The following is a 288,358-nucleotide window of genomic DNA, read 5'->3' as shown; positions in this document are numbered from 1 at the left end:
AATTATTCCTACTTCTAGAAACAGTTTTGGACACAAATAGAAACTCTGGATCCTAACTCTGAAATCTGAGACTATCTGGCAGCAGCTCAAAATTTAATGACTTGACATCTCTTTGTTCACACCAATATCCCAGGGCAAAACAGCCCCATATGAGGCACTTTTTACTCCAAATTCATATCTTAGTTTCATGGCTATGGTAATGACTGAAGTAGCTGATTAGTAATGGCCATCCCCTTTCTGTTTCCCCTGACCTTGCTTCTCTCTTCTATGCAGTTTATACCTTTTTTTTTTTTTTCTTTCTCTTTGGCCTTAGAGTAGTACCGCATCAAATGTTACCCATAGCCGTTCTGTCCTAAGCATTTCAGATGCCTTTCATGAAGCCAGAACCTCCATGCTGTGAAACTCTGACCCCGCTGTGGTCCCGTTTGCAATGTGGTTTGATCTCTCGCAGTTTCTTGCTCTGTGTTTCCCCACTGCACAGGGGTGGGTGTGTGCGTGTCGGGGGGTGAGAGGGGGGATAGGGACCATTGCTTGAAATCTGGCCTTTTCTCAGTCTCTCTTTTCTCCCCATCACCCCAAACCCTGTTCACTCTGACTCTGTAACTGCAAAATTACCCAAAGAAATCCAGCACAGGGTAACGTTGCTTGTGAATTAAACCCCACCTTTTATTAATGTTAAGTCTTTCTCTTACTATGCTAATGTCTGGAAAGTATTCTGTAGATAGGCCACAAATTGCTTTAGAATATTTTCTTTGTGTTATTTTGCTCTCTTCCCCTGGATCAGCAAGAATATGTTTCAAATATTAATTTTATGGTGTGTCTCTCAAGAGTGGAATATAATGTTCAATTATGCATTCCATCTGCAAGGCTCTGGATGCACAATCCTGCATTAAATAAAAAAAACAATGTGTTTTAAAGAAGAAACAGAAAGAAAGGATATGGCACATAAAAGCAATGGAAGAAGAGCCTTCCATTATGCTTGACTTTGTGTAAAATCAGAGGGAGTTGTGTAAACCAGACAGAAGTCAACTGTCTTAAAAATGGAGTCAGTACATGTCTTAGATTATGTCATGCTATTAAAACCTTCCTGCAAGATACAAGTTCAGAAGTAGAGCGATGCCTCAGATACATATACTGGAGACCTCGTGATTCACACATTTCATACACTCATTCCACACACCCATATGCATGCGTAGGGGCGTTTGCTCCGCTTTGCTTCATAAGTCCCTTAAAACTTTGCCTCTGGAAAGCATCCTTTCGCTGTGGGGCGTGGGAAGTGCTGTAGTGGCTGTAATTCCGCTTCTCCTCGGGATTTTCCCTACTGCAAGAAAACCTGAACAGGGCTGTGGCCTCTCTCTCTGCCTAGACACATAAAAGTATAATTAATTCTGAAGCCTTTTCCCTTTTTCAGGGTGACACCTGCTTTGGAGCCAAACAGCTATCTTTGTGTCATTCAGCATAGTGGAAGTCCCCCTGATGACACTGCCCAAAATACTGTGTGTCCTTTCTCTCCGGTTTTCTCACGGTGCTTTTCCATGTGGGCTGTGGGATCTTGGTGGCTGTGGCACTCCACTGTGGGAGCAGCTGGAGCCGGGCTTTGGGCTTTCGCTTGGGTAACGAGGAGATGTGGTGAAGGCCCTGTGTTGAGCACTGGGGCTCTGAAGCGTGGCTAATTGAGGCAAGGAAAACACAGGGCATTGCTTAGCTTGGAATTCAGAGGGCAAGAATGCCTTCAAAGTGGGCCTGAGCACAGAAAGAGAAGGTCACTCTTCAGTGCAGATGCCTTGAACGGCGTTGAGAATGGGCAAGCAAGCTCTGGAGAGGAAGAAGCCTGGTGGAGTCTGTTCTCTGCCCTCCCTTGAGATGACAACCCAAGCGCTTCCCTGCGTGGGCGCTCGGCCATTCAGGTTTACTAGAAGGAGCGTTTCAAGTATTCCTCCTCAGCGTGTCTGCTTTTTTCAGGAAAGCGCACTGCTTCTTTCTTTGGCACCTCACCAAGCGCTCTTGGCAGAGCTGTCAAATGTGTCATTGTAATGGGAGGCCTCTTTGCCGCGGTTTGAGCAGCGAGAGCTGGCTGGGAAGCGCGGGGCTGGGCCGAGGAGGACTGGTTGCAGAGAGCTCTCAGCGGAAATCCTTTGACTCTGGAACTTGTTTGCTCTGGCAAACTCCCTGTGCCTGTCTGGACACAATGAGGGTTCAAGACACATGGCTTTTGTTTGGTTTTCCTGGAGGGAAGGCTTTGCTTTTCATTTGGATGAATTTCTGGGTGGTAGAGAAAGAGGGAGAGCGCGAGCGTGCTTCAGGCTGTATCGATCTTTGCCTTGCGTGGGAGTGATACTGGTGCTTTTTGGTGACCTTTTGCTTTCTGCTTCAGATGTCAGTGCCACAGAAGTAGGCTCTTCATATGCTTTTGTAAGAGACAATGAAAGAGAGGTTTTGGGCCTTGGGGAAAGTGCAGGTTTTCTCTGTGCCTTGGCTGCAGGTGGAGATCAGATGGATGCTCTCACTCTGTAGCTCCCAGCAGCCTCTAGCTCTTTTTCTACCATCTCTGGATCTTCTGCCACAACCTCAAGTAGCCCTGACCCACCTGAAGAGCTCTCAAGCTGTTAGGAGAGGGAAGGAATTGGAAGTTGTGGTGTGCAGAAAACCTCAAGAGCTCCTGGAGGAAGAGTTACCTGAGTGCAGGGAAAATGACTTTAAGGAGACAACACATCCAGTCTTTAACATAATGTTAAAAAAGTGGTGGAGGGGGGGAGGGTGGCTTTGACTTTGCCCTGTAGAAAACTTGTTTATTTGTGAAATATTCCCATGTGAAGCCATGCTTCTACTTGTAGAGTAGTCCTGAGAAGGTGAGGTGTAACATTTTTTTGAAAATCCATGGACCTAGGAGAGATCCTGGCTTTTAAAAATGCTTTGAAGCAATGCCATGCAAAGAACGAGAAGACACACAAACTGGCATGCACTTTAGCATCAAGTCTGATCATTTTGTCTTCCCAAATCAGATCTGCCAGATCCTAGATCGTTTCAGTATGCCTTAGAGCACACGATGCAAGGAAAACAATCAACTTAAGGAGCACAATGAAGTGCTCTAGCAAGCTATCACAACCCCTACCAGACAGGGATGTTGCAGAAGAGAAATCAGTAAGAAGTGTGATTTCAGGAGCATCACATGAAAACTGGCTGAAGGCTTGCTGTTCTGTGAAGGCTGCAAATGTATAGCTGTTAAACACTGAGGAAAAACAAGAGCCTTAAAATTTGAGATTTATTTTCCCCCAAACCACCGTAAACCTCTGGAAAAAAACTTCAAGGAAGCATCAGTCTTGAGCACTGAACACCTAGGGCTGGATTGCTGACCCTCTGAAATCGGCGGGGGATCTTTCACTGATTTTTTTTCACTTTGAGCAATGCACCTCCAAATCCTCGGAAGTCAGATAACAACGTGCAATAATTGCACCTTCCTCCATGTAATAGCTGGTGTGATTTCTAGCAAGTTGCACAAGTTGCTTTAAGCACACTTCTGTTTCCCTGAGCTACGCTGTGGTTTTACTGGAAATTTGTACGTGAGATCACAGCCTCTTCCGAACGAAGTGGGTGCTCCCTGTGTGCTAGCACTTCATCAGAAAATACAGAAATGGTAGAAAAGTAGGAAGAGATTAAGTGACACCAGGGAAAAGTATGAAGGTGCACCACGCACCCAGTAAAGCCTACCCAGGGAAAAGACAACAGCCTTGGTAGTGTAAAGGGAAGTCAAGTCATTAAAAGGGATTGCAAGTTGGGTGGTATAATGCCTATAATAAGTCTTTGAAAGTGTGTTTAGCACAATCCTCCTGACAGAAATTAAACTATGGGAACTACAGGCACATTTTCAAATAGGCTGTGGTTTGCTTAACTGTCTCCCCACAAATACATGCCTGGGAAGTGTATTAGGTGTCTCCCTGCTTCTGTTATTAACTTGCCTCTCCTCTTACCACGCTACTTTGTCTTTAAGGGGAGACGTCTCTTGAAAAGGCTGACATTCCTGGTTTGGGTGTGTGCAAGCATGGCGTGAGCTGCAGGTGCTGCAGAGCAGCATCCCCCTGCCAAGCAGCAGGAGGTGGTCTTGTCTGGTCAAGGCTTATCTCCCAAAGGCATTTCTAATTGTTCTCATTAATTGTGATCTCCTGCAGGTGCGGGTGGTTACCTGTGTCACGCTCCAGTGCTCTGGCTCAATTCAAACTCAGGCAATTGCACTCTGCCTTTCTTGCAAGCTCATCCTGCAGAAGTGTATTCCTCTTCAGGAGAATATTATTTACTTCAAATGTTAAATAGATGCCTCGTATATTAGAGCAGTGGCAGTATTTCACCACATTGGAAGGTGAATGATTTCTGTTCATGAAGCCTGCCACAGTGATTCTAATTTGCAAAGCAAATGAGTGTTACTCATTCCAACAGCAGCATCTTTGCGCAGCATCCTTTATCCAGGAACTTCGTGGAGTTCAGCCAGGGTAATTGCAAATTCCTGCATCCGGGGAGGAATAACCCCAGGCACCCGTACGTGCAGGGGGCCACCCAGATGGAAAGCAGCTTGGCAGAGAGGGTCCTGGGGAGCCAACAAGATGTGCTTGGGGCAAAGAAGGTGAGTGATACCCTGGGCTGCATCAGGAGAGGTATTGCCCACAGGTGGAGGGAGGTGATCCTTCCCCCCTACTAGCCCTGCTGAGGCCGCAGCTGGAGTGCTGTGTCCAGTTCTTGGCTCCCTCTCTTTCCCAAGAGAGAGATGAACACACTGAAGTGAGTCTAGCAAAGGGCCATGAAAACGATGAAGGGACTGGAGCATCTCTCTTTTGAGGAAGGGCTGAGAGACCTGACGCTATTCAACCTGGAGAAGAGAAAGCTTGGTGGGAGCTCATCAGTGTGTACAAATACCTGAAGAGAGGGTGCATAGAGGACGGAGCCAGGCTCTTTCCAGTGGTGCTCAGTGACAGGACCAGAGGCAGCGGGCACAAACCAAAACACAGAAGGTGCTGTCTTAACATAAACTTTTTCTACTGTGAGGGGCAGAGGTTGCCCAGAGAGGTTGTGGAGTCTCCATCTTTGGGGGTATTCAAAACTTGACTGGACACGGCCCTGGGCAGCTCGCTCTAGGTGGTCCTGTTTGAGCAAGGGGGTTGGATCAGATGACCTACAGAGGTGTCTCCCAACCTCAACCATTCTGTGATCTAGGATAAATCCTCTTTTTTAATATTTTCCTGAAATGCTTTGAAACAAAGCCATGTGAATAATTGGGACCCAGCTAGGAGTGCAATCACTATTTGGCGTCAAATCTTTTTTGACCCCCCTGTTTTGTCTCCCCAACTGAGATCTGCCAGATACACTGTTCAGTCTTGACTTTAAGATTTTCAATAGCACCAGAGCAACAAGAAAGCAGGTGCCAAATAAGTAAGTGTGGGAGTTTGGCTGGCCTCCCCCTGGTACTCAGCGTAAGGGAGGTTGCAATGCTCTATTCAGCCTTTGATAGAAAACTGCGAGTGCTGCAGTCTGCCTGCTCTCTTTGCATTCATCTCATCTGCCTGAGCCTGTCTGAGTGTGTCTCACGGCTTATTCAGTCACCAAAGTGTTTATTCAGCCTGTACAAATCTGCCAGGTGTGTTTGATGTGAGGTGGCCCTTGCACTATTGAGAGTCCACCTGGACTGTGGGTAGGTCCTGATTGTTGTCAGTATGGACAGCAAGGCTGATCTCGAGAGCCATCTCGCAGGATTTGTGAGGGTGTTCTAGGTAAAGCTAATGCATCGTGCAGTCTGCAGGGCACAAATAAGGAGGCAGTCAAACCCCAGACCCTGCTTCGGGAACCAGCAGGGCTGTTCCAGCCTCCTTAGGTAGGGGTGAGGGGAGTTTTAGACTCCACGACCTGCATACCAGCTAAGCAAGGAAAATAGCTTCCTTCCTTCCTAACTTGGACACAGTGAAGGCAAATGCATTCTGGTGACATGATTCTTCCCTGAAGCGAAATGCTTTCAGAGCTCCACTGGCCATATGGAGCTCTGCGCACGCAGTTTTCCATGAATATTGCATTAATCCATATTCCAAGTTATGAATTGCAATCAATTGCATTCTTGCGCTAACCAAGCTGCAGCTGCTCCCAGCTGAAAAGTCTTTTGAACCCTGCCAGACGAAATATTCCAAGTCTCGTTCCAAGGTGCAGTAATTGTCATTGTGGTTCTCAGGCTCTCATACATATTTAATTTAGAGTACATATCGAAATGCGCATTCTGCTGACGCTGAAGCTGGTGCCAATGCTTACAGTGATGTTGTCTGAAGACTAACGAAAGACCAAAATTGCTTCAATACATGTTAACACGCTGATTTCAACTGTAGTACAGTTAAGCTGTATTGGTAGTAAATCATTCAAAGCCCTAAGTGAATGCACTGCATGATAAATGAAAGGAAAGCATCAGCTGCAAGGTTTCAGAGTGTATGTGGGCTTCCCCCGGGTTTGTGGTGTTTGGAGCTAGGAGACTGCTTTCCTCCGTTGTGAAGACAGGAACCATTTGTGAGTGGGCACGAGAAATGGGATCCAAGTTTTCTTCTAGGTCCCATGTAGTCTAGTTTTACCTTGGCTTGTTGTAGGGAGAGAACACCCTTGCGCTTCGGATGTAGACTCCAGTGATTTCGCAGATGGGAGGGAGTTCAAAACAGCTACTTTATTTAGAGGTGTGGGGTTTTTTAATGTATTTTTTATCTGTCTTAATATTTGTGAATTATACTTAAGCTCTCTAAATTAATAAAAAGTAAACATTTTAATGACATAATGTGGGAATTCTCTTCTGTTTCATTGGATGCCCACAATGTTCTATTATTCATATTGAGTCCTCTTTCATGTAGATGAGACAGAAGGACATGATTTGTTCACTTTATGAGCTCAGGACTCTCGTGGTTAGTGCTAAAGGCTGAGTATCCGACCTTTCCATTTTTAGGCCACTTCCTGGATTGTTTGAGTGCTAGTTGTTTAATGTTATTTTGAAAAGAAATTATTAATACCTTATGGTTGGTTTCTAGTGAAGTTGTGCAGATTGTAGCAGGTTTGAAAACTATTGAGCTGCAGTCATGTTTTGCCAGTAGCTCTTACTTCTTACAGCTTGGGTCTGTAAAACTGTTTTCTTCTTTTTAGTATCACACAAGTATTAAAAAGGAGCAATTGGGTGATTTTGTAGGGATTCAAACCCCAATATTCACTCTCCTCTTCCTCCTCGTCTTTGTCTCTGTGTATGTATAACTTTTTGTATGTATGCGTAGAGATATATAGAATCAAATTGATTTCATCCAAAAAATTTGCGAAACAAAAATTGCCCTGACCAAACCCTTACAGGGTAGTTTTTCTGTGAACTGCCATTCCCTGCTGGAAACCGGGGGACAAATGCTGAGCAGCTCCTGTGGTCATGCTGCAGCCCTGCTCCTGCTCCGGCGGAGTGGGGACTAGGGACGGGGATGGTGGCGGGGCAGAGGTGCCATAGGAGCCGTATCTGGCGGAGGCTCACCGCTTGCGTTGCTGGTGGGCTTAAAGGTGCTTCGGGGTTCCGATGAATACGAGACTCTCTTAGGAGCATCTCAGAACAGTAATGGTAGGTCAGGTCTGGAATGCTTACTCAGCAAAGTTCCTGAAGAAAGGATTGTTATCTCCTGTCATTGCTACCCTGTTTCTGTTCCTCGAATTCCCTTGGCTGCTCCCAGGAAGGACAGTCCATTTGATCTGAAACGCCGAGACAACAGGCATTTTATGTTTAAACATAAAATGACTTTTCTAACCATATACTTGCAATTAAGCTGTTGTTTTTATTAGTCACAAGGGATAATTGCATCCAGAAATTCCCGAAGAAAAAGTTATACTGGGCAAACAGTATTACACTGATGTTTCAATTATATGAGTAATTTTCTAGCATAGATCAGCAATAAAATTCCCTAAAGGGCCTATTAAACAGGAAGCAAGAAAATAGAGATGGGGCAATCGCCAGATGTTAGTGTGTCTCGCGCTCGTGTGTCAGTTCATCCCCTCGCTCTTTTTGCCTTTAGGCAAGTCGAGCAGGCAGCAAAATACTGCGTCACCTGTAGACAGCAGGCATGCACGGGAAAGCTTTCTTCTGGAGAAAGGAGATTCCTGGGGCTTGGCACTGGAAGGAAAGAGTCCCTGGTTCCCACCTTGTTGAAGTCTAACTGCTGAAATTCCTCACAATGGAAACAAGGACATCCCGCATTTCAATGGCTTTGGTCAGTAATTGGGAGAATACCCAAAATGACCGTGTTGGGAGTGCCGCTCCTGCGGCAGAGTCTGGGATGATGGACAGCAGGGCGCGGATCGCCCTCCTTTAACTGGGGCACCAATGCTCCAGACCCAAACCCTTTGAAATACTGTCAGGGGAAGTGGACAGAAGCCAAGAGCTGCCTTATTCACTTGTCAGGTGTAGCAAACGCTGTTTTTTCCATTGTAATTCTTCTCTTAGCCACACTGACATACAAGCCAAAGCCCTACCATAAATTTCCCTTATCCTATCATAAGAGTGCTTTTATTGGTAATAGCTTATTTCACGCGCTGACCCATTATATGGTATTCTGGGAAAGCAAACAACCCATTAGGAGGATTTTCTGTAGAGGGCTGTGTTGGGAAAAAATATACTACCAAACATTTCCTGATGCACAGGCAGACAGAAAAAATGGTCTGGCATCCCCCGTTCCCCGTGAAGCCCAACTTGGCTTGTGCTGCTTTCTACTGTGCCACCTGTGGCTGCAGAGCCCTCATCTCCTCCGAAAGTCCTCACAGAGGCAGAGGGACTCCTCTGCAAAGATCACCAACAAGCTTTTCTGAGGGGAAAAGCTTGTTCTGTTGAACAGGCTTGTTCAACAGCAAGCAAGAAAGCCGGGGGTTAGTCCCTGCTGTGTCTCTCAGCGGGGCAGACAAGCTTCAGGAGCTGCCATGGTGGGATGTGATGGGTTATGCTGGGCTCAGCAAAGGGGTACATGTGTGTGCCGTACCACCGAGCTGTGAGGAGATGTCTGAGCTGCCAAGGGTGCTGGAAGCAGCCAGCTGGCTAGTATGGTGTGGGCTAATGTCTCCCCATTTCTCCCTAGAGTGGTGGTGGTGGTGAGAGTTTGCTTCAGGATCTCGGTAAGGCAGCCTGATCTCTGGACGTACTCGGTGAGGGAGCTTGGAAAAGGTTGCCCCTGCTCTCTCCCCTGCTGCCAACTCTGGAAAGAGCTTGCAGGATGTAATTTGCCCTCCAGCAGCTGTTGCTCTGATGCACATGTCCCCTTCCATGCCCCAGAGTTATCAGCTTCCCATAGTATCAGAGCTAGAGCTCTATTTTCTTTTTTGTTCTTGTTTTTTAAACTTTCCCACTGGCAGGATTATCGTCTGCCTGTCCTGCCACTTCGGCTCCAACTCATCCTCACAGCCAAGGGCAGGGTCTCTCCTTCTGCTCCTCCACAGAGAGCTCTGCCACCGGCTCCCACCTGGAAGTGCTCTCGACATGCTTTGTGTGGAGCTGCTCAGGGGGCTGCTTCTGGAGCTGGGCTTGTGCTTGGCTATTGGGGGGGGGCCAGCAGCTCATGGTCCAAGCTGGGAGCCTCACACATGTGGAAGGCGACTCCGGCCCTAGAGATCAATTGTGCCCTTCCCTGTGCTCAATGGTCCCCTCTCCTCCATCTCTTTCCATACTTTTTTCCTTCTAATGCCCTTCATGGAGAGCTGTTTGAGTCACAAAAATTGTCTAGGAAACAATCTCTGTGCGCTCCTGATTTAAATACGGGTGCACTCTGATTAACTTCTAGTTCCACTTCCCCTTCAGTTTCTCTCAAATTAGCTTCTAATTATCTCAGTTGTAATCACCCGGTGTGATAAAGTTAAAGTAATAATGATTCTTTTTGATAGTACAATGTTTTCTCTATGAATATTGTAGCTAATAAAGACAGAATGCCAAGCTGCTTATGGGAAACAGATTTTTACAGATCCTAAACAAATGCCCTGCATAGTTCATGTACAGATAATAAAAGAACAAAGTAACCCTTCTAAGGAAAATTTATATCTTGATAAAAAAATCTATCTGTATATTTATGTTCCAAAAGACTGGTTTTAGAGGCCCAGAACCTAATGTCAGTGCTTGAGGCCAAAGTGGGGGACTCGAGGTGCCTGCTCAGGTTTCTGCACCTCCATGGCACCAGGAGCTGGCTGCAGCTCAGACCATAAAGCTCCTCTGCCATGCACCGCTGAGTGAGGAGTTTAGCACCTCTCGTGCCTTGTCCTGTGCAATATCCAGGCAAGGCGTTTGTCCCTGGGGCACTCGGTCTAGGAGGTGTTTTTAAGCATGCCGATCATGTTGCGTATTCACAGCAGCATTTTTCTTTCAAGAACGAAAGCAACGTGCCTCGAAGCTGAGCAAAGCTGCGGCCACGGGGGAAAGGGGGTGCCGGGGCGCAGCGTGGGGAGGGTGACGTGCAGCCCCCTTCTCCTGAAGCTGCGCCCACGTAGTCAAGTAAAATAAATCACATTGCATTGAAGGGTGCGTGTGTCTGTGTCACAAGTGTGTGTGACTCAAGGCCGAGTGTGGAGGGCATTCAGCTGGGAAAACATGGGTGCATGTGGGGAGACACTTCTGGGTTGCAGTGCATGCATGAAGGAGGGCTTATGCGCTTTACATTAAGGCAGCCATTTATTAGGACGCCTAAGAAGAGCACACAGACTCAGCTGCAGGCTGCTTCTTTTTCTTTGGCCTCAATCATTATGGTGGGTGTTTGTGCCTCCTTTCTCTTTCTCAAAGAGCCTTTCACTCACTTTTTGAAAGTTGCCAACCATTAATTTTCATTTTGTTGGTTTTTGACCTATTCAGCTGCAAATGTGTGTCAGACACAGGAGCCGTGCCTGCTCCTTGCACCCCAGCTATGCTCAGATGACATCAGCAGTGGGATTTTAGAAAAGGGCTTGGGATGTTGAGCAATCAAATGGCAGCTAATGTGTAGACTCTCTTCTTGGCTCAGCCAGGCTCTTTCTGTGCCTGAAGTACTTCCATATTCAAAGAGGGGCTTATGGGGGGTTTGTGTGAAGTTTACGGTAATATTTGTCAAGCATTGCATGATCTACAGCGGTGCGTCCTCCTGCTGTAATAACACCAGCACGTTACTGGAAGTCTTGGGACAAATCTCTTCTTAGAGGTGACTGCTGTGATGGTTAGTAAATGTGGCTGCCCAGAAGCTTTGGGATAGGCACATGCTATGTATTCGTTGTCGTATCTTTGCCCTCCCTGACTGCGGCGAGCTGTGAAGGCTGGGGCCAAAGGGCTGCCACAGGCTGGCATTTTCTTACAAGCAGAAAATATTTGTATAAATCTTTGAAAGAGCAAGCAGGAATGGAAGCTGGTTTTGTTAGTTATCACGTTGGTGGCATAAATACTGTACAAAGCAAAATAAGGGAAAGAGGACTTGAACATTAGGGTCTATACCGTGTAATTACTGATGTAATTAATAGACATTGCACTTTTGGTAGAGTTTCCCCCTCGCCAGCCCCATGATTATTTAAATCAATGAGCACATTTGTATCTTCTTTAGTATCCTCAGCTTTACAAATAACTATGGGACATCTAACTGAAGTACAGTCCCTGCTACTTTAATGTTACAAATCAGTGGTTAGAAGAGATTTGTCCCTGAGCACTTTCAAAAACAGAAGAATGGATACTTCTGGGATCTTTTATTCTAACCAAGAGAAAGTCTTTCCAGTTCAGCATCTAGGCAGAAAAATGAACAACCTCATTAGACCGAGATTTCTCAAGAGCAAGGAAAGTGTTTCTCACTTTTTTGGCATACTGTGATATCAAACTTGTGAGCTTTATGTAAAATGTTTAGGAAAGAAACAGCCATTATAACAAATGTGCTATTAGTCCTGCACTAACATAACTAATTAGGTCCTTGCTTCGATGTGAAAAAACGAATAAAGCGCTGCAGTGTGCAGCTTTGTATTACTCAGTCTTTTTCTGCTCTTGAGCAAACTTGTTCTGCATGCCAAAGGTGAGAGCATTAATTGAGTACAGAACCTGTTTATAAATCCAGCGCAGCTCACGGTTTGACGGGTGCCACCGCTGTTCATTCTCACCTTGCCGCTGTCCGTAATTAACCTTCTGCAGCTTGAAATTCTCCATGAAATGAAGGATGGGCTCTGGTTTCGGTGGGGCTGCTCTGGCCTAAGTTAAAGAGGCCAAACTCCTACTGCATCTTAAAGTCCTTACCCGGCTGTGTGGGCAACCAGGGAATGAGCCAAAAGACTCATAGGATCGGTCTTCTAGGTGAATAACATTGTGGGCAAGAGGAGGATACGAGGCCTGTTGTGACGTTCCATAGACTGTTCCTTACCACAAATATGGTACGAGTTCCATTGCTCCCCAAGGGAGGAGTACAGCGTACCACCAAAGAGGAGACTCGCTGCCAGGTACAGTTACCTGTATAGAATCATGGAATCATATGTAGGCGTGGACTAGTACATGTAGAATGAAGATGGGCTTCACATACAAATCTGTCCTCCTCCCCCCAAATGTGGGAGCAACAAGCGCCTGTTGGAGTCAGTGGGACTCTCCCTGTTGACCTCAGTGGACAGAGCTCAGTGTTGACCTAGGGAGCAGAAGCACCTTCCTCAGCACCTCCTCCATGACATGTCCTCCCAGTCCTCCCCTTGTGCTGACCCTGGTAGCTGCTGGGCGTCAATCTTAGCTGATTTAACTCACTAAGAAAAACCCACCCCAAAGTAGAAATCTTCCCCTGCTTTCTGCCTTCTGGTGAGTCACGGCAGTGGAGGGAAGGAGCAGAAGGGCAGCCTGGGATGGGGGCAAGGCTGGGGCTGGGGCTGGGGCAGCAGCAGGGAAATCTGGGGGGAGTAAGGCAGCAGCCCTGCCTTGGTCAGTGAGCTGCCAGACTGCCTGGGCTGCATGTGAAACCACAGACGAATTCCTCATGTCAATGTCTTTATTTTGGTTATTGTTTGAAGGAGTCTCCTTATATCCAGTTTCCAATCAAAACATCATGTACTCCCTAAAATCTGAGCTCGAATATGAACATGTTGCACTACAGGGACTGAAGTCTACCAGTCGTATAATGTAGATGAATGCTTTTGAAAAACAAATCCTTAATCAAAGTTACACTCCATTTGTTTTTTAAATTTTCATTTTCCATTTAAGTGGCTGTTTCATTGCTATGAGAAGCATTAAGAGCTATTCATGTTTTTCTTCTTGTGGCTCTTTTAAAACTGAACTTCCTTTGTTATTAATGTCCTGGCGGTGGATATTCTCACTTATCTGCCCTGTACTCATAGCTTGGGTCCAAGATTACCTGTGAAGGGTTTCAGTTTCTTCATGCAGAAATTTATGCATTGTTATTTTAACTATTTGAATGTTTTCATTGTAAAGCACCGTTTCTTTCTCAGTGTATTGTTGTAATTGTATATTAACTTAAGGCAGAGAAATTATTTTTCTCCTGTTATGTCTTTTTGACAGGCTGCAGTTAATTCAATACTGACTTGTAAAAATAACATCAGTGAAATTATAGATGCAGCTAGGTTGTAACTCTTTTTTCCCCAGCCACTGAAGGAAAGTAAAACAAAGGTGCAAAATGTAGGCAGGTCAAAAAGGCCAATTTCAACATGAGGAGAAATGGGGAAAAGCTACCTATTCTAAGAAGAAGATACGCTAGGTATGCTGGCAAGTCTTGTATTTCTAAACAGGTGCTGTCTTTGGTCAAAAAGACTGAAGAGGTCACTTCTCTGCTCTGATTTCCTCCTGTGAACATTTAACCAAGGTAAGAAAGTCACTGCTGCAAATTACCTCTGACGCTCATGAACTTTTTTTTTTTTCTGTGGGATGCCCTTTCTTCTACTAATGAATCACCATCTCAAATAATAGTGAACCCCCAGAGTTATCAGATGAGTGTTCTGAAACTTAATAAGAAGTATGTTTTCATTCCAGCATGGGCTTCTTTCAGAGCAAAACAATACTTGTGGGAAAAGCTGGGCTTTTCCAACACTTCACCTCCTGAAAATGTCAGTGATAGTTTGTTCTGAAATGGTTATTGAAACATATTCAAAGCATGTTATCAAAATGTTTTGTCTAAAAAAACCCAAGCATAACCACTTTTGATAAAAGAGCATTTCAAAGCATGACTTGACAAACACACAAACCTCAAACTTCAGAAAACAGGAAAGAAATTAACATTCCATATTTTCCCCAATAAAGCCTTTTATAAAAAAAAAAATAACCATCGCCACCTATCAGCTCATTAATCTACTCAACGAGACAGGCAAAGGGTTATCTCTGGACAGAGGTTCACCTCAGCTATTTCTCTGGATTCGCTCATTGCCTCTTGATACCATCTGGTTTTGAGGGCCGCTCTGCCCACGGCTGCTCTCCTTGGGCGTTGGGGTCTCCCAGCGAGCTCTCCCGTGCTGCTTGGTCTCCGTGTCTCCACCTCCCGGGTACGGACGTGTTAAGTTCCTTGTCATCTTCAGGCTTCTTTCGGCAAGCCAAATATAAATCACGCAGAGTAATTTTATACGCTGATAGGCGTGTTTCTCACAAAAGATTTTACTCGGTGCACATGACAAATCACTCTAGACATACATTTTTTTGGTCTTTTTCCTTTTTTTACATTTATCTTCTACCTCCATTCTACATTTCCTTCTACACCTCCAAGAATTCGCTAGAAGCTGGGTGCTTCTTACAAGTTGTTTGAAAAAATAGAACTTAAAGAAATCTCATATTTCTTAGTATTCAGTCCCATCCTCCGCGAATCAAAACCTGCTGGCTGCATAGCCACGTCCAGGAAAATCTCGGTGCATCCTTTCAGACAGAGACATGGAGGGCTATGTAGTGTTAAGCGACTCAGAGGGTTAATGCATTCTGGAAAACCATGAAGAAGGTAAGCAGGCGTTCGTATGTCAGGATAGGACAATGGGGTTTTTTGTAAAGAAAATGTTAATGTATGCTTAAGCCCTTCCAAAGAATTGCACAGGTCACTATTACATCAGTGATGATTTACATTTTCTGCCCTGTATCGTTTTATATTCCTGGCTTAGGAAAGCAAGCTAAAGCTAGATAAATGCTGGGTGTGCTCAAACGGTGTGCGTTCAGCTTCTAATAGCTTAATGACCCCTTTCTTCTCTCTCGTTTGTCATCGGTATTATGTGTCTGTTAACAAGAAACTCTTTAGCAGAATCGCAGAAGAGGCTGCCTAATGTTTTACTACCAGATTTGTGAGAAAGAAAAGGATGGGACAGAGAGGAATAATTTTAAGTAATGGGGAATAAACAGAGGCTTTTAAATTTAATTCCTGGCTGTCATCATCCTCATTAGCAGTGGGTCTATTTGATGTCTCAGTTCAGAGAGTGTGAATAGTGCTGCTCTGTGTCTGTCACAGTGATTAATGTATTTTTTGGTAATAACCCAGTAACATGTACAGAGTCGTATACTAAATCTATAGAGTATGCTGTCCCAGAACAATTATGTGACATGTACCCAGTTACACCGGGGGTGATGGATTCTGTTTGGATGGCTGAAAAAGCAGACTGATGACATGTTAGGGGTGTCTACTGAACCAGAATATTCAAGGGACTGGATAAAAACAATGGTCCTGTGAATATACATTGAATTTAATAATAGTTGTTCAACTTATATTCCCTGCTAATTTTGGATTGTTCTCCTCAGCACGGAAACCAGCTTCTCTGCACATTCCACAAGGCAGTAGAAACGGGGGGACAATAAAATCACAGCTAAGTGCAACATATTCATCGTGTAATATCTCTGATCCTTTCCTGGAACTGGTAAGAGAAATGAGGTATATCCCACTGAATCAAAAATGTGGTTGTGCTCATATTACATGCACAATGGTTATGAAAGGCAGATCTTAAAGCAAATCAGTAAATTCATATTAATTTTAGTGGGCTTTTGACCAGCCCTAAGCTGAAGCCTGTGGCTTTGAGGAATTTGATATCTACGTTTTTATTTCGCTTTTAAACAATTCCAAGACTCCCAGTGTTCATTTCTTATATTACAGCAGCCTTTCTCAGAAATATTTTCTTGTGCCGTGCAAGCTAGAAGGTGACTCGAGTTTCAGAAGCAGATGAAAGACAACATTATCGTAAATTATGTGACTGCTGATGCTAACATACTATGCAATATGTTAATTTTTTGCTTATTTATTAAACAGATTAGTATGGAGTTAGATACATAACCAAAGCATATTGCAAGATCTATTAGGCAATTCTCGGATAAACAATACAGAATATTTTACACAACAACTGCACCTGACCTGACTTTTATAGCATAGCTTTCATTTTGAGACACGTTGTGCTGTGAAACAACTGGCAAGCAACATTGGGTGTTCGTTGCAGTAAGAAGAATTGAAGAATTATCGTTTAGTAGGCATCGCCAACAAATTCTTCTCTTTTGGCATGACCTATAGGGTACAGTAATTTAGGGTTCTTCCGAGACTTTCACACCCTGACACGGAATATAATTCCACGCCATGTTAATGAAAAAGTCAGTGTTCATGCAGATATGTGGTTACAGTCATGGAATTAATAGCATTTGAGATTTGCGTTCAGCACACAAATAGCGGTAGCACCCAGCTCCTGTATGTTTCAATGTAACACTCAGTTCCTATACATTTCAATATGTAGTTGGTGTTCGCATCCTCTGTTTTCAGAAATGAGGGAGAAATTGGGTAGTCGAGATGCCACGATCTGTCCGTAGGAAAGTTAAACACAGATTTTGATTCAGCTGAGTCCTAGCGCAGTACCCTCTGCAGAGCACTGTTTCTCATTGGGTTTAAGGAATGCGTGTGAACCGTATGTTTTTCCTCACTCAAGGATAATTGCTGAGCTTTCTCTGCATGGCTGAAGATGATGTACATAAAAGGGTGCAGGTTGAACTGGTAACAAAGATCTGTACTGTTTTTGTTTGCCTATAAAGGAGGCATGCATAGATTTTTCTGTTACTGCTATGTATTCCTACGTAGTGTGCCAGTAACTCTTCTCAGAAAAGATGCAGTTTGGCTTTCTGCACAATCTTTCTTGGGCTTTGGCACGCGTGGCTTCACACAACTGTGCCTGGGTGACAGACTGGGGGACAAGATTTTGGTCTGCTTTTGTCGATGGACCTGCTGGAGCCTGGAGATGATGGTGCTGCTGGGGCAACACTTTCTTGGGAGCAGAACTATGTTTGTTGTGTATTGCTTGGGTTTTTATCCCCTGTGAACCATGAGGCATGCATCTCTGGTGGAAGGAGAGGGTGTCCTTTTTGTTTCCCTGTTTGGAAGTAGGGGTGCTGGGTACAGCTGTGGATGGTTTTGCTGGTACATACTCCAGTGCATATAGTATGTACTCGGAAAGGTGCATTAGAGCTGAAATAAGCTCCTGAAGTTAGCTGCCATGAGCTAGGAGATCCCATCCTAGCTCTTACTGTTCAGCAGAGCTGAGTTGGCAGAGTGGACTCACATTTTTTTAAGACCAGTAACATTTGGCTTATTTTTGCAAATTATTTTGAAAAAAACCTCCACACTTTAAACTCTATCACTGCAAGATGCTGGCTTCTTATTTTTACTTTGATCTCTGGTGAATTCAGTTGCTGTGGCTTAGTCTCGCTGTCACTTTTCATAGGGCTGGAGCAAAGTGTGATTTTTTCCACGGAGCCTATAATGAATGAAAGGGGCTGATGTGGTTTACTTTTGCCTATTATTTCGCCAGTTCTGTTTAATACGTTAATTGTGATTGAAAATTCAGCAATGAGACATATAGAAAATCTTGTTCTTTGTGAAATAATTTAGCAAATTTGTTACTTGCCATCTCACCCAATGTTATGTGGTCCTCTTTTATCAACTGGTCTTTTTTGAATATTACACGAATGCTGTAGATCAGGAAACCTATTTCACATGTGCTTGTTCAGAAAGCCTTTCACGTTCAGTGTCTAAAAAAGGAAGTAGCCACCATGAATCATGGGCTGTGCTAGGTCCAAAATATCAAATTTTCATTCGTAAAAGTTTCTGTCAATTCAGTAAATGACTATATAGCTTCCAGACAGCTGTCTCAACTTTCATCATGCATGTTTTTAACTTCTTTTTTTTTTGTTGTTGTTGTATGCTGAATTCTTGTGGTAAACTCACCTGAAAAGTCTTGGGCTCAGCGCAATAAGGCCAGGTAGAAAGCAGGAAAGTCTCAAGAACTTTACCGGGACTCAGATTTCACACACGGTGTTTTCCCTGTGAGCCAGAGGACGATCTCTCAGCGTAAGGATAAAACAGGGTATAGCCTTCATTTCTGTTGCTGCTCTTTCATTGCAACACAAACTCATTCCTGGATATTAACATTCTTTCCTCACTCTGCTCGGTGCTGTGGCTAATAACTATTTGTGGAACAAACCCAACAGGCTGAATCTTCTGCTTGGCCGCTGGTGGCCTTAGGATGGAAGATATATTAGCAAGCTGATGATATCATTGCCTTTGTGCTGGTGAGTATAGCTAGCCACGTATTTTTATAGCTTGGTCAGGAACAGCTTAAAAACTATTTTGGCAGATCTCTGGGTGCCATTATGAACTTACTTAACTCCTTTTCTCATTTCCAGACCGTTTAGTTTAAAGTCTCTCATGTGACATTTGTTAATCAGGATATATATAGAATCAGAAGCAAATGAAAATTAGAATAATTTGCAAAAATGAGAATAGGATAAAAAAACCCTGTGATTTTCTGTTCATACATTTTCATTTTTATTACGGTAATGAAATGCTTAATAATGTACTCTTCAGCTGGTGAAATATATCTTGCAATTGTAGAATTAGCGCGTATTTTGGAAAACTCCTATGACAATAAAAGGATACATAGTTTTATGACTAGGTAGCGAATTGGCAGTATCACCTGCATGCTAAGTGCAGCTAAAATAACATAACTAATGAGATAATATGGGATAACATATGGGAGTAAATAAAAATGTGTTGGATGGGTGAAGAAATGCTTTAAGTTAAGTCCAGAATATAGGTATAGTTCAAGTAACATTATGGTTCTGACTCAGGCTCGTGAAAGTGTGGAAAGTGAGAGTTAAGGCTGCCTCTCCATACTTAATATGCCCTGGTGCCTTTCCAACAAATATTTTATTATGTGAGCTCTCACAGCGATTTTGGAACGTAAGCAGCATTTTGGACCTCTGTAGGGGTTTGACAGTGAATTTTTTCCCGTAGACCGTCGAGCAAAGATGAAAGCCCAGCGAATTGGGAGAGAGAAAAATCTTCAGTTCCATTTTTGGGCTGTTGTAGGCAAATAACCTTTCTGTGCAGCCTGCCTCCTCCCCCCCTTCATGGCTAAAATATTTTGTTTAAAAATTTGTCCTGTGGTTAGAGTTTGGGCAGAAGATCTTCATTTTATGTCCCCAGAAAATGTTTTAGTTTCAGAGAAAGTTGTTACCACCCCTTCTGCATAGGCGGTTAGGCAAACCTGCGGTCAATCCTCTGTTCTTCCTGACTCACATCAAATGTTTTTCCCTAAAGATGGATGGGAAGATGAACTCAAGCCTTCTCCACTGTAGGCTGGTACCTCGATGCTGAGCAATTCTGACATGATGCCATGGAAAACTTGGGTTCCTTTTCCTCTGGGACAAAAGCAACATTCAAAGCCTTAAGAGCGGGCATAAAATAAAATGGCTGGTTGGTGCTTTGGATGGTGATGGGATCAGAAGATGAGGATTTCAGTCTCCTCCCTACACACACCTCCTTAATGCCATGTCTGAGCCTCTTGCACATCCCAGTGCACTGGTTTTATAGCTGCCTGTTTTACAAACAGGAACGTGAAAGCAAGAAAATGTGTTGCAGAGCTGGGAGTTGATTCTTCTTCACACAGGTAAGTCATCCAGTGCAATGCTCCCAGGATCGCTCTTTTTATGGCTACGGATTTTCTGCATGTAGCCAAAAGGGTTGCTGATTCATCCAGCATTTCCTTTAGGTTGGCATTTTGTCCCTGCACGCTTTATGTGTCCAGTTTTCCCATTGATATGAATAGGAATATAAATAAAACCGCAGTGCCTTTAGTTGAATCAAGAGTAAGTGGTATAAACCAATCTCCCTGGCATCGCTGGCTGTTCGGTGGAGATCAGAGTCGGTGTGTCTTTAGTTTAGCTGTTAGCAGTACTCCGAAAACAAATTCTTTTGTTTTCAGTTTTCTTTTTCTTCTCAGGTTGAAACAAAATACCTTTATGCTTACCACCAATAGCTCCCAAGACTTAGGGAAAATTAGCAAGGTTATAAAACCTACAGAGTGTGTGTGGTTTGCTGTTGCAGCTGCACTTTAAAGGAAAAGTAATATACTCACTTGTCCTCCTTAGAAAAGCGTCTATAAATTAGCACTCTTTGAAAAGTTCCTGATGCCTAGCACAATTTTTACATGTTACAGCCAAAATGCGGGTCCTCCATTTTTAACACTTCAATCAATTTAAACTGTCTTGCCAAGATCTGAGGGGTGTCTGCTCCAGTCCTTTTCTTTATAAGATTTTCTGACCACATCTCTTTCATCTAAGGGGCCGAGAAACTGGGCGCCTCAGAGGTGCAGAGTCCCCACAGTGACTCAGAGCCTCTGCAAAGGTTGTGCTCTCCACACAGCAAGAGTGAGCATGGCCGTGGCTGGAGGGACTGTGTCTTGCACGGCTCCCCCATGGGCTGTGGGGCCGAAGACCATCATGCCTTTGGCAGCGATGGGGTCCTCTCCTTCACAGCACGGTGGGAGGGTTCACGCCTTCACCATGAGAGCCTGCTAACATCTCTGTTTCCAGCCACTCAGAGTGCTGGAATAGTTGTTTTTCCACCACCCTTCAGCTCAGTGGGGTTAAGGGCATACTTCAGAAACGCAGCACATTGTGCCTTCTTGCAGCCCAAAGGAAGGAGCAGAGAAACTTAAAACAAATGAGAATCATTTTTGTTAATGCTGCTGCCAAGGAGTCTTTTTAAACTCTCTCCTTCTATATTATCTGAGTCAAAATAATATTGACTCTATTATATCTTCAGGTTTCTTGCTTTTTGTGCATCGACACTAGGACGAAGCAATTGCAGTCCTTAGAGTTGCACATGAGTGAGCCGAGTGAAGCAGAGATATTAGAGTTGCTGTTGTCCTTCCATGCCCTGTCCTCTGCCTTTGTTAATCTGCATGTGCAAATTAAACTGAAGTTAAACTCTTAATTTATCACACTGTTGTGGTGACAGCAGGCAGGATCAGAACGCTTTACAAACACGTAGCACCACATTAACATCAGAAACAGATTCTTCCCCAGAGAGGAGAGAAGATTTTAAAGAATGCGGAAAGATACCACAGGGCTGCAATCCCTCTCACTGCACAGAAAACAACTGATTGTTGTTGAAACACTCGGAGGGGGAGATGGGTCCAATAATCTGCAGAACATATGTAGGATACGGGGCTTTTCCACTGTCAAGAGTGAAGATGAGAAACTTGAAATAAACAACATTAAGGAGGGGAAAAAAAACCCAAAACCAAAAAAAAAAAAAAAAAGGAAAAACCTCATGACAAAAGAGAAAAGAGAGAAAAGATACTGTATGGTAATAACTCAATGTGACTGTCTGGAGAAGTGAACTGCTCTGAGGAGCATCCCTCTGGATGCAGGTTGTCTCTGCTACAGAGGACTGCAGGCTCTGCCTGTGTCCCCGCGCTGTCTTTGCCTGCCATCGCCTCTTTTTGCAGGGGACGGAGCCACCACCTCATCTCTTCATGGGGACGGAGCCAGCACCTCATCTCTTCGTGGAATACTAGCAGGTATCCCAGGATCTGTGCAGACGCCCTGTGCTCCTAATTTAGTAAAGCACTTAAGCACACGCTTAAGGGATTTGCTGAATTGGGATTTGCTGAATTTGGGTGCTATGCTCTCCGCTGGCTCCCTCCCCATGCCTCCTGGCTCCCTGACTGTTGTTTGGCTCTGCGAGTGCTTTAGGATTCTCCTGCTGTCAAAAGCTGGGCCCCTCTCCTCCATGATGCCCAGAGGTGAGGCGGGCACGCTAGCGTTGCCTCAGCAGGTAGGTCTTTCCTCTGTTACTTTGTGGTGGGAGATGAACTTGCTGTCCCTACACTCATCCCAGCAGGTAGGAGCATGCTGTAGTGTGTGGGTCCACACTCCCCATCCTGTCCTGCTGACAGCCCTGTAAAGCGTCGTCCCCGGCAGCCCTCTGCCTGCCATGTACCTGCTGGTGTCACTGGTCTCCAGGCGGAGACCACCCATCCCATCAGCTCCACACCAGTGCTGTTACCCCCTGCCCAAGCAACCTTACGCTGCAGAGTGTCCTCCATGGGGCTGTGCCTTCTACTGGTAGCAGTGACAAAGGGGATGGAAAAAGGCTTCACCTGAGTGGTTGTGTTTTAGAGACTTTTTTGCCTTAACATTGTTGCGTTTGAGTGGGTTCTCTTTCCCATGACAGGGGCAGGAACAAAGTTTCAAAGCCTTTGCAAATATGACAAGTTTAAAGGTTACTGGCTGGATGGAGACCTTAGACACCCCTTTTAAACTCATAAATTCCCAATCTTGGAGAGCACATGAGGGATTTAAGACTCTACGTCTGAGGGGTTTGGCAGGAATAAGTTCCAGAGCCCCTAAGTCACTTCTCTCTTAAATAAAGCTTGCTCCCTCAGGATCTTTTCAAAATGTTACCCTCACTTCTGTATTCAACTCCAGATGACAAAATCTTCAGAAATGTTTGGATTCCCACAGAGGCTGGGTAAGACGAGTTTATTTGTTCAGTCCTGCTTTGCTTCATCAAAGAGACCCCAACCGGGAGAAGTCGGAGGGCCCCATTCGTTGTGTTTCGCCCAGCCCGAGAGGTGCTCCCGCCTGCAGTAGCGATGCTCTGCGGGGAAACGCAAACTTGCCAAGGTTTACTTACCTCAGCCCGGCATGTGGTGCAGCACACTGATAGATGCACGGGTCTGACACGCTTTGGAGACCAGCCAGGGGATACGTGTTGCCTGACAGAAGCAGGATGCGCTTCTGCCCCCGGCATTGCGTATGATCTGTGTGCGTGGTCAGTGCCCTGATGGGCTCCTTTGCCGAGGCGGGTGCTGGGATGCCAGTCCCTGGGAGCCCCGTCCTTCACACAGCCACAGCTCCTTCCTGCATGGGAGCAGGGCAGGAGCAGAGCCTGTGGCCATGCCGTAGCCTTTTTGGAGCCACCCATGCCAACATGCCAAGGTGGCGTTACATTTTCTCCTCAGGAATCCACAAAAGCTCATAAGTCAATGGTGGGACTGTTTGTTCGCTGTGCCACTGCATGTCCGAGTGTGACCCCCGGGCTTCCCCTGGGAGAGTCTGAATTCAGGTGGTTGGAGAAACTGAGCTCACAGGCTGACACTGTGTCCCCCACCAACCCAAAAAAAACCAATATCCCTTTAAAACTGGCATTTCAGACCCCCGTAAAGGAGCTGATAGGGAAGTCCAAATTAGCAGGATTGTTCTGTTTGGAGGTTTTCCACTAGAGTTGAGGAACTTTGTATGGGGCAGAGTCAGGACTTTGGCATGTCTGTGAAGGTCAAATCTCAGTTTTGATTTTTTTGATGAAGTAGTGCTGGAGGGGGCAGGCATACGGGGTTAGGTGCTGCAGCCGGGCGCCCGCTTCCCTGCACAGTGCTGCCATTTGAAAAGCGGGGAGCGGAGAGAAAACTATGCCTGAAACCGCTCTGGAAATGAACGTTTCTGCAAATTCACCTGCGAGAAGCAAACCCTTTCAAGGGCTTCATTTGAGAAATAAATATTTTTCCCTTAAGAGGCTTTAAAAGAAACAACCCTCTTGAAAGACAAGAAAAGAAATCCTGGTGATTCAGCTGAGCAGAGTGCAATGTACTCAGCAAAAATAAGAAAGAAAGGAATGAAAGTGTTAGCAGAGCCTTGATTATTGGTGACGGAGGGGCATTAGCCACGTTATAATGGATTGTCAAAGTAGGTTCGTGTTTGTATAACCTCACAAGTTTCTTGCACTGAGTCAACATCTAGCCATCTGGGATGGGAGGGGGGGGAATAACTTTAAAAAAAATGTAGAAATCAGTTAAATTTATGTTTCTATTCTAACGGAAGGAGTGTTTAAAAGGAAAACATACCTTTCAGAGTGAAGCATTTGTTTTTGTTCTTTACAAGTGCTTGTTTGAGTTCATGTTTGTTAAATGGCTTGTAGTTATTAAATCATGGAGGTTTCCCCTGCTAACATAAAAATAGGTGTGATTGGAAAATTTGTAGCGGGAAAATAAAACTGCCTTTCACCCACTTGGACTTCACTTGACTTGGTGAGATATTTGTAAACCCTGATTGACTTATAAGCACATTTCTTTAGGAAAGGAATACAATGAAGACAGAAATTTGTCAAGAAGACATGTAGAGGCTGCAGAAATAACACGATGAATCGCATGTGCACCCAAGGACACAGCCATTCCCAAGCAGTCGTGCTTCCTGAGTATGAAAGCAAGAACAACTTGGAAAACAACGATGGATTTTTCTGTAGCAACTGTAATTTCATTTTCCAGTCTCCGCTTTGTGTATACAAATTCAGTCGTTTCTTATGGTTAAGACCCCCTGGCTTTGATAGGCGCAACGTGCCTGTCTTTAAAATGATGGTGAACTCTTGTCAGTGTACTTGTGTGTGAAAATACTAGTGCTGTGTTTTATCCTACAGTGGGACCTGTGCTGGTTAAAAGCCCAGTGAGTGAATGGATAGACATCAGCCAGCTTGAGATGACGTTGGGTCAGGTCCTAATTATACCTTGCGCTAATGAAAAAAGGGATGATATATCTGAGGGCAACTTCTGTGGCTTTGTCCTCCGCTGCTCCGTAAGGAAGTATAAGCACAATTATTTTCAAGTGCAAGGACATTGATGAGAGTACACAGGCAAGAGGAGGAGGCAGGTACAAACACCAGGATGGAGACATGGCTTCAGCCCTGCAGTCTCACCAAGGCTTTTCAAGGGCCAGGGGTGACCGTGGACTCCTCTGTGGCACAGCTGGCAGAAAAGTTCCACTGAAGAAGCATCTCCTAGTGTCTGTGAGTAGTATCTTCACATTCCTGTTGGTTTAATCCTGTTAACCACCAAGGCATTTCCCTGGGAGTCACTATGCTACTGGATACATGTAATTCTGAACTAAAAACCCTGTTGGTGACAGAGTCCTAATGTTTTGTTTTGCTATCGTGTATGTGGGCAGATTTACTAACTTGCAGAATTCAGTACATCATAATCAGTTTCTGGGTCATTAAAGAGACTTGGCAAACTCTTGCTGTACTTTGTAATGTGTTTTCTCTGTTTCAAGTCAAACCAGAGTGAGAGCCTTGACTTCGAGTGTTTTGAAAGATGATTTATTTCTTCTGTTTTTAGAAGTTATCTTTGTTTTTGTTACACGGAGGAAAAAGAAGGTCCTGGTGGAACACTGCCCTCATAAAACACGCAAAAAAAGAAAGAAATATGAAGAAGAAACATTTGAAGGCACGGTATGTCAGTCATTTATTTCTCATTCAAATCAAACTGCTTCATAAGAAATACCTCCTATCTGATTCCAATCCACTAATGAAAAATGTTTATTCAGCAAGGGTTAACTTTCTCTTGTGCACAAGGATCTAATTCATTTAAATCCCTATTGAGATTTTAGCACACAAACGAAGTGTTATACGGTCTTGCTGGAGCTCTTGGCATTGGGCGGATTTTCCCCATCATAATGTTGACTCACTAGAGACATGCACAGCCTGTCCACCTCGCTGGGGCAGAAGGCAGCACCGTAAGGAGCCTGCTGTGGATGGGGCAGCTCAAGTCTCCCTGCAGAGGGCCTCCTGCAAGAGGTCGTCTCTGCAGGGGCTAATCCCACCCGTTGGGGAGGATGGTGCGTTTTGCTGGGTAGGTGTCCTGACGCAAGGCACTCTGTACTTTCTGAACTCCGTGAGGAGTTTCCAGATCTTGCAGACCTGGAGACACTAAGAAAATGCTTGTGAAGTTTAAACAAAAGGGAGCGTCTTCACACGCTTTAGGTGGGGTCTTTAGTGCGTGCATATTGCTTTTGGTGGCTGCTGGGATGTTATGCTGTGAAGTATTTTAGAGTGACCAGGCCTGCAGTTCTCATGTATTGATCATAGAGATCCAGGGGTGATACTGAGCCCAAGCCTGGTTTTTAACATGCAGTTGCTGTAACTGAAGATGTAAAGTTGGTGTTTGCACATGGGATGTTGAGTCCTACTGCTATATATGACATAATAATAGAAATGCAAGCAATTAGGTGAAGACGAGTGTGCATGGGGGCTTCCTGCTATGAAAGTAAAGTATTATTTGTAAGCTTCATCACATTGACTGAGAAGAGAGGCAACATTTATACTTCATATAGAAATTCTGGGCTGGTTTTCATTTATCAGGGCTTCTTTGTGTTCTTCTGGAAAGGTAACGTGGTCTATGTATGGGTGGAAATGTAATTTGCACATCAGAAACGCTTTTTTTTGCAATGTCAAATTAGCGTAAAAGAGATTTGGTGGAGATGAGGGTCAGACTGTTTGACTTTCCTAAGCCTTCTCCCATTGTGCTAAATCACCTTGTTCTGAAACTTTATCAGCATATGGACTGGAAATATAATTTGTTTTGGACTGTTCTTTTTTTGGAAGGAAGTGTTAATGTTTCCAAAACAGTGAGATTTACAGAGCGTGGTGGAGAAACACAGTGCTTGTCTTGTCTGATGTCCTTTATAAATGTACAACCAGATATTTACAGTGGTTGTGCTTTGGGAATTCTTTGCCTACGTGATTGCCATGCAGGCATAGCAAGTCTTTAAAGACGATGTCAAAAAAAAGTTAACATCTCCTGTTTTGTGAAATCAATAGAAATATTTCTGTTGGTCAAGTTTTCAGTTCCTAAAAGCACACTTAAGAAAATGATTGCTATTAAGTTAAATAATTAGGATTAAAGGATAATTTTTTGTGGGAGTTTTAGGATGGGCCCCATGTTTATTATATATCCATTTGAATACTCAATAAACAGAATTTAGCATGAAAACCTATCTAGCAGTTACACTACATTCAGGAAGACAAAGGTAGATGAAAGGGAGTAAAAATTACGTGTGGTTTTTTTTTTTTTTACTAGACAGGCCTGTGTTTACAGCTAAACACACATCATAACTTTATTTTCGTGTGTTTTGTCTTCAGTATTAACTTGAAAGAATATGAATCATACAGAGGTCAAAGATCGAGGTCCTTTTCCTGACATGGAATATTTTACTGTAGGATTCGCGGACCGCTTACTCTCAGCAGTATGAAAATCTTCTCATTGCCCTTAGGTTGTTGTGTTGTGAAAGGTTGCAGTGTAATGCATGCCTCCTGCTTCCTGATTTCTCCTTGCATGGGGCCACCTAAAATAGCTTTTCCAAAAAGTCCTTGAAAATTCAGAATCCTCCCTTTTCATTGCCACAGTTCTCTGGAGTCACTAGTCACCTGTGTCCTTGATAAATCTCTGTCCCTCACCCTTTATTGGTAAGTTATCAGTGTTTGGCATAAAAGTACAGCTTAACTGTTACCTAGACTTTAGTATTAGGGTATGGGAAAGAAAAGAAGTGATACTCTGGAGATGGAGCAAAAAATAAGGAATAGAAAATTATTTCACTTTTGACATCATCTATATTACATGGCAGTATTCACGTATTTCAGCTGTTTGCTGTACAGAGAAAACAAACTCTCTATTTACTTACATGGGCAAATGTTCTTGAGTTATGCAAGGTCAAAACCTGGTAGAAACAAACCTGTCAGCAAGCAGCCTACAAGTAAATTATGCTGTTGATGATGAGGAGGATGCATCTAGTTTTCCTTCTTGAAAACATAACCAATGCAAAGTGATATGCTATTTCAGCTGCTAAAGGCTTGTGTGACCCTAGGGTTATTGTGGAATTATTCCTATTTTCATTTCAAGCTGTACCTTCTTCTGAAACAGCTTTTATATGTAGATGAGTCTCATTGACTAGAGGTACTTACATCCAGATCTATCAGTCCTTCAGTGCTCAGCGTCTCAAGATCCGAGTTTTAACCTCCTAGCACTGGGAACAGAAAAAAGAAATCTGTCTTAGAGACCAAAGCTCCTTGTCCAGTGAATAGGCAGAAATCAGTGTATAAGAACGGGATAAATTATTGCAAAATCTTGTCCGTAAATGCCAGCAATGAAAATTGCGAAGAACTACAAAGAACTATAAATACAAAATACGTAGTAGATGGAAAACAGAGATACTCTGTAGAAGTATCCAGAAGGCTTAGATTTTGGAACAGACTTTGTTGGGAAGTAGCCGAATTGCTGTCACTGAGGTCTTTCAAGAAGAGATTAGACAGAATCTAGGAAGGACAGTCTGGGCACGTTGGAGCTTGATGCAGAACAAGGCAGCACATACTTGGTGGGAAGAAACCATAGAAATGTCATGCTGGAAAAGGTTTTGCAAGATTAACTACTTTGGTCCTGCTCTGGACATACTAACAACAGGGTTGCAGTGAGGATTAGATATAGCCGTTTTCTGAACATGCTGATGTTAGAAATGCACGATTGATTCAAAATAATTGTAATGTGTATGAAACCAGACTTTGGTCTTTGTTTTCTTGTGAGCTAAAAGACTAATACACCGTGTGTATGTACCTTCTAGGGCTGGTAGACCCTATGCTGTAGCAGGCAGTGTGACTTTTGGTGTCTCTAAATTGAGGAGAACACTGTCTTGCTGAACTATTATGTAAACAAGAAATATTAATATGCATTTATAAATTTACCAAACTTATGTCTACAAAAATATAATTGCAGGCTAGTCGGTCCTCAGCTAGTTGCTTATGGACAAAATGTCACGTTGCATCACTTTTGAAATTGGTGTATTTATTTTTCGGCTGTACGCTTCAGATGAGTTCCACATGTACTCCAGATTTAACAAATTCATCATTGGTATCTTATTATCACTCGAAATTACTTCACAGTTAGGTCAGATCCAGGGTTCTCATTTGTTTTTCATAGCATGGATCACATTTTAATTCAGAGTGTCTTGTGTATATCTCCTCTTCCCATTTTCTAGTTGTGAAACACCCTTGTGGTGTGGATAGCTATTATATACATGGAAAAGTGAAGTTAGGAAACTATTTCATGCAATTTTAGCTTCATAACAGTTTAATAGCTGGGACTAGGGAGAGCCAGCTCCGTGTGACTAGGCAGTTCTCCACTGTGGGCCATTTTTGAGAATATCTGACAATATTGTTTTATAATATTTCACTTCTAAGTTGCCTGTCCGTATTCATTATTTGTTGCTTCTAAGGATCCTGGCTTCCTTGGGTACTCTCTCTCTTTCTATCTTTCTTTTCCTCTCTGCTGACAAGAACAAAGCTAGAAAGCTGTGGGAGAGTCACAAGTTACTGGTGGCACGTGTGAGTCCAGAGCAAGAAGAGAGGGACCGCAGGCCAGTACAGGGAAATTGGAAGAAAGTCTGGCCAAGTATTTTTCACTAAACCTGCTTTTTGAAAAAGTACTGTTTTCGGCCAAACACCTACCTCCAAGAAAACTGGCTGCTTTCTCTGAAAATTACCAGTATTTCACAAAAAAAAATAATAATGGACTGACAGGAAAAAAAAAAAAAGAAAAAAAGTTTTGATTTGGATATACTCCTGTCTTGCCTGGTGGCTGCTGTCCTTGGGTTGCCTCACAACCCCGTTGATGTCTCTGACTGACAGCTGGGGCTGTACCTCTGCCTGTGTTGCAGCCCTGTCTGCGCCCCTGAGAGAGGTGTTGGTGAGGGTAGATGATGGCGTGCATCATGAGAGGAGAAGACCTCGGGGAGGTCTCAGGCTGGCCAGAGCTGAGCCGTGCAGCCCCAGGGCATTTTCAGAGGTGCGTGGGGAACTATCTCTTCTTTCCATACAGTTTACTCCAGTGGGTTTCTCTCTCTTTCAAAGATGACTAGCAAAATAGGAGAGAGACTCCCTCCCTGCCCACTTAAAGCCATTTTCTTGTCTCTGCTTGATAACGTATGCTAATGAGGCTTAATATATTTCAATAAGCCAGTGTAGCCATGGGTTCGTATGCTCATTTATTACTTATCTCTCTTTTTCTAATGAGGAAGTGCTGCCTGCTTGTTGTTTGTAATGAGAAAATCTCTTGGAGGACAGCTTAAGGAATTAAATTGACCAAGTTAATTTGGTCGTTAGGATTGTACAGATCATGATGTAAAGGTGTACATTGCCAATCCAAAAAGAGTGCTCTGTTGCAATGCTTGCAACAGCAGGAATTGAGTGAGCTCTGCCAGATGTATTAGTGCATTTGTATTGCACATACTTATTTACAACAAGCCACTGTCTGAGATGGATTATAGGACTAGGTGGATGGCTGGCCTGGCACCAGAGGGCATTTTTCATGTACGTATGTTGTTAAAGCCCCCAGAAGCCCAGGAGGACTCCTGAATGCCTTGTGCCGAGGACATCCCCATGCAAAGGTCTGCTGCCAGCTCTGCTTCAGTGTGCAGCACCTGGGAACACCATCATGCCACTGCCGGGTTAAGCAGCTCTCATGGCAATATAGTTCACAGACATACCATTTAGTTTAAACATAAAACATTACAGACACTGGCTAAAAATATACCATTTTGACCATTGTGTTACAGCGGTTGTCATGGGGACGTATTGCTCTCTCAGACTTTCATAAAATCCTTATGGAAGCTAAAAAGAATGGTTTCCTCAGAGGAGTGATGTGAGGGAAAAAGCATCCTGCATTTCAGCTGTTCTTTAATGAAATTTAATATGTGGAAATTAGAAGAGATGGTATCATGGGGCAGATGGTTCTTAGAAGGCCAAACCCACTGTGAAAATTTCTTTCAGTACTAACATGGAGACATGAATCTGGTCGCTCAATGGTTACTCACCAGTTCTGAAAAAAGGCATAGAAATTGTTTCCAGGTTCAAATTAGACAAAACAATGTGCACTCTGTGACACACTGGACCTCAATTTTATGGCAGGAACCTCCAGTTTCTTTGGCAGTTCAAAGCAGAGCTCTGCAATGCACTGAAAGCTTTGTGGCAGCTTCATAAGCATTCCCAAACTCTGGAATATACTGAGCAGTGAGCTATTTGATTACACATATTAAGTGGATTGAAATTACTCCTTGTATATTGCTTAAATGAGGCTTGATCTGGGGTTTTGGCACGGTGAAGATGGAAGGAGCTTGAGACAGAGAAGGAAGGATCTTCCTTAGGCATTCAAGCCAGAAGGACTTGGAAGAGCGTTTTGGGGATTTAATGAATAGCCGCTTATGGCTCTCCCTGTAAGAAACATAAAATAATGATTAAACTCTCCCTACTTGTTTTGTCTGCTGGGTGATGGGTGGGCTTGGGCTATAGTGGTTGCAGGAAGTGTAGGGTGTGCTCCAGGTGAGCTGGAGGGCGAGGGAGTGTGCTGCAGAAGCACCAGGGTTAGCCCACTCACATCAGCCCCAGACGGGGCTGTTCTACTCGGATGGAGCTCTTCTGGGGACACTGCGGTGCATAAGGTAAGATAGTCATTGAAATGGTTTCTGGTCAGTCTTTGCTGACATAGCTACTCAAAATGACAAATATATTGGAAGCTGAAATTGATATCGAAATGGTTTTCCTTTCTCTTTTGTGTCAAATGTTATTTTTAGATGATTACTGCTATATCAGCCAGTGCAATTCCAGGGAAAGAAGCTTCAAATTTGAGTATATGTAAGTACTAGGACCTTTCTGTGACATAACACAATGGCTTATCTGAGCACTTTAAAGATCTCACGGTGTTGAGATCTGCCACTGGAGACAAGACTGTTTCCAAAATTAATATACTTCTTCACCCTAGTTAGAAGTCAGGGTCAAAAAAATACCCTCTTCCTCACAATCAAATAAGGAGGGAATGAAGATAAAGGTAGTCCAAGTATGACCACAAACTAAAGAACACTTTGCTTTTGTTTTATAATGAGACTATATTTTGTAAGATAGACTATGGGGACAAAGGTAGTCAGGAGTAACTGTAGAAGTGCAAATGAATGTGTTTGCAATGGAAGAGTGGCTGGATAATGTCCATCTCATAATAGTCCAAGATCTGGCAGAGGAAATTGCAAGTCTGGTAGGGAGGATTTTTAATAATCCATGAACTCAAAGGTAGCACTTTATGATTGGGAGATAATGCCTGTAACACCCTCTGTTGAAGGAAGGGAAAAATAATCCGGGCAGCTCATTAGTGTCACGTCAGTAGTATGCAAGGTTTTGAAACGATAGAGAACAGAGATAGAAAGGCAAGTAGAAAATGGAAAAAATAAAAGCAACAGGGGTTTTTCAAAGGTGAATTGTACCAAGTTAACTGATATTTCTCTTTGACAAGATAATTCCTCTTCAAAGGAAGTGAAACGTAGAGATTTAATCTAGCGGGGCTTCAGTGCCACTGAGTTTTGTGGGAGACTGAAATAACCTGAGGGAGATGGGGATTTGTAGTCAGACTGTCAAGTGGTAAGGAACAGGTTAAAGGAGAGGCCACAGAGCTGCCCGCCTGAAAGGCCAAGGGTTGAGCTGGAGGAAGAGAGCCGTGGCATTCCTCCTGCGCCATCTGGAAAGCGTTCCCGTCTAATCGTGCCATTGATAACTTTGTCACCAGAAGTCACAGCATGCTAAAAGCACAGGCTGAGGAGACCAGTTGGGATTCATTATCTGCCAAGGGAAGGATTGAAATATCATCCTGGGGAAAATGAATGGACCTTCCAGATGGCGTGGCAGAGATGGGACAAAATATAGCAACGCAAAGGGCAAGGTGGAGGAAATGAAGACTTCAGTACAAATTTTTTTGATCAGCCACCCTATTGTAACCTCCTATGCTGGGTAAAGGTTGCTTGCATTATTATATGGTCTTTAGTTAGGTGCTCCAAGCTACTTTTTCCATAGCATGTCAACCAAGTTCTATCTATCGACGATACGTTGGCCAGAGCTACTGCAGAGGTGCATCAGGCAATTTGCTCTGGGGGACACCTGCTTCTTCTACTGGAGAAGTCAAAAGTATGGACTGGATGAAGGGCAATGCAGAAAGAGAAGGGTTAATGCATATGAAGACTATTGAATATCTCTGTCAGGAACAGGACTTTCTTTCTCTGTAATGGCAGTGCTGCTTGAACCAAACTTTTCCATTTAGAAAAAAAAGAAGTAAGAACATCGTGACGATTTTTCAAAAATATTTATGAAATTTTGGAAAAAATGAAATCAGTATTTGGGAATGTTTTGATTGGCAAGAAAGCTTTGGCTGTCCTACCACTTGCTAAAAAGTCCGATTTTTTTTTTTTTTTTTTTTTAAATTAAAATTTCCAGATGTTTGGAGGGGAGCTTAATAAAAAATGGTAAAAAAGTTTAAATAGAAAAAAAACAATTATATGCATACATGCTGGATCCATATTGTACACCTAATACTTTTTACAGCTAAAGAAAATGATGATAACGTATTGTATGTTTTCACCTCCGTATTCGCAGCTCTAGCACAGGAAGTTTTTAGGAGGTGCCCGTTGCTATAAACGGTTGCTCAAGGAGTATTTCCAAATCAGTTTCTTTCTCCATTATTCCGCTCTAGATTGTTGTTTTAGGAGTATCACGCATGTCGAGACCTACTTTGCAGTGACTGCCACAAGTTAGTGTCAGGCTGGGGAATGTATTTTCAGAAGTGGTGCAGTTTGCTGTGACTTGGGGAGTTGGAGGGGCTATAGGTTTGCGTGCTCTTGTGTTTAGAACATAGCAACAGGGAGAGAGGAGACGTAGGACTTGTTTTTTCTGTAATCACTGGTGAGTCACTTAGAGAAAGTTTTTCAACTTGGGTCACTCTAATTAAACTCACGATTCCAAATTAATGTGTCAGCCTATGCAGCATACATTTCAGAGGCCCCAGTCAGCCAGTTTATGCTGGCTTTGGGAGTAAATGATACACAAGTTTCATAAAATAGATTTAGGTGCTGAACATCAGGCATCTGACTTTGAAAAAAAAACAATATTACTTTTAACCTGTCTTGCTTTAGTTTCTTGTTAATGTGAGATCCCAATTGCAAAGCAAGATTATCTTGACGTTTTCCTTTGACTTTTTCAAGGAAAAATTCTTTCTGGCTTCTAATCAGCAGAGCTTTGGACAGAGCAAGGGCTGAGAATAGAATGATTAAGCCCCGGTCGAAACCTCTCTTGCTTCTTCATGACTTCCAGAACTCCCTTCTAAGTTGCTCAGATGCACCTCCAGCACCAGGAATTAATCATCTGCTGACAGAAAGAGAGTAAAAAGCCATTAGTTTTATAGGAGATTTTCCCCCTCGAAATTCCATTGCCGGTTGACTCTTTCTGAGAGATATGTTGAAACTGAGAATAAATTCTGTTTCAACATTTTCATATTCTTTGCCGTGGCTGCCAGGAAAGCGCTCGAGTCTTATGCAATAACGGCCTGGACGCCGTTCAGCGTTTGCTGTGGTCGTCACGGCACAGTAATGATCTCAGCTCCATACATCCCGGGTGCTGGATGCAATCTGCTCGGATAGTCTTCTTCCCATAGGGCTGAAACTTCAGAAGTGGTCTCTGAGGTGGATTCTCAGAAAAACCCCACGTGGCACTTGCCCAGATGGACGGGGTGGCTCTACGTGTCCTGCAGCAGGGCTACCCCGACCTGCCAGCCCGGGTACCCAACCAGCAAGCAGGCAAAGGAGACAGTGACGCAGGTGGCTTCGCTGCAGCCCTGTGATGGAGTGGCTGGTGAAAGCTTGCTCAGGTGCCTACAGCGGTGCAACTTTCCCACCACCTCCTTGGTGCTCCCGTTGATCCTGCTGCAAGCGCAGGCTCTTTGTGCCCACCCAGCTGCTGGGGGGATGCAGAGCCCGTAGTACAGGCACTTCTTTCATGTGTCTCTGTTTTTTAGAAGAGCATCTAAACACCTGACTGTTTTTATTTTAATGTAGAAATATACACTATTCTTGTATATTCATAAGGTGAATTTCATAATTCATCTCTCGCTCTCCTTTTTTTTTTTTTTTTTTACGGGAAGGCTGCTTTGTAATTGTTTTCAAGAAGCTGCAGTGATTTATTTTTTTTTTCCCCTGCATCAGACAGCCGTGTTGCTGACTTTTCATTCCAGAAGGAGGTGGTGTTGTCTAATGGCTGGAACGTTATAGCCTTGTCAGCTTGTTTATGGCCCTTCTCTGCTACTGCCCGTATGACCCATAGCACAGGGGCTAAGCTATTTCTGTATCGTTTTTACTGTCTGTGAAAGAAGGTTAAATATACCAACCTTGTGGAATGTTGTAAAGCTTTAATGGCTCAAAAGTACTTTGAAATGATCAGGTAAATGATAGCAAATAAATGCCCAGACAGTTATTAAAGTTTGCTAATTCTGTTCTGACGCAAGTTGTCTGGTCACTTTGAATTGTCCCTTCTACGTTTATTTTTTTTGGTGGGTAAAGTGTGTTCGTGTGGAGAAATCGTGTGTTCGTGCAAACACAAAAATCCCTGAAGATGGAAAGAAACCGTACTTACATGACACAGGAAGAGAATGACTCAGTAATTAGTTCTTGGAAGGGAGCATTTGATAGGGAAAGTGGATAAATTTAAAGGGCAGTCTCAGTTACACAATAATCCCCAAATTACTTAATGTATCACCAATTTTTCTGTTATTTCAGCCTTAGGAGGCAAAGCGCTCCCAGTTACTCAGCCAGCAGATTCTTCTTTTAAGAAATCTGAGCAATCCAAAGCAAAATCATTTCTCCCTCATTGAAGGCATACCTCCACAGGCTCTCACCTCTCTCTCTGACCTCAAGGTTACTTTGTGGAGATTATAATGAGAATGAAACTTGATATATTCTTTGTCTTCAAACTTGCAGAGTTGTGGTACCCAAAGGAATCAGTACTTTGTGATTTATGACTCCTCTGCTTTGTTATGAAGAAACGTTAAACATCTTTATTTAATATGTTAGATATAATGTTATCCAAGTTTGGCTGCTGATTGTAACATGGTCACCCTTTATTCCCTAGAAAAGCACCTTTCTGTAACTTCCTACATTGCTATCAGCTTCGCAGTGCTATACCTTATTTGTATAATTGCAAGTTTTTCCAGTTGTCTGGGTAATTGTACCATCTGAGGGATATTGCCCAGCGTTGTAGCCTGCAGATTCTTCTGAATCATTTCCTATGTTAATAAAATCTTTTATTTTTGTTTTTTAAAAAAGGCCCCAAACCTGATTTAGACTAACCTCAGCGCATGGTATGTGCTTCTCTTCTCAGAGGGGTCCTGCACAGCCCTTGACTGCACTTCCATTAACACCAAGAAAAATTCCTCTTCTGGTTGAAAGGGAGTAAGTGATAAAGTGCTAAAGTGCTGTTTGGGTGTGGGTGATAGCATCAAGCTGCACAGTATTTTTAACAGATAATACTGAAACATGAAGCAAACCTACCAAAAAAAAAAAAGGACCAAAAAAAAAAGACAAAAAAAAAAAGACAATCCAAAATAATTTAAAAGGAAGCTTTGTTTAAGCCAAAGACAGGACACCAAGCCAGGAATCAAACAGGTCTGTGCTCTGTTTTGCCTTTTGCCTGGAAATCATGTTCCACCCTGAGTCCACACTCCAGCCAAGAAACAAAACAGCATATTTCTTAGGAGACGGTGAGTGAAGCTGTAAGTACTGCATCTGATTGACTGTGGGGACTCCGAGTTACTTGATTGCCTCAGGGTGCAAATTTTTTAAGCATTATCTTTACTTTATCAGCCTTAATTTATACTGCAACGCTGACTGGTAAAAGAAGATTTGCTGTTCGGTCATGTCACTTGCTTTCCATTTCTTTTCAATTTGCATTTGGCTACTAAAGCAAAAATGACTATTTTTAGAAGCTTGGGGTGAAGAACAAAAATTCACCAGGACAGTACTACACTACTGAATTACAACTTTGCTCTTCCAGGACAGTTGATTTGAGTCTCACAACCAGAAAGGGACAGATTACCCCAGGGGGGATAGAAGTGTGAGACCCTCGGATCTGTGGCATCTGTGGCCTCTCCCTGCTCCTTCATCTCATGGGAACATGCTTCTGCGTGCGTGGTAGGTGTCACTTTCTGCAAGAAGGTAAAAAGTCCCTTAACATGAGAGACGAGCTAAAGCCTGGCTTGAGAGCATATGGGCTCCGTGCAGCCTCTCAGCCTGAGCTCTGGAGAGAGAGAGATGTAAGTTTTGAGTCTTATCTGATTTCTGAGGTTTCCTCCACAAATGCATATCCTACCGGTCAGAAATTGGAGGTCTAAAAAGTCTGCTTTGTTTTGCTTGCTCTGAATAGGGGGTCACTTGCTTTTCAAGAGCGTGATGGCTTGTCATCCCAATATGGTAAAACATGCGGTTACTCCTCTCTAGAGGATGTAAAAAACTGCAGTGACCTAAAAACCCAGAAGGTAACAAGTCCTATGAAAATGGAAGGATGAAAACAACACAGTATTGCAAATCTCCTTTTGTTTAATTGAGAAAAACTGTTTAGGAGCCAGAAGGTGCTGCAGTAGTACTGGAGGATTAGATTTCAAGAATAGAAGTTTTTACAAATTTGCTGTAACTTTCAGCATGTGCTTTTGTCCCATTGGAACAGCCGTTGATATATGTGTTCTGTTGAACAGGGATAGGATTATACACATTCTTTAAATTAAGCACATCCTTAACTGCTTAGTTAAATCAGAGTCTTAGTGGGCTGGATACAATGAGAAAAAGTACCTCACATCCAAGAGTGTGAAAACAAGCTGGAGAATTCTAATAAGAAATCTGAATTTAGGGTGCAACAGATTAAAATTCCTCTGAAAAAAAGATATGCAAAGAACAAGTAAAAAAGCCAATGTGGCTTCACAAGGGACCGCTCAAAAAATCTGAGGTTAACAAATGAACTGTTCTGGAAATGGAAAACAGAGGTGGCAGCTACACAAGAACATTCTCTAAGTTACTGCTAGCAGGAAAAAATGAGAGCTAAAAGCCATGATGAGTTAAAGCTAGGCAAGGCAACGCAATTCAGGGATGAGGAGGGGCATTTACAAGTATTTTAGCGGAACCGTGGGCAAATATGAAATAGCCTGATCATCACTGAGAGGAGAGTAAGCTCCTCAGATACGCAAGTTCCTTTTCAAAAGATGTTAGCAGGCACATAGCAGTTTTGAGTCATAATTATATTCAGTAAAATATCTACTGATTAAAACAGAAGATATCTCAAAGCCAAGACCACTTAAAAATTAGCAGGTGGAAGTGTGTGCATCTGACAGTGTCTAGTGTCCAAAGAAACAGGTAATCGGGAAAATCATAGGTAAAACAAGGCAAGGGATGGTGGTACACTTTCTAAGCTAGGGAATTCTGACAATTTCATCCAAAAAATGTCACTACTACTAAGGCTTCTAGAGCCTTGCAAGAGAACTCTTCTGCCTAGTATGGCTGTGGCTAGGGTATGAGTCACAAGTCAGCATGGGGAAATAGGTTTTGTGACTACTTCAAATATGTGTTGGTGGACCACTTGTGTTGGCATTTATGGCATTCATGACTGAACTCACAAAGCCTCCTGGGACCTCACACTGAATTCCCACCCAGTTGTCTAGTTGTTTGTCATCTTTCATGTGGCCACCACTGAGAGAGCATGTCCCAGGTGAAAAAAAAGATGTACACGGCGACCATCTGAAAGAGCAAAACTTGGCGTGTGTATCCTACAGCCACCAAAGCAACAGTGAAATATAGTCTCTGTATCTCTCATATACTCATTGCTTTGATAGAAATACATGTCCTGACATTTCTTTTCCTTTCTGCATTCTGCAAGAAGTATTTAGCCATGGCAGCGTGCCGGCAGCCATGTAACATTGGCGTACGCAGGAGCTACAACCTCTTGTGTGAGGAGGCGACTCAGACGAACAAGGGCTAAATGGGAGGTGGGTGAGACCAGGAGTGCCTTGGCAGGGAGAGTGAGAGTAATAGTAGGCTGGACAGGGAGGAGACGCTGTTGGGTGTCCAGTGCAGGCTGGGTTGGGTTGTGGCCCATGCCCCCCAGGACCCTTAGGTCTGTACCCAGCAGTTGGGCACTGCTGGCTTGGGGTGGCCTGAGGGGTCTGGCCAAGGAGGTAGAAGACATAGACCTGGATGAAAACAAGCTGAAGAACAGTAGGTTGAGTCAGGGCTGGGAGAAAGGCCCAGAACTGCCCTGAGGATGTGCAAAACAGTGACATTTCTGAGTTCACTGTTTCTCCGCTGCCAGCAGATGCCTGGGGAGATCACTGGAAGTCAGCCTGCCTCCCTCCCCAAAGAGCTGTGTCATCCTTCTCAGACCTCTGCTAGCTTCTCCTTACTCAGGTGCAGAAGCCCAGTGATGCTGCAGACAGTGAAGATCAAGACATGTTGCTGTCGCTGCTCTTTAGGTAGTGCCAGGCAGGCTGTGTGTTGAGAAAGAAAAACATACTGTGTGGTAACGGCATTCAGGGCCCATCCTTCCTGGAAGATGTACTTCCAGGGGCTAAATTTAAATAGCATGGATGATTTTAATTCTGGATTTCCTCAGCAGTATTTCTGGGGAAACCTTAGTAGCATGTTTTGAACAGAGACTTCTGTGCATAATTTCCTGGCTTTACTTACCCTGCCATCCTCTTCCTGCAGGCTACTTGTCCGGAAATATTTTCTCCTGGACTTCTCCCTTCCAGCTGTGCCCCTCTGCTCTCAAGCCAGGTGGATCCCTCCTTCTCAGCGCCCGCGTCCAGCAAGAAGCTCCAGAAGTGCAGAGGAGACCAGGCTCCTGGAGACCAGCCCAGCGCAGGCAGCATCGCTGGGCAAGCGCAAGGTGAGCCTGGGGCAGGGCATCCCTCCGCATCCGCACGCTGTACTTTTTCAGAGGTTTTCTAGGTGTTTTTTGAGTAATTGAACCTCAGATGGATTTGTAACATGGGAGATTTCGGGCTGAGCAGTTGTGTCTAAAGCCAGGGAATACAATCAGCCTCCAGTCCCACCTATAACTTAATATTGATGAGGCTGTAACTGCATGCTGACAAACATTTTCAGCAAAAGAAGTTACTTTACAGAATTATTCTGTTGCAAAACGGAGAGATCATTATAGAGATTGCTGGATTCTACTAGTACATATCAAAAAAAAAAAGGAAAAAAGAGAGGTTGAGAGGTACCAGTTGGACAGGTGTACATACTGGTTTTATGTTTTCTTAAAGAAGGAAACAGTAGCATCCGTAATGCTTTCCAGTGGCAGCTGATCCACTGGAACATAGCAACACCAGGAAATTTCTAAACCAAGAAGTAAACAAGTTGTGAGCTGCAGCTACGTACTTTTCTCTCCATTAAAACAGTGGAATCTCTTATGTGATTAAAATATTAGCAAAACCCTCACACACTTCCCAGTCCCAAACTACAGCATACCCCTGGTGGCACCGTTTGTGGTAATTTGTTCACATGTGGAAAGATCCCTCTTCCTCCCTCTCACATATACGTGTGCTTTCTTTTTTAAAATTTACAGTGATGTCTCACGGTGTGAAATTAATTTTTATGCGCAAAGCCAGTGCACACCAGCTATGGTTAAATAATCGAGAGGTTTCCAAACCGGACAGGCGACAGAATGCTGCTTGTGCCTTCTTTGCAATGGCAAATGTGACATACCATATGGTAGCTGTAGTTGTTTATACCATGCCTTCTGCTACACTTTTATGAGCGGAGGCAATGGGGCGGATAGCTTGTTTACTGACATGTCTGAAGTAGTATGAAGCTAGGGAAAGACTGATAAACTTTTAACATCGCGTAGCTCATCTATCTCTTAGATATGAGTAAATATTTTAGCTGTAGATACGTCGACTTAAGTAAACGAGGTTCCCTTGTAAAATGCCTGTAAATGAATATATGCCATGTGAAGTCTGATGTTCTTACGTGTGTGTTAATAAGGGAGAAGAGATACTTACAAATGGTCAAACAGCCAGACAGGGCCAGGTATATAAATTCAGACTCCGGTGCGCGGGGTGCCACGAAGTGTGTTGCTTCCCAGGGCTTTTGTTTCAGCATCACCACTCAGACCTTATAGGTGAGCAAATGGCAGAAAAATGATTTAAGAAGTCCAGGATTTCGCAGATCTGCAGCTCACCGTCAGCGGCGTGCCCCGGTGTGGCACACCGGTGGGGACAGCAGCTCTCGGTCACTCTCCATTTCGGTCTCAGCCTGCGTCGTGTGGAGGTGACGGGTGTATTCAGCTCACATCCCACTACCAGGCAGCAAATGGCCTCTGCTTCTCTGCTGCAGCACTCAGTCATCTGTGTGAAATGCGGTTCCTGGAACCCGTCAAATATAACCTTAGGTTTTATACATTGCTGAGAGGTTTATGAGGCCATCTGTCTTGAACTGATGACCTGGTACAAAGTGTTTTCTCCAAAATTTAGACAGTATTTCCAGAAATGTAACTTCTGGTATGAATTTCTGAGTTTTGCTATTTGTCTGTTCCAGCATATGATGGAAATAATTTGATATCTCATAAATGGCACTAAGGAAAATTTTAGTGTTATGAATTAGGAATAATTTCGAGTCTGTTTCAGTATGCACACTGAAAACACTGTTAGCCGGGTTTTACAAATTATGGATCGTAATTTGAGCCTTTTAGTAGTGTGTTTACATGCTGTCTGTCTGTCTAGCTGTCTGTCCGTCTATCTCCAGGAGCCAAAGCAAAGCTCATCTTGTCACTGCCGATCTCCCTCACTTAATTCCTCATTTCACTTTAATCTGTCGAGGATATCTCTGGGCTCAACCCTTGCCATCATATCTAAAGGACTTCAGAAGTCTCATGTAGAGTTTATTAAATAATTCCTGAGAGGCAGAGAAGCACAGTTTTCTGAATTATGATTAAGGAACTGAGACATTTATGAGGAAATAAATGGGATTCAGGTGCTAAATAGTTTCCAGAGTTGGTCTGAGAGGTTTTAAACTATTGGGACCGGCTGCTATGCATGTTGAAAAGCATTGCAAGAAACCTGCATGAGTCGGTAGGCGCCGATGCATTTTGAAAGCTGATACTAAGAAACTCATCCGAGAGCCAAGGTTCAACACTGCAAATATTATCCCATTCTTATTTTAACATTTCAACAGACATTGTGATCGTATTTGGATTTTTATGTTTGGCTTTTTTGTCAGTTTTCTCTTGCTCTATCTTAAAAGCTGCCAGCTTAATAAGTAATTAATTCACTCAGCATGGGTGGATTTTACAGTGATACGAGCATCAATGAGGATTTTTCTGCCAAGACTGTGGTGGTGGTAGGTGCTGTGTAACTCTCAGGGTGAACGTAAGCGTGGCGCCAAACTTAAAAACTGGAGCTAAGCTTTTCGATTCATATGGAAACATCTAGAAAGTCATTTTTTCAGACATGCTCAGCATTCATCGAGTATATGTCACACAGAAAGACATATTTATATTTTGTGGGCCATGCACATGTTTCTAAATTTACCACCTTGCTTGGTCATGCTCTTGCAAGAAGAACTTGATCTACGGGTTAATTATTTCATAGTTACTATATGTTCATTGTTAGTCCCTAAAAGACCGCGTGACTGGTCCCTCGGAAAGGCTGGCTCTTTCCAGGCAGTATCCGTGCAGCTCATAGGGATGTAAATGTGCAGCGTAGAGATGTCAGAAGCAGCCCAGCTTTCAGCAATCTGGATATTTATATAAGTAATCCAAAACTCTTGGGCTTGCAAAAGCTACTTTTTAAAACGGTCTCATTAACTCTTTTTATTTGCATGCCTCAACAAATAGTTGTTTTACGTGAAGAAGATGTTAACAGAGGTTCTCTGCTTTGCTGATTACAGATTTATGATTTTGAATATCTGTTACAATATTTTGTGGTTTTCTATTTCTATTTTTGGCTTTTTGGCTTAACCCAGGCCAGTCAACTCAGCCTCTGGAGGTAACAGGGGAACTACAGAATATCACTTAACAGCGAGCAAAAGCAGTGCTATACAATACCATTGCGGATGATTTTAGCAAGTTCCCATCTCTGAATTCGTCAGACTTTTTGGAAGAAAAGCAACTTTGTCCTGAAAAAACAAAAAGATATGTGTCCACAAAGGGCATAAAATCTTCCTAATATGGCCATTTTAATTTCATTTTTATATTTTTAATAAGTGTTCACATAGTAATAGCGAGAGAATTCCTGGATTCTTTGGACTATAAATTTCCCGGTCAGCCATTCTCTGGCGGTGTTACAGAACGGGTTTATTTTAATTTAAAGCCATGCTGAGAAGCGTGGGATATTTATATGCTCAATTCAGATGTTCTGCCCGCAAGGAGACGCCGTATCCTTGGGATAACCTTTTGCTTTCCCGCAATCCCCGTCCCCACGCTGGGCTGCCCTCCCGCAGGTTCTTCTCCAGGCCTGGAGAGGGAAGGACGGCCGTCCCCAAGGCCATCTCCTTGTCCCTGCCTACGGCTGCTCCTGCCCCCCACGCATGGCTCCTCCATGCCTGCCCTCGGGGCCGATGCTGCTCTGCCAGGTGGTGGCAGAGGGTCTGACGGCTGAGTGTTTTGGGGTGGTTTTTTTGGTGAAGAACGTGCAGAATACACGTTGCCAATTGGTTTGTGCTGCTGTTTCATTGTGCAGAGGTGAGGCTGTGTGTAGCAGGAATAGTTATTTTGATATTTCATTGCCAAAAACTGTGAGGAGTGTGGAAGAAAAGGCAGAGCACAGTAACATACAGCCTGAAAAGGCGCAGAGAAATATCAGAAAATGCTAATTCCTGGGCTACGAACGATTGGGTGGCATTTACAGAGGAAAGAAAAATTTCAGTCTTAAAAAAAACAATGCTCAGAGTAGGAATATTTTAGTCCGCGCATTGATCATTTATTACAAGCTGAAATTTGTAAACAGTATTTCTGATGCAGATTTCTTAAATGTCATCTCCCATTGCATTGACACATCCTAGCTCTGCTCCCCGTCTGCTTTTCAGCCTGCGGTGCTCATGGGTCTGTGACAATCCAGCGCCGAGGGGCTGGGGATGCTCCTGCTGCACCCAGTTTGGGCTCGGTCTCCATGTCCTCCAGTGCCACGTGGCTGGGAGAAGCCCACCCGCCCCCCGTCCTCCAGGACAGTGTCCCTTGGAGTGCAGACAGACCTCGGTGGCATCGTGGATGAAGGATGCCCTGCTCTGGTGCAGTGGGATGCAGCCTGTCATAGGTGATTACCACAGCCAGGTACCAGGAGTGGTGAGGAGAGAGCTCGTTACACCGCTGGGAGGATTTTCAGGCTCAGTTTTGCTGTGATTAATTACGAAAATAAAATAAAATGTAACAGGTTATTTGCAGGAAGGAAAGTGAGTCCAAGCTGAGGGCTGCTGGGCCTGGAGTCCCAGCGGCTGAAATCCCAAATGCTCCCCACTCCGTGGGGATGCCACTGGCCCCTGGTGCCCGCATGGCTCAGCAGCTCAGCGCGCTGCAATCGTCTGGACACTACAACCCCGCTGGCTTGCGGAGTTGGGCCATGGTGTGCCCCATGGGGCATGGATGCTGGCCCAGAAGGCCCCCCTCCCCAGCCAAGGTGGCAAGTGGCTAGTCAAAATGAGACCATTTCTTCGACTGACCAGCACTCAGTGTGTCCCCTGCTGCATTCCCCTTGCCTAGAAAGCTCCTGGGTTGGAAAAAAAAAAATCAGTGTACAGGGAGGCAAACCATTGGTGAGCCATCTGGGGGCTTTGGGGATGAGCAGGATGCTGCTGAGCACTGCTGATGCTTCTGGGAGCCAGGAGCAGCCAGGAAAGCAGGACCCAGCCTGCACCGACCCACCACGGGGCCAGCACCCACACTTAGCAGCCCGTGGCCAGGAGGAGGCAAGCACAGTGCAAACTTGCCTCCAGTCTCTCCTTGCTGGTCCCGAGGTGCCACCAGCCACCTAAAGCAGTCAGTGCTTTCTGTAAGAGCCTACGGAAAGTTGAAAGTTAGTGTGTGTAATCAGGAAACCCAACGCACCAGGTGGAAACAACCAGCCTCAATTGTAATTCAAGCTGAATTTCTGTTACACAAAGAATTTTTAAATTACGGAGCAATTTCCAAAGTCAGCAATAAAAAGCAGTGCATATCAGCTTAAGGGAAGATAGACAAATTTATGGAAAATGAGGAAACCTGAGAGTTAGCCACTGGCTGCATTTATGTGGTTGGGAATAGATGCTGAGATATCAATTTGTCTGTACTACTTACTGTCACAAACGTAGATTTAGGTGGACCATTGCTTCTGGCTCTGACATACCTATGCTTTAGTAAAAAAAAATTGCTTTCATAATACAGGAAGAAACAATGGAATGATAAAATCTAACTGTATTGGAAACAAGCTTTCTGTATGAAATTTGTGGTTTGCTGTCCATTTTGTTAGACTTAATCTTCCCTCTACAGCGGGGATTTTTTGGCAGCTCTGGTGATTCTGCATTATGTTTGTGTATGTTTTGCCGTAGGTTATAACCTCATTTTGTTCCTAGTTTCCACACAAGAGATGGAATAAGTAAATATAAGTGTATGTAAAGTATACACACACAGATACGTACACACACACAAATATATGTTTAGCTGTAAGTATTTGTGAAACCAGATGATAACAGATGGTTCTGTGACACTGTGAGCATCCTACAGGCTACCAGCAGCAATTTTCTAGTGTGCATAAGCTTAAAGATTTTTAAAGAGAATCTTCGGAGACTGTAGTGTGCCATTTTCTAGTATACGGAGTTTCTGATTAGATTTCCTTGTCTTTTTTTTTTAGGCTGCCTGCCTTATTCTTTTCCTTTCAAGCCTTACTCTTGGGTGACTATTAATGAAACAGGAGCTCACTTGTTCTGGTCCATCTTTCTTAGGTGAGTTCAAAGCACTGAGGTTTTGGGTGCTCTGGTCCACTTCAAGCCGGTCCTGCTGCTGCCAGGAGGGAGGACATGGGTGACGTGACCCTGGCCAGGTCACTGGCCATCAGCGAGCACCCAAGTGGTGTATCTGGATGTTACGCTCTAACCCAGACCTCAGGCTCTGCATGGGATGTTGGTGTCATGGCTTGAGAACAGAAGGGTTTGTGTTAATAGGTCTAACTTCAGATAAAGCCATGTGCACACAGGATAGCCTGGAGCTCCGTGGGGCGAACCAAAGGCACTGATGTGTACTATGAATTTTCACGTGAAATATTATGATGATAACAAGAAGTGTTTCTTGGGATGACTGGGCATTAGAGTTGGAGAATTCTCCCTGAGATATCAAACCTTTCCTCCCACCGCACCCTTTGGAAGGATGCTTACAAATACTCTTCAGGGATATATATTCAACATGGACCTTGGTTTTTATTCTTTTCTGTTAACCAATTATTATTTCTTTAAGGTAGAGATTATGAAATCACATTGACTGATTTCTGAACATTGCAATACATGCCTTTTTCCATCCAACACAATAAAACGTATTACAAGTGCCTTTTTAATGAAAGAGAAAGCAAGGCCTTCACGTCCTGAAACATCTGCTGGGAACATAGTCTAAATTGAAAACATATGCCGTTCTTGTGGGGAGGGAGAGGGAGAGGTCTTCCAGTGACAGGAAGTATCCAAAAAAGTTAATGCTGAAATCAGTAAAAAAATCATGCGTGACAGGAGGAGAATGAACGCACAACCTTTCTTTCTTTTGGTTTTTTTTGGGGGTGGGGTGGAGATGGCCAAAGATGGGAGAGGGATGGGGGAAGCGGGATTATCTGTGTATTGACAGAACTGTTTATTTGCTCCTGGCAAAAATAAATCCCAGCATATATTCTCTCTAGCTTTTTCTTATTTATAAAGATGGAAAGCCTAATCTGTCGCCAAGACCCATTATCCCTCGGCTTGAGTCAGGCAGTATATCTTGTTTATTGAATCAGGGAATACTGTGTGGTTTATGAGGACAGAAGGGAAGAGAGATGTTTACTCTTGTAACCTTGCCCTGTTTATTAGTGTGTGTAGTTACCACCACTGCCAAAATGAGAGAGCTCGTATTTTAGCCGTGGCAGAACTAGGCAAATAAATAAATAAATAAATACCATATATTGAAAAATAATGAAATTGCCCTGTACTCTGCCACCTGTGAGGAGGTGGGATGGTTTTGTGATGAGGTGCACAACATTTCCGTAAACGATTCTGGTTTTGATGTGTCATGCGGTTTATCTTCACCTTCCCAGGTGGGAAGAGTACTGGTTAACTTGGTTGTACCTGTGCTAAGTTTGAAAACATTTCTTACGTGTGCTTTATGCCTTGCTTGAGCTCAAGCATCTCTAAGTACTTCCAGTCTCCTCATAAATACACCTTTGTATTCTGCCTAATACATAAACATCACGACCCATGTCTGAGAATGTTGGGAATTTTATTAGGTTCATAAAGTTTTAGTTGCGGTCTAGCCCAATGGGTCCAAAATAAATAAACACAGAGAGCAAAAAGAGTAACAATTTCGTACCTATTTCTTCTCCTCTCCCTTGAGAGTTTCCCCAGTACTGGTAAAGTACTTGCCGCCGTGGTTTCTGTGGCTTACTATCAAAGTATCCGCAAGCCAGTAAGACAGAGGCAGAGGCAGAGAGGAAGGCTGGGAAAAGTAACTGAAATGGGCCTATTTGTACCTTTCACCGATTGCCCAGGTCTCTTTCCATCGGAAGAACTGAGAAAAAATGATGAATAAATCTGAATTATATGTGACAGCCACGTTCCCTCCATTGCTGCTCTGAGTGACGCTGCTTGGTTGGGACAGCTTCCTAAGCCCTATGGATGGAGCACATAGGCAACCAGCATGGCAGGATGGAAACCTCTCTCTCAGAGTACGGTGAGACCTAACTCTTGGACTGAGGTCTGGGGTGGCCTTTTCTCTGGCTTTGGACAGAGAGCTGTGGTTGCTCCTCCCTTAGCACAGAGCTCGCTTTGCCTACAGCATCCACCATTGGCAGGTAAGGTGGACGCAATGGTACAGAAAAGAAGCTATCAACAATGCCAACATTTTCACCTGAGCTATGGGTGAATGCAGTCTTTGCTTCAGGATATTATACTCCATAGAGATATTATTTCAGGTGTCTCTCGCTCAGCAGACCCCCCATGCTCAGGGCATACGTGTACATAGGAGAGATTCTGTTGTTCCTGCTGTCTTTGTGGAAAGGTGTTGCCTTATCGTGTGACAAGTCTAAATGCCATGAAGCCATCATGCCCTTTAAAACGATTCTGTTGTGAGCCTTCAACCTATCAGAAAAATATAGCCCAGTAGACTTTTAAAAAGTGAGGGAACAGCAAGCCAAGGCTCACACGGAAATCAAAGCCATGGGCAGTTACAAAGCTAAATACATGAGTTTTTGCACATCCGTTGCAGGAAAACCATAGCCGGAGATACCACTTTTTCAGGAAGAATTGGGAGGTAAAACTTTAAAGACCAAACCCCAAAGAGCTTTCTGTTTGTTTATATGCACTGCACTGATTCTGTTTCAAGGCTATCGGAAAATTGTTTCTGGAATATAGCAAATGGCATAATACATGTTACAGATCCCATTCCTTGTTAGCTGCAAAGCTTACACTGCATTTTGGGGAGGGATAGAATCAGCTTTTTATTGTTAAAGAATTTTTACAAAGGAAAAGATTTTTTTAGAGCAGGTAACTGTAACTGAGCTACATTTACAAACCAAATAAGACCATGCTAATTTTTTTTTCTTTTTCTCAACTGACAGCTACACAGCTGACGCTTAGGTTTGGTTGGAAATTTTTCAGCAAATCAAAATGTTGTTGGAAGCCTCCCCACAGCTTTCAAGGCCCAAGGTGCCCGGGCTCTTGAAATGCTTTGGATTTGACAAACTTCTGCAAGCTCAAAGGTGAGTTCCTGCCAGGTATGGCCAGAGGTGGGAGCTACCAGCCCTTAACCCTGGGGCAGATGCTGCTAGAGGCAGGCAGGGGGATGTTTTCATTTGGGCTGAGGAATGATGAACCTCCCCATCCTGCTCGGTGGTCAAGTCTTCTGGAAAATGGGGGTTGTACAGGACCAGTCTATGCACCAGCTCTAAGAGGGGCATGGACGGATATGGAACCCAGATGGGGGTAGGTGCCTTCCTTCAACAGGGTGTAGATATTGGTTAGGCCTTAGTCGCTCGTCTCACTGCTGTGCACTGGCTGATTTCCACTGTCTCCTGCTCACCCTGCTGGTTCCTGGCCCCCAGGTTTACAAGGGAGGGAGACTGTCTGCCCTGAATGCGGGGCGGCGGTGGTGAGCGGATGCCCTCCCAGGCTCCTTCAGGCATAGGAGGTGACCAAAGGCATTCTCACTTCACCCTCATCTCAGCTCCTGGTTGGGAGGAGGTGGAAGGGGAGGGCAGCCAGCGCTGAGCCTGGGGGCAGGCACTCCCCTTGCCCCCATGTAGCTGGCTGATGGCCGACCAGGTGTCCCTGTGGGTCGGCAAGGCTCTGGCTGTGAGCCCCCAGTGAGCTTGTAACCATCGCTAAAACCTTCTGTATCTCCTACCCTTTTTTTCCTCCTTTTTTTTTTCTTTTTTAATGCAAGTGCAAAAGCCCAAAATGACTAACGTTCCTTCCAAAGCAATGACCACAAAACAGAGAATCAAACCCACAGAAATGCTTTCTTTTAAAAATTACTCACATTTCATCAAGCTTTGCTTATACCAAGGTGACACAGCCAAACCCACTGATGGTTCAGCTATGTGGCCTGAGAAACGCAACAGCGTTAACAAAGCTGCTCTCAGATGTAGACCAACACTTTTCATCTTCGTTAAAATACCACGTTGCTACTCCATTCCTAGCCTGTCAGCATCCCTTCTCACCAGCCCTTCTGCCTGTCCCACTAAAAATTAGGCATATGTTGCCAAGCTCCTTACAGCTATGAGAGCTAAATATGCCCAGAATGCCTTAAAGATGTGGGGAGAACTGCTTCTTTGCTCTTCCTTTTTCAGAAACCTAACTAAATCTCGCTATTGTGTGAGTTACTTTTTTCTTTTATTAATAACACTATATTTCATTTCATCTTACGCAGCGACAGTTGCAGGCGGCTGCCCAACACTTGTACTCTTAAAAAAGGGAAAACAATACAAAGAGAGGATGTCCCTGGAGGGAGATCTTGCCCTGCCCCAGCTGCTCACACATGCAAGACAGATTTTTTTCAAGCACATGAGCCAGTCGGGAACAAGACTGCTGTTCGTGCCCTTGGAGACACCCCTCTTTGCCTTGTAAGTATTTGGAAACTTGGCTTCCACTACTGCAAGGGTAGTTAGGGACTTTGCTGGTTTTGAGCACTGGCATTTCACCTGAATCAATGGCCAGTGGTGTGGCACAGGGTGGGACACACTGAGGGGTGGGACACAGCTATGTACCCCCACGGGGCAATGAAGTTTGAAGAGAAGGGCCAGTTCCTTCCGCCCTGTCCTGACCGGAGCTGAAGAGGCTCTGATGGATGAATGGGGACTTGCACAGAAATTGAGAAGGATCTGGCAAGCAGTTTTGTTGTTCTGCTTTTGGCAGTTTGGCAAGAAACAACCTCAGTAGTCCAGTAGAAAGCTAAGCAGTTAGATATTTGTCTAACATCTGCATCCTTGGGGTATCCTTCTTACTGAAATGGATAACATTTTAGAGCATATAGCTTGTGTGACAGCTGAGAAAGGTAATGCTGAGGTTATTAGCAACCGCTGTAAGGCTTGAATAATGATGTCTGGCCACAAAACCCAGAAAGTTCTACAAATTCTGCAGACAAGTGGAGGTCACCGGGGTCTACGGGATGCAGGATGTGTGCCATGGGGACCAGAGATCATATGGGTAGAGACAGGAAAAACATAAGATGCTTGTCACAGCAGCTCAGCTCTTCCCTGCGAATGTGCTGGCGCTGACTGTCTGGAAGCAGAGTGGGTGCACGGTTTGGCACAGTCCCCAGGGTCAGCATATGCTTGATGCTGTCTGTGTTTTCAGTCTCATCCTTGCCTCCAATGGATAAGAAATCTTGGAGATAATTGGCTCTTCCAATGGCCTGTAATGAAAGCGACATTATGCCTTCACAGAGGTGTCTTTATAAAGCAGCAACCAAAGTAAATGCGTACAGTTGTGTCCTATTTCAAAATGTGCCATAAAAAACATGAACTAAGCTCTGCATAAAAAGCAGTTTAGATGACAGTGTATTTTTGCCATTGAATACTTTAGCTCAGCTGTTACAGCTATGAGAAGAAGCTCTTAAGTACTGAAAGAAGTTGCCCATGGAGTATCTAACAAGGACCAAAGGGTGGATTTGTGTTGAAAGCAATGGACTGAGATTCAGGAGGAAATGTTCAGCTGCCGACCTTCCCACAGGCTTCTTTTGTGCCTTGGTTCTCCACCTGTGAAACAAGGAAACAGTACCCAGGGGAATGTAGGGATAAGCATATCCAAGAATGGGCATGCTGCAGCCTCTCTGGACAACCTGTTCCTGTGCTCAACTGCCCCCACGAGAAGAATCCTCTTCCTTCCTTGAGACAGGTAAGAAAAGACCTATTTCCTGTTTGCCAGCAAAGCCCAAAAAGAGTAGGTTGGACACTTCACTCTTTAGGCGTGTTAAAATGCTGGTAGCTGTGCATACGCCTGGAGACAGACTTGCTTTCCAGAGCTTGGCCTTCCCTAGTGTTGAGCAATTCCTGATGAAGGCTGGGAGCAGACTCTCTACTCATTTTTTCAAACATTTGGTGAAGTTTTTCTTTCTGTTTAGGTTTTTTAATGGTAATTCAATAGCAAGACTCATCAGCTGCTTGCTTTGAGAGCTGAGGTTCTGGGGTGGTTTTTCCTTTTGTTTGGTGTGGTGTTTTTTTTCTGATTGTGACATTTAGTCATAAAACTTACCTTATTTTGCTTTTAACACTAACAATGGGGAAAAAAAATCACTGTAAGGTCTCACAATCGTGGACCTATCACTCTGACAGTTGTAGACCTGTGAATAAATTCTTCTGGTAGAAAAACATGCAACGTGAGATACTATGGGAGACAGTATATAATAACCATTACAGAGAGGGTAGTATGAGAGTAAAAGTAGTAGGAATTTACTAGTTTTGAGCAGCTGCTACTGGCACCTTGCTTCAACCAGCTCTAGCAGGCTGAACAAGAATTACAGGGTCAGAAAATACCAGTGTGAAAGACATGGATGAAATGAGACTATGAGCTAAATTTTAGGAGAACGAATATGAATGTTAAGTAGCCAATAAATGTTCGTTTTTACCTTATTTTGAATGAGAGCAGATGGGTATGATCATATCCAATTGCCTTCTATAGATTAAGATATTTTGTATTATTGCCAAATATGGTAAAAGATGGGCATGGCCCCTTGATGGTATTCCTGTGTTTTCCGATCCCTCTTCTTTTATTCCTATCTTGTAGTTTTCACCAGCCCTTCAAGATGGATATTTATGATGTGGACAAAGGATAATATATAACCCGAGACACAGAGATAGTTGGGTTTTCCTCCTGATTTGTAAAGGAATGATGTGCAGCATCACTTTAAGGTCTACTTAAAGATCGCTTTAACATAAATACAAAGTAATCCTGATAATTCATTGACAAACAGCATCAATTCCTGTTTCTGCAGGCATCAGTCATTAGCAAGTTTTTGGATGCTACTTAAGCTGCAACAGCATGGAGAAAAGGAAAGTTTCTTCTGTCATTTTCATTGTCCTTCAATCACAAGTTATGAGTTCGATGCTTTCTGGTCATGAATTTTGTTATGTATAAGGTTGTCAGATATTTTGGGACTTGTGATTGATGTTTTCTGAAAAATGTAGAGCTTTCAGACAGCTGGGTTGTTTGGGGCTGGAGGAGCTAATATAGCAGAGAAGGCACCAATTCAGGGAGAGATCTGTGAGAGATATGGTCTGCATATGAAGAGGACAAGCTACTGGCACAAGAATTATAATATTACGGATAGCTATATAAAATACCAGATGTGGAGAAGTGGGATGCCAAAAAAGCCAACAAGATCTCGGTGGGAAGCTTTTGGCATGTCAACATTAATGATCAAGCAAGACACCATGAGAAAGGAGAATTTTTTCCAGGAATCAAAAACCAGGGATGTGGTTGCTGAAAGCAAGAATTCCAGAGAAAATGTCAGATAGAGATGTACAATGCATTGCTGGAAAGTTTAAGCCTTAAAACATTCGAGTAAGGGCATTCCAGTTTAGAAGTCATTGTATTAAGGATAATAACCTAACCAAGAGAATCCCAAGTAAATGGGAAGTAATTGTCTTGCTCCACTGCATGCTCCAATACTACTGCCATAACGCGGCAGAGTCCCTGTGGACAAGGATGGGGTTGGGAGGTCGCTTGTGAGGACCTGGTGTGCCTCACATACAGGATCGAGGCAGGTATCTCAGGAGGCTGCGGTAGCCCTTGTGTTTTACAGGCAACTACATATAGGCATAGCTAGAATAAGCAGGATGTCTTCTACCAGAGGCAGACCACAATGGACATCTTGGCTTATTCGTAATTCTCACTAATGAAGTACCATAGGGATATTTTTGCTGGGATAACCATGTTGGCTCAGAAATGATGCTGCTTTCTGGAATGAGAGTCCAGTTGTTATTGCGTATGTTTCTAATGTATTTAAGGCAGTCACTTTTCCCACACTCTAGTATTGCAGCTCCACATTTTTGGTAGTAGCCAGTCAGATGTGTTATAATTATGAATCAGACGTTGGTTTTAAAACTTGCAGACCTCTCTCATAAAGCTTTAATTTCCTCAGCCATTTGCAATATTCATACATCTGTCACATTCGCAAGGTATCTAGACAGGGTACCACCAACTACCAAGGCCGTGCCAGGCACAATACTGTATTATGTCTGCGGATTGTACCTAATTAAGCCCTAAGTAGTGCTTGACAAGTCACTGGCACATGATCCAAGTCTTTCCTATTTATCAGGGGTACAAGTGGTTTGTGGTCAGTCAAAAGTTTAAATGACTCTCTGGAAGAGCTTTTTTATACATTTTTCACATGCTTCTTTTACAATGAGACACTCCTCAGTCTGCAGAGAGTGATTTATGTCATCCGCGAATGTCCAGGAGCAGTATGTAGCAGCCCCGCCGGTCTGACCAGGTTGCAATAATTCAGTAATCTGCAACACAGCTACAGCAGGCGGCTGCGAGTGGTTACGGGAAGGGAGCACTGGTGTGCTTCAGGTAGGGCTTCTGCTCAGTTGAAAACAGATTCTCGTATTATGTTCAAATATCAGGTGCTTTCATTTTCCAGGAGTTCATTCCAAGGATATATTATTGCCATTCATAACCCAGCATTCATTTCACTTTGACATAGATTCAGGAGTTTGCATTAATTTATTACTTTCTTAGGCCAATTTATCTTTTCTCAGTCTGTCCTTATACCTAGTTTTCATGCATGTTGTCTCAACAGTTCAGCTAGTTTTGATGTAGCCCAATGTTTATTGTGTTTCAGACCTGAATACCAAGTGTCTCTGGAAATCTAGACCGGCTTTTGTCATGTTTCTCTTCTTAATGGCAATATCCCAGGACTTTGTCTGTACAAGCAACTATCCCTTTCCAGGTGCTGCAGTAGCCTTGTCATTTCCTTTGGAATATATTGGGTGCGGTAGCGATGCCAAAAGGAAGTCTGCGGAAAGATTACCATCCAAAAGGCATAATAAAAGTAGTTAACTTGGCGCCATCTGGGTGTAGAAGAATCTGCCAAAAACCATTTGCGGCATCTAAAAGGGGAAAAAACTTGGGCATTCATCTTGGAAAGATGTCTTCCACTGCGGATAGGACAGTGCTTCTCTCAAGCACTTTGTTTCGTTGATTTAGGTCAAAGGATATGCTGACTTGTCCGTTTTTCTTAAGGCCTTATAACCACTGGTAAACACCGTTCAGCGGGTTTGGCTATTTCTTCCGTAACGCTGACGGAGCTTGGACTGTCTGCTCCTGCTCTTTGCTTGTGAAGCAGTGAGCTGAATGTGTTGTGACTCTCCAGACACCATAAGGAGCTGTATTGCATTGTCTTATGCGGAGAAGAGCTTAGAAGTCCTCTCTCCTCCGGTGTTTTTGTGTTGTTTTCTTTTGGCCAATATAGCAATGCCATTGGCTTATCTTACTGGACAGTTGATTTTTCAACCCCTGGGAACAAACACAGTGCCTGAGTGTCCTGTAGCATTTCAAATGACTACAGGTCTTACTGCCATGTATGTTCACCCATGAGTGCAAGTGGCCCAGCCACTCATTATTTGGTTTTAACTGGTTCTTTCCCACTTCTCATTTCTGAATGCTGTCCCGTGCCTCCCCTCAGGGACTTTCCTCTTGTTTCTCCTCTGCCTTCAGACCCAGAAGACTGCTTTCTACCTATTTATTGTCCTGCCACAATCTCTAAAAGTCTGAGAGCACCTTACTCGGCTTTTATTGCCCAACTAACTTTCTTACATTCCTACTGGAGTGGACACCACCAGTGTGGTCTCAAGGTCTCTGTTGACTGAAACTCTCCTGTATCCCCCTGGAAATGTCCTTCTTCCACTAGAAATCTGTCCCACTGTAGCAGAAAATGGAGGCATGAGGGCTCACAAGGAGCTTTCAGCGCTGTCAGCTAATTGCTAGCCAGGGCACAAGGCCCTCAAATGCATGTGCATTTTTCCATTGTTTTCCCTGGCAAAGAATTAATTCATGTCGCAAAAAATTACTGTACAGTTTCTTCCATTTCCTCCTGTCGATTTACCCTGTGCAGGAAGGTGGGTAAGTTGTGAGTGTGCACAATTTCGGGTGAGACTTCGCAGCCAATAGCTTTGCCAAAAGCCAAGAGCTGTCACAGCCAAAATGTGGAGTTTTCAAATGTGAGAGTTGATACTGATTGCTCTGCATTTTACTTGACCGGAGCAAGGGGTCTGGTTTTGAGAAATCATCACGCCCCTTTAAAAATACCAGGCCTCAGTCTCATTTTAAAGCACTTAGAATTAAAAATCGTTCCTGAAAACATTGACTTAAGCTGCTGCTATTATACAAAAGGCATCACAAACTCGTTTGACTGTCAGAACTGAAATTTTCTTCTCCCTCCAAGTTCCAGACCCACATCCTGTACACTTTCTTCGTATCCCCCTGTTAAGTACTTCCAGTTGGACTTCTCAATGAATAAGGGAACTAGGAGCTGACCATATCTATGCACGTGTTTGTTCTTATCTGTATCCATAATCAAGATTTACATGGCCTGGTGCATATTTGTATATTATTTTTAAGTCTGCCTGTGTGAGCCTACAAACTGAGATGCTTTTTTTTGCTGGAACCAAGAGGGAGAAAGATGAAATTTCTATAGCCAAATAGAAAATTTAAGATATGGGAATTTCCCTCGTAGAGTAATACACATAGGAATATGATACTAGAAAACACAGAGAAAACTGGGAAATCTTAGCTAAGAGACACTGAGATAATTTCCTCTTCTTTTTTTTTTTTTTTTTTTTTTCCATTTAAGTGTGAGAAAAATAAGAAAGGGAAGGGTTGTAGTGGCCCCTTTCCACTCCTGAAATTCATGCCCCTCATAGATCACAAGCCTTTGTACACCACAATAAGCAACTCTGAGTGCAGCGTGCTGTAACTAATTTAAAAGCTACTTTAAGAGACGTGCATACTTTTCATGTTTTATACATTTCCAAAAACATCAATCATTCATTTCTATTTGCCTGTTCTGCACAATTAAAATTGAAAATTAAATGCACAGAAAGGAATGAATAGAATAATCCTTCCTTCTCTCCTTCCGTCCTTCCATCCTTCCTTCCTTCCTATGTGTCTCTCTCGCTTTCTCTCTCTCTTTCTCTCTGTCTTTCTCCCTTTCTTTGTCTTTCCTTCCATTCTTCTGTCTCTTCTCCTCTCTTTGGTCTTTCCTCCATAAATAAGACTGAAGATGTCATATCACTCTTCTTATGTTGTGGACTGAATCCATACATGTGGACAGACAGCTCAACATTTGGCCAACATGTTCACTTGATAAACAATGAAATTTAACTATCTGCCTGAGTCCTGTAAAACACGTGGATGTTAGACACACAGCCATAGGATGACTAGAGTTGTCATTTCAGATTGTTGCCCAGATGCCCGGCCTGCCCTGAGGTTTGTCGTGGAAAGACCTAAGGGCAATGACTTCCCTTCACTGGACATTTTGGTGCTGTCCTACAGGATGGGGGCTCTGGGTACTTCTGAGCCCCTCTGCCCCTGTGCCTGCAGGTTCTGTCCCCTCCACTCTCACCAGCTCATCCTCTGTGACCCCAGCACAGTCCTGCAGGCCACCACGGCATTCCCAGCCAGTGCTGCTGGTGGCCCCACAACAGCAAGGACACTGTTGGACAGGCATGGTGGGATGTACATCGTTTTCTTGGCAAGGCAGTTTGAGGGAAGAAGTTTTGTGTGGTCATGAAACCTCAGATGTGAATGGTCCCAGCTGGATGCTGTTAGAAAGGGAGTGGCTAAGAAAGATCATTACACACCATTCAATGTGCTTTTATTTTAACTGAACTACTGAGTGTTAAAAATCTTTGAAGATGTGAGAGATCCTCTTGGTTGAGTTCAGTTGCATTGTGAGTTTTCACATCAACAACACGCAGCGTGTTGCTCTCAGAAACCCCCTGGGGATCAGAGGTGAGATTAGTTTGCTCTCTGATCCCCTTTGATTGGTATTTTTTGAAAGAAAGCGGTTAGGTCTCATTTTGTCACAGTGATGTCTTAGTATCGATAGTTGTCTAGGCGCTTGTATTTGCCATATGTTTTTCTGTTTGGCTCTAATGCCTAAGTTTTGAGGGGTCACTGAATTTGGCACACGTGCTTTTTCACTTGACTGTCTTTGACTATTAGGAGTCAGTAAGTGTTTCTAAATCCTAAAATAATTTAAAGAGGTACGCATAGGTTCAAATATTTATCTTGAAATATTTGGAACAACAACAATAATAATAACAACCAGCAAATACTTTTTTCATGAGTTTTCCTAGTTAATGACTGGCTTTGCGGAAGCCATAGTTCTCACCCCTGTGAAGAGAGGCATCGCAGGGAAAAATCCCGTGCAGTTGGAGGTTTTCACCAAGAGGTGGTGCTAACAATTACCACAGTCAAAATAACATCCTTGTAAAATCGCTATAATCTATTTGCAACCTAAATTAAAGGTTTTATGTGGGCATGTGCGCTTATGCAGTAGTACGGTGTCCTTCTATTTATGAGCTGTGTAATTGTATGTTTAGTCCTTTTTTGGCGTAGGAAAGCCGCACTATAATGTGTAATTATAACCTTGGTAAGTGTAACACCGTTAAAGTTAGAATAAGTGGCGTGCGCAGCAGAGCAATGATAGGGTGATGACAGAGTGACATGCTATAACCAGCACGGTATAATCAGAAGAGTCTTGTTGTTCCTGCTATTAAAAAGGCTGTTCTCTGGACCAGCTAACTTTTTGTTCCCTGGGAGAAGGGAAATGATGCTAAGCCTCACGGAGGCATTGGCTATGTCTGTAGTGGTGACGTTTGCTAGACACTTACCCAGAGGCTGTAAAGGACCTACAGGCATCAGGGCCCTGGGGTGGCAGCGCCTCGGGAGGTCCTGGCAGCCCTTCAGGGCAGCAGCGCTGCCCATGCCACAGGTGGACCTTGCTGGGGTGCCCCATCCCTCCCGAGCACTGAGCACCCACTTGAGCCCCGTCGGACGGGAGGATGCGCCAGCCAGAAGCTGTACCAGCAGGTCCCTCCAGTGCAGAAAAAAGCCTTTTTCACAAGCCGGTCTGGGACTTGTTGACTGCTGAAGGTGCAGGTAACTGACGTGTTCTTCGCACTCTCTGTGTTCCCAAAGGTGGGGGAAGTGAAGCAGTAGGTGCTCACCAGTGCAGGAGGCGAGGGTGGGTGGCGTGGCAAGGGCAGTGGAGGACCCACCAGAGCCCCACGTTGTGGGGCTGGTGGCTGCAGTGGGGAAGCGGCGTCAGCCTCACCACAGGGGTGTCTAGGTGAAATACCGGAGGCTTCCCTCCAAAGTTTCCTGAAGGTGGAAACAACCAGCAATCTTGTTGTGAAAAGTAGCCTGGGGGAACGCAAAACTTGGCCAAGGGAGCACAAACTTTGCTTGACTTCTTTAATATCGCTGCCAGCCGTGAATCCCAGGCTCATGTCTCTGCCTCTGTGCTGGGGAGTTTCCACTCCTCTGGTACCTGTGGATTGCTGTTGGCCACATTGGAAGTGCGTACTGATTAGCATGACTGAGGAAATTCAAAATCGCAGTGTGGGTATGTGGCATAAACTACGCTGCAAATTGAATTAAACTCCCCGAAAATCCTGCCAGAGAGAACAGCCTTTTACCGATTAAATCCCAGCCTTGCAAGCAGTTTTATATAGGATTGCAGAAGAGAGTTTATGGCATTTTTGATGGAGGCAAGTCCCAGGGCTGGTTCGGGGCAGCTGGTCCAGTGGTTCTGTTTTCGCTTTGGCAGGAGTACATCACTAATCTGAAAGCTGTTGACAGTCTTCTCAGTGATGCTTTTTTTCCATGTTTGTGTTTTGTATTTTCTGGCTGAGTTAGTCCATATCCTGTAAACTTTCTTATTGTGCTTCGTACTCATTGCAATGACATCTACTGTGGAAGGGAGAGAGAAAGCTTATTAACCACAGGCTCGCCTCCTGCTGACTGCAGTCGGAGACGGCCTGGGACAACACTTTCAGCAGATGTTTCTGCTTTATAGATCAATGGAAACTTTACAGAGATATTTCCTTCTTCAGTCCAAAAGCGAATGCCAGCAAGTCTGAGATCCAGTAACTTTGTGCTGGACACCAAGAATTTTATTTGGTTTGTTATATTTTTTATACACACACAAACTAGCTACCAGAAAGTTGTCTTTAACATTGCTTTAAATGGCATCTCCTAGAAGAACAAAGCCGCTATCCGCTTGCGGAGAGACATCTTGCTGCCTTCGCCTGCACATGGAGCATCAGTGAAGACTAGAGCCTGGCAGAGATGGGCACGCACAAGATGCAAACCATCAGCCCTCATCATGGGGTGGTATTTTCTGGTTCTGAGTCTCCATGGACTCTGTGGAACATATCCTTATTTCAAAGGATAAAAGAGAAAGCTATTATAGCTATTATATCCAAACAAAGCGGGGGGAATGCATCTTTCTTTCTGCAAATTATCTTCTTGCTTTCTCAAGGAGGGTCTGAGTGGGAAAGAAGGGATATGGAGAGGAAGGGAAAGGGATGGCTTAACATCTGTGCCCACTCATGACTCCACAGGGATGGGAACACACAACCCGTTTCTCAGCACAGCACTCCTGTCTGCTACGGCTTCGGGTGCGGTTGCTCGCATGTTACAAATCTCCCTCAAAGTAGCTGCAAACAGGAAATAAACATTTTTACTATTTTGACCAAGAAGGCTCATCTGTGGTTTCAGATCACCCATGTGAAACCACCATAACCCTTCACGACTCCTTTTTCCCCTCATACTTTGCTGTTTGTGTAAAGAAAAACAGGCAGTTGTGACTGAAGGAGATGCTTCGTTTCCGTGTGTGTGTGCTGCAAGAGTGGTGGCATCTGTGGGAAACAGACTTTCGTACATCCCGCTCTTGTGTGATAGAGACAGGGAGCCTTTTGGCTCTACAAATGTCTGTAGGAAACTGCAAATTCAGGGGCACACCTTTCAGTGATAGAAACCTCAACTATGTTGAAACATCAGCTGATGTTTCAGTGATGGAAACATCAGCTGTCCTGTCAAAGAAGACTTAAGTTAGCGGAATTAATTTTTGTCGCAGCAAGTAACAAAATAGATTTCCAGTGATTGCCTCCCATAAATGAGCTGGAGTCTTCCTCTGACCGGATCAGGCCACAGCTGGAGATATGGTCCTTTAATGTTTAGGAATCTGCATATTTGGTGGGACATCTGCATGACAAAATAGCTGTGCTGTCTCTGGGCATCATCTTTTCTCAAAGGGCATCTCTCCTTTAAATGTATTGCAGCCTTTCCCTTAGGGAGAACAGAAAGAAGCAAGTAGACCCCAGAAGTATGTGCACTGACTGCATAATAACAAAGGTCTCCTATAATTCAGTTGGCATTTCTGTTTTGGTCAAAAAGCCCTTGAGACCCTGACGTTTGAGAGAGACGATTTCTTTTACTGTCTGGCTTTTAAATGCCCGCTATTTTGTAACACTGTGGTCAGTCCAACCACGTCATGCCAGAGACTTGTAAATGCACAGTTCCCTACCTTGTTCTTTCCCAGCTAAGCTTCATATAGCTAACAGCACTGAGATTATAAAGGATATGAAAAGCTTATAATTTGCTTGGTAATCAAAGTAACCATGATCATCCAATTTACTGCTGAGATTCTGGCTACTCCTGTCTTCAGCGAGCGGCCCCATGGGCACCGGGCAGGAGCAAAACCCTTTAGTTCTGGCTGGTCTGTGTTGTGGGGAGCTCAGGCTGCTGCAGGTATCCCTTCCAGTCAAAAATGCCATAGACATACTCGTCATCTTCCTCCTGCCTAAGGTCTGGATAAGGTGCTTGCATTGTGTCTGGCTGTGATGGTTATTTCACACACCGGCAGAACCACCTCTGGTTTCCTGTACAGATGGGTACCTACAGCATCACTTCCAGTGCACAGCAGCAGCCCTCAGGTGTCCCATGATGTTTTATATTTGGCTTCTTAAATATTTCTTCATGCACCAGCAAGACCCTGATGCCCCTGTGCTTACATTCTAATAGCATAGGCATTCTAGATTTCTCATTTCTTTTCAAAAAAATGTCTGCTGCTGACAGCCCTTATGTCCCTCATGTTATGCTGTAATTTAAAAGTACTAAATATAGATGTGATTACCTCTCTCCGTCCTTTGCCAATAGGTGCTTTATTACATCAATAGGATCACTCACTGACCCATTACGTTGGTACGAAGGGGACCTGCAGCTGCCTGCCTGGGACTCCACCGCAATCTGTTTAAAACTCCAGATCACCGGTGTGGCCCGTGGTCATGTACTCTTATATGACGTACGCCATGTTTAGTACAGATACAGCACAAAGCAGCACCTTGTTTAGTGGTGCTGCCTCCTGCCAAGCCTCTCTGCCGGAGTAAGGGCTGTTGAGCTGTGTGAGGAGGTACTTATCCCCCACATACTCTGTAGCAGGAGGTGGGCTTGGGCTCTTCTTCTGCAGGTGCAGAGCTGCGAGTAAGTCAGTTCCCAGGGCTGGGGCTTGAGGGGGACAAGCAGGGCAAGTCCTGTGTCCCCATGAAAATCTGTAACAAAAGAGCATCCCAAAGATGCCTGGCTGATCCTCCCTGCCTTATCGGGGAGGAGAGGGCAAGTTTCTTTGTAACATGAAGATCATCTCTCCTTGCCTTGGCCCGTACTGTAACCGGTGCAGGAGGAGGTACCTGTTCCCTTCACTGGAGGCCACTGCAGCATCTGCAGACCTCTCGGCTTTGCACTGTTGTATTTCAGACTATTGATCTAGAGGCTGTGTTTCTGACTATGATCTCTCTTCTAGGTTTTTATTTAATATGCAAATCCTCTTTCTCAATAACAAAAAATCTTAGCTGTTCCCAGGGCAAATTTGCCATGCCCCTTTTATCAGTGGCAGTAGGTGGCGTAATGTCCTTTCCAGCTACTATGAGCCTCCAGTAGATGAAGATGCAAAACCGTTGACACCCAAATACCATAGTCAAACCCTTGTTCTCTGTGGGAATATGCTGACATTTTTGTTAGCATCCATGAGACATAAACTTGTGCTCTTAGGAGGACCTCACCAACACCCCTCATGGAAGAGTCCGAGGGCTTGTCAGTTTTTTACTCGCTGTCTGAGCAACTCAGGGGTGAACTTCTTCAATACAGTCCTCTGTATTAACTGATTGACTACCTCAGTTAACTGATTAACTACCCCTGATTAACTACCTCAGACCTTTCAATGAGATCAGCATCTTATGGTCCTATATGCACGGACAGGCTTTCAGGCTCCCAGGTCGAGTATCTAGGTTAAAAATAAATTTCTCTTTCTCATTCAGTATTTTAAGGGATGCCTGTCATTTTTGTACCCGTCTCTGCTGGTGTACCTAGAGTGGTGATGGTCTCAGTGCCAGTACCTTTCTGCCCATTTTGCTGCTTTCATTTTTCTCCTAGGCATGTTTCTATCACACATAAAGTGTATTTTTATTTTTTCAGCTTTAGGCCAATGCTCTGGGTTTTTTCAGTCTTGTGCAGAGCTTCTACCCCTGCTATTTTCCTTCTGATCAAAACTTTGTTTATGTAAACCTTTGCACACTTTACACCATCGAAAATGTAATGCATTCATTCACAGCCATTGGATTTCTGATCCCCATGGAGGTGTCTTCTCCTTTGTTAAATGAGCACAAATGTGCGCTCCATTTGTGTTGTGATACCTGCCAAAACCCTGTATCAAGCACAGTGAAAACATTTGGCATCAACCACCTCCCCAAAGACTTCTCCCCTCAGAGGGGAAAATTCTATTTTTCCGTGTTACATTCTTTCAATAATGTACATAAATGAAGCTTTTTAAGGTTTGGCTGGGTTTTTCCCCCTCTGCAAAGACCATGCACTCACAGCTTCGTCTACTCTTTCTTGGCTTCCCTGCTTCTCCTTCATCGCTTTGGTAAGGCCTGCATTTTAGCCATTAACACCCTGTTTCCTGTGGTTTTCCTTGCAAAGTTAGCGTTACTCTTTCTGGCAGTAGTCTTGTCTAGTGCTTGAACACTCCAAGGGAAGTGGATCATAGATCTGGCCTCTTTTTCCAGATGCCAGCTCTCTGCTTGGTTTCTATTATATGCCACAGCAAGGGTATCTCCATGTACGGCTCCTCCTGGATTCTGACTCTGTGCGCCTCTCTGACCTGAATGTCTTCAAACAGGGTCTGGGACTCTCTGGAGTGACCAGAACATCATAAACTTCAGTCCCGGTGGATGCTGGGATCCATAACCATCCTCCTGTGGGACTCCAGTCCCAACCCTATGGCTTGGCAGCAGCCTAGTCACCTGAAAATGGGAACAACGGGCATTTGGCAAAGGGGCAAAGCTGCCAGCCACATCTTAAAAAGTATCGATTTCAGCACAGGACTGAGCATCTAGGATTGTGCTTCTGACTCTGTCACTGGCCACTGTTCGTCTTTGGACAGGACACCACCTTTACCATGCCTCTGCTGCCTCACCTGTAAAATGAAGGTAACAATCCTGATCCTCTTTGTAAAGAGCTTGGAGACTCACTGCAGAGGAGTTGTGGCACTGCAGAGCTAAGTCAACTGAAATGCCTGCGTTATTTTTGCTGAAGCCTAGAGCTTCTCAAAAGCCTGAGCTAACTGAAGCAGTAGTTAGACAACGGGAGAAATAACTGGGTCGGGAGCTATATTTATGAATGACGGCAGGGTCATATTACTCACTGTGAATAATTTATCTGACAAAGACATATAGTTTGCATAATTTTTGTAAAACAATGCACTGTAAATATTGCAGTCTGCTGAATAATTTGAGAGATGAGTCAACGGGATTTGGTTAAGATCCAACAACTTTTTCAATTCTTGAATTCCTTACTCCCAGACACTTACTTGAACAGCGCCAGCTGCCAAGCGAGTAGGTTCCCACTCACTCCAACTGGAAGTTCCCTTTGCAAGTGGGTTTGAGACCTGGCTCGACATGGTCAGCAGAAATCTGGCCCTTCAAGGATCATGGGCTACTTGACTGCTGTTGCAGACAATACCCCACCAAGTCTTGTCTGTCACAGTAAAACTTGTTTTGAAGAATGGGATCTTGTGGTAAAACCTTGCCTTTTGCTCTAGGTAGCTGAGTGACTCTTGAACTGGTCTTTGTGTGGCGTTAAAGCTCGAGCATTGCACAGTAACATTTGCGCACATGAACATTTCTGCTCACAATGGGCGTCTGTGAACAGCACAACAGTTAGCCTTCGTAGAGCATTATTCTGAATTTAACTTAGTGCCATTGAAAAGTTTCAAACCCTGTGTTTGTTGGTTCCTGGACCCTCACTGTCTTCTGGTTAAATAAACCTTTGTAGCATGAATAGTATCTGTTTGAATGTATTTGAATGACGAGCCTTAACAGTTTCTGAATATTATTCTTTCATTCATAGCCAGAAAAAAAGCTCTTGTATCTCATGGGGATGATGACAACCGCTCCCCTCTGTCAACTCCTCTCTTTCACCATTTGATTTCACAAGATGAATCGGGTCAGTGCACTGAATGGCTGTCTGGTTTCTGTAGGACCTGCTGGAAGTGGCTCAGAAGAGCACGGTCACCCTGAGTCAGCTCTCCTGCTGGGAGGCGGGACCTTGCTGAGGGCTGCTGCAAGACATGGCTCTGCATCCTATTTTGCTTCTTTGGCCAGGTCATGTTCCAGTGTAAGTAACTATGTCTTGTCCATCAAAGGTCCCCTTGATCATGATCAGACCCGTGTTCTCCTCCTACCCAACAGATCAGAGCTGCTCTTTCACCTGCCTGGTTGAGCTGCATGGTGTAACCCTCAGAGTTTGGGGGCAGGTCCACCAAACCTTTTCCTTCACATCCATTTCATTATTAGTACATTCTTATTTGCCCTGCCCTTCCAGGTAGCAGGAGGGGCAGAGATGCTGCTTCTTCCCAGAGAAGGACAGGTTGAACTCCCACTAGTGCCCTTGGCTGGGGGAGTGGGTCCAAGCAGATATTGCGGGAGGAGAAGAGAGCACGGGACAAGGAGGAGACTGAAACTCTGTGGGAAAGAGCAAAGCAGTCACATAGCAGGGAAAGAGAGAGAGAGTGACTAAAAAAAAAAAAAAAAAAAAAGAAGGGAGAAGGTAAGCTTTGGGAGAAGAGGGGAAACAGCTTCTTAAATGCAACTATCAAGGGTAAAGAATCCGGTTTCTTCCCCAGACCTCCCACTGGCTGTGTGTATGCCCTGGAAGAAATTCCTTCATGACCCCGGGCTTCAGTTTTGCTGATCCAAATTTAGATTTTTCTACTAATTTTTTCATCTCCATGGTAAGTAACAGAACATGGTGCACTATCCAGCATTTAGAGTTAGAGAGGACAGGACCCACAGGGAGTCATAGAGTGCTTGCACTTGCAATGTGCTGCCCCCTCACTTACTCACAGACTCACAGTGAAAATGCTGGTATTCAGCCCTGCCCTGGGCATGAAATACAGCGTCTTAATTCGGCACTGAAATTATTGCCCTTAAGTGAATGCTAACCATGCGCCCAGACAAAAGGAATGCATTTGCTTGGTCAGTAAACATCTTTTTATGGGCATTAAAATAATTTGGTTTCCATTTTCTCCTCACCAGGCAGATTTTTATTTAGTCAATACCGGGGCTGTCATGGGCTGCGCTGTTTTATTCTTTGCGGTGCCCTGTGCTCTGTGTTACTGTGCTGGAGCTCTTCTTCGTGGTGCCGCAGGACAGGCCCAGCACAGGGCATGGAAAAAGCTCAGCTGCACACAGTCATCTGCTTTACTGGCACTGTAGCACCCTCAGCAAACTATTCAGAAAGCTTAGAGCTGATTTTGCGTTTTTTGGCCTTGATCTCTGGCACTGAGGTTAATTGGGATAATTCAGAGTTCACACCCATCTCCCTGAGGGGTTGGTTTAAAAATACATGTAATGTGAGTTTTAAAATAATTTCTTTTGATTGGAAGTATTTGGAAATGTTCCTCTCCACTGGTTTTAAAAGGTGTCATTTTTTTATGAATGCTGAGACATTGATTAATAAAATTCCGAAAGCATTAACTCAATTGAGTGGACTCCAACTTTTCCTTTTTTTATTATTATGATTCGTGAAAATAAATGCAATAAAAAAAAATCCCAGCAGCTCTGTTAAACTGTATCCTCAGCAGTCTCCCTCCTGATAGCCCTACCAGATGTTTTACGATGCTAGACACAGGGCTGTGTGCTCTTTTCTCCAGGGAAGCCCGAACGAAGCCTTGGCTCGGTACCATGAGCCTTCAGCTTGTGACTCTGTATCTCAGGCACGTCATACACTGGCCTGTACCCTCAGAAAGGGCCAGGCAGTTTAGTCTCCCTGCTTTTAAGACACCTCAGGGAAGAGCACCTTTTTGGCCGGCTACCTTTGGTTGCCCTCTTCCAGCCTCCCAGGGGCAGCTTATGGGAGGTGATGCTCAGGTCCATCTTCTCCACCGCATGCCCTGGGGGTCGTTTGGTAGGATGGCAGATACGGGCTCTGGATCTACCCAGCTAGGGCCACCTCCCATGCAAAGATGGCCATGGCCACTCAATGCTGGGAGACCCACCAAAGGAGACCCCTCTCCCCTGAGGCTGAGCTGCTGGTTTTTCTCTTCCCACGTCTGCCATGAAATATGCCCTCTGAATGGAGCCGGGGAGGCTGCAAACCTTCGTATTTGGGAGGGATGAGGGGGGGTGAGGACTGGGGGAGGTGGAGGCGGGGACCACTCCTGCTCCCAGCCGCTGGCTGGCCGACTGGGGAAGGATTTATTGCCTTGGCTGCATTTGGGATGCAGACCGCTCAGAATAGCCATCCATCCTACACGTCCAAGCAAGCTGCCACAGGAGATTCATTTGTAAGCCGGCCTACCTTCTTCCTGAAGTTTCTTTCTCCTTTATACTGCAAAGGCTAATATATTGTTCAAATTAAAGCGGGCCTGGGGACTGAAGACAGAGCTGGTTATTGAGTGGAATAGACTGATGAGGAGTGGGTAATATATTTAAAGACTGTGTAGGAGCCACTAGGGACGATATAGTCTGATTTATTTGATTTAGCATAATTTATAGTACACTAGACTATGTTGTGATTCTTTGGGATTTTTATCAGGAAATTTGCATTCAATATTTAAGGATCTCTGGGAAGAAACACTCTCTTTCTTTCATTATTTTGGCTTTAAACATATCATGTACCACAGAAGAATTTATAAGTGTATAAAGGGTTTTAATAAGTTCAGATGGCAAAAAAAAAAAAAGAAGTTTGAAAGCTAAGATGGGCAAGGGAGGAGGATTCCTGCTTCACCCTTCCCCAGGAGCAGGGGTGGACTTTGTTAGAAAAAGGTAATACTGTATTTGCATTAATTCTCCTTTTTTTTCTTTAGGACAGAGCCATCCTTGGTAGAGTTGCGGACATCCAGAGGCCAGTGGCTCAACTGGTGTAAATCAGCACTGAGCCTCTCTGCCGTGCCCGCTAAAAACCACAGATCTGGTCTGTTGTGCGCCTCCTTCCTTTCTGAAATGGTCTCTGATTTTAGGGCTGGAATTTTGCATAGTGGAATAGATGATAGGACTTTTTGATCCTCTAAGCATGCTTTTCACATCATTAAAAAAAAATGTGTATTGTAAGTTAGCCCTCTAATATTCATCCTCTTCAGAGACCCTCCCTAAAGGGAGATACCTCAGGTGAAACTGGGGCTGTTGTGAGAGCAGAGGTGCCTTCAGCACAAGACTGGGTCTCTCAGCACAGCATCAGGGGAGACTAAATCTTTTTTTTTCCTGGAAGTTTAAACCTTTTCCATACACAGAGCGGGAAAGGGGAGCGGTCCCCAGTCTGTGCCCTACTGAGGTACCTCATGATGCATTGGAAATCTCAGCAGATATCGCATCTAAAATGTTCATAGAGGGATCTTGATCTTAAATCTGTGAAATGTCATGGTTACAGACACTCTGCTGGACCTTCCCATGATGTGATTTATTTGTAGGTACATTCCACGTTTTTAAGGTTTGCATCCTGTTAAAACATAGTGGGATGCAGCCCTTGAGCCCTCAGCCTAAAGGTGTTCGGTTGGGAAAGTCTGAATCCCTGGTGATCTGCAAACTGCAACACCATTTAAAGCCGTTGCTGACAGTCAAGCACATTGAGTGTTTAAAGTTTTAATAGGCTTAGGGTTAATTCTGGAGTCCACCAACATCTGCATACATCCGTAATTTACGAGCACCTCTTACTTGGTTGGTTTAGTAAATTGTACCTAAGAGTGTTTTTGACTTTGGCAGTCCACGTAGAGTTTCATGATTCATCTGTGCCTTTGCCAACTGCTTCGGTTCTTTTCTTTTGTTTCTTTCTTTTTTTCTTCACCCGTTTTCCCTGTTGGAAGATGTTCTTAAATACTTAATTCAGGGCTGGGGTTTGGAATGCAGTTTATCACACACCTTTTCTGTGCCAAAACCCTTTACACACTCTATTAAGGCTAACTTTCCACATACTAATGTATTTATTTGTGAAATGGCTTTTAAGGCCAGTGTACACAGCAGAAGGCAAAGTGTGATGGGCCAAGTCCACTTGTGGAGGAGCCCTGCCCCTTTCTTGCAGCTTGCACCCCGGCTACGTGCAGGCAGGACTTGCTCTCCTGCAACCTCCCTCTCTTGCAATGCCAGTGAGTAGGGCAGCCGCATGCCATTTTGGGAAAGAAAGCAATGGGCTGGGAGCTTCATGAGGAGCTGAGGAGGGGAAGGTGTGGGTGGGTGTGCACCATTAGTGGTGGGTCCCCGAGGTACCACTGGGTGCCTGACTTCTGGCCAGGGACATTTGCTTTGGCTGGGAGGGTTCTGTCAAGAAAATATAGGGCAGTTGCCTGGAGGCAGCTGGAGAATGTGGATGCTTCCAAAAAAACCTCTTTGTGCCTTTGTGCTGGACAGCCCTTAGGAGCTGGGCTGGGAGCCGCCAGGCCGGTTTACTGTAAATAGAAGAGTCAGTCTTCCTCATGTGTGTGAACCTTTCAGTTTCTGGCAGCTCTTGTCAAAATAATCCTGTTTTCCTCAAAACATGTGAGCGTTTCTGGGCTCTGAAGAAGGCTGAGTGCCTGACAAACTCAGCGCTTGTCTCTTCAGGCAGCTAGAGGTGGCGGGGGCACAACTGCGACGCTGGCTGCATTAGCGGCTCTCATAACTTCCCTTGTTATTTTTATTATCTCAGCCTCCAGAGTGCTTTGATTAGGTTGGAATCCTAGCTTTTATATTTATTTAATTTTTTTTTTAAACCAAGTTTCTAGCCTTTGTGGCTGTGTAGCTTGAAAACATGCAATGTGCTGTGGATGTGCTAAAATCAGAAAGGGAGCAAAGACAGCCCAGCTGGGACTGCAGGCACTGTATTTTATCTCTGCATGCAATAGCTTCAGCCTTGTTATCATCTTTTTATCAGAGGTGTGAGGCCACGGCAGGGCTTGCCTGAGGTGGCATGGCAGGGCAGTAAGTCAAGAACACGCTCAAGGTGTCCTCACCGCATCCTGCGCTGCTGCTGCCTTCCTGCCTCACACGGCATTTCCCAGGAGCCAGTGTGGGAGTTGGTCACATTGACATTGGTTGACAACAGAAGACCACGAAGTTAGGAAGGGAGTTGTTTGCCTTTCATAGCAAGTCAGCTTGCTTTCACTTCATATTTCCACCCCAAACCTCGTAATGGTGCATTTTCAGTGTCAAGTTTTGGCATCTCCAGCCCTGCTGCCCAGTAGTCACCAGCTTGCAAGGCCCGGCGCAATGCTTTGCTGCAGTATGCAACTCTGTAAAATTTGCCTTTTTCGCCTGAATTTGGCAGAGAGCTCACGCCCTCTCTCTCTGTCTTTCAGATGTCACCCATTTCTGAAAGGGTGGAGCTTTCGGCACATCTCATGACTGGGCAGTAAAGCACTTAACGTCAAACAAGACGTTTGTGCCTCTAATGAATTAAGGTCTAGGAACTACACTGTGAAAAAAAGTCAGATGTGCGCCATAGAGCCATTAATTGTCAACAGCTTGTGCTCTGCTGACGCTTGGGTTTGGTTTACGTTATTCCTGTAGCGAAGCAGGAGTGCCTGATGCTCTTGTACTTACACTGTTTGATTTGACTCAGGCAGACAGCTCGTCTGGGCTGTGAAAAGAGGTTTTAAGCTGAAGGGAGACAGAGTAAGGGGTGGAAAAAGATACAAAGTAGAGCTGGTCCCATTTTAGGAAAATTACTAACTCACAGAGAGTTAATATGAGCAGGTTTATATTTATCTGTCTGACACATGTGGTTGATACGAACAACTGGCGTCTGCCCTGTCAGTAGAAGTATTTTATTATTATTAATAACTATTTGTTAACTCTGGCATCTATAGTATGCCAGGCACTGTGCAAAACCCAAGGAAAACATACTGTCTCCCCAGAGACCTTATACTAATCTATTCTATTGCAACAATATTTTTAAATGCTGCATATAAATCATTCTTCTAGCAGTATTTAGTACAGAGGTTTACACTTCCCCATTCATGTTTTCATGGTAAACATATTTGGCACAGTGAAAACACTCTGCAGTTCAATCCAGCTATATTTTCTGGAGTTTCTTCCAGGCAAGCCACTGGAAACCATCACTGCAGAGAGGCCCTTAACACAGTTAACTTTGAAATCTGCCTAAGCATCATTAACTTTAATGGCCCTGAGCATATGCTTTGGGCTAAGCATGTGCTGAAGTGCTCTCCCGAATGTGGACGGGATTAAGCCTGTACAAAGTGTTTTGCTGAAATGTGGTGTAAACCGTCAGAGAGATTAAAATCCCCAGGGATTCACTATGGAAGTGGGTATCACATCATCAGTCACAAGGGGCCGTGCTCAGATGCCTCATCAGGCAGTGCGAGCGACCCTCCCATTCAGGACCTTTTTCCCATCTGAGGGATACTGAAATCTCCACCCACCCTGGGGGCCTTTTAGCGAGGGTGGACTCTGTTTTTCTGCATGGAGAAGCGCTGTAGTGATGCCCTGTATGTAGGAGAAATGAATCCTAAGAGAGCAGATTAAATCATGATGGGCCAATAGTGTAAGATAATGATTTAAAAAAAAAAAAAAGACCTTCGCTGAGTCTGACTAGAACTAAGTCTGTAGTTAAATTAAAGGCATATAATGAAATAGAAGCAAGAAAAAAAGCAAAAAAAAAAAAGGAAATAAAACCAAAATTTTATGGGCACTAAACAAACAGTATCATCCAGTCTCTAGGGGATAATAACTGAAAAAAAAATAGTATTAGAATAACTTGAAAAAAGAGAGTATTATAATAACTGAAAAAATAGAATAATGCCTAATGAGGTCCTTAGGGGACTATTTATGTAGACTGCATGAACAGCTTGATTCAAAAGTGAGCTTTGCCTATATAAAATCTTCAGAATTGTGTCCAATTTAGTCTTATTTATTTAACACCTGAAGCCAGCTTGCACCCACTGTTCAACTGCCATCAAGAGGTACCAGAGAAGCCTGATGGTGCCCTCCTGCCTCTTCGGGAATCACAAACCAGCAGATCCGTGATAGCACTTGACTGATGGCAAAGGCCTTTTGATTCTCCATTGGATCGCTGCCCCAAAATTACCCTGCGTGTCTGGACCTTTTGTGAGCCTCTGGGGAGTCGGAGGCAGAAAGCCTTCATAACGCAGAGAAATAGCTGAGCTAACTTGTCTGGTACAGGAGCGCCCAGTTAAAAAGGGGGGCAAAGGAGACGGCAGGAGGGAGCAAAACCTTTGGGCTGCCACGAGCTCCTTGGTTGGCTCACCACATCTCATATGGCTTCACCCTAAATTTCTGAAGAGATACCCCTCACTGTAGGGGTTTTTCTTTTCCTCTGAAGTACCAGACCGTATATCTTTAGGGTAAGTTTGAGTGGGCTTTGACTACTCAGTATAGGGAGCACAGGTGGAAATTAACTGCTCCTTAGAAAAGAAGCTATGCTCTGCTGAGTGTTATGGTGAAACAATGTACAAAAGCCAAGCCATAGCAGAGACTCTCTTTAAGTGAAGTGAAAGTCCTGAGAACAGAAAGACTGCTGCAAGAGCTGCGGGTTGGACACATGGGTGAATAAGCAATTTCTTTCCCCGAGATCTGATTGTTTTTCGAAAAATACACACAGAAAAATAATTATTGGTAAGACCATTTGGAGAAAATAGATGTGCAAGGGCAACTGCATTCATTTCTTCTGAGTCTCTCTAGAGGCCGGAGGCTTCAGCAATCAAAGTCCTAGAATCCCAAACTGGTTACATTATCAGTATCCTTTTTAAAATTGTTTTTAAGAAATCTCAGTCAAAGTCACCTCATTTTTCTTTTTAGAATATGCCATCATAAAAAGGAAACATTCCAAACATTAGTCAACCATGGCATGGCTTTGTAGAGTGTTTTAACTTGTGTGACTTGAAGAAAAGTATGATGCATGTCCTCACACAGCTCTGTTTGTAAAATTATTTACTAAACAAGCAAGAAAAATGGTTTATTTAGAAGAACTGAATGACAAGACTGAGAACTGGAAACCAATAAGAAAGAAGGGAGCAATAAAATATTAGGCAGCCAAATGACTGTGGCTTGATATATCTTGTCTCAGCTTTTCTTTGATTTTCCCCAAAAGAAGTTGGCAATGACAATAGAAAGGCTGTGAACAATGTAACAATATGATGTACTTGTGCCAAAATGTAAATACAAAAGAAATGTTCTAAAATACTATGTATCAAATTATCTGCAAGAAGCATAAAAAGAAGAATCAAATTTTCAGTTCTTTGGAAACACAGAGAAAAATTAAATGCAGAGCTAAAGAGTTTATCTTCACGTAGGTACAAATTCGTTGTTAAAAATTTGATCCCAATTAGAGAAGACCAAATGAATACTTTGATGATGATGGGATGGATGGGGTACGAGTGATGGGTTTCATCATGGTCCCAGTAAATTGACTTAAAGCAAAAAAAAGCCCCAAAACTCAGAATGTGCCTCACACATCTTTTTCTCAACAACTAAGGATATGAATGAGGACATATTGACTTTTTAATGAATTTCAAGTTCCACAAATGGCTGCCTTTTAGGATCCGGATATAGGATGAGCATGCAATATGACATTTTTATAAGGCTCTCAAATACGAGTTTTAATGCAGGAGGTTCCAATCCACTCAGACGGACAGTAACTCTTCACTAACCCTGGATTAACGCAGCCACTAGAGGGAATGTGTAGGGAGGAGAAAATAGTCTCAAACCAAAGGCCCACCCTATGTGCCTATATGTAAGGCACAAGAGGCATAAAGAGCTTTAGCTACGTTTCCTTTCCTAATGCAATCTGTTTTCACAATAAAACAAAACTCCAATTTGTATTATTTTCTGAGAGCATGCCATGAAATGGTTATATTTTTCAAAAGTGTTTCCAATGAAAGCCAATGAATAGGTCTGCAGAGGTTCAAATATCTGATCTCCTTTTCCTCAGCTCGGACTCTGTTAAGGATAAGTCCAGCCCAGCTCAGACAGCCTGTAAAATGTGAAATTTATTCCCAAGCTAATGTCTCTGGACTCACGGCTTAAGGAGACAGCATGATGTCCCAGGGAGGCTCAGGGTCACAGCTGTCAAAATTACTGGGTGCTTCATAAGTTAGGTGGGCGTACTAGACGCTCATTTGAAGCACCAGAGGCTGCTTTGTTTTCGGAGGGGGGGGTTGAAAATTTTACCTTCTCGCATTGCTCCTTGGCCTTCTCTGGCCCATGGCCAAAGTAGCAACCCAGTTCACAGGTGAAATTGTATTTCCCATCAAGACCATGGGCCTTGGTCTCTACTCAAATACTCTCTTTTACTCTTTTAAGCCAAAACAGATATTGGAATGCCACAGCAAATATTTACTGTTTAGTACACAACGCTCTATAATCTTTGACAAAATCGTCTGTATTAATAGTCTATAGTCTGTAGTCTTTGACAAAATTCAGTTCACTACTTCTGTTTTCCAAGCTAAAAGCTAGTTAAGGAAACAGATGGATGACTGCATGTGTGTGATGTTGAACTCTAAGAGGAAAGTCAAATGCTCTGCTTTTTCTCAATGTAAACTCGATCTGAGATCATTGGGACTTTGCTGTTAGGAGGTTCTTTTTTCCTAAAGTAAGCCAGTGGCTTCAAGCGGCTCAATGACAAAAAGTCTAAAGATAATACTGTGACAGTCTCCTCTTCTACCCCTAGTCTGTAGTTTTTTCATCCTGACCTTAGTTTTTCAGTGACTACAATTGTATGACAACATGCCCAGGTCAGTTGATTCAGAAAACATTACACAAAATGTGTACCTGAATTATTTTTATTAGTTTTTCAACTCAGCAGAAACGATTAAATTTTGTACAACATAGTTCGCAGCAAAAGGATATCACAGTATGCTCTGGCGGGCAAGTGTAGGAGGTTGTAAATTAAGTGAAATTCATTTATTGGGCTCATCCAGTTTTATTTTATGAGAAAGCTGGTTGTCTCAAAATAACTGTTGCTGCCCTTTCTTTTCTTAAGGCCGTATAGATAGGACATCCGTCAGAGGCTCAATCCCAGTGCAACCAATAACATTAACCCTGACCAGCCCAAATCACGACTGGGTCAGCTCATTCTCAGTAGCAAAAGAAATCAAGCACAATTTCCCAGTTGCTGATCTTTCAAGGACTAAATGAAATAATTCTATTTTCAGTAAATATCAAGGCCAGGCTGATTGCAAGGCCTCCACTCCAAAGATCCTTTTGGGCTAATAAAAGCACATTATCTTTGTAAAGTTAATCACTATTTCATTGTGAACAAGGGCATGGCAGTCTGCCCCTAAATTAAAAACTAAAGCCAATTCCCATTTGTTCTGCATCCCCTGTGGGTTGTTGCTATAATCCCTAATTGACAATGATTGCATTTTATGAATCCACGAACAAATATTAATTTAATTTACAGCATGTTTAATTGTGTTAAGCATCAAAGATGATAATTTATGAATGACATCAGCAATAATTCTGCCTTTGTTCAGGGCCATTTCTGTTGCCGGTCCAGGCTCAGACTCAGCACTTCAGCTGGCAGCTGCCTGCAGGCACCAGATAATGCCCAAGCCTCTGTCTTTCAGCGAAAAGGATGTTTCCCTTTCTGAGGGTGAGGGAGCACCTAATTCCCTGCATACCGGGGAGAAAGGTCTGTCTTCACCTGGAGAGGGGCACCCTCTGGAGGCTTGACCCATGGTACACGTGGTTGTTCTGAAGGAGAAATTCCTTCCAGGGCTTCGAGGCCATGTGTGTTGCCCCCCAGCCTCAATGGAGTGCTGCTCCTCCTGCTTCATGCAGATACTTCCCTGGATTCAGGGATGCTGTTTTCACACGCCCACTATAGCAGCCTTTTCACATGTGCCACTGGAGAGGGTGCTTCACTGTTCCCAGGATCATCTCCTTGTGGTACATGATGGACAACCCAGCCAGCTGCAACCACCTTCTTCCAAGGCACTGGGAAGCTGGAACACCCTTTTCTAGTTCTTCAGCGTTTTCGGCCCCAAACTTGGCCTTACCCACTCTGAACCTAACTCAGTGCAATAGCTGTCCCGCAGAGTGTAGGAAGCTCAGGGAAATGCTGCGTGTAGATCCTGAGCTGTTTACTTGAGAAAAAATGAAAATCACCTTCTTTTTAGGGGACCAAGGATCTGGAGAGGAAACTTCAAGGTGCCTGACCTCTGGACATGTTTTATGCTTGCAGTGCATCAGCCTCAGTCTACCTTCCTGCTTCATTCGCTACCCCGCAATGGACTTCCCACCCCTGTGGCTGTGGGTACAACCTGAAACTGGTCAGGCTGTTATCGCTTGATTTTTGTTCTTCATTTCTGCATCTTCTCCAGGGAAGAAAAAAAAAAAAAAAAGAAAAAAAGAAAAGCCACTGGAAAGCATAGGGGACAGAACAAGACAGCATGTAGTGTCACTGGGAAAAGCGTGGGAAGGGAAGAGCCTCTTATGGTATCAAGGTAGGAGGTTTGGAGACCATTGACAGCAATCTCTGCCCCCACAGCAATGTCTTGCAAGTGTCACGGTCATCTGCAAATGGCAGCAGAGCTACACCTTGCTCTCAGCCACATCTCATCACATCGCATCAGCGTGTAACCGCACTCATAAAGTCACCCACACCCAAAGAGAACTGGCTCTGAGCTGAAAATGTCCCCCGTTACACCAGGAGACTCTGGATACAGGAAATACGCTGTCAAAACAGAATGGTCCAGCTTACAGCTTGATTGAATGTTTTATCATTTTTGAAAGGCATGACAGCTGGTGTGAACTTTTGCATCAGGTATCAGCGTTCCCCACTCCAAATACTTCCATGTGACTGTCTTTGGTTAAAGAAGGCACTCTTGCTGAATTTAATTAGCTAGAAACACAAGTTAAGGGCAGATACCACCCCTTCTCGTTACCAAGGAAGATGGCCTGAAGCGTTACTCTGTGCCCAGGAGTCTCCCTAGTGCAGCTTTCTGGCTGAGAAAACAATGTGCTACATCCAGGAAAAATATGAAGGCTATATCTGTGCCTAGAAACTGTCACACTGGTATCTTTATAAATTGTACTGATATAAAAACAAAGTGCCTTAATTTAATTACGTGTGTTTTCCTTGGTTAGTGTAAGGCGAGTTCTGGGCGGGTATCTGAGGACCTTTTTCCTATCAGACTGTCTTGACAGGCGGAGGCCTCGAAGCAGACCCTGTCTGCACTGCACAGATACAGACACCCACTTCTTGGCAGACCCATACCCGGAGCCTCTCGGCGTGTGAGGGCAGTGCATCCTCCTGCCACAAAACTGACAGGAAAGAGGGTCACCTTCCCCTGGCTTGGTGCGGCTCCGTGGGCTGGCGTAGTGGAGGGAGCGCAGGGGCCTCCAGGCTGGGAGGCTGCTGTGCCCTCACTGACGAGGTACACAAGGCTTCAGTACAAGGGTAATAGTTTCTCACCCTTCTGCAGGTCACACAGAGGATGAAGACTCTTTGCAGCTGTATATCTCAGTAGAAGGTGCACCGAGTGCAGAAATGCATTTTGAAGGAAAACAAGTGCTTTCATTTGGCATTTCGAAAACAATAGATGTGCTTTGTATTACCCACTGTCAATACTTCCCTTTTTTATGTCTGCAAGCAGCTGGTGGTGTGTGGAGAGCTGAAGAACAGCTTGCCGAGAGCTTGCTGATCAAACCTGCTTGTCTGTGATCAGCCACATGGCATATTCCCATGGCCACGGGGTAAAAGAAGTCCTGTGCTCTCCTCAGTCTCCAAAACTCTCTCCCAGCTTGCAGCTTTAGCAAACACTCTTGCCACAAGCATGTCTGCTATATTTGTAAGGCAAAGGGAACAGGAAAGGGACATGGAAGCCAGGCTGCAAAAATAAACTTCCATCTCTTTTTTAGAGGAGATGAGGCAAGAGCCTGCAAAGTTTGGGAGAGCTAACGCTGCTGGTGCACTTGAATGGGAGACATCAGCTGGGAAAGTATGTATGAACTTAAAGCCCCAGCAAAACATGTCTGGTGAGGTTCTGTCCCGAGCGTGTTGAGGAAGAGGTAGGACAGATCCCCATTATCATACTGAGCATCTGTGAAACAGGATTCGCACCTAAGAGCACGCACTAAAAATAGTAATATTTGTACAGGGTGGCAGGCACTGAACCCCCAGACAGAGCTGAATCAAACGGCTGGAGGTAAGTGGACAAGAAAGCACATGGCTGGAAAGATAGCCATCAGATTCCTCTAAGTCCTTTCTCTGGCACTTTGTTCTCTCTGCAAAATGTTGACAAAGTTCCTTAGACAGAAAGAGACTAGAAATGGAAAAAGTTAAGTGGTTACGGCTTATTTTCTTTCCCCAACAGGGGAGTATTGTATAACGGACTTTTGTTCAAGTATCAGTTTTATTCTTAAAATAGTTATTATTCTTCATACTGCATATGAAACAAGAGCTGTGTTTTGGGTCTGACATACTTCTTGATAACAGGCTTTGAGTGAGCTTTTAAAATTAATAAATAAAAAAAAAATTATTTTTTATTAAATGCATTTTAAATTAACTTAATTTAAACTAAATTAAAATTAAATAAAATGTAAAAGGAGATATGGAAAAACGCCTCTTTCATGTCTATTTGGGCAAAATAGACATCTGAGGACACGGGGACTCTGAGGAAAAAATCTTCTGTCCTCTGCTTCCTGATAAATGAACTACAAAAGTGGAAACAGACAGGTATATTTTGAAGACAGTGACCAGATTCTGATACCTGCTGTAATCTCTAACACTGCTGGATTGCCGTGTTATCCAGAGTCAGAAAGACAGCCACTGGGAGACTGAGGGTCTCCCTCTAAACGACATTTCCATAAGCTGATGCAAACATAGGATCAACAGCGGAAATGTCAAATGCAACAACCATCCCTGTGTCTGAGTGCTCCTGTATCAAAACAAGGCCACTGTGTTTCAAGAAACCTAAAAGCCCTGAAAGAGGAGAGATCTGGTATGGTTACGCTTCAGAAAATTACAAGATGTCTCCATCTAAAGCCGAAAACTAAGTGGTAAAATTCCCAGATCACTCTTTCTCATTTTCTTTTCTGTTTCTTTTTGTTGTTGTTTGGTTTGGTTTGCTTTTTTTCCTTGCATTGGAGCAGAAATATTATCAAAAAAGCATCTCTCAAAGTGATTTCAATACTTCCTGCAGTCCTGAGAAAAGATATATAAACCTGAGAAAAACGCTGGAGGGAGGGGACAAAGTAGCTTTGAAAGACTGGTTATTCATGGGCAGGGGCAATGTGCTTCATTCTGTGCAAAATAAAAGGCTTAAATAGTCCTTTCTCCAAATATATTACCAGTATAAAAGACAAGATGTTGGATCTAGTTCAGTTTTCATTCATCCTATCCCAGTTGAAACAACTTTTGGAAATTTAGTGTGAGAACGGTTTCCAAAAATAGGTAAGAAGTTAAAGGATTGATGATGGAGATGGCAGCATCCATGGGAAAAGGGTCCGGTGGCCACAGTGCTCCCTCCTCTGCTCTATGCCTCAGAAAACTTTGTCTGGTTTTTGCTGAGTTTTGAGTGAAAATAGAATTCTCTGGTATTATTCATTTTGTTTTCTTTGGGTCACCTTTCCCTATATATTACCCCAGCAAAATAAACAAATGCAAGGAGTTATAGTTTTGATTTTGAGGTAGATATGTGTGAAATACTCACACCGAGTCAGGAGGGCTATGCTCACCATATGGACTGTTGCATGTATGTCACATAGACAGACGACCATGAGCAGGAAAATGCAATCAATCATGCCGGCGCTTTCTTCCCAGCCCTCCTCTCATCTGCCTCCACCAGAAAACCATTGATATGCACACATGTGTAAACAAAACTTGGCATATTTCTATTGCTTTCATATTTTTTCAGATCCTTCTGTAGCACATGGGATAATACTTGCCTCTTATTGTTTTAAGTGGCAATAATCCACTTGCTAAGTGGAAAAACTACACAGCAAAATGTTTTGAGTTAAAATCCCAACACAGAAAACAAATTATTGCTGGAAAAAAAAGGTTCTGATATCCAAGTATTACAAGAAGAGCCTTTTTCTTTAATAATTTGCTTGATAAAGCAAGAGGCTAATAGCAGCAACCTTAAATCAAGGCTAATTTTGGCACAGCTTGCGTAAATTTCCCTGAAAACTTTGCCAGGGTATTTTATTCTTCACCTGTGTGTCACGCCTTGCTAATACAGGTGCCTACACCACCACCCGTTTTGTGACGTGGAGCTCCAGGTGAAGCCACCGGCTCACCCTCTGTGGTGGCTGAGCATTAACAGCCTGAAAAAATTACCTGCCTAAGGAAACCAAATGGCTGTAACAGGACTAATCACCTACCTTAATGCTTCCAAAATGGGGATCTACTTCAGCTCTGCCAGAACCTTCAGCTCTCCCAGCGTTACTTCCCGATGTATCAACCACGTCCATGACGGCACAACTAAACTGCACTAAACAAAAGCTACTGACGTACATGCTCAAACCACTACTAGAATACAATGATCTTGAACCTAGTTTACTTGGCAAACTGCAGAAATGACTTGTCTTTCGGGCATTGTGAATGCCCGATTTCTGGAGCTGGGAAGCCATTCAGTGTGCTGGCACAACAGCATATGAATTCTGGAGATCTGGGAGCACCAGCGGAGGGTCAGTTACACAAGAAAATGCCTTAAGCAGGGCTGCAAAGTGGTTTAAATGAAACCAACACCATGCCACATGAAAGTTTAAACTATTGCTCATCACAACTCTCTTCCACCAGGCAAAGAAATTAAATTCTTCCCAGAGACCTCTAAGGAAAAGAAATCAGTGGGTTCCCTTGGAAGACCTCCCTCCTTAAAAGTTTCTTACTGGTTTCTGTGGCCACTTTGAGCTGCTCAGTTGTTATTAAATGACAGTAAAATTCCTTTATTGGCCACGGTTTCAACACTCGGGTAGTCGGGGTTGTACAGCCCTGGGAGTGTCAGCAAGGTAAGCGGTGAGATGAATTTGCCCACAGGTGATACGCAGTTCTGTGCTTTTTCAGCCATCGTGTTGTGAGCTCTTTCCACCTCTGGCCCATCTGCGTGGACGTGGAGCAGCACCACCCCAGGTGCGGGGTGGCACCATCCTCACCGTTTGATGCACAGGCCTCTCCCAAACTGAGGCTCCTTTCTTCCTCAATGAGCTGGATTTTCATAAAATAACCTGTTGCTTAAAAAAAAAAAAAAAAAAGAGTGGGCTTTGGGTGTAAGAAGCTGGAGTGCTGGCCCTACACCACCTGGTGACTTGGTAACTGCCACCATGCAGCGCAGCACCAGGCCTCTGAGGTGACTAACAAGCTGCAGAGAGATCCCGAGCTGGTTAGGAAGTAACATGAGATTTCTGCTGTCTTCGCTAGTTAATGTGATATGTAAATGAGTAACATATGATATGATTTGAAGCCCTTGCTGTCTGTAGGAAACATATGCCAATGTAAGTGCTTCGGAGGAGGTGGTTTGCCTAATGAATATGCTCTTTGTTTGGGAACGGCAGTGAAGTCCCAGTTTTCTTCTGTCATCTTATGCAACTTGTCTAAAGCAACGCTTGTTCCAGGGGATGGCAAATGTTCGAAATTTGAACGAGATCGGCTCCAAGAGCCTGACTTTGTACTGCCATACCCTGACTTCCACACTGCAAGAAATCCTAACCCCCTCTTCAGCTGCTGGAAATGGGCTTTACACTGCATCTCAAGCCAATAAGAAATCCCTAAATCTGCTGATTTGTAGCAAAGCTAGGGTTAGCATAGCAGACATTTGAAAGCAAATTTAAAGCAGAAATTTCAGAGACACCACGAGTTGGATTTCCACATTGGTCTGAGGCACCTAGGCAAGGGGCTTGCTTTTTGACGCTGCTCAGCGTCTCTCTGCTCCCATGGATTTCTGCGAAGACTGGCAAATGGTCAGCATCTTTGCAAATCAGACCCCTAGTAAGGTACTGAGTAAGCGGAAAGGACACTACTTTTAGACATCAAGTTATCAAACTGCTTTATTTAAGCTTTCTGCTGGTGTGGCTCATCTCGTTGCAGTGAAAGCTATTGAATACTCAAGTAGCAAAGCTGGGGAGGTTCTCATCACGTCTTCCTGCTGAGTCCCCATTTTAATTTCTTGTATCTTCTATTTGTCACGTGAATAGCCTTCCTGCATTTCTCTTATGTGAGGCCCCTGGAACGGGGCTTTTATTGTCAAAACTGGTAGAAGGAGGAGACAAATGCAAATGCTTCCTCCAGTCATGCCTACCTTGAAGGGGATGGATTGAATTTCATCCTGAATGAACAAATTTTGAGCAAATTTCAGATTTTCTAGTATTTTCTCCAGCAACTTAATCCTTAATATCATACTCCAGCAGTTAAGAAACAGAAACATACCACAAACCCTAGAGACCCAGTGAAAGCAGCAGAAATTTCTGATGACAAAATGTTTCTCAACCAGCTTTAAAGCAAGAATTCTTAGTAAGGATACTTTTGTAACTCAATTAAAAATAAATAAAATAAAGTTGTCCACCACAGAGAGAGGAGTGTTGTTTGCATCTTACACACAATTTTTTTCATTTCGGATTAATTTCATTCAGGTGTACTCCTGGGGAGTAATAATAGCACATCCATGGATTCTCACATTTTTTCAATGTGCTGTGAAAACATCTGCTAGTACTCATCAAACTCCTCTGTGGTTGGTTGTCCCCATTTTACAGGTTGAAGAAATTAGACAGGCAGGTTAAAGGACTTGCCCAAGACCACACAGGGAATCGGATGACAGAGTAGGTATTAGAATCATAATTTCCTGGCTCTATTTCCAATTACTTTGTGCCAAGGAAAAGGCCTTTTTTTCTAACATAACACCTTGGTTATTTGACTTTGCTCTTTCTCTCTCTCTCTCTTACTCTTGCTCCATCTCACCTAAAATGTAATTGAAAAAAAATTCTCCCCTTTAGTGTGCAGCTTTGTATTTAATCTATGGTGCCAAACAGATCAAATAAATGTTGTCACCACTCCAGAAGGAGCAGGGAGAGTTTATTTAGTTGATGTGATGGCATAGGTGGGTTATAAACCCCCAGATTTTTGGCAGGGAGGTGACCTCTCTAGCCCTGATTAAAATCAGTCATGTTAATCAGGCTGGTCTGCACAGCTTCCCAGGTAGGGCAGGTGCAAAGCTGACAAAAACATCACCCTGAAACCACAGTATCCCACTATGGATGTCATCCAAAACACCCACTTCAATTTCTCATTTTTCTTTTCCTGTAGCTCTCCAGCCAAACATGCCTCTAGATCTGCTTTTGGTGAGAGTTAAATGTTGTGATGGGGTAGGAAAAAGTTTACTGTGCCCTCCTGAAATAAATCCCCTGAGAAGGTATTTCTTTATGGTCCTCTATTGTGCTCTGAGGAAACATTCTTTCCATAATTTAAAGCCTGTGTTACTTCATTTGCTATAAAGATTGGAGGGACTGGATATTAGTGCATCCTCAAGATCATTATGTTGCGTTATTTTTAAGTCAGTGACCATATCCCTTGTACCTTTTTAGAGTAATTACCACCAGTCCTGGAGATCAGGTATTGCCTTATTCTCATCCGATTTTGTCAATCAATAACTAGAGACTCGTGAATTAGAAGTGATATGAAATAGCCCTCTGGGAGTCACTGCAACTTCATTTGTGAGAGGTTTTGTAACGCTATTCCTGCGTTTTTCTCCTTGTAACAAACACAACAGTTCAGTTCTGGGTTGCGTTGGCAAAGGGACACAGATGGATGATAATCCAAACCAGTCATGCCATGGATCTCCTGTCCAGTGCCTGGGCTATCGATGGTCCAGCCTTGGCCATGCAGTCCAGCCCGGGCAGCCCCGCTGATGGTGCTGCCTCCTAGCATGCCATTTGGGACATGCTAGCAAAAGGGTGATCAGGACCCCGTTGTGCCTGGTACCACTGCCATGAGACATGTGGGGATCTCAAGCTAGTGTGGTCAGTAGAGGTACTCTTCAGCTGGCATTATCTCATGAGTGCGCACAATGAGTGCACACTCACACCTACTCTCGTTCTCCATCATCTCGGCATAAGGAGGATCCAGCCACCACGGCGAATTTTACTTGTGTGTGGATTCAGTGCTGATTGTAACAGTGCAGCCCATTTACCCCTAAGGAGAACAGCTCAACTGAGCAGAGAAACACCTCTGTGGAGGCTGCAGAGATGACATCTCTTGTACTGGATTAAGTATATTGTACACTTACAGCAGGATCTGGAAAGCTTTGATTGAGTTATCTGTAGGTTAAACACATTAGCCCGTTCTTAAGCTGCCTTAAAACCCTGTTAACGCTTTTCATCCAAATTATGAGCAGCCTTGCAACAGCTGAGTGGTGCATGTGGCACTTTTCCTCATCTGCCTCTGCAGTTGTTCTTGCATGCAAATGGATTTCTTATAATGCAGAACTCCTTAGTTCTACTTTATCGCTGACCACAAAGTTGGACTGCATCCTTCCTGTGAAATACGGTATCAGAGGTTTTTTTAATTTTAATTTTAAGCTTCCCAGCAAGTGGTTACTTAAAAATAAATTACTGACTCACAAATACAGCATAATGGCCTGTGCTGAAGGACATGGGCTGCTCCTTGGTGTGGTCTCTAAGCAAGCACTAACACCTACTAATACCCACTAACCTAATGACAACTTTCGTGCATGGTATCTTTGAGCAATTGGATGAGGGCATATATGTCTGTGTAAGACATATATGAGTTTGTGATTGTCAGTGTACTAATCTGCAAAGTTTACTGCTGTTGTTGGAAAGGTGACAAGAACAGGACAGAGGAAATCATATGGACAGAGATTTGTCACCACCTCATCCAGACCAGCAGAGAAACTCTTCATTAGTGACACACTTGAAGAAAAATGTGTTCGGTATAACGGAATGGATTAGCTCAGCAATACATGTTCAGCAAGGGAGAATTTCAGGTTTCTACCTAAGTAAACAAATGGTTACTTATCTTCTCTCGTACCAGGTGGTATGATGTGTGTCTTGTTCTTCTGCCGCCGTATCATAATCCTTGATACAAATATTAAGTGAACGTGGATCAAGCTGTTTTGGTTTCTAATCATGCTTTTTAAGAGGAGTCACTGGGCATAACGGTCTGTTTATAGAACACTCTCATGTTTTATACTTGCCAGAGGTATACACAGGCAGCAGCAGGGGTATAGTTTGTCTTGATGCCAACTTTTCACAAAAGAAAAGCTTCATAAATCACTTCCCCGAACTGTCAGTGCTGTTCGCAACTCCCTCTGGCGCTGTACAGCTGAGGGGTTTACGCTGAGCACAGCACTGCTCTGCAGCCAGAGGAGTCCTGCTTTCGTTTATTTTTCTTTCCTAATTACCTATAGTGAGGGAAAGTTGGTCCAGGCTGAGGATCCTTTTTTAAGCGCACTGGATGATCAAAAACCACCTCAGTGTCTAACAACTAATTGTGCACAGTAGCCTGCATCTCTGCTGGAGGCAGCTTGGCATCGCTTACTCCTTCCTAAGCCATCATGGTAATGAGCATTCCTTGCTGACTTTAAAAAAAAAAAAAGTGTTTTTGAAAAAGAAACAGGGTGGCTGTCTGGACCCGAAGTTGTATAGCTAATGCAGACATATAGACAATGTACACAAAAGCTTCCCAGTGTCAGACGAGAAGAACACGGGCCATAAATTCTCTGTCCTTAACTTATAGCCACAGAGATGGTTTTGATTACAGCAGATGTTGTGTGAAAATTAGCTTCAGCTTGTGCCTAAGTGGAGGAGCAGTTGTAGAAAGGGGTTCAGGAGGTGAAGGCTATTTTTAAGATTCCTGTACGTAAACCAAAATCTTTGTCTATAGCAAGGTGGCATAGTTGACTCAAGGCACAGATTGCACTCACAGAGGGGTAAGGAAAATGTTTAGCTTTGCACAGCCGCCTCGTACAGTGTTGCTTGTAGATGTGGCATTTTACATAGCTTCTGCTCAGTGTTTTTATCTGCTTCAACCCATTGTTGTGCCAGGCGTCACATGGCACAAAGAATTTCCCTGCTGAATATCAGGCAAACAAATTAAATGAGACGGAAGTGCTTGTCTTATCTTACGTGCTGCTGTTCTTTCCCACGCTGATGTGTAAAAAGAAGACGGTATGGACTGGCCCTTTCTCCTGGCCCTGGTTAAGGAAGCCAGGAGAGGTTCCTCCCTACAGGCACAGATGACGGTGGCATCTGCACCCAGCTGATGCACGGGACCGCACACCCCATCTCCCCAGGGCTATAAGGCATGATTTAGGCCCATAAAAGTGCATGAATGCTCCAGGTGGCATTTCAGGGAGCTGGAGCCACCAGGACTTCCCTACTGGGTGCCAGCTTTCAGGGGAGCACATGCATGTTCACATCTGAGGATGATGGGGGAAAACCACCCCTACTGCCTCGGTTGCTTCTCCCTTTGCCCCCAAATACATCTGCCATGGCTGGGCTTCGTCCACCTCTTCCAGCAAGATGATGCCAGTACCCTTGGACTCGCCAGCACAGGCAATGGGATGTGGAGGCACAGTCGGCTGAGACGGCCACCGCCGGGCACGTTGGGCAGCAATTTGCCTTTCAGCATGGAGCGTTTGCCCTGGCAAGTGCTGCTCAGCATACATCTCCAGCTCTGGGAGGGAAATCTGCTATAAATCCAAATATGTTGCGGAGAAGGAAAAGCATCTCACAGCGGCTCCATCCTCACAGCGTAGCCAGCCTCCAGCAACCAGCCTAGAAGCTCAGAAACAGACAGATGCTGCTTCTCTCCTTAGAGAGCATCGTTTGACAGACATCCCAGCTTTATTCTGCCTTTTGTCCTTACTTCTGCTTTTCCCAGAATATGCAGACAGAGCTATCTTCCATTTAGTATTTGGTATATGCAGATTTATACAGACTCATTTTCCGCTTTTTGAAACTTTCCCAGTTAGCCAGTTCAACTCCACTGTATGTGAACATTTGCTTTCAATAAGAAAAAATGTTGATTAAATCAGTGGCCTGGCCAAATCTTGTAAGTTTTTTCTGGCAATACCTTTAATGAGTCCCATTTATTAATTTTTTCCCCCTACCTTACTTGTGTAACAAATTTCCAGATATTAACGTCAAGAAAGGCAATATTTGGCCTGTCATATGAGAAAAGTAAAAACAAACCAGCACACTTCCTTTTGTAGTTCTGGATCTCATGCTCTCTTAATACCTATGAAAGGACCGTTTTGTAAAGTATAAATTTGGAGCTAAGTGTTAAAGCATGCTGGTTTATATACGATTATGTACAAGCATGTATGTTCTTATATATACACATGCATATTGTAATGTGTACATTGTAATCAAGCGATCACTGACCCACGGAGTCTTTTTATTTTTGGCAGCTCTTTACTCTTTTTTTTTTTTTTTTTTTAACCTCTCTGTCTCTTTCTCTCTCTCTCAGGGGATTGTTCTTTAATGTAATTATGCTAAACTGACATTCTCTCTGTGGTATTTAAAAAAAAAAGTCATCATTTTTAAAGTGTTCATATATTATGAGTCTATATTTTTTGGTTTCAAATTAAAATGACATTTGATTGTGTTTTTAAAATATTATGGCTAGATAAATTAATTACACCAAAAGATCCAGAAGAAACAAACAATAAAAATAATAACAAACATCAGCTGCCACCTCAGTCCAAGCTGATGTATTATACTTTAAAACTTTATTATTTCAAGCGGATGTGTAATTACAGGAAGGTGGAGGAAGAGGCCGTTACTGATGCAAATGCCAATGAAAAATCCATTGGCCACAGGCGTTTGTCCTGTGTCCAGTTCGCAGGGAAGGCAGGGGGGCGCGGGGGTCCCTCCTTGACCTGCTGGGAGGAGGTCTCTAGGTTTAGCATCTCTGTGGGGCTCATGCGGGACACTGGGCGCATTGCCTCAGAGGAGGAAGGTGCAGTGCCGCACTATCGTGACAGCGAGAAGGGCAGCTCCACCTTGGCTCTGGGTGGACCACCCGCCACGCTGAGAAGGTGGTCAGGTTTCCACCACAGCTCTGTCCTTAACTTCCCAGGTAGAGCCAGCAGCGGTGTCAATTAGTTCCACTTCTGGTTCTGTTTTTGTGATATTTGCCTCCGTTAATGGAAACCGGACTCACACTATCAATTTATTTCTCATTCTGTGGGCCACCAGCTGGTAACGATATGATTCTTGTTTACTGCTGACCTTGGCTGTATGTGAAAGAGTGACTTAGACGTAAACGGTTCCATCTCCCATTCCCAGATCCTTGAGCCATTATTTCCTTCTGCCCTACCAAGCAACGTGCTGGTTTTAATAAAATATATTGCCATCTCTTTGAATATTTATACGCTTGAACCATTTAAAAAATCTATTCACATCAGTCTGGTTAGGCAAAAATAGCCCAAAGACAGCACCCACTGCCAACATTTTCTTTGGTTACTGCTACCGAAATGTCCCATTTCATTCTATGGCTGAATTGCAGGATAGTTATTCCTTATTAATCGTGAGTGTAGTGCCATTAAGACTGCCAAGTAACAGTATAGCCAATATAACTCCTACTCACTTTATAAAGACAAACATTAAAGTCATCACTTACTTTGTGGCTAAAAAAGGGAAAAATGCAGGAGCATACCAGATGAACCTCAGACATCGCGCCCTTCGGCACTTGCCCCAAAACGCCGCGTTGCTGTAAACGCCGTGAGCTGCCAAATCCACCTGGTTACTGTGGATCCTGGCATCCTGGCTGTACAGCGGAGGCAGTGGCTGTGCCTGCTGAAGCTGAACCGCTGCTGTGGTGAAACTGCCCGTGACCGAGGATATGTGAGGATACACCTCCTGGTCTTGTGCCACCAGACTTCAGTTTATTCCTGTATCTAAAGCTACACTTAAAGCCGTATCAGAGCCACATCATTATCTGTTGTGGACCAGTCTGTGGCAGTGTCATAGGTAATTCTGACTTTTTAAAATCATGTTTCTCTTAAATTTTTCCCCTCTGTGGGAAATGGACATTTGGAAAGCTTGTTCCAGTTGCAGATAAAACCAAATGTTGCATTGGAATTTCCTACGGGACAGAAAGTCTCGTGTTCAAGAGGCTCTAGGCAATATGCAGCATTACATGGTGCTTAAAGAGGAACGGGCAAGCTTTCCTCAGGACCCGTTTTCCAAGGTAGCGTAGCTGTGCTCTGGGACTCTGACAGACGGTAGCTCATCATTACGACACTGGTTTGCAAAAATAGAGGAAGCTGGAGTATTTCCCCCTGCTCCCCACCCCCAGATTTCCTGGAAAAAGGATGGGGAACCTGTAGCGATTGACTGGGGTTAATATGTCGTTTTGAATTGAATAGGCTGAGAGATCAGTGCGGATGCTTTGGGTGTCCTTCTGAGAAGTGCACAGCACAACCTTTCTAGCAGGATGAAAAACAGCCCATTTAGCAGAGGGTGGCACAGCAGCGTATTTTGCTCTCTGCTTAGCCTTGGAAAACTGCATCTGCCTAGAAACAGGGGCTAAGGCTGGGGTTTCAGGGCATGCAAATGTCCTCCTGGCACCAAGACGAGCCTCTCCTTTGTCAGCATGCATTTTTCACACGTTCAAAGTACCTGATCATTTCCCAGCTTAAAGAGTTTTCTGCATCTTAATTAAAGAAAACATGGGGTTTTGCTCATTTTTCTCATTATAAACTTTTACAAAGTGACCATCGGTGAAACTGTTGTGTGTACTTTGGCACATACTTCCTTTAGGGTTCAGTAAAACCTACTCACACACATTAACGGTATACACACAGGCATGAATCACTGTTAATCCTTGCTCAGGGGAAGGAGTTTATGGGGTCCCAGCTGTAGAGGGCTTGATGCTAAGATGCAAGGTCTTGTTCTTGTGGAGCCACCTGCGACTTTCCAAACCCAAAGGGCTGCCTTTGCTCATCAAGCCAATAAAATATACTCTTGTTCTTGCTGGCGTGAGGGGTTTTGAGAATCGCAGTCCCGGTGACGTAATGGCTTGCGGCGCACAGAGCGGGATACTGTCTCCGGCTCCCCCATAGCGAGGGCGGTGAGCTCCTGCCTGCTGCCTCCCTGCGAGCCAGGCGCTGGAAGGAGCCCCTGGGACGAGAGGGACGGCGAGCCGCAGCGGTTGCCCAACAGCGGGGATGCTGTTTGTGCGCACACATAAGGCTTCGTTGTTTAACTGACAGTGGTTTAGCTGGAAAAGGATACAGACCGCCCGCCCCTAAAATGCAGGGGTCTGCGGTTGGAGATAAAGGAGCCAGGTTTAGCCACGCTGCTTGCACGGCGGGCTCTGGGGATAACATCCACAGCGACCTCAGCACAGAGCACACAGCCTGTAGCCGCGCTGCTCTGACAGATAGCCTTTATTCCTCCAGCTCCCCCGGGATGAGGGAGGGCATGACCAGCTGGAAGTGGCCACTTCCATCCTTTTGCTCTTCTCCTTCCTCAGCCCCTCAGTGCTTCTCTGGTAGCACAAACTGCCATAAAAACTTCTCTCAAAAGGGCGACTGAGAAATTCCCTGGACTTGGAGGAAATTGATGTCTGAACGCAGATTTCAGCCCAGCGGGCATCCTACCCACATATGGCTGATGCATTGGCTGCTTTGCTTGGACAGGCAAGTATCTGTGTTATACAACTGGTAAAATGGGATCTACAGTTGGTTTTTAGAACACATTTAATAACATGCTATATGATGAAAAAGGAACAGTTATATGAAATATCCAGCTTGCCAATACTAAATGAGTACTTCCACTAGGCTTTAATAATCTTCTATGGGACAATCATCTCACAGCTGCCTTTTCAAAGTGTTGATTAAAAATAAAGAGAAGGACATGAAGGAATAGCCATAAATTGGCAATGACCCTCATTAAAACAGTCTTAGAGCAGCTTCTCCCTGCCCTGGGCCAGGGCAGGTTACCAGTGGGGAGGCAGCGTGGGGGCTTGCTCCTCACCATCTGTGGCCCACTGTGCCTTCCCACTCGCCTACAAGCCCCGAAACAGGGGAAGCAGCGAGACAGCCGAGCGCTGGCTCCGTACGCTCCCCGAGTACGCTGCCAAAGGAGCCTCTGAGGGAAAATAAGCATCTCGCACGGAAAAGGGTCCAGTTGCAAATTACGGTCTGCGTGGGATGCAGAAATCTGGGAAGATTTGTGGCAGGCAGCCCCTCTGGGGCAGGGATGGCCCTCCTGGGGACCAGCCCACAAAGTCCTGTTGTGCCCTAAGTGATAGAGCAGGGACGTGGCTGTGCTTCAGCTGGGACAGGTCACCTCTCCAGAGGTATTCGCTTCAGCTGGCTTTGAAAGATTCTGGAGCAGAAGGATAAAGCTTTTTAAAACATAATCCATATATAAATATTTATGTGGAGCTATGTAAGAGGTACCATAAAAGGCGTATTTTTTCAGTGGGTATTTGAAAATAAATCTGCAGTTCACGTAGTTTGCAAGCCCCTATTATGTTAAATGCTTTGGGGGGTTTTGTGCACAGAGACTCCTTCTAAGACAGGCTATTAAAGAGAAGAGAGACTAGTGACATAAATGTGCTCTTTAAAAAGAATTAAATTAATAAAAGCAATAAATTTAAAGAAAAAATCAGAACCCAACTTCCCTAGGCTAAGGAAAATGGCGGTGTGCTTACAGTATATATTGTGCTGTTATCGCCATATCCGTAATAGAAGGTTCCTCTTCATTAAATCCACTAAAGCTAGGCCCATTTGCTTAATGAATCTTGCCTTCTGCCGGGGTCAGAGGGAGGTGGGGAGAATGCTCAGCAGAGAGCAATAACGTTTCTACAGAGGCAGCAGTTTTTGTGGGGAGAGAAGAAACTAATTTTTAGATAAATGCATCCTTGTAAATGTACTTGTAGATCATCATGGCCAAAGTAACCCTAGGGGGTTTAGCTGGAAAGTGTTACACATACTGATAAAGTAGAAAATTTTGTAAGATAACCTCAAACACCTATGTGGAAATCCTTTTCCATTTCAGAGTAGTGACTACAAAACCTTAGCACTCCACTCTTTATCATGTCCTGTGCTTCTTATCCAGGCAGAGAGGGAGGGGAAGAGGGGAGATGAAGGGGAATGAAGAATGAGAAGAGAGCCACCGAGAGATGAGCAGGTTTGGAAATGGGTGTCACTGAAGGGTCTTCCTTTCTGTTGTTTGTAGTCAGCCTCCTCCTTAAAGGACAGACATGCCCTGCGTGGACTCTGATGCAGAAAATTGCTTTACGAGCCTCCGTGAGGATTTGGTTTGTTTAATAGGGTGATGTTGAAATAATCAGAGGATTCTGCAAGAACGTTCCTGGTGTGAAATATCACCAAAATTGATCTTATTTTTGAGAACTCCACTGTTATCATTTTCCACTGTGGCTGATGAGAAATGCTTGTGAAACCACGTGCTGCTCAAGAGAGCTTCTCTTTCTCAATCCCTTTGTCAAAGCAAACAAAACGAAGTCTTTGCACTGACTGGGTTTTTTTTTGTTGTTTGCAACAGAACCTTTGATGGGCAGAACCTCTCCTGGTTGTGAGAACAGCGTTGGAGCTCCTTGAAGGACAGAGCATCCCACTAGGCTGTGGTGCACAGCTATGGATGACAAAACCATTCTGAGAAGTGCAGTGAAACTGCTCTGCACCCCGACTGTGAGGTTGTAATAATACTTCAAAAGCACTTTGGTGCACCTCTCCCTTGCAGGGAAAGCAAAACACAGAAGTGACAGAATGGATCTTGTAGAGAATTCGTTTCAGGATGATATGAGAAAATAGAATACACATCTGGTAATGTTATTCTTGCACAGTAAAACTCTGGGAAGTGTGCAGCTGATGTACAAACCCCAACTAAGACGCATTCAGACGCAGGACTCATCTAAAAGTCACTGAAGTCAGATACGCAGTGCTTGGGGATATGCTGGAAAATTGTATTTACGTTCCCTGACTGCCATTATTTTCTGAAAAGTGTTGTCCTCTTTTTTCCCTCACTGCGACCTGAGACAACGATTAAAGTTGTGATCTGCAGAATTAGGTGTTGCATCTCCTTTGCTGGTCCATCTTGAGACCTGTTAGGCTGCCTAGAGCCTGACTGCTCTTTAGAGTAGCAAGAAGAAAAGAATAAGAAAAAGTCACATCTGTCAATTAGTAATAAGGGCTGAACTGCTCTGATCCACAATTCATTAGCGGTAAAAGTGTAGACAAGTAACTGACTTCTAGCATCTAAATGCTACAAGCCAAAATTAAATACAAATTTGAAGGGATGGTTTGCACTTAATTTCTTTGTCGCTAACATGCTATATAACATTTATTAAAGGCCTTGTATATAACTGAATTTTATTTTAACTGTAATACATACGGCAAGATTTAATGGCTGGCTTACAAGAACTAATAAGCATCTAAAGGAAGCTATCTTAAAATGTCAATATGTGCCTGGCTGCAAAGAAATGCCTTGTCTCTAGCCATCTGTTACACACTGGAGTTAAACAGACACACAAGTGCCTTTTCCTGGAAGCCATCTGCACAAATATTGATTGAGTAATTTCATAAAATTCCGATTTAGTAATTTACCAGTTGACGAGGTGATAGTGCACAATGTAGGTCTGAGTTCCCTGGCATTTCTACTGCAGCTAAAACAACATTGATGTGCATTTCTTTTGCCATTAGCATTATTGCAAAAGGAGACACTGGAATCAAGTCCAACATAACCTATTGAGAGAGCCTGTAAAATATTTTCCTATTAACATCAGAATAAAAAATAATGTGGTATTCCAGAAAATTGAATGGCACTTACATTCCATATTCTTCATCAGATCAGCTTGCATGGGGTTTTGTTTTTCCTTTGCCTGGTTTGAGGCTGTTTATATTAATTCCATCCAGTTTTATTTTAATTAGTTTAAAATTCTAGGGACTCGAGATCATCACGGTGTTTAAAAGACTGGGTTTCAGCAGCCGTCAGCAGTGGCTTTTTCATCCCCCAACTATTTAAGAGCTGCAGACTTTTTTTTTCATTTTTCTCTCCCTCCGGCCACTGACCCTGCCGAGGGGACTCGTGTCTTCCTGACCCCTGGCTGGCAGGCAGCTGCCTGCAGCGAGCCGCCGCTGGGGAAGCATCGCAGAGCCTGTGCCCGCCGCAGCACAGCGCCCTTGCCCTGCCTCTTGCCGTGGAAACGGATTTTTCCAGGGATGAACTATTTCTTGGAGGATCCACGATATTCTCCCATTTCATCCCTTGGTGTGCCACTTTTCGAGGGAGTGTTAGAGATATTTTTCGTTCCAGCCTCTTGTCACTGGTTCTTGCCTGATTTCCACAAGTCTTGGCCAATTAGAAAATGGCTCTAGTCTGAAAGTAGAAGATAACTGGGACTAACTATTTACAAAACATGGAGAAAGAGCAGGAATTCTTTTAATATACCTTTTGGTGAAAGGAATGAGTGAGCAGTCTGGTGGAAGAAGCAGGGTAAGGCCCAACGAGACCTTTTAAATAGTTGCAGTGGGACGGGGGCAGTTTGGGTGCCCAGTCCAAGGAAACTATCCACAAAGATCATGCTGCAATTGTCACAAAACTTTTCTGGAAGTGAAGAGTCATTTGGTCCTGAAAGTCTGCAGATCCCACCTTATACCCCAAAACTGAGGCTGAGGCAGGCAGAGGGGGGCAGCTGAGGCACTGCATTCCCCCTCCTCCACCAAGAGCCAGACTTAAAAGAGAAATGGTCCCATCTGCACTGATGCTCCTGGCATTGTCTCCACCTCCCATTGCATTTTGGAAAGAGCAAGTTCTGGTCAGCAGAGGTGGCTCAGGAGAAAACACCGGGCACGGGCGCCCAGAAGTGGCCATTCCTCCCTGCTGGGGTGGTGGGAGCTGGGCAGGTGGGGGCACACGTAGCTCTGGCCTGTGGTTGCTTGGGGTGTTTGCAACCCTGCAAATCTGTTTTAGGTATCTGCTCCCTGAGAGCTCTTTAGCTCAGCCTGTGGTGTTAGGAGATGGGCTACATCAGCCTCACATCTGCAACAGGCAAGTCCACTCTTTCCAGAGCAAAGGTAGAGGCTTAGCCCTGGCAAGCACGGATTTGCTTTGCAGTACAGCTTCACTGGTTTGAGCATTTGTGGGCTGCAGCCCTAAATACTGCTGATGACAGTATAATAATTATATAATAATATAATAAATAAATGACAAAGGAAATGTGAAACCCAGCAGGGAAAAAACTTCCAACTAGTATGACTAGATGCATCCTGAGCGTGTGTGATCTTCTGTGCACATGGGAACAGCAAACCATGGCTCATGACACTATTTTAGATGTTGTTCCTCCCTTCGGTCCAGCATGGGTTGAATCCCGTGGGTCACTTCATGGTTCATTTAGAGACAGCTGGGGTAAGAGCAAAGAGACTGCACCATGGGACCCGTAAGGTCAGGGAGTTATGAGGTCCCAAGCAGAGAAGACGTAGGGGAGACATGCCTACCTGTAAAAGGTTGTTGCCAAAAGGCATGGGACAGATCAGACACAAAAGGACAGGCTGACACTTCAGTAGCAGTGACTTTAAAAAAGCATTTTACCAGAAAGGGTAGTGAGTCATGCAAGAAATTGCTCAAGAAATTTTTTCCCCTCAGCACCAGGGGATTTACGGAAAAGTTAGATGAACCACAAACACATTAGATATAGGTGATCCTTACTGGGATGGGGAAAAGGCCTCCAGATGCCCTTCCCAGCCCTCCTCCCAGAGGACGTGTGGTGCTCTACGTGACCCCATTGCACCTGGGCCTGCCACCCTTCTTGCACAGGAATGGAAACGTCTGTCCTTCTGTCACCTTTATATAGCTGAATTAAGTGAATACATATGGAATCATAGAAAGGTTTGGGTTGGAAGGGACTTTAAACTAGTTCCAACTAGTTCCAACCCCCAGCCATGGGCAGGGACACCAACCACTAGACCAGGCTGCTCAAAGCCCCATCCAGCCTGGCCTGGAACACTTCCAGGGATGGGGCATCCACAGCTTCTCTGGGCAACCTGTTCCAGTGTCTTATATATTTCACAGTTTGGCTGTAAGACAGTCTTCCAACTTAAAGCTCCCAAACTGTTCACAAAGGAATCCTCTTAAAGTACAAAGTGAAAAAAAATCTCACTTGCATATGCCACGGCTCATACTCTACTGGCTAGAGTAGCACTGACTTTTTAGGTTTTAAGGTATAAGGTTTATTATGCTTATGTCACACCATGACTTTGTTCAATAGAAAATAAAATTATGTGAGGAACAAAATGGGGGAAAAAAAACCCAAAACAAAACCAAAGGATCAATTCAAGTGGGAAAACTTGGGAAAACATTGCCATTTTATGAATTATTCCAGTGCTGTGCTCATAGCTGAATCGTAGCTGATGCAAAGAAACCCGATCTGCTCTTTACACAAACAAGAGAGGAAACTGGAATCTGACCTTGTCTCAGCCCTGTTTCACCATTTGCCTCCTTCGGGAATTTGGGATCAGCCCAATGTTATCTGTCGAACAATGGTCCTGTGTCAGCTCCCCAGCCTGGGCATCCGAGCGGCGCTCCTTAAGATAGGAGAGAATGGGGAGCTTATTTTGAGGAGAAATGAGCTGTTCTGAAGACAAACATCTACCCAAATTAAATTAACCGTTAGTGCAGAAATGTGACCGCACAGTCCTCAGCCGAAATGCAGCACTGCAGCCATTCATTCCCCGCAACCCCTCCTCGATGCCGCAGGGCATTTTCTCAGGATGAACCTAGGGCTCCAGTGGGTCAGCAGCAGAACTGGAAAGAGAAGCTTCGAGGAGGAAACCTGAACTCATGGGGCTCCTGGGGAGCACATGAGGATGCAGTGGTGAAGGGATGAGGTATCAGGACGAAGCTCAAAGTGGTTTTGAGGTTCACCCACCTGGAGGGCTGTCAGTGAGCCATGCCAGGGCTGCATGGTTTTTCTAATTAACCACAATATGAAGCAGAAGCCCGGCTGCTGGGAACAAAGCCTTCCAGGTCCTGCTTATCCCAGGAGCCCCATGCAGGGCCCAAATGTAGCTTTTCCAGACTTCCAGAGCCCTTCTATGACCAGAGGCCCATTTTCACTTGTAATTACTACATTACACAGCTCTTCAGGAGAAATATTTTTAGCTGGCAGTCTCAGTTCAGTGATGCTCTAAATTTCTATCACTGACAACAACTGTATTTATATATATTGAAAACTGAAATGATAAGCATCTGAGGTTCACCAAGCCATGAGAAGGCAAATGCTCAGCTATGTTGCTTGACCGTAAAATGTTTCACATAATACATTTTCAATAAAATATTTGTAAGTGAAAACACATGACTTCTGTTTCTGGGGTTAATAGATGGAGTGAAATGTTCTGTTAACCTACCTTTGTAGGTCTCTTTTCGGGAAATCTCTGTAGATGGTCACATTAGGATGCCTTTTTCTTTAGCTGAAATTACAAGAGAAAAAACACAATTACCTCTATCATCATCTTAAAAATAAATAATTAGAAACCCAGTCCATTTCTTGGTAATAATCTCAATATATGATATGAGACATGCTGCCATTTCACCTGAATGGTTACGGGTTAGCAGTCGCCTGGGGCTGACCTTGCTGTTGCAGAGCAAGGAGCTCGAGGTGAAAGGCTCCCAGGGCAGAAAGGTGGCTCCAACAGCCAAAGCACCCTGCGTTTTACAGCAACCCAGGGTGAGCCTGACTTTACAAGAAATAGTCTTTCAGAAAAGCAGATGACAGCCAGACTCAAAACTCGTGGCATTTCGCTCACGGATTGTCCTATGTAGCCTGTGGAAACTTGAAGTTTCCGTGTGCTCAGCAGTGCCGCTCCAGTCCCCAGCAGATGTTTGCAGCCCTCAAAGGATACGCAATAGGAAACCACGGCAAACGCTGCCCCGAAACGGCATTTTTCCTCAAGCTCATCCTTCACCGCTGCCTCTCCTGTGGGGATGAAAGCCTCTGAGGGGAAGAGCACTGACTTACGAAAACTGCTCAGGCAGGGCCCAATAAGCCTTATTCCCGCTTGTATTAATGAAGCTGTCAGTGGTCCCTCTGTGTCACAGCCTCCTTCAGCCACCAGGGTTTTTGCTGTGCCCGGGGGAAAGCCCACAACAGCCGCTCCTGCTTACAGTGGCCCTCCAGAAAAACTTGCCTGGGGCCATGGGAGACTTGTTTGTTGGTCGGTGGTGCAGCATGATGCCGTCCCTTTGATTCCGTAATAAGTACCTGTTTGTCAAGAGCAATTGACGTCTGATCATACTTTTTACATGCAAGAAACACTGAATCCACAAAGCAGTAGCTAAAGGCAATGCTCTAATAACTACCATAGCTGCCTTTTAACAGGGCTCAGGTCACCAGGGAACATGGACTAATTTGCTGTAATTCATTTAATATGTTTAGTCTGAGCAACATAATTTCAGCCCTATAGACGTCTGACAAATCCCTCATCAGTGTTAATTGGGAGAGGGTTATGGCAGCACCCGAGGTGCCCCAGGCCAGGGAGTGCAGGGCTTTGCTGGCTTCCCCCAGGCAGGGCTCAGCCCTCCTTTGGGGCAGCCCCAGGGCTACCCCCCAACCCTGCTGCGCTCAGAAATGCAGTCTTCACTGCCTTGTCTTTTTTCCTTTTTACACAAACCCAGAAAAATAAATAAATATCCGAAAGTTAGTGGCAACTTTGAAGCAAATAGGCTAGATCAGATTAGGTCTTGAAAACCCTGGGCAGGGTCCACCTGAGTCATTGCGTGACCCCCACGTACCACTTCATGAGCCATACACCGATTTGCACACGAGTGCTTGCCAATTGTCATCTCCCTCTGAATGCAGTTGATAGTGGCTTCAAATACTGTTGTCACTGCTTCTGGGGGAACCAGGAAGATCTGGACCCCAGGAGAGGGGAATTTCCTTCTGCAGAGACAGATGAGTGAAGACAGATACAAGATACCATATCCCTGTCTAATTTATTTTGAAGTATGTACATTCCTGAACAAGCATATTAGGTGGCAAAAGCAATGCGAGCTTAATGGCTCACAGATGATGCGCACACACACTTTGCGAACTCCAGCAGGCAGCTGTAGCCCAGTCCCCAGCTTATGCCCCTCACTCTTCGCTTTCCTCAAACCTTGCTTTAAGTGTGTAAAGATGCTAAGTCCTACAGCCTCTCCCCTTGGCCTTGGCAACTTTGCCATGTGAAATGAAACCCATTTGAAGTATCAGGAACACTTTTCTTTTTTTTAATTCGAAGGCTCAGATGTCTGTTGACAGCAGAAGCCCAAGTTCAAAGGCATCAATTGTCTATCAGTTAAATGGACTTACTGCTGTGTGGGATCAAAGATAACCCGTTATTATTTTTATATCTATTACTTTGGCTACTTCAGGTGCAGCCAGACCCTATTCTTTGTGTCTCAGACATACAAAATTGTCAGTAATGGTGTATGGGTAAAGAGAGCCTGATCCCAGAGTTTTACCTTCACAGGGTTTACATAATCAGGGCAGTTTTGAAACATCGCTATTGTCTAAACAAGCTGCTTGAAAGCTCATTTTGTATGTATTTACATTGGTTTGACATGGGCTTACCTCCACTGAATTCTCCTTGGTGAGAAGGAGCAGACACAAACCTCATCCTGACTCTATTTGCCATTCCCGAGTGACCGGCACTGCTAACACAGAAACAAACCAACCCTTTCATTAATTCCAGTGTTGCTGGGAGAGACCAGCTCAGCCCATTAGGTCTCCAGGCACATACGTAAATCTGACAGGCAGCATATAAGCATAACAAGGCACTTTTTTTTTTGCTATCCACAACAGCAATTAGAAAGTCTACAAGCAATCATTACCCCATTCAAAGATACAGCAGCAATGGCTAACTTGCTTACAGATATCTGGTAATATCTAATGGAGCACTACGACTGCCTTCTCAAGAGTGGTCGCAGCACATCGCTGCAATCCTTTCTTGGACATCCACCCAGAACAGAGAAACACAACCTTCTTGTCCTCCAGAAGTCCCAGCTGTTTCCCACAGCTCCCAGAGACATGACCTTGGTGAGAAGGAGCACACAGCAAACCTCATCCTGACTCTATTTGCCATTCCCGGGTGACCAGCACTGCTAACACAGAAGCAAACAACCCTCCTTCCTATCCAACACGATGGCTCTAAAAATCACTTTAAATACGACTTTTTTAGCACATGTCGCTTATTCTAGGTCCACAAAGTTAATAACACCTCAAAAAAACACCCAGGTAAAACCAAGTCCTACTGACAGCGATCAGACTGAGAGAGGAGAGCGTTAAAAAAACCCAACACTGAAAGCTATGGTGATATACAAAGAAAATTGTAAAATACTGTCACCAGACAACAGTACTCAGTTTTTAAAAAAACATCTGTGTCACATTTGGTGCTGTGGCGAGGCAGGTGATCCTGCCCTCTGCATCAGAGCAGTCTTCTCTGCCTTTGCAAAGTGGGAAGGTCCAGCTCCTCTGTGGGTCTGACCCCGAGCAGTAAATAGCATTAAGCAAGATGCTTTCTGAGCAAGTGGAAATTTTGCTGGAGTGAGGACTGCAAGGTTTGGGCCAAAGCTTCCCTGGCCTGTTTGCAAATTGCTGTGAAATTTTCTGCTGTAGGCACATAGGAAATTAAAAAGCATTTGCAGGCTCTTACGCACTGATGAACGCAGAACATACCATGCAAACCATGTTAAACCCTTCACCAATGCTTAAAAAAGGCCCAGTGCCCAACCCCCTTCAACACCCCTTTAAATCTTTGGCTTTGAATCTTAAAAAACATTTCCAGTCCTGGCATCCCTTGCTGCCAATAGAACTCCAAGGGAAGAACTTCAGGGGGAATCCAAATTTCAGTCACAGGTATGCACCTTTTTTTTCCTCTCTTCTTCTTCTGCATGTTCTGCCAGAGAGTACCTTGTGAAAGGACACCTGGAGTATTTTCAGAGCAGACATTTCAAAACTTGGAAAAATTGGACTTTGTCCTCACTGTTCAATAGTTAAAGGTGGAAAGGGTCTGTACAGCAACATTTTGTAGTAGCTGTTTTCATACGGCGTCTGGATATAATTACTTTTATGGGATGAATATACACGGTTCACACGCTTTCAGCATCTTTGTAAGCTTCGTTCATAGTCTGTAAACAAACACAAATCTCACAAGCAGGCTCTGTACCCTTTTCTGGAAAAAATCAGAGATCAATATTCCCATTTTCTTCCTCATTTCAGCCAAAAGGATGCTTTGAAAGGGTGAGATTCACCATCCTTAGTGAGCATAAATTAAGCTATTAAAAGCTTTTAAAAAGACAACTGCTGCTCGTTACTTCAAAAAATAGTAGACAATGCAAATATTTTCCTGTGCTATTTCTTTTGATTCAGTATTCAATCTGGACACGAGCTGTATTTGTCAATTAATACGGAGGCTGAGTTTCACAGATCTGAATGCACAAGCCTAGGAAGGGAACGAGCAAATGCAGGCTTGCGGGCAGAGGCTTTCTGGGTCAAAGCTTAAAGCAGCTGTGGCTGGAAATTTGACCAAGAAAAAGGGGTATCATCACCAACCTTGAAATGTATTAGTAAGAATTTGACGTTGTCATGCAGTTCATTTTTCATAAAATTCCTCATTTTGTGAATATTTGGCAGGCTGAAGAGAAGCGCGGGGATTCTAACTGTGGTTTCCACTCATTTATTAAGTGTCTTCGCTCAGGTGATGTCTAGAGAGGGATCATTTCTTACATCCTCAAGAATGGATGGAACTTACTTGTTGCCAGTAATAATAAACGGATGGGTTTGGTAGCTCATAAAAATAAAGTCAAGCCTGGAGAGGAATGGTGAAGCAGCCTGACAAATCTTCTGAGCAGCAAAACGAACATCAGCTCAAGTACTAGGGAGGTGGCTGTTGCGGATGCTAAAAATGCTGACTTTCTCTTTCATTTGACAGTGACATATAACCAAAAAGTTTTCCTGAGACAGCAAAACAATAAAGGAAATTTTAAGTGGAATATTAGGAAAAATGCCCTAATGGTAAAGTCTATTAGTCTGTGGCATATCCACCCCAAGAAAATGATAGAGGGAAGCTTAATTGCTTGAATCATTTATAATTGGATTGGAGAAAACACTAGAAAATATGCTGTGAATTAAGAACTACCTTTCACTGGCAGAAATCTCTGATTGGTGTCATTCTTCAAAAAGCCTCCACCAGTGTCATTTTAGGAGTGACGGATTGCTGCAGTTTGAGTGCCAAGGCTTCAAAACCACCAGATCAGTCGCATCTGAAAGGGTCAGATTTGGCAGGCCATGTTTGGTACACGTGGACTCATCCCGCTGCGATCATGGGAGCCGCTCCGGAGCCGAGACTAGCCCCTGCCCCTGGGAACTTGGCTAACAGGCAGCGTGCAACGGTCATCACCGTCAACATGCCCTGGTTGCCTCCACCTCACCCTCACCTACGTGGCACGACAGCACCAAGTTTGGAGCCTCATGGTCAGAGTTGTTCAAGGATTGAGATGGCTTTTGCTTCTTTTGAATTCCAGGATTTTTGGCTGAACTTTGATTTGGTTTTAGACTTTTTAAGTCTATCTGGAGCTGAAGGACTTGTACAACTGTTCGCCTAATCCATCAGATGAGAACACCTTTCCCAAATCAGTAATTAAAACCTAATGCTGGCTGGAGCTTCCTGGAGAACCCTCCACTGAAAATGTCCTGCTACCCGCTACCCTGAACCTTGGAGGGTCCTGTGTTGCCAGAGAGAGGAAGTTTCTTGGCTATCTAAGAGACGAGCTCCCTATGAACAACAGGAAAGAGCAAAGACCACAAAGGTAATGTGCTTCCTGCTGGAAAATTTGGAGTTGGGTGGAGATGCTCAGGCAGGAAGAAAGCAAATCGTCTGGACAAATCGTGGGTAACGGTAACACCGTGACTGTCCTACATCAGCCTGATAGCACAGGTGATGGTAATGCTGGGAAAAGCAATGGAGGAGGGGGGGAAAACACATGAAGCAAGTCCAGAAACCCTACTGTTCATTTAAAAGAAAGCATGTTAAAAACTATGACATCCAATCGCATTATTGCTTTTACAGACAACCTCTACAGCTCATGCAAACCTGGTCCTGTGTGATCCCCTGTGGAATAAAAATAGGGAATGAGAAAGACAGACACATTTTATTCTGAAGGTTTCAAGACTGACAATCGGTTTGGGGACTCTGCTGGTTTCCAATCCGCTAGTTAGTTCTCTGCACCATCTCTGTGACCCATCACTGTCACCCTGAATAACGGCGCCTTCAGCCTGCAGAAAGTGCCTTGGGGTTTTCACTGGCGAAAATGAAGGAAGCACAAAAATATTTTCAATCAGTACTGGAACAAACTTCGCATTGCACAGCTGCAGTGTAAGTGCCGTCCCCCAGAGACTCTGAGAATTTGATTAAGGTATATGGAAACTTGACTCATATTTTATGAACATTCATTTTCGTGATACATTTTTAAAGGGACAGCATGTATTTCCATCATGTGGAAGAAATGAGGGCTGTTATTTTGACAGGAATAATATGTTTCTAACATGCAGCAGTTTTGATGGCAGCTGAAGAAGCAACACGGGAGCTGTGGCGTTAGCTGCTGTGGGGGACTCTCTGTTCAGGGGGAGAAGCACTATGAGCCGTGGTAGAAATTGCAGTGACTTCATTTTTTATTTTTAAAAAGAAGAATGATCAGGAGGAGTGGAAGACCTTTAAAGAGAGAGGACATGGTTTCCCAAGCCACCATGGGACGTGGCCCCCAGGCTGGCGGCAGCAGCAGGCAGGCAGGGAGGCAGGGCCGCATCCTGTGCCCACTGAAAAGCCCAGCTGAAAAGCTGCGATGTACTCTGGGGCAGAAAATAGCATCCAAGAGGGTCTTGGTCCCATCTGTCTGCCCACAAAAGCCTTTGGGCTGACATTGGCATGAAAGGCAATAAATCAATAAATGGGCAAACGCAGAAAAGCACACCGGGCTAATTAATAGCAAAGCTGGGTGATGCACAGAAGAGCACATGCTCCTTCGGCTGTACCACGGGCCGTGAGAACAGCCAGCATGTGCTGCACCAGCCCCAGAAAGCGGGGAGCGTGGGAAAACTGCCTTCCTGTACACCCGCACATTTCCCCAGGCTGTATGCATGAAACTCTCGGGATGCTCCAGGAACGAGAACGCGCTCTGCCCTGCCTTGTACCTGAGCCCCCAGGGAAGTCAGGGGAGCTATCAGAGGTTTACACCCCTGATGACAGCAGAATAAGCCCCCTTGTTTGCAGCAAGATGGTTATTCTGTGGAAGACATACTTTGCTAAAACATCATTATCGCAGTAGGAACTCTCTTCATCTGTTTTTATGTAAATAATTTCAAAGTATATGATTTATGTAATGGATTTTGTTTGAATTAGTTTTCACCAGTGAGATGAGGATAAAGATTTTCTTCTATATTACACAGCTGGTTTTACTTCTTCTTAGCATCCGATACTTTTATTATTTCTATACAAATTCCTTTACTGCAGGAGATTTATTACTTATAGTAATCTTGCGTGGTGTGAATTTCTTATAGCTCATTCATTTGGTCTTTCATGTGACTGCTCTAGACTGGAGATAGAATGAAAATGAGGAGATCTAAATCTGGTAAATATTACGGGCGGTTCGTCAGGAGTCATGCCTGCTGTCTCTTTCACAATATCCAACATTTTACGCACATCACTCAAAGAATTAACTAACTAGTTAATTCAAACCGAGCAGCAGAACTGAATTATTTCATGCATCAAAATCCTTCAGAGATGTTGAAAATGATGAGGTTCCAGAGGCAAAGACTGGTTTTATTACACAGCCAGACAAGGATCCCTAAACCTACAGGTGCTGATGCAAATAATAAATAACAATAAAAACTGCAGGGGCAGTTTTGGAAAATGCATTGATGTTGAACAGAAAGCTGCATGGGTCTAGATAAGAAATTGTTTGAGTACAGTGAAATTTTGTTAGGTAATAGAACCAATAGCAAGTTTGGGTCAAATTTCCTGAGTCATTTGGGTCCAAAGAAGAGAAGATCTATGAGGGGGGGGAATTGTGTACATTCAGATCATTTTCTTTTGGCAATTTCAGAATGAAACCTTTTGATGCTTTTGTTTTGAAACAGCATTACTTTTAGAAATGTTATTTGATTTAAAGAATAAAACTAGAAATGATCAGAAGAGCAAATAAAACATCTTTGCCATAGTACGTGATGTTTCATGCAGCCGAAACCCCATGTGTACGGACTGTGATGGCCGATCGCTTCCTTGGCTGAGCAGCTCTTTGCACATCCCTATGCGGAGGATCAAAGTTTACTGACAAAAGTCGTATGGATTCGAGTTGCATATACTGATGCTTCTTTGTACTGCACCAAATTACTGCCCCTCCATCTAGAGGGACACCCCCACAAGATTTTATTGCCTGCCTTAAGAGTCTATTTGGTATGTATTGAAATGATAGCATTTGTAAATGAAGTGTGTGAGAGGCAAGGGGGGAAACGTTAAGTAAGCATTGCAGAGCTACAGCAGCAGGGCAGCACCATTTGAAACATACTTTAGAGATTAAGGAGTGTAAGCAGTTTCTAGGTATCACCCACATTGATCTCTTTACAAATAAGCAAGAGCAGTGAGATAGACAGCCAGAGAGAGGAAGGCATGACATAGGAATCTCTTTCAATTTCAGTCCCAGTCCTGTCTGTGCAGGGGATGGATTACACAGTGGGAAAGAGAGAGGCTGAGGATGACAAACTAATGCTCTCTTGCTGAAAGACGGAGGCAATGGAGCCCCTCTGCTGCCCACAGTGCCCATTTCACATGTAATGGCAAGAGAGGAAACCTCGACTCACTCCATCTTTGGAAGACGCCTGACTTACTGCTGTGCATAACCTTATTGCAGGCCAAGGTACAAACCTGTCTCCAAAAGCCTTGACCCTACACTGGTCTGGGGGAAAAGATCTGGCAGCTTGATCCAATCCCGCCCCAATCCCACCCCTCCACACGGGGCACAGGGTCTCTGGGCGTCGTTAAGGTGTGCAGCTCCATTTGCACTTTGGGCTACCCTGAGACCGGTGTCAGATTTTACTTAAGTCCTCTCTGTGTGCGTAGTACAGAGAGGATGCAAAGTATGGAGCTGATGCTGCATCTCAAAAGCCAAGGGCTGAAACAGTTTGAGTAAAACCAGCTTTTCCCCATTTCACTCTTTGGTTTTAAGTGAACAGATGAAACGCTATTAACCCAGTCCAGATATAGAGTAAAAGCTAGAAAGCAGAGTAAAACACAAGCAATGGCAGAGAGAAAGAAGAGCTGTAGAAATCGTTTCTGGGCAATGTCTGTTACCTTTGCCTTTTTGCCTATACTGGCTGATTCTATAGACGTACTGGACGCGCCTTCAGTTTTCAATGTTTTTTCAAAAAAAAAAACAAGTAGGTAATTACTGATATATTTTATCCTGATTAAAAAAATCAGGATTGCTCATTTTTTTAAGTGAGAAATGGAGTTAAGCTTGCAGTTTCTTCTTGTTTCTTGTACTTACAGCCTCTAAAAATTGAGGACTTTGACTTTAAAGCAGCCACTGGAGACCAGTGGATCAGTGCATAGATGGATTTGCATAAAGAGTTACTGCACTCCTGCCACAGAGCTAGCATCAAGTTATGTTGGGCATAAAACTAGGGAAGTATATGACTTTGTTAACTTACGGTATATGTTTGTTATTGTACAACTCCCCTGCTCGGGGGGAACATTTTTAATCTCAGTTTCTATCAGCTGTTACAGCGCAAAGGTGGAAGAAACAATACACAGGACTTCCTGAGGTCTCCTTTGAGTTAGGAAAACAAATCAGAGTATGTCAATTTTTTAAGAATTAATTTCATTCTTTGTCTGTCCTCAGTATTGCCACATGAACATTATATTTTCCTCAAACTGTTGGTTTTGTCCATCATGTTTGTCACAGACCTTATAGGTCTCCTTCTATTCTACAGACATGTCATTAACCATTCACCACATGTATTTGATAGCTGGTACCCCACATTCAGCTTGTCCTCATCAACTGACTCCATCCTCTAAATCACGTGGCCAGAGGGCAGAGGAAGCCAGGTGCTCCTCAAAACGAGACGATAACTTTCAATAATAACCTTCACAAATCCAAGAGCGAGGCAGCGTGGGCTGGAGCACCATCTGCTGGCATCCTCTCTGCTGACTGCTTGCATTGGGGCACTATATGGTTTGGTTGCTCCCACGCGTCCCTGGGCACCACAGCTGATTGCTCCCAAGGGGACACGGTGGCCAGGAATCCTCACCCCCACTTCACTGTGGCATCCCCTGGGGGGGATGCAGGAAGGGGACGGAGCGTGGGCTTCCTCCTCCACCAAAGAGGAGCAGGAGCCCAGGGGGCTGCAAGAGCAGAGGTCCAGCTTTGCTGGCCACGGTCCCCAGCCGTGCAGCCGCTGGGGCTGCCCGGGGAGCACACCCCGAGGCCCTGCTCAGCCACCAGCAGCACCCCAGGGCTGCACATCCCCTGTGCTCCCCCTTCCCCACCACCTGAGCAGGGGGGAAACTCGCAGCCGCTGCTGGAGTTGGCCTCTGCCAGAGAGTCGAGCAGCTCAGCAAAACCAGCCCCTTGTCACAGCGCTATTGCTTTCCCAAACTCAACATTTTTTGCTTTCTGGGTACCGCTGACCTTGCCTGAGGCCTTCCCTGAGCAGAGGGGAATACATTTTTGCAAGGCTGATTTGCTGCCAGGAGAATTAAATATGTTTATTTTTTCTCAGCATGTTACCGTAAGTATTCTCCCTGTAAAGCATCCTTTCACTGTCTGTCTTGTTTAACTGTCAGAGGACATTCGCATATGTTCCCTTTCCCCGCATTAGTTGCTGCAAGCAAAATTTGTGTACGAATTTCTCGCCACAGGCATTCCACAGAGGACAGAAGGTCCCAGGCAGCTGTGGAGAAATCCTGGCTCACTTGGAGGTCTCCACAACTTGGAGCATCTGCAGGCACCAAAAGCAACTTTTTGCATGGCCACATTTTATATTTAATAGTCAACGGATAAAATATACAAACACTGGAGAGAGTGCAGAGGCGAGACCAGCAAGAATGATCTTAAAAATGTGACCTCTGAGGAAAGGCCAAACAAACTGAGGCTGCTCAGGATGCCCTTGAGATGCAAAGACCAAGAAAAGGGAAAGTATCCTGTCATGCTGCAAGGAGAAGCAATAAATTATTCTCTGTGTCCCTGGGAGGAGGACAAGGTGTAAAGGGCTCAGCTTACTGTGAAAAAGGTTCAGACTGGACATTTTGGAGACCTTCCAATAGGACAGATAGTGCAGCACTGCGTCAAGTTGCATGTGGGGTTTCTATGGCCAGGACCAAGTAAGAATTTTCTCAAGAATTAGGGAGGTATGACTGACCTTGTTCCAGTGCGCGGGGGTGGATCTTGAAATCCTTTTCCAGCTGTGTAAGTCTCCTGGGAGCAAACTCATGCATCCCTGGCAGAGCTTTCCCAGGAGGAAACACATCTGTCCTCTCAGAGGCACAACCTGGGTGTCTGGAGAATAGGAGAGAAGCTATGGATGAGACTATGGAGCAAAGGAAACTGGATGTCCAGAATTACGCATTTAAATTTAGGCAGAAATTACGCTCAAATTCTACTGTAGCCTCTTAAACATTTTTTTTCTCCCACTTCGGAGCTGAAGTTTAGTCCTCCCTACCACAGTCTCATGAATAATGTTAATGAAGATCAGGCCAATGTCTAAGCATGCTCAGTGTCTCCTAGCATTTTAGGGCCCGGCTGTATTATTATGCATTATTCCTGCACACATTCTCAACCTTATAAGCTAAATCTGGTTAGAAAAACTCAGGGGACATTTCAGACTCCAACAGACAGACAGAAAATTTGCCATGTTGGAGTATACAATAAGGACTCTTTGTCTGCATAAAATCGAGAATTCCCATGGTCAATGACTAGATGTGGGAGGAAGGCAAGAGCAAGGAAATTTTTAAGGAAAGTTAGCAGACTGAATGGAAGACTAAGTTTCAAATGTTTCCAAATCTCTGTCACTAGCATCATTGCACTTAATAGAAATCATGCTAATATGCAAATGTTTTCAATTCAGCTATTATCTTTTCATATTTTATTTGTTTGTTTAGTCATGGTGTTAACAGTAAAAATATCTCTTCAGCACAGTGCCTTTGGGGATATTAAAGAAAGTTCCTTTATTATTTCATGCAGCTCCTGAGAATAGTGTCCATGTTTTATATAGATGCAGCAGATCAGCAAAAGCATTCCCTCACAAGACATACAAATCCAGCATTTTGCATTTTGCGCTCTTGTAAAGGGATAACAGAAAGAAATTATGAAAGACATAGACCAGCAAGCTAGGAAAAATCCTATGGTCAAGCAACACAAAGGGCCATATACTCAAGCCACTTTTAATTCAGATCTTCCTAACTCATCTTCTAGATCCCAGTATGTAACTCGCACCAACTTACACGCTCACCTGTTTGTGTATAAATCTGGATTTCACTCTGCATGCAGAACCCCATGGATGCCTCAAATGGCTCAAACATGTCTCTGGCCAAGGGTTAAATTTTATTCTGCACTTTAAAGTACATTTGGTGGTGAGTGAAAAAATTTGTGGAGAAAAGAAACATTGCTGTAACAAATTTTTTAAAATGTCATCTAATTGAAACTGCCCTGAATACTATAGAGGTAGATTAACCCAGCTGGTGAGGAAAATTAATATGTTGCAAGTGGCTGATCTGCTCATAGACTTCAGATAATTCAATATACAATGCTACTGATATGTGCAAGAAAAAGAAATGGTAGGAAGTTTTTCCAAAGTCTGTTATGTGCATCTAGGTGTAGATATATATGAGCAAAATGTGGATGAACTCAGTGATCGTCAAGATGGCAGCGTGGGAGAACTTCTTTGTTATGACTGTACAGAATTGTAGGGACACTTTTTTCTGAACAAGGAAAGTCCCTGATGATGAATAATTTATTGAAAGCATACCAGGCTGCTTGTTATACACTTCAGTACTATAACAGAAGACCAAGTTTTATTAAAAAAATCACTCTGTATCTTACCATTATCTGTATCCTACCAATACATAGGGTACAAAGCTGACCCCTGAGTGGAGAAAAGCACTGAGCGTAAAATTTGTTACAGAAGCTTATGCCTTGAGATAGCGTTAGTCTCCTATTTGTCTGGACTGCATCAACATTGCAACGAAAACAAACAAAACTCTTAAAAGGCCGCAAATGCCACATTCTCTCTGCTGTGTTGATGAAACTTTTAATTACAAGATCAGTGAAGCTAGTTAAACTCCAAAAAACCGTTGATTGTGTTGGCCTAGCACAATTACAGTCATTGTAGAGGCATACCTTTCTGCTAGCTCTTTCCCCTTTCTCTTAGGAATATTGCTCCAAAAACACGGAAGAACAGAATTTTGAAACTCCACAAAATGCAATTTGCATCACTGGTTTTGTGATGCCTTTGTTAACGGCCAAGATCAATAAACTGTTTAAGTGTGTCAGTATGCTTTGCTGGCTGCACGTAGGTATGAAATGAACCCAGTTTCTGGTGTAGCCTTGTGAACTGGAGAAAATGAGTGTATTGGAAGAACTCCACATCCACTAACTGGAAAAGTGGGGAATTTATCTCTGAAAGCACACTTACAACTCTGCTAGCTGTTGAATGAGATCAGTACATAAAATGGATCACATTCATTTTTGGTGCGATTATGTCATCCTCAAAAATGGGCTCAACTCTGCGTGCCTTAAATTCCAGGTCTTACACTTGGTCCTGTGATTTTTCTGCATGATTTTGTAACAGCAGTGTCCACCAGTGAACTCAGCTTCAAGTATGCGAAAACTGCAAGTCTCAAATTCATAATTCATGAAAATAAAACATTGCAGGAATGTGAAATAAATGTGTGTGGATAAAAATATTCCCTAACAGGAACGGCATAGATTTTAAGAGAGTTACACCAAGAAAACTTCTGGCCAATTATTGATACTAATATTCTCTAGATGCTACGGAAAGTAACTCCTGAAATACTCCTACACGATTTCTCATAGAAATGTCTATTATGTTGCATGTCTATGCTGCACAGTTGAGCAAAAAGGGATGCCATGTAGTGTACTGTATTACATATTAGCAAGGCAAGACATCGGCTGTACTCGGCACGGGGAAGGCAAAACCTCTATTATTTTTGAGTTAGGTAAATCCTCTTTGATGTTTCTGAAAGAAGATAGCAGGACAAATCCTGACAAAGTGAGCCACCTGATAAAAAGTGGTGCTTGGAATCTAATCTGCAACAATAACAGTGGACAAATTTCTACAGGGATAACAGACAAGGCTCCCACAGCCTAAATCTACAGTAGTAAATTAAGCAGTGTCAGGAAACATATTGTGTTCTCCCAAACAGCTCTTCGGCATGGTGGACAGAGATTGCTATCTCCACGTTGCTCTCAGTGGACCCATATTTACCAGCATGCATCTTCTAACAGACACGTACCTCTTGCTTTAATTGCTCCCATAATGACTCTCTATGTCGTTGCAGCAAATAGCTTGATGAAAAAGCCTGAGATCTGGAGAAGGGGATCTTCTTAGATGTTCCTCCAATGTCCACTGCCATCTCATCTCGCGGACAGTTGCAGGACTGGCCCCACACTTGGAAATGTGGAATTCTCTGAAAGAGAGGGCAAAGAGCTGGCTTTTGACAGTGCATCCAGCACTCCTGCCCACTCGCTCCACTGTGCTTATCCGCTTGCTTCAACAGGTTTTGCAGGTGCTGAGGAGTGAGAGCTGCACATTTTGATGTGTTAGGAGCATTACCCACTGAGGCTGTGTCCACTTCCCCAGAAGCATCCAGCAGCCCTGCCCGAGGAGCTGTGAGCAGATAGAAACACTGCAGCCGCTCCTGCGGTGAGCAGACGGTGCCTAAATGCCATTGCCCTGCGTTTCTGGGATGAGCTGACAAGCTGTGTGATGCCCTGGTGTTTCATTCCCTGCAGGGCTCCCAGGCAGGGGGCTGTGCTGGTGCCACCCTCTGCCCGGGAGTCGGAGGACACTGGAGGGAGGCGTAGCTGCTGAGTGCCCGACCACCACCCGTGCAAGGCCAAGGACCACAGTGCCAGGGTGAAACCACCTCCGATCACTACACCTGATTCCCTGCTTGCTTGCACACATGCTGAATCACAAGCTACTCCAAGAAGTCAAAAATGAACAGAGCCAAGAACCAGATCAAATAGGATTGAGATCTCTAAAAGCCTTAGTCATTTGAGTATCCCACAAAAGAGTTTCTTTCAACTCCAGCCCCATACCATCAGTGTTTGCTTGTCAAAATCAGCAACTTCTGTTTTGCTCCACCATATACGTTGGCTTAGTGGCTTTTTTTGCCCTTAAAAACAATCAGCACAAATTGAAGACATCTCAGGCACTTGCTGAAGTCCAAGTACATGGGGACAGTTTAGCTACCTCCACACCCCCAGCTGAGTTGTGCTATTCAGTTCTGGCACTTTCCCAAGCATGGAAACACCAAACACAGCTGAAAGACCCCACCAAGCAAAAGAGCAACCAAAACCACTACCCAGTTCCTATCCATACAGATTTGTCTTGCCCGCCTCCACTGGTTTCTTTTCAGGTTCAATGACAGCTGCAAAGACTATCTGTTTATCCAGCTAAGAAGTTAACTAATGGATGGGATGTGCTTAATGATGTGGGTGTGGGTTGTTTTCTCCAGATGTGCGGTTTTCAGTAAAGCCCATTGGGTTCCTGGGTTTTTTACAGCCCAGGGGCAAGTCAGTGTGCTAGGCAAAATGTTAAAATCTCAGAGCCCAGTTACACAACTAAATACACAGTTAATGACATACAGCAAAGGAAGCCAAGCTCAGCTCTTCCTACGCCAACACTGGGATTCATAAAATTAGTGCCCTCTGACTGGATGCAGCTGGCTGCGCACAATCCCCTTTTGCCCCCTTGTCACAGGGCAGTAGCTGGATCTCTTCATGCTTTGATGGAGGCTGCCTGCAGGAGTGGCCCTCTGGTGAGCCCCGGGGTGGGGACAGTCGGAAGCCCCCTGGACCCCTGGACCTGTCATCGGGGCACACTCAGCCTGAGCACCACAGCTGCGCGGTCAATGTCTGCCAAACACCAGTGCTCCGTCCCCAGCGTCACGTTGCAAGTGAAGTAAAACCCATCACATCATACAAAGTCCAGTAAAATCACGTGGGATTTTTATGCTGGGTTTTTATTCCCCTTTAGAAGTACTTCAGGGTTAAGCCTCCTCAGTATCTTTTTTGCAGTCAGACCTAACAGGCTCTGTCCTAAAATTAGATTGTTTTGGGGGTTTTTTTGCTAGGAATTATATATTTAGAGATATATATATGTACATCCACACATGTATATACACACACATGTGACAGATTGACAGCTATAAATAGTTGCATTTAATTAAGGTGGTACTCCCCATCTCCTGGCTCTTCACATCTGCACCTGCTTCACACTGATTACATTCTAGGTATATTCACAAACCTCAGTTGAGGTTCTGCATGTCATGGTGCTCATTTTCACGTTTTTCCAGTCTCGCTGACAGTGCCTACACACTGAGGCTCACAGGGCCTTTTGCCTTGGGGACACAGGTAAATCCTGTCTTTTTTTCAAGGTCCGTGTTTCTTTGTCATCTGAAATTCATAACTGGCTTCATATCTAAAATATCATTTGAATGTGCAGTTTATTCCTACTGAACGCAAGCTTGCCACAGCTGAAGGCCCTTGAAACCCCCATTAAATCATGGCTTACCTGCAGTTCTGTTTTTCCAATGGTACCACACAAAAACGAAGCACATATGGCAAATTACCCACTGCAGCCGGCAGCTACACGAGGCTTGCTGTAGTATTTTAGTGGTGAATCTTGGGGCCAGCCCATCATCATGTAAATCCACGGTCCTTTGTTGGTGCTGTTTTGTAGGAACTTATTACCATTAGTGTCTCCCCAAGTCCAACAAAACAGCTCATCAGTGGGGAACCCACCAGCCCTGCTTTGCAAGTGAAAGGCTCATCATGAAGTCTTTCAGTATCAGCAGGCTATTTAAAAATGGAATTTGTGGCACTCTGCAAGAGACTTCTGTAATTTCAATTAGGCTTTCTTTGGAATGGACTATCTGAGAAAAGAACAGTTTTGGAAAATAAAGGCTTTATCTACTTATTAGCAAGTCAATAAAAGCCATGAAGACTCCAAACTTCTGCTTTGGCTTTGTGTGCATATACAGGCCAAACAACCTAGCTTCATTTGAAACTGGTTTCAAATTACTTGCAGATGGCTGGATGTAGATGAAAGACTGCATAAAGGTGTTCCTTATTCTATTCTCTACTCCCTAGACTATTGGGCTATGTGCTGACACTTGGATGCTTGTTTTACAATATCATTTGACATGTGGGATTTATGTGTCAAAATTTCATTTAAAGCCAAGAAAATGTCAACTAGCAAGTACAGAGAAGCAGCAAAAGGACCGTGCTTTTCAAGACAGAAGTCAGTGAGTCGGACACTGCCAAGTCTTAACCCTGTACCAAGCACACACAGACAAAAATCTGACCCAACTGCCAGCAAACACTCCTTTGGAGTGTTCTGCTGAGATTCCATTACTGCCTTTATCATTAAGAAAATAATGTAATAAAATGAGACCTTTTCCCTGAATGCATTAATAAAGATAACTTGTTGGTCAAGCTCCAAAACCACTGGAGCCACATTTAATTTACTGCTTTTATGGATTTAGGATTTGGTTTGCTGCTATGTTCAGTCCACTGCAACAATATAATGGGAAATTGTAATGGCATTTTTAAAAGAAAGGATTCATAATCTATCATTGAAGCTTTAAAATGTCTTGCGCAGACACCCACAATTAAATGCTACCAAAAATGGGCATTTCACATGGTTTCACCAAGCTCACCAAAGGAGGAAAGGAGGAAGATCCAAACAATCATCACTATAGCTTTTTGTACTAGTCACCTTAATGCAGTTTGGGGAAGAGAACTGCTAAAACAGCTTTTAAGGGCTTGCAACCCCATTCTGCCGCTCCTCACATTAAGAGTGTCTGTATGCTGCTTCGTAAAATATCAGATGGCATTGCACTTTATTCCAATCAATAAAAATGAAGTTATGTAAAGGTCTTTCTGATATCTTACGACTAGTTGTTCAGAAAGGCACCGGGCTTTTGTCTGTGCCTAGTTCAGATGGCGGAGACTTTGCTGTCACCAACACATAAAGCACTGAGAAAACCAGAGCACTTGTGGAGCACACGACCATGGGCCTGCCACATCGCGACAGGGATAAAGGGGGTACGAAAGACCCATATCCCATGAATCTCTGCATAAGACGATCCCTGTTTCTTAAAGGCCTGACTCTGGAGCCTCCTCCATTGAGCAGAAGCTGCTCCACCAGCTGCGTTCACTTGGGCTTGCTGTTCCCTTGCGATGAGGGAAAAATGGGGAATTGAGTATTGGCTTGTTTGAAATGTCCCTTACCTGTAAAGGAGATCATTCTTCAGAGTGAGGCTTTAAAGTGAAATCTGAAGGATTAGAGACAAACTGGCACAGCTTCGACTCACAGGCAAAAGATGGGCTCAAGCTATCCTCCAACTGCCACATGCAATTCTTCCCTTCTCCTCGGGCATCCGGAGACTCCTGTTTCTCTTGGTTTGGCTTTTGGAGATGACAGCTGGAGCTCACTCTCCACAACGCTGAGCAGGCTCCTGCTCGCATGGCCATGACGTGATCCAGCCCTGCGAGAAAACAAATAAAAGCTCCTGACAGAGAGCAAACACCAAACCCACTTGGTTCCTTTGGATTTATTTTAAGATTGTGGGTTTCGGTAAAGAATGTCTGACAAATCCTTTCAAATTGTCCTAGGATACGTGCCCATCTCTTCGCTTTGGGGAAGGGAGGAAGGAATTTGCCATCTTAATTTTGCCATCAGGATTGATTAAACGCTTTGTAGGTGGTGCTGGAAAAAGGCATTCTTCAACCTAGGTGACAAAAAAAGCCTTATTTAGAAAATGTGGCTTGTACGGAGTCTTGCTCTAGCTGCAGAATTAAACAAACACATTGTTTTTTATTTGCATTCAGGAGTTTCCATTTGTGCAGCTTTTGCCAGAAGACTGAAGAGGTCTGTGATGTGTAATTTACTGCTCAGTGATTTTAAAGATGAATGTTTGGATTCTCATTGATATTTGATTTTTATTGCTCATTTTGTTACCGGGGAGGTTTCCACATGTAGCTTTATATAAACTCAGTCTGGTTTCTTGTTCTGTCCTCAGGATATAGCATGTCTTGTTTCACTAAGAGTTTGGAAACAAATATTCTGGGATTTTTTGGTTTGGTTTGCTTTTCTTCCTCTCTACAGCCCATGCTTATACTTTCTATTAATTCCTTGCTGAAGATAATTTCTTTATTGTTGGGATTTCTCTCTGTGGTTTTGGGAGTCCTCATCATTGCAGACCTGGCGAGCCAGGCTCCCCACAGCAGCCACACTTCCGCATGTCCTAAAACCTACCTGAAGCCTGCGGGCTTGTGTATCCATCATGGGCTCACTGTGGCGAGCAAGAAATGAGTGAGACCCTGAACTGCCTGATCCCACCAGGGCCCTTTCTGACAGCTCAGCTTTATCATCAGATGGATGCTGTGAAGCCCAACCAAAGAGGCTTTTAGGAAGCTCTAAGAGATAGAAGTCCAAAAACAGTCCTGAGAGACATAAAGTGGGGCTTGGATCAAGTTTAGAAATTAAATCCAAAACGCTAATTCTGACAGCTCATGCTCAGCAAGCTGCTGACCTACCTGGCAGCATCAGGACCTGGATGCCCCATTGATAAAGGATGAGCATGGTCCTCCTGCCCACACCGGCAGCTGCCCTAAGCCTTGGCAACTCATCAAGCTTAAGCCGAGTCAAGGCCCACTAACGAGACCCTCTTAGAGGGTCACTCCAGTGGATACCCAAGGGCATGCCTAACAGATGTTGTCAGAATAGGACTTTTCACAAAATACAGCAGCAACGCTCTTGGAAGGTGGACAGAGGGAGGCGATACCCCTTTGCACGAGAGCCGAGCGGCTGCAATGCTCTGCCAACGAGCAAGCAAACCCACTTCATTTCCTCCTCCCCGCGGAGGGTTTACAGCTCACCAGGTTCCCCTGATTGTGTTTCACCTGGGCGCCTAATCAAACAAACCCTTCATGAAATAAGAGCTGACTGAGCAATATTTCAAACGCTGCAAGTCTACGTACAATAGAAGTTGTTTTAAAATTACTTGCCAAATTAGCTCAAGCGAGCCAGAAGCACTAACTCCTAGCCAAAGCTCTCAGTGCGAGTTTGAAAGTTGAAATAAAACTTTTAGGGCTCTTGAAAGAACAGGAGATGAGGGAAATGGCATTCACATTTATTACAGAAATGTAATTCATAATCCCAGCAGTGGGAATGCTAATGCCCTTTGATTGATTACAGCGATTTCTTTGTGAAAGCAAAAAGATCTCTGGACTTGAGGACACTACAAAGAGCAAATGAAACATCCTGTAATCATGGCTCCAACTCAGGAAAGCAGTTAGGTATACGCCCTACATTAAGTACCTGCTTAAGTGCTTCGCTGCATAGGGTTGTGCTTAAGTTTTTATCCTGTAATAACCTTTGTTTTGCCTTTTTCTTAGTGAATACATTTTATTTCTGCTTCATTTGATTTTTAGGAAAAATAGTTTTCCACAAATAGCTAAAAACATTTTCAAAGAGTTGTCACTAATGTTTTGAATCCGCCATTAATAAAGCACACAAGAACTGTCTCTAAAAAATAGCACTGACTTCAGTATATCCATCATCCCACAAGAAAAGCATGTGTCTTCCAATGCAACACCTCTGAACACCTCTCTTGACACTAAGTATTTTCACTCAATAGTGACCTCTCGTTAATTTTTTCCTCACCTCTTCCTGCACATTGGCTTATAGTGAGGAAAGGCTGTGACAGGCATGTAAGAAAGGCAGGTATTGCTTTTGCAGGGGAGAAAAACCGTTTCCATCAGAGGTGACATGATAAGGGAATGACTAAGACAAAGAGGCTCCAGCAAAGGCTTGTAGAGCACCTCTTATCGCACAGACAAAAGGACAAACTGATTCCTACTGGATTAGTGTCTAGAAGGGTAGTCAAACATTTAACCAGGGCTAATGACATTGAGCAATTTTTTTGTTACCAAAAAGGAAAGAAATAAACTAGTCAGATAATCTCTTTAGGTGTAGCATAAAGAGAAGTAAACAGAGGCAGGACACGCGGGAAGAATTTTAGGCGCCTTGGACAGACTGTGAACCCTGGAGTACCTAACCAACGGGAAACGGGAGGGAAAAATTCGGCCGGGATTAGGGAATAAAAAGGTGTGTTTCAAGAACTGAAAGGTGCCTACTTGCTAGGTCACTCGCTCTTGCAAGAATGTCAATAAAAATGTGCTTCACAGAGGATTCTGCCTGAGCCTATTTCATTTGGACCGGAACTTATTTCTCACAGGCAGAAGCACCTGGCTTGTTCTGTGGGTATTCTACCACGGCGTTTGAACCACCTCCTATTTGTTGCTCTGTTTATAGAAAGCGAGGTTTATTTACTGTCACAGACACAGACAAATAGCACTGAAGGCCAAGAAGACACCCAGAATAATCCCAACATTGCATCCCATCCCTCACTGATCCTTCTCATGAGTACCTGGTGCAGCACACACAGTCCTTTAGGCCAGCATCCGGCAAAGCACTTAAGTGCTCCCCTAACTTTAAGCATATGATTAGTCCCATCGATGTCTATGACAAATAATAGGCTTCCTCTCACTGCCTCTGCAGTGCATAGGGGGAGAGATCAGATTTTACAAGATCCACGTATATTTGGAATAATAGGTAAAATAATATCTTATGTCCACATGTTGTACCATTTTCTATCATTGATAAACCCTTGAACTCTTAGAAACAGGTAACTTGGCACTGAGCATATTCCTCTCTGAGAACGAGACGCTCGCTAGCCCTGAGGTTTTAAACCTCCACCATCGTTCAGCCAGTTGTACATGAAATACAGCGATTTTTAATTTAATGGAAACATGCCTAAGTGGATTTTCATTAAAGTTTCACATAAGGAGAAGTATGTGTCATTGCTCTCTTGGACGGGAGGACTTCTAAGCACCTGCAACTAAAGTCTTCAACAGAAAGTGCCATGCAGAAATATAAGCAGCGCGGTTTCAGTGTCATTTCCCTGACCATCAGCAGGAAAGCAAACGGTGACCATTCAGAGACCTAAAAAGCTGGCATTAATGTACCGTGATCCCTGTAAATTTCTCCTATGAATAAGTGTGCTTTCAGATTTAGAACTGGTAAGTTATCTCTACTGGCTGCTTTATTTTTGTTGCTTCAGCTACACCCCCACCCTGGGGATCACAACAGGGGGGGATTGCCTACATCTGACAGCTACCCCCCAAATAATAATAAAGAAAAAAACAAATCAGAAAAGGGGGGGTGGGAGGGAAGAGAGAAAGGAATATAATTGCTAAAACATGGGCTGTACTCAGAAATCGCCTTTTTTTCCCCAAGTAATATACATTGGAATCTCAAGTAAATGGAGTTTATAATTCTTTGTGAAATGGACACAGAGTTGACACAGAAACAAATACTCAGAAGCACAAAACGGCACATGCACACATACGCATATGTCTGTTTTACTCAGACACACACAGAAACTGTGATTCCTTTTACCCAGCTAATTGTATGTCTTTCCCTAACATCTTACTTTCTGTACTTTCAAAGCCTTATTTTTTAATTAAAAACACTTAATTTTTTTTTATTTTACTTTTTTTTTTTTAACGACAAAGCCACAGCAGACTTGCGGTAGGCTGCTGGAGTGCAATTACCCAATTCCACAGCACCAGTCCCTTTTCTTTTTGGATGGCAGTCACAGACTCCAGATGCCAATGTACTGAGGCTAATTTTTTCCATCAGCAACATCTAGCTATTTGGCAGGCTGCTCTAGCATTTTTGCTGGCTGCCTCAGAGCGGTTAAATGGCAGCGCTCTCCATATATTGCCTGGGAAACTGATTTACCTGGGTGGTATTTTAATCAATGTTTTGCCTTACCCATACATTTTATGCAATGGCTTCCTACTAATAAACATGCCTGTGAATTATTTTCTCATTAGATTTCCGCAAAGAGAATTTTTTATTTGTAGTCAGAGGCCTGTGCTTAAACGTTCTTTTGCGATTCACAGGCTTCTGTGCCCACAAATCCAGGGTACAAGGCTTCCTGCACCCCTAGGTTGAAGGGCAGTGGATGCTGCGCAATTAATTCTCCTCAGTTCACCAGCCAACCCAAGAGAGACGGAGGGGAAATGGTTTCAGACTGATCCCAATTTCAAATGGCATTTGTTTGTTTCATCAGCAGAATACTTCCCGTCTCAGTGTTATTTCCAGTTGACTAAGATGTTCTACACGATTCAAACCTTTTAAAGCAAACTAATTTTTCAACTGAAAAAAACTATTAAAAATCTATTTTTTATAATTCACCTTGCAAATGTTAGAAAAAAGCGTTCTTTTTTGTTTGGTTTTCCTTCTTTTTTTCTGACCAGAAGTGTTCATGAAATTTTACATGAATTTACAAGTAAATTTACTTGCCTTGAAGCTTCAGTTTTTTATCTAAAACAGGTCATTAACTCCATATTATACCATAAAGCTCATATAAAAAGAAAAGACTACTGCTAACTTCATATATATGTGTAAACACACACATATATATACACAAATATATATATATATGTGCTATTAGTTGCCTAACATCCATAGTTTACTTGAAAATATACCATGTCAAAGCTGACTGACGCAAAATTGGACCTCAGTAAAGAAAAGCAGAGGGCACAGTTCAGTTGGGACAAGGGCAAGTCTGCAAGGAGAGTCAAGGCTCTTGGTGCCCACGTGGCACTAGATGAATGGGACAGACCTGCACCTGGGGACGCTTTCGTTAGATACCAAAGAAAAAGTTCTCACAAGGTAGCTAGTGAAACTCTGTCCAAGCCTGCCTGTGGAGAATGGAGATACTCAAGATCAGACCTGAGAAGTGCCCGTTGGAAAAGATTTGGACATGGCTGGTATTACAGCATGACACAGAAGACCATCTGCGTGGTCCCTGAGCACAACTTCTGCCCCCAGCTCTGGGAGCCTGGCACTCCAGGCCTGCTCTCTCCTGGCTGTCCTCACCTCTTTCGTTCACTGGCATTTGCCTCCCTTGTAACTATAGGCCACGGCTTACATCCCCTACCATCAAAACATCAGGCACTTTCCAGGGAATGATGAACGGTAGTGTCTCCTTGCAGGAAGCCAACGATGTGCTGCTGTTCAGCTGAAACGCTGGACATCTTTCCCGTGAGCTGAGTCACGACGATTAAGCCTTCTGCTGGTTTGTATATTAAACCTTCGCGTCTTAATTAGGGGTTCAGGAGGAAGGTTGTTTTCTTTGGAAGGGGAAGGGTATCATTTTCATTTTTTCCCTCCAGCGCTCCCTCCTTTTGGGAAAGTCCCCCCATGGAGCTGAAGTGTAGATAATTTGCTTTTGCGTCAGGAAAAGCATCCTCTGTGGAGTATGAACTCCATACTCCGGAGGACAAAGCTTCCCTTGGCTGCAGAGCGAGTGCTCTGGGGCTGCCGGATAGCTGTGGGGCGATGGGAGGCTCGTGATAGGAAGTGCTGCCCTTCTCACTGCCTGCACACAGCTCCGAGCAAACAGGAGGTCTCCTACCTGCCCCTGCAGAAGCAGGTATGCCTGCGCATCTGTGCTGGGCGGGTGCAGAAAGTGTCACGGAAAAGCACCCGCCACCCAGTATTAACATGTATTTGGACACCTCTGCTTCCCTCCAGAGTGATGGCACTGCTGGATTGGCTTTATGCTCCACGATGGGCCTTCTCCCCACGAAAAACAGGTTCTTCATGCTGGGACCTTTCCTCCTGTATATTTTTTCTGCAATCCCAGCTGGTTTCGGTGTTGTCAGAGCCTTCACAAGGGCCGTGCCTGCCTCCCCTGGAGCTGGTGACAAGCTACATGAATGACCACAAGAACATTTTGTCTCCTTCCTATGCCTGGAGCCTTTGTCCTCCCCACCCCAAACCACAGCCTTACCCAGAGCTGGGTAATGGAGGTGAAGCATTAAAACATTTTGCTCTGTGCCAGTGAAAAAAAATGTAGCAAGCAGTCATTTTTTGTCTTGTAGAAGGTAGCAAACAAGCATTTTTTTTGTAGGACTGAGTGCATCAGGATGACAAGAAATACCTCTTGAACTTTCTCTGAATTGACGTTTCATATCCATCCCTGACATGGTAGTGGAGCATGTCCATCTCCTCACCAACGTACCACAGTAGGAAGAAATTCTTTACCGTGAGGGTGGTGAGACACTGGAACAGGTTGCCCAGAGAAGCTGTGGATGCCCCATCCCTGGAAGTGTTCCAGGCCAGGCTGGATGGGGCTTTGAGCAGCCTGGTCTAGCGGGAGTTGTCCCTGCCCACGGTTGGGGGTTGGAACTAGATGATCTTTAAGGTCCCTTCCAGCCCAAACCATTCTATGATTCTATGATATGACTGGAACAATCTGTAATTTTTATTTTAAATTAATGGAGGGCAGGTCCTCTTTAGGATGAATCAAAAAGTCTCCCTCTTGCCTTCACCGGTGATTTACTTTAATGTGCTGGACTGTGCCCGAGTGTTGCCAAACCACCTGCAGGTTGGTGCTTCCTTGCTGCAGCTGGACCCCCTGGGGAAGAGCTGGCAGTGACAGGGCTCCCACTGGGAAACCAGGACAGCTGCTCCCTCCAATTATCATTTTCACAAGGAGCCACCAACTTTAGTCACCTACACACTCCTGTAAATCTGGCTCCACTGCCAAATATGACTTCTCCTTATGGGGTGAAAACCACGTAATTTTCTTCTTTAACAGCAGAATTTAAGAAACCTCATCTCTGTGTCAAAAGTGATACTGCAAAATTCTGCATCATTTATGAGCAATTATATATCACTCACAGCTGGACCTCCAGGGCTACTTAAGAATCTCAATTTCCATTTAACTCAGCTGGGTCACGTCATTCTCCAGTGCCTCTGGCACAGTTATGTTGTCTTACAAAAGATAGGTTTACAGACAGATACCCAAGGGTTAAATTGTGTAGGGTATGAGGCCAAGACAAACCTATGGAGGTCTAAAGAAGTCCTGGTCTGATGTCAGCCATTACCTTGTGCTGGCATTCTTCAGCCATTCAGAAATGTAAGCAAGTTGCACATGCACGCTCTGTTGATAATGCTATTTGTCCCACGAAGTGTTTCTCCTTGGCCAGTGACAAATCGGATCCTGCGACATAAATCCCAATGCTATTTTATCACTGAGCGCTGCCATGCAGATGATAAAACTCGCTACTCTCCCCCTTTTGCTGTCAGCCCCTTCTTCCCCAGCAGCTTGTCACATGCCATTCACAGATTACATGGCTTTCATCTGCCCAGCCAGGGACACCCGTATACTGTGATTTCACATGCTCACGGCTGCAGGTGACGGGGAAGAGTCAACACCATTCACCCCACTGATGCAGCCGATGATTGCCCCGCCGCCAAGCCCACTGGCAGGCCACTGGGAATAGGAAGGTCCAGCACTCATGGTGAGCAGCAACAGCGACACTGCGATGCTGTTGTTGTGTAATTTTCAAACTTAAGGCTGTAGCTTCTTGTGTCTTTAGCCAGTAACACTTTGACAACTGCCTTCGTACCGGGTGGGCTCCAACAGCGTAGGGCTTCACCATTCCAAGAGCGGCAGCAGCGGAAAGGAAACACGAAGAAGCTGGAGAGAGCAGTGTGACAGGCAAAGAGCTTTGCTCGAAGGTGGCAGGGCCTCATCCTTCATTTTTGCTGCATTATCTGTCACAGATGTCCGTAGGCTACGGCTTCCCCAACTCCTGTAAGATCAGGCTCTGAAAAGGAGAGACCAGATGAAGGTCTTTAAGCAAGGGAGAGAAATCAATTACCATGATAGATGGGTTGTAGCCGTTGGAGGTGAAGAAACGAAAAACAGCCAGTGAGCTCTCCTACAGGATGCAGCAAAAGTCCATGTGAAACAGCTGTAGTTCCCCTCCGGGAGGTGTTTCCAGCCATGTGAAGCACCCATGGCCAGCAGAGCCAACGTCCACCACTGTCTGAGCGCAGTGACAGGAGTGGGTCTCACGCTGCCCTCTGCCACCCCTGTAGCGAGGACAAGCCCAACTTGCCAGCTTCTGAGAATGTGGCCTGGAAGAGATCACACTGGTTTTCACCTGCTTGCATAGCTTGATGCTTAGAAAGTAGTCATCCATCAGCAAGGAAAAGTGCTGGTGAAGAAAAGATTTATATTTTTTTCCCTTTGATATATATGCTGCTTTTTTAAAGCTTTTTTTTTTTCATTATTTTTATTAACAGAACTGGGCAAAATGATAAAATAATAGCAATAAGCATATCACACCTTAGGTATTCAACATGAGAGGCTTCAACAGTGTCAAGTCTTCAGAAAGCATCAAGCAGTAACCTGAAAACTAATCCTTTCTAAAATTTGTTGGTAGAGGTACTCAAGAAATTTGACCTCTCAAATTACAGTTTATTTTTAAAAATGTTTCTATAACCTGGGAATCACTTAACTACTATTTTGACATAGCAATAATTAATCAATCAATCAAATCCCAATGGATATTTGTACATATAGTCATTGCTTTCTTACCTCTTATTAAGCTAATGTTAATATTCAATTCCTTGATAAAACAGATTTCATTATTATTTTTAGGTTTAAAAATATAAATATTTTTTATATTAAAAAGCCCTGCTTATCTTCTGTACTTTCTGTTCAGCAGAAGATTCGAAACACAGCATTTTTTCAATATCAAGGAAAATACTGTATCTGAGGTGGTTTCTCGGTGCTCAATGAGAAAAACAGGCCTTGCCAGATATGCATAGTGGCCATGTGTTAGATGATGGAGTTTCAATGCGCCTGTTTAATTTGCAATCATACACAAACTTAAGAGTAAACAACCTCAGCAAATAATAAGCATTTGATGTAGAGCATTTTTTACTAGGGACAACGAGCATGAAAGTCAAGATGAATACATTGCTTCAGTTTCATGGACAATGGGAATTAGAAACAGGCTGCATACATTCTGTTTTAACTTAGAGAATAAAATGTTTTCATTGTCTAAAAACTAGATTTATTTTTAATAACACTCAAACCCTATTTTTCTTCCTCCTAGTGATTTTCCCAAAATTTTCACAAGTAGGGAGTAGCTGTCTTAAATATGGCCAATTAATTTTGTTACTTAGTTGGCTGTAAGACAGCAAACAATAACTTTCTTGCTATTAATTGATAGCCGCAGAAAAGATGCAATGGATCACCTCAGACAGCTCGGATCAATCTTTTCATGTTTAACATTTGTTTTGAAAACAGAACTCTACAAGTGATAGATGTGAGGAAAATTGGCTACAGTCTCTTTTCTGCCACATTGGCTAGAAATGTCTATATTTAACACCTAGCAGTCTAATTTCAACGTTTGGTGGCTTCCTCAGGCATGTTTCTCCTATGTACCTATCCCAGCCTGTAGCTGAAGATGCCTAAAAGACACTACAAAGAGAGTGACAGTCCATGGTATTTTCAGAGGTGAGAAAGAAGTAGGTGGAAGCCCCAGTTCTATTTCTGCTGTCACATCTGGCAGCTGAGTGACTTCAAGCCACTTTTCCTTGTCTCCCTGCCCTTGCCTCTCCTGCAGAACAGAGCAAGGAGCACCGCCGTGCCCCTTGCTCGATGATTGCCCAGCACGAGCCCAAGGAGCCTCGCTTGGCCCCTCTGTGCCCAGCACTAAAGCAATTACACCAGCAGATTGCAAGGGAATGCAAAAAAGGATGCAAAATCTACTAAAATGAGCCAAATCAGCCCGAGCCTCCAGAGTAAAAACCATATTCTTACAATAAGAAAGAAAAGGTCGCAGCATAAGTACCCCCACAGATGTAAAATGCGCATGGGAAAGAACACCACAGCTCAATAAAGCAAGGGGAGAAAAGCACACTGAGAAGAGTGCGGGAGTAGCAGGGAAGGGGCTGCCCTAAAAGATAAACAAGGAGGAGGATGGGAAGCAAACCCTGGAAAAAGAGAAAAAAGACAAAGAACAGATGGTGGTGAATAAATAAAGCCAGAAACCTAGCAAGGATTATAAAACATTTTTATATAAACATCAGTAGAGCACAGAGCCCATAAGACTGGTAAAGTATTATTTATTAACTCACAGGCGGTGCATTTTATGGTGCCCACCTGATTGGCAGGTGTATGAGCCCAGTTCCCACAGAGCAAACTCACTCTTCAAGTGTGCTGCTGCATCTGGAGGGAGTTGTTTTGTAGTTGTTTTAATGTGGGGTTTTGCCTCCATCCACAGGCTATGATTTTGCTCAGAAGCCCCACCAAATGCTCCAGGGAAAGGAACTGCCGGAGGGGCACTTAGGACCAGGGGACTCTCTCCCAAGCCTCTGTAAAAAAAGGGCGTTTTCCCAGTTCTTCAGGGAGGATGACTGTGGATATCACACACGGGACATCCAAGTTAGAGGACTGAAGTGCTTGGAGAAAACAAACACTTGGGCAAACTGGAAAATATTCTAGGTCTGGATAAAACCAGAGGAAACAGTCCATCCTTGGTATGCGAAGTATCTCCACAACAGAGAAGATGTGCTAATAACTACCTCACCTAACAGCTATTAATGAAAATGCGAAAATGTGTTATTTTTACTGAAGCAAGGAAAGTGAGACACGTGGAGGGAGGATACATACTGGTGCCTCCATACAGGGGAACTGAGACAGACACCCTGCAGCCCAAGCTCTGTGTCTGGCCATGGGCAGAGGGGGAGGCTAAATCAGGTTATTTAGTGTGACTGACCCTGTGGTCAGTTTGAAGGCTGGGGTCAATGACAAATTATAACTGGCGAGTTAAGACCGAGAGAGCTAGCTCAAGAATTATGTTTACTGACTGTTATAGTTGAATTTAAAATAAATCGAGTCCAAAATAGATTCAATAAATATTTATTGAGGTAGGAAGGCAAAAGCAGCGCTGGGCGGCCGGGGAGTCGCAGCTCCACCAAAGGCTCGCAAATTCAAGCAAGCTGAGCAGCTCTTTTTATCTTCACAGAGGTCGGGTTTCGACATCTTCGGTACGCCCCTCCGTAGCTTCTTGCTTGAGGTAGTTTAGATAAAATGTTGGTCACAGAATCAGCTCAAAACAATACATTCTGATAACATTGTGGTTAAGCTTTTTGTCAAACAGGAGTTCCCATGTTGGTGTATCAAGATAACATTGTGGACATGTCTCTTCTGGTAAAACAGGGAGTTCTCAAGACTGCCACAATGGGTTCGTTCCTCTTGCTTAACTTGTTCGATCAGCAAATCACCTTTAGTTACTTATTACAATCCCCCCCTTCTTTTATTTATAAGTGATTTGCTGATCAAACCTAGACAATACCTCACAAGCTGCATCTAATTCAGGATTTTCGTTCGGTATAAGTTTCATTTCCAGTTCTGATTGCTTCATCACCATTAGCTGCACTTTTTCTAACCTGCTTTCAACAAAGGTTACAAATTTGTTAATGACACAGGGTCCAAAAGTCAGAGCAAATAGCAACATCATGGTTTCACATCCCCAATATGCACAGTAATAGTGATTAGGGAAATTGCAATAGCTTTTCCCTGGATTCGAACTGGGGCAGAGATAAAAAGGTTTTATTGCTCTTTCTCATCGGCCAGGTGGGTCTAGTTCATAAAAGACTAAATCTTCCAATTTAACTTGGAATTCTGGGGGTCCGGCTGTCACATTATACCAAACTTCCATTGAATCTTCCCATCGACCTAAGGTCCAATTGAAGGGTTGATGTTCATTTTCTAAAGTCATGGTAATCAATACCATTAATAGGATACCAGCCTTCATTTCCCCACTGTTTAGTACCTCTCTGCCTTCCTCGTCTACTCCTTTGCAGAGAGCAACGGGATATCAAGATCTTCTCGGCAGCAGCAGATAGTCTTCAGGGGAATTTTGCTGTTATCCTGTCAATAGTTCCAAGGTCTAAAGAGTTAGTTATCTCTCAAATATATTTCCACCTATGTGGTTGTTGTGCCCGTTTCCAGGTGAATCTTATAGCACACTGTCTTAAAACTCTATACCAGTCTGTTTCATATACTTCCCAAAGTTCAGGTACTGACAGTTCCCACCCACAAAATAATTTACGAATTTCCACTGGATCCTCTGGTCCCCTGGCACGTATCAAATCATTGCGACATTTCATACAGTAGGGTTGTCTCTTAAATGAAACACAGGACCAATCTCTATTACAATTTAGACATCGGCAAACAACCCAACATAAATGTCCGGAAGTAGGGTGTTTTAAGCAGGGTATTCCCCAGAGATCTCCTATTCCGGGTGATTCGGGTATCTCCGTCTCTGTTTCGCAACAAAATGGAAAAACCTGGGGAGTTCCTGTTAGTTTGTATAATCCACCCCCCCCTGTTTGGTCCGGTATCCTTTCTTCACTCCAAGGTGCAAAATATACCTTTCGTAGAGTATTTCCTGGTGGTATTTGGAACCATCGATATAAACTATCTCTTACTTCCCTTCTGGAGTGGTTCATTTACCGGTCTCACTTTTCCTTATCTTTACTCGAAGATCTCCTGGTTCCGACGTCACAGTCCACTTCTCTGGGAAGATAGGTCCCTTAATCCTACTAGCGTGAGTCCATCCTTTTTCTGCTGTCCGTACAGCCGTATCTGTGGTAAGTAAAACAACAAAGGGTCCTTCCCAACAGGGTGTTAGGGAGGTTTCTTTCCAGGTTTTGATTAGTACCTGGTCTCCGGGCTGGATTCGGTGTATGGAAATGTCCAAGGGAGGTCTTTGTACTACCAAGCCCTTCTTTCTTAGTTCCTGTCTTCTTTTTGTAAGTTCTAAAATATATTCTGTTAAAAGTTTATCCTCGACTTTTGGGTGTTCCACTAATAACCCAAAGTCATAAGGCATTCCATACAACATTTCAAAGGGGGATATACCAGTATCTGTTCTTGGCTGAGTTCTAATGTAAAGCAAAGCCAATGGGAAACATTTAACCCAATTCATTTTTGTTTCCACCATAAGTTTGGTTAGGTGTTTCTTTATCTCCCCATTCATTCTTTCTACTTTCCCAGAACTCTGTGGGTGCCAGGGAGTATGGTATTCCCATTTTGTACCAAACAATTCAGTTGTCTCTTTAATTACTTTGGATGTGAAATGTGGACCTCGGTCTGAGTCAATTACCACAACAGTCCCATATCTTGGAATAATTTCTTCCAAAAGAATCTTAATAACTGTCTTTGCAGTAGCTCTTACCACTGGAAAGGCTTCTACAAAGTGCGTAAGGTGATCAACCAAGACCAATAAATACTGATATCTCCCCACCTTTGGCAATTCGGTAAAATCCACCTGTATTTTCTCAAAGGGTCTTTTAGCCAATTCACGACCTCCTTGAACCTTTTCCCTAAGTTGTTGTTTATTCACTTTGTGACAGGTTAAACATCCCTCTAAAATCCTCTTAGCTAGACCGTATATTCCGACACAGGCATAGTTTGTCTCAAACTGATCCACTAAAGCTTGAATTCCCCAATGAGTTTTATGGTGTAATTTATTCAGTATTCCCCGAGCTAATCCTTTTGGAAGAATTTCCCTGACGTCTGGTAGCAGCCATTTATCACTATCTCTTTTTGCTCCAATTTGTTTTAACTTATCCAATTCTTGGAGAGTGAAAGTTTTATCTAATTTTAGCCTTTCAGGTTCCTCTCTCAAGGTCTGAACCATTAATAATGCAGCCCGTTTTGCCTCCGCATCGGCTAGATTGTTTCCTCTTACAGTATGGGTTAGTCCCTTCTGATGTCCTTTTACATGGACTATGGCTATCTTTAGTGGACCTCTTAATTCCTTTAAAACTTCTAAGATTAGCTTTTCATGGACTAATCCTTTTCCCTGGGTGTTAATTAAGCCTCTCTCTTCCCAAATTTTTCCAGAAGTATGTACCACCCCAAAGGTATACTTTGAATCTGTATAAATAGTTCCAACTTTATTTTCTAAGAGCTTTAATGCCCTTAGCATAGCATATAACTCACACGCTTGTGCGGACCAGGCTTTACTTAATGGTCCTGATTCTTTTATCTTAAAAGTATACCCATCCACAATAGCATAACCTGATTTTCGTTGTCCTTCAACCACTCGTGAGGAGCCGTCCACAAATAATTTTTCTCCTTCGTCTAATTCATTGTCTTCTAAGTCCTCCCTTATTTTAGTCTGCAAATTTATTAGTTGGAGGCAGTCATGTGTCAAATCTTCTTTAGGTTCTCCGTATAAAAATTGGGCAGGATTCTGAATAGAAGTGGTTTCCATTTCTAGTCGAGGGGAGTTAATTAAAATTCCCTCATATTTTAGCAGTCGACTATCTGTAAGCCACTTATCAGCCCGTTGTTGCAATACTCCTCGAATGTTATGGGGGGTGTATACTTTTAGTTCACCTCCCAAGGTGACTTTTCCAACTTCTTCCACTACTAATGCAGTGGCCACTATTGCTTGCAAGCAGGTGGGCCACCCGCGCCTTACAGGATCCAGTATTTTAGAATAATATCCTACAGGCTTTCTCTGCCCTGCCCATCCTTGGGTCAGAACCCCATAAGCTGTCCCGTTATCTACATTGATAAAGAGTTGAAAGGGTTTACGGATATCGGGTAAACTGAGGACAGGTGCTTCTACCAGATCTCTTTTTATATTTTCCCAACGATTCTCATCTTCAGGGGACCATTTTACCAACCCGTTTTTAGTTAATTTTTCGTACAAGAATTTTACTTTACTGCTGTAATTTTCTATCCACTGTCGACAATACCCTAATAATCCCAATAACTGTCTTATCTGTCTTTTATTAGTGGGTGCTGTTAGAGACAAAATTCCTTTTACTCTTTCGGGATCTAATTTCTTGTGTCCCTTTATGAGCCAATGCCCCAAATATTTTACCTCTTCTTCAGTAAACTGTAATTTGGACTTAGAAACCTTTAATCCCTTGAGGCCTAAAAAGTTCAATAATTTGATGCTCTCATTTCTGACTTCTTCTTGAGTTCTTCCAGCAATCAATAAATCATCCACGTATTGTATTAGAATTAGTCCCTGACTTAATTCATAAGATTCCAGTAACTGTTCCAGAGCTTGTCCAAACAAGTTCGGAGACTCTGTAAATCCCTGGGGCAAAACGGTCCACCGTAATTGTTGTTTTCTATGGGTCTTGGGGTTCTCCCACTCGAAAGCAAAATAGTCCCTACATTTTCCTTCTAAGGGACAAGCCCAAAAAGCATCTTTTAAATCTATAACACTATACCATTTATAATCTGGACTTAACTGATTAAGTATAGTGTGCGGGTTAGCCACCACAGGGAACCGGGTAATGGTTCGTTCATTTACGGCTCTCAGATCTTGTACTAAACGATAGGACCCATCCGGCTTCTTTACAGGCAATATGGGAGTATTGTGGGGAGACATACAGGGTTCCAAAAGCCCTTGGGCCAAAAGTCTCTCAATTACTGGCTGCAACCCTTCTCTCCCCTCCCTAGAGATGGGATACTGTTTTATCCTAATTGGCTGGTCTGGGTCTTTTATGGAGACCGTGATCGGTTTGATATTTAATTTTCCCACCGACCCTGGGCTATACCAAGTTTCTGGATTAATCTTGGCTTCATCTTCTGCAGTTAATAAGCATAATCTTACTTTTAATTTCTCGTGCTCTACTTCCAAATTGATTCCTAATTCCACCATCAGGTCTCGTCCCAAGAGGTTATACTCAGCTTCTGGGACCAATAAAAATGTTCCCACTCCATATTTATTTGGGGCTTCTATTGTTACATTCCTTATCAGGGGCACCTTAAAAGGTTCCCCCTTTGCACCAACTACTTGGAGTTTATCCTTTGATTCAACACATCCAGATGGTAACTTTTGGACTGTTGATCTTTCGGCACCCGAGTCCACAAGGAACTCGAACACTTCGTGCTGAGGACCCAATTTCAATTTTATCAAGGGCTTGGGAACCTTAGGGGTCCCCAGCAAATAGAGCCCCTGACCCCCCTAATCTTCCTTAAAAAAAATCTCCTCATCCTGCCTTCGTTTCCGACAATTTCTCTGTAGATGTCCCTTCTTGCGACAATAAAAACATTCTATGTCCTGCGAACTAAATCTTCTTCTCGGTTCTACTGGGCCCTTCCGGGGACTTTCTCCTCTCCTGCCCTGATTTTGTCCTTCCCTTACAGCTGCCATCAGGATTCTGGCTTGTTTCTTCTGATTTTCTTCCTCCCTTCTCACATACACCTTCTGAGCTTCTCGTAATAATTCATCTAACCCCCTTCCCTGCCAGTCTTCTACTTTCTCTAACTTTCTCCTTATATCTGTCCAAGATTTAGCTACAAATTGAGTTTTCAGCAGGGCTTGACCCACTTGGCTATCGGGGTCTAACCCGGAATATAGCTGTAAACTTTTTCTCAATCTTTCCAGCCATTCAGTGGGGGTTTCATCTTTCTTTTGTTGTTCATTAAAGGCCTTATTAATATTTTGCCCTCTGGGTACAGAATCTCTAATCCCCTGAATTATTATATCCCGGAGATCAATCATGTTATTTCTATGTGCGGGGTCTTGATTGTCCCAATTGGGCCGCTGTAAGGGCCATTTTACATCTCCGGCGGGACCATGCTGATGCCTCTGATCCCAATGCCTCATGCCTGCTGTTCTGATCATTCCTCGTTCTTCGTTTGTGAACAAGATCTTTAAAATAGATTCCATCTCGTCCCAAGTATAAATGTTAGGCCCGAGGAATTGATCAAAACGTTCTGCTACCCCTAATGGGTCCTCTAACAAGTGTCCCATTTCTTTCTTAAATTCCCTCACATCCCCGGAGCTGAGGGGTACAGATACAAATCCAACTCCGGGTTGTGGTCCCCCCATAGCAGTCTCCCTTAAGGGATACAATAAATTTTCCTCCCTCCTTTCTCTAGTTTGACTTCTAGTTATTCTTTGATTAGAAGGAGGAGCCTCTTCCCCAGGTTCTGTGGGGGCTGTTGGAGGGAGATCTTGCTCAGGACCTTGCGGAGGGGGGACATAGGGTGGGGGAGACGCTGGAGGTTCGTCTACATCCCACCTTTTCTTTCTATCATTTTTCTTTTCTTTTAATGGAAACAAATTAGCGGCCTGAGCCGTGCCCAGGATCCATAAAAAGGCGTATTCACTCTCCTCCTTATTAAATGGTCGTTTGTTGTTAACATATATGTTTAATTGTTGGCATATCCAATCCTCTAAGGATCCATGAATTGGCCAATATAAATCTTTTCTTATCTGTTTTCTTCCCCATACCTCCATACAATAATAGACCAATTTCTCCTTGGACTTCCCTTTTTGAGAAGGGGAACTATTCCAATATCTAATCATTAGGCCTAACGGGCTATCTTGGGGTATATCGGGGAGCCCACCCCCACCCCGTATCTCCTGCATGGAACCAGAAGTCCTACTTTTCTTCTGTCCCATCTTCCGAAAGTGCCTTCTTTCACTCAAAATTCACTCACTTCCCTCCGTTCATGGCCCACGCCCTCGCGGACGATGGGAACCGCACTATTAGGAGGTCCACACTCACTTCGTCCGGTGGGCTACTAAGCCCAGTGGACGTCTCAGTCACTCGCACCCGGGTACCCAATCCCCGACCGAACGGAACCGCAATATACTTACTCACTCCCGAGTCTTCGTCCGGCTCTTCGTGCACAAAAATTACGGGGAACTGCAGTATCTCCTTTCTCTTTTCTTTTTGCTTTCCTATCTCAGTTCGGAAAATCCAGGTGAGCTAAGTCGGAATCTCCTCCGGGACCATCCGAAGATGGGGCGCCCTCCCAGAGTTGAATTCCGAGTCGGCTGTCTGGATCCGAGTCACGGCACCAAATTTGTTATAGTTGAATTTAAAATAAATCGAGTCCAAAATAGATTCAATAAATATTTATTGAGGTAGGAAGGCAAAAGCAGCGCTGGGCGGCCGGGGAGTCGCAGCTCCACCAAAGGCTCGCAAATTCAAGCAAGCTGAGCAGCTCTTTTTATCTTCACAGAGGTCGGGTTTCGACATCTTCGGTACGCCCCTCCGTAGCTTCTTGCTTGAGGTAGTTTAGATAAAATGTTGGTCACAGAATCAGCTCAAAACAATACATTCTGATAACATTGTGGTTAAGCTTTTTGTCAAACAGGAGTTCCCATGTTGGTGTATCAAGATAACATTGTGGACATGTCTCTTCTGGTAAAACAGGGAGTTCTCAAGACTGCCACAATGGGTTCGTTCCTCTTGCTTAACTTGTTCGATCAGCAAATCACCTTTAGTTACTTATTACACTGACTGCAACGGATCCTACAAAGGCTATTTATTATCTCTTACTAACTAATTAAACTTACCACTGATGGCACGACCAACCCCTCCGGTGCCTTTTGCTGTTGCTGGGACCTGCCATTCCCCTTGAAATACTAAAGCAGCTGTGAAAAAACAGTGACTCTGTGGGCAATTGTGCTTGGTTGTGTTTTACGTGCTGTGGTTATCTCGTGCAATTTGTGTGTTACGTTGTTATGGGCGTCTTTCTATGGTAGCTCTCTTGCTTGCAATCACTGCAGAAACCCATTGTGAATGTGTTGTGTCCTGAGACAACAAATCACAGTGGTTTGTTGTTGTTGGGTTTAACTTTTATCAGTTCATAATGTTGCCTTGCTCCAGTTTCTCTGGCCTCAGTTGCCAAAGCTACAGGAACTCTAGCTCTCAGGTTTTTTGTTTAAAAAATATACATGAGAAGCAAGGTTTTATTATTGCTGTCCTGACGTTTCTATATGCATTAGATGTGGATGGACTGACAGATAGATAGACAGATACATACATACATAGACAGATAGACGGATGTGCAGTTTTCTTCAGGACCCATTACATTATTTACTAACATTTTCCCCCATGCAGTGGGTTGAGCACAACAGAGGTTAATAGTTACCGATGCAAAACTGCACTTTGTGGCAAACTGGCTAAAATCATGCCTCCTGCCTGAAAATGGACATGTAAAACATTGTACGAGTACAATATAACCCCAAAGGCTAAATATGAAGTGGATAATATTTAATGACAAAAGATAAATTGTTGAGTCATATCTGACTAAATTAGATGCATCCTATTTCTGTTCAGTTACAGTCCCCTCTAGCAGGGGGACTATCACAGGGGACTGACAATACCTGTTTAAAATGAGAACTTAGTTTTTGCAGTAAATATAAACTAACTGAGAGGAACTTCATTCACCTCTGCCCCCTCTGAGGGGACAGGGATTTTTCTTGGCCACCGACATTAACTCTTTCACTTGTCTGAGTACACGTTCTTGGCAAGTGTGATCAGCTTTATTGGCCTTATCTATTCTTTTAGGGAAAGAATGAAATGTCTTTCCTTGATTTTACACTCTTCAATTAGCACAAACTTATGATTTTGAATATGTTTGCCTCCATGCCCAAGGAATCACCTTGGAATCCTAAGGAAGTCCTGCGTGGGGCAGGTGGGAGATGCAGTCCCAGTTAGCCTCGCTAACAGCCTCAGTGAACTTTCTAAAGCATCTCAACCCTGCGCCATGACCAGCCACCACAGACTGTACTTCTTCAGAGACCAGACATTTTGGCAAGGTTACTTACATCAAGCCGATGTGCACAATTCCTAGTGCTTTTCCTCGAATGCCATAGAAAATCCTCCTGCAGATACCAAATCTCTTCCAGGCTTGCATTCAATTCACAGATGCTGTACACATCTGTGCGTTTGGCATTGGGAGGTGAAGCGAAGGCATTGCAAAGGCCCCTTTTGGCAATGTCAGGATATTGTTTGTGCCAGTTAACACGGGCTTCCCACAAATAAAGACGCTGAACCTTTAGCACCACAGCCACAGCTGCCTTCTTTCTTTAAAGTTTTTGACTGTAAAACACTTTAAAGTGTTTGTTAGTGTCTGCAGTACATAAACTGCTGATCTAATGCTTTAGGTTTTAAATCAAGTTGACACTTGTATCAGTCTTAGCAATTCATTTGTGGTCACACAGAAATATTCCCAAACATACACGTCACCCAAACCAATTCATTCTGAATGCCACGAAGTGAAAGGAAGGCCTTTTCCCACACAGAGCACAATTAAATGGTGAAATGCACTGCCGTTACCTTATGGAAACCAGAAGTTTAAAGGGATTCAGAAAGAGATTAGAGTAGTTAACAGAAAGCAGGTTAGTGCAGTGGCTCTCAAACACAATTTTGCCCATACAGCTTGCAGCTTACCATGTGTCACGGCAGATGCCAGTCCCCCGATGGAGCATACTGTGCTGGTTTTGGCACTCTTCTCCCGGGCATCTGCTGTTGGCCACAGCCGGAGCAGGACGTGTGACAGATCCTATGATTTTCACTGCCATCCTTGGGAGCTGTGGGTACTGCAAGCCCTCCTGCAGCTGCCTCTGGAGCAAAGTTATGACACTCTGGGAAGAGACCACCAAGGTGTTTAAGCTGCATCCTTGGGAGCAGATGCCCTTTGCTCTTTCTTCTGGTGATATGCGTTCCAGCTCCAGTACCATCACAGAGTAAGTTTGGGCTAGATGTGCACATAGATGCAAAGAAAAGGAGAGCCTTTGCAAAGCCAGATACTACCACGGTCCCTCCACTCTGGGACTATTGATGAATGTTTAAGCTCACAGCACTGACTGTTCATTAGCAGAAGCTGTCATTTTTTCATCTGAGATCACTTAGCTGAAGTGTTTTGCCAGTAAATTTCTGGCACCCCTCTTCATGAGGAACGCCAGACACAGCAAACTCCTCACTACTTGCTGCATCTACACTTTTAAATAATTGACAGTTCCATTTTGCTCATTTTTACAGAGACACTGATGTATCTAGCAGTTCCTTAAAAGCTGCCTCTGTGCTCAAACTGCAGCCACATCTGAAGAAACAGCAGACCGGAGGTGCAATATTTCTTTTTGCTCTTTTTCCTTAACCTAAATATCTTCAGCCTAAAATGCAAAATATTGGACTCTACCATCTCCTTTATCTTCCTATGTATAATAAAAAGGAAATGTATTTCCAAAGATGACATCTTTATTGTGAAATAACTTGTTGCTTTTAAAAATACTGTTTTAATTTCCTCTCTGTTTTCCCAAACTCGTCAAAGTCTATCCGAACTAACTTTGAGTTTTCTAATGCTTTCCCATCGTTAAAAAAAAAATAAAAAAATCTAAGCATACATTATTTAAATATTAGTAAAATTCCACCAGGGCTTTTCTACAATCTCTGACTTCTTTTTTGAGGAAAACCTGGTTGAGAAGAGACCGAGGGAGGGAGCAACTGGAAAGGGACAAGCAGTGGTTGATGGGAGGTTTGGAGACACGTTTTGTGAATGGCAGTTCTGAAGGCAGGAAAGATGGAGCTTTCCCTGTGTCTGCTCAGGAGAGCCACTCTGTGCTTGCCTGATCTCTTCCAGACACTGGTGACTGAGCCATCACACAATGCAGTTGGGTGTGCCGGTCTGCAACGTTGCAGCTGTGCTGGTGGCTCACAGACTGAAATTCAACCTTTTAACATAGCTGGGACTTGACTGATCAACATGGTGGAAGACTGGGGCCTAAGCCCTAACCCAGCATCCAAAGCTAAGAGCCAGATGAAGGATTTGAACGTGGGCCCAAAGTGCTCGCCACATGGAGAAGGCAAGCAGCCACAATGCTGTAATCCTAACCATCCTGTTCAACCGTCACATATCTAAACATCCTATCAGACTCCACAGCAACAAACAAAAACAGAATGAAAATTTAGAAATCTTGCAGACCAGTAGATATGCTCTGAGCTTTTAAAAACTAGACCACTTGGATTAAACTGCCTAACTTCATCATTTTGGTGGGGTGGGGAGGGAACTTTAGCCTTAAACTCTTTAGTTTATTATCACATCTAAGGTCTTGCTCACATTTTTGATCAGATGAAGCAGATATACTTAAGTGGGAATATCATTCTCTGGTGGAGTCTTTACGTAGTTTTGCATAACAGATTAATGATTTTACTTGGCTTGTTTACAGTGTTCTGTTGACTAGAAAAGGGTGACATTTCTTTGGAAGAAATGTTTTTCCTCTGAAAAATGTTTATTTAAGTCAACCAAAATTCTTTGTGATTTGGCTGATATTTTTTTGGCCAAAAATAATTAAACCTTCAAACATTTCAGAAGTTTAAATGTTTTGATTTGTCATTAACTTGAACTGTTTTGCTTCCTGCTTTACTAAGGACTTTTAAAAAATAAAAATGTTTTTATTCAGTTCTCAATTAAATACATTTTTGGTGGTGGTGATGATTTTTCAATGACTCAATTCATTGAACCTTCTTCACCCCCTTCCCTCCAATTTTGGGGGTTGTCTACCAAAACCAAAAGCTTATTGTCTTAGCATCTCTGCCATTCAGGCAGGCAGGGATAACTCTTTGTCCTGCTTATTGCAATTTAGAAATGCCTTCCTTGTGAGACTTGCTGTTGCAAAGCATTAACACTCCCTAGTTCAGCTGATCCACGAGAGGAGAGTTTGTAGGCAAAGTGGCAGGGCTCAAAACAGCGTTCAGGGAACTTAAGATCTCTGCATGGGCACTGTGCTCCAAACCTGGGTGCACGGTTTCCTAGGTGTCCTTAGAGTTGGGTCTGGTTTTACCTACGTGAGACTGATTGCGTGTCTAGAGCTTCTTTTATTTCATTAAATATCTCACACAGGAACTTCTTAATGCCCTCTTGGCCCTACTTCTCATGCCAGCAGAGGCAGCCGCTCACTTGTGAAATGGGGTCATGCCATTGCTTCCTGTCAGCGCTTCAGTGTTTTAAATTCAGCAGTTACCTTGGAGGTAAAGGACCTAATCAGCATCTTAAAAGGTCAGACTCGCTCCTGCGAGGCCTCTCTCACCTGACCAAATCTGGATTTATTTGGTGTTCAGTGGCACAACTTCAGCAGAAGGAAATGAGTGTCACTTACCAATGCTGATATCACTCTAATGGTTCACCTCTAAACCCAACCCTTATTCAACATGTTCTTGAATAACTAGAGCCAGAAAAGGACAGAATTTGCACAGTAGTCACTGTGCCAAGTACAAACATGAAAACGTCCACACACCATGTAGTATCTCCTTGATTATAGATGCAAGGCTGAAGGCTCAGCTCATCTGTTTTAGCCAGAGGATTGTACAGGGAGCCTGAGTCATTAGTCACTGTGATTCCCAGCTTTTTCCTTGCATCACTGAGTACTATGACAAATGTGGTCAACGTTGTGCCAAGACAGAGCGAGTGCCATACCAGAGCAGAAAGTATCTGACTGAGCCCCTTTTGCCATAACACATCCCTTGACTACTGTTCAGTCACCAGTCTCCTGGTTAACTGCGACTTACATTTTCAGGCCATTGACAAAAGGTAGGAAACTGCATTGGTCAAAGATCTGATCCTGGTCATTTCTTTGACTAGGTCATACAGATTTTGCACTCTTCTTGTGTTGAAACTAAAATATAGCAAGGAAAAACAAGTAAAACACCAGGAACCTCATGTCAGTGCAGCAATCACTAGCAAGTAAATTCACAGCCTCATCAAAGCTTTATCAAATTAAAGTGGTAAATTCTCTTTTCCCTCACCTCAATTCTCTCATTCAGCCTTTGTGAACTAGCAACTATATATTCTACTGCTGTTAATTCCCTCTTGAGTCACACCTCAGCCTCTCCAGCATTTTGTTCAGCCAGGCCATCAAGTCCACAGCGATGACTCCAGTTGTCTCCATTTGAACATTGACTTAATATTTACAATTCTTTGAGTCTCCCGGGGTATGGGGGATCACCGTATTTAAAGACCAACCCCTTCTCAGGTAGCTCTTTCAAAACCCTTACGATCTAGTTATTGAGTTCTGTGGCTTAACCTACTTGACTACTGTGCTAATGGAAGGTATTTCACCATCAGCCAGCATAAATGCATCGCCTGCTTGCTTCTTCTCTCTGTCAGCTCCAGTATTTGCCTGACATGAACTTCAGTGCTAAGTCTTTCTGCTTAGCTTCATCCGCTGTGGCTGACCGAGTGGGATTAGCAGCTTGAGTCATTCAACAGCGAAGTGAGCCGCAAACCCAAGAACCAAGCCCCAGCTCCTCATCTGCACACAGCTGCAAGAAGGCAAGACCTTCGCCAACTATCCTGTGCAGGAGCTCACTGAGAACAAACTCAGCATGTCCATCTAACTCCAAAGCAGGGTGCTAAAAGCAGTCAGGATATTTGTAAGGACAGAGCTGCAACGGAAGGGCTAAACCTGTGTTTCTTGCATGAAACTCAGGACAAAGCAGTCAACATTCAATCTTCTCACAGTAAGTTTCTTTTCACGATGCTGTTGTTTTGTTCACTCAAGTTTGAGTGTACTGGATCAAAGGTTCATCTAAACCAGCAAATCTAGTTTTTCCAGAGTATGTTCCCAAGCTCCAGCCAGTTGTGGCTGAAGGATTTCCGGAGCCAGACGCAACGTCTTTCTATTAAGACCCCTGGGCGGACTTTTCTTCCACAAACCTCTGCAAGACCTGTTTAGACCTTATATACAAATACGGGCATATACTTGGCACATTTTTGTTGCTATAGAGAGCAACAAAAGGAGACTGCATATCATTGATAAGCAAAATTATTATTAGAGCAGCTGCTTGATAGGGGCCAAATGGTTACATAAGCAAAATGAATCCAATTAAAAGACCATTTTTCTCACAACCACAGTCTTCTGAATCATTCATTGTTCAGGCTGAAGTTTTCCATGCCTAAAGAGAGGTTTTTTTCCTATCCCCTTAAAGTCAAAGCAAAATCCCTGCAACCATTTTTAGGTTATGGGAGAGTGATTCTAACCAAACTTTTTCCAGAAGAACTACAGTAAAAACAGATGAAGTTTGAAACTTGGCCACGACTGAGTAATCAATGAAAATTAGCACTCTTGCATGTTTTGAAAGGAATTGGCTTAAATTTAGGAAAGTTGTGGCTTTTCAAAAATAGCACGTTGTACATTCATGGCTAAGATGTTGTCTACAGGTGGACGTACCACAGGGATCAATGAGCACACGTACTGAATTCAAAGGGATTCCCATGTTGCTGCAGAATCTGCCACTCACCAAAGTCAACATGTAGAAGAATAATTCTCTTTTATGGGTATGACATAAAGAAATATCATTTGGGGCTTGCTTTCACAAGCAAGCTTTCCAGCCCTTGAACCTCCTCCAATCTCCATCAGGTGTGAGAGGGCCCTGTGCACACTCAGACTGTGGGAATAGGGTAGCAGAGGTAAAAGGGAAGGAACCAATAAACCAACTATCTTTTCCAAGAGCACTACTGAGCCTGAAAAAAAGTTTCTCACTCTTTCCTTCTGGGAAGAAAATCCTTGCAGCAGCTCAGTTTCGTGAGAGAGTCCTCCCACAGAAAACCTAGTGGTTCCCTGGTGGTCAAGGACTCCCCTGGGATACAAACTGTGGCAGTTAGGACCCCTTAAGAGAAGTCTTACCTCATAACTCTTATATCTTAGATGAGTGCTTTAACTCCTTTGCAGACAAGGAACAGGATGAGTCCCGGGTGAACAGAGGTAATAGGGATTTCTTGCTGTTCTCTCTGCACTCTGTGGGACATTGACAGCGGACGGGTCATCTTCTGAGTGTGAATAGTTTCTTCATGGAATCAACAAAGTTAAACAGCTGATTGCTTATCTGCACGTCTCCAGAGGCACCTGTTGCCTCTGTAAGGAATTAACTGACTGAGTAAATAGTTCAGACTGGGCAAGAACCTCGGTAGGGGCCAAATGCTTAGAAAATCAACAGGCTTGAGAGGTGAGCCCGTGCGAACTCATGAAGTTTAACAAGGCCAAGTGCAAGGTCCTGCACAAGGGTCGCAGCAATCCCAAGCACAAATACAGGCTGGGCGGAGAATGGATTGAGAGCAGCCCTGAGGAGAGGGACTTGGGGGTGTTGGTGAATAAGAAGCTCAATATGACCTGCAACGTGTGCTTGCAGCCTAGAAAGTCAACCGTACCCTGTGCTGCATCAAAAGAAGCATGGCCAACAGGTTCAGGGAGGGGATTCTCCCCCTCTACTCCACTCTTGTGAGGCCCCACCTGGAATACTGTGTCTAGCTCCGGGGCCCCCAGCATAAGACATGGACCTGTTGGAGCGAGTCCAGAGGGGGGCCACGAAGATGATCAGAGGGCTGGAACACCTCTGCTATGAAGACAGGCTGAGAGAGTTGGGGTTGTTCAGCCTGGAGAAGAGAAGGCTCCAGGGAGACCTTATTGTGGCCTTCCAGTACCTGAAGGGGGCCTACAGGAAAGGTGAGGAGGGACTTCTTACAAAGACATGTAGTGATAGGACAAGGGGTAATGGCTTTAAACTGAAAGAGGGTAGATTTAGGTTAGATATTAAGAAGAAATTCTTTACTGTGAGGGTAAGAGAGATGGTAGATGCCCCATCCCTGGAAGTGTTCAAGGCCAGGCTGGATGGGGCTTTGAGTAACCTGGTCCACCGGGAAGTGTCCCTGCCCATGGCAGGGAGGTTGGAACTAGATGAACTTTGAGGTCCCTTCCAACCCAAACCATTCTATGATTCTATAAATTTCATAGGCCAGTGACAAAGTTAGTCTGCTTGAACTTCCCCCTCTGCTTTTTGGGGTGAATATTTCCTTTAATGGTGGCATTCTTTTTAAAGCTTGGTTGTGCTTGAAACAATATAAGAAAGTGCGTAAGACAACATCCTGCAAAGCAACAAACAAAATCCAGCCCCAGCTTCACCCTATGACATTTTCTGAGAGTTCTCCTGAAATCTCTCATTATGCCCAGGTACCCCTCCTTTGCACATCTTTGATTACTTTACATGAATAAATGGTTCCCACAATGTATGAAAGGTTTCACTTCTGGCATTAATCTTCAAAGAAATTCTTATGAAGCAATTTCCGCAATGTCAATTTATAGCTCTTTAAAATAAGATTCCTCTTCTGGGAATTGTTTCCTTGGACAGCTAATTACAAGAGCAACCCATTTTTGACAGAATTTATAAATGCAAGAATAAAGAAAGATAACACCATTCTGATTCATCTGAAAATTGCTATTGTGCCTTTTTCCTATTTTTAAAGTCTTTATAGCATTTGGACGTTGCATGACAGATTACTACCTTGAATTTATGCAACACCAGGAAACGCTGTTATCCAACAGGCAATACTGAAATACAGAACTCTAGAAGTTATTTATATGATTTACACTTATTGTACGTTCTTCTTTTTTTTTCCTTGAGAGCTCATTGGTTCTTCTAGTTTAATATTTTTATCTATTTTGTCCTTCATCAAAGCCCACAATCCCATGTTCTAAGCCCTTTGACAAAATGAATTGCACAAAAAAGGTTGGCCAGGTAATATTACATAGAAGATTATTCAAGAACACAATGCTAGAATCACTTTCAATATCAAAAAATGCTATAATGGATGACCTGGAGCAGGGTTAGATATGAAGAAAAGAAAATTTCTTAAATTCTTTAGGATCTTAGGTTTTGACTGCTTTACAAGTTTCAACCCTTTTGCAAAGATGCAGCTATAACTGAGTAAAACCTCTTAATATAAATGCAAAGATAAACAGTCTATCACAATTCCAATTGCTTTCAATATGCAGAATTACTTTCAATATTAATTTTAGCAGTATTCCAGATCGAGGTATAATAAGCATCTGATACAAAATAAGCAACTTATGTGTTCTTTCCCAAACACCCAGAAAATATTTTAATGTTGGGTTAATCAACTCTAATTACCGCTGTAGGAAGGACTAGAGTATTGTGAAGCACCTCAGCATAGGCAAGCAAGAACCAAGTCAGACCCAAGAAAAGAGTCAGCTTTGAAATCCTTTGGCAATATAATATAGTTGTTTCTGTTAGAAACCCTAAATTACCTTTTCTTTTATGGGCTCCCAATCCCACTAGTTGAGTTCTTAATTTTTGTCACTTGCCATAGAAAAATTTTGATCATGTGCTAAATGGTTTTACAGTAAGTGGGTAGGACTGCAAGTAGCAAGATACTGAATAAGGAATTTATCCTCAAAAGTCTCTCTCATTTTGATGGGTCGCCTTTGATCCCACGAAGACCAGATTACAGCTTTAAAGTCCATCCTAGTGGTGGGTGGATCACCTCAGGAATCGACCAGAGAACAAAGCACATTCCAAAGACAGAAACTGCAGGACCTGGCTTAGAGCTCCGAGCTGCATTTCATGGACTTCACCAAAAAAAGAAATCTGACACTTGTGCCAAGCCATCTGACAACCACAGAATTTGGGAGAGCATTCAACTCACTTCCTTTTTTATCTCTTTGTCCAGCCTTCAGCTTTCCCCTTCAAGATCACCAGGTTTGTTCTTCAGCAGCCAGCATCAAACAAAGAGTTATTCCTTGAATCACATTCTGATTTGCCTATACCTTGTGCAAGTGACAGGAACTGTTTAACATTTATGGGAATGTAACAGAGAAAAAAATCTGGCCCTCCATTCCTTAGGACAGCTTAAATGCTGATGATGCTTTTACAGTGTTGAAATACTTCAAAACCGAGGAATCGGAAGATGAAAAAGTGAGAAAAGCATTCAAAATGTCTACAACAGAAGAAAGGGAAGGAAATAAAAGAAGTTAAAGATTTATTTTTCCTTTGGTGAAAGCCAGCAGGGAATTCTTGAAATTCTTCAAGCTACATTGAGCTACATCTTCTAGATCTAAATATGAAACTGCACAGGATTTAAGCACATGCTTACAAAGGCATTTCAACCACTGGCAGTTTCTGCTCCCACAGGAAGGCTACCTCTTTTCTTCTCATTCCTCTACATCTTCTACACTGTCTTCATTGAAGTTGTTTCTGACTCGTAAATTTGGTTTCTGAGTAGTGAGTTTTGTGAAAATCATAAAGCGATAGATTTATTGCAGAGGCAAGCATAAAATGATGCAAATTTCATGTTGTGAACACTCCTCCGTGTATCTAAGAGAACTGTCCTGTGTGAGAATTCCCACTGAAGCCCTGGGGGAGAACTGGATTCAATGGAATTATTCCCAGATGGCTAAATTACAGTTTTATACTTACAGATATTGAAAAGAGGGAAACCTTGTGGATGATGCCAAGAAGCAAAAAAGATGTTAGAGAGAAGAAAAAGAGTGGGACTTCTCTTTCCTGTCCCATTACAGAAGCGGGTCCCTGGTTCAAAAGCCATTTGAGGAAGGGAACTGTTTGTATTCTGTTTGTATTGCAGCACTCTCATCAGGAGGAACACCCATGGCAAAAAAAGAAGTTAATTAAACCACCAACAATCCATTTAAAACAATAGCAAAACCTGTTGGGAAAGTTCCTGGGGAGGAGATACTACCCTTACTTTTAGGGTGTGTCCTCAAAAATTTCCACAGAAAACCATTCAGATTTTAGGCACTAATACATAACATCCAGTGACTGGTTCAGCCCTTGAGCCACAGATGACACTTTGCAGACTTTCAGCAGGCAGGAACTTGGGGTCCAGCTGGTAGTTTCACTTGCGCAGACCCCATTCCCTGCAAGCAGGGTGCCACTTGTCCCAAGTGGACTCCTCTCCCCCAAAATAAACTATGAATATCCCCTTTGGAATTATCATGCTCTGAATAAAAGCTACCTATAGGCTTAATGACCCACCTAGGCTGCAAACAAGAGATTTAATTCCACTAAAAAGCCAGGAAGCCCTTCCTACCTAACTGCCTAGGTTAAAAAATCTCTGTGGCTGATCATAAGATATTCCCCTTTAAGTAGTGTGTCAAAAGTTCTACAAACCATTTTTAGAGGTTTCTAAATGCATTATTTATAAGTTCCTTTCCTCTCCCAGAATTCTTTATAGTTGGAATTGTAGCATTAATGGAGCTTGTCTTTACAGGCAGAGACAAAAATAGAAGCAATAAAACTTTAAAACTTACTAAAATATTTTACAAATAAGCTGCTGTAAAGTATCAGGCATCTACACACCGTGGTGTGAAATACACTGAAGGCCTTAGGTGTCAGTTCTTGGTTATGACCTACATAACTCGCTCACGGCATCTTCACTCAGAAATAGTGCATCTTTCCAAACGCACGCCGCGAGACTTTTTCAGACCATATTCTGAAAATGTTACAATCTTTATATATATCCCATATACATCTCTCTCTTACTTTCACATCTCTAAAATAGAGTGAGATGATTCAGTAATGCAACATTTAATAGAAAAATGTGCTTTCAGTCTTCTGACTACAGCTCCCCAATTTGAGTTCAATTCCCAAAACAATTTTTGGCAGGAAGAGATATTTGAGGGGAGGGGGGGAAACAGGAGAGGAAAAAGAGGTAGATTCATGAAATTGGAAGCTTAAATATAATGTGCCTGTCTCTGAATTTTCATGCATTATTTATTAAATGTGATCACCTCTATTACATTTCAAAATACCTTGAGGAAAATTCAAACAAAATATTTTTAAATATTTGAATCCCCGTGCAAATTTTGAAACAGCTATATTGATCCAAAATTCACATGAAGAAATAGCAGTTCTAGATAGCCTAATGGATTAAACAGCTCTGTGAGTTATGGTGCCTTTAAGAGTACTGAAGTCCCTGCCAATACTCACGATCCTGCACACCACCATCTCAGTACATTCTCTTCTGTATATGCATTCATGTTTTATGCAACTATTTCAAACGATAGTGTTTTCTTTCTCTGTGCAAATCAAGGTAATTTTTTTCTTCAAATACAACTGTGTGAAGCACTATTAATTCAAAAGTGTTCCATACATCTTTCTGGTTTGTACTAAAGAAACATGAAGAACCTCCAACATTATTTAGAGACAAGAAGCATTACACAGTTCATTAGTAAGTGAAAAGAAAGGTAATGTTATTAAGGTCAGAGAATACAACCGAGGATGAATATGGCTGAATTAACAGCTGAGGTATTTTGCATTCAAGAATGAAATAAGAAATGGTTGCAAACGCTTCAGGTCTACTAATGTTAAGTTGCAATAATTTTTAGTATTATAAGAATATTGGAATAACAGCTGAATTCAATTTCAAGATGCTGAAAAAGTAGGTTCTGATGAGAGCCACAAAAATTACTCAAGGATTAGAGAAAATGACTCATGGTGTGACGGTAGAAAAGGTCAATATTTTTAGTAGGTAAAAAAAAGAGATTAAAATAAATTTGGTTACAGTGAGCAATAATATCAGAAATTCAGGTGCTCCTTTATCTACACCAGAACAAGATATTACAAGAACCAATAGCTGGAAGATGAAGTTTGACAAATTCATATATGAAATTAATCCAAATTCCCTCTTATAAACTGACCAAGCTCTGTTCCAATCAGGCTTGTTTCTATCACTGGCTCTATTGGAAAATATTAAACAATCCAGAAAAATCTATCTGTGAAAAGCAATCCAGAAAAGTCTATCTATCTCTACCAATGACCTCAGTCCAGCTCTGTTCTTCTCTTTTTAAAGGCCGCCCTTTGCTCCTTCTATCGTAGTGCTCTGCCCACCGCACTATTCATGTAACTGACAACATACTCTGCAATAAATGGATAATGTTGTAATTCCAAAATTCACTCTTACTTTGCACTACGTCAAATGCTTTTCTGAAACTCAAATACATGAATCCCATTGACTTTATCTATTGAGTTATCTCCGCAAAGATTGCAGGGTTTGGGCACATGACTTACCCTGAAACCTGTGCACAATATTATTGCATCTGTGTGTCATGATTGTTCTCCAAAGCTGATTCTAATCCAATGGAGGCTTGTGTGAATCACTTCATTTCCCCCTTCTTTGCTAAGGGGACTCCATCATGGTTTTCTAGTGGCATGCTCTCATTCCTTCCTTGATGAAATTATTTAAATGCCATGCCATACCATGCTGTTGGGCATGTTAACTCCACACACACGCACTCTTTCACAATCTTAGGATAAGGACTATTCTTTCCCCTCTATTTGAGCACATTAAGATCTTTGAGGTATCTTTTCACCTTATGCATGATCTCTTTTCCTTCCCTGCCTAGCTCTGTCCTGTCATTCCTAGAATTATAGAATTGCCTAGGTTGGAAGGGACCTTTCAGATCATCTAGTCCAACCATCAACTTAACTCTGACAAAAACCATCACTAAGCCATATCTCTAAGCACTATGTCTACTCGTCTTTTAAATACCTCCGGGGATAGTGACTCAACCACTTCCCTGGGCAGCCTGTTCCAATGCTTAATAACCCTTTCGGTATAAAAATTTTTCCTAATATCCAATCTAAACCTCCCCTGGTGCAACTTGAGGCCATTCTCTCTTGTCCTATCGCCTGTTACTTGGGAGAAGAGACCGACCCCCACCTCTCTACACCCTCCTTTCAGGTGGTTGCAGAGAGCGGTAAGGTCTCCCCTCAGCCTTCCTTTCCATTCACCCCATTCTCAACATCATCACTAGCTTTACTGCAAATTAAGGTTAAAAATGCTTTCCCTTGAGCCAGGAGAGGTTATTTTTAACCTCTACCTCATTTTTGCAGGGATTCTACTTTTTTTCTTCCTTTTTTTATGAGCAAAGAACCTTTGGCAGTTTGTTGTAATTTTCTTAAGTCTGTTCACTGACTTTTTGCAATCCTTACCCTTTGTTCACTTTAAAACATAAACACTCCTTACTGGACAGTCCAGCCCTGTTTTCTTTGCCCTGGATAATCTGTGCTATCCAGACAGTTCCAGCTAATGTTCACATGTTCAGCTCAATACAATTCTAAACTTCCTCAGCATTCAAACTGCTGGGTCCCAATGTCTTCACTTCTGTATTTATAAAAGTTTGCTCTTTGAAGTCAGTAATCCTAGAATTTATCTTACATGGCACAGTAGGGAATATGATCAAAGCTATTTTGGGTAGTGCAACTGTGTCAGTGTGATGTTCCACTTGAGCTAACAGACTTTGAATCTGTTAGCCAGAGCAAAGCATGTGGCAGTACAGCTGCAGATATTCAAATCAGCCCATTCAGAACTAATTTGGTTCTCTTTGCCAGCTAGGTCCTGTTGTGTAGACACAGTTCTTAGTTATTTCTTCCTTTTATCTGAACAGGTATTTTTTTTTTAAATTTAAACAATACTTTTGATTACAGATACAAGCTTGTTTTCTACCGTTAAGTCTTCCATAGCGTGTTAATTACTTATAAAAAAAAAAATAATATAGATCACCTTCTGTCATTAATTGTGTGAATAAGTGTTTTAGCTCTCTATAGTCCTAGCACAATTGGTAATATCTGTTCACCATCCATGCATATATTATTACAGAGAAACATCCCAGCAGAAAATCCCATGGGTATGAAGGCTTAGACCTGTGTCTAAGCCAACCGTAGAGACTACAACAGGCTCTGTACCCAATCAAAACCAAAAGGAGCTCTTTGTCTACCTTCTCCCGAAGTGAGAGTAATCCAAAACAGCTTTTTTTTTGCTGTCCCTTCCCATTTCTCTACAGCCTACCACATTATTAATGTACAGTGCTACCACATCACCTTTTGCCTTTGCTTATGCTCTCCCCGGAGAGCACACATTTTTTTGATACTCATGTTCCAATTGTAATTATTATACTTGATTTCACATCCTGCATGAGCAGCTGAAGTTTCACCATGCTGCGAAGTATCTTTTTGAGAAACATACAGGAACCTCAGTTGTACCTGCCTAGCCTCATTTGATACCATACTGACCTTTCATCACCCACCACATCATCTACCTGATCACTACTCTTGGTTCTAACACTTCTTCCTTACTATGATAAAGTTACAGAATAATTTAGGTCAGAAGAGACTTCTTGAAGTCTATAGCTCAACCTCCTGCTCAAAGCAGTGTGAGCTTCACAGTTATATCAATTCGATCAGGGCCACATTCAGTATTGCAAACCTCCAAATCTCTTGTCCATTCCCCTTGCCTCTGTGACTACTTTGTCCCTTATCCCCTCCCTACTCACCTGATTTTTCTCTTCCATGTGATAGAACCAGGCTTGAGAAATTTTGCATGTCCTCCCTGACCTTCTCCCACACTGTCTTACCCTATTGTTTTCTCCTTCTTGACAGACCAGCAGAACTCTGCTGAAGGTCATCTAGGCTGTGAAGTCTTGAAGCCTCAACCTCTCATCACTATCCTTGACAGACTCCAGCAGACAGTTTCTTTTGTTGTGAGACCAGAGCTGAGCAAAGGAAGATTTTTTGTTCCTCAGAGGTTATTTCTTAGTGTCAGGTCTTCAGCATGTAATTCTGTCCCTGACAGGCAACACAACTCTCTCTTCTGGACCAGCTGAGCTGGCAGGCATGGTAACAAAAAAGTGTTCTTCTTAACAGGGAGTCCTCACTAGCAGAGATGTGCTCCATGTCTGTATGTATCTTTGGTCTTCCTTTCAGCTGCATTTTATCCCATCTTCTCTTCTCTGCCATAAACTTTCACATATCGCCCTCTTTGTTCATTGCTGAGACTCACATCTCTGCTTAGGAGATACATGCAGTAGACAAATGTACACACATTTCAGAAGCATGTAATCAGCAGTCACTTGAAGGGTTTTGCTCAGATTATTCATAATTAATTTCTCTCTTTGGAAGAATACCCAAAAATCTGTTTTTTTTAATCATTTATTTGAGGCAGTTATTTGGTAAATTAAGCAGCTCAGCAGGTGATGGGTTCGATGGTATTCTACCAGACCCCACTATTGCCACAAAGCATCATTGATTCTGCCATGGGATACAATACCAGGCACTTTCGTTTATGCACATGAGCATTATCATCGCTACAAAACAAAAGACCTGTAACAAAGAACCAGCAGCTCTACACTCCCCAAAGCACTACCTAGCAGTGTTGCCTGTTGCAAGATCTTCCTAAGCAGTTAATGTCTCAAGCAGGCAGATGACATGGACGTGCCTTTTATTCAGTCTTAGGTTTTAAAATTCAATTATCAAGATGTCCTCCTTGCTTCATCATTGCATTTTTACGCTACTTGCAGTAATCAAATTTCCTTGTTGCCTTTTGTTTCTATGGTATAAACATCACTACATAACTCAATTTAAGTCACAAAATACCTCATTAAACCCCATGCAGAAACTGTTGGTAAGAGGAGGCTTGTGTTACTAAACCCTCATTTATATCTAATCATAATGATGGAACATACCACACTCTTTACAGGAAACATTCACAACTTGGCTTCACACCTTAACTGATAAGGGATGAGAATCCCTAAGTTACAAGAAACATACAAGGGATGAAAATGGTGGACACTGGAACATTTTAGCTGGATATGGAAAAAATCTGGAGGAAGAGTGGGTGACTTCAAACATTGATCAAGCACAATGTATGATACTCAGTAACAAAGTCACATGTAGTTTTCCGGAATTCTGCTGCCAGAGAACAGAGTAGGTTGCTGAAACTTATTTTTACCCAGTGAACATGTGATCAGCCAATGGCACAAGATACTCCATTACTGTGACAGAAGCCAAAATTCGAAGCTCAAAAGCTTTATGACTGCAGAGGTTCAGCTTAAAATTGAAAAAACACATGCACATCTCAAAAAAAACCAAACCACAAAACTCAAACAAACCCCAAACCCCCCAAAACCACTCAACAAACGCCACGCCTTTCCTGGTTACCTTAATATTAACAGTTATTAGAATCAGTTTGAAGACTTAATTCCACCCACCGCTTGACCTCAGGTGAAGCGCCTACAAGACAAAGACAAGTAGAGAAATCCCTGTCTGAAGGCATGGCTATGCTGTGTATTCGGTAAAAGCAGTAGCAAATCAGGCAGCAGACTGTAGTTTACATAAAAGTAGACGGAGGAAACAGTAAGTGACCTTTCCCTTACAGACCTTCTCAGACTTCTCTAAAAGTCACTCCAAAATAAGCATATAAAGCAAGGCTTGCATCAATCACCATGAAGCATAGAGGAACCTCCCCTTCAAATCCTCTCCCTCCCACCCCATGCTGGTTCTACTCTCTTTTCCAGGCTCTTGATTTCCCTTCTTTTAATGCTCCTTCCTGCTGGTTTACAGCCCCCCACGCCAGGGAGCCAGTTCTCTGCTGCCAGTGACTCTTGTTACAGTACCAGGGAGGCACACATGTTGTCCATTTCTTCCAGGTGCATTTTTTATTCAAGTCCCACTGAAATCAGTGGAAGAAGTCTTGGAGTGTTGGATCAGAACCCAGTATTTTCAAACCTTTTGAAATTAAATGAACCCTACAGTTTGTTAAAAAGTAGATGCTGGAAACGAGTCTACACCCAGCTAGACGGGACTTGAGACAGGAATTTCTGAGGTCAACGCACGCAAGCTTGACTTGCTACTTATTTCTTTTGGTAAGGGCACCAGTAACACCATTTTAGAAACTCCTTTGAATTTCCCATTTGAAAGTTTTCAACACAATGCTGTAGGCATATATAAGTAACAGCAAGGTACTCCTCCAGGTTGGGCTAGCAAGGGGGCATCATCTAGCCCCATGCATTCTCAAACGTCACCTTTATATAACAGCTACTGTTGGCTGACCACCTCTTACAATCAACAGCTCAACTTCCATTTTCTGAGAGCTTTTCACAGGCAATTAACATACAGCTTTAGGGAAGGCAACCAGGACTGTGTTAAAATACTAAGCTTCAAAAAAAGTGTTAAATGTGGATAAGGTGACATGGACATGGCTGACAGTTTTAAATGTAATCTGTAGTGCAGCAACAGTTTGTTTTGAACATAATATTAAAGAAATTTGAGTTTTCTAATTGTAATGAGATTTTCAATTGACATTTTGAATACCACGGTGGATCACTTCAGTCCTTTATCATGACATCTGCATTTTCAGCCATGTGGTTTGGCATCTAATGCTTCCTCCAGCACAGACTTGTTTGGGTGAGTCAAACATTTATACAGTAACGGGGCAGCAATTTTGATTCGTGTGACTATCATCAGCTAAAGGATTTGGTATTTTCTACATTGCTCAAGTAACTCATACGTGTCAAGAAACAGAACCATTTCTCAATTCCAGACTACCTACCCTGATACCTCTCTGTATTCCTTACAGATGCTCTTCTGTTACCTTTTGTACATGTTAGAAGAAAAGCATCTGACATTTTATGAGGAATAGCCCTAGCAGCAATGTAAAGTTCAAGTTTAAACCAGAAAGTTTTAGATCCTCATTTTTCCTTTCCATAAGGCCCTTTTCTTTCATTTAGGCATCCACATTTCCTCCAACATTTAAAAAACGTTGTATGGATTTATGCTGGAATTTTCAAAGCCACCAAGAGGATTTGGATGCCAGACTGCGGCTCTTTTTAATGAGATCTGAACATCCAAATTCATACACAGATTGAATATACATTACGCTTTGTATACGTGCTGGTGAACAACTAGCAGAGCTAGCAGCTATGCAACGCCCAGAAATATACTCAATTTGATTCCACAACACCTTGGTTATTCCAAGCAGATCATCTACAGGGAACTAAGCAGCATACTGCCATAGCGAGTTGGTTCTGTTGTGCCAGATCCTAAAAGCAAGAAGTTGCAAAGCCATTTCACTTGCAAAGCCAAATTCTAAATATAAACCTCCCACCACAGGATATTCAATTACAAAGTCACAACTGCCTCCTAGTCCAATTAGCCTTTTTACAGGATTTTAGGGAACACCACCCTCCATCCTCAGCCAATCCGTCCTTCACCCCCAGAGGGCCAGTTTTCAAGGAGCGATAAGGTCAGCACGCATCGGGAGGAGGTGTAATCCCAATGGCCCCGCATGCCCGTGATGGCCAACTGGATTGCCAATTTGCCTTTGACTCCATGAGCTGTAGAAGTATAAAGCCATACGGGCACAATTGTCATTCTGGTGCTAGCTGGTGTTCTAAGTAACATTTTTTGTCAGGGCAGCATTTTTTGGCTTTCCAAAGAGAACAGTTAAACATTGTTCTTCAGGAAGCTACATGTGACTTAAAGAAAACAAGTGACATACAGCACAGAGAATTGATGGCAACCAAATATAAATCATAGTAGGAATAGGCAGTGCAGCAGACAGCAACAAGGATTCATTCTTATTGGAACTTTTTATCTAAAACTGCTTTAGGAACAATACCTGTCCAGATAAAAATAAAATGCAAACTAAATATGGACTTGTGTAGACAACTAGTGTTTTTAATATCACTTTAGAAAATAGGTATATATATTTTTATAATCTGCAAATGATGGATTCCCTAGAAATATGAAGGTTTTTCCTCTTTGCACAGGAATCTGCTTGAACATCAATTTAATGATTACTACTGGTAGATGGAATTTTGATATCCATTTGGTAGTGATTTACACCAGTGTTTTCAAGGCTGCCAACAAGCAAATCCAGAAGGCAGGCAGCCAAGATTCCAAAAGAGACAACTGTCTTTTATTTTATAGCTTATGCATTTTGAGCTTAATATGATTTTCCACTAACAAGTTCTGTACCTTCTCCAAAGTGCTAAAACTGGTGTGCAGAATTGCAAAGTAACACAGCCTCTTTGAGGCAAGCTAATATTAAACTCATGGTAAAGTATAGAAGTTATACTGTTTACTTAGGGAAAAAAACCAGTAAGGTTAAAAGAACTACACATGATTTATTGCAGACACTTGTTTCAATGGACACATCTTTAAGCTTGACTATATATGACACGATATATCAGCTAAATGTTATTGCCCATTTCATACAGAATGAGCAAATACATAAGAGACAAGGAAAAGATTGCTGTAACACTTAAGAGGAGCATGGAGTATGCATTGGTTATATTGTGCGCTTGATAAATAGGATGCAAATTATATAAAATCTTTTTTCAGAAAGGCATCAAAACCAAGCTGCATTTGAAGGAGCAAAACCGGCACAAACAGAAACAGGGTTTTTTCACTTTTCAAGCAGAACTATAACAAGTGGGCACACATTAGCATGGTGAGGTCCAAATCTCATGCTAAATATGATGACTGAATGTTTTCTAATGATTTCTAATGCGAACAGTATTCCATTTGCAGCAGCAATAGTAGTGAAGAAAAAGCTATTCACCCATTAGCCCAGAGTCTACACATTAAATGATGCCCTAGCTACCTCTTCACATCCATCAGCATGACAGATCAAACACAGTTTTCCCGTGTGAAGTGTTTACTCTTCCACCAATCACCTATTGGAAAGGTGACCCCTACCAGGATAGCATGTGGTCATTGCTCCTAAGAGCAATAGCTACCGCTTGGCCATTACCACCTGAAACCAAAATCATATTAGCTAAATTGTTGATGATATAGAAAAGCTGTGACGACATTTGTGCCTCCTTAAACTATAACTGCACAGAACTGAACACCACAAAGAACATCGCTCATTCTATTAGAAATTACTTTGCAAGTTAAGATGTATAAGTCAAAACAGAACAGTCTGTAGAAAGCATAATCTTAACAGGTAAAGAATAATATTAATTCTGAAATAATGACCTTAAATGGATACTCCATGTTTAGATAATAACTGGGAACGACTCCTTGTCTTTGCTTTCCTCTTCCTGTTTTTTGTCTGACTATAAAACTTATATTCCATCTCCTCTCTTAGTAACATTTGTCTATCCTAATGAATTCCTAAGCTATGTCTCGTTTCATACTCCATGGCTGCACAAAGAACAAGTGCCAGCTTTAAAAGAAGCACTCTTGCATAGCAGCATGGATCCTGTTGCATAATAGTACAGTGCAGGTGTAGCCTTAGAAACAGGATCTTATTCAAAGATGGGTTATGAGCCCACAGGCTACAAATCTTGACATGCATGACTGAAGAAATGACAAAAGCCACTGCAAACATGATGCTGATCCCACAAGATCACTCAGTCTAACCACATTGCATGCTTTTCCTCCACCTGTTACGACTTGTACAATATATACCTCTGTACACATCCAACTTGTAACAGATTCCTGGGCACCAATTAGACCAATTAGCCCAGTTTTAATACACATGATGCAAAAGACTTAAATAGACACTGAAGAGAAAGCAGGGTTACTCTAGATGTATTTTCTGTGTATTTTATTGGTCTGATACAATATACAAGCATACACAGCAGTATAGCCATGTGTACGTGTCTGGATATACATACATACACAAAATGCCATATGTATGATACATACAACAAACAAGGCCAGATTATCTGGTCTTGCAGAGATATGCCCAGCACAGGACCAAAGACCGTGGTGGAGGCATACAAGCCCTTCAGAACTGTGACACTCTCTGTTCCTACAGCTGCCTGGGGACCAGGACAGCTTCTGTAATAGGATAGGAAAACAACACTTATCTATTTTAGATCTAGTAATAGAGAAGATGATTGCTTTTATCTTATCACTGGTTATTCTGTTTTCCAAGGGTGATCCATTATTATTCAGATAATCATGACTTGCTGCCTTTACACCAGGAGATAAATGAAAGGTGCACAGAAACTGCTAAGTGGGATTCCACAGCATAAAGATAGCTAATAAAGTCCGCCAGGGAGCCACGGAAGATGACGAAACTGCACTAGGTCCAACAGGTTGTTGGGATCCAGACGCTGAGGGGTGTGAAGTCTGGGCAAACACTCGAGAAAGAGTTCGATGAGAATCCTTGCTTTATTCTTTGCCCAGCCCCAATCCTGCTGTACTTACACGTCCCTCTAGTACCCTCTTCTAATACCACCACAGAAGCGGTAAGAGCCCACCAGCACGCTAATAAAGTTTTTCCACAGTAAAGAATTACTACCATTTGTTATTGACATATTTTATGAGAAAAGCAGTAGAATTGGTTAAGTTGGTTATCAGGCACCTGGCTGTGTGATTTACATAGGAAACCACAGTTGTTGGGAGCTGAAAAAGGAGAAGCCTCATGGCCTCACAGTGTGTTCTGGGAAGAACAAGATGGATAGCTACCAATTTTGTGTCTATTAGATATATTCTTTTTTAATTTAAAAATTTAAAATTTAATTAAAAAATTCGTTAATTTTTCCAGCTCATGAAAACAGAAAGAATATTGGTGATATAGCTCTGACAGATATATTTTGCTTGTTAATCAATAACAAATACATTTTAAGCCATATTTTTTACCATAAACTACTGCCAGTTAATAACCTAGACCTGAATTTCTTCCTCTGTTGCAAGTTCATGGCTTGGATCAATAAGACATGTTCCTATCATTTTCCCATCAGACATTACTGGAGAAGCAGTAGGCGTCTGTATGGTAAGTAGAGAGAGAGAAGGAGAAAAACTGGGGGTCATGGTTGGTGGAGGGTATCCAAGATTATGGATAAGAGGAGAACGAGGGTGGATTTTAAATGTTTGCCCTGATGTTACATTGGGCATTCGTGGAGGCACTGTCCTTATGCCAGGCTGAGCTACTGATGTTATCAAGGGAGGAGGAAAAACAAAAGATTTCTTCTCCTTAGGGAAGCTATGAATGTGTACGTTTTCATTTTTCAGTTTTGCAATATCATTAAACACTGAGGCAAGAGGCTGAAATCTGGGTTCCCAACTGAGCACATAATCCCAGTTATAACCACCTCCAGTATCTTCATCAGAGGTGCCAAGAGTTGCAAGTGAATCACACCCAGAATCCTGACTATCTGACATCAAGACATATTCTCTCGTGAGGTCTGTCATTATGTCTTTCTCTTTTATTCCAATTTTCTTAAGTGCTTGAGACAACATTTTATGTGCGTAGGCTGTGTCACAGGCTTCTTCTCTGCCTTCTCCTTTAATAGCCTGCATGCTCTCCATGCTTTGCATGGTAGCCACGACATCCATTTCTCCAGACTGACAGGAGAGCTGATCAGACTCTCTTGGGATCCCCGAATCTGGCACCCGTGAGCCATGCTCGCTCAGTGCCGAGCCAGCACTCTTTCTGCAAGGATGTTCATTGATCCTTTTGATTTCCTCGTCCTCTGCAGTTTCTCCTTCAGCAGAACTGTGGCCACTGGAGTCTGAATGCCTGCAGATGACACCATCGTCCTTCCCCTCTCTGATTCCTGCTAGGCTCAGCCATTCTGCTATGGCACCCATGGGAAGCATACTGCTCTCAGTACTTTGGATTTTCTGGCAGTCCTTATCTTCCGTGGCTGAATTCACATCAGTAGCTGAGGAGGATACTGTTTCTTTTTTCACACAAGAATTCATCAGATCTTTCCGCTTATGTCTCAGAATAAGTGCAATAAGACTGACCACAAGCAGTAGGAACACTATCAAGGAGACTGAAACGCTAATGGTCAGGCTGTATGCTGACACTATGGGATAACTTTCAGGAGAATTGGAAACATTTACCAAAACAGTGCATACTGTGGACTTTGACTCAATTTTGGGGCTATGCGCTTTTATCAAGAATTCCAGGGTGTCATCATTCCTTTTGCTGCCATTTTTCCTCCGGTGAACAGTCTGAGTCAAATAAATATTACCACTGGTTTGATTCACAGAAAAGAATGGAGAACTTTTTAGCAGGGAGTAATGAACAACTCCATCCAGTCCACCATCACTGTCTGATGCCGTCACTCTGCCAAGCAACTGGCCCGCTTCATTCTTCTCAGGGAGATTAAAGAAATACTCCTGTTGTGTAAAGACTGGGTCAAATTCATCTCTCCCCTCAATATCTACCTGAACTGTCATGACAGCCAGCGAGTCACCTTTGTCTTTTGCTTGGATTATGAAACAGTACCTATTCTGACTTTCGTAGTCAAACATTTGCTTTGTATGAATATCTCCTGTCAAAGGATCAATGAAGAACATGTCATGGTCTCTAGGAGCTTCACGATGAGCCAAACATGAAGACTGGATGGAGTAGGTAAGGTGTCCATAGGAGCCTTTATCAAAATCCAGTGCATTAACAGCACAAACAAAAGAAAAGGTAGGCAGATTTTCACTGACAATGCAGCTCAGGCTGGGAAACAAAAACAGGGGGGCATAATCGTTGTCATCTAGGACGCTAACAAGAACAACAGAAAAAGCCACATTTTTTACATCAGTTCCTCCATCTGTGGCTTGGATGATCAAAATGAATTTCATGGTATCCTCATAATCCAGCGTTTTCATCAAATCCACTGATCCCGTTTTCTCATCCAAATGAAAATGTCCCCTGTCATTTCCAGAGATGATAGCATATGTGATCTCTGCGTTAGCGCCTGCATCGCAGTCATTTGCTGAAACTTCAGTGACATGACTACCTACAGGGATGCTTTCTTTGACATGAATATGGTACTCTGGACTGCTAAATACTGGAGAATTATCATTAACATCCAGCACAGTTATTAGCACAGTAGCAGTTGAATTCAAGGAGGGCGTTCCCCGATCAGAGGCAAGGAGAACCAAACGGTGAGAAGAAGCCATTTCCCTGTCGAGAACATTGCTCAAAACAAGACTGCCAACAAGTTTGTAGGATGTTTCTAACTCCATGATGCTTGTTTCCACTGAGAATAAATTCTCAGTATTGCCATCAATAATAGAATATTCAACATACGTGTTTTCATGTGTCCAATCATGGTCGATGGTTGAAAATGTGAGGACACTTTCTCCAACTGAGGCATCCTCACTCACGCTGAGATTGTACAGATCTCTTGTGAACTGAGGGGCATAGTTATTTACATCTTCTACATGCACCTCTACGGAGGTAACTGCACTCAGAGTGGGACTGCCACCATCCATGGCTTCTATCAGGAGCTGAATAATGGAAATCTTTTCCAGCTGTGTCACTGGTCCCGTAGTGAACACTGAACCTGAAAATAAAACAGAATTAACAAAAACCCACACTTCACACTCACTAAGGCAAATAAATGTGATTCCAAAAGCTAAATCTAATCAGTCATATTTGAAAATGACTCAACAGTAATGGCTGCACACCCCAAAGTAACTCTCACATCCAGAGAGTAGTAGGTCAACAGCTCAATGTCTAGATGGAGATCAGTGATGAGTGGTGTCCCTCAGGGCTCTGTACTGGGACCAGTACTGTTTGATATCTTCATCAGTGACATAGCGAGATCGAGTGCACCCTCAGCAAGTTTGCAGATGACACCAACTTGAGTGGTGTGGTTGACACACCCGAGGGATGGGATGCCCTCCAGAGATACCTGGGCAAGCTTGAGAAGTGGGCCCACGTGAATCTCATGAGGTTCAACAAGGCCAAATGTAGGGTCCTGCACCTGGGCTGGGGCAACCCCCAGTGTCAATAGAGGCTGGGGGATGAAGGGATTGAGAACAGCCCTGCCGAGAAGGATTTGGGAGTACTGGTGGGTGAAAAGGTGGACATGGGCCAACAATGTGCACTCGCAGCCCGAAGGCCAACCATATCCTGGGCTGTATCAAAAGAAGTGTGGACAGCAGGTTAAGGGAATTGATTCTTCCCTTCTACTCTGCTCTCATGAGACCCCAACTGCAGGGCTCTGGAGCCCTCAGCACAGCAAAGACATGGACCTATTGGAGTGGGTCCAGAGGAGGGCCACAAAAATTATAAGAGGGATGGAGCACCTCTCCTATGAGATCAGGACGAGAGAGTTGGGGTCATTCAGCCTGGAGAAGGCTCTAGGGAGACCTTCTTGTGGCCTTTCAGTACTTAAAGGGGGCTTATAAGAAAGATGGGGAAGGACATTTTAGTAAAGCCTGTTGCAATAGGACAAGGGGTGATGGTTTTAAACTAAAAGAGGGAAGATTTAGACTAGATAGAAGGAAGAAATTTTTTACAAGGGTTGTAAAACAGAGTGAAAAAAAGGTGAAACACTGGCATAGGTTGCCCAGAGAGGTGGTAGATGCCCCATCCCTGGAAACATTCCAGGTCAGGTTGGACGGGGGTTTGAGCAATCTGATCTAGTTGAAGAAGCCCCTGCTCATTATGGGGGGGTTGGAACCTTGCAACCCAAACTATTCTATGATTCTAAGAAATCATAGTTAACACTGCGAAGCCAAGACCTACCCCCAATGATGCAGTATCAAATACACATACTGCATTTAGACTAGCAAGAATTTCTCTTCCTAGGAACAGGCTGAACATGCAAACTGCACAAAATAAAAGGCAAAAGAAAGCAAAGGAAATATAGGCTCCTTATTAGAGATGGCTATACTGTGCAAGCTCATTACTGAAGGTTGTTAGTTCTCATGTTTTGCTTGCAATCCAGTAACAGCATTATGGACTTGTTTGTTATTTAAGACAGGTTTGCCGGTAAGTTACGTAAACATCTTTCATTCAAATTGCTTATCTAAACATGGGGGTTAGATTAGATGATCTTGACAGGTCACTTCCAACCCAAACCATTCAATGACTCTATGTTCAGAAGCCGTCTACTTCTACTTCACTCTTCACAGTGTATAGCTAAGCACCACAGAGACAACGCTGTGTGACAACTTTCAGATCACAGCTGAAAACAGCCACGATCCAAACACAAAGACAGGTTGGTGAATACAGAGTAACAAATGGGTAAATAAGAAAACAGCTTTAACTGGGTAAGGCATTTGCATATTCAGTGTTTGTAGTTACCATCACCCCAACAAACATTGCATTCAAAAATTCATCTTGTGTAAACACCTGGGAACGGCAAATAAGCGATAAGAACTTGCTCACTGAACAGTAGTTGCACATCATTTTTGCAGTATCTAGTTATCTCTCAGTCTGATATTCCCAAAAATCTTACGTACACATGCATACAAAGAGAGATACACAGTTTTCCACCTACCAGGGTGTTACATTAGGCCAGAAAATTTAAATCAGTAAATCTCTAAACAATTGAAGAAAATTATGTACTTTGGAGAGAGCGTTCCCAATTTAGAAAACTTTTTAACTCTATTTAGGATCTCTAAAGAAGAAATCTTAAAAACATATTGCCCAAACTGTAGAGATTATGATAGGTTCAACTTATACTGAAAAATAACGAGTATGAACTTAAATTGAATGAAATGTAATACATGAGCTGAAATGTTATGAATCAATGCAAACCATACAGCAACTCTTCTATATAATCACATCAGAGGAGTGGTACCTATAGGATGTTGTGACTAGCTGCCTTGTCCATGGTTCAGGGACAAACTGAGAAACTCCAGTCTTTGATGAGATCAGTTCTTCAGCAATAATGGCAGATTTAGCCAAAACATATGGTGGACTTTGGCCACCAAAGACTTTCAGAACTCAAGTGATCACTGGCAACAGGTGAGGAAGTACAATAGCACTCTTCAATTTACACTGAAAAAGCTGAAATAATAAACCATGCTTTCAGACTCACCATTCTTGTGATCAATGGAAAATCCCTCAGAGGAAGAGAGGATTTTGTAGGAAATCATTCCATTATGCCCCGAATCCCTATCCACAGCAGAGACTGTCAGAACAATGGCATCCATAGAAATGAGCTCTGGCAAGCTCACCTGACATATAAAGCAAAATTACAGTTTTGATAGAGCTTAATAAAAGATTTTGAACATAAAAATTACATTTTCCTTCATTTGATCTTATTAGAAAAACCAAACACAGTTCCCAGCTTTGGAAAAAGTTTCACCTACCCGTTTTCTTCTGGGACAAAAAAGAGTTGAGATGATACTGAAAACGATGCATGCAATACAGCCAAAATTTATAGTAAACTTTAAGCAGTAGTAAAATCCATCTAGTTCTAGTTCATTATGACAATGAGTTCAGTGAATCACTGAATTTCTTTTTTCAACAGTACACTAATGGAAGGAATACCTACAATGGACTGCAACTAAAATTAGCTTTTCTCCCTGTTTTCAGAAACGCCTTGATTTTTGTACACAGAATACAGTCTGCAAGTCCCTGTCTGGAGTGTACGATTGACCATATAAAAAAACAACACATGCACCCTGAAAACTCCAGCACCAGAGTACTTAATCATCACTAGATTATTCCTAGAATTTAGTTTTTCAAAATGTTCCCTTCTTTCTTCATATAATCTAGGAAAGTCCTTTCCCTTCTTAAGGGCTTCCATTATTTGAAGTCCAGATACAGTATTTTTGTGACCAAAGTCTCCTTCCACCTTATAAATCCAATTTCAAATGAACAGTATGATACAGCAGCTACCTTTGTCATAATTTCAAGTGTTAGTTTAAATCATTTAAACAGAGAGATTATATGTATATAATAGCCATATATATATACGAAACTATATATGAAAGGTATAAATATGAAAACACTTGAAAGGAGAATAAAAGCGTAAAAATTACAGGATGATGAATAGGGAATTACACATATCATCAACCGACAAGAAGCAGTGTCGCTTACTGTCCAAGCAACACATCAAAACACCAGGATTGTGGAGAGAAAAGCTCAGCTGTTTACACTGGCATAGTCAATAGAGCTACACTGTTTTGCATCAGTTAATAAACTTGCCTGTAATGTCTGCTCCAGTCTACAAAAAAATCCCTAGCACTTGCACAAGCAAGTACTTGCCTAAACTGTTCTCCAAAATCAGACACATATGAGGGTTGAGGAAAACTTAAGGCAAGGTCTAAAAATCACTTCAGCATTAATAGTGCATTTTTTTAATTTCAGAATTTAGACTTGTGAGTTTAAGTGGGCAATTTACTCAAATCCTGACAACTCAGGCACCTGAAAGTTGCACAGGTACCTACAGTCTGTCCCATAGTTATCTAAGTGACTAAACTGCTGCGCCTGCACATGCTCAGAGGTTGAAATTTCTTTACTAAGCCAAATGTTTAGACTTATTTCTTGACTAAATATGTCTGAGATTTATAAATGAAGCATTATTAAATCCAAGTCTTCTGTGGTGCCTCATATTTTTGGCTCTGAGCACATCCACCACACACGAAAAGCACCAAGTCAAGCAAACAGCTCAGCTCAGCTCACAGGATTGCAGAATGGCAGGGGCTGGCGGGCACCTCCAGAGGTCATCTTGTCCAACCCTTGCTCAGAGCAGGGTCACCTACAGCAGGGTGCCATGACTGTGCTGAGTTTTGAGTATCTCCAGGGATGAAGACTCCACAACCTCTCTGGGCAAATGCTTGTCCAGAAGCTGAGCTCTGTACCCTCCTCGGTCTAGCAGGGGATGTTGGGAAGATCAAAACTCATATCCCTCACTTCCTAGATGAGGGCCATTGCTATATGGCAGGGTTACACATTAGAAACTACATGTGCGTGACCTACCACAGGGGCATTTACTACACCTCTGTGGAGCTGTGTAACTGAAAATGAAGAAATTCATGCCATAGTAACAGGGCTGGAATAAACTTGTTTACCATTCTCTCAGAAGAAGGAAATTCTGAACACTGGACCCTGCTCCCCAAACTGGTTTGGATTATATCCAGTAACTCCTAGTGATGAATGCATGGTGCGTGGAGTACAGCTAGCATTCACACCACTTTTTTCTGAAGTCAGAAACCACAAACATGAAAACTGACAATTCCCTCAGTCCTTTTAGCAGAATTCCTAGGAAGGGGCTGGGGTTTCCCAGAAGAGCTCTGTTCTGTTTCAGCTCAGTAATAGTTTGCAGACACCTTCCTTCTCAGTGCTCAAATGCATTTTTAAGACAAATATAAACAAGCACCCCTACTATTTATCCTCACATCAGGAAAGACATCACATGTTTGTTGTCCATTTGTCACCTTCCTACCTGATACGAATCCTGAGTAAACACTGGTGGGTTATCATTGACGTCCAAAACACGGATGACAAGTTCGGCTTCTGTTTGATGTACAGAATCTGAAACTACGATTCTCAGCTTATACACAGCAGTTTCTTCAAAATCTAATGGTTCCACCACTGTTACTACACCGGTGTGTTCGTTGATGGCAAATTTCATTCCAGGACTATTATCATAAATAAAACCAAACTGAAGTGCTGGCCTGGAGTCTGCATCACTTGCTGCCACCCGAGTCACTACAAAACCAGGCAGGGCATCTGAAACAATAATTTTCAGAATAAGTCATAGCTAAAAGATGACGTTAAAATTTCTGAAGATTATGCCAATTTTGTAATATTGAACCTTAGATATATGTAAACGTTCTGTATTAGCTTTTTGTGCATTTTGACTTTGTGTTTTAGAATATGATCAATATCCAGAAATGCTACAGAAACAGTAGTGGATTTCTTCAAATGCATCTGCTTTATCCCAATTTTAATTTGCATTTTCTTTAGACTTTCCCAGATCCAGTGTAGCCGTAACTGTTTCTTCACCAGCAACAGGAACTTCTATGGTTTCCCACAAGCATTTAGGTGACATGAATTTATTGAACAGTGGCACAAACTTCCACAAGAATACTTAACCGAGGCATCAGAGTTCCCTGGTCTGTGTAGAACCAGCAAATGCAATTCTGAAGCTTCTCCAAAGGAAGAGAAGGCCACTAGAGTGAAAAGAGACCTCCAGCAAGGCCTACATGGCACAAAAATCTGAAGAGCTCAAAGTATAATCCTGTAAAACTGAGAATCTGGATACAGAAAGCTTCTGTCATGTGCCAGTTGACAGTACCAGGTATTGCAAACAGAACCTATTAGTGATCATCTAACAAAGCCTGGAGATAACAGAAACGAAACCATTTCCCATTTGCATGCCTGGGGCATTAAGCCTCAAGAACACTGTGTGATGTCCTAAAGCAAGTGTTCTTAAACAGAATACAAAAACCTAAATAACTAGCCAGTAGTTTACAGCTGCTGTGCACCCGTGACTCCTGTACTTGTCATTATCACTGGGAGCTAAATTTAGGAAAGGCTAAAAAACATCACTAGAAAGACAGCTTTGATATCTTTTGTTAACAGGAGTACTGGAATTTCTGCACCTAAATCTTTATAAATTTTCTGCTGTGTACCTCAGTGCAGTGTGTGCAGTGCATCTCAGTGTATGATGCCTGTATTTGAAAATACTGGGCTTAAGACTCAAGGTCTGCAAATGTTGAGCTAATATCACACAACATACCAGATGTGTGCTGGGATGAGAACTCAGGAGGTCCTGGGTCCTCCTCTTCATGATCATCAACTGGATCAAGCTATAGAGCATTTTAAAGCTTCATTCAAATTTACAGAAATTATGTCTTTCATCACAGTGAAGTTCAAAATGTCTCATTTCTAGCAATGCCGACTTTAACACCAAGTATTTTTTATTGGAGAAAAACAGAAATTGAAGACATCTGAAGAATATAACACTGGAGTCCAAAATGAACCGATTACAGATGTATTTCTGCAGAGTTTGTTTTCCTCTTTCTGAATTGCCTATGGTTTTGTTCCAAACTATTCTTAAACACAATGTCTAAAGATTAAGAATAATATCTCTGAGAACAAAAGCAGATCACAATTTACTTTGATATTTCAGTATTAATATGATCCATTATCCTTTTTACTACAGTTGCTTGGTTACACAAATCACCAAAAGCACTGTTGTTGTCTGACAAATCCCAATCTTAAAACCTAGCTGTACTATCACACTTACTTTCTGGGACCTCCACTTCACCTAGTGGCTGGACAACTGGAGCATTGTCATTAACATCTAACACTTGTATCCGCACAATACTTGTAGCAGAAAGTCTGGGATTTCCTTTATCAGCAGCTTGTACAACCAACCTACAATTAAAGGAAACAGTAATTGTCACTATTGGTCAGAAATCACAGAGTTACCCACCGATGGAAAAGAAAAGTTACAAACAAAAAGATTAGCCCTTTCTGCTCCTCCTTGCAACTCTAAAATTCCATCTTTCTTTCTGTAAGGCTGACTGTCTGGAGTTTTATTTTTTGTGTCTCGCAGTAAAAATGTCCAGGAGATCCTAGGTAGCAAAAACATAACAAAATCATACAAAGAAAAGCAAATACTAATCTGTATTCATTTCACCCAATTTCATACCAAAAGTACATGGTTAAACAAGCTAGCAAGACTCTTTCAAATAAGACACGTTTCTTCAGTTGGTAATTCAGAGCAGGAATTAAAACTTAAGCACTAAATTGTCCTTTGGAGGAACCTGACTCTCCCCATTGTTTATAAAGCAACAACAGGAATGCGAAAATTGAGTAATATGAAAACATCCAAAGTAATATTCAACCAAAATGTCTGCAGACATTTGCAGAATTGCATGCCAAATACATGCATCATTTGACAATGGCAAAGTTCCCACTGATTTTAATGGGACCAGACTCTCACTGTCAGATTAAGAGAGTTTTCCTGTATGCTGCTATCTTACACCTGCATAAGGATGGCTAGTAGATTCTGTTATCAACCTTTTGATTTCCACAACCAACATAGCAAAGAAAACAGTAAGCAATGATCTGGTAAACAGGGATAACAAGATGTTTGGGAACTAGCTTCCTAACAATAAAGAGCAAATGTTAATTGTAAGCAAAGCAAAGATTATTTGGAAGACTTCAGCGCTCCCCAGTACTAAAAATTAACCAGAAGGGAATTCAAAATTAAATCTAACTCAACAGGTTCTCTGAAAAAAGGAACAGACAAAAAAAGAAAACATCAAGCTATGTGAAAGGACATACAAGTCAGAGCCTGGCATCTCAATTAAATGTTTTGTGTACTAACAACTGTTTGCATGTCACATCATATTTTCTGGGTCTCCCTGAAGATCTTCTAAATGCTTTCTTTCTCTCATTTTCTAAGTCACAGTTTCCCCATTTAAAGTGTCAGATAGATATTACTTCCTAAATGTTCACAAGACAACATGGAATACCAAGGCTTTAACTCAAGCTGTGGATTGCAGGACTTCCATTCCTCAACCACACCAGCTCTGCTCTGGGTGTCCTTGTGGTTTCTGTCACCGACAGAACACATAACTTGAATTGCAGGCTAGTATTCAATCAGTGACCACGTATAATTCCATACAGAAAGTGTATTTTGTTTTTTTAAGAATTAATATTGGTAAGGTATACATATGGAAATATTTTACTAAAAATAATCACTTTCTAAGGTTTCAGGAAAAAACTCTCATAGAAACATTTCAGCCAAAGCATTAAAATTAAGGTTCTGTCAACACTTTCATTATAACTCCTATTATAAGGGACTTAGAACTTCTGGGGATGAAAATGTTCAATTTAGATAAAATAAACAACTCCTTGCAAATTTGAAAGAACCAATGGTAACATTTTGAAATTTAACTGTAAAACAGTTTTGAAAGCTTCTTTTGCTATTCACTTTTCACCTAACAATATACAGATTAATATCGTATTAATAAAGAGAAGAAATATGTAGCTTCAGATTCCTCAAACAAACGGTCAATTTAAAAGATTAGAATTCCAACATAAATACTGAAATAAATCAGGCTCCCAGTTAAAGACAGATATGAGAATTATTATGTTTACATATTCAATGCTTCATCAACAGTAAACATCCTTCCTTTGAAGAATTTATTCTAGGCATTCTTTTAAAGTACTAGTTACAAATAAAATGTATTATGATATTTAAATGTCTGAAAATCAGAACTGATGTTTTTGATTCGGTGAAAAACTAAAAAATAAACTCCAAATGAAGTGTTCTGTATATTAAGTTAAAACAAAGTATTTCCTTTAGGATACTATTATCAAATTACACTGATATTTAAAAGAAAATCGTATTCTGTTGATCTTTTTGATGTGGTTTTCTAAGAGTTGTTCTGGTTCATAAGAATTCTGATTGGTTGTTTAAAATTTTGAGGCCCCAGAGGATAGGAAAACTTGCAAATACTTTAACTGATGCCACAACCACATGAACAAAAAAAAAAAACAAACCAAAAAAGACTATGTGTATGTGTCTATTGACACATATTTTTTGTGCAGATTGCAACACATAAAAAGGGACTATTAATAAATCTGCATACTCCCATTTTCTCTTCAAGGGATGATTTAATTGCTTTCTAATTCCAATTATGGCATGACCTGTAAAGAATAATTGTCATGTCCACTTGATCACATTTACTCACAGTTTATTAGAAAACAGGAAAAAAATAATACTTCATACAGGACATTTTATAGATGGAAACAGTTTACGGAAGCATCTTTATCAGATTATGGAGAAGAAAATTTGGACTATATTCTAATTAAAGAGGAGAACGTGTCCCTGTTTCTTGGATTTGGTTTGAGTGCTTACTCTGTGTCTTTACATACTTATAAAAAATGGTTCCAGGGAGGAATGGCTGTACCATTCTTGATAAACTGAAATTCAGGAACTGTCGTCATTCCTATAGTGAACCATCACACTCATTTATATCAGTAAGTGTTGCCATTGATTAAATAAGACTATATTTCTTCCCCTAAATTTGAGAAATACATAAGAATCCATGGTACAAATGGGCAGCTTTAGTGCTGTTCTCAATGCTGTCTAGCTTGCAACTCAGGCTGTGTGGTTAATACGAGCAATCTTAAGTTAAAGTCAGCAAAAAGAATACAGTTTCATAAGAACCTTGCATACAAACCTGTAAGATGAAGCATTTTCGTGATCTAGGACTGTATTAGTTGCTAAAATCCCTCTTGCTGAATCAATTACAAATGTTGCATTTTCATTACCAGATAAAACTGAGTATTCAGTTTCTCCATTCAGCCCACTGTCAAGGTCAGTTGCAAATATCTGTTTGGGAGCAAAACTGAGGCTTAATTCAAAATGGCAGAATGCGGCTTCAGAAAGAAAAACCTTATACTACAGTTTCTGGTTACTTTCCTTTCGACTGCACAGGTTTAAGCAAATAATCACATTGGTCCCCAACATGAGTGTCATGTGAGGTCACAAAATCTGCTCATGAATTGCAATAGGATGCACATGAATTCCTTCCCTGAGTAATTTGAAATTCAGCTACATAAAGCACTAGGGCTGAATGTAATCATTTCACACTGCTTATATTACTATAAGGTTGCTGTTAGAATGCTGTCTCTGTTTAGTGCATAAAAATGCACATTTTCAGGGGTGTGTGACTGGCCCTTAAAGTATTACTGCTATACAGACAGACAAAGGATAACATAATTAAATTATTAAGTTTTCAGAGCTTTCATGGAATAATTCATTAATTACTTTTTAAAATAAAAACCAGGAAATGCAAAAAGGGCAGAGGCAGGCTGTAAAACCAACAGAATAAATAACATTCGACATCAGTGAACAGGTTTCTCAAAGACTCCTCTGACTCTTTGAAGAGTCATCCTTGTATTTTTCTGGTTGCTGAACCAGCATTATAATGAGCAATGAGGCAACCAGTCAGACTGAATAAAGGAAACATAATAGAATGTATTCTGTCATAAAATTTTGACTACACATCTGGGTTGACTGCCTTTTGATTTTTCTCCATTCCTGGACATATGTTTCTCTAAATACAATGTCCATCAGTTTCTGATCACTTTGCCCTGGAGGCATTTGTAGCTTTCCATTTATTTATTCTCTAGAGGAGGAATATCTTTAGTACCTGACATGACCCTCACTGTGACCTGACTTGCAATGCAAGAACATGTACTGAGGAAATTATGCGTTCTTCTAGTCCAACTGATGTCTTCTTTTGCTCTAACACAGCCAGCTGGAAACACTTTCAGAGAATGGATCCATTCAGAGGAAGAAGTGTTTGCACATTTAAATTGAGACAAGCTGCTCTTTAGGCATCAGATTTTAAATTGAACACTTGGGTTTGTGTACTAGTCTGATGAGTTGAAAGTATTCTTTTTATTGCTATAGCCCTTTCAGTAGATGCATTAATGCAAGAACCAGCCTATATTGTAACCAGAACCACAGCTTTGAATGGTATTTTTGAACTACTTGAAGACAGAAACAGAAAAATAAAAAAATAAAATAAAAAAAAGAATTTGAAGTCCAGCTGCACAACTATTAAGAATACAGAGAATTCTCTTTCAACTAAACAATCCTGAAAGAAAGATTTGAAATGTGTTCTAGAAAAAAATCGTTGAATATTTTAGATGTGCAAGCAAAGTAGTAGCAACACCAAGAACCCCACTCCCAGTTTTTAAGTTACAGTGGTCCAGAAGAGACCTAGCAGGACTGTAGTCATGAACAGATCAACTGAACTTCTTAACTACAGCACTGGGCTTGGGAAGATATATTTCTACTTACCTGTATGATGTCTGTTTTAGGACTTTGGCCTTCCCATACTGATGCTTTGTAATAGCTTTGCTCAAATTTAGGTGCATTGTCATTCACATCTTGAATCAAAATTGTCACTCCACAGAGTGCTGAATTCAAGCTATTTTCAGCCAAAACTGAAAGATGTATTTTATTCTTAGCTTCATAATCAAGAGACTTTGGCTTGTTTACTGTGATTGCACCTGGTTTATTAAAATAAAAATAAAATAAAAAAATAAAGATCGGGCTTATGTAGTCAGGAAGAAACACCCACAAATGGAGTTATGAAATCTCTAATGTTTGTGATCTCCTTCACTGAACACGACAGAACTGCGGCAAGCTTCCCACCATGTCTTTCCTCTACCTAACATCACCCCCTGCGTGCTGGGGGGACAGCTGAGTTTTCACTGATCAACCACCACACTGGAAATGTCCTAAAACAAAGCAGATTTACTCGTAGAGGGATAGTGAAGAAGAATCTGGCTGCATGCCACATCCTCCTTGACATGTGACAATGAGCCAGCTGTGTCTGAAGAGACTCTTGGCCCTCATCTGAGAGTGGCTACATCTAGTTCTCCATCTGTATCCAAGTCAGGCAATAGCTGTATCAATTTCTGTATCTGATTGACATACAGGTAAAACACTGACTCCTTCCAATGCAGCAAGTACAACCCACCCCCCACAGTTGTTATCCTATCAAAAAGAATCAGTGAAAATTATTGAGACTACAAGCACAACTAGACATCTCCACATTCAACCTGAAATGCCTTTGGAAATCTGTGGTCATTGTTTCAGTGTTCTAGGTAATATAGTAATATACTCAAAATTCTTCATTACATCTAAAGATCAGACACAGTTCATTAGCATCTTATTTTCATTAGATTTCAAATTCAGATTTGCATGGATTTTTCAGTAATGATGCCATAAATATCTAATATCCCGAACTTGTGATAGCATAAGAACCTAATCTACTGTTTCTCCAAGCTAGTGCTTCTTAGTTTTTATTTTCTAAGATAAGCAGCAATGATTGACTACTCTTTATGTATCTGTCCAGTATTCAAGAATTGCGTCTTGAGCATAAAGATTTCAAAGCTGGCAGGTGGTCCCTCTTCAGCACAACACTTAAAAATTATCACATTCTCTATACAGAAGAAGCAAAATAGACAGTGTCAGAAGGAAAACACTTCCCGATGACACAGAATAACTGAAAGACTCTAGTGTTAGTGTGGAGCAAATAATCACGTTTGAGGTACACCACCTAGAAGGAACAAGTGAAAGAACCAGAGTTGCTCATTCTAGAGAAGGGCACACAAAGAAGAAACAGGGTAATAGTTTTCAAATATGTAAAGACTAGCTTTTTTGTCTTTGTCTTACGTCTATTATTACTACATTAAGAAGTAATAATTTTAAATTGTTTCAACACACATTCAAATAAATATGAATAAAAACTTTCCAACTTTCAAGACCTTTACAGACTATTGAGAAGGTTTGCAGAATCACTATCACTGGAGGTTTTTAAGAAGATGACGGACAAACTTCTGTCTATTCAGGCACAGCTGATTCCCTTTCTGTGTCAGATGACAGATAAGTTCGTGTCTTTGGGTCATTGTCTACATACTTTATATGATTCTACAGTACAATAAATCCCCGAGAATAGGAGAAAGTCTTCTCCAAAATGGGGTTAATTAACAGCAGTGCTTGAAAAGACTAGCAGAGCACACCTTTGGCTGTTTAGAATACCTAAGATAGAAAGGGCATTGATATAGCTGAAAATACTTCTGCTGTAGAAACAATGGGTAGAGAGTTACTGGTGCCAAAATTAATGCTGAGGTAAGAACTGCTCTTAAGAAGTCCTGAAAGGCAACACTTCAATTAATGTTTTCTAAGAAACAGAAGACAGGTTTCAGAAGAGAGGAAACAGAAGTAACCAGAATCGCTCGACTATCTCGAAAGAAGACTTTTGACATCCACTGCTATAGAAATTCCACGATGGTTTGCAAAGACAGTGCTTGTGAGACTCTTAAAAACATCATGTAATCATTTTTCAGACTGGATTGATAAAAAAGAGGAAAATCTCATTTGATTTTTTTTTTCTTTTTTTCTTTTGGAGGTGATATCAGAGAAGAATCACTTTCTTGGGCATAAACTTGCCTGGCTCTAAGATGTTCTCTAAGATTAATCTTTCTAGCTTTATTTCAGTGAAATAAGAAGGACTTGGAAATCAAGTGTATGCACTTTAAGTGCCCCTCATCTGGAAAAAACAAAATTATTTTAACTGTCCATCAGCATCAAACATGATAACTTTACAGGAGTACACCACTTGATGCCCGGAGACCTCAGAATAACCCAGGAACTCAGGGAGAAAGCCATTTGTTAAGCATAGAACCTATTTAGACCACTTCTGAAGGAAACTGCTTACACTGTCTATGCCATCCCAGAAAGACTCCAGCTATTGAGAAGGCAAACTCTTTTGCTGCAGATGTTTAGGAGCTGAGAGGCAACCAGAGTAGCTATGCTTTCTTACACGCCTTAGATGAGAGCACGGAAATGCACAAGGGGAATGCGCCGCTCTCCTGCAATGAGAAGTTCCTGACTGAAGAGTAGGTGAAAGCAGACCTGCTGCAGAACACAAATAAATTGACAAAAAATAAACAAACATGACTTTCAGACTTGTCAAGGTTTGCCTGAAACAAAGAGCATTAAACTCAGGAAGGGTCTAATACTTCCTACATTAGCAGTATTTTGAAGGATTATGTTTATTGAGTTTTTGGGCAACTTTATGATGAGAAATAAGATGAAGTCTCAGATTGGATCACAAAGCAGTAATTTCTCAACTCCAAACACCTGGTGATCATTAGTTAATCAGAATTGAGTGTTTTAAACAGGTACACTGGTGTTCAACTACTTTCCACATCACATTTACAATAGTGCAGGCCTCTCCACACCCCTGGTTTTACTAACGATTTATTCGTTGTAACAGGAGTGTTCTTGTGGTAGGAACTTGCTATATTTTAGAGACCACAGACTTTAAGCTACACACATAGACTTGAAAAAAATATGTATTTATGAAAATGTACCTGTAGTGGGGTGTATGGAGAATATGCTTTCCTTGTCACTGAAGATGCTGTATTTTATGTTTTCTCCTGTAAATTTGTGTTCATAAGCTTCTACAGTTAGAAGTGATGTACCTATGGAAGCAATAAGGCATTTTCATCATGTCCACTTTGGAAGGTTTTATTCTAATTTTATATTACTGTGATTAATAGCAGATGCACAGACAAACTCCTATATACTAGGCCAGGTGCTTATCCATGAATTAAAATAGTAGACAGTAAGAACAACTCCTCCATGACTTTCACTGCGTTACAACTTCATAGGCAAGGCCCCGTTTATCCCTCCTTGCTCAGCCAATTACTCACCTGATCACAACTTCATCACCTGCCTAAAAAAGCTGTAACTTTTCCTAATTGCAAACTCCAATGTACCAATGGAATTACCTCTTACCTGAAGTCATATGTACTCCTTTTATTCCAGTTATGCTGTCTTTGGTCATTTAAATCTCACCTTTTCATGAATTCTTTTAAGGAAAATAGCCCTTTTTTTGTGCATCATAGGGAATGCATGTTACCCCTGAATCACCATAAAGAGTTTATTTTTCCTTCATTTATCTGAATTCAATTTGGATTTTTCAACAATATTTTAGATGAAATATTCTTAAAAATTTTAATTCGTCATCTTCTGACAGAGAGAATGAAAAGATGAAACTACATGCATGGCTATGTGTCAATTCAAGCAGAATCCAAATTCAATGAAAAGAGCGATGATTTAATACAGAATACAGGAGACATGAAATAAATATCCTGTTTGAAACAGGATTAGAGGAAAAATGTGAAACAGAACACATTATCCTGCTCAGAATCATCATGTTTAACAAAAATGTAGCAAGTTTAAAATGCATTATCAATATTTCCAAAAGAATATTCTTCTCAAGTGAGTTATGAAATTGTTTAGTATATATGGTAATTGATTTTAATGGATTTTAATTATGTAATTTAATTGTAATTGATTCCATGCAACTGTGATGGAATGAGGTTACTGTGCAACCTGAACTCTTCCAAAGATCTTTACAGAAAGCTAGCTATTTTATTACATTGCAAAGGGCATTCTGTTCATGCTTAGTGTCCTGGATGTTGGAGGAAAGGACTTTAGCGTAAAAATGAGAGGAAGTGTTCCTCTTAAAACTATCTGCTACCTTTTTTATTTTAGCATTGTTACTTATTAATTTTTAAAACCAGGAAATTTTGGTTTAAGTGGTTTGTCATTTGCTCCTAAAATCTGACTGTCAAAAGCCAAAAAATGCTGATTTTGACAGAGATATTTTTCTGTACTAGTCATTATATTTACTAGAAAAGTTCTGGAAGTAAGATCCAACTGTCCAATAAGTAAAGACTGATACGAATGCTACACTGTTTTTTTTTAGGAACTAAAACAGGGGGCTGTAGGTTGAATTTTCATTGCTGGGCAACTCTGATTTACTACAGAAGCCTGCACGGGCAATCATTCGTAGCATCCTCAGAGCAGAGTTAAAGATAAGAAAAATATTCAAGGTCCAAAGAACATCACTATTTGTCTTCTAATACTGTCAGCAGACTTTTTGTTTGTTTGTTCGCATGTTTAAGAAGAAAAACTACCAAAAGTAAAGGAAGCAGCAGCACTTGTACTTGAATCCCTCTTTTTCAGGGGTCAATGACTTTTTGCTCTGGGTCCTCAAATCCTAATCCTTTAAGTTTCATACTTTCATATTTTCATGGATTGTTTTCAAAATTGTTTACAACTTCTTTTTGGGAGAAAACGAATTACTTGTTTCTGATATCTTTCACAGAAAATGACTCCTTCAAACAACACATTTTTACAGTTCATTGTCAAAGAAAATGACCAAACTCAGGTCTGTCGTGACACCAGCAGGCCCTATACAGGTAAATAGCAAAAGACAAGGACCCATCCACTGGAGCTTGCAATTTCAAGTACATGTGATTCAAACACTGCTTCAAGCAAAGGTCATAACATGCAACACATAAACTGGAGAAAATTAAGAGGAAGGTAGCTTTCTGGCTGCAAAGCACACAGAAACGGCATGATGAGGATGAGATCAGCACTGAAGCTAGTGAGAAAGGAGAGAGAACAGGATCAAAGCAGAAAGCAGTCAGATTGGCTTGAAACGCTATGCAATCAATTTATGGGTTAGCTAAGAATATTAAAGGAAGTGAAGAGGGATTTAAAATGTTTGTATTTAGGGTTTTTTTTTCAATACATTCATTCAGACAACACGATAGCATTTGGAAATATCTCAAATGCTTTAAATAGCCAACATATCAACCTTTACATTATGCCTACTGACTTGAAACTGAAGTATGGTAGCATGGAAAGTTTTTGCCTAACTGGCCAAATAGACTCAAAAACTTTTGTTGTACTCTGGGTTTGAACACAACATATACACCAGAAATGGGCTACTGTATAATCCATATCGTTTTTTATCTTCTCTATTCTGTATTCATCATAGTAGTCTCTTTTCCCCTCCTTTGTCATCTAACCCTGGTTCATCCTTGCCATTATTTCTTGAGATGTTAATTGCTAATGAAAGAAAAAGCTAACTGAGCATAAAGAGTAAGAGATGACTTACAGAATAAGAGGTGACATATTTTATATCTATTAAGAAAAAAAAAAAAAAGGAAAAGAAGTCAACAAGTTTTACTGGTGAATCCGTCTCCAGTGAAGTGCTATGCAAACAACCATTCAAGTGAAATCTTGGTGAATAATAACAGTCGCTTACCCTCCCAAGACTGCAGTGACTTGATTATTTATTGACCGGCTTCTAAGTGCCTGTTGTAATGCAGTTCATAATATTTAAAGGCATTAAATATTTAATATTAAACAAAAAGTAGAAGAATGGGGTTTTCTGAAGGTCATTAAACCTGGAGGTCAAACACTTAAAGAAAATCTGACCACAAGGACCAATTCCTGAGGCACTCACCCAATTGACGAGTTTAGACTAAATTAAAACTAAGGACCCTTGGCTTTGGCTTTCGTCGTTTATACTATTCAGATTTTTTTATTCTTTTAAAAATAAACTTAGAGTTTTCCCACTCTATTAGTTAAGGCAGAAATAAAATTAGGAGGAAAAGCCACATTTATTAATACCAGTTCTACAAATAATCAGTATGTAATGTAAATCTCCCCTGGACTGAATACACTGGTACCATTCATACTTGTAAGGGTCCCAGGATCACATATATCCTGTAAGCTAACTTCTACGAGAGTTTTAATTATAATCATGCTTTTTTAACACTGAAATGTAAAATATTTGATATTTACTTATGCTTATATAAATAAGTAAATACTACAAACAGAGCCAAAACAGTATTAGTATTTGGTAAAATCTCTCATACTCTTAAAAGAATTTGATCTTAGCAAGTAGACTTTTATTAAATATACAAACTAAAATTTTGGGATGAAACCCTCCTATTTACCTTGAAGCTTTGCTAAATTTCCTTTAATCAAAACAACTTAAATCGAGTCTTATTTATGTTTTTTATAGATTGAATGGGAGAACAATCTGACTATGGCATTCTGTTACCTCAGTTCCTTGGGGCGTTTCCATGATTTCAGGCTGGATTGTCTAGCCTGACCTGTGAATATATCTACACTTAGGAAAATTTAGGATCAGATTAGCTTGTCTATTGCTCTAAAGTTCTCAATTTTATTTTCTTTCTTTAAAGTGATACTTGTTCCCTAACAAAATCTATCTTCCCGCTTATTTTTTCTTACCTAGAAAGAAATTTTAATGCAGGATTAATGCAGGTTAAGCCCATCTCTCCTGAAAAGACTGAAACCGCGGGGCCTTGACCTTACTGCCCCAGAAAGCCTGATAAACAGTTTCTCATGACATTTTCTGAAAGTACAAGACTGCTGCAGCAAGGGAGAGACAAAATTTGAGAGCCCAGGGCTCACCGCTGGAAACACCCTGATGTCTCTACTTTCCGGACACCTAGGATGGACGGCCCCCATACATGACCACAACTGACTCTCAATGGGTAGATCAATGAAAAGACAGAAAACAAGAGATTAACACACATTGCTGTGACATCCAAACTGTATTTCTGGAAGCAGCAATTCCTCCAGGGCAGACTCTCCTTTGCAATGGGACACACAATTAATTGCTGTACAGTGCTGAGGAGTAAAACAGGGTTTGGAGGCCTTGGGGTATCTGTCACTCATTCACAGAAAAATTCAATTTTAGGGTGTCCAAAACGACTTATAAATCCTGGTCAAATTCAAGGAATAAAAAGTATTTTTTAAATGTCAGGACAAATGTGTTTAGGAATTTTTTTTCATTTGTAATAGAAGCAATAAATGAAGCACTGGTTTAAAAAAAAAATTAAATAACATCTTATCCCATAGGTTCTGTACATAGAGTTCTCAGGATGGAGTGAAAGGGAAATGCTCCTCTGCCCAAGGAGACTTGAATCTACACCTTTCATATTTCAGAAGAGTGTTTTAACCACCAGGCTACGGCATGTTCCACTCTTTCCTGTTGGAAACCTTCCACTTTTTCCAAAATCCCACATGTTTTTTGACAGTGAGAGCACTAGAAGGATGCTCTAACCCGGGCATTTGACCACTTATCACAGCTTTTTAAAAATAGCCTGAAAAAAAATATTTCATCTATGGTTTAAAAAAAAAAAGTCACTTAAAATTTTTTTTTTTACCTTATTGCCTATTTTCGATCTGTTAACTGAAACATCAGTAATACTCACAGCATTATCATTACCTTAAAATGCACTGCTGAAAATTTGGCTCGTAGTTCCAAACAGGCATAGAGGAAGGAATGGCTGAGTAATCACAGCAGTAATTACTGCAACAGCCATCTTCACCCTTCTTCTCTATTCTGTTCATAATTATCCAAGAATATCAGTTGTTTTTCCAAAATTATTAACACATCTATTTTTTACCAATTCTTAATCAAATATATAGGCTGTTACTCAAGATCCAAGAATTCACTAGTCTCACAATACCCTTAGGATATAAAGGAATATTGCTTTCATTTTACTGAGGGAAATTTGAACTATAAAGAGGATAAATGACTTGTTCAAGGTGAACCTCATGAGGCAGTGTTTGAATCACGAATATAGTCCAGGTCAGATCTCTAAATATGTCCGGTCAATTGTACAGTGGGATCTGTGGCCAGAAAAATGGGATAGGCACTCCCTTTTGTCCCTCATTAGGATGAGCCCAATCCCTGGAAGCAGGAAAAGGTACTTACCATATCTAATTGGCAGGAGGCACAACTACTAATATTCTCTGAATGATAAAAAGTAGAGCAGTAATTGTCCTCATCATACGGAACAAAAATAAATAAATCTGTAAGAACTTTGTGACTGAAGCTGGTTTGTCTACAGGTAGCATTCAAGAGCCCAGGCTCTACCTGGAGATACACTGTAGAAGCTTGTCTGAATGACAAAGTACCACAGCCTCTGAACTTCTCTCCCCTTCACCCCACCCTACCCCCCATTCTCCTTCTGGAAAGTCAAAAGCTTCAGTAAGGCTTTAGAATATCTCTGAAAGCTGCTAAAGTTCATGAACGGTTTTGCAAAAACAAGAAACGTCATGTTTCAACTGGTACACACCACTCATCTCATACGAGCTTATGTGCATTGACAAGTGAAATGATGAGTAAACGCTATCCACTCATCATTAAAGTCATTTTGCTAAAAGAGCTAACCGACTGATGCTCAGGGCTTCCCAGGCTGAGGGATGGAAACACCACCTTTGACAAGGGAGCTTTCTGTTTAATGTGAGCAGCACTGTTGTACAAGGGCACCACACTCAAGACCAAGACAATGCCTCCGACTTACAGACCATGCTTCTTTTTCATGCTGGTATACTGGAAAAGGGCAGATGGGTATTTTCTACATCCAAATTACCACTTTCCTGCCACTGCACGAGCAAAAAGTTTCCCTATACTATCCATTACAATTACCATTCCAAAAGGAAGGGAGACTGGCAACTGCAAGAACACAAATTGGGATTTGATGCCCACCTGCTGCACTGTTCTCAGGCACGCTTGCTTCATACAGGCTATGGCTGAATGAAATCTCCTCCTCTTCTTCTTCTGTAAAGATAATGACCATAGCTGTGGCTGTTCGAGGTGAGATACCTTGATCTGAAGCCGTCACTAGCAGCTGGGTACTGAAGTCCTTGGAAGCCAAGGGCTCCTGTAGAATGATGTCACCTGTCTTCGCGTCGATCTGAAATACAGTTTCCGCTATCATCAGTCTAAAAACAACAGCTCCGTTTGATCCCAGATCCATGTCCTCTGCTCTCACAGTGGCTACTGTCTCATTCACATGGGTTTCAGAAGGGACAAAGGCCCTGATAGGATTCTGCAAAAAAACAGGATCATTATCATTGACATCGTCAACGTGCACCACAACACTGACAGTGGTGCTTCTTGGCAAATGGGTGCTACAGTCACTTGCCACAGCCCTAAATGTATACTGGGATTTGGTCTCCCGGTCCAGTGCCTTTGTAGTAACTATAGACCCCGTTACACTGTCAATAGCAAATGCTCCGAAGGTGTCATCAATGAGGGAGTACATAACTTCGCCATTTAGGCCATCATCTTTGTCAGAAGCAAAGAGGTCCAGGATGGCTGAGCCTTCTTCTAGGTCTTCTCTCACAGAGATTTGATACTTGGTCTTTGCAAATATCGGGTTGTGGTCATTTTCATCCAAGACCGTCAGATACAGCTGTGCAGTGGAGCTTCTTGAGGGACTGCCTAGGTCACGGCACTCAATTACAAGAGTGAAATTGCTGATGTCTTCTCTGTCTAAGCTACGAGTGACCAGCAGTTTTCCTGAAGTGTTATTTAATGTGAAGTATTCGCCAACATTTCCACCTTTCAAACACATAAAAAATAAAATGATCACAAACAATTGCTTTTGAAAAAAGAATCTCTTGTGAATACCGCTATGTTAATTGCAATAACATGATCCAATGGCTCGTACAGCTGGTGTGCTCATGTGTCTCTCACATATTTTATTCCTCTTATACGAATTAAAACCTGCATTTCATTTAAATCAGTGGGTGGCAATGACAGTAAATACAGAATGTCATATCAATTTACAGAGTGGCTATTTTGCCAGATGCATGTCTTTTTTCCCAAAGCGGCACACCTTATAAAATCTCCTGCAGCTATGCTGCTGCATAAAGTGACCTCTTCCCAACCTTAGTTACAAACTCCAGAAACCTATAAAGCATTGCTGACAATTGTAATTACTTGCTTCTTATTCTCTTCTACAAACCTGTCTCTTGGATGTGAATAGTTGTGCAAGGTCTTGATTTGGGGGACATGGAAGGGGAAGGTAAATATGAAGCAGTTGGCAGAAAAGTCAGCTTTTTTAGTAACAGTGAATTGCATACATACTTTATAACATGCAGAAAGACCAAAGGTAATTAAATTAAAGATCATAAAAGATCATGAAATAAAAATCAAGAAAACATAAAGGAATTCATAACTGTATCTTCAAAGAAAAATTTGTTGGCTGTTACCATGGTAGCTATCTGCCCATATTTGAGCTATTGCTGAGAGCCACAAACCAAAGCAAGCACAGCAAACTTGTATTTGTGCAAAGATATTACAGGAGGCTTTGAACAGCTGTGGAGCTTACATTGGCATAGTGGACACAGGGAGAGTTTGGCAATATGAAAACCAAGTATGACGTTACTAATTGCTGGGTGAAAGAAGCTCTCATGAAATGAAATTAAATAAATAAAATCAAATACATAAAATTAGATTAATTCTTGTACTTATTTGCAAGGGTATATTTACATTCAGAACTTCTACAACTGTAACAAAAGGGACAAAATTATGCCTTCATGATTAATGCCTCCTTCCAGCATTTGTAGTTTTTTGTTTTTCTTTTCTGTACTATTTCAAATCCAGAAAGCTGACTGAAAGTATGCCTGGAAAGTCCTTATTAATGCTGACAAAGGGGTGAAAGACCTTTTTTTTTTTCTTTCCCCCACATGAAAGAAGTATGTGGACAAGATGGGAGCAAGGGAGGCCTGGTAAATTCAAGACTAGTCTAAAGTGTGGACATTCCTGTTTATATACTTTCTGATTTATACTAACAAAAATGATGGAGTGTAACTTACCAATTATTTTGTATCTTAGAACTCCATTATTTCCAGCATCCATATCTACAGCCCGGGCAATGTAAACGACAGAAGGCTGTTGGTTCTCTGAAATATGGATCTCAGAGGTGGGAAGAAGAAACATGGGAGAGTGATCGTTTTCGTCCAGCACTGTGCAGATAACTGTCACCGTGCTTGACAGCGATGGGGTTCCACTGTCTCGAACCAAGACTAAGATTAATAAAAAGAAAGTGAATTTTATACAATTTTATATGTTGTGGGTGCAACAATAGATGTTCCTTAATAGCAGAATAGGAGAGTTATTTGTGCCATGCAAAAAGCATATGCTATTCTGTACCTGAAAATCTTACCACTTCCATCTTATTCAGACAGCATGAAAAAAAGGTAACACAATAGCAACACCACACCTATTCTCAATTCACATTTTACAGGCACTCACAGATATTTCACACTGTTACCTTTAATCCTGAAAACCTCCTGGGTTTCCCTGTCCAGTGATGCAGTTGTTAGGAGTACTCCACTGTCCGGGTTCATCTTGAATTTCTCGTAACCAGTTCCTGGTAAGATTTCATATCGAAGCAAGGAATTCAGTCCTTAAAAGCAGAGTGGAAATCTTAGTAAAACACAGGCACTCTCCTCACATTCAGGTCTACAGATTTGTCTCTTTCTTCTCCCCCTCCCTGGGAAATGGGTTATGGATGAATTTATTATTTTTAATGCAGTGAGCAACTGCTTCTTCATCAGCATAAAAGATCCAAATCTAAAATTTGGATCTTCAAAATCCTTGTCCAGATGCTGCTTTGTGCCTAGGTTTTCCAGCCACTCAAAGTGACCCCAGCAACATTTCCAGGCACTCAGAGCATGTCTCCAAACAAGCTGACATATCAACATGGTACAAGAAAGCTTCAACTTAGACCGTGGAATCCAAGCGTTTGTCTTCTGATCTCCCCAAGGTAGTGAATTTCTCAACAGGATGTCAGGCAGAGTACTGGGCTACTCTGGTTCTCCACTTAACTTCACTCAGAGCCAATGCAACTATCTCTGTACAGTACCAGACTGAATAGTATAAACATTCAGAGAAAACACCCAGTTCTTGGCATGTCCACCATTTCTAAATGTTCATAACAGCGAGCAGGCAGATGCCTAAGTCCTTGTCAGGGCTCGCAGGGTAGTCATCTCCTAGTTGTCTTCAAGAGAAGAGGCAATTTGGTGGGCATTCCCACAGCACATCTGAGGCCTTTTAGACTGTTCCCTCTTGTAGACAGTCTCTGAAATGATACTGCTTGGTTTTATAAAGTCGTGCAGGATTTCCAGAAGGGAAGGTTAAAGTGTTTCCTTCCCTCCAAGTTTTTCTGAATGCCAATTCCATTCATTTCCTTATCAGGCTTACCATTTGTATATAGTAGAGGGATATTAACCTTCCTGTCTTTCTCTAGAAAATAGGCTAAAACTGTACAGGCTTTTAAAACCCTTTCTTTCAAAGTTGCCCACCTGAGTTGAACAAGAACCGTGACTCCACGTTCTTACATATTATGCTTCTAAAATAATTTCTTTCGTATTTCTTCTAGTTTCAACATCCTCCTGTGGAAAGTATGTCATCTCCATCACGCTTACATTATTAACTTTAATGAGTTTAATCCTACATTATACTTGAAGGACTTGTACTATTGTGCTTTTGCTTTTTTTTTTTCTTTCAAATTTTTGTAAGTTTCATTCAATCATTCTGTGTTTTTCCTACCAACAATCAGTCTTTTAGTAGGTTAGGGACAGTTGGTGCACCTGGAAAACTACAGCACTCCTAGTCATAGGAAAACTGCTATTCAGAGTCAAACACTGCCTGCCTGTTCTCATCTGCTGCAGTCGAAAACAGGACAATCTGCACTGGAGTTGATGGAGAAACACCAGTGTGAGAGAAGAAACAGAGCCTACAGTGTTTAACATCCATGACTTCTTTTGTTTGCCTTTGAATAGCTTTGCTAAATAGTTGACAACACTACTGAAATTTGATTAAGAGAATTATTACTGTAAATGCATTTGCTCCTAAAGTCAAGGGAGGGACATATTCACACAATACACAGCAGAAAGAAAAATGAGTTGCAGAAATCCTTTCAGCTTTCCAGAAGAAGAGAAAAATCACAGCAGTAAGGACAATCAAGGAGAATGTCTTCAAAGTTTAAGGTTACCAACACACACTATCTAGTCTGCCCGTATTAGATACCATTCAACTACATTTAAAAAGATAATCATAGCTCTGCCTGCATTTATCTATCCTTATTCACCAATGCTACAGATGGAAAAAAAGACACATGAGACTGCAGGACTGATACTAACTATTAGCCTTTGGTCTCCTGCAACTGAACTGCTTCAACCCAGTGCCTTCACTGGCAGATTTCACAATGGACATTATTTACAGACAGTGCTGGAAAAACATACAGGTGCCATCCAAGTTGACTATTCACATACTGTTGAAATGAAAGCTTTTAATCCTCAGAGGGCACAGATATGTGACACCTTCATTACACTTATTTACCCAGTATCTACTGCTTCCTTTCTCATATCCATCTGCTAGGAGCGTACACGTAGGAGAAAGGTAGGAGGCAGTAGGAGAAAGCTGCATGCCCTGCCCAAGAGAAGAGCGTGATGACTCTACACAGTCACATACCACGGCACAGCAGCTGACACATTTGCACCTGATCCAACCTGTTGATTAATTATTCAGTAGTGCTAGTCACATTTTGGGGGCAGACAGGGAAAAGCTTCAGCCCCTTTTCCTGTTCCCCTGCCACAGCACAGGCAGCCCCTGTGCTTCCACAGCTTCTCAGAAGCAGCAGCTGTGGCATTACACTGTGGATATGTCTAGTGCCAACACCAGCAAAGAAGCAATGGTAACAAATGTTCCCCCTGCCCTAAATCTAGGCTTAAGTCTCATCTTTATAATACTAGTGTTGTTAAGACCATGGTAATCCATGAATATGAGCAAGACAGTGAATGGCAGTGAGCCCTGACTCATAACTGAGTCAGTGGTCCCTTATTAACCTTCTGAGATTTTTCTCCTAAGGCTCCAGACATAACTACTGAACCACAGAGGTACACATCTGCTTAAAAGCAGACCTTGACAAATGTTAGTTCAGTTCATTCAGAGCTTCTGCAAAGACATATCTCAAGGCAAACCCCTGACCTATCTTAAATACGCTGTGGGTATCTTTCCTACGTGTTGTATGCTTTCTCACATCCACATGATAAGATATCCACATGGATATCCACGTGAAAGAAAATCATTACAAGCAAAAATTTTAGTAGTGATTTCCAAATTAAAAATAAAAAATCTTTTGAACTGGAACAAGCTTAAAGCTTCGGTCAAACACAAAGAAGGTGATGGCTGCTTGTTCTCCCTCTTCCCTTCACAGGGAATGAAGTAAAAGACAAGTAAAACAAAAGCTTGATGATGGCTGATATTGTTAGTAAAAATGATTCCTCCCTGTGGTAAGTCAGGGAAAATATGAAGTAAAAAAAAAAAAAAAAAGTCTGTGATGGGAGAAAAGTCCTCCACTGAGACTATGCAAATATTACTGGGATGTGAACCGCAATTTAAAGAGCAAATAAAAATAAAGAAAAAAATGTGATGTAGAAAATAAAGGACAACATGAAAGGAGCTGTCTTATTCAAAACTTATGTTCCAAAAATGTAGGAAGAGTAGCATTATATTTATATGACTCCTATATACATCCTATTTTCTTACATTATGAGCATCACTTCAGTATTTGTTTGGAACAATGCTGTTACATGCACATGACAGAGGCCAAATCAGGCAAATGTGAGAAAAAGACCCAACAGAAGGACTGTGGTTACTGGAAAATGTACTTTAAAAAAAAAAAAAAAAAAAATCAGGAAAGAACCATCAGCCACAACAGTGCTCCAGCTCAAAATGTCTGCACAGGCAGGCGCACACTGTGCCACCCAGTACACTTGGAATGCCCTTCCTCTCCACCCTGCCAAGCCACCCCACTCCCTCCTCCTAACAGCTCCCAAAATTTCCCTTCTGCTGTATTTCCCACAAGATGTGCATTAAATAAATATAAGGGATGGAGAAAGGAGGGAGAGGAATTCAAGCAAATTCCCACTTCTTTTCTCTGCTATCTTGTAGATTCTTACTTCATATACTGTCTTTTCTTTTTTATAGTGTGATCCACAAAAGAAAGAAAATACTTGGAAGAGTGAGGTACAGAAGTAGACTGTAATGCTGCTCAGCTGTCGTGAAGGTTTTCATAAACAGGGCTATCCACACAGTTCTAAATACTTTACAAGCTTGTGAGGAAATGTCTCTTCCATACAGCACCTCTATTGAGCTCACATCAGCCTTTTGTAATCAATACGTGCTTTACATTGAAACAACAGATCTTACTGAATACAGAAAATTATTTTGCTAACAAGATCTATCGTTTTATCTATTTTTTGGATAGCACCACTTTAAACAATTCTAAAGATGTGCAGAAAGTGCACCCAAAGTGAAAAGAAAGTCATTCACAAAGTTGAGACGAACTTTGGGCCAATTGCAGCAGTATTGTAATATTTAATTCTCTTTCCAGATTTTATTTTTACCACAGGCTCTGTGTAACTGCTTCATGTTACACTAACTGTATGCACTGTGCGTGGTCTCTCCAGCACACAGACTACCTGTAACATCGTATGCATGTCAAAAGAGCAGGTAGTGGAAGAATTGGAGGGAATTTCTTCGTTACTTAGCAAAGACTCTCTCACGTTTAGTCCTTACCTGTGCTTCAAAGAGCATGTGAACCACTCCTTCTTACTCATCCATTCTGTGTATGTTTGAAAAGCAATGTAGTAACATTCTTAATGTACGTAAAATCCTATTTGTAATCCAGAGCAGATTCCACAATCCCTTCACAGCTCAACAAACTGGAAAATCTTGGATGACAGTGCCCCTCTCTGGTCAGAAAAGATTAGTGCATATTTGCCGGTTCTGTTACAAGACCAGGACCGCTGTCTAGTGTATTGTTTTAAAGCTATTCAAAACGCTTTGATTAAGAGGAAAAAAAGTTCAAATATTAACTTTACTTGAGTTGAAAATTGTTTGCTGATTTAGAACCAGAGCACACTGGCTATCTTCACCTGAAAGCTTCAGTACACTGAGCTACTCTGCATCATGCAAGCGCACATTTTAGATTTAATACACCAATCACAGCTGAAGCTACACCAGTGTGCAAATCAGAATACCTCCAAGACCTTGAATAAAGGTTGAGGGTCTGAACCAAAAGCTGTGTTTTGAAACTCAAAACTCATACGTGACCTTGGGAAAAAGCACAACAGCTGTACATGCAAGCACAGCAGGCAGCACGATTTATCAGTCTACTACGGTCCACAATGAAATTAATAGCAAAAGGACAGAAATTACCTGCATCTCTGTCCACAGCTTCCACCTTTAGCACAAACTCCCCTGGATCTTGGTTTTCACGAATGGCAGTCTCATAAAGTTGCTTCAGAAACATTGGGGCTTCATCATTCACATCAAGAACAACGATGGTTAGAACCTGTGTGGCGAAGAGAGCTGGGCTGCCGTCATCGAGAGCCATGAGTGTCAAATTATAGCAGTTCTGAATCTCACGGTCTAGAAGCTGGGCTGTAGTTAAGAGTCCTATTATAAAGAAAGAAGGTATTAAAAAAGTATTCTTGTCCAGGTTAGGATCCTCGTTCCAGCACTCACAGCTTCAATGTAGTATCACCATGCGTGCTGTGCCACAGTTGCAAGGCTTCCAGACTTCGGAGTCAGTCATTATCTGTGACTCCCTTTAGAGTGCTAATTGGCACAGAAATACTCATTTTGACATGAAGGGAAACTGGGATTCATGGAATATTCAAGTGAAGTTCAGAGATTCCTTTCTATTTAAATTTGGATTTAACTTGTGAACTTTATTTAACTTAAGTATTTTTCTTCTTTTGCACCTAAGTTATGCAATTAGGCGCTCTACAAATCAGTGTCACATATGGATTCAAAATCAGAATAAGAACCAGATAATATTGCAACTATTAGGGTCAGATTTGTATTTGTGTGCAGATGGCATAAGAGTTACAGAACTCTTTCAGGAACCAGAGAATTTCAGAGGGCTGAAGAATGAAATTCATCAGCACTTTGAGCCTCCACTGAACATATTCCATCCACAGTGTGACACACATTCCTTGATCTTGACTTTGCCTTTCCTTACGTGTACATACAGCAACATACCACGCTTTAAGTATGCATCATGCAAAATCAGAACAAAGTATTTCACTGCACACACTTTTTTCCCACACTCCTTAATACGCTATTGGAAGGTGCTCCAGTACATTTACATAACACAGGAATAGTGTCATGCAGAAATTTTTGAGCTGAGTCTCACTGAGCTTGCCTACTGCACGTAGTGCTGCCGTGCTCATGCGGTGCTCTGCCCAAGGTAATCACCCCTGAGGACAATAAGTCACCTGGGTAGAGTACCATAGTAATGTGGTATTTCAGTGTTGCATTGTACGCACTCCTGAATATTACTGTGAGAAGCACAGTACAAGAAACTCCAGAGAACAGAAGTTGCAGTACCTGTAATTTTATCCAATATAAATGCTTTGTTTTCATTGCCTGAAAGAATGTGATATGTAACTTGTCCATTTCTTCCCTCATCAGGATCCTTTGCAATTATACGGTGCACAAGGAAGCCCACCTCCACATCCTCCATGACATAGGAAAGAGGTGAAGACGTAAAACTGGGACTGTTGTCATTGATATCCAGAATAACGATTTTTGCAGCCAGGGAATCAAGCCTGCGATCAGTGAGATTTATTGCCTGGTCTGCCGCAGACACTGTGAGGACCACAGAGCGAGTAATCTCCCTGTCTAGTGGAAAAGCTGTGGTCAAGGTGCCATGCGAAGGGTGAATAAGAAATGGGTTTTTACTCATGTTACTCATTTCTAGGGAATACTGTATTTTGCTGTTCAGAAAACCGCCATCTCCATCTTTTGCATTGAATGTGTAAACCAGAGTGCCAACAGGTACATTTTCCTCTATGCCAATCACTACAAAGTGATCTTGAAAATACGGAGAATGATCATTCTGATCTTCTACATCAATACTTAGGAAGACAGTGTTATTCTGTTGAGGATTATTATTATAATCCTTTATGATAACTTGCAAAAGGAAGTGCGAAGCTGTTTCATAGTCAAGTTCCTTGGAAAGAAAAAGGTCTCCAGTCAAGCTATCTATTTCAAAATGTACATCATCATCTTCTTTAGCGATGCTGAAATGCAGTTTCCTGTTAGTTGTTAGATGATTTTCAGGCCACTTCAGGAAATTCAACACTTGCGCAGGTTTACAATTTTCAGGTATGACAAAGTGTTTGAAATCTTGAGAGAAGACAGATCTCCCATTGGGAAGTGGGATTACCTGCAACAAAAGCACAAAGACCAAAATATTTTCACATTGTTATTATGAATAGTGTAATGAAATTTGTTTCCTTTAATTGAAAGTTTAATCATTTATTATTTGTGAGTATATTTATCCTAAGTGTGCCTCAAAGCCAGAAACGAAACTCAACATGAACCATAAGAGTTCAAAATAGTCCTTGGCCAGTCATTCCCTAACTTTATCTTTCATTCCCACATTAAAAGAAGGGACAAGACTGTCTCTCACCCTCTGAATCACAAGGGTCCAAAGACAGATGACCTGATTACTGCTATCTCTGCCCCTACTCTGAAGCACTTCAACTGTCTTTCTACATAGGACAGCACCACAGGGACAGACGTGACAAAGAAAGCACTGTACGTTATGCTGTTTGCCAAACACAAACAGATAGCCAGGTTTTTTGAGGGTTGTTTATGTCATTACAGGGTTTCATTCATTAGGGATTGCTGCAGTGTTCCAAGTTAATGCTTTAAAATGAAAGAATCTCTTCAACTGTGGGAACTGCATTTGCCTTGTCTTGACTGAAGCTTTTTTTTTCCACAAGCAATCCAAAACTAACAATCTTTTGGGTAACATGAAAATAGCAGTCTCAGTGACATTCAGCCTCTGATAAAAGAGCGCACAGGCAGCCTGGACAAAGCAGCCCCACTGTGGCTCGATGAACAGCAGGTGCCTGGCTGTGGAAAGAGCACACGCCAGCAGTGTGTTTCACACTCCCATGCAGAGCAGCCCTGTACAAACCAGCACAAAGGAATAAGCTATCCTTATACTGGATTACAGAGGCAGAATTTAGAAAACAGAGTAACATAGTGGAGAAAAGAATTATCTACTCTCTCCCCCACTTCCAGTCTTCTCCTGATATTTGCATTTCATTCTGCCTACCTTGGTATTTCCCTTCTCTTTTCCAGTGTTCATACTGACCTCCTACTAAAGCAACATCTATTTGCCAGACAACCCAGAATGCTGTTGTGTATTCTTAATAAGTCAAAATGAATCTGCTCTTTCATTTCCTCCCTCAACAGAAAAATGGCTAGAGAAAATTACCATGAGACAAAGTGCTTATAATTTTGAACTTCTTCCTTTCTTCAGCTTATTTCCCTAGCTTCTCCCAAAATTGTTTTTTTTCAGAGAAACTGTCTAACATAACTTCTATTTGAACATAAACAAGTACCTGGATGTAAACAGCAGCACGTCCTTGAAGCGAAGGCATTCCCTGGTCCCTGGCTGTGACCATCATTCTATAGTCCGGTCTCTCAGCATGTGACAGAGACCGGGTCGTTCTTAACTCCCCACTGACAGCATCAATCTGGAAGTATCCTATATCCTCTTCTGTGAGGAAAAAATGGGTATGAGTTATTGCAGATCTCTTCAGCTTTCCTCCATAGTACTGAACAATCTGATTAGCAGTAAGAAAGAGCAGGACCCAGAGGGAAGGGAACCTGCTGCATTCATTTGGTTTGCTTCTTCCTTCATTGAGTTCGTAGTTATTATAAACCACTTACTCTGGATTTATAAAGCTATAGAGAGAAATGCTATGGAGTACTAAAGCAACTGTACCAAAGTTACTCACACCGATGGTGTGTGCATCAGAAGAGCAGCAGACACCCCAGGATTGGTACTACTACTTCCAACATAAGTTGTTAGGCAGGGCCAGAGAAAGAATTAAGTTTTAGTCTCTGAACTGGTACAAAGGATCAAGTAAGTGATGCTGGATACACAGCTGGCTCACATCCCCTGCAGACTATGGATCAGCAAAGAGCCCTATCTACCCCTAAGACATCGCAGATGCAGTGATGCCAGCTGCCTTGCTTGTGCTCTGAACCAGGAGCTAACTGGGGGTAGCTAAAATCTTACAGTAAATTGTCACAGAGCAACATGTGAGTATTGGAAATTACACATACATCCTTCATCAAGGACTGGCCATGTGCTAATAACAAGAAACTTCTAATTAAAATTACCACTTGCAGCTACATCATACTACGTTTGTTCTAGAATTGCAAAGAAAAATTCTACCATAGAAGAGTAAATAGCTCTTTGTGACTTAGAATCACAGAACCATTTAGGTTGGAAAAGACCCTTAGGATCGTCGAGTCCAACCGTAAACCTAGCTCTGACAAGTCTACCACTAAACCATGTTCCTAAGTGTCACATCAACATGTCTTTTAAATACCTCCAGGGATGGTGCCTCAACCACTTGCCTGGCAGCCTGTTACGATGCTCGATAACCCTTTCAGTGAAGAAATTTTTCCTAATATCCAACCTAAACCTCCCCCGGTGCAACTTGAGGCCATTTCCTCTTGTCCTGTTACTTGTTACCCGGAAAAAGAGACCAACACTCACCTCCCCCATTTTCAGGGAATGCAATACAAATTACTCCAATTTTTAGTAAAATGGGAAATTATCTCCAGATACTTTCTTATGTTACCAGAAACTGAGAAAATCTAATTTGTCATAATTACTTCTCTCTAAAAATACTATGCAAACAACTTCTTGCTACGTGAATTTTTAATAAGGTGTGCTAGTGGGTTAAACAAAGTCATGCAGCATAACAGCTGCTATTCTAATAAGCAACTGTGGTAAACATAAATTTAGTGCAGATGTAGTACACAAAACACCCATAAAGAACTGTATTTCCATAGGCATCTAAGTGAGCATGAAGCTGTTTATGTTCTCCAAATCTGCACATGCAAATTAGTTTGCTGCACATATAGATGTTCATTTTTGTGTCCAATCACCTCACCTGCAACTGTAAAATATTTGCACTTGTAGAATTTGAAAAAACACTGAGCAGGATAGTTAGAAAACAGGGTTTTCACAATCAACAAATAGGAGTTTTTTTCCAATATTGTTCTGCTATTTTTGACTGACTAGGTTTCTAATGTCCCATGAGTCCCTTCTGGGTTGACTCTTGCAGTCTGGAACGTAACAAGGAAATTGCCAACAAAAGGAAACAATATGTAGAGACAACGATATTGAATGAGACAGTCCTGCATTCTGCATTTTTTCATGATAGTTTCAAAATATTAATGCTACTATATTAGTGTTTTAATAAATAGCTTTCGGTTACTTTTCTGGTTTAGGTCCCAATAGTAAGTCTACGTTCACAGATACGTTTGTTCCATATAATGCTTCATGACACAAAATCCCAGCTAAGCAAAAGGCAAAGGAGATATGAAAAACAGAACACATAATGTGAATTGCATGCTTATATTTTTTACATTTTGCTAAAACTGACATTTAAAATAACTGATAGGGAGAACTAAAAAACCAAAACAAACCACTAAACAGAAGTGCATGAAAACTATTCCCTTCATTTTTCTACCAAAATGGAGCTACAGTTACCAAACTGAATGAAAAATAATTAAAAAAAAATTAAAAAAAATAATAGGAGAACAAAAACATTGCAAGTACATAATTGCAATCTGAGCATGAGGGTATGAGGATTCACCATTGCTCCAGCAGTGACAAGGATAGTCAGTACCTCTTAGCATAAAGATCAATACTTGTATTTCTGTTTAAAGTTAAACAGAAAAACAGCCCAGCTGTTTATGTTCTTCTAGAACATAGATAGCTAAGCTTAACTGAAATAGGTGTCAGTCCACAGAGCTTCTGAAGGGTTGTCTCGTATTTGATAAGAGAAAGGAATGGTCAAAATCTACACTTTTGAATAAAATAAAAGAGAGCTGGTCAGAAAAAAAACTACCAATAGCATTATTTACTAGAGACTACAATTCTCTAGTAGTCAGTTTTGCGCCTATTTTGGTGGCAATAAAAGTAACAGAAAAGTCTGATAAGGTTGGAAAGAGATATTGTATAAAATATAACCCCTTGGGACTTCCATTTTGAAAGTGTTTCTTATTTTCATCTTTTTTATCTGGCACTGCACTATAAAGACAGTCAAAACTGAAACATCTTATTTCTATTTTTCTGGTATTTTTATCAGTCTATTTTTAATTTATTCATGGACAATTTCAAAGCATAGCCATTTGATTCCAGATCAGAAAAAACTTCAAGAAAAAAAAAAACTTATGAAATGGATTACCCTTCATCTACAAACAGACTAATCAAACTTTTATACTACGTTTTGTAGCTAAAGCAATTTCTTCAATTTCTAAATTTCAAAAGCCTACCTAAAGACTAAGAGAAGAGACAGACCAGTTTTGAATACTTTTGTCCAAGATTACCAAGGGCAAGTACATGTGAGTGATAGCTCGCTCACTTTCTAAATACACTCCAAATCCTCCTCCTCATTCTTTTGGAAGTTCAAAACAAGGAATAAGGGAAAAGGCAGTCTAAAAGCTCCCTGCACTTCCAGAAACATTTGCTCAGCTTTCACCTCTGTAAGTCACCTGAATTAGGCAACTGCTGCTTATATCATACATCCTAAAGATGCCCTTTTTTTGTATGAAGAGAAAAGGAAGAAACTATATGAGAAATGGATAAGAAAGAAGGAAATTGAGAAGAGCAGATGAAGCATGGAACAGAAAAAAATTAAATCTCTCGATAATGAGACTTTAATGGTCCCAGTCTCTTCTTGTGCTTGCAACTCTACCATAACCTGCCAACAAACAGCTAAACTTTTTCTCCTAAATTTTCCACCTCTGCATTGTCCAACCGGTTGGCCAGGCTTCCATTCACATGAGGTCCTCCAAAGCCCAGGCACTTTCTCAACTCTGTGGTCTCAAACATAATCACAGAAACTACAGTTTTGGACAAAAAAAAGATAGCCTGAGAAACCCCAGGCAATGTGTGGCTGTGACCTTTGGCAGAACATCCAAGCCTTCCAGGGACTGACATTCAGGCAAAATGGCCCAGAGGGCAGACAGAAAGTAACACTAGAGTTTTCTTAGATATTCATGACCTCAGTACGCAGTGATAGCGACATATTTTTACCTAATTTCCTGAAGAACTGTACCTTTCCTAGGTTTTAAAAGACACAGTGCCTCAGCCATCTCATTCTCCTTTGAGATGAAAGAACAGTTGTTTCTCTTAACAGAAAAGAGGAAGGCAATGCCATAGCTCCCAAGTAGCTTGAACACAGTGGGGCTGCTGCAGAAATGCAGCCCTCTGCAAGTCTAGGAATGCTCCCTGCATGCTGCCTGCAAATCACCCTGGAGAACAAGTACTTGTCCACAGACATTTGTACAACACTTGCCAATTCGTGTGTGTTAGCAGTGTAAACTAGGCTTCCACTAGCACTCTGGTGGTCAAGTGCTAATGCATCTGCAGAATTGGTCCAAATATAACTGTAAAAGCTTCTACTTTGCCAGTGCTGGTCTTAACACACAAAGCAATAGTTTATGATGCTCTATAAATACAGACATTATTGTTATACATGCTATATTATAACCTACTCACAGTCATAAAGGCGGCCAGGCACTTTGCAATTGCCAGCGTCACTAAGGAATAGTACACATAGCTGGAATTCACCTCCCTCTGAATTAGGTTACTCTTCGAGTGACAACACAAAAGCGGAGGTATGGCCATATGATCATGCGTTTCCATACACATGAATGTTTAAGGATGCTATGTTTTGATTTTCTGGGAAGAGGGAGGGGCATTTTGAAGGAAACACTTCTCCTCTGAAGGCTAAAATTCATCTGTTGTGTAAACTTCATAGCTCTTTTACAGATTTTTCCTTACGTAATTTGTTGGCATTTGTCATTAACCTTCCTGCATAGCTTAATCTATTGCTGCTATCTCGGCATTTCTTTAAGGTCTTAAGAACATTAAAAATTACCCAGAGACTGTAACAAGCTTAACAGCTGACACTGACACTCATAGCTCCTAATCTTGTGGCACTCCCTCAACTGCTGAAAAGAGCACTGGTTTGCATGCAGTCCTCCAATTAACCTGATGTCTTTGTGTTTAACAAATACAGCTGTAAACCAGATCATATTTCTTCTTCGTATTTTAGTACTGAACAATGTCCCAGAACTAGAAAATACTATTTTAAATATAAAGCAGGAAAGAACTTCACCATGAAACTGAAGACCAGATGTTAAAGGCTGTGAGCCAACTAACAACAACAACAAAAATTAGTATCAGAGAAGTTCAGCTGTTTCTGGATTTGTTTATCGGAAAGAAAATCTAGTTCCAAGGCTGGGAGCGCTCTTTTAGTGTTTTTTTTGCTGCTGTTTTTATCCTTTTGTTCTTTCTAGAGACAGCATTTACAGGACCAGTCATATTTTGTGTTGCTAGTCATTTTTATAATTTGAACTCTTACTTACTCCCCTCTGGGGCTCTACAGTGAACCCAGTAAGAAAATCCAATGTGCTGTTTAAAGGGAGGGGATGTACTTAGATATACAGACAGGCAGAGACCCCTGAAGAACACTTCCTGTGTTGCCAGGCTATCACCCTTCAAACAAAGGGCTGGATACTATTCATTCCCTTTTTCTTAAGGGGAATAATTTTGTGCAAAATATTATTGTTCACAGTGCAGAAGTCCATAATTCTCTCCAATTCCCACTGGAAGAGGCAGTCACTTGTATCCAAATTAAGGGAATAAATAGTATGGCCATAAACTGACCCTACAGTCTTTTATTATCTGTGTATATTTCAACTGCAAAATTTTCAATAGAGTTGTTAAATGTCTCATTTTTTTAAGCATCTCTTGGTGGAAGAGAGCGGAGTTAGTTCTCTGGCCTTTATGGATTTGGATCTTAAAGTCCTTCCATTACTTCACAGAAGTCAAAAGGGTACATAAAGACACAGTATAACATAATCCACCAGAATCTTTTGGTAATTTCAGCCTTGGCAAGAGGAAGCTACTGATTCCCTTGCTAAAGGGGAGCTCCCCTTTAAGAGTGAGGAGTAATGTAGCTTTGCGGTATTTTGGTCCTTACTCTGCAGTGACAATTGCAATGAGTTTAAACCAACCAAATCCACATTTGAGCTCTGCCTACACAGAAAAGAACACCTGAGGAAATGCACTGAGTGGATGGAAATATTGGAAATGTTTTCTTGCTCTGATCAAACAGTATGGTCTATGTGCAAATTACCATGGACTACAAATACCAAGCTTAAAATGTATTGATTACATTAAGCTGGTAGAATACAGCAGGTATCAAAATGGAAAAAAACCCAAAACAGTTCTGTTCTTGGCTCCTCTTCCTGTTTAGAATCAATAGTGAAGCAAAGCAGGAGGAACAGACATGTTTTCCTCACTGGTTATAGAGAGAGTTCTCTCTTGTGTAAAAGCGTAGCAAGTAGTAAGCAGCAAAAACAGAGATCACATCTATGTCTCTTGCCAGTATTAATGCCCTAGTCCCACACATGTTCTAATTTAGGACTGCTCTGTTATTGATTTCACTGAAAACAAAACTGCACCCTACAGCTTACATGAGAAGTGAACTACTACATGTAGGAATTATGGGGAAAACTAAAGAAAGAGAAGTGTTTTTAAGAAGCCACACTACATCAGGCTAACACAGTGCTAAATACAGGGTGAAACGAACTAAAATCCACAAGCCTCATTGTTTGCTCAGATTACCTGCTGATCCTTCTGATCCCTGTCTCAGACTGTCATGAACTATTCTTTTAGCAGGAAAATCTTCAATTGGTCATGCGAAAAGGGAGATCATCTTTCCTTTAAGATGTTAAACAACTGACTGAAACACTAAACTGTACAGTACAAGATCACTGTCCTAATCTTTTCTGAGTGCTGTTTCAAGGCTCTCTGGCCAGCCACACAGGCAACCAAACCCCTGGGAAGACGGGGCAGAGGGGGACAGGAAGAAAGGCTTGCACCTCCTTAGATACTTCATAAGATGTATGACAGTCCTGATTCCTATTTACACAAGCACCTTTATTCTAACAGAGACAAAATACACAAAGAATCCTGTACGTATACATGGCACCTCCAAAACTCTCGCTATTTCAATGTATCTTTTCTTATGAATAACACTTTTAATTCTTACCTGGTTCTATTGAATATAACACAACACCATTGCTTCCAGAATCAAAGTCTTTTGCAAAGACAGTGGTAATAAGTGTTCCTGATGGCTGCCCTTCCAAAACCTGTCATCAAGGAGTTCATAAATAATTTGCAAATATACATGGAAAACAGCAAGTTTTAAAATAAATTCCTTGCCATAACACAAGAGTTTAGCTGTTGCTCTATTTTCCATTTCAGTAATATTTACAGTCAGTGCAAAGAACACTTCAGGAAATGGTTCAATACTACAATTCTAGCAGTCCTCTGTTACAGTCTGCAGATATTAGTGATTCAAAAATCTATAGTACAGCAGATTCAGAGGTCTCAGAGAAATTAAAAGAGATTCTACTTCATACGTAGATAACATTACACATGCATATCCTTTACATCTAGTGGTATACAAAGCAGAGAAGTGTAATCATGCGATAAATATTGAAATTCCCAAATATACCCGAGTCCCATTTAAGAAGGGGTTACGTTTCTCTTTCGGGGCCGTACTGTCTCTGTTTGACAGCAGGGGTTTTGGGCTCCTGCCGCAGGGTGGTGCTCGGCGCCAGGCAGCGCGTCCCCCGGCAGCACCCACCTTGAGGCGCAGCTCCCGCCCGGGGGCTGCCTGCGGGAAGAGGGGCTCGTTGTCGTTCAGGTCCCTCACGGCGATGAACACGGCTGCCGTGGCGTTAAGCCGCGGTGACCCGTGGTCGGTCACTAGCACGGTCAGTTGGTGGTGAGCTTGTTTTTCACGGTCCAGTGCAACCCAATTTATGATTTCACCTGATGGACAAAGAAAATGAAGGAGAAAGGGAATTTTTACTGTATGGTAGCACTCATTTTACTACGTGCAATTATACGTTTAGTGTGAAATAATGATACATATCTTCTGATACACCTTACTGCTGACATTAAACCTCAGCTTTCCAAACTCCATTCCATAGAAACATTCTGTCAACAGCTTGCACTTGAACTTCAGTACCATATTACATCCTTCACTGTACAGTGGATGCCCCGGAGCCAAGGTATAAAACAGTATGAACCAAGGCGCTGACCTTCCAAAGAAATCCATCTGGCCTTTTCTTCACCACACTTCAGGAAAGATAATATATGAGCACAGGTTTTTAACTGCTGACAAATGGCCTTTATTATGCCCCTGGGTTAGCAAATTCTCAACACAATGCCTGTACATCAGCCAGGAACCCTGACGTCTCCTATAGATTCTGGTTAAGCCAGTGAATAAATCTGACCCTATCTTCTCAACCATACTCAATATAGCTGTAGATTTGCGGTTGACCAAAGTCCTTCACACAGATAACCACATATTATTTTCAGATCTTCTTGATTAACTCCTAGTGCTCTGTTTGCCTTTAAACTTCCATAAACATACTCAACAGGAACCTCCTTTGAAACGATAATTTTATTTTGAGTTTCATACACAGAAATTCTGGCAGACCCTATTCACTGCTCATGAGGACAGGACATCTGGGAACAGGAATTTTAAACAGCAGATCTTTGCTCACTACGTATCATTTTGCTATACTGGACTATTTACAGTGCCTGTGCTCCTTACATGGTTCCCTTCCTCTGGGCTCCCCATGCTGTCGTCTGTGGTGTTATACTGTGTGGATGTAGTACCTATTCCTCAAGGTATTTGGGATTCACTGCAGAGTACACCCTGTGCCATGAAAAATTTCTCTCAGACAATTTGATCTCTCTGCTGCCATGGTACAACATGAACCCAATTTTGATGTAACTTACAGAAGTTTTCACAAATATTTTAAATCACTTTACAGCTATTTATGGATGATCTGTACTTTTCAACTGTACTTGATCACAGGCAATTAAGTTCCCCATATGAACTACTGAAGTTATAACTTCAAACTCCTCCTTTTTATTTGTTACAGTCAAACACTGAAACTTACAACCAAGTGACCAGAACGAAGTCATGTGAAAAAAAAAAATAAAGCAAACCCTAAGGGTTAGTTCATTCTTCATGAGCATTTATTAGATTTATTTCATTCCCCAAATTGTGAAGCTCTGAGTTAGAATATTCATATGTCAACCCAAGAGATTCAGAGCAATTCCTGAAAGCTTTACACTTTACTTCCACTCCCTTAGGGAAGGCTGCTTTCCAAAAGCAATATTAGGCAGATTAGAAATCTTAAAATGCTACCTGTGTTGGAATTAATCTTGAAATACTTTCCATCAGACAAGAGGAAATAGGAAAGTTGTCCGTTTCTTCCTGAGTCTTTGTCAACTGCTGTAATGGTGCCAACCACACCTCTAGGAATTGGATTTTCCTCCATTTCAAAGAAGTAGTTCTCACGCATAAACATGGGAGAATTATCATTTTCATCCAGGACATTAACTATTACCGATGTACTTGCATTTTGCCTGAGGTTTTCATGCTCAGGTGTGCTGACCAGGACTCTAAAACTTAGTATCTGTGCACATTCGTAGTTCAAACGTTTACGAAGATAAATCCAGCCAGTATCAGAGATGATTCCAAATGCAACAGAATCTGTGCTAGGCTCTAAGGAATACATCAGCTTGGAGGTAACACTGTGTGGATCAAGTGAGTGGGCTTGAACCTGAAGGATTTGGGCACCTGGAGAGGTAGCTTCACTGATTTCTACTTGATACACCAAGTTTTGAAAAACCAAAGTAGGGCCCATCTTCTGCTCTTCAATAATCACTGTCAACATGAGCGAAGAAGTCAGTGGAGGAATTCCACTGTCTTCAGCTGCTATGTGTAGAGTATATGCATGCTGCTTATCCGCAAACACTGTCCTGGTGAGATTTATCACTCCAAGGCTTGGATCAATGCTGAATGCATTTGACTGTTTGCTTGCAATACTATATTTGATTGCTCCATTTAGGCCACTGTCTTTGTCTTCTGCATGAGCAATGTAGACAGCAGTGCCAGGAGGCTGGGTATGTGAAATAGTTACCCTATCCGATTGGGTAAGAAATACTGGAGGGTTGTCATTAATATCTATTACAGATATGTTGACCTGGGTGCTACTGTAGACAGGGGAGTCACCCAGCTGTGACTGAACGGTGAGCACCACAACAGACTGAGTTTCATGGTCAAGTTGGGTTTTGGTGCGGATGATACCAAACTGAGGGTCAATAGAGAATCTTCCATGTGGATCACCGGAGGAAATTCTGTAAGAAACCACTTCTAAAGAATCTAGAAATGGAAATAACAACAAAAAAATGTAAAAAAATATGAAAGTGATAACATTAAAATTGGTAAGAATCTCTGTGAAAAATGCATGCTGTTAAATTCAGTAGAATAAATGTAAGCTACACAGATGTTTGACTTTCTTGGGCTTTTTATGCTTCCTTCTTCCTCTCCCTGGAGCCCTTCAGTAAAATATGACTGTATACAGCTTCTACGCGTATGCACCATTTGATTTTCATCTCACTGGTATGATAAAACTCTATACAGAAAATAGTATAATAGCCTCTTGTTTTTCCCTGATTTAAAATATAGAAAAAACACTCCTATAGATCAGTCTTATGGGAGTAATTTCACTACACACAGGCATTCACTTTAGCAAGGAATGAAACAGGTGCCAGTTCTCTGAAAGAACTGCATTTTACTGAACGTATTGTTCATGGATGACCATTGCTATAACACTTATACATCAGATGCTACCTAAAGAAAAAGGTATCTAACGGTTCAGGCTACCTCACCCTGAGGGCAGTGGTCAATGCACTGTCCTTCCAAGAAGAAGAAAATGGGAGGACCTGACTAATCAAACTTATACAAAACCTCTGCCTCTACCACCTTACACATACAAATCCATCTGTACCTTACACGTACAGATCCATCGTCAAGCTGGTACATGGACTCATGGCTCCCACTGCTCTGCATAGGAACCAAATATATATGGCTCTCAGGACAGGGTCTTTTATGACTATGGCCTGGTAGGAGCTAACCCATTTCCATCTAAAAATTATAACAAAACCAAATGGATGAAATACATTTTCAAAAGTTCCCATAAACATTCATCTGGACTTCACCCTTTAATTTGAGAAAATGGGGGGAGAGGTGGCGTTAGTTTGGGGTTGCAGGGGGGATTATTTTTTGTTTGTTTGTTTGGGGTGTGGGTTTTTTTGCAGCAGCAACAGCAGCACTTCATATAGATTCTCTGAAACTTCTGAATATTCTCTGATCATGAGTATTGCTCTGAGATTTGTCTTGCATGGCTAATGCTTTAACATGAGCCACACCGTCACAAAGACCCTTTCCTTACACTTCCACAACATGCTTCCCATCTCCTTTTTTACAATTATAGAAATCTGTCTGGAAGAAAATGGAGGCACTTGCCAATCCCCATGGACCACCAAGGAGAGTACTATGAATCTCCCTCTGTTCTGAAGAGCATCCTGATACAGCAGTGATTACACTAGTTGCTGTAAATATTAACAGTAAATACTATTTAATACTCAACAAACTGAATGAATAATACGAAAGTTTAAAAAAAAATTATCTGCAGATATTTACAGCTAATACAACAAAAATACAAGGTAATCTCTGACTGAACATGCAACTTACTTGGAGGCTCTCTGGCCTTTACAGTGCCAATTGGGCTGTCTTCAGGTGTATCTTCAGGAACTGAAAAAGTATAGCGGGATCTCTCAAATACGGCAGGGGCTGAACCAGTCTGAAGGATGTTTACTGTGACGGCTGCATTGGTAGCAGAGGGAAGGCCACCCCCATCCCGCGCAGAAACAGTCAGCAAGAGCGCAGAACATGCCAGGTGGCCAAGAGCTGAGATCAGGTAAATAATTCCTAAAAGTACACAGAAATAAAAGAGCAATGAAATAAGTTAAAATTCAGCAGGCTGTCAGAATAGTTTCCATATGTATCGCTACTCTAAGAGAAGGCCAGACAATGTGGACAAAAGGCAGAACTCCCAATTCCTTTTTAAGAGCCTTGTTTTTTAAAATTATATGGTATTTACCTTGCACAAAGCTACTGACATACAGCAAGTTCTGTGTCAAAACACAGTGTCCATAATTCTGATTATCTTTAACAATTTCACCGACTCAGTGGAGTCAGTCTGAATTTTCAGCAATGTTAGGAAAACCACAATTTTACCAGTACTGGTCTGTAGGAATCTGGAAGTGCATTGGGGGGCGGGGGGGGAAATATCATTATGGAAGACTGGAGATATTCTGCTTGAATAAGTCTCCAAATAAAACGTCCACACAAACAGGGCTGAAGCCCCAAACTACAAATCAGTGGGCTCTGTGTAAAGTATCTGGGAAGCAATCACCTGCTGTTTGATCACAAGTTTCTGGTAAAATACCCTTTAGTAGTGAATTCTAAGGTCTGTTTGAATTTGCAAGCTGCTAACTATTAAATTTTATATAAATTACATGAAATAAGTAATTCTTTTAAATGAAAATGCAATGCTCTGTCCAGAAATACAGCACTTTGGACGTGCCTTCCTCAAGATAAATACATTTTGATCCTTTAACTCTGATGAATGAGACTAGCTGTCTCCAAATACATTCTCTTCTGACTGCTAAAATAAGTCTTTAGTAATATCAGATAATTATGCCCAATTTTCAAATACTCTTTCTACAACTACAGACACCCACATCTAACTATTATTACCTAAGATGGCAGTATGGGTAGAAAGAATGAACGTGGCAGGAATCATGTCCCATCTTCTTCTAGAGTGAAAGCTTGTATTAACTTCACAGAAAGCTTTGTTTGAGTGAAGACTTCAGTCTCAGCAATGAGAATTACATCAAAACCATAGCTCTCTATGGGATGTTCATAATGGTTCACAACAATCATCCAAAACTGATGCTTGTTAATTGTTCCATGAGAGACAGTCATTCATTGTCCTTTGCAAGCAAATTAAGGATTTATAAATGAAGATATAAACCCACAAATAAATCATTAGCCTTCAGAGCACTCTGAAGTGAACATAAATACTTAAAAATGTAGAGTTAAACAGTAGATCACAGAGCAATACAGCAGATCACAGTATGTTTGTTACTTCATAAATTGTATAACTAAATAATAACCTGAGGCACACAGTTGAAGACCTGGTGCTTTCAGTCAGGTAAAAGATGGAATAAGGAAATGTAATTACATCCTAGAGAGCATTAATACTGATTTGTCCTATCCTTTCCAGCATCTTCTCTATCATTGAGTAGGAGGAAGAACACTTTCAGTTACTCTGAGGTGACAAAAATCCATCAACGTTCTAAGATCCTTTAGTGGTCACAGATTTTGCAACACACAGAGAACTATGTAAAGTAAGTTTTTCAGCATGAAAATGAAGATGAGAGGTGACCAAATGCGAGAAAATTCTTCTTAGCAATGACTGACTTTAACTAAATATACACTAAGTGCTAAAATTGCAGTGAGCTAAGTACTAAGGTTGCAGTAAACTCAAGGGATTCGACTAACAGGGATAACTTTCTACATACAAACAGATGTATGTCCCCTTGTCCCGAAAGACGAGCCGACAGGGAAGAAGGCCAGCCTGGCTAAATAGAGAGCTTTGGCTGGACCTCAGGAAAAAAAGGAAGGCTTACATTCTCTGGAAAAGGGGCTTAGCAACTTATGAGGATTATCAAGATATAACAAAAGCTATGCAGGGGGAAGATTAGAAGGGCCAAAGCTCAATCAGAACTCAGCTTGGCCACTGCAGTTAAAGACAACAAGAAGAGATTCTTCCAGTATATCAACAGAAAAAGGAAAACTAGGGAAAATATAGGTCCACTGATGAATGAGAGGTCCACTGATGAATGAGACGGGTGCCCTAGTGGTGGAAGACACAGAGAAGGCAGAGTTACTGAATGCCTTCTTTTCTTCGGTCTTCACTGCTAAAGCCGTCCCTCACGCATCCCATACCCTGGAGGCAAGGGGGAAAGGTCTGGAGAGAGGAAGATTTTCCCTTAGTTGAGGAGGACCGGGTCAGAGACCACTTGGCCAAGCTGGACATTCATAAATCCATGGGCCCTGACGGGATGCACCCGCGAGTGCTGAGAGAGCTGGCAGATGTTATCGCTAGACCACTCTCCATTGTCTTTGCAAGGTCATGGGGAACAGGAGAGGTGCCTGAGGACTGGAGGAAGGCTGACATCACTCCAATCTTCAAAAAAGGCAAGAAGGAGGACTCAGGGAACTACAGGCCGGTTAGTCTCACCTCTGTCCCTGGGAAGGTAATGGAGCGACTCATTCTGGATGTCGTCTCCAAACACGTAGAGGAACAGGAAGTTATTGGAAGTGGTCAGCATGGATTTACCAAGGGCAAATCATGCCTGACCAATCTGATAGCTTTCTATGATGTTATAACGGGTTGGCTGGATGAGGGGAGAGCCGTAGATGTCATCTACCTTGACCTTAGCAAGGCTTTTGACACTGTCTCCCATAACATCCTCATTAGGAAGCTGAGGAAGTATGGGCTAGACGAGGTGACAGTGAGGTGGATCGAGAGCTGGCTGAGTGACAGAACTCAGAGGGTTGTGATCAGCAGCACAGAGTCCAGTTGGAGGCCTGTAACGAGTGGTGTCCCTCGGGGGTCAATACTTGGACCAATTTTGTTCAATATATTCATTAATGACCTAGATGAGGGGACAGAGTGTATCCTCAGCAAGTTTGCTGATGATACCAAGCTGGGAGGGGTGGCCGACACTCCAGAGGGCCGTGCTGCCATCCAGCGTGACCTGGACAGGCTGGAGAGCTGGGCAGAGAAGAACCTAATGAGGTTCAACAAAAGCAAGTGTAGGGTCCTGCACCTGGGAAGGAAGAATGCCAAACACCAGTATATGTTAGGGGCGGACATGCTGGGAAGCAGCTCTGAGGAGAAGGACCTGGGGGTCCTGGTAGACAGCAAATTATCCATGAGCCAGCAGTGTGCCCTTGTCGCCAAGAAGGCCAATGGCATCCTGGGCTGCATAGGGAAGACTGTAGCCAGTAGGTCGAGGGAGGTCATTCTCCCCCTCTACTCTGCACTGGTGAGGCCACAACTGGAGTACTGTGTCCAGTTCTGGGCTCCCCAGTTCAAGAGGGACAGGGAACTACTGGAGCGAGTCCAGTGTAGGGCAACCAAGATGATTATGGGACTGGAGCATCTCCCTTATGAGGAAAGGCTGAAAGAGCTGGGACTCTTTAGCCTGGAGAAGAGAAGGTTGAGGGGGGACCTGATTAATGTCTACAAGTATCTAAAGGGTGGGTTTAAGGAGGACGGAGCCAGGCTCTTTTCAATGGTTCCCAGCGACAGGACGAGGGGCAATGGGCACAAGCTAGAACATAGGAAGTTCCGTTCAAATACACGGAAAAACTTCTTTACAGTGAGGGTGACAGAGCACTGGAACAGGCTGCCCAGGGAGGTTGTGGAGTCCCCTTCTCTGGAGATTTTCAAGACCCGCCTGGATGCAGCCCTGAGGGATGTGCTTTAGGCAATCCTGCTCTAGCAGGGGAGTTGGACTAGATGATCTCTAGAGGTCCCTTCCAACTCTGAAGATTCCGTGATTCCATTTTTAAGAAATCGTCTATGGTTTTTGTAGAAGCTAGTGAAGACACAAAACCTCTCGCAGCTCAGTAAAAACAAACCTTTAAACTTTGAGCTACCTTTGTGATTTCCTGGCTCTCAAGACAGGTTTAGTAGGGATGATGTTTGGCATTCAAGTCAGACATTTAGTGGTCCTATTTGTCAGACAGGGTAAAAATTAGATTTAACTCAAAGTGTCTTAGGAGAATTAGTGCATGATTCAACTACAATAAATCTTCTCAAAATTCAGTGTGAAGCCACAACACTAATTTGCTACAATGCATTTTTAAGCAGAATAATGGAAAATACATAAAATCCTTATAAATATTCAAATGTGCATGTGGCATACTTTCCAATTATACTGCCAGGACATTATAATAACAAACTGTGTCTTGACATGCTTAAAATGCATTCAAAGGGTCTTCATGATCAAGGAAGAATGCTTTCCACTAAGAACAAAGGACACTTATTCCAGTGTGACAAACCACAGTAAAAACACAACAGAGATACAGATGGATTCAGAATTCATCGCTGACCAGCTCCTATGCCAATAACTGATGGACTTCCAAGAGTCAACCTTATTTTGGCTTTTTTTTTTTTTTTTCTTTTTTGTCTTCTGGTGATTGGGTTTTATGATTAGTTAGACAGCCCAACAAAGCAGTCTTCCAAGGACATAAACTTTTGGCATTTCCTGAGGTAATCTGAGCAACTACAGCCTGAAGGAAAAAGGGCTTAAACCCTTTTTTCCCAGAGGTTAAATGTATAAACATGGCTTTTAAACACTGTTGCTGTCAAATTAAATGAAACCAATCAAATGGACTGTATTTTACTAACTTGACCAATTGGATGTTTTTCTATTGACAAGGCCAAAAATATCTCATTCCCATTTTGGATACTTCAAGGTGTGTGTGAAGAGTGGGAAAACTTCTACAGAAAAGCATCACGTTGAAATTCTTACTCACAAAGCAATAACTAATGACTTCAGAACATCCCTTAGCAAGGGTGGAGCAAGCAGTACTCCACTCCAGGAACTCTGAAGACCTGGTGGAACAGAAATATTTCAGAATCAAAATTCCTTCTCTGCTGACCTAGACAGATTATAGCACAGTCCATGCCAGGTCAGCTACAAAAAGCAGACAGAAAAGAAAATGGATAAAAGATTTTGCTTTCTCTCTTCATTCTTTTGCTGTGTCCTAGGGAGCGAAGGAAATAGGCAAGTACATCTCGCCAACTCGGTCCTCTCTTGCAGGACCAGGGACACCCCAAGAACAGTGGCAGATTCCAAGTAAGAAGTATCTGTCTTACATATGGCTCCTTCCAGCCTCAGAACTGTAATATGCAAGAAATTTTATAACCCAGTTTGACTTTTGATTATATACATTCTATTTCTTTCAGCATTTGTAGGACTGTAGCTTTGCGTCTGGGGATATATAATCTATACAGACATTTCAGACAGCGCTGCCATATGTAGAGGAACATGCCACATCAGGCTGTATTATGGCACTATACGATGGGAAAGAAGCAGAGGAAGTACGCAGCATCTGGGATTCTACTTTCTATATGGTTAGGTAAAGACAGCGGACTGTATCTAAAATGGATAGTCATGACCACTTGGGTCAAAAGTAGCTGCCAGCACACCTTACAGCAGGCTGGCTGTATTTGATCTGCTCAAGTATGGTGCAGGACATCTCCTAGTACTACATGGCAAAGGCAGAAACACAGGGCTAACTGCAAGAAGCACACGGCAGGAACCAGCTGCGTAAGTCACACATTCAGCGTGCGGAACTCAACAGAGGTATGCCTCACTAAAAACAGGCTGAAGATGAGTCTTTTCTTTCCTGTTCTGTAATTAAGACAAGATTGTGGCTTATTATTGTTATAGTCACTTGCAGCCTGCAATTTGTGGCTTCAGAGAACTTAAAAGACAATTAGATTGCTGTGGTACAGGGTATATTTTTCCATTATGAAAAACAGTTTCTAGAGACGCTAACGATGGAAAGGGAATAATGAGACAGCTGCTCTGTGAAAAACGTCTTAGCAAGACCAAAACTGCCAGCAGGGGACCACACAGACACAAGTGTAGTTCCACTTCAAGTTCCACTGCTGAAAAATGCCACCTTCTTTCTCACAGCTTGGCTCCCCATGTATATAGGCAGTCTTATCTGCTGCCTTTAATAACATTTAATTCCCTTTTTTTTAATTTATTGTTTATATTATTGCAGTGCCTTGCATATTTTACCTCTTGTAATTCCTCATTCTGCACGAGAGAGAGCTGGAACCAATTCTGTTTCACAGATGAACAATCATAATTACAGAGCAGATGAACCATTAACATCCAGCCTCACTTACACCTTGGCAATCTCATTTTCTTGACTAGATCTGCATGGGTGTAACTGACTGCAGATTCTAACCTTTATAAATCAAAAACATGACCCAAAGACCATCTATCATGATTTACATACACATTTTAGACAGAATCTGCAATGCTGGTTGCATGATAGCAACTGCCATTACAGGCTCAAGTGTGGAAACAGCTCTGCACCAGCACAGGTTAGTTCAGCACAGCCACATTGCGAGTTACAGATATTTTGCTGCAGAACAATCTCTGCTTACTTGCTAGCGTAAATTGTTACAACGGTTTTGGGGATTCAGTGTACTGTGAGGACTAGTATTAGTGAAGGGTGAAGTCATGACTGTGAGCTCTTTAACCTGCTTCATCTTTCCTCACTCCTTGTACATGCTAAGGCACTAACTTCCAAGAAGTTCTTGCTCTCCACTGTGTGCCTATCAGCAATGAAAGGTAAAATGAAGCCAGTGTTCACCCAGAATGTGCAAAAGCATTAGTGAAAGACAGGCCTCTGTGGCACCCACCATCCTCTGGCAATGACAAAATTTCTCATGGGATTTTTTTGTTCTTATTTTTGTGGAGATGCACCCTGCTCCACAGGTGGGTTAGCTCCTAAGTGCTGTTTCTCAAGAGTTAAAGCCAGGTGACAGGTTCCGTATATAATGATTCCTTTAAAATATATCTATGATCTTCTTCATAATCCCGTGTTCAGTCCTAACATTGCAACAGTACAGATCACCAAAGCAGGTTCACTCACCAAAAGCACTTTTTGTATGGCAGAAATAGTACTGGTTATCCCAACAGCATTTCCACACGTACCTCTAGCTGAGCTATGTATGGTAGCACATACCTCACTTTGAAAATGTGGTTTTTCCACGGGGTCCTCACGTAAGCAAAACAAAAACCAGCCCTACCTGTATAGCCATTCACAGGTAAACAAAACATTTTCCATTAGTCAAGTACTGCAGAGGCAAAAATATACATCAGGACACACTAACTTCAGTAACAAAGTCTGGATTGCATAGAAATGCGTACTCATTTAAATGGCTTCCAATATTTCATCATTGTTCACAAAATAAAAAGCAACTGTAGAACATCGCAAGAGGAATAAAACCAACAACTATCAATAGTGTTCTCGAAGACCATGAAACTGAACGCCCTACCAACTTTAAATGATGGCAGTATTTCTTCAGCAAATATCCTAGGATGGGTCAGCTAGCATGGCCTGACACACAGCTCAGACAGCAAGCAGATGGCAAAAGGGTATGTATAGTTCATTGCCTCAATTCACCTTCAAATCTGGCTGCTGGACCTGCTGTTTAATTCTGCGTAGGTCAGTGCTGACCCACTGACCTGCTCAGAGCATGTCTGGCCCAACCCAGCATGCCAGCTTCTCAGCGCGGAGATGCACGTACAACCTTGCTTTTTATGCACTTTTTATGTGTCAGAAAAATGTTCAGGATGAGCATAGACAGGGTGATCCTCCAATAGGTGAATGCGGTTAGGAGGTGTAGATTTGCATTAACATTAAAACCAGCATTATTCTTGGGAAGAACAATGGTGTTTCTGCTTGACATTTCTATTTAACTTTATCTGACTCATTGCCCACTCATGCCTAATCTCAGCACCCCATTTAGGTTCCAGTTTTAGAAATTTACCTGTATTTAAAATGCACCTTTTTTATTGAAGCTGCATTCTTGATGGTAACCATAACAACACTCTGCAAAATGCCCTGTGTGAAGAGCTGGTTTAATAACTGTCAGGGGAAAGGAAAGAATTAATGAGGAATTACATTATTTACAGTCTACCTACTGTAACATGTGCAGCTTCAGCTTATAGGAAGAGGCTTTAAAAAGCTTAATCTTGATGGCACAAACACTGTTTTAAGTTTCAGTGAATAAGAGGACTACTGCAAGCTTGAACGTATTCAGTATTTTAAAGTTTTCATAGTAAATAACTGATTCAACTTGTATCAATCTCCTATCTGCATTTGTACTTTACAGAAGCCTCATACCCCTGCACTGTTGAATGGTTTCAACAGTGGTCCTCTCTAGCAGATTCTGGTGCTAAACTCATAGCTTCCTTGTTAAAAAAGAAAATATAAATAAAATATCTTAGTGTTTACGACCACTACTATTTAAACATACTGTGTTCAAACACAAGACTTTGCTTAGCATATGAAAGTCTATTACAGAGCACTTCATTCAAATCCAACCACGTTGGTATAAGGTAATATACGCAGTTTCAACACTGCGGTTCTCCCAGAAGCACAACAGTACTATTTTAAATACTATGGGTTACAGACAATTTTAGTGGGCTAAGTAGTATTCATCAGCACACAAAATTTGAATTTCTAATTAAGGCAGTTCCATTATTCACAAGCATAATATTCACCTGAGCATCAGCCTCTAATGTCGGGCAAGAGAGTATTAGAATGGTTTTATATCATCTAGGCTTAGTTTTCTATTACACAAGCGCTTTTCAAAGTCTTGCAATGCACTGTTTGGGATGCAAATTTTTTTGTATCTCTAGAGAGTATAGTCCACTAGTTTAGCAGGTCACATGCCTCCTAGTGCTCAAGGGGCAGGTATAGGAACATGTAAAGCTGTTTTCTTTCGGCCCTCCTATCTGCCATCTAACCATGAATACATTAAACATAATTCTGCAGCCTGAATCACAGAATTGTCTAGGTTGGAAGGGACCTTTAAGATCATCTTGTCCAACCATTAACCTAACACTGCCAAACCCACCACTAAACCATGTCCTTAAGCACCATGTCTACCCATCTTTTAAATTCCTCCTAGGGATGGTGATTCAACCACTCCCCTGAGAAGACTGTTCCAATGCTTGATAACCCTTTCAGTGAAGAAATTTTTCCTACTGTCCATCCTAAACCTCCCCTGGTGCAACTTGAGACCGTTTCCTTTTGTCCTATCGCTTGTTACTTGGGTGAAGAGACCAACCCCCACCTCACTACAACTTCCTTTCAGGTAGTTGTAGATAGCGAAAAGGCCTCCCCTCAGCCTCCTTTTCTCCAGGCTAAACAACTTGTTCTCCAGACCCCTCACCAGCTTCATTGCCCTTCTCTGGATCCACTCCAGCACCTCAATGTCTTTTTTGTAGTGAGGAGCCCAAAACTGAACACAGTATTCAAGGTGTGGTCTCACCAGTGCTGAGTACAGGGGGACGGATTGCTTCCCTAGTCCTACTCACCACACTGTTCCTGATACAGGCCAGGATGCTGTTGGCCTTCTTGGCCACCTGGGCACACTGCTGGCTCATATTCAGAAGTAGTGCGCTAGAGAACTGAACTTAAAAAATTGGTACTTATATTTGCATTACCAGCTTTTTGGATGAAGTGTTTAGTGTATTTCTATCTGAATACCTCCAAAATTTTAAATTTTCTAAATTTTCTTTTTTTACAATTTATATTACAGGCAATATTAATCTTTCAGTAGTGCTTTCTATGCATGGTTCACAGTTTACTACAAAACAGGTTAGCATGATGATTATTTTGTAAGGGAAAAACTTATTTATAAAGCATCTTCTGTAAATGTTCTCAGGTGTTGGACAACCCTAAAACAATGCTTATGAATCCCTTGAAAAATTTCAGTCAGATAAACCAAATTCGTAATGCTTTTTTCCAATGATTTTGAAAAACTGAGAGTTTAAAGAAGGCAAATTTTTTAGAGCAATGGTTCTACCAATTAATACTATTGCATTTAAAAAGTTTGGTTGCCTATTGATTTCATGAGGGATGATGAAACCCTAAAGAAAAGGTATGCAACAGTAAGAGCCCATCAAAGAAAGCTCTCACACAGAAGCTGGATCAGACCCATTCAGAGCTTTCCAAACTCCTACATTGATTCTAAAATGAGTGCTTCACTGAACAAGCTCTCAAGGAAGAGCGAGCAAAGCAAGCTGAACATGCCCCCACCAGATACAAGCCAGGTATTCGCACTCAGAACAAGCAGCCAGCAGCAGAATGGCCTCACGCTCCCCATTTAGCAAGAAAGCAATGTTTTAGCTATGAAGTCCCCAGAACATGTGGCTATTCTGAGCAGGGAAGCTGCTCCAGTGTGCCCAAAATGCTTAAATAAATATTAATAGGGTTAAAAAAAAAAAAGGAATCCTACAACTCCCACTTTAATCAGGTGATTACACCACCACCAGAAGGCACGTAGATTCAATGTTGCTCAAGCAAAGGAAGAACTCAACTGAGTCTTTCTGGTGACCACAGCAATTGCTATAATGTTAAGGATTTCTGTTCCTCACCTACTTGTGACTCTCTTGCTTCATTTCCTTTATTTCTAATCCCCAAGTCAAATGAAACCTTTTGCTTGACCCTTTTCTTCCCATTTTAAATTTCAACATAAAACCCCCTCAAACTGTGAACAAATTTCTATTTGCTATATATTCTTCAGAATGCTGCCAAATCGAACATTCAGCTCCTCAAAAATTCTCATTTTCTACAGTACATACGGAAAGAAACCTGGAGATACTGAACTGACTGTCACATTAATCCATTGCTGTCTCACTATTTCAACCTACTACAAACCTCACAGGACAGGACTAGGGTTTGGGGTTTTTTTTCTGCTTAGTAGAATGCTAAAGTTAGTACAACAAAGGTTTTATGACTTACCATAGGACATCAAAACTAAACTTAATACAGAAAAAATAAGTATTACTGTGATGTAGCTTTCTCTATAGTGTACTATTACACATTTAAATAATTCTCCCCTACCAGGAAACAAAAAAAACCCAACCCAACCCCAAAACAAAAAGCCATGCTAATTTGTCAGTAAAGCAGCATATAACCAAGAGAGACATAATTTGCTGTTGCAGGAAGATTTCCTCTGGTTTTATCTTGGTTTTTTTCATTTAATCTGACGTAGCAGTAACTCAGAGTACATTTGTTGCCTGATTGCATACAAAAAGAACACTTCCACATAAAACATGATCTTTAAAAAAAACCCCATATCAAAAATCAAAGAATACACCAGGTAAGTGGGCAGGACTCTGGCCTGGTGAACTGCTGTATTTTCAAAGACACAGGCAGAGCCTTCCCCACGTAATCTACACAGCTCCAGCACTGCTGCATGATCCCACCAGGTCAACTCTGCTTGCTCAGCTTATTAGAGTTTTACAAGAACATCTTTTTAATCAAGGACCTTTTCAATCAAGCTGCCATCCAGCAGAACCAAAAATAGCTCAGTGCACAACCTGGTAACAAAACTCGACTGCCACAGTAACCAGAGATGATATTTCTTTGAAGCCCCTGTACCAAAAGATGCATGTTTCCAGAACACATACAGAATGAAGCCTAATATAAGTCCCATAAAATATATTTGCTGTTCTTTATGAAGAGCATTATGAAACATTCCAGATGCTCATCTTAATCCTCACAAACTGATTTTCTACTACATGTACTCCCCTACTACATTCCTTTTAACAGTCCAACTAAAGGCATTTTGCCAAGGTTATCTGCTCTCTTTGTGTGACCTGCCGCTTTCTTTTCTTGAGGTTAACTGAGAACATGAAGCACATTAAATACATCTGTACTTCAGACCCATATAGTCTCTATCAAAGAAAAGTGCTGATTTCTGAACTTCACAGTACAAATCTCACGTTATTCTTTTCCTCCAAAACGGAAGGTTTTTGCCTAATTTTTTTCCTTTTCTCCATTTTTCTTGTTATCAGCCCACATCATCCCAATGCCATGGGAGCTCACTCTTTGTCTCATCTGGTGGGTCCTTCTGTTTCTGAGGTCTGACATTGACCTAACTAAAAGAAAGGAGGGTGGGCTAGAGTATTTTTTGCAAATACTTTGCATTGTGTCATGCACAACGAATCTCAAGTACATATGTCACCCCATTATTGAATGGTTGAGTTTTTGGCGTATAGCTTGTAGGAATTTTTCTCTTTGTAGATGGTTGATTCTATTGGATTTTATTCATAAAAGAAAAAAGAGATGCATATATTAAGAGCTGGCACTATGGATATTTCCTCATGCTGTTCTGCTGCACAGTTTTCTTTCAGGGCTAAAACTCTCACACTTACTACAACAAATTTTGTGTGCTTCACAAAATATACTGTTTCCTGTATTCTTTATGATAGATTTCTCATTAGATGAGATCTCAGTGAAGGTAAATGTCCACAAATTACTCAGTGAAAACTTAGTGAGCTAAACCAATGTCTCAGACATACTCATCTGATTTGCAGCATTCTGAATATGCTATCAATTTCATATGAAAGATCAGAAAAACAGTAATTGAAGAAACTGCAGTTTAAAAAAAAAGTAACCTCAAAACGTTCCAAAATAAAACACTCCTAATTTTAGTTATTTATGTGAACCTCTTCATATGTTTAGCAAATGTACTACATGCTGTATGAAAATGCCAGAAGTAGTTTAAAAATAAACTATTTTTTCCTACAATACTATATGAAAACATCATTAATCATAATAAAAATGGCCTTGTTTTCTTTAAAAAGGATGCATCTCAATTTTACTTTAATGCCTATTACAATCTGCTATATATTAAACATTGTAGGGAGTTAAACAAAGTTTGGGGGTTTTTTTTACCCCAAAAAGGAATTTTTTTGTATTTCAACTTTTGTTTTCAACCTGTATTGTAATAAAAATAAAGCAAAACTTTTTCATGCAATGAAAATCTCCTAAGATGTGATTGCTAAACAACATTTCAATGTTCTTTAATAAAACAAAACTTGTCAACATCCTTAACTGGAATGAATCTATTCTGGTGCTCTAAACCAAATCAAAAAGTTTATTTTAAGTCAGTTTGACATTAAATCGCATTTACATATGCTGCCATGGTACAGTAATGGAAGTAGTACAGCACTAAATTGCATGCTGACAAAACAAGAAAAATATATCAGTGGAGGGACTGCTCTGCACGAGCTCTACACTTAAGCCCTTTCTTTGTATGCATTACCAGGCACTGTTAAAAAGATAAGATGCTGGACTAAAATCTGCCTTTTGGCTGATTAAATTAATAATTCTTATATTCTTAAATTTGTGTGTCCTTCAGCTGTATTCCTCCTTTTATTCTTCTCCAAAGGACTAAGCTCCTAAACTGCTCTACATCTCTTACAGGATGTTTTAGTCACATGATGCCCTATGCTATGCAGTTAAAAAGAAATTAGAATGCATTTTAAAGGAAATGAATTACGTTTTTAGCAAGTCAAAATTTCCTCAAAAGAATGCTCATTTTGCAGAAGCTGTACTTTTATGTTGAAAAAAAAAATATTAATGCTAAACTACTGACCAGCTCTTGTAACAAGGCTTGTCTGTTGTACTTAATATGCATTTTTTGATGTAAATAGGTAACAGATGATATTATGACAAAAGGTCGATCCAAGTATCTTCAAGTCAATGGAAAGATCTCCAAACTCCTCACTGTATTGGGTTTGCATGGCCAGGTTTTGGTAGCGGGAGGGCTACAGGAGTGGCTTCTCTGAGAAGCTGCTGGAAGCTTCCCCCATGTCCGATAGAGCCAATGCCAGCTGGCTCCAAGACAGACATGCCGCTGGCCAAGGCCAAGCCCATCAGCGACAGCGGTAGCGCCTCTCTGAGAACATATTTAAGTTGTTGCAGCCAGAGAGACAAGTGAGAATATGTGAGAGAAAAAACTCTGTAGACACCAAGGTCAGTGAAGAAGGAAGGGGAGGAGATGCTCCAGGCGCCGGAGCAGAGATTTCCCTGCAGCCCATGGTGAAGACCATGGTGAGGCAGCCTGTCCCCCTGCAGCCCATGGAGGTCCATGGTGGAGCAGATAGCCACCTGCAGCCTGTGGAGGATCCCACGCTGGAGCAGGTGGGTGCCCGAAGAAGGCTGTGACCCCGTGGAGAAGCCTGGGCTGGAGCAGGCTCCTGGCAGGACCTGTGGACCCATGAAGAGAGGAGCCCACACTGGAGCAGGTTTGCTGGCAGGACTTGTGCCCCCGTGGGGGACCCACGCTGGAGCAGTCTGTTCCTGAAGGACTGCACCCCGTGGAAGGGACCCACGCTGGAGCAGTTTGTGAGGAACTGCAGCCTGTGGGAAGGACCCACATTGGAGAAGCTTGTGGAGGACTGTCTCCTGTGGGCGGGACCCCACGCTGGAGCAGGGGAAGAGTGTGAGGAGTCCTCCCCCTGAGGAGGAAGGAGCAGCAGAGACAACGTGTGACGAACTGACCACAATCCCCATTCCCCGTCTGCCTGCGCCACTCGGGGAGAGGAGGTAGAGAAATTGGGAGTGAAGCTGAGCCTGGGAAGAAGGGAGGGGTGGGAGGAAGGCGTTTTCAGATATGGTTTTATTTCTCATTACCCAGCTCTGATCTGATTGGCAATAAATTAAATTAATTTCCCCAAGTTGAGTCTGTTTTGTTCATGACAATAACTGTTGAGTGATCTCCCTGTCTTCTTCTCGACCCACGAGCCTTTCGGTATATTTTCTCTCCCCTGCCCAGCTGAGGAGAGGACTGACAGAGTGGTTTTGGTGGGCACCTGGCATCTAGCCAGGGTCAACTCACCACACTCACAGAAACATTCTCAGTAAAATACAAAGGAGGAAGGTCATAGCCTCTGTTTTATGCATCTAATTTAGGTAGGATTCACAGAAACACAAGCCCAAATATCTTATATAGTTGAAAGAAACAGGGAAGCTAAGTTAAATGCTTATACCGATGTAATGTACACTGTGTGAATGAATGCTACTTTCTCTACATCCTTTTCATACTAGGTTTAAATCGCTAGTACCTTCAAATAAACATAAATCAGTAACTGCTGCCTTTTACTTAGCCTTCATGAGAGTTTCCTCTGTACACAGCGAGTAGTTGTTGTAGGGGAGTCATTCTAAGAATACGAACAGACTATTTACCTAAAGACTGACAGGATGAAGTCACACTGACACAAAATAATTTTCAAAGACTATTATTAATTTTGTTGATTTGAAACATCTTCCTTGAACCAGAGCTACAGTAAGATGATAACATCTTTTTATCCAGCTCTCAAGAAGGGTATCACTAAGATCAATGGAAAAATGAATCATATGCCCCTAAGTGAAAGAAAATATTAATGCTTGTCCCATAATGAAAGTTTAGCAATTAAATTGTTAATCCCAAAGTCTTAAAGTTAAGCACTGCATAGGTTTTCTGCCACACCTGTGCTAATATCCTGTGACTTACATTTTTAATCACCTGCTCAGCCATAACTATAAATACACTGTCTTTCAGATAGGTAACGAGGGGAAAATAAGCAAACATATCTCAAACAGTTTCTTAGCCAGAAGAGCTCTTCAACTTGCTCTGTTCTAATCAATTCATGAGTGCTGTTCACAGAGCATGGATGGATCAGATATCTACAAAAGGAAATATAATGAAGCCAAGATGTTGTTTACACCAACACTAGAAACAAACGATAGCAAGAGTCACGAACTAGCAGGGGAACTGGTTTACAGTTCCCTATCCTTACATTTTTCTAGTTACACAGTTCTTACAGTGGTTTTTCTTGTGGACAGTCTATCATCAATCAAATGAAAAATACTTCATTTCAATTTTTTCTCAAAGGGAAATGCAATAAATGTTGTTTACGAGTACAAGAGCATATCACAACAACAAATGCAGTATCTAAAAGCTAAAATAGCAAACAAATACCGCTAGTAAAGACTTGTTTACATTTCAAAAATCTTTTAATGGAATATCTATCTGCCCAATGAAAGGCTCTTCCTTCCCACTCCCATTGAATTTATCTATATACAACATCCACACGTCACAGTGCTTGAAACAAAAGATGGATCCCCTTCAAGGAACATGAATGTGACTCAACCTCAGAATATCCACATATCAAAAGCACCATTGATATATTCTATACAGTCAGTGGTCAACCAGCTGGTATGAAATCCTGTATTGTGAACATGGCTCACTATGCAAAGCTAAAAGCTTTCTTGATACATCCACACAGTTGCTTTCACAAAGCAACAGCCAGAAGCAAGCCATAGCAGTGAAGAATTTTAGTTACAAGTCTTTATTTTATTATTTTATCCATTTCTCTTTTAAAAATAAAAAAGGAAATGGGGGGAAAAAGTGAATCTTTAGTGAGTATTCTAAGTGCAACACTCCAAAAACACCCCCGAAGAAAACCACAGTAAGATAAATTTTCAAGTCCACAATCTAGATGCCATAAAATAAGAAATCACATATGCCATAGAAAACAGTGTCATCTTGTGTATGATTTTAATGTGTTGTAATGTGACAAACAGTTAGCTACTAATTAATTTAAATCTCATAATACGGAAAATATCTCTGTGCACTTCTATGCATAATACTAAGGGCTATAATAAGCATAATAAATCAAAAGACTAATGCACTGATTTTCATTCATCATTTCTAAATGCTCTACCAGTGAGAAAAAGTAATAATTAAAAAAAATAAAATTTATCAGGAAGGCAAATTCCTGATAGGATTCCAACACCATCACTGTGCCTCCTTTTAGGTCTGCTAGTAGTGAAAAGACCAGATAAAACAGAATATGCCATACTGCAAACTGGAAAAACTTCAGAACACATCAGTCACAGACTGCATGTCCACAAGATCAGAAAACCAAAGACCAAAACTGTAATATAATCTTGATTGGCTTATGGGTTTGGAGATCCACCTCCAGAAGAATTCCTGTTTCTTGCCATACTTGTCCATTGCCCTCTGCTCACAAAATGCGGCCCACATTACTAGATAAAAAAAGTCCCTCACATAACCTCCAGAGAGACACATCTAAATTAGGCCAGATATCAGAGCATATGAAGATAGCTTAAGCACAATGAAAACTGGAAAATGTCACTTGCCTAACAAGAAGTAAGGAGGAAGAGCTTCTTCCTCTGAATACTAAACAGCTTTTGCATCTATTTAACCTGCAAAGATTGCAAAACACCTGTGCGACAGGTTGGCAATTTTAATGTTTATTTTGTTTATAATGTTTATTTTTGCCAAGAGTCTAAAAATCATTCTGCTCACCAGTGACTAAGCATAAGCGCTATTGTAGGTAGACGTGGAAGAATATAAAAGGAAAAAACCCAACACACACCATTAATGTTAATAAGTTAAAATTAGACACAGTCACACCTCGTGAATTACCCAGAAGATCTGATTAAGTGCAATCAGATTCCAAGCACTATAATGCTGGGAATAGCGTCTCTGACCTAAATGCACTTCTCATCGTGAAATGTCAGCAATAATGACCTCAAGCAGCTTCACCCTGAATTTGGTCTGCCTTTGATAAAATACCATGATAGATCTGCAAGATAATAATAACTTATAAACTTACATGGTCTTCATGATTAAACATGACATTTTTCCTATACAACGTGCCAAAACTGGAAAAAAGGGCCAAAAGGTCACAATCTGAGGAAGAAGCCTTTCAAAAGAGAGGACTGCTGCAAAGCCAGTGCTGCTAGCGTGATCCACAGGGGCTCTCTCTGACAAGCCTGCTGGGGCAGCTTTAAAATGACTAGTTAAATACCTGTGGAGATCCAGCTCGCTAATTATTGATTGACCTATATATTTCTGGCATCAGTTATGCCCCAGAGAATCTGATTTGACAAGCAGTTAAAAGTCCACAGTTAAATAAATTCTGAAATAGCCAAGACAAGCAGACTGACTTCCTAAGAAGATAAGTTTTTTCTGTTCATCAGAATATTTTGGAGACCTTCTGAGAAAGTGAAAATAGTCACCATTTTGAAAGAATAGAGCCTTGCAACATTTCATATGCCAAACAGCTAATATATACACACGTACAACAGCCCCAAAAATTCTTAAAACATATAAAACAACCCCCTGTGCCATGACCATCACGAAGCAAACTGTTGATCAGGATACACTCATATGCAAGGCTGGCTCTCAACTACAATGGTAGCTGCAATTTAGTTAACCGCTCCCTTAAAGACAGCATGGACGTTTGTAAACACACTGCTCATGTTCTTTCCAGTTGATGTTGATAACTATTTTAAAGTTAGAAAGCAGACTATAGGGGCTGCTTTGTGGCCATGGGAAAAGTAATTCAACCTGTGAGATTCAACCTGTCTTCGAAAAAATTCACCCAGATTTGCCTTTGCCATAATTGTTTTCTTGCTCTCATCGTCACTCCTTCATTGAACCTCTCACCAGAAACCAAGACAGACAGAGTCACATCAGGAAGTAAAAGGCAGAAAAAGACACTTGGAAAGCTAATCATTGAGTCAAACTGGGAGGCAGCTGGATATTATAAGACTGCAAGCAGAATGGGGACTTATTCTAGCACTGTGTGGGGAAAGAAGATTAGGACAGAAACAAAGAGATGAAATGAAAGGACAAGCATCTTGAAGGGTCTTCTATTGCTCCTCAAGTGTAAGACCTAAACATTTCAGGAATTCAGATATTATTATAAAAAATAATGCTTTGATTATTTCTTACAATGATGAATAGGTTTATGGCTGACAATAGTGGATAAGTGGCATACTGCTTGTCCTGTATTGCACTGGAAACATAGTACATATGTTTCCCATTCTCCTTTTTATTTCAGTGAATGCAAAGGTTTCATGTTAAACCTAAATCCTCCATCTTCCTTGAGAATTATTTTCCAGCAGAATCTAAGTCTTAACTGAACGACATGACTCCAAATAAAAAAAAGCATCATCAAGGCAAAGATACATGTTGTATAATTATAGCCTTTCTGAATCATAGACTCATACAGTACCTGTGGATGTATCCACTGTGAAAAAAGAAGAAAATTCTCCCGGGACCAGTTCATATGTGACAACGCCATATATTCCCGAATCTCTGTCTGTGGCAACAACATTGATGATCTCTGTTCCTGGCTGTGTGTGACTGCTGATGCTTGTCACATACACGGCTTGTTCAAAAACAGGTTGATTATCGTTAATATCTTCTATCTCGATGCGAACAAAAGCTTGGGCACTCAGCCCACCCTGTTGGATAAATCAGAAAGATCAAAACAAAATATCAGGTCAATTTTAAAAGTGTACACAATAGAATGATGCACATCGAGCTCCAGCTCATTATTAGGAAAAAGAACAAGCTACAACAATAGTGAGCAATGAAAATATCTGTTAAAAATTACTTACGGTATCTGTAATACCCCAAAATGCTGCATTTAGGCAAGCTACATGTTCAGAACAACTCCAGTATACTGACTGAGTACACAAAGAAGTTCAGCTTCTTACAACAGTGAGACCTGAACACAAAGTTATTTTTGTTAATACTAACGAGAACTATACACGTCAAATCCTCACTAGTCTAACCTCACTGTTTTTACTATAATCCCCTACATAGCACTTATTCCTTCACAGATGAAAGTCAGGGTTTTCTGCCTGAGAAACATATGCCCCTCAGGTGACTGTGGTGCTCCAGTAAAGTGGGAATAACTTCTTTCTGTTTATGAGTCTTTCAGATTTAAAAAGGGTCACCATCATAACAGCGAATATGAGGCTTTTTCAACTATTGATTAGGTACATAGACTGAAAGCAAAGCAGTGCAGGACAGCCAAAAGCTGACCTGTCAGACTCCTACCAGCAAGACCTATCCTCAATTTAGTACCCTGGCAGGTTTAAGTAGTTCTGCTGATACAGAGTGTGTGTGTCTATACATATATATATTTGTGTATATGTGTGTGTGTATATATATATCTATATGTATGCACACGTGCTTGTCTACATCCCCACACCTTCACTTTGTGTACACAGAGACAGAACAATACCAAATTTGACTGAAGCATGTAGCTGAAACAATTTATTATTGTAAAATTCAGAACTGATTACATAAAATTATTTGTGATTTTGAGGGAAAGAGGTCTCGCTATGCTTTCTAGGGGGCTTGGCTCAACTTCTCTGCTCTTGTTTCTTTTCCCTACAGAAAGAGATGGGAAAAGAGCCAGGCCTTGGTTGCAGCTTCGGCACCTCTTTGCGACCCCAGCCCAGCTGCTGCGCTGCTCTCCACACAGTTCAAGCTCCTGCTACAGGTGCCCACAAAGAGCCCACTGAAATACCAGGCGGGCAGCCACAGGATCACATTTAGCCCTGCTCTGCAGTGAAACCGGAGAAGCAAGGAGCAACTGCACTCTGGCTTATCAAACCACACTACAGCAAAATCATGCTTTTCCATGGCAAAGCACTGAATTTTGTGACAATCTGGAAAAAATACAATACTCTGTGTGCTGAAGCGTAGACCCCACAGGGCCCTGAGTGAAACAAATGGCAATTTACTTCTCAGAGGCATTACCTTGTGCTTCCTGTGGACTCCATCAGTTTGGAGGGGTCCATATTTCCAAGGCTATTTTACAACTGTAACAACTACAGGCACTTTTATAAGAAAGCAGTTCCACCTGGAACTAACGCATAGCTAACAGTGAATGCTGGCACACTGATGTGTACAGCGGAGGCACAAAGCGGCACATGTATATATAGCCTGCACATGCTGTATGCAGTACACTAAGATACAGACTATGGAAGAATCCCGTGCTCTTCAAAGTCACACTGAGAGCACTGTGCTTGCACCAATTAGTCACTTAATGAAACTGCTGACACAGATCTGATGTTGGTGCCTACAAATGACAAGCTATGCTGAGCAAGTCCAAACTTAATTTTGCAGTCACAGTAGCTATGATACAAAAAAAAAAAAAACAAAAACAACCTAGGTTGCATATTTCTGCAACCTAATTGTTCATGTCAATTATTTTTAAACCTGACCTTCATGAAACTCTACAACAATTTAGACTGGATACTGCTCCATTAGAGTTGCCTTGCAGCATAACAATCTCCCCCAGAGCTATTTTTGAAGGTTTGCCGCTCATATCTTGAGGGTCTGACTTACTTTTGGGCAAAAATACTATCTGCATTCTCCCCAACATTTTCATAGGTTTTTTAGCTGTGTTCTGTTTTGGTTTTTTTCATCCATGCAGTAGTATTACCTCTGTTGGGTATCAGTGACATTCCCATGAAAGCTCAAGTATGTGGAAAATTAAGATGATCTTGTGCATCACGTGTCTATTTTTCACCCGCAGACTAGGGGATCTGGCCCCCTAGCATGCTTGGGTTTTCTTCCAAAGAAAATAAGGCATGGTATGCTTCCAGGGCTCACACTGCTGTGGAGGCAGCCAGCAGCCAGGACACGCGCCTGGGGACCAGAACTGTGAAGGGTACTAGGTTAACACCAGCCTCAAACTACTGAGACAATCATGAAATCCTGTGCTGATATGGGGAAGTGGGGATGTGCAGAGCTAGTGGGCTCTCTGACAACACCCCAACGCCACTTCAGGGTGAGCCCCTTCCCCAACACCTTGATTTCCACAGGCAGGAAATCCTTGCACAGGAGCTAAAAGGGGAGCCCTACATGCACTGTCAGAAGATGCTCTGTGGCTCCACAGCTTTCAGGTACTTTAGGACAGGAATCGGAAACATTTTTAAGGGAAGAGGGCCGAGAAAGAAGTGAGGTCAAGAATAAAAAGCATCTAAAAAGAGGCAAAGTTTGGAACAGCATGAAACCAAGCTACAAAAACTCACGAGAACTTGTATTTAACTGCTTCTTCCAAGTTTCATTATTGCTAAGCAGACATTAAAAAAAAAAAAAACAACACTCTCCAGCCCATTTGTATTTATCCTATGGAGTTACGTAAAGACTGTAAAGTCTTTGGAAATGGATTAATTCTAAGTATATGGGGGAAGCAAGTTGGAAACCTACTAACTATCTAATCTCTCAGAATACCAACCAAATATTATGATGGAGACAGATCCTTCTTTTCCTGAAGAAGCAAGGTATCCCCTCACGTGAGTAAAGTACGATATTAACTTATTAACTTATGATATTAACTGGTATGTTCCAGTTCTTTCTCTGGCTATGAAAATTTTTAAGTATCATCCCAGGTGAGAAGGAACAAACTACTTCTCTTTCTAACCACAAGAATATAGTTCATCAACTCAGAGGCAAGCATGACCTAGTAGATCTTCCAAAATATGAAGGCTGATTTAAACGAGTCTGTTACTGACAAAAAATTACACTTGTCAAAACATGTTACAAGCAACAGAAAGCCACAGTTGTTCATTTTGAACAAATGTTCAAGTATTTTTAGCTATTATCGTGCTGTTTGATGCAACACAAGTCACAATTACAACAGCTGCTTTGTCAGAATCCTGAGAGTTGTGTCTCCCATGGAACAAAAAGGGGACACAAGAAATTACCACCAAGTCAAATAACCGCAAGTAATATTTTCTTTACTTTGGCAGGACCAAATTTGTGTAAAAATATAAAGCTATTAGTACACCTCTTTATCATGTCTCAAAAAAAAAAAAATTTTCCTGCCTTTGGCAGGAGAAACTCTTTAGCTTAATAAGCAGAAATGGTGCTACTTCAAATAGCTGTATTTCTTCGTCTTGATGCTGTAAAATGCTTAAGAATACATCAAGATTTCCATGACAGCCTCCAACGTTTTTGTCAGTGAATTGTGCTGTCAAATTTTTATTACAAACTAAACTGTGATATACAGATATACAGGATCTCTGACATGAAGACTTTTTTTTTTTTTGGTGTTAAACCTAAAAGATATGTTGCCTTGAAGTTGCAATACTGTAAAAACGGAACGATGCCATGATTTCAAAAGCCTTAACTTCTTCAGAAGCTTTGCCTGTGAGTGTTGAGCTCTTACCTCCACATTTCAATGGCTTCAGTGTAAAAGACAAAGAAAGTTAGACAGCAGTGTGGTTTACTAAAAAGCAAGAGATGAAGAACAATATTTTTCCATGCAGAAAGGCAGTAAGAGAGTCACTAGAGTTTCAGTATTATTAGAAGTTCTTCAGAAGCTAAATAAATACCAACCTACATAACTGGCAGAGTTTTCATGCTTAATGAATGGCTCTGTTACCTGTTTAAAGATGAACAGTAACATAAAAGGTGCTAATGTCATACTCTACATTGACAGACAATTTCATAATTTGCTGCAAGTGATGTAAATTGAAAGAGTTCAGAATACACTATAAATTCCCCCAAAAAATGTATCATTGCACTTCAGCCGTGAAGCCCAAGCCTGGTGTCTTCTTTCCATGATAAAACTTCCACTTAATCTCATCACGTCAAATTGGGAGTTATGCCTGTTTAATTTTTTGTTGTTTTTTAAGAGGAAACACACCTTCATGAAAGAAAAAATACTGTTACTATGCAGGTGAACTGCTTACATACTTGTCCCTCAGTATGTCAGAGCTCCTAAGCAACAGACCTTGAAAGTCATTACGTGCAGTTACATACAAAATACATGGTTTTGAAGAAACCCAGGTGTAGTATCAGAGTCAATACTATGAGGCAGCTTTAGCCAAGTGTTCTGTGACAGTGAGGTTGGTTTATCCACAATGCCTAAAGCTAAAGCTCAGTCTTTTTTTAATTTTTTGCATATGTGCACTTTAATTGTCTATGCAAACATTCTCAAAGCATTTAAGTTGAATTTTGAAAGACTGCTGCTTCCTAACAAGAAGTGGTAACACCCATCTGTGTAAGGAAGCACATAATCCCAAGTAAATTCAGTAAGTGATTATTTGCGCATACAGTACAGATGTGATCACAATCCTCTACATAACTGTACCTTCATATTTAGCAGATGCACTTGTATATGCAATTAGATGAGACTTATAATCTACTTTAAAGCACTGTATTTAAAATTCTTAGGTTTTTATTTTAGTTTCTACAAGTGCATCTGATTTTGAAGTAGTTTTCAGCATACAAAAACACTGATTTTTTTTTTTTTTTAAAAAAAGCAACCTCCAGAAAAGGATAAAAAGACTTAAGACTCAAAGATAGACATCTAGAAAAGATGGCAATTAAAAGTCTTATTACCTTAATACTAATCAACTGGCAATGAAAAGAAGCATCCTTTTTTCTTTTATAGGGAATGCTAGGTCTTCAGTTTTTCAGCTGCTGCATAATCATTGCAAAAGGTTCAATACACCATTGTCAGGCTGTTTCACTCAAGCAAAACTGCCTGCATTGCAGGTCTGCAGACCACCTCCCTGCTGTCAAAAGCACTTTCATACTGTGCTACACAGAACAACCTCAGTCACAACAAATACCCCCTAAGCCCTTGCAGCACTCACAAGATCTTCTGAGCACTGTGAACCTGAGTAGTGGACATGCCCCGTAGCCTGCACATACAAAAGTAACTCTGCCACTGTGTTGCTGTCCACCAGCAGCTTCTAACAAGAGGACAAGGAAAGAGCAGCCCAGATTAGCAGATGAACATACACGGTAGTGTCCCTCCGTGCTGCGTGCCCAGGTCAGGTAGTCAGTTCTGCCCGAGAGCTGTGGGGCTCTATGCCCCCACTCTCCAGAGACAAGGCAGGCTGCATGCTCTTCTGCTTCTCTCCATCATTCTCTGACAGAAATTATTTCCATGGGTTTTGTCCTATGACATGGATGTCCTTTTCCTTGGAGAAATTATGGCCCAAAATCAGCAGATCTTAGTCCAGGCAAAGGCTAACAAATGGGCAGGGGGAAGAGAGAATCATAGAATGGTTTGGGTTGGAAGGGACCCTGAAGGTCGTCTAGTTCCAACCTCCCTGCCATGGGCAGGGACACCTCCCACTAGACCAGGTTGCTCAAAGCCCCATCCAGCCTGGTCCTGAACACTTCCAGGGATGGGACATCCACAGCTCCTCTGGGCAACCTGTTCCACTGCCTCACCACCCTTACAGTAAAGAATTTCTTCCTAATATTCAATCTAAATCTCCCCTCTTTCAGTTTGAAACCGTTATCCCTTGTCCTATCATTACACTCCCTGATAAAGAGTCCCTCCCTATCCTTGCTGTAGGCCCTCTTTAGGTACTGGAAGGGGCTATAAGGTCTCATCAGAGCCTTCTCTTCTCCAGACTGAACAACCACAACTCTCTCAGCTTGTCCTTATAGCATAGGTGCTCCAGCTCTCTGATCGTCTTCGTGGCCCTCTGCTGGACCCGTTCCAACAGGTCCATGTCCTTGTGCTGAGGACTCCAGAGCTGCACACAATACTCCAGGTGGGGTCTCACGAGAGAGGAGTAGAGGGGCAGAATCACCTCCCTCGACCTGCTGGCCACACTTCTTTTGATGCAGTCCAGGATGCAGTTGCAGCAGGTTTCTGGGCTGCAAGTGTGCATTGCCAGCTCATGTTGAGCTTCTCGTCCACCAGAAGCACTGGTGGAATGAGTCCCACAGTTGGGGTGCTGTGATGGAGGGCTAAAGGCTGTTCAGGCAGGGCAGGTGAGCTGGAGGCATCACACTATATGTAAGAGGTTTGATTGCACAGCCCTTACAGTTAGTGACAATGTGGGTGAGGATTAGGGAGATGGAAGACAAAGGAGATGTTGTAGTGGGTGTCTACTACTGATTACCCAACCAGGATATAAGCACAGATGAGTTATTCTAGAGGCAATTAGGAGAAATTTCTAGATCAGTAGCTGTGGTCCTTATGGGAGATTTCAACTTCCCAGACATCAACCGGGAATATCATGCTGCTGTGATGAGCAGGTCTTGGAAATTCCTGAAGTCTGTAGGAGGTACTTAGTGAGCCAACTAGGAAAGATGACCTCCTATTGTAGGTGGTTGTCTTGGCCACAGTGATCATGAAATGGTTGAGTTTAAATTTTGCAGTGTAACAAGAAAAAAAGGACAGCAGAGTTGCTACCCCAGACTTCAGGAGAGCAAACTTTAAGCTGTTCAGAGACCTATTTAGCAGAGTACCAGGGGAATCTGTTTTTGAGGGCTCAGGAGTCCACAAGTACTGTTCAGTCTTTAAGAACCACTTTTTAGAAGCACAATTCCACTGTGTTGTTAAGTCAAGCAAGCAGGGCAGAAGAGCAGCTTGGCTGAATAGGGAAATCCTCATCGAGCTCAAGAGGAAAAAGAAATTGTATGATCTCTGGAAGCGAGATCAGGCTTCGCAGGAAGATTACAGAGCTCTGGTTCATATATGCAGCAAGACGACATGAAAGGCCAAAGCTCAATTAGAGTTGAAACTGGCCAGTGCTGTTTCAGATAACACAAAGGGCTTTTTTAAGTATGTTAATAGCAAGAGGAGATCTAAAGAAAATATTGGACTCATACTGATCAAAGATGGTCATATGACTAATAGGGATGAAGAAGAAGTTGAGGCATTCCATGCATTTTTTCCCTCAGTCTTCATGCTGATCTCTTCTCCCTGGTATCCAGTGATAGGATGCGTGGGAATGGTTCAAAGGTGTGCCAGGGGAGGTTTAGACTGGACAAGGATGAATCTCCAAAGGTCCCTTCCAACCCCTATCATTCTGTGATTAGGAAGCATTTCTTTAGCAAGAGGGTGGTCAAACACTGGAACAGGCTTCCTAGAGAGGTGGTCAATGCCCAAGCCTGTCAGTGTTTAAGAGGCATTTGGACAATGCCCTTAACAACAAGCTTTAATTTTTGGTCACCCCTGAATTGGTCAGGCAGTTAGACTAGAAGATCGTTGTAGGTCCCTTCCAACTGAAATAGTCTATTCTATGCTAATAGTACAGTGGGCATGGCTTTCTTGGGCCAACAAGTTAGGATGAAAGACACGTACCCTGAAGCATTTTCAGCCCTGACAACATCTAAAAGCTGTGACTGGTCCAGAATAAAAAAGAAACTCAACCAAAAAGCTCCATCCTTCCCTTCTCACTCACAATGTACCCAGGGAAAAAAAAAGCCAAAAAAAAAAAAAGCTGTGGAGCATGAACACATTGAGAAGGTACCTGAAGCACTACATGCTAGTGAATCCTGGGATATGCCAAAACCAGAGCCTACCAGAGGGAAACTGGGGAAAAACAGGCAAAATGACAAAAAGGCACTGGGGCACAGATTTTCAAACCAACCCACCAAAATGCCTCCCACCACCATTCAATGGCAGCCTTCGAATCCTACCATAGCACTCAGGAACCTCACTTGGAGAAAACAAAACCAAGGCAGTCCATTCTGCAAAGGGAAAAGACAAAAAAAACCCAAACCACAAACCCAAACCTCTGGACTCTCAGTAGGGCGTACAGATGTGGCATGGCACTCCTGTCCCCTCCCTTAGTTGCGGGGGACAAGGAGTGGTAGAACATCTTGCCTGTGCTCTTCAATTTTCGAAACTTCTTGCCGCACTGATGAAGAGCGATGGTATGCTGGTACATGCACTGCATTACCCACAGAGATGTTTGTGGCTGGAATTGGTCTATGCCTGGTAGCAGCTCTCACAATCATAGGTTATCCGATCTTTCCCACCTTCTGAAGAAAACTCTTCCCAGCTGGGCCAGCTCTTCCCAGAGTCAAGGTCGGACACTCCTGAATGCCTCTCATTGTGCACCCACCTCAAGATTGTGCAACTCAGATTTTGGCTTTGAAGGCCAGACAACTGTTGCCTGTAAGCAGACAGTACAGATGCCCCAAGACAGAATTTAAATTAACATTATTCCAATTAAATTTCTCTGGATTGTGGCAGGTTTGTTTTTTTTTTTGTTTTTTTTTTTTTTAACAGCTGCAGGCATCACTGTTCAATTGGTTGAAAGAGAGAGAGAGAGATGATGGGCATCATAAAAAACACGAATTAACAAAAAGATTGAATTATGCATGACACATAGCAACAAAATTTGCCACTGTACAGCAGCAAAAATGCGTGTTGTTAAAAAAAGTGTTTCCTGTATGAAAACGAATTCACGTTAAGACCCTTTAAGGAAGGAGTACACAAAACAAGCATAAGGGAAGCATAAATTTACATATGTAGTAGTCTGGAGACCCCCCCAAGCAAACAGGGAAAAACACACAACAGAGCATCCATTTCAATCACGTTGTGAAAGCAAACAAAAAAGCAAACCAGAAGAAATAAAACATACTAAACTCAGTTTGAACATATTCAAAACAAAAAAAAAAGTAGTAATTTTGTCCCTTATACTGCTTTTGCGAACTTGCAAATACGTCTATTAGAATTCCTGTTTTTCCATATTTTCCTCTTTGCAAGACAATTTCACGGTATGCCTCATCTAAATCTGTCTCAAGCGTTTGTGAAGGTACTCCAAGCAACATACCTTCATCTAATTTTCTTCTTTTTTTTTTTTCCAGAGAGAAAAAAAATTATATTTTTAACATCATTATAAGAAATTTCATCTCACTGTAAATTCAAAGACACCCTGAGCCTACTGAAACTCTCTCTGATCTGTCACAAGTGCAGGAATACAGCTGTTGTGACTAAGAGTGCAGTTTGAACAGGGGGTGTCCCAGGCAGAGCTGGCATATGAATCACAGGAGGGTCACCCTCACTACTGGAGCAGCTCTCAGTCTGCCACAGACAGAGACCCCAGGAGAGGGCTAGACACACATGCTGTGGGATTCAATGCAAACACCTTTCTATAAACCTAGCTACATGATTTCTTTTCATGTAAAAGCATTTCAAGGAGTACCACCAAATATGTATGTGAAGTAAGTGACTTTGGGACCAAAATCAGTACTGTCAGCTGAAAAGGCTAACACTATGATCAGCCACTTAATTAGCAAGAGTGCTCCCACGGGATGTTTATTTAACACCACTTTAACAGAATCTGTTTTCCACTTGCCTCTTGTATGCAGTTTCAGTTCTCCCATTACGCTTTCTACACAATGCATAAAAGACATGACCAACAAGCTCCAAAACTATGTAATGGAGTAGGCACGAACAGGTGGAGGAAACTGAGAGTTTTGCTGTAAGATAAACTGAGCACCACCTGGAAAATGCTTTCTTTTCCTCCTCACTTCTAATTAACATTGTTATTTTCTTTCCTTTTCATCTCTCTCCCTCCCCTTTGTTAACAGTGACCCTTCACTCTTCCTCTGTCTTTTCTGCATGTGCTTCTCCCCCTGATCACAGCCCCCACTTTGAACCCCACACCTAACATCTTCGATCCATCAAAACCAGCAGCTGTATGCCAGGAGATAAAATATCCTATTGCAATTCTGCTGTAAAGGTAGGTAGTGGCTCAACATAAGTTCAGATATACTGAAAATTTTGAAAATCTAATATTGAATTTAGGTGCTTTAATATTTAGGTGTCAGACAGCTAATTTTTCGGAGAGAAATCAATAGGATCTAAAAAGTGCTGAGTTCCAGTAAGATCAAGTCCTGCCTGTCACAGACAAGGCAATCAAAAATTGAATCCCCCTTCCCATTATTGAACTTCTGAAAACACAAGGTTCCTAAATGAAGATAAATGACAGACTGATTTAAAAATGAAATCATCTATAGTTTCAACGCATCGGCTGTTTTTCTTTAACTTTTGACATAAGATTTATCACTAGAACAATAATTTCACCAAAGAATGCATCAAGCTTTTTTCATATAAACCTATTTCCTTTCACGTTTTCAAAATAATCTTGTGGACCAGTCTGGATATCTGAGAAACTTGTCAGAATTTCACTCCTATTGTCCAGCTCTCAACTTCACCTTTATTAATAAGGCTAATCTTGATATTCCAGATACATGTATGTGTTCTTTACATTTATACAGCTTCAAACTGCGCATATGAGAGAGAAAAAAAAAAAGTAGTGATGAACTATAGCAAAATGCTTAATTTTCTGCTATTATACGTTGTAATACTGACTGCTTTATTCTTCGAGGTTTGGAAATCTGTACTCAGGTGTATGCCATAAAATTTTGCCAAGAAAGGAATTTAAGACAGAAATCACAAACCAGAGAAATTCCAAAATGGGCACATAGACTTATGTCTGCTGAAAGATGACAGACACTATCCTAACTGAAAGACTTACATTCTTAAGTTATTAGGCATTCAAATACGATAGAGTCAGGAAACAAACATACAATCAAAAACAAAACAAAAAACCCCCAACATTCTCATCGAATTGTTTCTCCTCAAAAGAAATCTATGGAGAAGAAAAGGCATACTGCTAAAGGCACTATTAATAGAAGAGAATGCTTCTGTAGCTTCTGAAATAAACACTGAATAGTGATACCTAAAGCTAAAGAAAAGAAGCAGATGGATTCCTTAACTATTACACACATATCCAAATTCAACGGTATACAAATATACTCTCAACCCTACATATTCAAAATGCAACAATTAATGCAAAGCATCATCTGCAGCTATTTAAGTTCATCTACTCATGAATATGGAAATCATAGTTCAAGTTTCTTCAGTGTACCTAACAAAAAGCAGACATTTTAATGAAAAATCCAGTATTTCTAGTACAACTGTCTTTTTTAAGTTATATTAGACATGCTTAGCACAATATCTTAAATGCAAGCTTAATATCCAAAGTACGAAATTAAGACTGAAATTAAATTATTCCAAGCTACCCAATGTTTCTCAGCTCAAATTGTGCTGAAAATGTGACCTGAATAACATGAATCTCTAAGTTTAAACAAGTGTCCTCATGTTAGTTAAGGACAAAGATGATCCGACGGCTGGAGCACCTCTCCTACGAAGACAGGCTGAGAGAGCTGGGGTCGTTCAGCCTGGAGAAGAGAAGGCTCCAGGGAGACTTTACAGCGACCTTCCAGTACCTGAAGGGGACCTATAAGAAAGCTGGTAACCTGGAGTACACCAGTTCCAAGAGTGGGGGGGGAAATCAGGAGGGACTAACACATCCTAAAAATGGTTTTCAACAACTCATTTAGGAGTGATTTTCGTTTTCACAGTGAATTTTATCAATTTGGGTCAGAATTTATGCTTTGAAGTATTACCTTCTGCCCTCTGTATGGGTAAGAAATTTTATTCAAAATCACGCAATTTTCACATACTCCATTCTCCTTTAAAAGTATACAGTACATCCAAATTTGCATATTGTATTTGCAGTTTGTATACAGTACATTCACAAATCTGGCAATATGGAAGGGCAAAACTTACCCCATCTGTAGCTTTTACCAAGAGATCATAAGTGGTTGGATCTCCTTCTCTGTCTATGTCTTGAGACACACAGATCTGACCAGTACGTGGGTCAATCTGGAAGGCTTTGGATTTTTCATAATAATGGAATCCATCATAGAGAAAATACTCAATTTCACCAAACTGGTCAGCATCTGCATCTGTTGCCTTGACCTGCAGAGAAACAACAGAGATAAAAAATGAAGCCAGCGAAACTATTGCTCATTCATTCAAAAATCATGGATACTTTGTTTTAAAGATACTTGTTTGTGTTATAAAAGCAAATGTGCATACACACAATAAATACAACCACACTCTGCTACCTAAGCTGTCTGTCTGAAGTTTGTAAAATGACAACTCAGCTACTGACAGTGTAATTACTGCAACAAGCATCTAAGATCAGTTAGAACTGTCTGTAACATTACTTGTTCATCTGTCAATAATTACCTCAATCAAGTGGACCTCCTGTGACTGGAAAAGCCATACACATTCAGCCAAGTTAGCAGGCCGTACCTTAAGCTACTTTCCCCTCGTGTTATTTTACCAGTGGAGGTAGGTCTTATGAAAGCCGCGTCACACGTAGATGAGAGAAGTGCTGCAACACATTCCTACATGATCTATGTTCTAAAAGACTCCCCAGAGCTTAATTTAGTATTTCATTTGAAAGAGGGCTTGGTGGAACAGTGATCCATACAAGTTAAGGACTGAAGAGGGTTTTAATCTCCGGTCCTCTCTCTGAGGAGCTAGAACTCTACCAACACAACTAAACATGACCATTCCATGCATGCACAGCACAAAGCAAGATATGCAGAAAGTCCCTGTGAGAGACTTAATTACCTTGTCAGTGCAGTCTTGCACGTAGCTATAACTGCTGAATGACAAACAAGGCTAACATATTTTCTTTTCAGCTATATTAAGTACATCTAAAAAGCAGCGTGAATTCTGCTGTAAATACCAAACAAATGTTTCAAATAACTACTTTAAAGAAAGACTTCCTTCAGACGGAGATTCCTCTGCAACCACATGGCATCAAATGAGAAAAAAAAATAAATATACTAAGTCCTGCTGACAAGGAAAATGGGTGGCAGAAGAAAACCTAAATGGGTGATGGTTAGGGGCTGTAGCAGGGCAATGGTAGCTATGGGGTAGAAGGGCCTGATCCCAGGGCACAAAATGGACACTTCCAAACCAAAACAACTGAGCTTCTCTCCTTCTTTTCAGCTATGCTTAGTCTTCTTGTGTTAACAGTGGATCAGACTAGACCAGTATGCTGGATGTATACAAGATGCTTTCAGAAACCTCTGAAAGCCTGGGGTGACTTTCAACATGCTGCATCACCTTCCCTCAGCTGGGTTTTAAAAGACTCACAAAGCATTACACAAACCCTAGGAAGTCAACACTCTTTAGCTGAATGTGTGATTAAGGCACTGACTAGTCTAGAAAGCATTAAACCCCAGTAATTTCTAGAAAGCATAAAACCTAACTTAACACCATCAAGTGATTTTAAATTTTAATACAGAACATACCTGAAAGTTTTTTTAAAAGTTGGTGTTGTGGTTTTTTTTTTTTTTTTTAAAACACACATGGGGGGAGACAGAAATCAACATACCCCTTAAAATATTTTAATAAATGTTTACTGTAGCAATAGGTTTTGCCAATACCATATACATATTCCCTGAACAAGGAGAGGCTGAGGGAACTGGCTTCTTTAGCCTGGAGAAGAAAAGGTTTCACAGGGATTTAATAGCTGCCCCCAGTGCCCAAAAGGAGGTTACTGGAAGGACAGTGCCAGGCTCTGTCCTCAGGTGCAGGGCAGGAGAGGGGGAAACAGTGGTCGTAAGCTGAAGCTGGAGAGATACTGGCTGAACATAAGCAATATTTTCTCTATCAAGATAACTCGGCACAAGAAGAGGCTCCCTGCCCAGAGGGGCTGGGGTCTCCATCCTCAAGTTTTGCAACCTGACTGGACACAGCCTGAGCAGCCGGGGCTGCGCCAGAGACCTCCCACCATCCCCTCCATCCCCACCAGGGCCAAGGAATAAACTGCTGCCCAGCTACATTATAACCGCAACACAACCACGCTGCTTCTCCAGCCACCAAAAGTCAAGTCAACAGGATGCGGAAGTGTGAAACTCATGCGCTTTGGACAAGGGGTGGATTGGTTAGATAAATATTTGATACACAGAATAGTTTTCTCCATTGCACCTTCAAGTTTACAGTTCTCTGATACCAAAATATTTTGTGCTGAGTTTAGCTCTTCTCTGGCATGTTCCATTGTGGAAGTTTTCACTTAAATTTACAAAGATCTCAGAAAAAAAATAATTTACAAAAATAAGTACACATTAGAAGAGCCAGTATTTTTAGTTCTCCAATTTGTCGTTATTGGAGATACTTAAAGGATTTCTCCTCCTCAGCTGGTTTCATTTTCTACTTATTCTTTGAAGAAGATCAATCCTGTGTTTTTTCCATCAGCCTACCCATGCAAGTACAGTGCCTGAAGACCTTAATGGAGCTTCAAAAACCTGGCAAGATTTTACAGAAGAGACCTGTGGCAGCCATCGCCTGCACCTGGCCCAGGTTGGAAAAGTGAGACCCACAGCCGTCAACCACAGATAGGGCAAAGGCAGGGGTCTGCACGTGACTGCCCGCAAGATAAACGTCTGGCACGAGCTTTGTCACAGTTTCAAAAAAGACCAAGCGGGACAGGCCAGGGACTATTCCTAGCAGTAAGTCTGGATGAGGTCATCCTGTTTTGGGGATGTAAATGAATTTAGCTGCATGGACAAAAGCTGTGCCAGGTCATTTGGCCTTAGGGCCCCAGAACAACCCTTGGCTGCTTCTCCAACTAGTACAAACATGGCCTTAAGGACCAGTCAGTGCCTCCATCACACGTTTGCTTTTTTGCCCACAGAGGAATTGTTTTGGCATTAAGATACTGAACTGAGACTGAATTAAAACCAAATGAACTAAAACATGGCTTGGTAAGGCCGAAAAACACAGAAGTGGGGAAAGGGAAACCATGTAAAAAGTGCCAAGGCAAATTATAAAGCTAAAATTTACTCTAGACTAGTTACTTCCATCAGAATTTTAAAATTATGGACAGACCAAAAGATACACGTGTTATTTCAATTAGCTGGGATTTTTTTCTTTGCTGTGTTTCTTTCTTTGTTCATTTGTTTGTTTTTAAGCACCCTGTGGACTTCACTTCTGCATGGGATGTTTGAGATTTCATGTATTTCAGAAGAATTATCGCTATGACAGTGATTGCACCACATACTCCAATGCACTGCTGTTTTTCCAAATGGCTTCTCAGAGCACTGAAGGCCATTATATCAGCATTTCTGGTGCTGCAAATAGAAAGCTCCTCCATGGGAGCCCTGTGGTCGCAGAGCCCTTCATGCTTCTTTCACACCCTTGCAGTTTACATCCCACGGCCGCAGCACAGGGTAGAACACGCAGCCACTCCTGACCCCAGTCCAACCATTCGTTCTGGGGAAGTTAAAGGCAACACTCACATTCAACTTCTGCGGAACAAAGATCTGGCCTTAAAAATGCTTTATAGCTGTATATAAATCAAGTCTACAACACATATTTCCACCAGCCTTGTACTTTGCTATTTCTATCATAAAAAATAATAAAACATAGGTCTAGTGTGCTCTCGGTACTCTGCCACCCTGATGCTATGGAACAGTAATTCACATGGCCCTTATAAGAAAACTATTTCAATTTATTTCTTGTGCCTGAAATCTAATGCAGGTGATAATACTGAAGGTTTTGTCTCCCTGTGCCTGCACGCAGTTACATGTGTAAATGCTAACATTTATGTCTGCAGTTGAGCGTGGGTGATTAATTACGGGTGTGAAATTCAAGGGTATTGTTAGAAGTTTAGCCCATTATGTTCAACAACTTGTTTTCTTTCTTGCAAATTATGCAGTCCTCACACTTTGAGCAGTACATGCAAAGGAATAATGAATGACAAATTTAAATAAAAATGCCTCTGTTCAAAGCAATACAAATTTGAAGATCTAATTGTGATCAGCTTCAATTACTTTAATCAGCTCTCAGGCAGCAGAACTAAATGGCATCAATTTACACATTTATAAAAATATGATTTTTCTCCATGTTCAACTCCTTCACATCCATTTAATTTCCACCCACTTAATAGTCCTGTTTATTAAGCAATTTTGCTCACGGAATCTTTGATTTGAGGAGGGAAGAATCTGGAATTAGAAGTGAATGAAAATTTTACTGTAGCAGACAGAGCTGAGGTTGAATGGTACTACCCCGGAGGACGGGGAGCAATTAACTATTATCAACTCAAGCTGATTTAGAGGGGGGAACACGGTGAAAACATGGTAACAAATTCAAGTCTTCAGATACAGATGAAGGGAACAAGTTACCACAGATTTTAGAAATTAAAGCACATGGTAGTCACAGTCCAAAACACGTCAGGTTGTGATAGCCTACTGTGCTAGTACCAAACCTACGGAGTATTACAGCAGTTAAGCACCTGAGAGCTGTGAATTACAGCAGTCCAAACAGGAGGAAATGAAGGCAGCAGCAGGAATTTTCACAGTGGATTGATCAAGAGTGTTGTATGTCAGCAATATCACGGAGGTGATAGAGCTGAAAGAATTTATATGCCTTGGAGACACAGGAGGCAGGAGAGTACCAAGTTGTAATACCTCTGTTCTAAGAGTTAGGCCATATATGAGATTGGGATCTAGGACAAAAGAAAGGGGGAAAAAAGAAGGGTTGTGCTTACATGCTCTTTCTCATTCTTTCACTAAATATGTTTTCAATACACTAAAAGTTGAAGACGCATGTTATTAAGGAGTGTTAACTTGGGAAAGGAAAGACGGGACAAAGTATTTCCCCAAGAAACATTTTTAAAAGCCAACAAAAGTCATGGTATGGACAACTACTGGCTGGACTTCTCCCGTCAGCCATGCTTTCTGTAGCCTACATCTTTTAGCCTGTTTGTACACTGTCTAGACTGCAAATCCATCAGAGAAAAAGTTTCTTCTGTCCTGCTGACACTACCAATAAAGTAATAAATGGTTGGAATGCAGACATCATCTCAGGAGAAGGAAAAAGGGAGACCTAGAGAAATGTTATGGAGAACAATTTCAAAAAAAAAGCTGATCCATCAATGTGATGCTTAGACAGATTAATGCATGAGGGGAATAAATGGTGGAAACTGGTAGACACCAAAGGGTGTAAGAAGATAGAGAAAGCAAGAAAAATAGTCAGTCACTTAATGAGACAGATTAAGACAACATTGGAAGTGCAGAAGTGACCTTTATTTGCATATGGAAAGAGGGGCTAATCTCAGAGAAAGGGAACCACTATTTCATTAAGGATAATTAACCTCACCTAGATATACACTTTAATCCTAGAACACACGTGCTGGTTCGAATGAAGAAAAAAAAATGCTGGCAATACACTTAAATAGGAGGGAACAGAAACATCTTGTTCAGTGTTATGCTAAAAGTATGGAGAGATTTTTCAGCTAATAGAAAGCAAATATTTGGCAGATCCTGAGTTGGTTCCATTCACTTCAGCAGAACTATGACAACTCAAATCAATGGGCAATCTATCCCCCTATTTTACAGGCATGAAACAACATTATCAGTAAATAACAAAAAAGATTATAGAGAATTATATCATCTCTTAAACACCAGACTGTTTTAAACACTGATGCATTTTAAGAAAGAAGTCTCCATTTTGATTGATTGTTTGCACTGATTCAAAATTCTCATGCATATAATTAATCCACGGATTAAAATAAAGTTCCTATCTATTGATTTAGATTTCTTTACTTTCTTTCCTAGGTGTTATTTCCTGGTTTATAACAACTGAATATATTTTGAAGAGCAGAGCAAATATTTTAAATTATATGCAAAATGGGAGAAATGACCTGTGCACACAAAACCACATCAGAAAATACAATCTTATTAACTGTGTGGATCAAAAATTCAGGGCCGTGCACTTTGCATCTTATGTAAAGACCATTTCTAGGATTTAGAGTATGCAGCCTTAAAGCTGACTGCTTTGCAATGCCGAATGTCACATGTAGGTGACCAAAATTAATTTTATGGCTTTCAGATCAACAGAATAAAAGTAGACTACAGTGAGAAAAAGCAGGCAGTCAGGCCAAATAACTCATGACAGTGGTCATCTCTGATAGCAATTAAATGAGACTAAAAAATATTAAATCATTTTTTCATGGCTTAAGAATTGCTCCCCTACCATGTATTTCGTCATGTTTACTCCATTTGATTTCAGCTAACCACGATACAGTTTTCATAGCTCATAAGATCTGTTTGGGGGACACTTAATGTCAGAGCATAAGACAGATTTTTATTTTGTGCATAAAAAGTGTGTTTAATTCTTTCAGTTTTGCTGATATCGTGAAAAGAAAGTTAATTGCCAGCAGTCAGTTTTAAAGAAAATGAGACTGTAGGGTAGATAGATAGAAACATACTCCACTACTGCAAAATACTCATCATCAAAATGTAAGACAGGACACAACAGATGGTACAGACATGGGGAAACTACCAGGAAACTGAAAGGAAATGGTTTAATGATAGTTTTGCTGCTGATGAATGGTATGAGCATGGTCCTGTCCTGCAGATATCACCAACTAAAATCCAACATCCTTCCAATTAAAGGACTGAAGGACACCAGGCCTGTTCATGGCAGTATGGCAATGCCTAATGGCAGACCCTTGCCAGATGACTGCTGCAATTCCACACGTAGGCAGCCCCAATGCCCCTAGAATGGCTGACCACTAGTATTTTGGAAAAATTCGCTACGCCAGCTTTTGTGCCAGGTCCCTGGCCACAGGGAAGGAGAAAAGCAGCCTGTGTTGGTGGCATGCTGTCAGTAAAATGAGGTTTTAGAAGTACTGGTAGTGGAATTACTGTGAGTTGATGGTCTCAAGAGAGAGTCATTTGGGTATGACTGCCTGTGAGATTAGCACGTGAGCTGCCAGGAACACACATCATCAGATATCTCTAAGTCAGTGCCCTCATTTATAACCAAATAAAGTGTACAAAATGCAAACCAATGATCTTCACCTCACAGCTGCCTGAAGCAGTGCCGACAATAACGCTGACACCAAACCTGAAAAGAGTGTTAATAAATACATTACTTCTCTGGATTTTTATCTGTTTGTCTCAATGTGCTTGAACGCTGCCAATCTCTCTGGTAACACAGGTTTAAATGCTCAGAAACAGAATAATGCTTCAGATCTACTTGCTCAAGTCCTGAAGGCATGAGCCTTGACTTCAAGAACAGGAACTATTCACCTGAGGACTTAACATTCTGTCCTTGAATAACAACTTGCAGTGACAACAGAGAAAGCCCCACTCCTCATCCTCAAACTGGGCCCTCTACCTGGAAAGCCAAAAATCAAAATAACATCTGGCATTTAAGCTGAACATTCAACTAGCACTGACACTCACTTTGTCAACTACTACAGGTACCACATACTCCAAAAACAATAGCAAAATCCTTAGTACTCGTCCTTGCTCTGATGCAAAATGTCTCCACTGTGCTAGTCACGTCAATGGACTTGACTAACGTCAATCCTTCTGCATTTTTTTCATCTCCTATAGCACAGAGACTACCACAGCTGAACAACTGACAGTAAGCGGTACACAGATGCCACCTTGCTAACTTCTACTTACAGCACATGCTGATTCCCCCATGTCACTCCCAGAAATGTCATCAGCTTCCCAAAGGTGCTCATAAACTGCTTCATCCAAGTCCCATCAGAAATATTCATTAATTACATCTCAAAAGCCTTTATATTAAAATTACAGAAACCTAAACACAAGCAGAGAGAGAGGGCTGGACACAAGCATACACACGTGTTGAGACTCATCGCAATTCCCTCACTGGAGATGTCAACCATATAATCAGGAACAGCCTTCAGGCTCCTTAGAAAGTACGTGGGTAGGTTAGTCCCAGAAAAACAAGACCTAGAGGAACCTTTTAGCCATGCCACTCCATTTGGAGAGGAAGAGCCGCTCAATTGTGCTCCGACCCTGCTTGTTCCTTCTGTACTTAGCACCTTTGGCCTGAAGGAAAAAAAAAACAACACACAAAACCCAACAAATACACCCCACCCCTCTAACATAAAGGCCTGGAAAACAACTCCCTTTTTCTTAGCCGAGTTCCCTACAATCCACAAGAGTGAGAATTGAAAGAGTGAGAATTCAACTCCTCTTCCTTAGCTATAAGGTGCAAAATATCTACAGTGTGCTCAACATCATACAATGTGCTCAGTGACAGCATGTGGAATGAGCTATTCACTGTAGCCTTAATTAAGAATTATGTTTCTCAATTATGATAAGGCTTTTGGTTTTGGTTCAGCAAATATATTTTGCGCTTACTGCATTTTTTTGCCTGTGGGTGCCCAAATAAACTACAAGATTTTAAAATCAGATAACACCAACCCCATTTCACTTATGAATCTCTCATAAAAGATGACACTAATTTTTATCTTTTTAATAACACATTGATTGTTTTTTCTGTATCTTCCCTGAGACAAGTAAATTAAAGGGGACATGTTTTCCTCGATGAACAATTATGAAATTTTAGCTTTTTGCCTTCTCTGCTCTTCTATGTATATAACTGTTGACAATGAACAAAACTGCCCAAAAAAATATTGGCATATCTTTGATTTACTGTTTTAAGTCAGTCCATAGAAAGCAAGAAAGATGAAAATCACCAGTGGAGAAAACAGCATAAGTACATTACAGCATCATGCTTTTGTTCTGAAAGCCAGACATCATCCAGCAAGCGAACTCCAAATCCAGGAAGAACACGGCATTTCAGTCCATCTGCAATCCTGCTCTGATGCTAGCCTGAGCCTCAGTTCATTCCTGTTTAACCCAAAAGTTCCTGACATGCCTTCAGTTTCTTTGCTATGCCTCCTGCAAAACAGCACGAGCAGCTAGATCCCATCGATGCTAACCAGGATCCAGAAGTGTGGGAGGCAGGTCCAACCTGGAAGGCATGCCCTTATCACACTTAACACACCAACAGGACCCGCACCATCACAAAATACAGTTGTTCATGTCTGAATTCATAGCAAGCAGCAGTGCTGCTAATGCCTACTTACTACATGGTAGAGCACTGGTTATAAAATGTGTTTTAAGAGCAGGAAGCTGAGGTTCCAGCACCAACAATGTCTGCTAAAAGGACTGTCTACTCTGTCAGTCTGTTTGGTCTGCATTGCCTTCCTCCTCATTGTGCAAATATAACCGAATAGAACACCATTTATTTTTATTGCCTTTGTAAACTGTAAGAACAGAAATGAAAAGAGAACATATTTCTGAGGAAGGAAAACTAATTTTCATAGCAACTAGCAAATATTTGCAGGACTAAAGCCTTATTTAATCATTAAAGTCAAGACCCCTCCTTTTCAGTAAAAGCAGCTCCATCCATTCATTAATGCTGCTCACATACTCTGCTATAATTTTAGCTTTTATAACATGCTAAAACCTTCCTATGCACTGTTAAGAGTTTAAGTATAAATCCATTTTTATTCATTAACTTTAGTAAGCTGCAGAACTCCAAGTCTGAGTACCTCTGCCAAGTAACAGCAGAGCACAAAATTTTCCTTATTCTGTGCTAATTGCACAAAGCAAGGAGTCATAAGTTTAATAATCTAGAATATCTATCACACAAATAAAGAAATATTTTGTACAGAACATGTTATTTTAATCATCTTGCATTGGAGCATGTTTTAACATTTGGTGGTAGCATTAATTTTAAAGTTATATTTAACAAGGTTTAGAAAGCATCACTCAAGGTACCGGCGATCTTGTTGCTTAGGACATTTTTTCCATTAGAATGCCTTACGATGAACAATAAATCGATAATATGACTTTTATTGGCAGCATGTGTTATTACATTAATTAAAATTGATTAAAAGAATTCAATTTTTTCCTTAGATCAATCAACATAATTACTGTATTTATAAAGCTGTAATGTGATATACTAGCTGACTGAGCCTCAATGATCAATACGTATCCTGAATGCAGAGTAGGTGTGTGACCTTAAAACTGAGCACTAATGATAAAAAGATCTTTTGACTATACTCATGCTCTAATAGACAAATTACAGGAGGATGGTACAAAGGAGAGAAAGAACTGCAGAAGTGAATAAGCAACCTGGCTGCCCCTTGCTTTGTGGCACACAGGTTTGTGCAGCTGGACTTTAAGTCAGATCAGGGAGATAATCCAGTAAAAGCTCATCATAAAAACTTCGTTATTGGTGTAACTTTAGATTCCAGCTAAGTCAGTTCCTGATGTAGCTCACCCCAGGGCAAATGGTAGTGACAGGAAAGTGCAGTCCAGGTAGAGCCTAAAATCTCTTTCAGAAGTGGCATGGAGTTAAGACAGGCTGAAACTACATGTTTACACATATTTGTGCAAACATCTTCCAATCCCCAAAACCAGTCTCAGCTGCTAATTCCTGCCCACAAACCACAGTGCTCGCACCAATACTCCTAGCTAGACTGATACAACTATTTATGGAACCACATTGTGAACAAGATCACTATGAGCACAGCTTAAATCCTCTACTTAAAGAAACAGCAAACAGAGTAAAACCCAAGAACCTTTATTTGTATTTAGCCAGATTATTCCAAAAATTCTTTTCCTAGTTCACTTCAGAGTAACACTAGCAAGGCTCAATGAGCAGGCAGGGTAGAAATCTCTTGAATTGATTTTGCTGTCAAACGGTTTGTTATTGCACCTTTATAGTAAACAAAGAGCATGCATGGGCTGCCTAAATTGACACACTTGCAGACTGCTGCACTCATTGGGTAAATGTGGTGGTTTAACATGGGGGAAAGGATAGCGTGGCAGGCCAGCTGGAGGGCTGTTGTCACTGGAGAAGCAACCTTTGAGATATCGTTACTGGCCCAAAGAGCCCTAGCAGAAGACTACCTCAGAAAATGCACAGCTTTGCTTGAGCCCAGAGAAGGTCTCAGAAATGGTCCACCCAGAGCCCACTCCCTCCCACACTTGTATTACAGCTGTGTCTACTCTGCATTGCACGTGGGTGTTTTCTGAAGAGTGAGTTGACTGGTCACCACCCTTCCATAAATCAGGAAGGAGTCCTCCTCAAAAAACCCAAAACAAACAAGTTGATCAAAGCTAGACACGTTCTTTTGCATTCCTCATGGCATCAGTTTTTGACCTGCCATTCCAGTTTATTTCTTCAATTAGTGGTGGGCTTCCTTCTACCTATACTTCTTTTACGTCTTTATCCTGTTGACTGCTTCCTGAGTAAATGAATTAAGTGACAATACATTTGTTTAATTCACCTGCTCTTATCCACAGACCCTTGAAAAACAGGTATTTTTTTCACATCCATTAAGAATCAGGTTTTATAATGACTGTAGCTGATGGCAGTAATGTAGGTCAGATAACAGCGATACTATTATCATGACCCTATGTTTTTTTGTTTCTTGTTTTGATCAGCATGGTGAGGTCCAACAGCACCACTTCAAGACAGGCTTTACAGGACACATAAGCACAGATGGGCAAAGGTTTCTATCACTGTGCACCTCTAACACTCTGAATTTGAATGCTTGTTCAAATAGTCTGCCAAATATTAACAAATATCACATGCTTTTCACTGCTCATTTACACAGTGGAGCCTGACTATACTCCCATGTCCTTCTGCAGCTAGGACAACAGAAAAGATGAACTTCTTTTTCCAACTCTTGCAAGGTGGTGACTTCACCATTTTGTTGGAGACTGACACCATTTATAATCATAAGAGGGGCGGCGTCGGTTGGTTTGTTGGAGGGAGGATTATTTTGTTTTGTTTTTTCTTTTTTCTTCCTAAGGTGTTTGTGTGACCACAGAAGTCACAGAACTTTGCAAATCCTACAGAGAATGATCTGCAGGTTGTGGCACCTGAATCTCTTCAGAAAGCTGGCCCTATTGCCCTCTCCCCTTGTGAATATCTGTTAATGTGCTTACATGCAAAATCACACTATTAATAACATCTTCTAATCACCTTAACTTGGCCCTCAGAAACATGGCCTGCGCTACTTTCAGTTATTCTCTGTAAAAGTTGTGTCACTAAGTGTTAAAAAGAAGAATAAACTCTCTCCTAAGCAAAGTATATATTTTGTGTAACTGGAGTCTTATAAATCATAGCCAATTTATATTTGGAAGTAAGCAGATGAGGGCTCTCTTAGCTCATTTCTGCTTTTATGGAAAATTTAAAACATGGCCAAACTCACAGCTTGAATAATGTATTCATAGCACTTAAAAAAATATTTTTGTATTTTGTTCATTGTAGACAAAAAAATTAGCAAGGGATCTATATATCTCTTAATGATTGGTGCGGAAATGAAGCCTGACACTAAGTATAAAGATATTTCTCCCCTCCTTCCTTCTAAATCAATTTTTCATATACACACCAATTTTGTTTCCTAACTCTCCAACACTGCGTGTCTATGTTTACAGCTATTCTTGCTCTATACGAGTCTCACACTCACACAGTTTAGAGGCTAGCAGACTACAGCGTGCAACAATAAGCAATTATCAGAGAGATCAAACGGCATAGAACATGCAAAAATCTTAACCTCAAATTGCATGACACAAAGGAGTATCTGGGATACTGTCAAACAAAAAAGAAGCCTTTAGTTCTTTATTTGGTCTGAAATACAAAATCCACTGCTGAGTGCACAGTAAATGTGTGCAGCTAAACCAGCATTTTCTTCAATTTAAGTTAGCTATATATTTTACAGCTATGATTCAGATGGCGCAGCTTTGAATATGTGGAAGTGGCAGAGCCATTCCCAAAAAGTTAAAGGACATCAGCTATAATCCATGATGCTTAAGCAATGATATGCAGGAGGACCAAAGTCACCACCAACTCTAAAGTTAACACAAGCTGTTCTAAAGACAGAGCTTTGAAACACTCTCAATATCTAAAACAGAGCTTACCATAAATTACTTCCTGCTCCGGAACTACAAATCCTAATTAGTATTATGAGAATTACACTTACCATGCATACAATGAAAACTCTGTTCAGTGAAGGGCTAGTAAAATTGACCTGATATGCATTATCATGCCAACTAAGCCTTACATATCAATTATGATATGTCACAAGCTGCAGATCTTCAAATGAACACAGTAATATCTAAGTTATTAACTACACCATCTCAGAATTACAGGCCCAGAAGTACCTCTATCCCCTGTGTAGACCAGGCTAGATGTCTGAATGAAACCGTGATGTGCACCACCCTTCCTTCTCCTGCGATCCATCCCCATTCATACAGCCTCCATGCAGACCCCCAATTACATGAAGGCCATGAGACCAGCATGTTACATGCCTGCAATCAGGATACAGAGCCAGATGGTGTATTAGATGCATGTTTCACTTGACAACATGACAGATGCACCTTCATCAGATGGGGACCCAGAGGCAGACTGTCCTGCAGGGCCATACACACTGCACAGCTGAAAAGTTGAGAAATGCCAAGTTATAAAAGTTTCCAGGCCAGAACAGTCCAGAGCCAACAGGGTCAAAGCAGAGAAAGGGGAGAGAATAGCTAATACTATAGCCATGAATCTGCATCACAAGTGGATCCCAGCCCATTACAGTTGATCCATTACAAACTCCATTTACTTTATTCATCCATACCTTTTGCTGTATGAATTGAGAGCTTTTAAATACCATGATCTAATACCTGACGAACCATAAGCCTTTGCAAATACACCACATAACAAAAGGAACATCATATGTGGGTGTAGCTCAAGCACATCTACAAGCACAGAATGCAGCTGTTGTAGCATCTAAGGAAAGCACGCTGTGTACTAGCAGCAACTTTTAATTAGTAAAAGCAACAGATGGATTAAGTTCCGGGAAGGAAATGAGAAGGGCTGACAGGGTATAAATTGGCCACATAAGTGATACAGACGGAAGCATCCCTTTTTTTCTGATAAGGAATTCTCCCACAAACAGGACACTGGAGTCCTGTTCTTATACTTCTTGCACAGCAGAAGTCAGAGCTGTTTTGAAGTGGGAGATGATGAAAACCAGATGGCTAGGTCCATTTGCTCAGCTCTAGAATTCTCTGAAGTCTTTTGCTTTCTCTTAGGGAAAGAAAATACTCTGTTCTGGGGACTGGTTCTGAACATTTTGAATATAGCCCCTTCAGTGATCAAAACAGCTAACTGGAATGAATTTCAGCTTCAGTGATCAGAAAAGCAAGATGTTGCTGGCAAGTAGAAGCATTCTTCAGTATCTGCTCTGCAGAAATAAAAATTAAAAACATAGCAACTCCAAAAAGAAGTGTATGTCCAACTTGGTGTATGCAGAATTTGTACATCCATATGTTTAGGGAGGATTGAGGCCTCCCTGGATACTCAGACAGTATGTCTCTAATACTAAATCACTTTATCACATGTGCTACTTTTAGACAATCCATTCCCTATTTCCTCATTACATTTTTCTCAAACTAATGGATGAGACCATTTGTAGCATGGTATTTAAACTATAAACAGACCAGATATTCTTATTAAGCCAAAAGGATCCCTGCAGTTTTGTCACATCTATGTGCTAAATTTGTAGCTCTTTAATTTTCATTGTTGTGTAATGTTCATCCATTTTCTGGAGAAACTAAAAAGACATGTTAGAATAGGGAACTGCTGAATAATGAGATTCTGCTCTCAATTGCTTCCATCTCTCATGCATGCTATTGGTACCTGTCCATGATGCTAGTTAATCTCAGCTGCCTTTGCTGGAGCCGTTCACCATGTAGCCAAAAAAATAGCTTGTTTTTCCCAACCTCCGCCATGTCATTTCATCCCTAGCCCTAGTCCCATCCTTTCCCCTACCTCCGCAGAGAGTGGCAGCTCCCCCTCACCAGCAGCTATACAGCAGACACATAGCAACGGTCTTTTCATTTAACTTTTTAAACAAACAGTTTCTTACAGGGAACTGGCTCCTGTTAAACTACACAAATGGGAATCACAGCAGCTAAAATTTCACAACAGAGCTATTATATTTCAGCCACACAAGAGACACAGGAAAGCATACAGTAGAGAGATGGGGATATCTGGGCTACACTGTGTGCTCTTTCCACTTTGCACCACAGGTTTCCACTTCGCTTGTAAATACACCAGCATATTTTATTCTCAAGATCTCGTTCCACTGCACAGAATCAGAGCTTGTTTCCTAGTTTGTCCCGCCACATTATAACCTCTTTTTTTTTTTTCTTCCTTCCTTCTTTCCCAAGTGAAACCATAGCTTTTGGAGGAACATTATAATGATATAAAACTTCCAGATGCAGCAGAACAACTGAGTCTTTAGTCCAGGACCTTGTTCCTGGACGATGGCCAGTGCCAGAGCCTGAAGAGTAAGATACAAGAACTCCACAGGCAATAAAACTACTCTCTTCCCTTCTTTCTTCTCCTCTACCATGAAGGATTCAACGTAAGTTTAATAGTTAACTAGGCTAATAACCAAAGTTCAGGGTTTTATTCTTTCCCAGACTTTTCCGAATGAACTGTCTTCGCTTCTTCACTTGTGTTACGTACATAAATGTCCAAGCTTTCTCCAAAGATGTTAAACTATTCACCAAGACAAGCCATGGCTACAAATCTTCTACTAAGGAAGCATTTTATCTCATCATTTTTTAATTTATGCCTTTTCCATTTAATGGAGTATCTTATGTTGTTAGACAAGGAGTGAAAAGCTCCTAATATCTACTCTGAAATTCATGATTTCATAATTCCTCTACTGTGTCCCTTTGTTCATCTTCTGGCCAAGATAAATAATACCAATCTTTCTTTTCTATTTCCCATTTCTTAAATGGGGAACATTTAACATCAATCACAGCTTGAGCTGAACAGCTGGGCTAATGGATCTGCAGACTCCCATCATTCAGCATTCAAAAAACCCATCCCCTTGACTGAGGTTGAAGTCGACATTGGTCAGCACTGTAGAAAAGGGAAACCTCAGTCTCTAATAGAGAGAGAAAATGGTGGAGCAGTGTCAGTAAAGACCTTTCCCTACTGATGATGATCTAGTAACCCTTGATGTCCACCCATGCTTCTGTCCACAGGGATTGCAGTAAGGTCTCTTGAGCCTGTGGGAACACTGACAATGACTAATAACTAGTCATTGTTAATGATCCCTTACTCATGAAAGATTAAAAGGCATGAAGTGATCTCTTAAAGGAGAGAACCCAATGAATGTGCCAGAGTCCTCCACCAAGAAGGAAGACGGAGCTGGTTGCTCTACCTTCTTCAGATCTTTATTATCGTGGGAGCTGGCATCAACAGACACCACTGTGGCATACCTCCACAACAACTTCTGACATTTAGATTCACTTCACCATAAAGTATGGAACTCACTTAATTGGCAGGTGTTTCAAATTTGGAAATACATGATTTACTGTAATGCTAGAAGCATTTGGTGTGCAGATTTAAAGGTGGGATGCAATAATGGTACACAGAGCAGGACTGAAATCAACTGATAGAAAGGCTAAAGTATACGAATTGACATTACTAAATAATGGAAGAACACCTGTGGCCTAAAGCACTCATCGCACCTGTGCGGCTCAAATAAACTCCAGCAGAGAAGTGGTGTGGGGGAGGCATGCAGTTGGAGGAAATCCAGTATCTTAACTGGAAAAGTCACAGTTAAAATTTGACATTTTTAAAAAGCCCGTCCCAAGAGAAAAAAAAAACAACCACAATGTATATATATGTGTGCTACCATCAAAGAATTAGACTTTTCAGAAAGAGGTGAAACTAAGAATGAAAAGAGAGAAGAGCAATCTTAACAGGAAAAAAGCAGGAAAATAACAATTTAAAGTGTGATTCTTCTTATAAGGTGTTAAAAAAGACACTTCAGGAATTTATGAAAGAATAAATTATGCTGAGAGTGATGGAGTTTGGTGGGAAAGCACCTGCTTCACCCACAAAGTAAGTGTAGTCCATCTGGCCCACCAGCTCCAACCACGCACACACAGAGAATTAGAGAAGCCTGTGCACTTTAGCAGTCAACTGCTGTGTTTTGCAGATGCAGTTTTTTGTGACAGGAAACAGAAACATGATCTCCATATAGCCACCATGCTCTGTGCTCCATTAAGATTCATGTCTCTGTCATTTGAGCTGCTTTCACATCTGTAACCTAATGCTCCAGCAGCCCAGCCTGAACGTACATCTGGTAACGTCATGCACGTTGCATGCACCGGGAGCACAGGTGGGATGATATAAAATGAGTGTGTTTTGAAGCGAATGCAGAATGGATTGGAGGTACATCTAGAAAAAATTGAACACAGTGACCATGTAAGTAGCAGCCGAAGCTCATGAACAGTGAGCTGTCTTTAATAATTCTTGGTAGAGCTGCTTTACCATTAACACACATTCATAAATAGCCTACTTGGAAAAAAAGAAACTGCTCCTTCTTGACAGCAGCTGAGCTAAACAGGACTGCCACACAGCAGGGAGTGCTTGCCAAGTACTTGGTTATAATAATTACCTGCTAGGCTGGGCAATATGCTCAAAAAGATTTGTAAGCAAGTTAGAGAGATTTATAGAAAAAAAATAAACAAAACCAAACCCGATAGTTTGTGTTCTCACTGAGGGACAAAACATTCTGTGAAGTTACAATGCATTCTCCATCTGCCAGAAAGGCAGTTTGCAAAGGCACTATAAGATAGAACAGTAACATTTACATTTATTTTCTTCAACTAGTAACAATATAAAATGGTTTTTCTGTGTCTGAAAACTGTCCATAGGAACTGAGGTATTCTTTACTCACAAAAGATTGCCATTTCCAGGAAAAAATATCAGGCAAATAAATGCACTGCTTCATACATGCACTACTACTATACTTCGTAATATAAAATCCAAGCTGACAAGGCAAGGAAGTGCCTAGAGCTTCTGCCTAGTTTTTGTGCTAGGAATGCAGCTAATAGAAGTTGGCTGTATCAACTCCTGCAAACTATTTAAGAAGCAGTCTCCAGTAAAGACAAAGGAGACAGATTCGTTAGTTAAACAACTAATCCTTAAAAGACCCTTCATATCATCTGATACTTCTGCCACTTGTCCAATGCCAACATCATGGTCTCATTTCCTGCAGCTTTCTCCCTTTCACCCACTCCTCCTCTGCAGGATTCTGTTTACTTCTCCGTGGTTAGCCACACCGGTTAAAGAGTAAAGGTTCACAACATCATCTGCACAACTCCCAGTGACGCTAGTGCTCTGTACACACAGTCATTCATGAACTGTCTGTCAAGTTTAAATCTGCTGGAGCGCCATCCGTTGTATGTTATTGCAGTTAGAATGGACAACGATACAGGCAAGTACTGAGAGCTAGTTCATCTGTTCTGTAACGAACTGAATTTACCTTTCTACTAACTAAAAATGATGGTAAGAATGCTCAGTTGTTTCATTCTAAGAGTAACAGTGGGATTTTTGGGTCACTAATGGTTCCCACCCCTCCTGTGTCATAGCAGGATCATGTCATACATGTCATACTATACTTGGCCTGGAAAGACATGACTAAAGAGTAGCTAAAATAACATTTCCTTTTATTTTCAGAATAAAATCTGGAATGAGAATAAAACTACAGAACGCAACAAAATCAGGTTTCTTTTTCTCTATGTTATTTTCTAACTTCTTTTATATATATATAAAAAAATATATATATAACTTCCTATACAATTATAAAAAAGCTATTCTATACGGCAGTTCAAAAAGCTGGAACAGCAAACTGATCCTCTATTAAACCCTGTGGTATTTTACCATATTTTCTGTAAAAGAGTACTTCATTTCCACCAAGTTCCATAGGCATCTTCTGTAGGCACTGCTTAAAATGCTAGGGAATAGATCAAAATGAGGAGCTTCTAAGGCATACTTTGTGGGACAGACGAAGACCTGAATAAATATGATTAGTGATAACAAATACAAGCTCTGAGAATATCAATGCATGAACTCAGCACTATGAAACACAACTGTGTGCAATTTCATTACAAAAGCAGAAAAGCAGCAAAAGGGAAACTCAGCACAAAACTCTGGGAAAATGAGATAATCAGAGAAATCCAGGTGTTCAGCCTTCAGAGAAAGCAACAGATACACATCATGGGTACCAAGTGCTACAGTCCTTTGTACTAAAGCTGCCCTCAATACTAATACAGTACTGGCTACAGCATCAGCCTTTCCACCGCCCATAATGCAAAGGTCTTTCTTTTCTGATCCTGTAAAGATCCACTTCCACCAAATTAGAGTAATTCACTCATTCATAAAAAATAACATCAATTTCCAACATAATTTCAGAGCCAAAAAATACTCTTTCTGAAGTCATTACAGTTCCTCCATCTCAGCCTACTCACAGGAGGAAGGAAAAAAAATTAAAAGGGGGCCTCTCCAGTTCAAGGGAAAAAGAAAGTTTATTAACCTAGAAAGACAGCTTTAAAGCTAAAGAATAGAGTAAATTGAATAAGTCAAAGGGCAAATTCCATTCAGATTTTGCTGGTGCGTAAAGAACCGAAACAACTGAAGGGATGAGGAATGAGCTTTCATGTAAAGACACCAATATCAGCATTATGCATGGCTCTTGCTTGCCACAGCTTCTCCAGGAAGATGTGCAGCTCCAGACAGCAAACCCAAAATCCCAAAAGCAAACTCAAGTCAATATTTGTTTTGTAAATATATGGCCACATGCCAATACCTTTTAAAGTACATAATACAGAAGGCAACAAAGGAAGGATAGTTGGAGACCCAAGAAAGGACAGAAAGAAAACTGTAGAAACTCTCTGAAGAAAAAAAACACTTTCTTAAGCCATGAGACAGGATAGGGAAGAAATACAGTTAAAGTTTGTTTCCACCCAATTCTAAGAAAGGGCAGGAAAGAAGTTACAAAATTCCACTTTATAAAATTCCAAATTATAAAATTAATATAAAATTACACTACAGAGATAAAAATGATGAAAACAACTTGATAGCTTCTGTGCCAAGACTAAAAAAAAACCATGGCAACATTGCTGTGAATTTCTACTGTTCTGCAGTATGAGAAATTCAGGATTTTAATAACACTAGCACAGTAGCACACAAAGGCATTTGCAAAATGTATGTGAAAATCCATTTCCCAGCAGTATTCTCTCTTACGGCATGAGGGTATTCTCTCTTATGGCATTAAATCCTGAGGGACTGATTTGAACTGACCATGACTGCATTTCAACACATTTTGAAAATAATCCCACTGTCACCACCTGTGGGTTCCAGACAAAAGAAAAGCCCTTTATGCAGGCCAGCATGCAGAACAAGGTCGCCTTCTCAGCATTATTTTCCTCCCTGCAAGTGTCTCCTTTCTGTCCTGCCATCTAATCTATGACATCTATATCATGATGAAAAATAACTACTAGTTCCTCTAGTTTCCCTCCAGTCTCAATGACTCCTTTAATTACAGGGAAATTATATTTTCAGTGTTTCAAAATTCTTAAACTACAATTCTTCGCAAATAAACACTCTTATACAATTTCTTGTTTCTTATGGAATTAATAAAAATACAATTAATACAAAATTTGAGGCAAACTGTGCCATGTTATATTTACCTTCCTTTAATAATCTTTCCCCTTGCAAAGAATTCCACTATTTTTGATACGCTAGCAAAAGACTGGGAAATTTCAGAAAAATGATAACTAGCTTTGTAATATCATCACCTTAGCATTTAAAGGAAAAGGAATAAGACTCTATGTCTTTATCAATGCTCATTTCACACCTAGTATAGAAAATAGCATCACTCCATGGCAATACTATCAGTGATAAAATGTAAGCAAAGTCATACCTTTGCCCAAATCAATCACGTTGAGATAATTTTCCCAAAGACAATGAAAATAAATTACTACTAAGTATTGACAGTGTTTTGCAAAATAAATAAAGGGCTAAAGAAAAATTATGGGAAGCCTGGAACAATCAAGTGTTTTTGAGCCCTCTGCTTCCAGACAGCTGTGGGCAGGCATGACTACCGCTATGGATACCACAGACAAAGAGCCCTGCCCAGAGCTCAGGCTCCCAATGCCCAAATATTGAATGGAACTGGGCAGGGGCAGGGAAAAAGCATTTTGGGAATTAAACAAGCTGTAGGATTTATGCATTAAGCGTAAAAACTCCCCTTCTAAAACTCAGTTCTATAGTTATTTATTTCTGGACTTCCAGCAATAAAAGCAAAGAGGGCATGTCAATACTGAATGGGGTAATTTCATGACTGAAGTGAGAAATGTCTCTTTCTGCAAAATACAGTGGTTCAAAGCCTCTTCAAGCAAGCAAAATTAGCACAGAACTCCACCGAAGAATTAAATTCTTAATGAATACCTCATCGTATAAATGTGTCTCGCGGAGTGATCTCACCTTGAAAACAAACTCATTAATTCAAAAAGCAAGAACTACATGACATCAAACGACACAGCTCAAAAGATCAAGTGCAGAAAAGCACAGTCTTTAGTGAACAAATCCTGTGGTGTGTTTGCACTATGTCTGTCTGCTTTACTTTACATGCAACTCCTCCGCATTCTTTGAGGAATGAGCCCTGCTGACATTACCTTCACAGGTCATCTGACTTCATTGATGGGCGTATTGGTCATTGATAGACACCTTGGTAATCTTTAAAAGTTTCTCATCTTCACATGTGTTACCAATAGCGGTTAGGAAAGTAAACTGTTTCTGCTGGTTTACAGATAACAAGCATCTACAGTTTTGAACTTCGAACCAGGGGAAATCAGAAAAACCTGCAGTTAGCTACAACGTACTGCTTGCTTAGTGCCAAGATAAAGTTCTGCGGTGAAACAGCATTTTTCTACAACACTTTAAAGGATGAATAGTATTCTCTATTGCATGCAAAAATGGCTCATCATGTGGACTTCATCTCTGTACGAAGCTGTAGCAGCTGTCTCACATTAACATGCTTAAACACATAAATACAGTTACAATATAGATGTAAAGTTACAAATGTTGAATTAATTTTAAGCTAGTATATAGTTGATATAAGCCCTTTTTTTCAGTAAGCATCAGAATCCCATAAATCTCAGCTACTGTTGAGGTCTCGGTCCTTATTTTCTTTGGCTGGGTAATATCTAAACAGATCTATTTTCCCTCTTTTTTGGGCTTTAATCACTCAGTAAAGTAACTGTTATTATTTTGTCTATTGGGTTAACCTATCCACAATTACATACTACTTTTATCAAATTTGAAAGGTCACACAGCAGTCATTTTGTGTGTGACCAGATAATGTCATGTGAATAACTGCATTTGGACCTTTTAATGTAAACAAGTGTAATGAGACTTTATGAATTTTGTGGGAAACTCTCAGATATTTCCTTAACATACATTTGGTTCCCATAAAAGCCCCAAACTCACAGCACTGGCAAAATGAAAACCCTTCTCTCCTCTGACAGGACAAGTTCCTGTTGATGTGTATCACCACCAACCACAAAGGAACACACTTTCAGTACAGAGGTTTCACTATCTATGCACTTTTGGACTTTTTTTACTTGGCTGACAAAAGAAGCAGCTTCTTTCACAGTGGTTTCTATGAGAAATGAAGCAGCAATAGCCAGCCTGAGATATTCAGTCCCATTTCTGAAGGCTAAGGTGGAGTAAAGAGTAAGAATATTCATTAGTAATATGCTACAAAGCTGTTGCTAACTATCTGGGTTTGTAGGATAAGGACAAATTTAAATTCTTCCTTGTTTTTCAGTTATGTCATATTACATTTTAAAGCTCTTTTGAGCAGGGTCTCCTTTGAAGCACGCTGTATTTGACTCTCCATTTATTCAATTCCTCTATTTACTTACCATCTGTAATATAACCTCACAATTCTTGAGGCAGTCAAATAAGAGACTTGACAAGAATTGCCTCCAAGTCTATGCAGGAACTGCCAAGAAGTGGGATTCCTCCCGGTTGGGGATGTTACTGCCATAAACACCTCACAGGGGTTACAGTGTTTGCGCTGAGCTGGTTTTGGAGCTCTCTTCAGAAAATCCTAAAGCACCCCTGCTCTTCTTTTCCACAAAATCACTGGTGAAAAAATAAATATAATGGCTTATATACTGCTATCATCCCTCTCTGCTATCAAATAGAAGAGCACTATTTCCTAGGTATCCAAGATGTAAGATTCACACGTGGATACTACACAGCTGTCTGAACCCTAGCAATCCTAAGGTGGTGCTGGTGAAAAGGAGTTGTTAAAAAGCCAGCCCTACCACGTTTCAAGCATCACCCATATCAAATGTAACCTCCCTACAGAACATTAGGCTACCTGTTTTGATATTCATCTGAATTTATCATTCTTCCCAAATACTCATGAGGCCAGAGTAGCTCCGAGGATCCCATTCCTGCCACGGTTGGACTTGATCGCAGTGATCACAAGTTTTTTCACCTTTAGACCTCACAACTTCAGTTGCAACAGAGCAGATAACTGAACACACCGCAGCTTCAAATCCTGGAAAGGCTCCAACCAGATTGAAAGGCAACAAGGCAGGTGCTCAGCAGCCACAGTCACTCAGAACATCTCCTCTCAGTTTGCTCTCCTTTGACTAACTCCCCATTAAATAACAGGTCAAATTCAAGCTTATCTTTAGACCTCTTCATTGGAAATGGCTCACGTATGGGAGAAACTGCTTTTCTAAAGTGACAGAATCATCAATTTCAAGTTACATGTTCAAACACTTTTTCTGTGATGGAGATTAAAAAGTTTTGAGATCATTTTCAGAAGGGATGAGAACAACAAATCTTAGCTTTATCAAACAGAAGGCAAAAGCCATTTCCTTAAACTATTCTTCTGACAGTAACAGCTAAAACAAAATCCCCCTTTAACCCCCCGAAGTAAGCAGTATTTGGTCAGCACCATCAAAAGAAAGGAGAAAGAAATGTATTTCTGTTCCCTTAGGCAAAAAAGCACCATGGCCAAAGGCACCACTGGTTTTGGAAAGAGACAGACCTATAAGTCTGAACAAAATTAAATTCCTTCCAGATGATTACAGAACTTCCCTTCTTCTCAACAAAGCAACGAACACTGAAGTAGCATGCAGTGGGAAGAATCTGCAGCTGTGGTTCAGTCAGGTGCCACATTGCAAGGATGGAGGCTCCCAGAAGCACTGGCAGATTCTGGGGAGTCAGGGATAACACAGGTACGTAAACAGAGAGAGGGAAAGGAAAAAACAGAATCGCTTAAGTACCCGCATGGAAAAAATACTCGTTATGGTTTATTTCAAGTTCTGCCCTATGGAGTTTTCCTCCACCCAAGAAATCCATATTTGCTTTTGTCATGTAGCCTCAAGAAAAAAAGTTGCTCGTGAAAACAAGTCTACTCACGCTCACTCATCTACACATCTACCCAACCTCTACAGTCAGAGCTGAGGATAAGCAGCTGTAGAAACAGCCATCACCCAGACACAGAATAATATCCAGGCAAGTCGAAGGAATGAGAGTATTTTCAAGCAGTCAGGTTTCCTGCTGCCTATGGACAATTAACACAAGCCTCATGGAAGCACGTGAGCCTTCTCAAGAGAAACTAAAAGCAGCTGTTAAATTTCTCATTCTCCTTTGAGCCCTGATTTCACAGTCCAGAGTTAGTATCCTGTTTTACAAAGAAAAGTGGGCGGTTGGTTTCTTTTTCACGATAGGACCTGACCTGCTGGTTCTGGAGCTCTTCAGATAAAGGCAGTTGGACACACTACAGCTGCTCAGCTCCGGAAGAAAGCAAATTTAGTTCTGTAATAAAATACTGCCCATGGTCATTCTGAAGGTAGAAAATGCATGGCTTTAAATTTTTTTTAGGACAGTTGTTGATGAACTGTTATCTGTGAGATACATAGGCAATCTACACAGCTGGGGTGGAATTTTTCTGTAATAAAGACAACCTGGAAATTTGACAGTTACCACCAACTAAAATAATCTCATAAGTTTTTCAATTCCTGATGAAATACTGCTATCAAAGAATTCAAGCTTTGATTCTTATGTTAAATATCCTTGGACTAAGACAGTGAAATCAAACTGCTCTTCACATATGGATGCATCTAAAGCCAGACTGCAATGAATCAGAAAGTTGTTCAAGGTAACTTTCTTCACAGTATCACAAAAATGTAGAGAAAAATTCACAACAGCAACTTGAGTGGACAAGGAATTCAGAAATAGGACTATATGCTGAACTCCACAATTACTGAACTAGAAGTAAAGAATCATCATGGCCAGGAATACCAGGAGGCCAAGCCGGGACTCCTTTCTCCTGGCCAGGCCAGGACAAAACGGTACCTTTTGATATAAAAATATAACAGCATTGACAGTACCAGAAAAGTATGATGTTTAATAGACTAAGCTTTGATGTTTGGAAAAGTTTGCTGATACCTGTCAGCGAGTCTCTGCAGGAATGAAACAGACTGACCACTATCCTGGGTAAGACTGTTTCAGGCTTAACAACCACACCACAGAAAAACAAGAAAAAACAAAACAGGGTCTTTGGTTGACTTAATTAGAAAAAGAGAAACCCTGCCACACACCAAAAACGCATCATGACAGGACTAAATGTTCCATATTTGTCACGTTGATGTTCCTAAGTGTTCCTGACTGTTAAAGCATGAAAATGCAAATGTTGCTGACAAACATAAAAGCTGCTTCAATAATCTACTGCCATGTGTATTATTAAAAGCACGTTTTTCATATGAGCAAGTTTTTTAGCACCACACAGAACAAGTCACCATCCTGGCTCACTCTACTGAGCTGATGAATATTATAATACAAAAGTTTAACATGAACAATTAGAAAGAAACCCCACGTAACTAAAGTCTCTTTATATACTTGGAAATGATATCCTATGAAAATCAGTCTTCACAGTTCATATATCTGTCAGTTTACTATGCTATTGCATACAACATGAAGAGTTTTCTTGGGATAAAGCACAGTGCAGCAATATGTGCATTTTGTATGAGTGACTTTGGGAGGAAAGTATCTGTCCAGACAGAATGTACAAGACAGATGTAACAAACAGGAACAGCTTCAGTTGCAAATCAAATAAGAAAAATAAACTAGTCACATGGTCAAAGGGTAAAAACACTACACAACCTGATAAAGTATTAAAAATACAGAAGAAACAAAATTAGTTTTTACAGTTTGTATAGAGGACTGGGAGCAAAGAACTCCCCCTCCCATTCTGATTTAAGCACTACCCATCATCCCACTCACTGATCAGTACCACTGGCTTACCTGAAAGCATGACTGCAGAAAAGCCTCGGTAACCTGGGCACACACCATGTTCTGTATTGCTGGGGTTAGAGGTGAAAGCCTTTACACTAAGCTAGATGTGGGTCAGAGCTGAACCTTGGCATAGGTAAGAGAGGGAAAGGTAACTGAATATTATTTTTAACTCCCTTTATTACAAACATCAGTGTCAGAGAAAAATCAGTGTATTTTTTGCACAACTCCTATAGAAAATATGAATGTCTAAAATCCACCAAAAGATTTTTTCCAAATATCTGTTGGACTCCTAGAAATTTTCTAGGTATTGCCTCTGCTAAGATGTAAAAAGCTCCTAACTTTTGTTGTGCAGGCTCACCACAACCTGATATTTATATTTAAAGAGGACTTTCCAGTCAAATAATAAAGCTTGTGAACAGCAGAATACTTGACTACTTCCACATAGTAGCAGACTCATTGTAACATGCTGTTCTGAAGATATCTCTAGCCTAACCTGGGCATGCACTTACCACGTCTCAGTATCTTAAGAATCCTTTCAGACACTATCAAAATGGCTAAAGATGGACAAAAAGATTACAATGACCTCTTCTACTACCTTCTTAAACCCCATCCATTTCCAATCCCAGGGAACAACAGCATGAACTCTATTTAAGCAGAGCTCACTGAAATACCATCCTCGTCAAAGGAAAATACAGTCTGTGAGACTTAAAAACACCTGAAATTACTAAAGCTTTTTCCACATACAGCTACCAAAATCTAGAGCTTTGTGATTAACAGACATTCAGGACACTATCTAAACTTGCTGAGGTTTTAACTGCAATACAGTTTTAAGTTCCAAGTAAACCATTTTTCCTGCTCAGAACACATACTAACCCAAAGACAGACTAATGTGTAACACAGAGGTCGGTGATATAATACTCCACTAAGTGGCAAGTGAAGGCAAGAGGCACATTAAATGCTGAACAGGTGAAACTTCTAGGGAATGGGAATGAATACATCAATAATCTCTCCTGCAGAAATTAAATCTATTAGGCAATTAACTTCCTGAAGTGTTACATCCCACTACAGGGAATGCAGCTGAGACTGTACTCTTTAAGATTGTTAACACCTGGACAAAGCAATTAGGCCCCAAAGTAACGTGTTACCATTCCCAGCAAGTGCTCCTGCAGGAGCATTCCTGAAGACTTTCACATTTTTATGCCACTTACACAACTTCACTGCAGGCCCCTCCCAAATCAACCACTGATATTCACTGTCCTCCGCTTAATATTGAACTAATTAATTCAAGATAATTAAGGCAGGCTTTCAGTATAAAGAGGCGTCTGGGGGAAATAAACCAACAGCAGTGACAGGGTGGGAGTACAAAGAAAACTGAAATTTCCCAGTAACCTCTCCTTTATGAAAGAGAACCTTGCTTCACCATCCAGGACTTTTCTTTCTCTTTCAACTTTCATCTCCTAGGTCTTATTTCCATAAGATGAATTCCATGATCTGGTTGTTTTACCATCAGTTCCCTGGGAAACATCCTGGCATGCTACAGAGTCTCACCAAAATAATACCACAATGATTAAGAACACCTTCAAGACTAGAAATGTTTTCCAAGCACAAGTCTACAGCTGTGATTGTGGAAAATATAGTCTGAACTGTGTCTGTTTTTAATGATCAGGAAAAGCTTTCACTTATAGATATCACACACCCCCCTCCAGAAAATGGAAAATGTGAGCTTGATTTCTGCCTCAGTCCCTATATGAGTGAATTAACAACTGAGCTATCGGAAAAAAAGAGAGAACATTTACTTTATTAATTTCTTTGCTTTCCTTGAAGGATCAAGAAAATTTGCTTTATTTCCGAAGAATGTCAATGGTTCATTCAGCCTGCAACACCTTGTTAATTTCATATTTAATTTGCAATAGAAAAAAGCAATAAAATAAAATTTAGGTTCTTTCTGACTGAAAGCCTGTATTAATTTTTCAGATCGGACAAGGCAGGATAAGATCTGAAGCACTGAACCAGAGTAAGTGTGATCAAAAAAGCTAGCAGAAGCCACGGCTCTGGGAATATGCACTAGAGAAGATATCAATAACAGCCTAATCCTGATACTACTTATTCTGTGCTGCTGGTCTAAATGTCAAAACCATATTGATGACCAAAAAAATTCACCTAAAAACTTCTGATTGATGGAGCTAGAGTTACTGAAAATTAATACGTTACCCCAAAACACACAGATTGAGTGAACAAATGAAAGACGGCTATACTAAATTAATATTTGTATTTTAAGTTTTTGAATAATTTAACAAATAGAGATTATCCATATTATTGATGCTGCAGCTAGAAGAGATTAATATGCTTACAGCCTACTAACTCTCTGAAGAAATAAAATGCTCCTGGAATTGTCACAAATACACACAATATTCCCAATATCTAAAACTGTGTACTATGCTACAGTTTGCAAGAAGGTCTCCAATGATGGCACATATGAGGAAGATGTGTACTATTCCAGCAAGCTGAATAATTCTAGAGGAATTATATGTAAAAACGTGTTCTTGAACTTCGCATTTTAAGCAAGAGTATCCAAATAACTAGACCTCAACTTATGCTTTTGTATCTGATTGAATCCTATTTTCATGATCTTTTAAAGGAGAAGTAGCACTCCACTTTTTTGCAAAAGAATATGACAGGAATCTTGAATGGACAGATTACTGTATAGTTGTAAAAAGCACACAGATATGTAAAGACAAGAAAGTGTTCTACATGTATATGGTATTAAATGGGGCTATGAGCTTAACATCTAGCTCTGGAAATGGACCTTTTTACAGCAAGAAACAAAAATAAGCCAGCCTGCCTATCACTTTATCAGCATGTGTCTTTCTATGGTTTGCAACAAAAATATTTGCAATATTTGCAATACCTACACTCTTACATTATTGTGTTTTAAGCGACCAGAACATATTGAGGACATGAAAGTGCCTGTAACTGTGACTCTCTCCAAAAGATGCTGCTGCAATTGATGATCAGTTCCTGTCTCACAGCTAGAAGAGCATTCCTATAGATCAGTCTGGAGAACAGTATATTTAGTGCTAATCACATTTAGCTTCACTTCACTACAAAACCATTTGCACAAATCCTTAACTTTGTAACACAACTATTCTGGGTCAGTGTCCTTCACTTTGACAGTGTTACGTACAAAGAAAACTGATACATCCTTTTGCTCTGAAAGTTTAATTGGATTTCTGGCAGTTTGTAGAACTTCCGTCCTATGGACCACATGAACCTTGCACAACAGCATTCATCCCCAAACTAAAACTCTTTCTTTTTTCAAGTATTTTAAGCACAGTAATTGCATACATTTTCAACACAACTCATGCAAACCCAAACACTCTGCAGAACTCTTTTCAGAGACAATTCATCACGCTCCTCTTGGCTCTGGACATCTTTCTCTTCTGACCACCAAGTCATGATAATTACAAAATGCCTTTTTTCCTGGCTCCTGCTGATGGAAGCTTAATATTCCAGTCTCATGTCTTGTCTGTCTCTGTTAGTCTGCCTCCTTCTTATACCTTATGACTGTTTTTATCTTCCATCAGTACCTTAATTACTTGTGTCTTCTCACATTTGGTACATGCAACAGCAAAGTTATAAACAAAAGTACGCTGAATGATAGCCACCAAATATCTCATAGTTAAGAACTTCAAGAATGCAAGAGGAATAGGACTGAGATGTTTATTCTCCCTAGGCACAGTTCCTATTTCAAGCTTTTAAGGGATGCATCTTATTTAATGCAATAAATATTAATTCTAAAAGGGATTACAGATACTCTAAATATTCAGAAGTTCTGAACTATCTATCTAGAGCATTTTTAAAAGTAGGATGAGGAATATGACAGATGACTGACTGCCTCTTGAGGCTCTCCAAAGGCTTCATTAACAATTCCACCCAAGAAAAGCAGTTTTAGTATTGAACAGTGATAATATCCACACCCACTGTGACAGTCCAGGAATCTTCCCGGTAAATGACTCGTGAACTTTGTCTGACATTTGGAAATTGTTTTATAAATATCTTTTTTTCATTGAGTAACTCTCATACACACCATTTCCAACCATACCACCCCAACCAGACAGAATGACTGGCCATTAAGAAAAACAATTGATTCACTGGTTTAGGCTGATTAAAGTCAGGAATGAGTTTTCTCCTGCTTGTCCACAAGGAGGAAGTGGAGAGGGCAGAGAATACCCAAGCAAGAAAAATTCACTAAGAGCAGATAAAACACAAGCTTGAAAAGAGTTGAAAGAAGAGCCTACATAGGGGGCAATCTCCATTATTTTCAGAGACAAGAAATAATATGTGGTCTTATTTAATTGGAGGCATGTAAGATTCATGAGAGAACAAAATGTGAGAAAAGCTTTGTTATGAAGAAAAGTCGGAAGGTGGAGAAGCCAAGAGGAGCTGGGCTGAATCCCAACAGTCACTTGAAAGATTTATAGTATCTCCAGAAGGTGCTTAGAGACCTCACAGAGGTTCAGATTCCAGCAGCTTAAAGAATGAATGCCCTAACAAAATAAATCCCTAACACATCAGCCAGTGAAATGTCCCACTATAAGAGGAACTCCACTAGCAACCCCAGTTAACCTGTATGTTATTAAAAAAAAAAATGGGAAAAAAAAAACCAGAATGAATTCACATGCAAATCTATGAGCCAAGAGAAACATAGATGGTTAGTCCTCAGAGCAAGAAGATGAGATTTTAACGGCTGTAAAATGTTGAGTTAATGCTCAGAGGATATGTTGTTCAGTGGATTTTTTTCCCCAGCATCACATGGAAGAAAGCTGAGTATCTGCTATAGGCCTTCTCGGCCCCAGGGTTAGATTTGAAGATATAGACAGAGAATTATAATGCTCTTGGACAAAGAATATCACCAGGAGTCATTTCTTTATGAGGAGTTTTAACTTCTCAGAGACTCACAAACCAATGAAAATAATAAAGCCATTGGATATGAATACTTCAGACCATGTAATTATAACTTAAGTTTAAATTAAATGGAGGCATAAACAACAGTTAGTCTGTATCTCAAAATTTTTAAATGGTAAATATATAATGTGAAAAATGAACAGTTAACAAAGGCAAAAAATAAAGGGATTTGGATATGAGAGAACTCTGGGACTTCAGTCAATGACGATAAAAATATATAGGTATTCATGAACAGAAGAGAATAAGCAGAAATGGGTGTGCTAAGATGAGAAGATAGCACACTGTTAAAACTGACCATTGTGCTAGAGCTGAAGGAGCACCTTCCTCACTTCTGCCATCAGCAATGACCATGGCCATCATAACTAGAGTGATAATGCAGGAATGGAAGTTATGCATCTTAAAGTTAAAATTCAAACAGCATTCAAAGTGGGAGGACCCAACCTAGAACTATTAAAGGACTGACAAATGAAACTACAAGCTTGCAGCCATAACCATTCTAGAACTTAATGAAACCATCTCTCTTGAAAATATCAAATGGAGGGACTACACTCTAGAACAGAACAACTGAGTGTAGGCACTACAATCCTACCAGCCTGACCTAAACAGATACGAATTTCAGAAAAAGTTCCAAAGAATAAATAGAAGATAGAAAAGAAGATAAAATAAAACATTTTGCAAGTACCTCAGTATTCTTTCAATAACATATTTTTCTAGACGCATGGGTAAGTTGATCTGGATTTAGTAAAGCAACCAATGGAAATAATTTCTTTACATTTTATTTAGTACAGACAACACAGCTATTAGTCAAAGAATCATATGGTAAGAAACTAGGTAAAGAAGAAACGAAAACAAGATTTCTTGAAAAAGGGAAGTAACAAATGAGATGGTTGTATTGATAACCAGCTTGTTAAGTCTATTTGTTAACCAGAAAAAAAAAAAACAACATTCACTAGTTCTTGAAACTAGAAAGTGCTGTCAATGTAGGAGATCAAGAGGATCTTTACACAGAAGAACTAGAAGACTGAAGTAATAAAAATAGAATGACAAAATATGAAATTACATACCAACAAACTAATAATTATTTGCTGTAAACTGGGAATTTATTCATTGGAAACTGAAGAGGAGAAAAAAATGATACATGGATGACTATGAGGAAAAGTGATCCAGCCTAAAAAAAGAAAAATGCAAACTGATTTAGGTGAGATATTACCTGTTAAGTATTAACATTCCTGTGGAAATAACTTATCAGTTCCCATTTGGAAAACACTGAGTACAGGTGATGGGGCGGAGAGGTCCAGTGGTCTGGCTAGAGCCAGAGACTTGATGACAACACCTGCCTGCCCATGCATTTTAGACAGCGCAGCAGTTCTGCTCTGCTTATGATTCCCAGAAATGTGGGGTAGGCAAGGGAAGGTATAGTCACTGGGAACCCTTGGAGATGGCGGGTACTGAGATTTGCATCTGATATTCCCCAGCAATGTTTCTAACTTTCATCCACACTTTCTAGGAAAAATAGCTATGATTTAGTGCATGCTCATAGACCTAAAACATGGTTTCCATTATGAGCAATTAGTAAGAATAATGCCATAGCATAAAATCAAAGTCTCAAAAAGTACGCTTTAAGTGGCCTCCAATAAGATACAATAGACATCAAAAATCTCCCAGGAAACATAAATGTTTTTCAACATGGTGTTTCAACAACAGAGGTTTAGAAACTGTGGGATAACTTGTGTCCCATAACCGCAGGGTTCTGGAAATGTAACACATGCTCTCGTCTAACTCCCAAATATTGGCTTGAATCCTCCCTTCAGACAAACATTTCTGAAAATTAAAAGCAGCCAGCCTTTCAAAAAGCATGTTTCAACTGTCAGGTCTTTTCCCCCTCCTCAGATACAGGCACAAATGGAGATTAACATAAAAAAATAAATTAAAAAAGTAATTATTGATTAGTTCCATGAAAATTTAAACCTTACTTCTTTAATTGCAAATTACAAACCTAAGCGGTTTGGGGTTTGTTTTTTTTCAAGGGAAAGAGAACACAAAAGCAGCCTGGTATCAGAGCAAAATCATTACAAGACTGCAGCACTGCCAAAATTATTGCTAAAGACATCAACTTCAAAGACAGCTAAAAAAAGAAAAGAAGAAACAAATTCCAGGATATGGAGTTTTACTTTAATAGTAACAAAAGGGAGCAAATAAACAAACAAACAAGAGAGGCCAAATATATGGGGGATTTGCCTTTCTTCTTTCTTTTTAAAACCAGAATGAAACGCTTTCTCTTAGATCCTTTAAAAATTATACAAACGTAAATCTAAAGGAAAAAGAAATTTCCAAGTTGTGACTTTGTTTTCAAATTAAACTTTTGGGGAAAATAATTATTCTACTATTACTAGTGATGGCAGCACATACTGTTTTAAAATATGTTACATTAAGAAGTTCTGTGCTCTGGGAAAGCAGGTCACATTTGTATTGGAGTTTATTTCATCTCCTTGCTCTTACAGTGTCATGCATACAGTGTTCTCTCTCCCCCTCAGAAACCCACAGACACACATTAAATTAGTCGGGATTTTCAAAATCCAGAGAACCTGAAACCCCCCCAAAGAGCACGTTGTGGCTGGTTTCATTGCGCCTTATGTTTCTAAGCTCCCCATATGCTTGTGCAACAAAAGCTTTTTTGAAAAGAGCCTCCCAGTTCCCCACTGCCTCACAACTTGTGCAGCCATCAATTGGCGTGATGTTGTTGTATAGTATTACCATATGGTAGCATTTTACACTTACTTTGCACAGGCTTATAGATCTACACAAAGCAGAAGGCAGACAGGAATTACCAGGTTTGGTCATTCTTAAAATCCAACATTACTGAATCTTGTGCTCCAAGTTAAACAACCAGTCTTTCAATTTGAGCAATTTTCAGCCCATCCTATTTTTTGGACCATGAGCTGGAGACTGGATCCTGATGGGGCTCCAAACACCAAGGGACCCTTGGTACTAGTGCTGCTAAAAAGCTACCCCAGAGCCACCCTAGAGTAACTACAGGTGTAAGTACAGCATGCCCCAAGAAATCTGAAGTGCTTTCAGTGATTTCATTTCTGAAAATGCTGTAAAATCAAATTCTATTCCATGTCTTCATGAGCAAGAGTAACAGAACAGCACCCAAAACACTCAAAACAGGAACCAACCTGTTGAAAACTGAGCAAGCGCTGAGTTGGTGCATTCAAGTTACTGCTCCGCTTCCCCAAATGTAACTGCAAATTTTAAGGTTTAAATTTTGTATTTATACATTCTTGACATTAGTATATTTTCTAATAGAACACCAAAAAACCTATCTGTACAGCATGCACTTATGGTACAATGTAGAGCGTAAGCATTAACAAAGGGATAATTCCTGTCTCAAAGAGCTTACTCTCCTCCATTTGGGAACAGCTTAAGACAACTGATAATCTTTTCAGAAAAGAATGACAGACATGCTTTATTGAGTCCATGCCCATGTAAGTGCACATCGATCCTACAGAAATGTCATTCATTAAGAGTGACAAAAGTACCAAACTGAAATGTATCCTTAAAATTAGCTGATTAACAAAAATGTTGGGAATTTCTTATAGAATCAAACTAAATAAATGTCCAAGGCAATAGCCTATCAAAAATTTAATAATGTATACCTAAGTAAAAATAATTAGGTGCCTATATATCTATGGAGAATGTTTAATATGTAACCCCATTTGTGTACGGAAGCCAAGATAAAGGTATCAATATATCTGAGACTGATAAAAGTTTATGAGAAAAACATAGTTTCATACAAACGATAGGTCTATTATCAATGCAGCCACACCACAGATGGACACTTTGGAGAAAAGGCTTTGGTAAATCATTGCTCTGGTGTGTCTGGACACGAGCTCAGAATCCAAAACGACTACAAAACATAGCAGGAAAAACTGGATGTGTAGTATAAAGTTGCATTTATTGGGGTTTTACATATTTGAAAACAAAAGGTCACGTAGAAGATAATCTACCAAAGGCTGCGTGCAGTTGTCTCCAGCAGTTTCTCTGACTGGTAAGATACATCCAGTTCCTTGGACACTGCATTAAACCATATGTGTTTGTTTATAACTGGTAAAAAAAAACAGGGCATACACAAGTTGTTTGTCTCGCATATGTTTAGTCAGACATCAGTTAAAAAACTGCCCTTCCTGTTACCCCTTTCCCAGTACCAGATGTAGGCATCAGCCAGTGGAAGTGGAGCAGACATATGCATGACCACTTAATGCTCTGCATGAGGGAAATAGCTGGGGACAGGGAGAGGGAAGGGGAGACAAAAACACTTTACAGAGGTCAGTGCAGGAGACTGAGACATCTGTTAAGGCTGGAAGTTAGTATATTTGCTTTTATTACAGCAAATATTGTTGGTGCTGCAACAGTTTTATGCTTAAAGCAGTGCAGCCTGTAAGCACAAGTAAATAGGCATGACAGTATTCTGATTTTTATTTTAAGTCATATCCAGCAGGAAACAGAGCTAGTAAAGTCTGGCATAAATGTAATGCTTGTTGTCGTTTAGCACAAAGGAGAGGAAGAGACAGAACCCAGAGCTGCATCTCTAATGCAGTACTTTCAGCTATAGAACAAAAACCCTTCTAAACCTTTCTAAACACAGCACAATTTCCAAGTATGTAGATTTGACCCATCTAGATTAATCCATGTACCAAGCACGTGGAAGTAAGGAAAAAGGCACAAAAAAGGGTTGCAACATAAGCATCATCCCTTAAAACATGTTCCACAAACTCTCACTGCCAGATGCTACCATGAAGAGTGCGGCTTTGAGCTGTACTGTCACATTTACCCACATAAAGAAAACCTAGTCAAAACTTTGTTTACACTATTTGATTTAAATGGGACTGAGTAAGGAATAGGAATTGACTTTGCACACAGCACAATTTCATCAGTAATCCACCTACTTTGGTACCTAGTTCCTACATCTACCCTGAAAACCCTAACCAAGTAATTATCAAGAGGAATCGACAGAGATTTTACATCCAAGCACAGCTGTCCAGCACACGGGTCCTTACAAACAACCCTTCTGCATTGGAATGCAATAGCAGTTACTGTAAATTCTGACAGTTACTACATTTGGTCATGTATTTGTTAGATAGGATACAACTGTTTAATCTGCTGCACATTTATATATGTATATATAAAATTATATATACAAATTTATATAGGACAGCAGTTCAGTACAAAAAGCTGAGAAGTATCTGCACATCTTCTGTTGCAATGCTAAATACACCACCGCTGGACACGTTCTCTAGGCCTGACATAAATCCCTTGCAATTCAACATTCACCAGAGAATAATGGTTTCACCTAAGTGCCAATGCAATTAAAAAGCTCCCGATTTTGTACAGGTTCTTACAGAGGAGCCTCAAAGAGCTTAGAACTGATTGAATAAACTGTGATTTATAAGTAGTATTTTAAAAATACATTACTCCTCCTAAAAGAAATGCCTTTTTACACAGATTAGTAAACTTTCTTCATAGACTGAGGGCAAGGATACCATTATCTATCAAATTCTATAAAATGTGAACTTTCTTCTACTATATCACCTTTGTACACAAGGCTTAATTTTATATTTCCACTAGTGGCACATTTCAGCATTTGGAGTTCAAGAGTAGCTGCTGGCCAAAAGCTAACACGAATGAGTACTGGAAATGAGATAGAGAGCTGATGTGTGAAATCGTGAGTAGTTGGGACTGATCATCCTCTCTGTCTCCAGGTTCAAAGCAAAGGGGCGATTCCTCATGGAGCAGGTAGCTGATTGACACACCCCTTGCCACAGTACATTGTGGCTGATGATAATTTGGGAAAAGCTGAGGGCTAGGTACGGTTCACAGAAAAAAAAAAATCCATTCAGGGTTACAAATACATAGAAACTCAATCTTGCTTGGGATGTCCTTGAGCTGAAAGTGGTCAAACACTGAGAATCCATGAGGGAAAGATTCATGTGTGTTTGCCCTGTTCTTACACTCGTCCGGGGTGAATGCTTTTAGCATCTATGAGAAAAACGATACGGGGCTAGATGGCATATTGGTCTGATAGAATAGGTACACAGGGTCTTACGTGTAGCACCTGTGCCAAGTGAGCTCTGTGACATTTTCCCCGAAGTGTTTGGTTGGCTGATATCTGTGCCTCCATATTGTTGACACCTGCAGCAGGATTTGCATAATCAGTTGGACAGAGAGCCCCACTCCTCGCTACAGCAGCGTTCATATTGCTTACCACTAAATGTGGAGTAGGCATTGCCCAGACAAACTCTATCGTTAATGCACTGCAGAACAAGTTTCTCCAAGCTATCTATGTGCACATGCAAGCCCATAAAGCTTCTGGCTAGGTTCTAAATCAAACTCATGCATTTTAAAAGACAAATGCAGACACTGTAAATCATTGATATTTTTCAGCATGCAATTAGAAGTTTGTTTTCAAGAATGAATTGAGCAGCAAAGTAAAATAAAAAGGCTCATTCTGCAGTGCGTCAATCTGTTAGCATAGTAAGCTGGAACTTAAGAGATTCCTAACTCATCTATTTCCCAATGCTTTAAAACCTTCCAGGAAAGATTAAGCCTTCTGCTGACCTAGCAATTTATGAAAATCTATACGGATGATAAACTGACATTAATATTTGATAAATGAACAGACAGGCCATACTCAGCCATTTACAGCTTATTAACAATTTGCTCGAGTGTATTATAAGACAACTGATGAAGTCAGCTCTTTGTATAAAAGCGAGCACCAGAAAACCCACTACATTTCTGAATTGGAATTCCTTCCATCTAAAAAAGCCGTTCATAATCATTAGTCCAGAAGGTCAGTGGCTATGAATGAAGACTTGCTGGACGCTTAACTGAATGTATATTCATTATGCTGCACAAAACTCTACAAACTCAGCAGCCAAAGGTATTCAAGGGGTCTATGTTAGCCACTGGTGCTCTGAGTAGTCTTTTAGCTAGTATTTTAGTAGAGAGATCTCTGCAATATAAAGCACATGATTAAGACTATTTAATATTATTACTCCTCTTCCACTACCCCAAAGCTAGGGGTACACCTGACTTCTCTAACAACAATACTTCTATCATGCATTTCTCTTTTCTCATCATGGCTACAGACTGAAGTGTGCAGACAGCTTCAGACTTAGCCACACACAAGCCTTCAAACTTTCCCTCTTCCCAGATCCAGCTTGCTGATGTCAATTAAAAGACTTTCCTGAGAACTGGGAAAAAAGGTCATTTTCTGCAGTAACTTAAAAAATGTTTTTGTTCTCAAACTTTCACATAATTTTTAATTCTCAAATAAAAGCCAAATGTTTCCATGTCAGTGTTTTTGCTGTTTTGGTGTTTCATATATTGTCTAAGTGGTGGGTTTTGTTAGCAAACAGCTGTAGATTCAGTGCATAGGGTGAGGTGGGGTGGGTGGAATTACTGTCCAGAGATCGGTTTTTTGCAGGTGTTGGGCACTGAAAATTTAACACTTGCCACATTTAAGAGTAACTACAAACTAAGAGCAGCAAAAGTCAAAGGCTTCCACCTCCCATTTCTCACATCCTTGCATTTTCAGGACCAGGGCTTCTTACATCTACAAAGCATCCATTTGGTGGCACTGAAAGGGCTGCATCAAGGAACAGACTCTCATAAACATTCCAATTATTAAACGGAATGGTTTTCCTATTGTTAAAAAGCTAGAATGGCACCATAATTAGAATTCTTAAGCAAAAGAATATGTAAATATCCTATTCATTTAAAGTTACGTAAAAATAATTATCAAAATAATATATTTTGTTTCTGATTTTCTTCATTTTTCTCCCTTCATTCAATCAGCTCTGGACTGCAATCAGCAGACTACTGCACAGATTCAAAAATACACTTATAAATCTCTGACCCCAGACCATCCATACTTCTAAAGCTACATATTAATAGATTATAAAAATTTGTGTATAGCCATAAAAAGTGATTTTGTAATAATATATAATGTATAATATATAATAAAATCTATATAAATTCTACTGAATGTTTTCTGGAGTGCAAAGGGATATTTGTTGTGAATTTAGAAAGAAATAATTGCTACAAAATCATACACCTAACAGAAAAATGATGACATGTTAACTGCTTTCAGACTCAGTAAAATAACAATACAGATTGGATGAAAAAATAAATAGTTTTGCATTATAGTTATAGGTTAGATGATAAACTTCTTTGCTGTAAATGTAGTTCAGTCTGGGATTTGGTCTTCCTGTTGTCACTTGTATTAGCTTTAAAACACAGCAGCATTCTAAGTCAACAAACAAAATCTGTCTTTTCTGCAGCTGACTTCTTTAAATTGGATGCAGTGAAAATTACACCTGGAAAGCTCAAGAAGCCAACAGAGGAATGCATGGCCTGATCTCTTCTAGCTTCTTTTCGTCTTACCTCTAACTAGGATGAGTTGCATTTTATAGTGCTTTATAACTTATATGAACCTAGTTTGCTGGCTTCATTTCTGGTTTCAGTAATTGCGGTGTAGCCTAAATGATCCAGAAACAAAACGACCAGAGAAAGCACTGTCCTTTTAGCTCCTTGCTTCAACAATCGTGGAAAGAAAAGGAAGAAAAATGCAGTCTGCAACCAGTGCTGCTACTTGTTCAGCAGCTCAATGACAGATTAGAGTCTCTAAGTCTCCATCCCTCACAGCAGGGACGTATCCTCCATCTCTTTTTGTCCTCTTAGTTTTCTTTTTTCCTTTGCAGAAGGCAGAGAAAAATTAGGAAAAGATGCATGTTGCAATGTCTTTTTTAGAACTCTCTCATTCTGCAAGTACCTCTCGGAAATGTGTATTTCAAGTAAGAATGAACCACTTCTCTCAAATATATTAAGTACTTTAAAAAATCCTCAAAACCCACACATCCTTCTTATATATATTATACCTTTAAATATTATTTTCTAAAAACCTACAGGTTTATTATTCCATAATTTCTGGTACACCTAGGTTAGCTTTAAGAGCTTTAAACAAAATCTTTCTTTGCCATCATTGCATTTACAAATCCCTCACAATGTTAGCATCAGAAATTGTGTTATTTTTAAATAAAAGGAACTGAGGAGCTCTAACCAGTGAGTTAAAACAGCTCCCTTAATGGACCAGAAAAGTGCAAGATGTCGTAACAGTGGAATGCATATGGGTCTCCATCGTTTGACAGATAACATATGCTTTTTCTCTTCCTCTACTCTGTCAGAGATGACTCTAAAGCCAATGAAACATGTGTTTTCTAATAAACCATAAAAGAAAATAAATTTAGTAAAAAACTACTGACATGACTGTCACTAATTGATGGCAACTAATGTTTTCTTCAAGATGCAATTACAGGTACATAACTCATTATACTTTTCACAAGAATGCATGTGCAGTATAAAGTGAACGACATTTATGCCACAGAATACCTTACAAGCTACAGCATACCCTAGCAGTGGAAGCAAGTTTAACCTACAAGCCACAAACATATACAGAATGTACTATGCTGTAACACAGAATAAACAACTTCATTAAGTTCAAAATATGAGTTCAGCTGAGAGCTGCCACTGTCACCAAATCTCTTTCTGTCTATAAGCTCTGCACAGCCCAATAAGGGAGAAATACTCTTTTATGCAGGAGTCCTTGGAAGATATGAAAAAGAACAGGGTGTTTCTACTCCATCAAGGTAAAAGGTACAACACAAGGAAAACAGGTGCCAACCTGACGTACTGAATTATTCCCCTTTAGATCAAGTTTTAGTCTGCTCCATGAGAGAGAGAGAGAGATAATATATTGCCACTTCAGCTAGAAGACTGAAAATGCTGACAAACCTGGCAACTCTACTATAATTTGAAGACATATTGCACTAAAGAGAACTGTAAGAATGAGTATTGAGAAGCACTGTAATCACCTAAAAAAGGTTGAAAATAAAATTTGTAATCAGAATTAAACTTATGTTAGCAAGGCAGGTCTACAGCAAAGTTTTATTCCTTAATTCATTCATCAGATTAAGAGAATGGCTCAGAAGAGAGACACTTTGTCACACTCCTCAGTCTTAGGTCACAGAGGTGCAATCATCACAGAGGCATACATCATCACATGCTAAATCCACCTAAAATTGCCAAGCTGACACCAAGGAGTGCAGAAATAGGACATAATCATCACCATCACTCAACAGTCCACAGGCATTTGTAATCAAGTTGGTCCTTGAGAATGGGATGAAAGGCATAGTAAGAAAAACAGGAGAAAGCCCAAGCCGCTCTCACTCATTCCTCCATTTTATCCCCTTTCTTCAGGAAACAGATTGATATTATGCTGAAAGTTCATCATCATAATTGAAGCAGGAATGTCATCCATAAAGAGTGCTTCTGCTGCTTCCACTTTTGTTACTACAAATTGCCTTGGTCTACAATTTCTCTCCAACTGTGATCACCTTTTCCTCCCTGTGCTTATGTATCTTTTTTGTTTTGCTTCTTTTCAGTCATCCCACCAGTAACGCTTATATTTTAACAAGTGTCTATAACAACCAGTAATAAACTAGAAGTTCAGTATCCAAAAATGGACAAAAATGTGCTAAATCCTGCTAACATCTTCAAAAGTCTACTTATGTGTTTCACTGCATGCCTTTGCCCTACTTTTGAATGTCTGATAACCCATTACTTTCCCATTGATTTTCCCTTTTCTTCATTTAGACTTTCTCCCATTTGCTCAGATTTCTGATCTCCAGCTGTGTTATTTTTCCCGGTGATGCAATCATTAAATTGACACATTTCTTTCTTATATTAGCTGATGCAAACAAATTCCACTTATTTTTCAGGAGGCAGATTCTCCCTTACTGATCAATCTGCACTGGAAGGGAAAGCCTTTTGTCAACACAGAAAAACCCATACACATGCCTGGAATAAAGCAGTGTTTCCAGAAGTGGCTGAAAACGGTGTCTTCTAAGTGCACGGTTAATTCTTCTAATCAGTGAATTCCTACAGAGTAGGAGAAACCAGTAAAAGACAGACATATGCAAATTGATCCACTTCATAAATCTAGCCCACATTATGGGCTAGATTTGTGGAGAGTAGGGGGGGAATGAAGATAACCTAAATAACAACCACAGCAGGAGCAGAAGATTTCCCAGAAGGAACGAAATCTCCTATTATCAACATGCAATCAAGAATACAAGGGAATAAATTTTCCAGTATTTAGTGGCTGGGCAGAGCTACAGCAAAGCACGAGAAAAGCAGGAAGCTCTAGACACACGATCTATAAAGCGATGGTTTGTCACCACTTGGTCCCCAAGCAAAGGTTACTAATGAACTTCAGTGATGCACTACTGCAAGAACCCCTCTGCTTGCAGAGGAGAAAGACTGGAAGGCTTAGAAGACTTCCAGTTACTATGGTTGTGATCTGAATGTAAAACAGAGCACAAATGTTTATCACAAATGTCCTCTTCTGCAGCCCCCCAGGGTAGTGAAGCAGAGGAAGCTAAGAGACAGGAGTAGCCCCCTTCAGTGCTTTGGCTCTTTTCCAGTTCTTCAGGAGCAGCAACAATACAGTTCGGGGTTACCACCTTTTCATGCTAGCTTTTAAGTTCAAGAGCCCAGTTAGAGACAGGACTCGTATCACAGGCCCTGAAAAACGGCTTGGTCAAACCAAAAACTGTTTTCTTCATTCTAATCACTAGCTGCAATTCCTGGAGCAACATAAATGAAGCCACCTGCTTCATGATGGCTTTTTCTGCTCACAATGGCTGGGCAGAAGAAAAATGGGGGGAAAGGCATAAGGATAATTCTGAAAGGTGGGCATGTTTAAAGTTTAAAAGGTGTGTATGTTTAAAGCTTAAGCCTATTACACAGTGCAGTATGAAACCTGGATGATGATCCAGGATTAACCTGCCAGTAAAAACACCAGCTTCCTTCCCTGGCAGTCAATAGGATGCTCATCTGCTATTTTTCATACACACACCCCTTGTGCCTCACTCTTGTTCACTTTTGGCTTCGATACCCCAGGTTTGATCATTCGGCCACCAGGACATAACTATTCCTTTCTACTCTCTAGACAGGATTATGTCAGCATGGTGACGCTTTCAAAATCCAGTACACCACGGATGATATCCACAGTATGTGACACTTTTGACCGGCCAGAGAATCTGCACTATTCATATATCAAAACCTAAATGAAAAAGACAATAAAACCGCAACCACGGGTTATTTTCTTTAAAACGCTTCAGGAACCCTTTAGGATGCGTCTACCTGATTAAATCGAAAGCAAAAAAAAAAAAAGAAAAAAAAAAGCCGCTATTCCTCAACTCCAGCGCGGTACCGGGCGGTGGCAGCGCACCCGGACGCCGTCGGTCCCGCTCGCTGCCTTTCAGCACCACGGACGCCGGCGGCGCGCGCACGCCCGCGCACACGCCCGCAGGGGCCGGCGCTGCCATAAGGGCCCCTCGCCCCTCCCCGGGAGAAGGTGAACTTTCAAAATTACGTTATTAACTTTCTGCTGGGCTTTCCTGGGGCGACTTGCGCAGGACATCCTTTCCCCCCACTCGGGGTGGAGGCAAAAGAAAGGGCAGTGATGGGCTTTTCTTTTCAGTTTGGGATACGAAATGGAAAGCTCCATGAGGCTCAACATTCCCAAACTTTTTATAGATTGGTTTTTATTAGGGCTGTGCAAATTGTGCACTTTTTGAGCTCAGAGTGCAATTAAAAAAAACAAAACCAAAACCAACAGAGAGATAGAGGAGAAAATGCTTTTTGTTCAAGTAAATGATCACTGGACACAAACATCATCAATGGACTCCTGATTTAAAATTAAATAAATAAATAGAGTAGGCCGCCTGGAGATAAAGAGAGAATGGTTTTTCTTCAAAAGTACTGAGAAAACACATTGCAACTCTATGTCTCCTCTTTAAGCACGGTATTTCCCCAAATTCATGCAAGTTTCTGCACAAACTCTGAAACATTTGTACTGCTGTGAATTTCCTACTGGTGGGGAAAGCCTTTGCTTAGTTCAAAGGTAATAAATTCTGAAATGTCATTCCGAGCTAAAAGCGAAAGGGCTGTCTGGCAGCTCCTGGTCCTGCAAAGCCTCCATTCGACCGCACTTGCAAGGAATAAAGGGGGGGTTGATGGATAAGGAGAACATCTTTTCTATTAGCATTAATCAGTTTCTGTGAAGGCAGAGTGAACTGATGCTCTTCATTAGCAGAGCGCTCTGGAGATATTATACAAAGCCCCAGAAGGTTTTTGATTTCAGGTCCCTCTGTGTCACACTGCCTGGCCACCTCTCTGCTGTCGTGTGGCTCACACCTACCCGCAGAGATGGCTCTTACTCATTTTACTCTGAGGACCACCTCACGTCCTCCAAAGTATCACAGGCGGTTTGTCTCCCTCCAGCATTTAACCAGAACATCTCTGAAGATCTGACCTCTTTTATGGGACACGGAATCTACTTTTAAGGGCACCTGTGAAGGCTACAGCGTTACAAATGCGTCAATTTAAGGGAGCTGCTCCAGCACTCAATCAAAGGCTAACCAGCAGCGGCCGTGCCATGACGGGCTGCACCTCAGGGGAACAGGCCGCACCCCACCGGGGACCCGAACCCGGGGCCTGCTCGGTGCCGCCTCAGCTCGGCGCTGAAAGCCCCCCCCGCCCAGACACCCCCCGAGGGGGCGGTGGGGCCGGGCGGAGGCTCACCTGCAGCGGGCAGCGGCCGGGCGGGGCGTGCTCGGGCAGGCGGCCGCGGTAGACCTGCCGCTCGAAGCGGGGCTCGTTGTCGTTGGCGTCCTCCACCCGCACGCTGAGGCGGCAGGCGGCGGCGCGCGGCGGCCGCCCGCCGTCCCGCGCCACCACGCGCAGCTCCAGCGCCGCCTGCCGCTCCCGGTCCAGGCGGGCGCGCGTGCTGACGGCGCCGCTCCGCGCGTCGATGCGCAGGAGGGCCAGGGCGGCCGCGTCCCCCTCCAGCGCGTACCGCACCTCGGCGTTGGGCGAGCCCGGCTCGTCGGCGTCCCAGGCGCTGAGGCGGAGGACGGCGGTGCCCGGGGAGGCGGCCTCGGAGACGGCGGCGCGGTAGTGGGGCTGGGGGAAGGCGGGCGCCTCGTCGTTGAGGTCGGCGACGCGCAGCAGCAGCGGCTCCTCGGCGGAGAGCGGCGGGGCGCCGCCGTCGGTGGCCACCAGCCGCAGCTCGTAGAGGTCGCGGCGCTCGCGGTCCAGCGGACCCGCCACGCAGAGGAAGAAGACGCCGGCGCCGGCCGGACGCAGTGCGAAGGCGCCGTCGCTGCCCAGCAGGGACAGCGCGACGCCGCCGCCACCGTCCTCCGCGCCCGCCGGCGCCTCGCCGCCCTCGTCGGCGTCCGAGACGGAAACGCGGGCCACGTAGTCGCCGGGCCGCGCCCCCTCGGAGACCCGCGGGCCACCGCTCTCGGTGAGGTAGAGCAGGCGGATAACGGGGCGGTTGTCGTTCACGTCCAGCACGGCCACGGAGACGAGAGCGCTGGAGACCTCGGGCTGGGAGCCGCCGTCCCGCGCCTCCACCACCACCCGGTGCAGGGCCCGCGCCTCCCGGTCCAGCGGGCGGCGGAGGCGCAGCATGCCGCTGCGCTCCTCCACCGCGAAGTAGCCGTCGGGGTCGCTCTGCCGGCGGTTGATGGCGTAGCGCACCTCCCCGTTGGCACCCAGGTCGGGGTCGGTGGCCCGCAGGCGGCAGACGGCGGTGCCCGGCGGCGCGTCCTCCCGCAGCCGCGCACGGTACTCGGCGCGGCTGAAGGCGGGCGCGTTGTCGTTCTCGTCCAGCACCCGCACCGACACCTGAAGGCGGCCGCGGCGCCGCGGGCTGCCGCCGTCCCACGCCTCCACCACCAGCCGGTGCGTCTCCGCCCGCTCCCGATCCAGCCGCCGCAACAGCACCAGCTCCAGCGGCTCCGGCCGCCCGTAGCGCAGCTGGAAGAGCGGCGGCTCCCCCGCCGCGCCGCCCTCCTCCAGCAGCGCGTAGCCCTGCGTACCGAAGCGGCCGGCGTCGGGGTCGCGGGCGGAGGGGAGGCGGAAGGCGGTGCCGGGCGGGCTGAGCTCGGAGACGTTGAGCTGCAGGCAGTCCCGCGGGAAGCGCGGCGGGTGGTCGTTCACGTCGGTGACCGCGATCTCCACCTGCACCACCTCGCCGCGCAGCGTGGCCGCCGCGAAGCTGTAGCGCGCCCGCCGCTCCCGGTCCAGCCGCCGCGCCGTGCGGATGATGCCCGTCTCCGGCTGGACGTGGAAGTCCGCCAGCACCGCCGACTCGCCGCTCCCCTCCGACAGCAGGAAGCCCCCCGGCGGCCCCGCGCCCGCCGGCAGCCCCGCGCGGATGTCCCCCACCAGCGTCTCGGCCGGCAGCCCCTCGTCCACCGCCAGGCTGAGGTTGTACACCGGCGCCGCGCCGCCGTCCGCCGCCCACAGCCACCACAGCGGCACCAGCAGCGCCAGCGCCCGCCCCGTCGGGCCACCGCCGCCGCCTCGCCCGCCCCGGCACCTGCCGCCCCGCAGCCGCCGCGCCATCCTCCGCCGCTAAGCCGGCATCGCGGACAACCTGCCGCTCCCCGCCGCCGCCGGGCAGGTGGCTTCGCCCCGCCGCCGCGGGAGGAAATCCTGTACGCCGCCGGTGCGGGAAAGGACAAGGCTGTGCGAGGGGGCGGGGAGGGCGGCTCCCCACCGCCGCCGCCGCCACCGCCCCGCGCAGCCCCCGCCCCGCCGGGCCCCGCCGCCCCCCGCCGCGCTGCCGGGCCGCCCGCCCCGCGCCCAGGACGTGTCGCGCAGGGTACGGATGTCGCGGCGCTGCTCTAGGCTCACCCTGGAGTCGGGGAGCTCTTGGCCGAAATTGATTCCCCGGGGGAGAGGCTGGTTTAGCTGCTGACGGGGGGAAGCGGTTGACTAGCGCTCGGGCTGCCTCCCGATGCGGGGGCATGCCTCGTGAAGGAGGAGAATTTAAATGAGACAGAAATCTGCGAGGATAAACGTGTTTGCTCAATTCAGCAAGGATTTTTCTCGCCTTAATAATCTGCTCCTCATTTTCCATGAAAAGTCTTCGCTCGTTATCCTAGCATTAGGTCAGTAAATAGTGCTCAGAATGTCAGTGAAGCATTTACCAGAAATAAACTTTAAGTAGAAACTTCCATCAGCATCAGTGAGACCAAAATTTCCTTCCTTTTTCACCATTTCTCACTCCCATATCTAGATGGGAATTGTCTAAGGATGAATTAGTGTTTCTTCAGTGACACTGAGAATATACAGCATCATATATACATGCCAAGTACCAACCATCCACCTTTCCACGAAAGCTAAGTACAATACTTCAACAATTACCAGTCTCTTGCTGTTCCCACTGGTCCTTTACCAAACTTAATTTCACCTTTCTGGCAAGCGTCTGGCAGTTGGTCAGAGAAAAGTGAATTCATCCTAAGACAGACACATAAAATCAGGGCAAAGACAATAAAGTAGCAGGAGGAGTTACTGTAGCTCGGTCCTCTCCTATGAAGGGCCACTTGGGAGAGCAGCTGTTTTGCTGTTTGCCACTTTTCCCAGTCAAGGAAGAGCTACCCAAGTACCACTGCCAGGGCATCCCTTCCCTGAGGAGGGGGCAAAGCTGCTGCAACAGCCCTAGATGTATCCACACAGGGGAGGAGAAGGGGAAGATAACGGTTTTTTTCCAACACTGTTAGGATTTAACAATTCCACATATCCAGGTATAAGGGAGAATTAGTTTCTGAAATAAGTCTAGAAGTCTTAGTGCATGCGTGTGTCTGCATGCACAGAAGGGGAGACAAACGACATCGTATCCACTGTATCTGACTTGCCTCCTTACATAGAAAGACAGGGCTGAGCAAAAGCTAGATTTTGTCAGATCTTCTTAGGCACATTCTGAGAAAGTCTCTGTATATTTATATACTGTGATAATTACAAGCATAGAAGCAAGAAGGAAACACTGAGGCCCTTGCCAGTTCCATTCATATTCATTGAGAAAACACATGGATCCTCCCCAAGTCACAGATGTTCAATATGAAAATGCCTGAATTCCATTGAATCACAGCAAGTTTGGAAAAACAGCCATGTCCCATGCAGCCCATGCAGTCACTAGGAAAACATGTGAATCATGTTCAATCAGGCACATTCGCTGAAAAACTAACCAAAACCTGCTGTTGCCAAGGTCAGACAGTGCCTAAAGAGCAAAGTTCTGAATTCAGATACAACATTCATGAAGATAGCGGGGGGAAAAAATAACATGGACCTAGTTATCTGTGGTTCTGGCAGTAGTAATACATTAATACCAAGCATTTGTGTATTTTTTGAGACCAGGGCACTTTAACAATTTTATAACAAATCATATAAAAGCACTGCCCAACTACACTGTGGTTCCAGAAATACCACATCTTTGGGACTGTACAGATGCTCTGTCTACTGTGAGTGTGAGCCTTACCTTGTAAGTGTTCTTCCACCTTCTTCATCTTTTGGTCTTCTCTGAGCCTTTTCTTCTTTCCTCCATTCCCGTCTTAAGCTTTTCCTCCCCTTCTCCTTTGCCATGTTCATGACCTCATTCCTTTTCTTCCATAAATCACAAACAGAAGTTTCTAAGTCTTGAGGAGATGTTTGCCGTGTCCTGGATATATTTAGCTAACCCTGCTGTTCCCCATCTTCTCAGTGACATGCTGACCTACACAAAAAAGAGAAGTGGCATCCCATAAGACATGTAAGGAAGCTGCCACAATGATATTATCCCAAAGGATAATGTAATGCAAAGTTTTCGTGCACTAGCTACCTCCTAAGTCCTCAACAGGTCACCCTCGTAGTGAAGCCCCTTGCCAGCTACTCTGATCTACCAAGTCTTCTAGTGTAAAAGGTGGACATGAGCATAACCTTGTTTGAAAGCAAGAGATGCTGGTTAGAGCATGCTAAAAGCCTGCGTGTTCCAGTTTAGAAGGGACCATGTTTGTGAGCCAGCATGCTCAGCCAGATAGCAGGAACATTTACATCTCCAGCTGTCCTCCCATCCCTTTCCTGGAAACGGGCACCTCTGACTTGGGAGGCAGGTGAACAGCATGGGAATCCACTTTCAAACCACTGAAGTTTCCAGCCCTGCCTTTTCAGGCAACCCTATGCATGTCTCACTACTGCACTATGCAAGGCAGTGAACTCTGGTGCTCCCAGAGCAGCTCCGTAAGCCAATTCAGCTGTCCTTGTGGCAGGGACCCAACCTCCAGGAATGGAGCAGGGAAGGAAACTGGAAGGTGATAATTGTATCAGCTGCTCAAATTTAATAGGCCCGTATTTGTAAACCAATATTTGCTGTAGCTTAATCCTCTTTGGATTATGTGGAATTTTTTTTTTCTTCAAGGAGAATTAAACTGTAGCAAACTAAAGCTGTGGCATGATACTAGGGCACAAAAAATCACTGAAACGGAGATAGTGTTGCTACAACCATGAAGGTCCATCATTATTAGAGTTAATTCTACCTACAAACATTGCTTTGCCCACACAACAGCTGTGGCAGCTTAAGATGTGACCCTCCCACGCTGAAGACAGAGATGACTGAGGTGGTAAAGCAGCATGACAGCTTCCTGCTCTGCAGCTCACTGGCTTACTGCAAACCATCTTCAGCAGCAGCAGCCGTTCAAGCCAAACCAGCTGACTCGGGAGTGACGCAGGGTGGGAACACTACAGGATCCATTCCAGCACTCATCAGATGGGCGGTAGCAGCCAGCTGAGGGCAGAGAGTAGCTGAACTGCTCCAGACAGAGCTGAAGCAAATAAAATTTAAAAAAAAATAAAATAATCTTTCCATGAAGTTATTTCCTGTGCTGTTTGAAGGCAGTACAGTCTCAGCCTCTTGTTACTGCCTTTCAGCCAACGGGCACCAGGCTTCCATTTCTGCTTACCAGGTGGTGTTCCCTGATCCCCTGTGGGTTTACTTTTAAGGACAAGGATTAGTTTTAGCTATGCTGAAACAAGGGTTTCCGTTAACCCCAGTGATTTTTTTCCTATGCTGGATTACAGAGATCCCATATAAATCAGCTTTCTGGCAAAATTGTAGGGTGAGGAAGCACAAAGATCTTCAACTATTGCAGCTGGATCTAAGAAAGAATGTCTGTCTACAGCCTTACTGGCTGGGGTCACTACGGATATTCAGCCTGGAATACGTGATGTATGGAGAAAGTGTTAACTTTGCAGAGCATCAGGTGTTTCATTATTTATCGTTCCCCAGGCACACGTATATTGATTTCAGCAACACCTCTTTGAAGGAGTATCAGCTGCACAAAAGATTTGCTGGTGACCAAATGAAGGCTGGTCACAGTTACTATAATAGAAAGCCACGTATAGGACTGCTTTCCTTATAAACGCAGTGAAATGTAGTTAAGAGTGATATTCCCTTTTACTGGTAGCCATCCCTTCCCTCTTGATCACAAACTGATTTGCAGAACTCATTTTGCTGTGTGACTGATAGACGCTTTGCCTTCACTGATGAAGAACAATTTTGTTGCCAGAATCTGATTGGAAATAACGCACCCAAGTCTGCCTTCAAAGGTAGGAAAGACTTTGATGCTGGTTTGAGAGCTGTGAGGCTACGCGATGAATGGTAGTAGTGGGGTTTTTTTCCTTTCATTCCAGATGTACTGTGATGCCTTCACTCCATCCATGGAGTGGGTGTCGCTGCCTCCTTCTGTGGGCAATTATTTCAGAATTTGTAACTCAGATGTAACCATTGAAGTAGAATTACCGAGATCAATATTTTCACATTAACTTTATTTCTAGTTCACTTCTCTCATATGCTATCATCCAGGCCTAATCTTCTGTCCTGATGTTGTGCTTCCATTTTACAGATCTTCATTAATCTCTTTGCTGTCAATCCCGCTCTCTTGCTACTCGACGCCTTCCCAGCTGCAAACCCGAGTGTCACGTCACTTGTCAAGTTGGCTGCTCCTAGCTGCCTCGCAGAGAGCGGTTAGGTTCACCAAAAGCCTCCTCCTGACTAACCTGAAGGAAAGTAGCGGCAGCGTGCGTGTTCTCCACCGCAGCATCACACTGAATCCCAACCCAGCTCAAATATGTTTGGATCTGCCTGGAAAATATGAACGTGTTTTTTCTGTCCACATTATATTAATCCCACTATCCCCCTGCAGGATGAAGATGCTTCTAGTTTATACATAATACATAACTGATCCTTTTTAATGAACAAAGTTTCTGTAAAATTGAAATAAAATAAAATATGAAAATAAATATTAGTGGAATTAAATGAGATTCTGCTGGATAGGTGTTCATTCAGATTTTGACATCCTATCTAATGTATATATATGTATATATAAAAAATAAGCTTGGCCACAGATTTTATTACTGTAGCGAAAGGATTTATCCAAAAGTAAAAGACACTATTTTTGATTGCTGTTCACTTCCTCATGTGGTCTTCAATATATATGATAATTAAAATATTATAAAGTTCCCTTTAAAGCAGATGGCAGGCTTCTTTCTTTTGCTGTCTGTTGTTCCGACAAGCTGATGTGGATTTGAAGCAATCCCTTTAAGATGGCAAAGGGTTCACCCTTTTGGGCCAGAAACAAGCACACAAGAACTTTCCACTACATGGGGTTCATTTCACACAAAGCTGTCTTTTGCCATCTGCTTGCCACCGCTGAATCCAGAGCTTAGCGGGCTCTCTAAAACTTGGAGTTGAGCTCCAGAAAGCTTGATAAAATATAATCCCAGGTCAGATTTAATATTCACTTGATATAATACCTCCCTTGACTACTGTTTTGAATTTTCACACAAAATGTATAAAATTACCCAGATTATCAACTTTTCTCACATGGCAGGAGATCACAACCTGCAATCAGATCCAGGTGACAAATTCTGTGTGTGTAGAAGAATGAAAGAAAAAAAAGACATGGAAGCCAGAAACAAAACAGGACTAAATCTTGTCATTTGAAGTGTTTATCTATCTGAACTGCAGATGATACCGAAAGTATGCAATGACCACAGATAATCTTCATCCAGGTGCATCCTCTTAAATCAGGAATGCAAGTGCGGCATTAGAGAAGTTATTCCATACCTACAGGTATCTTAGTATTTCCTAACCTTCCAAAATCCCTCTCTATATAAACTTTGAAGCTTTGAAAAGCAAGAGTTGGCTGAGAGCAAGCAAAACAAAACTATTACAACCGTATCTGAAGACATAAGAAGTCATCAAGCAGAGCGCTGCTGTAAATTAGCTCTTCCCAGATTTCCCTTCAGGGATGTCAGTTAGCTGACATTAACGTTGGCTAAGGCAGAGCGCAGCACCACTGGTGCCAGCAAGCCAAAATACAGTAGTTGGGAGTTAAAAGTCAACACAACTGCAAACAAGATGCAAACAGCAAGAATGATTGCAACGGCATGCTGTGGGACGGGATGCGTTTTTTGCCACTTGCCATCTTTAAATCAAGGTTAGACGGCTAACAGACATGTTCTATTTCAGCCACAAGTGACAGGGATTTAGGCAGGAATTACAGAGTAAAATGAAGTCAGGCTACATGATTAGAGTGTTTCTTTCTGGCTTTCACATCTATGAAAATCCAGTTTCCCAGGGCAGCTACCCTCATCGCTGAAGAGCAGCCCACACAGCGTGCTTGAGATCTGGAAACCGGCTGCTATCACTTCATCAGTTGAAATCCCTGCTGAGGACTCAAGCTTGTGTCACTGAGAGGAGAGAGGGTCGGCAAATAAAGCTGTATCTTAATATGCTAAGCCACTATGCCAGCTGATTCCCTTGCTGTTTTGAGCTAAGTAATTATTTAAAATAGCTATAAATCGGAAAAGGACTTTGCTTTTAAAAGCAAAATATACTGTAATCCATGTGTGAATTAAGGCCCCTGGCTATTTTCTCTCTCACTCGCACACTCGCACTAAAAGCAACTAATTCACCAGCAGTTTTTGAGCCTTTGCACTCCTTTTCCAGATGATAATTTCATAAGGAGTTTGGATGCCTGAGTCTTGGCTGCTGTGCTCCAGCTGACACTACCACAATTACAACCCTAAAAAGTCCGCCTGTTTTCCTAAAGAACCTATTAAGACAAGGCTATAAATACAACAGAGCAAAGCAGTCCTCCTTGTCCCAGTACGCAAGCGCCCTGACTTGCTGGTTTCCAGGGCACACGGTATTATTCAGCACTGGGCGTTTCTCTGGGGAGGTGAGAGCTTGGAGGCGCGTCTGGAGGGGGTGAAAACTTCCAGAAGCCATAGGGGAGCAGATGTTTGTGTTACCTCCTGTAGCACGTTTGTTTTTGTTAGCAGCTGACAATAAACTGCTGCTGGCTAATTCTGCCTATTTCGGTTCAGTAAGCGGTAGTGGAGCACCTAGCAGCTTTTGGCGAGGCACCCATTTTTACTGTGTGCGAAAACACATTTGCGCAAATCCTGATTAACGGATCCTATTCGCTTGAAAGTAAGCCAAGAATGAGTGCTGGAGACTGAAGTTGATTACCTATTTTAATTTAGGACGTACAAACTGCATCTAAAAGCAGTTCTGCCAGCTTCCTCCAGCCACTCCACGTCTGTAGGGGGAAATCTTATTTTTATGGTACTCTCACTGAATTACCCAAGGTCCTCACCCTTTTTTACAGTTTATCTTTTCATAATCCTTATGGAGCTGAGAAGGTTCATTATCACCATTCCACAGAGGAATGCACACGGATATTAAATTACGTGTCCACAAGGCACATGTGCATCCTGCAATGGACAGGGAGCCCAGAGGTAACGCTGACCCTGCTCTTCAGCTGGAGATGTCATAGCACCACCCTCAGGGTCCCAAGCCTGAAATAAGAGACCCAAGGGGTGGGTTATATGCCGGAAAAGCCCCAGCTATCTCCCCATTGCTGTTTCTAGAGCCAAACTAGTGTCTTTGCACAGTGAATGCACTGGGGTGAAGATCTCTGTGCTGCGCATGAGCTTGCTGTGCCCGTAGTCACGCAGGGAGTCAGCAACGCAACCTGCACCTCCTGCATCCCAAGGTGGGGCCTTGGGGCTTGTTTGTCCCTGCTTGCTTTTCCCGGCCTGCTCGAGCTCTATTTGACCACTGACTTTTTCTTTCCTGGTATGCTTAAGAATAAAATAACACAGGATCTCACCAATTTCAGATATGTATCTTCTGCTCTTGTAGCTGGAGGGTCAACTATCAGATGCTTGACATGACAGCAGCACTGCAGTTGTTTTAAAGTTTCGAGCATGGAGATTGCACTATTACCCAAAGCAGATTGTTTCCCCATGTAGGACTGTCAATGAAATCTCTTTTTTAATGTCTTTTCATTGGTCCTAGTCATATTCCTGAATATTCACCTCCTTGACCATGTTACCTTTAACTGTTCATGGGTTGCAATGCCTTCATGCGTCACTCAGCAGTAGATACAGAAATCAGTGTTTGTATTTTGAATGAACTCAGCCAAAAAGGATGTGAAGGAGAAGCTTCTCAAGCCTTTAAGTAAGGCTTTCAAATAAACTTCTGTAATATATTTAGAGGAAAAAGGAAGAGTACCAGGCATCTGTAAAAGGAAAGCAGCACTTCTAAACCCATACGC

The 288,358-nt window shown here is 42.0% G+C and overlaps 1 protein-coding gene and 3 long non-coding RNA genes across 4 annotated transcripts; all 4 read right to left on the bottom strand.

Moving 5' to 3' along the window:
• Nucleotides 1-80,228: 80,228 nt before the first annotated feature.
• Nucleotides 80,229-97,956, bottom strand: LOC128910658 (uncharacterized). Its single transcript, XR_008466811.1, has 4 exons — nucleotides 97,708-97,956; nucleotides 97,485-97,547; nucleotides 96,546-96,662; nucleotides 80,229-81,321 (listed from the first exon to the last, which is right to left on the bottom strand). It is a non-coding gene; the product is annotated as an uncharacterized LOC128910658 (long non-coding RNA).
• A 269-nt stretch (nucleotides 97,957-98,225) lies between these two features.
• Nucleotides 98,226-99,767, bottom strand: LOC128910660 (uncharacterized). The gene is made up of 3 exons (XR_008466813.1): nucleotides 99,686-99,767; nucleotides 98,888-99,016; nucleotides 98,226-98,338 (listed from the first exon to the last, which is right to left on the bottom strand). It is a non-coding gene; the product is annotated as an uncharacterized LOC128910660 (long non-coding RNA).
• Nucleotides 99,768-108,539: 8,772 nt separating this feature from the next.
• Nucleotides 108,540-111,751, bottom strand: LOC128910659 (uncharacterized). Its single transcript, XR_008466812.1, has 3 exons — nucleotides 111,639-111,751; nucleotides 109,616-109,717; nucleotides 108,540-108,663 (listed from the first exon to the last, which is right to left on the bottom strand). It is a non-coding gene; the product is annotated as an uncharacterized LOC128910659 (long non-coding RNA).
• Nucleotides 111,752-155,966: 44,215 nt separating this feature from the next.
• On the bottom strand, nucleotides 155,967-280,728 carry DCHS2 (dachsous cadherin-related 2). Its single transcript, XM_054203145.1, has 21 exons — nucleotides 280,614-280,728; nucleotides 278,490-280,255; nucleotides 233,553-233,744; nucleotides 221,415-221,646; nucleotides 202,381-202,617; nucleotides 199,987-201,006; nucleotides 198,406-198,593; nucleotides 197,806-197,905; nucleotides 191,056-191,213; nucleotides 189,026-189,866; nucleotides 187,850-188,089; nucleotides 182,895-183,029; nucleotides 182,437-182,646; nucleotides 180,320-181,177; nucleotides 174,300-174,410; nucleotides 171,214-171,425; nucleotides 169,583-169,734; nucleotides 166,630-166,760; nucleotides 164,821-165,107; nucleotides 162,466-162,604; nucleotides 155,967-159,975 (listed from the first exon to the last, which is right to left on the bottom strand). Exons 1-21 carry the CDS (start codon nucleotides 280,726-280,728, stop codon nucleotides 157,349-157,351), a joined length of 9,951 nt encoding a protein of 3,316 aa, XP_054059120.1. The 3' UTR covers nucleotides 155,967-157,348.
• Nucleotides 280,729-288,358: the final 7,630 nt, after the last annotated feature.

The sequence above is a fragment of the Rissa tridactyla genome, chromosome 5, assembly GCF_028500815.1.
Source record: "Rissa tridactyla isolate bRisTri1 chromosome 5, bRisTri1.patW.cur.20221130, whole genome shotgun sequence".
Taxonomy (NCBI): domain Eukaryota; kingdom Metazoa; phylum Chordata; class Aves; order Charadriiformes; family Laridae; genus Rissa; species Rissa tridactyla.
This window is presented reverse-complemented; position numbering and strand designations above follow the sequence as displayed.

What these genes read in the sequence shown, in the direction of transcription:
- DCHS2 (XM_054203145.1), bottom strand. Translation starts at nt 280,728, where the DNA reads ATGCCCCCGCATCGGGAGGCAGCCCGAGCGCTAGTCAACCGCTTCCCC. An exon ending in CAAGATTAATTCCAACACAG is followed by an intron (nt 198,594 to 199,986) that starts GTAGCATTTTAA and finishes TTTGTCCATCAG; the next exon opens with GTGAAATCATAAATTGGGTT. An exon ending in AGCTGTGGACAGAGATGCAG is followed by an intron (nt 183,030 to 187,849) that starts GTAATTTCTGTC and finishes TCTGCTTTTAAG; the next exon opens with GACTGAATTCCTTGCTTCGA.